Raw genomic sequence first — 288358 nt, 5'->3', positions numbered from 1 at the left:
TAGCTTTAATCCAAAATTTATCTTCACATGCCTCATTGATAGATGATGGTTTAATTTGAGAAATAAGACATACCTCTTCATTTGCCAATCTTCCTCTTGTCATAACTCCTTTAAATTTGTTTCCAATTATCTGATCTTCAGAATGATTCAATCTTACATACTGGGATGTCTTAGTTTGCTGTTGTTCTTCAATTACTGTGGAATCCTCTGATGATACCGGGGTAACTAGATCTTCATTCTGTACTGATGGATTTGGTGTAGGTTCATTTGTCACAATTTCTGTTGCTGGTTCAGAGTCTATATACCTTGAAGTTCCTCTGAATTGTTCATCAATCTTTACATTTGTACTCTCAACAATTTTCTGCAATCTCTTGTTAAAACATCTATATGCCTTGCTCTTGGATGAATAACCAAGAAATATTGCTTCATCACTTCTAGGATCAAATTTTCCAAAATACTCATCTCTTCTAATATAACATTTACCTCCAAAAATTCTGAAATACTTAAGAGTAGGAGTATTACCAAACCATAGTTCATGAGGGGTCTTACCGGTTTCACCTTTGATGTGAACTTTGTTGAATGTATAGACAGTAGTGCTAAATGCCTCTCTCCAATACACATGTGCTAGATTTGCTTCTGATAACATACTTCTTGCTGCATCCAAGATAGTTCAGTTTTTCCTTTCAACAACTCCATTCTGCTGTGGTGTTCGAGGTGTTGATAACTATCTTCTGATTCCATTTACTTCACATAATGTATTAAAGTCCTTAGATGTGAATTCTCCTCCTTGATCCGATCTTAAACATTTGATTTTCTTACAGGTTTCATTTTCAACCATTTCTTTGAATAGTTTGAATTGACATTCCTTACAAATTGTATTCTGAGGTTACACAATTTTAGGTGGATCTCTTAGTACCTTAGAAGTACTGATTTTTACCATGCAATCAAAGTTTATATGACATAGTCTCTTATGCCATAACCAACTTTCATCTGTATGTGAAATCAAACATGCCTTTTCATTGTTATTCAAATGAAAGATATTACCTCTAGTCTGATTACTGGTTGCAATTTCCAAACCAGTTCTATTCATGATTTTGCATTTTCCATTTTTAAATTGTAACTAAAATCCCTTCTCAACTAATTGACCAACACTTAAAATATTATGCTTTAATCCTTCAACATAGTAGACATTGTTAGTGTTATGCTTACCATCAAGAGATATTGAACCCTTACCTTTGATTGAATAGGCTTTGTCATCTCCAAATCTTTCTAAACCTCCATTGTATTCTTGAAAGTTCAAGAATTTGCCTTTGTCTCCTGTCATATGATGTGAGCATCCCGAGTCAATGATCCATTCATCCTTTGCTTCAACTTTAGCTGCTAGGGCTTGTTCTACCGGTTGAGCAGTAGGTGTCGATTGATCCTCTATTATAGCAACAAAACCCCATCTATTGTCTACTAGATCCTCATCAAAATCATTAGTCACACCTTCATCAACAATGTAACAAGATTTGTCTTTGTTCTTCTTAAATCTATATCTCTGATATTCAAGATTAGGCTTGTATGTTCTTCTTGCTTCTTCTCTTAGTCTAGCATGTCTATCAAGGCATCTCGAAGCCATATGACCAATCTTATTGTAGTTAAAATAGTTAAAGGGTGCTTTACCTTCATACTTACTTCCAACTAGACCTTTTGGAATTTTCCTTGCAAATAGTGCTTCAAGTTCTTCAAGTTCTTCATTCTCCTTCCTAGTTTCTTCAAGTTCTCTTGCATAAAAGGCTCTCCAGTCTGATTTATCAAATGATGGAGTAGATGATGTTGATGCTTTAAAGGCCAAATCTGTCTTTATAGTAGCAACAGGACCAAATTCCTCAATTTCAAAGGCTGAAAGTTTTCCAATCAATGTATCCCTAGTTACTAATGTATTAGGCATTGTTCTCAACTCATTTATAGCAGTAACCTTCATTTTATATGCTGGTGGCAAACCTCTTAATATTTTTGAAACAATTTCATCCTCACTCAAGGTTCTCCACAACATTTAATACCCAAAACAATTTCATTTACTCTTTCCATAAAAGCAAAAATCCTTTCATCTTATTCCATTTTCAGATGTTCATACTTGACTCAGAAGCTTTCAAGTTTTGCAATCTTAACTGTGGAATCTCCTTCATTTAGTGTTTCCAAATGATCCTAAATAGCTTTAGCAGTAGACCTATCTGACAATCCCATGATTTGTTGATTTGATAATGTGCTCAAAAGTGCTACTCTTGCTTTGCAATCATTCTCTTCATCTTTAGCTAAGGTAGTTGGAGCAGTTTGACTAGCTACAACAACAGTATAACCATTCTTTGTAACTTCCTAGTTGTCTTTACCAATGCAATTCAGATGTGTCTCCATCCTAATCTTCCATATCCCATAGTTGGTTCCATCAAGTTTAGGATTGTCCTTTCTAAAATAATTAGTGGACATTGGATCTCCTCAAGTTGTTAAACTTCTGCAAAAGAGGACTAGGCTCTGATACCAATTGTTAGGTCCTGGAGACAACTAAGAGGGGGTGGTGAATTAGTTGTCTAATAAATTTAAACCAAAAACCATTTAACCAGCTTAATGCTGAATACAGATGAACCAATTAGGTAAGCCGGTAGACAGTGTTAATAGTAAATTACTATACCAGTAAGGATTAATGCATGAAACATAAACATAAAGTCATCTACAACACATAACACCAATATTTGTACGTGGAAACCCTAAAAGGGGAAAAACCACAGTGGGAAACCTTACCCACAATCAGATGATACTACTGTAGATAGTAAGTGTACATAAATGGGGTCTGCACATGCAGAAAGGCCAATAGCCTAGAGCTCACTACTCAAACACAAAATGGGAGTCACACTGACTATAGTTGGATGGTTAAATCCAATAAGAATGTACTGCACAAAATAGCATCTTCATATGCTTGATTTAGTACCAGTGTAATGCTGATAAGCTTCTAAAAACCTAGCTTCACCTTCAAATGATGTCTTCATGTATACCTTTGCTAAATCTCACATATACCTTCACACAATTCTTTTTCGCATTCCACATTCGATCTTACAAATAAGATCTTACATTTATACCATAACCTAAGACCAATTTTAGTAGGTCGGCTCTACAAGATATTACAATAAAAAAAATTTACATATAATATCCGATGCAATAACTGATTGAACATGTCGGCTTAATTCATTTACAACAATAATAAATCATCTCCATAGCGTGCCATGTTGATCTAGAAAAGATAAACCTACTGGTGTAACCCTAGATAACCCTGGACCTATTTGCTGGTAAAAGCAAATATGCAAATATGAATATACCACTGATTAATTCTTCAAAACAAAGTATCCACATGGCGTCTTCGACATTACCAAGTGTCTTCCATATCATTCTAGGTACCGGTGAACATTATATCCTACCGGTGAACCATATACTAGTAACTGTGCAATAGTTGCTTGCTGGTGAATGTTGCTGGATCTCCAAAGTGCTAGTTTTCAGTAGGTGTTGACATCAATGACAAAACCATACCAAAATACCAACAACAAACACTTCACTGACACCGGCACCAGTAGGCTGGATGGATTTCTTTGGTTATCAGCATTGCAGGCTGACATGACTTTATCAATTTATAAGTATTGGAGGCCGACATAATTTAGGAGATCCGAAATTGGCAATTGTTTTTGATATTCATGTGTTTATGTTATTGACCCAACATGTATATTCATATTGTAATTATCTTTGTAAGATGACATAAGGCATGATGAATTGTAAAGGGTATATAGGTCAGTTGATTAGATCATTTTTAAATATGTAGGAGGTAAGGGCTATGGATATGTAATGTAATGCAAAACATATGAGATAGATAATGTATGTGAGGATATTTATGTAAGAGGTTATTCCAGTAAAGGGTTTAGGGTTTCATATCGGAATAGAAAGAGCTTAACCGGAACTGTATTCGAGCATAGAATATGATATCGTTGCAGTTTAATCATTTCTTCAGATTGTAGTTTGGATTTGTATGTAGTCAGTGAGGCTCCTTTTGTGATTGACAAATGTGCTCTATGCTATAAGCCTTCCTGCAAGTGCATGCCCCTATATTTTGTAATATCTCTTCATATGGCCAATGGATTGATATTGTTGGTCACAAATCCCACCGTGGTTTTTCCTCTTTGAGGTTTTCCACGTATAATTTTTTCTATTATGGTATTCATTTGTGTGATTGTATTATTGGTTGCTTTACTTCTTTCAATTCTATATGTACCAATATACCAGTTGGTGAATGCATGTTTTAATAAGGCTAAAATTGATGATTCCGATAGAACACTAATTCACCCCCACTCTCTATATTCTTAGATTCCAACAATTTGTATCAGAGCCTTGTGCATCAGAGGAGATTTAACAAATTGAGGAAGATCCTGAATCCAAAATTCATTTATATGAGTTTGGAAAAACAACTTGAGGTAGCACTTGAAGATTATGATGTTGAAAGGATGAAGAACTTGAAGTTACAAGATGAATTGAATCTTGCTCAAAAATTCATTCTTGTCCTACAGGAGATACTGTCATATGTTCAAGCAAGGAGGAAGGAACTTTTTTAGAATATGGATAATGAAGAGAAAGATGCACTTAATTAGAGATGTCTAAAGTTGAGCTAGGAGAACATGGTCATGAGGAATGAAACACAAGCTATAACAATGAATATGTCTAAAGAGATTGAGGACTGGAAGAAAATATTGTTATATCTCTGAAAAACAAATTTGAAGAATGTGGAAGGTTGGTTCATGAAAACTATATGCTAAGAAATAATTTAATACAAGCCTAGAGTAATGAATAAGAACTTGAGAGACAAATGATAATTCTGAGAGATGATCTGGCTATTGCAAGTGAGTATAAAAAAATTTTCAAGATTACTTCAGCACAACTAGATGAGTTATTGAAGAGACAAACGTAGAATAGAGATTCAAGTGGATTTGGATTTGAACAAGGTCAAAGTTTTGATACTGCAAATGAAGATCAAAGCCATAAGGCATCGGTAAGGTAGCTTAATGCTTACAAATTTAATGGTAGATACTTTGTTTGTAATACATTTGGTCACATGGCTAGGCAATGTAGAAATAGAGCAAATCAGAACCTTGATTATGCTCTTGGTGAATGTTGTAAATGCAATAAGTATGGTCATAAGACAGAAGATTGCAAAATGAATTTTACATGTTATGCATGTGGAAAATTGGGACATGTGGCTAATCAGCGCACATCAAGCAATTATACTAGTTTTAGCAAAGCAATTCAAAAGAACAATGTAACATGTTATGCATGTAGTGAGGTTGGACATATTCCTAAGTTATGTAGAAGTAGAAATCCACCCATTGGTAATGATAGATCAAATGATAAAGGAAAAGAGAAGGTTAATGAAATCCGAAAAGATCATACCCAGAGATGGGTCAAGAAATCAGAAGAACAATTAAGAGATGGAAATGCACAGTTTACTCAACCAATAGAGGAGGTTTCTCCTGCACTGACAGGAAGCTCATCTGGTAACTAAGGAAAATGCATTAGGGGTAGTCAAAATTCATGAAGATAATGCATATGCCCCAGGAAGAGCTTTTGGAAGATGTTCCAGACATTGGAGATGTTTAATTGAGATCTAGTATCCTCCACCGGAAGTCATTCATATCAATGATGGATTAGGGTTTCTTGGAGGTGAAAAGGATGAATTCACTTCATTTCTTATCACTTTGCATTTAGAGAGATTCAGAGCAATTCAGAGGAAGTCTAAGGAGATTCAGTGCAATTGATATCATCTTGAGTGATTTCACCATCGATCAGAAGAGTTCTTTAGGGTTTGTCACTAGCAACTATTCACAGGTATTTATCTTTCATCATGGAAGTGGGATCATCATCTGAACCTATGTTAATTGCAAATCCTACTGTAGTTGAGGTCAAGGACCATCCCAGGCCTATTTTCAAGTGATATTTGTATATTGTTACCCTAGAGGATTCAGTTGGTGCATTTTCCCATGTCCCAGAAGGAGTCATGTATGCAGAAGATGTCAAAGCTTACATTCACTATCATAATGAGGATTTAGGAATGAGTGATATTAGGAGCATGTACATGGATGATTTAATGGGAGATTCTAGAAAGATTAAGCCTAAGTACCAGCATATTGAGGATCTAAGGTTTACCGACATTCTAGATATTCTAGAATTTGAAGTTGAGATTGTTAGATATATTTTGAGCAGAGTCCATGGAGAGTTTATCTAGTTAGATAGACCATATAAGATTTCAAAGGAGGCCATAAGGGCCATCACCAATTTACCGCAGGTTGGACAACATCCCGAGAAGAAGGTTTCTAATGATCAGGTCAACAAGATCACCGACATAACATCAGACAAGTGATCAATGAGTGATAGTACTATCATAGATAGAGATATCGGATTTAGAAGCATGGTCATAGGTTACAAGGTAACTCAATCAAACCGACTGAATATTGTTTCTAGCTCCTGCATTTATGCAACTCATAAAATAATGAGGGAGAATGAGAAGTTATATCTATGTGGTTGGATGTTGGATGAATTGTTGATTAACCTAGGAAAGATCAAAGGAGAGAAGAAAGGAACATTCCAGTATGGAGACCTAATTGTCTACTTAATGCTATTTTTCATCAATGAGACTCCCAGTTTTGGAAAAAGACAATGGGTATTCAATATCCCAGTAGGGAGGCAACTAAAACAATCAATTTCTACATTGGGTAGTCAGAGAGATGACAAAGTGCGGGGTTACTTTAAAGCATTTCAGAAGGCTATGAATTCTAGGGGGAGGGTTCCAAAGCACATTGTTGAGAAGTACTCAACTGAGATATGCTTCATGGTCAAGAAATATAAAACTTTGGTGGAAGTTGTAAAGCCCCGATAGCTTTGGATTGAGGAAATGGGTTATGAAGCTAATGCACAGATCCTAGATGCTTATGCACAAATGCTAATTGATGCACCTATAGATGAAACTGTAAAAAATTTTGGTACTACTAAGAAGAAGAAGCAAGAGGTTGAAATTAGGTTCAACTAGAGGAAGAGGGAGAAGCAGGAAGGAAAGGCAAGTAAATTTGTTGAAAATGTTTCACAGGACATTAAGGCATTGATTGATGTTATTCCAGAGAAAGGGAGAAAAAGAAAAGAGCCAGAAATATTCATTGAGCCAATTGTAGTATAATCTACATCTGATGATGACACATCCTTATCATTCAAGAGGGTATTAAGGAAGAAAACTGAAGAGTCTAAGGTAGAAGCTAAGAAGAAACCAGTTAGGAAAGTTATTATCAGGGTACTGACACATAAAAGAGCACTTAAAGAAACACCTTTAGCCCCATCTAATACTGGAAGGAGGAAGAAGAAGGATGACACCGATCTTGCACTTATATTTGGTAATGTAACTATTATTCCACCCAGAACTTGTGCAGAATTAGTCGATGAAATAACTAAAGACGATATGTTGAAGAATGTACAATTTATTATGAGCATTTAGATGATCTTGAACAAAGAGAAGTAGAGGAATCAATTTTATTGTATTTGGATATTTATAAGAAATCCTTGTTAGAAATTGAAGACCAAATACCGACACAGTTATATGACATTTTAGACGCTAGAATATTATGAGCAATGCAAGAGGATAGACATATAAAGATTAAGGAATTGTTATTTGTTTATGTCTCTCTTACTCCAAAGGAGATGGACAAGACACTTGAGGTTGCAGATGGAAATATTTTTCACAACAACCATAGAATAGTAAGTCTTATGTTAGGTAGGGTCAATGAGATAGTGAAGTAGACACACAAGGCATGGGTTAAGTTGTTTGAAGAAAACTGCAATTTTTATACTTCACCAGAACCTAAGACGGATACTACAAACATCTCGGTTGAAGGGAAAGGTAAAGGTATTGTGGGTACTTCACCCTCAATTTTGAAAAATATTAAGATATTGGATATAGAGCCATCGGTAGAGACTAATGTATAGGCAAATGTTGAGATATGGGAAAAATCAGAGAGTATAAAGGTTGCAAATGTACAGGCTACTAATGTTGAGGACAACATTCCTTCGGATCAGAATGTATAGGATGAGGACACATTTCCTAAGGAGGAACCAGTAGTAACTGAGACTGCACCAAGTGGTGAAGCCACTAGTGCAAGTGAGGAAGCTATAAAATTTAAACCATTAGAGGAGAAGAAAGGGGAATCCAGAAAGGAACCGGTAGTGAGTCCATCATTGTTGTCAATTGACACCTCGTGGGTTGAAAAGAAAAGAATAACTTAGATGAGTTCTATTGAACTCGTGATGATGGCTGCATAGAAAATGATGAAGGAAGGATCTATTAATAAAGGTGTTATTGATTAGTCTATCACTGTTTTGCATAGACTTGTCCCAGAGTGCAAATTTGATAATGAAGCGAGCCCATCTAACAAGCTTAAGACAATCAGAGAGCACATTTCAAAGGACTTTCAATATTTGCAGCAGATATCAAACCGACAGGCACTGGAGACATTTACACAGGCAAAATGAGGTACATTTGATCAAATGATTGAGTCAGAGAGGAAGGAGATTAATGATAAGTTGAAGTTGACAGATAACTCTTTAAGGTAGTGTACTAATATTTATAGAGTATATTGTAATACAAGTTTACTCACAGCTGAGACAAATAAAAAGATTAAGGATATTTAGGAGGAGAATGTACGTATAGTTAATTCTTTTGATGGATTAAACTCTTTACCTACATCTATTGATGGTTAGATTTTGGTTTTGGAAGCCCAAGTTTTAGCTCTTGAGAGGGAAAAAGATAAAATCATAAGGAGAGCCAAAGGTCTTAGAGGATTGGTGAGTCCCCGATTGGATTCATTAAGTGTACATAAGAAGGAGTGTATAGATATGGTTGGTAAGCCCACACTAGTAGAGCTTAGTGAGAAAGAGTCATTTTCCCATATGCTAAATGGACTTGTATCTATTTCCGGCACTTTCAAATCTAGTTGGGATACTTATCTAGAGCTTTTGGAGAAGGCCTATCCAAAAAAATATAAATATATTTAGCTTCGGTAAGGTATTTTGGGACATTCATTTTAGAGTCTTTCATTCTTCATCTTGGTTTTTGGTATTATTTTGGGTATTTTTGGCATTGATGTTAAAAGGGGAGTATAGGTGAAAAATATTTAGGAGATTTGGAGGTATGGAGTATTTTGTTCAAATGGATATTCAGCTCAGGGGGAGTAGGCTTAGGATGAAAATGACAGATGAAAACTATGATCATTTTTCACACGAGTGTGGCCATAAAAGCCAAAGGGGGAGATTGTTTGCAATTGACACTCAATTGGTTGGTTTCAATATGTTGTCATGGATGGCAACATGGTAAATTATTATAGCTTCATATTTTGGTTAGTTGTGTACCGATAGAGACTTCACCAACACCGACAGGTTCGATGGATTTCTTTGGTTACAAGGATTGCAGTCTAACATGAATTCATCAGGTTATAAGTATTGGAGGCAAATATCATTTGGGAGATCCGACATCACTAATTATTTTTTATATTCATGTGTTTATGTTATTGAGTCAACATGTATATTCATATTGTAATCATCTTTGTAAGCCAACATAAGGTATGATGAATTGTAAAGGGTATATAGGTAAATTGATTAAATCATTTTGAAATATGTAGGAGGTAAGGGTTATGGATATGTAATGAAATGTAAAATATATGAGAGAGATCATGTGTGTGAGGATATTTATGTAAGAGGTTATTCCGGTAAAAGGTTTAGGGTTTCAGATCATAACAGACAAAGATTAATTAGAATTGTATTTAGGCATAGAAGATTCTATCATTGCAGTTCAATCATTTCTCTGGATTGTAATCTGGATTTGTATGTAGTCACTGAGGCTCCTTTTGTGATTGAGTAGTGTGCTCTAGGCTATAAGCCTTTCTGCAAGTGCAGGACCCTATATTTTGTAATATCTCTTCATATGACTAGTGGATTAATATTATGGGTCACAAATCGCATCGTGGTTTTTCCTCTTTGAAGTTTTCCACATATAATTCTTTGTGTTATGGTATTCATTTGTATGATTGGCTTATTGGTTTCTTTACTTATTTTAATTCTGTATGTACCGGTATACTGGTTGGTGAATGCATGTTTTAATAAGATTAAAATTAATCATTCCTATTGAAAACTGATGCACCCTGCCCTCTCAGTGTTCTTGGATTCCAACATCTCCCTAGTTAATTGTTTAGCATAACTATAAGGACTCCTAGTGGGATTTCTTCCTTGCATAGTAATGATAGGTTTGTTGAAAGTACAAAAGTATTCATGACTATATACACCTTGAACCATGAATATAGGTTTATTAGAGAGAGGTGAAGTTGAGGAAGGATAAGAACCTTGGACCACAAAAAGAGGCTTTCTATGTTCATTCACATTTATCATGTTGTTTACCCTTTTAGATGTATTGTTTTTGTTTGAAGTTTTAGGCAAAGACATAAAGTTGTCAAGGGCATCATCCAACAAAGAATGGTCATATCGGTTGAAAGGTTTATCTTTTGATTCAAAAGGAGACATATCCTATTAAAAGGAAATTGATTTAAACAACCATGTCGCTAGATGTAGTGGAGGAGTTGATAGGAATATACCCATGAGTGGAATGATTCAACTTATCTTTCTTATCACCACGAAATAGCATAGTAGCAAGGTTGATTAGTTTTTGGAAAAATGAGGGTTTAGAAGGCTTTGTTAGGTCCAACTAGGAAAGATAATGTACTGAGAGGGGATGGGTGAATCAGTACTTCAAAACTTTTCTCCAAAAACAATCTTACTGATAAACATAAATTGTAAACTGCTGATCTCATAATATAAAGCTAACACATAATTATAGAAATGACATTCTGGTGCAGGGGCACAAGCCTCAATTTCATAATTTATTGATTTAAAAATTAATTTTTTTGATAGCAAGGTGTTGGGAAGGATCAAAGAATCCTTTGTTTGTGTTTTGTTTTGTAATAAGGTCCCAATTGTCCATTTTGTAAGGCCTAGTGGCCTAGGGTACATTATAAACCCTATGGTCAACTATGGTCAAAGGGACTTAGGATGAGTAGATTTAGGGAGTCAAGATTTTTTTGGTATATTTCTATCCATTTCAATGTGTTTAGGTCCCTAGGTTGATGATAAAATTAGTTTGAATGGCAAAATGCAAAAATTGTCAAAAATTGTCAAAAATTGACAAAGTTGTCAATTTGTAAAGCAACTTTTCAAAAAGGTGTTGTAATTAGTTTCCCAATGTTCCTAACCATATAAAATAAGTTTTAACATTTTGGGAAAACTATAAAATTCCTCAACAAACTCGTTTGGGGGTTGGTGTGGTCGAAATTTGTGAAACTTGACATTTGAAATCAATAAAAAAACTGTATTTTCCAGAAAATTTGTTGTTCTTTTGGTTGGTACGGAATTTATCGACCTCCAAAATGAAAAATTATTTCATGGGGAGTTATAGGGGTGAAATACCTTTCTTTTGAGTACAACAAAATGTTTTGAAGTGGAGTTTTGAGTGAGATATTGTGGAACAGTCCAAAACAGCCTATGAAAAGGGCATAAACCAAGGGTTTCAGCTTTTCTTTCCCTTTTCTTCCAATCTAATCATGGAAAAAGTATAAAACTTGGTTGGATGGAAGATCTGGGAGTGTAATATGATATTCAAGAGGTTTCATACTATGAGAATTCATTTGGAGATTATTTTCTTCAAGTTTGAAGCTAGGCATCCCCATGTGACTAGCATACAGTGGTGAAGAAGACTTTGACATTTCCCCATAATTTTTTACCAGATGCAAACCAAGACTTGTAACTTTGGATTTGGTGTTTTCTGAGTTCCCCAAGGTGTTCCAATTTCTTTCCTTGACAAATTTCCAATTTTAAGGGTAGTTCCTTTGTTAAAGTGCTCATTTAGCCCCATTTAGCCTAGTTGAGGGTTTACTAGAAATGGTATTTGTAGAAGGTTCCAGATCAAACCCTTTTGGAAAAAGTTCTGTCCTAGGTTGTTAATGGTGAATATAAAATAAAATTTCTTGGTCCTTTGTAGTTTTTGGGAGAGAAACCAAAACGTCACTTTTGAGGGCTAGTTGGCTAGAATAGCCATTTTGCACTTTGACCCCTTTGAGACTTGATCAACCCAATCTGAGGGTTTTTTACCATCATTGGAGGTTTTTAGATCCTAATAAACCTGATTTGAGTCTTTGTGGACTTGTAGAACCATTTTGGAGGGGTGTGAGCCATTTGAACAACTTTTGAGCACTTTGCTTGTGGGGTTGACAAACCAAAGTTGATAACCTTTGTAAAATGTCTTAGTGGGGAATTATGGGGATGAAAACAATTGAAATGAGACATTGATTTGTTTCTTGTTAAGGTGTGAGGTCTGGTTGGGAAAATCCCAATTGAAAGGGATTGGGTTGCCAGTTGAGCAAGTGAGCAACTTGGAGCATTTTCAAGTTGTTGGAACCATACCTCTACATCAATTTGTATTAGAGAAAGTGTGATCCTTAGGAGAAGGATTGTTTCAGTTTAGGCATGTCAGGGGAAGAAGAAGAGGGTGAGTTTTCCTCAAGGATGACTAATGCATGGATAGTGAAGTTTTTGAAGGATCAAAATTTGGTTCACAAGATTGATTCCTTGCAGAAGGAGGTTGATAGACTTAATGGGGAACTTCGTAAGAAAAGTGGTGGAAAATTTGATGTTGTTGAAGAAGGGAGTGATGAGGAACCCCTTGAGCAGGAAGAAGAAGAAGAAGTGCCTGCTAATCAGAGACTACTTGTGAAGACCTTGAAGGCCATGGAGAGAAGGACCATGGATGTTAGGTTGGACCTACCTTCCTATGATGGAAACTTGAATCCAAATGTTGTTGTGGATTGGATTGATACCCTCACAAGCTTCTTTGAATGTGAAGACATACCTGAAAGTTAGAGAGTTAAGATTGCTAAGTCTAAGCTGAAGGGACCAACCCTTACATGGTGGAATTTCACTCAAGATGATAGGGTGAAGGAGAAGAAGAATCCAGTGACCACTTGGAAGAAGATGGTTGCATTGATCAGGGATGCATATGTTCCTGATGATTATGAAGTCCAACTTCATAAGAGGAGAATGAGTTTGAGACAAAAGGAGATGAGTGTCTTAGATTATACTCAAGAGTTCCATAAATTGGTGATGAAGTCCAAGGTAGTGGAGCCTGAATGTGTGAAGCTTGCAAGATATTTGCAGGGGTTGAGAATTACCATTCAAGATGAACTTAGTCTAAGCAGCCCTCCCATAGTCCAAAAATGATTTCAACTTGCTTTGAAGGTTGAGGAGAAACTCAAGAGGAAGAGTGATCAAGGTGGAAGAGGGAGAGGGCAAAAAGACTTTGGAAATAGGGGCAGAAATATGCCCCAAGGAAGAGGACAAGGTTCCAAAGACCTTGGTGAATCAAGTCAAGGAAATGAACAAGGGGAAGGCAGCTCTAGAGGATCTTTTAGAGGAAGGAGAGGAAACTTTAGAGGAAGAGGTAGTGGAAGAGGCCTAGAAGGCATAAAATGCTATAGGTGTCATCAAATGGGACATGTTGCATACAATTGTCCAGAGAAGGCAAACAAACAAGGTGAAAGGAGAGAAAATTTGGTGAGAGATGAGGACACACCTAGTGTTCACTCTCATGGATCCTTTGTGTAGCCTGAACAAGGAGAGATCATGATGATGAGAAGGACATTGATCAAAGAACCTAGTCCACCAGAGCCACCCCAAAGGAAGGCACTTTTTAGAACTACTTGTAGAAGTGGTGACAAAGTATGTAGTGTGGTGATTGATTCAGGTTCTACTGATAATTTGTTGTCCATTGAGGCAGTAGGGAAACTGAAATTGAAGAGGATTAAGCATCCAAGACCCTACAAGGTATCATGGCTTATAAAGGGGAAGCAAACCATCATTGAAGAACAAGCATGGGTGGAGTTTTCTATTGGCAAGTACAAGGACAAGGTACTTTGTGACATTGTACCCATGGATGCATGCCATTTTCTGCTTGGAAGGCCATGGCAATATCACATGAAGTCAAGGCATGATGGTGAGAAGAACACATACACCATCTGGTATAAAGGTGAGAAGGTAATTTTACTACCCCTACCTGATAATGGTGAAGAAGCAAAAGACTCTAAGTTTTTGTTTGTAGGAGAGAAAGAGTTTTTAGAATGCTTGAAAGAGGAGGATACTCCTTGTTATGCTTTGGTTGTGTTGCCAAAATAGGAAGAAAAGAAGGTTCACAAAAAGAAGGAAGAATCTAGGAGGGTAGGACCAAAGGAGGTGGCTGATTTGCTTGAGACCTACAAAGACATTGTAACCAAGGAGTTACCTAATTCCTTACGTCCTATTAGAGAGATTAGCCATAACATTGATCTGATTCTAGGGGCTACACTTCCCAATAAGGCTGCCTATAAGTTAACACCCCAACAAAATGAGGAAATGGCAAGACAAATCCAAGAACTCTTAGATAAGGGTTTGATTTCTAAAAGTATGAGTCCATGTGCTATTCCAACTATGCTAGCACCTAAGAAAGAAGGTACATGGAGGTTATGTACAGACTCAAGAGCCATTAACATGATCACTATCAGGTATAGGTTCCCTATGCCTAGGATTGAGGACTTGTTGGATCATCTAGGGGGTGCAAGGTGGTATTCAAAGGTGGATTTTAAGAGTGGGTACCATCAAATCAGAATAAGGGTTGGAGATGAATGGAAGATAGCCTTTAAGACCAATAAAGGCCTTTATGAGTGGAGAGTTATGCCATTTGGCTTGTCCAATGCACCTAGTACATTCATGAGACTCATGAATGAAGTTCTAAAACCTTTCCTTGGTAAATTTGCTATTGTTTAGCTGGATGATATTCTTATTTTTAGTAAGAATAGAGATGAACATATGTAGCATTTAAATTTGGTCCTTAAGAGATTGTAGGAAGAAAAGCTCCTAATCAATGTGGACAAGTGTCTTTTTATGCAGGAAGAATTGGTGTATCTTGGTTTCATAGTTTCAGGTGGAAGCATCAAGATGGATCCTAGGAAGGTGGAGAGAATCTTGAATTGGCCTTCTCCAAGGTCAATGACTGAAGTTAGAAGCTTCCCTGGCTTGGCTTCCTTTTACAGGAAGTTTATAAGAGGTTTTAGCCAAGTTTGTGCACCTATCCTAGATACAATCAAGGGAGGATAGAAATGCAAGTTTGTGTGGACCAAGGCGGTGGAGGAGGCTTTTCAAAGTCTCAAACAAAAGGTAGAAAAGAAACCTATACTTGATTTTCCATATTTTCAAAAGGTTTTTACTATTGAATGTGATGCATCTAATGTTGCAATAGGGGCTATTTTGAGTCAAGAGGGTAGGCCCATTGCATTCTTTAGAGAGAAACTTAATGAGGTAAAGAGAAAGTATTTCTCATATGATTTGGAAATGTATGCACTTGTACAAGCTTTGAAAAAGTGGAGGCATTACCTCCTTCCAAAAGAGTTTGTTGTTTTTACAGACAATCAGGCACTTAGCTTCTTGAATAGCCAGGAGAAGTTGAGTCACAAGCATATGAAATGGGTAGAATCTATCCAAGCATATACCTTTACAATCAAACACAAAAAGGGAGTTGCAAATAAGGTGGCATATGCCTTGAGTAGAAGATCCTTGACAGTGCAAGAGGTGAAGTTGCAAAGTGTGGGGATTAACTCCTTGAAAGGTATGTATGAAGGTGATGAAGACTTTCATGAAATTTATAAAGTTTGTTCTGATTTTCTGAAGCATACCATGTTGAATATGTTGATTACTTGATCCAAGATGGTTTATTGTTCAGAGGAAATCAACTATGCATTCCTAGGTGTTCAATGAGGGAGAATATTGTGAAAGAAAAGCATGAGTGGACATTTTGGGTTGGATAAAACCCTTGAACAGGTAAGAAGACATTATTTTGGCTCAAGATGCAAAGTGATGTGAGGAAATTTGTTGAAACATGCACTATTTGTCAAAAGGCCAAAGGTACTTCCACCAATGCAGGTTTGTATCAACCATTACCCATACCTACAAGGCCTTGGGAAAGTTGTAGTATGGATTTTGTAATGGGATTGCCTAGGACTCAAAAAGGCTTTGATAGAATCTTTGTTGTTGTAGATAGATTTAGCAAGATGGCACATTTCTTGCCATGTAAGAGTACAAGTGATGCAACCTATGTAGCAAATTTGTTTTTCAAAGAGATTGTAAGGATACATGGACTTCCTCTAACAATTGTGTCTGATAGGGATGTGAAATTCATTGGCCATTTTTGGAGAACCTTATGGAAGAGGTTGGGAACAAACTTGAACTTTAGTTCCGCCTACCATCCACAAACACATGGGCAAACTGAAGTTGTGAATAGGTCCTTGGGAAAACTATTGAGATGCTTGACAAAGCAATATGGAGAGAAGTGGGATGTTGTACTTCCATAAGCTGAATTTGCATTCAATGATTCTGTGAATAGGAGTACAGGAAGGAGTCCATTTCAGATTGTGTATGGGCAGAATCCAAGAGGCATCTTGGAGTTGAGAGACCTTCCACATGATGGGCAAACAAGTGCTCATGGTGAACAATTTGCTGATAGTATGAAGGAAGTGCATGATCAAGTAAGGCTAGCCTTCCAAAAGAGTTCACAAAGGTATAAAGAACTTGCTGATAAGAAGAGGAGGGATGTACAATTTCAGATTGGTGATATGGTGTGGGTGTACTTGAGGAAAGAAAGATTACCAAAGGGGAAGCATACAAAGTTACTCATGAAGAAAGTGGGTCCTTGCAAGGTTTTGAAGAAACATGGGTTGAATTCCTATGAGATATCTCTTCCCTCTAACCTTGGTATTTCTCCTATCTTTAATGTATGTGATCTAACACCCTATAAAGGGCATGTTGCTGCAGGTACAAACTTTCATGTTGAGGAGATTCAAGAGGACATTGCTGATATACCTCCTCATGTACCAAAAAACCCTAAAAAGATCATTGATGAAAGGGTCATTAAGAAGACCAAAAATAAAGAATACAAAAAATACCTTGTGAAATGCGTAGGAAAACCTATTGAAGAGGTAGTATGGATAGATGAGGCAGAAATTCTGAAGCATGACACTTCATTGGACCAACTTATCTCATGTGGAAATCAGATAAACCCACCCCGAGAGTATGGTGCAGGGGCACAAGCCTCAATTTCATAATTTATTGATTGAAAACTTAATTTTTTTGATAGCAAGGTGTTGGGAAGGATCAAAGAATCTTTTGTTTATGTTTTGTTTTGTAATAAGGTCCTAATTGTCCATTTTGTAAGGCCTAGTGGCCTAGGGTGCATTATAAACCCTATGGTCAACTATGGTCAAAGGGACTTAGGATGAGTAGATCTAGGGAGTCAAGGTTTTTTTGGTCTATTTATATCCATTTCAATGTGTTTAGGTCCCTAGGTTGATGATAAAATTAGTTTGAATGGCAAAATGCAAAAATTGTCAAAAATTGTCAAAAATTGACAAAGTTGTCAATTTGTAAAGCAACTTTTCAAAAAGTTGTTGTAATTAGTTTCCCAATGTTCATAACCATCTAAAATAAGTTTTAACATGTTGGGAAAACTATAAAATTCCTCAACAAACTCGTTTCGGGGTTGGTGTGGTCGAAATTTGTGAAACTTGACATTTGAAATCAATAAAAAAATTGTATTTTCCAGAAAATTTGCTGTTCTTTTGGTTGGTACGGAATTTATCGACCTCGAAACTGAAACATTATTTCATGGGGAGTTAGAGGGCTGAAATATATTTCTTTTGAGCCAAACCAGAGGTTCTGAAGTGGACTTTTGAGTGAGTTATTGTGTAACGGTCCAAAATAGCCTGTGAAAAGGGCATAAACCAAGGGTTTCATCTTTTCTTTCCCTTTTCTTCCAATCTAATCATGGAAAAAGTATAAAACTTGGTTGGATGGAAGATCTGGGAGTGTACTATGATATTCAAGAGGTTTCATACTAGTAGAATTCAGTTGGAGATCATTTTCTTCAAGTTTGAAGCCAGGCATCCCCATGTGACTGGCATACGGTGGTGAAGAAGACTTTGACATTTCCCCATAATTTTTTGTCAGATGCAAACCAAGACTTGTAACTTTGGATTTGGTGTTTTTTTGAGTTCCCCAAGGTGTTCCAATTTCTTCCCTTGAGAAATTTCCAATTTTAATGGTAGTTCATTTGTTAAAGTGCTCATTTAGCCCCATTTAGCCTAGTTGAGGCTTTACTAGAAATGGTATTTGTATAAGGTTCCAGATCAAACCCTTTTTGAAAAAGTTCTATCTTAGGTTGTTAATGGTGAATATAAAATAAAATTTCCTGGTCCTTTGTATTTTTTGGGAGAGAAACCAAAAAGTCACTTTTGAGGGCTAGTTGGCTAGAATAGCCATTTTGCACTTTGACCCCTTTCAGACTTGATCAACCCAATTTGAGGGTTGTTTACTATCATTGGAGGTTTTGGGATCCTAATAAACTTTATTTTAGTCTTTGTGGACTTGTAGAACCATTTTGGAGGGGTGTGAGCCATTTGAGCAACTTTTGAGCACTTTGCCTGTGGGGTTGACAAACCAAAGTTGATAACCTTTGTAAAATGTCTCAGTGGAGAATTATGGGGATGAAAAAATTTGAAATGAGACATTGATTTGTTTCTTGTTAAGGTGTGAGGTCTGGTTGGTAAAATCCTAATTGAAAGGGATTGGGTTGCCAGTTGAGCAAGTTAGCAACTTGGAGCATTTTCAAGTTGTTGGAACCATACCTCTACATCACATTCATACATATTTCACTCCATAACACAAATATTTTGGTTATGCATAAACTCTTTGTTAGAGAGAAAAACTACGGTGGGGATGGAACCCACAACTTCACTACTGCAATAATAAAGATTGCTCGGTTAGAGCTACATGTTTAGCTATTTCTAATAGCTTACCCTATTAGGAGTATCAAGATCTTTATATCTACCTTACTAAAGGATTTTACAACACTTGTACAAAATGTTGCACCTGGTTAAAGGCTTTACAATTTATAGAATTTGTTAGAGTCTTTTACCCTGTTAAAGGTTTCTATTACAACTCGAATGATTTAATAAAATCTTTACAAATATCTACAACTTTACATCTGAAATGTTATAGCAGATTCTATGTGCTCAATATGAAATTACCTTGCTCATAGCATACCTCGGTAATTGATAAATCAACTTGGTAAACCCTTTTGTTTACTCTGTCCCTTATACTATTCTCTGAAGACTTTCTCGGTGACCTCTGCATATCTCTGTCAGTCGTAGCAGTCACAACTCAATGTGTCCTCTTATGATTTTCTTATTAACTCTTCTATCACACATGTCTCACATTTTTTATTCTCAAATCACTCTGTATAAATAGATCTCTGGGATGGTAATTTGTTCATCCTTCGATCTTACAAACAAGATTCATCGAATGAATAAACATAGAAATTATTTCATTGGATAAACTTCCTCAAAATCATACAAAATCTTGAAGTACAATTTCCTATGTGATAATGGTTCCCTGTTCCTTGATTCTTGTAACACTTTTCCACATATGTGTCCAGGTTCATTGAATCTGGTAACACGTTTCTACTCAGTTTAGATTACTTGGTATACCTTCTTTTCTGCTCTGTAGACATAGAACATTACTTGGTAGATAGCTCAGTGTATACTTAACTCTGTGACTCCTTTCTTTTGTAACTGATTGCTTTAGTGCTTACCGACTGAATATTTTGGTAGTATTAACCGACTAGAGTGTATAGGATGACTTTGGACATAAAACTAATGACAGCTTAGTAAATAATAACAATCTCCCCTTTTGACATTATTTTGGCATGTTTGACAAAACTCCTTTCAAATTCATAACTCAAAATCTATATACTTACAAAATTTGACTAAAATGACAGTATATACAATTGTCAATAAATAGTAACATACTTAAATATATACTCCCCTTATCAATATACTATACATAACTTAATTTGCATGCTCCTATGATTAATGCTTAGTGTTCACTACTTTGTGATCTATGCTCCCCCTATCAAATTCAACTGTACATTTGGATACTCGGTACACTCCCTCTTATACTCGGTACACTCCCCCTTTTTGACAAACATCAAAACTAGTTACCATTAGGTGGAGGCAACTGGTCAAAAATAGATTTATACTTTGTACTAGCATCGCTGAGACCAGTGGAGAGTGCATCCTTGACACTGTCCATTAGGGAATTTTGAGTTGTAATATCAGCTAACAGTGAAATCAAACCATCTAAAGTGCTTCCCTCTGGTTGATTGGATAAGTGGGTAGCTTAGTTGATCTGCTCTTGGACTGATGATAAGTGGGGAATAAATAAGGTCTAAAGAGTCATGATATCCATCTTTATTTTGTGCTCTTTGTTGGTGTAAATAATTATTCATCTTGGATATTATTACACTTACTTAAGTTTACTTAGGATAATGCATTTCATAGTAGTTTGGGTATGAGACACTTGGGTGTTTATGCCACATTGGGATAGTGTGTATAGGAGAAATTCCACCTTTTATGGTGTTGATCTTGTTATTACACTATCATATCCACTTATAGTGGAGTGATAATTCCACCTTCGGTGGGTGATTCACCTCATGTGGAATATTATATTATTTCTCCTACCTACCCACACCTATTTCCTACTTACCCTTGTTTCTTATTGAGCCACATGTCATGTTTGTGTGCTCACATATCCCTAGCCTTGCCTATATAAGCAGGCTCATCTACATTGAACATCTTGCTATTGATCATTTCTATTGATGAAAATACAGTTTATTCTTGTCCTATATTGTGTCTCTATTTTGTACATTTCATTGAGCTCTTGATCTTGGCAAAATCCAACACGGTATCAGAGCCATTGGGGCTTCATTGATTAATCTTGAAGAGGCATTATTGCGACGTCAAGAGGTAGATCTGAGGAGCAACATCTTTTGGAGGCGTCCTAGACCAGATCCGACTTCGCCATTGCATCCAGAAGGCCGTTTCCATGAATTTTGGTTATAAATTCGGCCTATTTTGGTGAGAAAATTTTTTTTCTCCAATTTTGTCATAATCGTACGGATTTTCGAATTTTTAATATATTTTTCAAAAAAAAAATTTTGTTTTTCTGAAAATATTTTTTCAAAAAATTGTAAAATCAAAAAAAAAGATCAAAAATGCCAAAAAAAAATAAATTGAAAAGCGAAAAAAAAAAACAAAGTTTTTGGGGGGTCCGCAGACCCCCCTCGTGACCCCGTACTGCAGGTCTCTGCGTAGCGCCCGTACCCTGCAGGTCTGACACCGCCGCCACGTACTGTCACGTCTTGGCGCCGCCCGTACCCTGCAGCACCTGATAGCCCAGATTCTGTCGCATCCACGACGCCGTCGTCCGAGCCGAGCTCCCCAGCCTCCCGCACGCCTCCGCTCCGCCTGCAGCACAAGTCCCTCAGCCTGCTCCTCCTCTTCGGCGCTGTTCGTTCCGCACAGCACCACCTTCGGTGCCCGCTACACCCGCCTCCGGCAATGCCAACCATCACCAGCCGAGACCTCCGGTCACCGCCCAGCCGACAGGTCAGACAAATCGGCGAACCCGCATCCGCCACGTGGCAGGCGGCCACTGGGCCACGGGTACCTTTCGTATAGTGACATGCAGGCCATCCGTACACACAGTCATTTGCCACGTGCCCTATCTAGTCAGTGAATCCGTATAGTACAGTCGCACAGTCACTTGGCCACGTCATCTGTCTGTACAGTACAGACGCCCAGTCAACAGAAGGCGAAGTTTTTGCGACGGTCATACAGTCGTCAAATTTAACCCCGTGAATTGTTGACATCAGCACCACATCAGCAGGGTTTGAAAATTTTTGGACCCCCTCTCATTTGCATTTTTGATTTTGCAGTTCAACTTCAAATGGCCATAACTTGCTCATTTTTGCTCCTTTTTGTGTGCATTTTTTTTTGAAATGGGCTAGAATTTCATGCTCTCCACAGTCGTGAAGAAATTTTTTGATTTTGATGCATGGATTTTTCAGAAAATGCAGTTTTTGGTGACTGTACCTGAGTAATCCCTATTTTTGCAACTTTAGAGGCTTCGTTTGGGGTCATACAACCTCCTTTTTAGGTGCCATTTTTTTTGAAAGTGTGTATTTTTTCATCTACTTTCACATGATGCTATTAGATTGATGCCATTGTAAGTATAAATTGTACTTTCAGATCTTGGCCATTTTTGGCTCTCTTGGTACTTGTATATTTGCTTGAATCTCAGTTAGATTCATTGCACTATTGATTGAAGTCTCTTGTATCTCATTTGAGAAGTTGTAAAATTTGCATCATAAGTCCACTTTTCCTTGTTTTGCAAGTGGCTCATTGTATTCCCACTAAGTATAAAGTGCCAAAATCATCACTTTAGGGGGGGTACATCAATTGAGTGACTTTGGGGGGGGTGTCTCTTGTGCTTTTGTGCTCTTGTGTTCCTTCCTTTTTGCTGCTATGGGTTCTTCTAAGTTTCCTCTCTTAACTCCACATAACTATGCTACTTGGAAAATTGATGCAAGGAGTAAACTTATGGAAAAAGGACTCACTCATTACATTGATGGAACTATTGTTACTCCAGCTGATCCTAAGGCTGATCTAGTTGGTCACTTAGATTGGCTCACTAAAAATATCATGGCAATTGGTACCCTAAGAAAGTATGTATCAAAGGATCTCATTTTTCATATTGAGAAGTGTACTCTAATCAAGGATGCTTGGCAAAAGTTTCAAGACTTGTATGGTCAAGTTGATGAGATTAGGGGATATCAAATTGATAGTGATCTCACCATGTTAGATCCCAAGAACTTTGATACTATACAAGATTATGTCACTAAGGCAAATGAGTTGAGGGCACAACTCAAAGATTGTGGCATTGATAAGAAGGATACTCAATTGATATTCAACTTGATAGGCAAGCTTCCACAAGAATATGCAACATTTGTTTCTAGTTTCCAAACCCATAGGATGACAATGGGTTCAAGCTACACAATGCCTACATTTGATGCTTTCAATGAAATGTTGATGATGGAGCAAACTAAGTTGATAAGCATGGGCATTCTTAAGGCTTCTAAGTCTCAAGCATTAGTGGCAAATCAAGGGAACAAAGGAAATCAAGGAAAGGACAACTCAAACAAGAAGAAATGGCAATCAAAGCCTAAGGACAAAGCACCATCTTCTCCACAACAAGGAGATTCATCCTCTTCCAAGAGAGATAATTCACCAAAGAGAGAGAGAACTACTTGTGCTTATTGTAAAAAGATTGGTCATGAGGAGCATCGTTGCTATTCTAAGAAGATTGATGAGCTCACACATATCATCAAAAAGCATAACATTGATTTGCCTAAAGTCTACAAGAAGGATGATTCATCAACTTCCACTTCCTCACATTCAAAAGGAAAAGGGCAAGAATTCATGGCTTCTACAAGTGGAAAGACTCACTCTTTTGGAACAAGAAAAGGAAAAGCTTTATGTGCTACTATCAGTCATGATTCAGAGAGATGGCTTCTAGATTCAGGGGCTTCTCATCATATGGCATCTTTGCAGTCTATGTTCTCTACATTTGAGCCTTGCACCATGCCATAGATTTTGATGGGCAATCATACATACATGGATGTGATTGGCAAAGGATCTATTGACATTGGGGATAACTCCTTCAATGATGTGTTGTGTGTACCCCACTTGACAAACAATCTCCTTTCTATCTATCAAATCACACATGGCGCAACTAAGAGAGTTGTGGAGTTCACACCTGACTCAGTTTTCATTAGAGACATGGAGACTAGAGCTATCATTGCAACTGGGGTGGTTGATCATGCATCTCGGTTATACTCCTTTTCAGATTTTGTTGATGATGATTTCACATTTGATGATTCTATACATGATGATCACACTTCTTGTGATGGTTCAGATTTTGAGGAGAACTTTGGACACTTGAACATGGGGATTCTCACATGTGACCCCATTCTTGAGTCTTGTATTTCATCTCCTCCTATTGATATCATATCACCTATTGCACCTGATGATGCAGATAGTGCGACAGTTTTGCCTTCATGTGATTCAGTGCAGTAGGATATTCATTGTCTTCCAGCTTCAGATTCATGGGATGATTACTTGACAGATATTACAGGTTTGTTTGTGGAATCCTACATTGCAGATTTGGGAGACATCATTGATGACATTCATCTTCTCTTTGATGAAGATGACCCTTCTTCGATTGTTGGGAGGGCACACTCTGACCCTCTTGTTCATTCTCTACATGATCATTCTTTCGAGGTTGACATGATTATGGATACTTATGTACAACAGTTGGAGGAGGTCTCTTTATGTTTTGAGGAGACATATGAGTCTTTGGGACATGTTCTACATCCATCTCCACTAGATCTTGGAGTGCCTTTTTCAGCAGTGTGGCACAGTTTACCACCTTTGGAAGGGGTATCTTTCAGGATTGACATGGGGACACTTGAGCAGTTTTCAGAGATTCCTTTCATCATGAGTTTTCTTCATACATCTTCCCTTCATGATTGGGGATACTTCATGGATACACCTTTGGTTTTGTTTCTTCCTAAGGGGAGGAATGTTGTTCAACGTTCGTGGAGCAGTTTCTTCATACATCGAGCTTCTATCATTGGTGCAAATTCTTCATTGAGGGAGGATCAGAGTTTGACTTCTCTTCTTCTCTCATATGGGGGGGACATTTTCCTCACATGGGGTTTTGTTCCTCACATTCTTCTATGAGAGTTCTTTGTATGTTTTCATCTCTCTTTTTGGGGGAGGGTTTTTTTCCCATTGGGTTTTTCTCTCTTTCCCCACTTTGTGAGAGATTTCATTGCATTGGCTTGCATGCATTTGCATTTGTACATGGGTACCTAACATGGCCTCGTAGTTGGGACCCATCTTGCATTGTTTAGTTGCATTGTAGACTTAAGTGCATTCCCGTAAGTTGCACTTAAGGGGGGGTGTTGGTGTAAATAATTATTCATCTTGGATATTATTACACTTACTTAAGTTTACTTAGGATAATGCATTTCATAGTAGTTTGGGTATGAGACACTTGGGTGTTTGTGCCACATTGGGATAGTGTGTATAGGAGAAATTCCACCTTTTATGGTGTTGATCTTGTTATTACACTATCATATCCACTTATAGTGGAGTGATAATTCCACCTTTGGTGGGTGATCCACCTCATGTGGAATATTATATTATTTCTCCTACCTACCCACACCTATTTCCTACCTACCCTTGTTTCTTATTGAGCCACATGTCATGTTTATGTGCTCATATATCCCTAGCCTTGCCTATATAAGTAGGCTCATCTACATTGAACATCTTGTTATTGATCATTTCTATTGATGAGAATACAGTTTATTCTTGTCCTATATTGTGTCTCTATTTTGTACATTTCATTGAGCTCTTGATCTTGGCAAAATCCAACACTCTTCATTCTGAAGTTCTAACTATTGAGCCATAAGAGTTTGCAGCTTGGTATAGAAATTCTAAACAAAATTTGGCTCAGTGGTCAGTTTATTAGAGAGATCGGTAATCTCTTGTTCAATGACTTCGGTCTTATGCTTGATATCCTTAATAAATAATGAAAATGTATAGAGCTTCTGAAATAAATAAAGAATATGTTTGTGTTGAGGGGACAACTCAATAATGAGTCCAACAAGCTTGACTTTACCTATAGCAATTGCTTTCTGCACTTCTTCAATCATTTTGGTAGTTAGCTCTTTGTCCTTCAACTTGCTAAGGTATTCTGATGCATCTACTCCTGATACTTCTAATTTAGTGAGTAGTTCATCCAGTTGCATATGGATGGCAGCATCTTTATTCATGGTAGCTTCAGGTAGCATGTGTGTCAATAATGCTTTAACCTTATGAAGTACTCGGTTCTTCTTCTGAATAGCCATTTGTCTTTCTTGTTCTGCTTTAGCTTTACATAGTTCTCCGAATTTAATAAGTGCTTGCCCTTTCAGTTTTGAAATATCAACATTTGGCAACACAATAGGCTTTGACAGATCTACCTTGAAACTATACTACTTCACTTTCTTTTCTTTGGATGATGAGGCTTTCACGGGTTGAACGAGTACAATGGCTTTGGAGGCTTGTTCTCCCTCGGTAGGTTGCTCAGTAGAGCCAACACTTTTGTCAGTTCCCTTAGCCTCTGATGTGTCCTTCGGTGATTCCTTACTTGGAGTCTTAGTGGCAACTGTTTCAATGCATGTAGGTGCTTGAGAAGTCTATTCCTCGGTGGCCTGAGAAGTAGATTCTCCTTTTGTAGACTACTGACCCTCTTTGCCTGGATCAGTGTCCTAAGGTTTCTCGGTTGAAACTTGCTGAGTTACTAGAGGATAGGACTTGACTTGTTCCAAAACTAATTCACTTGATACCAGTTTGGCATAGGCATTTCCTTCTATCATCTCTTGTTCCCGTGCCTCAACGTCCATGACATTCTAATCAAGTTGAATAGTTGAAGTAGGATCTTGCTCGGTAATGTCAACTATTTCAACTTCAACTTGATGTTCAATATTCTTGATTCAGAATATTTCTTGCCATTTGACTTTGGTTTCATTCTCAACTTCAAGATAAAGACCATTCATCATTTTCAAGGCCCTTTTCTTTACTTGAAAGTTTGTCTTGTAGTTCTTCAAATGTTTTCTTATGTTTTCTACTGACATATCTAGATAGAGATGTACCAAAACTCTTTCTCTGACCTGTTTCTCCGAGTCCATTGCATATTGCCACCTAGTGTCAATGTGTGAATACAATGTTTTAGGAAGAAATTCAGTTACTTCTAGTGGAACTACTTGAAATTTGAGAAGTGTACATACTACTGATTCTTCTATTTTCCTCTTCTCATCTTCTATTCTGGAGTCATATTTTACATACTTGAATGATCCATATCCACCATATTGTTTCAGATTTGTGTAAAAATTGTCCACACTGTGTACATCTTCCTTGGTGATTTTAACAATCTGAAATTTGCTTACATCTTCAGATTCTGTGTCACTTGACTCTTTATTCAAAATGAGTCTCCTGGTTGACTTCTTATAGGTTCTTGTTACCTTAGGTATTTCAACATTTTTCTACCTCTTACCAGGTGACACTACAGATGATCTAGTGTTGGGGCACTTCATTGGAGGAGTCTGTGATACCTTTGTTGTATCTTCTTTCTTCCTTTTCAATTTTTTGCCTTTTGGCAACTCAGTGCTCAGAGTAATTGCTGCTTCTTGAGCCTCATATTCTTCATCAATTGTAAGTTGATCACTCTTGATAGGAGTGGAGGTAGAACCTTCTCCAAATTTCTCAGTTAGCACTTTGATCATTTTAGTGGCTTTTCTTGTAGCCTTTGGTACTACTATGCTCATTTTTACTTTTTCTTTGACCTCTTCATAGGTACCATACCTGATCTTAGTAGCATGCCTTGGAAGTGTAAAAAAGGCATCTATCTATTGTTAAGAAATATCAAGATCCATTTCATAACCCATGGATGGTAGAGATTGAGTTCTAGGATCTACTGCATTGACATAGCAGTAGTTGGTGTCCACTTCAAAACATATATCATCCTTATATTTTTCCACTAACTGAGGTGGGATTTTGTACCTGTTATGCATATTTTCTTGAAATTTGTTGAAGTAATCATCCATTATCTCATTGAAATTATCACCTAACTTATTGATAAAGTCATTTATTTGATGGGTGATTGGTCGGTGTAACTCCCAAACTATGTTACCAACTGATGGGAAGAATTTTTGAAAATAGAAAAATATGCACACTAAGAGTGACCCAAATTTTAGTGTGTTTGCCGAGTTATTCTTCTTAGGTTTCCTTATAGTGTTGAGATTTTCAAATAGGTTTTTCAACAACACTTCACATAGATCAATATTCATACCATTTTTCACAATCTTGTAGGCCAAATCTACAGCTACACATGGTACACTGTTTTCTCTTGCCGATTGAAAGAAACAATAACCGATGACACTAATTGCAAACTTTAGCTCTGCATCTGTAACATTATTCAATTTAAGACCTCTGCAATCAGACTCAACTCCGTTTAAAGTTATCAATTCTTTCTGTGAAATCATTTTCTGTGCTCAGGCATGGTCATATATAAGGTATCCGGTTATTATGTGAATGATCTCCTTGGTGATTTTGAACAGTTGCTCCTCTAACCACATAAAGTCATCATGAACTCTGCCCAAAACAAATTTAACCCATTGGGGTTTGAAAACTCGAGGGTAGGTTAGGGCTATGGTCAATCCCTTGACTTTGATATGCTCATACTTTCTATCTAGGATTCCATCGGTGCATAACTCATCATACATGTCCTTGATCTCGGTATGACCTAGCTCTTCAATATGGTACTTAGTGTAGAATCTGAAATCTTCAACCAATAGAATCCTATCCGAAATAAGAGAAAATGTAGTTTTCTCATCGGGTTCAGATGCAACTTTGGAAGGTCAGGAATACTTCAGTGAGGGCTTCTCAATAGTCTCAACTATAGCAGGTTTTTGCAACTTAGGAGCCATTTCAAACTTGGATTTCTACTAACGAAAGAGCTTAGGGTTCTAACTAATTAGAAAATGCTTTCGAATTAGTAAATATAATACAGATGTTCACAACTGATATGGACCGGTTAACTGGCTTGAAAATGCATTTGAGATTGCTGTATAAATACCTTGAAATTCACTCGAGAGATGTTTGATCACCTTTGAATCGCTTAGCTCTACTCTTTGATAACTGGTAAGTGTAATATGACCGCGTGAAGAACTTTAAGTATACATTTTACCTTATCGGGCTTTGTGTAGTTAGGTAAGAAAACATTAAATGCACTCGATTCCACTAACCCGATTAACTTCCTTTTATGCTTTTACCGACTAGACAGGCTTCCTGCACTTACTGACTTCTCTGGTACTCCAAAAGACTAGATAGAATTTCAAACTTGCTAATGAATCTTAGCTATGCAGATTTTGAAATTAAGTACATGATAAAATAGGAACTTTTAAGATCTAACCTTGAGATAATGCAGTCCCTTCATACCTTTACTGGTTAATTTGAAGTAGATGCACCTAACTCGGTAGGTAAGGTGCTTTCTTCATTTTTTGACTCAATTTCCTTTTTTTTCTAGATTTTCTGTAATTTGATTTTTATCTCTTCAGTATCTCCTCTGGGTTGATCTCTATAGTTCTTAGCCAAGTGTCCATCTTTATGACAGTGAAAGCATGCCATTCCAGAATTTTGGTTGTTCATTCCAAACCTTATCATGCAATTGGCACTTATATGTCCATATCTTCCACAACATTCACACCATATCCTTGTATTGTAATCCCATGGTACTGCAGTATACTATCACTTAAGATCTGTGTGAGTTTGGTAGCTTCTAGTATTTTCTCAATGTGAAGACCTCATATAGTTTTTCTGCTTAAACCAACACTTCTCGGTACTGTGTCCATATCTATTGCAGTTTTTGTAAAACCCCTTGAATTTTGCCTTTTGAAAATTGCTAGTAGACTTTGTCCTACATTGTTTGGATTTGTGACCATACTTATTGCAATTGTAACAATAACCATTAGACCTAGTGACATTCAGTTGCTTACCTTTTCTGATTTGGCACATGTTAGCAGTATGTCCTTGTTTTACACAGTAGTTGTCGATAGGCTTCTTTCCTTTGATGTTCTCCTTGTTTCCAGCTTGCTTTGATGATTCCCCTCTCTCAGTGGTGTTGATCCCTTTCTCAGTAGAGTGTTTTTCTTTGTAACCAAGTCCTACATCTTTGTTGGGTCTTCTTATATTTAGTTGATCATCTAGCATCCTTGATGCTTCATAACTTTTCTTCAATGTTTCTTTTGATTTCTTCTCTACTTCAAGTTCATTGGTCAATCTTGATAATTCAAGTTTCAATGCTTGATTCTCATTTTCTTTTAGATTTGCTTCATGATGTGCATAACCTAATTGATTAGAAAGATTATGTTGAATTCCAGTCATTCTTGTGATTTCATCATTCTTTTCAGACACCAATGCTTCTAGTTGTTGTTTTTCCCTTTCCATGTCTCTTATGTTATCCTCAACTGTTCTTAATACATCAAGATTTTTAGTCATCTGTGTGCTGAAATGCTCATGTTCTCTTTTCATTGCTTTCAGCTGTTCCATCAATGCTTTGTTCTTTTCTTACAATTCTCCAATAATTTCTTCAGTCTCTTCCGATATATTGTTCTCAGATAATGTCTCAATTTGTTCCACCAGCTCTTCTGAGTCCTGTAAATCATCAGACAACCTTCTTCTAACTTTCAATGATCTTTCAATTTGTCTCTGCATATCTACAATCACTTGATTAGCATGACCCAATCCTTCTTGAAGATTCACAATTCTTCGAGATTGTTTGTAGCCTTCCATTGATAAGATCTTTCTCTTTAGGCTGTTAGACCCTTTTCCAAGATTGAAGCTCTGATACCAATTGTTAGGTCCAACTAGGAAAGCTAATGTACTAAGAGGGGAGGGGTGAATCAGTACTTCAAAACTTTTCTCCATAAAAACAATCTTACTGATAAACATAAATTGTAAACTGTTGATCTCATAATATAAAGCTAACACATGATTATAGAAATGACATTCATACACATTTCACTCCATAACACAAATATTTTGGTTACGCAGAAACTCTTTGTTAGAGAGAAAAACTGCGGTGGGGATGGCACCCACAACTTCACTACTGCAATAATAAAGGTTGCTTGGTTAGAGCTACATGTTTAGCTATTTCTGATAGCTTACCCTATTAGGACTATCAAGATCTTTAAATCTACCTTGCTAAAGGATTTTACAACACTTATACAAAATGTTGCACCTGGTTAAAGGCTTTACAATTTATAGACTCTATTAGAGTCTTTTACCCTATTAAAGGTTTCTATTACAACTCAAATGGTTCAATAAAATCTTTACAAATATCTGCAACTTTACATCTAAAATGTTATAGCAGATTCTATGTGCTCAATATGAAATTACCTTGCTCATAGCATACCTCGGTAATTGATAAATCAACCTGGTAAACCCTTCTGTTTACTTTGTCCCTTAAACTATTCTCTGAAGACTTTCTCAGTGACCTCTGAATATCTCTATCAGTCGAAGCAGTCACAACTCAATGTGTCCTCTTATGATTTTCCTTTTAACTCTTCTATCACACATGTCTCACATTTTTTAGTCTCAAATCACTCTGTATAAATAGATCTCTGGGATGGTGATCTGTTCATGCTTCAATCTTACAAACAAGATTCATCGAATGAATAAACATAAAAATTATATCATTGGATAAACTTCCTCAAAATCATACAAAATCTTGAAGTACAATTTCCTATGTGATAATGGTTCCCTGTTCCTCGATTCTTGTAAAATATTTCCACATATGTGTCCAGGTTCATTGGATCTAGTAACACGTTTCTACTCGTTTCAGATTACTCGGTATACCTTCTTTGTTGTTCAGTATTGATAGAACGTTACTCAGTAGACAACTTAGTGTATACTTAACTCTGTGACTCCTTTCTTCTTTAACCGATTGCTTTAGTGCTTACTGACTGAATATTTCAGTAGTATTAACCAACTAGAGTATATAGGATGACTTTGGACATAAAACTAATGACAACTTAGTAAATAATAACAGGATTAGGGTTCAAAAAATCTTCTAGAGATTCATCTAATTCATCCCTACTAAACTCATAATTAACATAATTGAATACATCATCAAAAGAATAAACATATTGCAAATAAATATATGACATTTGAGATGGAAGTTGAACGAAATTTAAACATAGGATCCAAGTAAATAAAAAAAAAGCTCTTTTTTTTCTTCAAATTTTCAAGTTTGGTTTTTTTGGAATTTTATACTTATAATGCAAAATTAAAGATACTAAATCTAGATCTAACAATGAAATACAACTAAAATGAGATTAGGTTCATGTCAAGTTCACCAAAGATGTGTAGGGTAAAAATTAAGACTAGGTGAGAAAACCCTAATCCCACTCTTTCATACACACTCACAAAATACGAAAGAGCCTAGGGTGGTAACACACTTCGACTGCTTCTTGTGAGGAAGACAGAGCTAGGGATTACCTCTTAGGGTTTCTATTGCCTTCCTACAAATGAGAGATAGGAAAGATGAAAGTATACACTAAAAACCCTAATTTGAAAATGCAGGACTGAGAATAATTGATATGTTATTGAAAAGTACAGACTGAGAGGCAAATCCAGAAATGCACCTATGTCATAAATCTGAGCCAAAATGTTTGAGACCAAGGTGTTGTGCCACTGTCCTAATTTTACAGACTTAAAGTTGTACCTATCAGACTGAGATCTGAAGACTGAGACCTATTGATCAGCCAAACTATGCTGAAAATTAGGAGGACCAAGGCACCACACCCTTATCCCAAGGATTTTTGCTTATTTTTGTCCCTCATAACAGTCTTTGTGCACTAGTTCAATCCTGAAACTTGTAGTGACGCTCAGATCCGAATCTGCATTTGTAGTTGAAAAATAGGGTTTTGGGTGGCTATGTAGGTTTTTTCCTTAGTCAAATCCCTGTTGTGGTTATTTCCACCTCAACCAATAGGCAATTTGTAAATTAAAATAGTGTGTGCAAGAACCTTGTGTGTGTGCAAGATCCTAGGATGAGAGAAAACAATCTAGAGAAAACCTAATGAGTAAACCCTAATTGTTTGTAATTGACAAAAGAAATTCCCTAAATCAGTGATGAAAAGTGATCTAAAGCATGAATGTAAATAAAATTGATATAAAGAAGCTCATATAAAGACATAGAAACAACATGAAACTATACCAAACCCCAAGGGAGAGGTACAAGCCAATCTTCAGTCGGTGATCTCCTATTGCTTTCCTACATCTTCAAAAGCCCCCAAATGATGAAAGAATGCTTGATGGATGCTTGATAAGTGTTGTTGAATGTTGTTGAAGACTTCAAAATATCTACTCTTTCACTACATAGAAGGCTCCTTATGCTCAGTCCAAAAGCTCTTTTTCTAGATTCCCTTAGATGCCTTGAAATGAAGAAAGAGATCTCTTATGTATGAAACCCTAAATCTTAATTTCATCTTTAGGCCTACCTAGGATTTGAATTTCCTACCAATATTTTGGGGTTAAGAATTATAATATCATAGAATTATGCTCCCAAAATTTTGGGAAAAAATGTCGGGGATTGTGTGCAAAGTGCACATGGTCGGGCCAACTTTTCACCAAATTTTGAGGGCCATTAGATATGATGATATTACAGAAAATCCCAAAGTTACAGCTGATTTGAAGAAGTTTTGACATGCAAAATTGGGCTTTAAAGGTTGAAATAGGACATAATTAGGTTTTATGATTTAATGATTTATTGAAGGAATAAAATGAAAAGGGGCAGACTTAGGGTAAAGGGCCCAGCTTTATGGCATTTGAAGAGGTGAAATATGAATTTAGATTTAATTAAATTAATTAATTAAATGCTTAGAGTAGATTAGAAATGCAAGATGCAAAACACACTAAGGTAGATGCTAAACCAAGAGTGGAATTGTACCACCCTAGTAAGGGTGTAACATTTATGACACTATAGGGAGATGATGAGAACATACATTCATATGTGGCTAAGGTGAATGAGCTTTTCCTTGGTATTAGATCTATTGATGAAAAGACTCAAGAAGATGAGATTGTTGCTAAGGTGCTGAGATCTTTTCCTCCTTCTTATAAACATAATATTGCCTCTATTGATGAATTTCAGAGTGTAACTACAGTGACGAGAGATGTGTTGGTTGGAAAACTTACTACATTTGAGGTGAGTAAATTTGGAGACTCACGTGGAAAGTCTGAGATAACATTTAAAGCATCAGAATTGGTATCCGATAAGCAAAAATATGATCCTAATAAGTGCAGGATATTAAGCTATGAAAGAGAAATAAGAGAGATAGCAGAGAAAGAAAGAGATCTTGATGAGCTTGAAGCATTGATTGCCCAAATATTGCCTATAGGTGTCAGTAAGTATGATGGAAATTTTCCCTTGAAATTATTTTCTTGTAATAAGATAGGACATTTTGCTTCTAGATGCCCAGAGAAAATGGTTAAGTATGACATACATGATAAGTTTAATAAGCATGATAGGAATGATAGATATGAGAAGCATGAAAAGTATGATAGACCTTATAAGTCTAACTAGAAGTTTAGGAACTAGAAGAACTATTATTATGCTACATGTGAAGGTGTTACAGATGATGAATCAGAAGACATGAAGTTGTGTTTATTGCCATTAAAGAGGATAGACATGTGCCCATTGATTCCACTAGTTGTTATGTTGAGGAGAAAGATTTGGCTGCTAAGGTAGAAGAAAAGGTTGAATGGGTGATTGACAATGGTTGTTCACACCATATGACCAGTGACAAAAGCAAATTTGTAAGCATGGAAAGGTATGATGGTGGAATAGTTAGACTTGGAGATGATAAAGCTTGTGTAATATGTGGGAGAGGTTCTATTTCTTTTAATCATTGATTGGATTATGTTTATTTAATCCCAAGCTGAATTGGTTTATCATTGGTTTGCGGGTTTATGTAATAAATTTATTGTATTATCTTTTAGGTGGCTGACCTGATTGTTTAGGTCCCGGGTTGGTATATATATGATGTAAGATCTCTGTGTAGATCATATGTGTGTGAATAATGTTGTGATTATATGCAAAGGTTTTGGTTGATCATAGGTGATCAAATTGGGTTTGTAAAAGAGGTTTAAGACCTCCGATAGTAAGCTTAACTGGAACTATACTTAAGCATAGGAGATGTTATTCTTCCAATTCTTTCTTCTTTCCGGATTGTAGTGTGGATTTATTTTGTAGTCTGTGAGGCTCCTTTTGTAATGAGTGGTAAGCTCTATGTTGTTGGACTTCCTACATGTGCAAGTACCTCTTTTTATAATCACATACTTATTGCAAAAGTATTATCTAGCTGTGGGTAGGCTTCCCACCATGGTTTTTCCCTTTACTAGGTTTTCCACGTACAAATCATAGTGTTATCTTTTGTGACTTATATTTGTGATTAACTGCTATATCTTCTATTCTGATAATAAGGTTTTAATGCTTAAAGTTCTATAATTTGTTGACAACTGATTTACCCCCCCCCCCCTCTTAGTTGTCCATCAGTTATCTGAGTTGTCTAACACCCACAAATCAGGTTCCTCCTTATTTATTTCTGAAAATACATCCTCATCTTTGCCTTTCTCTATTTTTTCACTACTTTCTTCCCTTAAGGTTTCTAGTACCTTCACCTTTGGTTCCAATGCCTTTACCTATTTTCTTTTCTGAATCAGCCTTTGAATAGGCCACACCATCTTCTTCTTAACTATTAGGTGCCAACTGAGTGCCCTCTTAATCGTTTTGTTTACTTCCTTCATGTCTTCTTTCAATCTGTCCATAGCTTTCTCGATCTCTCTTATCTCTTTATCAAACTCTAACTGACACAACTCTTCCTTTTTTCTCTTCCTCTCTTCTTTTTCCCTATTTCTCTCTTCTTCTCTCTTGTTCGTCTCTTCCTCTTTCTTCTTCCATGAACCCTCACCTCTCAAGTATTCCCTCAATTCACTCACCAACTCTCTATCTCCTAGACTCATCTTGTCCTTTCCTCACCTAGGTGCCTCCTCTCTGCCCTCCTAGTCTTTTAAAAACCACTCACTAGGTTACCTTCTCAACCTAAACCAACACACAACTACCAATCATGCACAAAATCTTCTCTACCAAGATCTTATAGGATCTAATACCACTTTGATGCAGAGGCTTGGGTTCAACTCTCAACAACACAAAAACATTTCAATGCCAATCAGGCATATTTCACAACAATGGGATTAATTCCCTTCACCAAACTCAACACAAGGCTTCTAACATAGACCTCTTGATATTCCAACTTCTCTAAATCATAAAGACTCATCAAAGAACAGTTCTCAACAACAACTCTCACCATAATTTCACAAACTCCAAACTCTACAAGTCAACACCTTGAGACACTTTTGGAATGATAAATTTGACATGAAAAGTCCACACATGGTCACCATGAACAAAAAAAATCAAATAATTGTTTTTTGCAACCTTCCTATAGTAGCAATGACATGACCTCACATAGGGAATGACATGACTGTTTTTAGAAATTGGTTCATTTGAACCCTCAAATCATAAAATGATTTTTTTTAATAACAAAGAAGTTTGTTCACAACATAATAATCTATCCATACACCAAGTGTCAAATCCTTAATCAACCATACATAAGTGTACCAACACATTTTCTAACTGCAGAGATGGAAAACCATTGTCTAAATTTTCTATGCTTACAAAAATGGTCATAACTTACTCATTTTTCCATGAAATTCAATAAAATTTGAAGAAAATGAAAGTAGACTAAATATTCTTTCCAACCATATTACATTTGCACCATAATCCTATTAGGCTAACTGGTGAACAACAAAGAGGGGGTGGGGGATGAATCAGTTGTTAACAAATTATAACATTTAATCCACTTAATAACCTTTAACCAAATCAAGTACTAGTAAAGCACATACAGATATGGGTAGGAATAGATATCGGTAAACAATATAACTTACCAATTAAATAGATAATCAATGCAAATAAACCATACCACATAACACCATGATTTGTAGGTGGAAAACCCAGAAAGGGAAAAACCACAGTGGGAAGCCTACCCACAGTCAAATGATACTTCTGCAGAAAGTATGTGATACAATGAGGGGCATGCACATGTAGGAAGGCACACTGCCTAGAGCGTACTACTCATTACAAAAGAATCTCACTAACTACAGAGAGGCTACAACCATCTCAAGATAACTGGACAACAATCTAGAATAAAGAATTGCTAGAAATAACATTTACCATGCCTGATTATAGTCTTAGTTAAGCTCAATACTGAAGGCCTTTGACCTCTTCCTTAATCCCAATTCGATTACCTATGATTAACCAAGTCTCCTTCGCATATGATATTGAATTTCAAGACCACAAACACTTATTCCATTCCCATACCACACTTGCCATGATCTACAATGAGATCTTACATCATTTTATACAAAACCTAAGGCCTAAACCAATTAGGTCGGCCACCTAAAAGATATTACAATAAGATCATTACATAAGTCTATATTACAATGATATGCCATGTTGGCTTAAGATGAAAACAACAATAATAAATCCATAAAACATCCTAAAACATACTAATAATGTGTAGAGTACACGTTAACATGATATCTGTCCATAACCTAGATAGGCACCAGACCTATTATGTGTCCACCACATGAAATAAATGTCTTTAAGTAGTTTAACCACAATCAAAGAACATCTTCAGCATCCTGAAATTCATATAAAAGTTGCACCAATACCAATTATGCATCCTGTAAAGATTCCTCAGTGAAAGCTCTTCTGGTAGAGCCTTAAACTAGTGTTGGTAAGGGTTTGCCAGAGTGTATGATAGCATCTGATTACCAAGTCAATACCGACTGACCAAAAAATGCTCCAGAAGCATGTACCACATGTGACCAAAAATATGAACCATAGATCCAAACATGCCAAAAGTGTCCAACAAATAGTCTCTTCTGTCGGTAACACTTGATCTTCTATCGGTAACCAAAACCTATCTGTCAATAACCAACCATAACAACTAGTGTTGACATCAATGACAAAACATCAATCCAACACATAATCAATTCATCCAATAATTCCAACAATCTCCCCCTTTGGCACTGATAGCAACACTAGATATGAAAAACATTTAAGTACCAAGAAATGCCAAATAAGTCTCCCCCTATGGAAGACAACCAACAATCTCCTGATTATCAATAACTCTCCCCCTGTGAATGATATCTCTATAATGTTTTGAACATTTTTTTTCCACACCACATCTCTCTCCCTTTTACATCAATGTCATAAATCTGACAAAAATATCAAAGGAAAAATATAAACCTCTATATCTCAAAGTTGACTACTGCCCCTTAGTAGTAGCACCAATCATCAGTGCCAAAATGAATAATGTCTTTGGTAATGCATGCTAGACTGATGACAAACCACATCAATCAAGTCTCTGTCGGAGGGGTAGAAACCCCTAACATATCTCTCAAATACTCAAATGATTCCTTAGATAGTGATTTAGTGAATATATCTGAAATCTCTTCTTTAGTGTTCACATAAACCAATTTGACTTCCTTTGCTTCTACCTTGTACTTCAGAAAGTTATACTTTATTGATATATGCTTAGTCTTGGAGTGAAATACTTGATTCTTAGACATGTTAATAGCTACAAAGTTATCACAGTCGATAACTACTGGTTCACTATAATTTACCCTGATATCATTCAACATTTGCTTCATCCACAAGACTTGAGTGCAATTAGTTGTTTCTGCAACATACTCAGCTTCTGGAGTAGATAAAGAAATACATGCCTATTTTTTGTTGATCCATGAAGCCAATTTCTTTCCAAGAAAGAAAGCTCCACTAGAAGTTCTCTTCCTGTCATCAGTATCTCCTGCCCAATCTGAGTCAGTATATGCACATAAAGTGAAATCATCATTTTTAGAATACCATAAACCATATTATGTTGTTCCTTGCAAATACCAAAATATCCTCTTTACTGCACATTCATGATTTTCTTTAGGATTACTTTGATATCTTGAAACAATACTTACTGCATCCATAATATCCGATCTAGTCAGTTAAATATAACAGACCACCAATCATAGACTTATACCTTGTCGGATTTACCAGTGTAGAAGTATCCTTGATATATAATTTCTCACCTGTCACCATAGGAGTACTTACCGGTTTGGAATTATCTATACCAAACTTCTTCAACAATTCCCTTAGATACTTAGTTTGACAGATAAAAATGCCTTTGTCAATTTGAGTAATCTACAAACCTAAGAAAAATCTCATCTCACCAATCATGGACATTTCAAATTCATTCTTCATATTGTTAGTAAATTCCACGCACAATTTATCTTCTCCACAAAAAATGACATCATCAACAAATACTTCAATAGTCAGAATATCATTATCAGTGATCTTATAATAGAAATTACTATCAGCAATGCCTTTAATAAAACCAAGCTTCAAAAGATATTTATTCAATCTTGCATACTAAGCTCTAGGAGCCTGTTTCAATCCATATAAAGCTTTCTTCAATCTACAAACCATATCTTTATCATCTGTAAGTAAAAATCCATCAAGTTGCTCAATGTATACTTCTTCTTCAAGTTCACCATTCAAAAATGCACATTTAACATCCATTTGATAAACCTTATAGTTCTTATAAGATGCATAGGCAATAAATAGTCTAACAGCTTCAATTCTAGCTATAGGTACAAATTTCTCAACATAATCAATTCCTTCCATTTGAGAATATCCTTTACAAACAATTCTCACCTTTTTTTCTTACAACTTGACCATCCTCATTCAGTTTATTCCTTGAAACCCATTTAGTTCCAATAACATTCTTATTTTTAGGTCGGGGAACTAAAGTCCAAGTTTCATTATTTTCTATTTGATCTAATTCATCTTCCATAACGTTTAACCAATGTTCATCTTTACAAGCTTCAATAATAGATGCTAGTTCAACTTGAGAAATAAGGCATACCTCTTCATTTTCCCATTTTCTTCTTGTCATAACTCTCATGTTCCTATCTCCAATGATCTGATCTTCAAACAGATTTAATCTTACATACCTTGGTGTCTTCTGAACTTCAGGTTCACTGCTCTGATCATCAGTAATAGTTGAATTTTCTGATTGTGTCGATGTAACTATCTCAATTTCCTGTATCGGTTGAGGCATTGTTAGTTCAGCTATAGGTGCAAATTTCTCACCATAATCAATTCCTTCCATTTGAGAATATCCTTTACAAACAATTCTTGCCTTTTTTTCTTACAACTTGACCATCCTCATTCAGTTTATTCGTCAAAACCCATTTAGTTCAAATAACATTCTTATTTTTAGGTCGGGGAACTAAAGTCCAAGTTGTTGGCATTATAACAGACAAGGAGAGATTGTTGGAATTTCAATAAGGATATTGAGAAGGTTGTTGATGATTATGGATATAACTGATCAAGGATGTTTACTGTCTTAATATTATTATTTTGTCATTGATGTCAAGAAATTGATTTTCTAATTCAGTATAATGTTGCCATATCTTAAGAAGTATGATTTGATGAGTATAAAGATGTCGGTAAAAGACACAAATAGAATATGATGAATAAGGGGAGGAATAAGTTATTCAATGGGAAACTATTACTAAGTTAGACAATGATGAGATCATGATGTTTAGATTATTTTGATATCCTACATATGTTGTTAATTGTAAGGTTAACACTATAATATGTTACTGAGCAAAGAACCTAGTTGGTAAACCCTAAGGTTATCACTATCGATTAATAAAGGTAGAATGTTTACCGAGTCAAGTTTAGTATTTACTAAGTTGCAACTGAGTAGTAACAGAATGCATTGAATGAAAAAAAGCATTATTTAATGAAGAAAGTTGATGAGCTGGAACTGATTAAATGATTGGTATGTCGTGAATGAAGTTTGTTAAAGAATCTATGGTAAAGGAAAATCGACAGGAAGATCTACAACTCAGATTGAACCGCAATAACCCTAGCACAAGTTCCAAGAAATGTATGCAAGTTCCAAAGCGGGGTAAAACATTTTTCAGATCGAAGGATACATTGAACCTAGTCAAGATTGAAGATCTGATGGCTATGATTGATCATGGAAAATGTGATCAAGGAGATTAAGCAGTTGGCAAATTGTTTATAAATAAGGAACTATTGATAAACAATGTATACGGGCAAGTGTATGCACTGGGATGCTACATAGTGATTAGCGAGCATAGAAGCTTGTAGACCTATTTGAATAACATAGTATAGAGCCCAACAGATGGACAAGATAAAGTTCTATGTCTAGATTGTATTGAGCAAATAAGAATCTGCTTTAGCATTTTAGATGTGAAGTTGTAGATAGATTTTTATTACTATTATTTTGTGAAGTGATAGAAAATCTCTTAACCGAGTGGACTTAACAGTCTTATTTGTAAAACCCTCTAGCAAGGTGACATTCTGATTGAGTGTTTGAAATCCTTTAACAAGGTCACTTCTAGCAAGGTGAAGATCCTAATAGATCTGAGGGAAATCCCTTAACCGGGTCACATCTAGTAATGTGTTTGTAATCTTTAACAGGATTTGCTTTTAACCGAGCATACTCTAGAAGAGTATATATCTTAGTGGGTCCGAAATACCATAGTGGTTTTTCCCTATTTGGGTTTCCACATTAAATCTGGTGTTATGAGTTTTATGATGTTTATATGCTCTTGAGTTTGCATGTTTAGTAGTTTTGGTTATATTACTGAAGTATGTGTTACCGAGGTTGAATCTGTTGTTTCTATGGAAGATTAAGGTTGTATGATTCATGCCCCCACCTCTCATCTTATTAGCTTGGCATCTATATTTAACATTAAGTATCAGAGCTATCAATTAGTATTAGAGCTATCAATTGGTATCAGAGCTTTGGACTCCGAAAGGAAAAGTTTAAAGGTACTTGAGGCAAAGTTCCAAAGATGTATAAGAGGGATGCACTGAAGCTGAACAAGTCAAGTTTCTCTACATGACAGAAAAGGATGAAGCTGCACCTATCAGGAGTTGGAGAATATGTTGTATATTATCTGGAGAATGATTTCATTACACCAAGCACCTATTCATTGACAATGGAAGAGATAAAGGCAAAGCAAGAACATATCCAAGCAATGATTGAAATAACATTTGCATTGACCGATTCAGAGTTTAATGATCTAGAAGGCTACAATGATGCAAAGGAAATGTGGGACAAGCTCATATCTGTGTATGGTGGAGATGAACATGTTCAAAGAGAAAAAGTGGATAGTCTACGAGGACAACTTGAATCTATGAGGATGAATGAAGGTGAGAACATAACCCAGTATAGTACAAGACTAAAGGAGATTGTCAATCAAATCAAAGGAGCAGGTGGAACTATTGAAGAAAAGGATATAACAAGTAAGTTGTTAAGAAACCTTCTACCAGCTTATGCAATCCGAGTCTCTACAATCAATGAATTAAGGTCTATACCCAATATGCCTGTTTCTTTAGATGCTACTATTGGTAAGCTACATGCATTTGAGTTAAGTAACTTTGATAACAGTGGGTCATCGGTAAATAAAGTTGAATCTGCATTTAGTTCTTTTCATATTGGTGAATCTGATGATTACAATGATAGAATGAGTAAGTACACTAAAGGGGATCATAGTGGAGCAAGTTAAAGCTTTTGCAAGAACATGGAAGAAGTACACAAACTGTATGAGGAAATTAGAAAGCAAGAAGAGTTTGAAGCACTATTAGCTAGAAGGTTATTGAGAGGCAAAGGTAAGTATAAAGGAAAACTACCTTTGAAATGTTTCAATTATGATAAGATCAGACATATGGCTTCTAACTGTCCTGAGAAAGAATCTACTGAAAAGGGAGATTACCGAGATGATAGACAGAAAGATATCATTACAGAGGACACTGAGACTTCAAAAGAAGAGATAGAAAGTCATGCTTAATAGCTGATGAGGAATCCAATGATGATAAATCAGATGAAACTAATACAGAGGAATTAGTTTATGTGGCTATCAAAGATGGATCAGATGAAGAAAGGTATGAAGAAAAAGCCCTAATATCTCACATAAATACTAATTATTCTTGGATCATAGATAGTGGATGCTCACATCATATGATAGGTGATAAACACAAGTTTGTTATGTTAGAAGATTATGATGGAGGTTATGTAATATTTGGTAATGATGCACCATGTCTAGTAAAAGGTAAAGGATCTATAACACTTCTTGACAATGCAAGATGCAATGATGTTTATTGGGTTGAAGGATTGAAATACAATTTGTTGAGTGTAGCACAACTAAACAATACAGGTTACCGAATAGAATTTCAGAAAGGAATTGTCAAAGTTCATGACAAGCATGGAAAGTTAGCTGCTACTGGGACACAAACAAAAGGTAACACATATCACCTTGACTAAAATTGGAATAAGTGTCTATATGCAAAGATAGATGATACCTGGTTATGGAATAAAAGGTTTTGTCATGTAAATTTTGATAATCTGATCAAAATAAGAAAGAAGCACTGAGTAAGAGGTCTACCGAGTCTTGAGAAACCTGAGAATGCTATGTGCCGAGGATGCCAGATGGGTAAAATGACAAGATCAAGCTTTACAAGTAAGTCCTACACTTCTAAGGGAATTTTAGATCTTGTGCACACTAATCTTTGTGGTCCTATGAAAGTTCAAAGTTATTATGGTGATAAATATTTCATATTATTTGTGGATGATTACTCAAGGATGATGTCACTAATATTTTTAAAAGAAAAATCAGAAGCTTTTCAAATGTTTAAATGGTACAAGGAAAGAGTTGAAAATGAAACAAGAAGACAACTGAAATGTCTTAGATCAGATAGAGGAGGAGAGTTCACATCTGATGAGTTCAACTTATTCTGCAATGATCATGGTATAAAAAGACAAGTCTCTACACTGAGAACTCCACAACAAAATGGGATAGCTGAGAGGAGAAATAGATCTATTGTGGATTGTGCCAGAACCCTAATGATTGAAAAGAAAGTATCACAAACATTTTGGAGAGAAGCAATAAGCACAACAGTTTACACCCTGAACCAAGTACAACTAAAGAAAGGAACTTTGAAGACACCATATGAAATCTGGTATGACAAGAAACCTAATGTAAGTTACTTCAAAATCTTTGGAAGTAGATGCTATGTACACAAAGATGATAGAAATGGAAAGTTTGATCAGAAAAGTGAAGAAGGAACATTTCTAGGTTATTATTCTAGAAGTAAAGCATTTAAATGTTTGATCAAATCATCTAACAAAATAGTAGAAAGTGCAAATGTGAAAACTGATGAATTTGCAGAAAGAAATGATGAAGGAAACTCCAAAGAACTAGAAGATTATGATGAATTTGTCTATGTTCAACTGAGAAGTCTTACTGAGAGAACTGCAGAAGGAAATGAAGATAATGCCCAGTTACCAAGTGATGAAGAAGATCATATAGAGTCTGCCAAGCCTGTATTAGCCAAGTATGTCAGAAGACATCATGCATCAAGTTAGATTATAGGAGATAAGGATGATCCAATGATGACAAGGAACAAACTGAGATAGAACATATGTCTGATATCTGAATTTGAACCAAGAATAGTGAAAGAGGCATTCAATAGTGAAGATTAGATAAATGCTATGATAGAAGAGATTGATCAAATCAAGAAGAATGACACATGGACATTGGTCCCAAGACTGAAGGACAAAAATGTAATCAGTACAAAGTGGATTTTCAGAAACAAGCTGAATGAAAAAGGTGAGTCATTCAAAATAAAGCAAGACTAGTTTGTAAAGGTTATGCCCAAGAAGAAGGAATTGATTATGGTGAGACTTTTGCACCTGTGGCTAGACTTGAAGGAGTAAGAAAATTGTTGGCATATGCTGCTTACAAGAATTTCAAGGTATATCAAATGGATGTCAAATTTGCATTTCTGAATGGTATATTAGAAGAAGAAGTTGTTATTGAACAACCTAAAGGATTTGTTGAAGACAAGAATAAAGATCAGGTATGTAAATTGAATAAAGTTTTATATGGTCTGAAACAAGCACCTAGAGCATGGCATGAAAGACTGCACTCTTATTTAATCAAGATTGGTTTTATAAGAACAAGTGAAAACAACAATATGTACATGAAGAATGATGAAAATGGAATACTGATCTCAGCCATATTTGTTGATGATATTATATTTTGTGGAAATGACTCTCTATGCAAGAACTTTGGAAATGAAATGAGCAAAGAATTTGAGATGTCATTAATCGGTGAGATAAACTATTTTATCGGTTTACAAATACTGCAAATGAAAGATGAGATTTTCATTACTCAATCCAAGTACATTAAGGAAATCTTGAAGAAATTTGGAATGGAGGATTCAAAACTAGTAAGTACTCCTATGACTACCAGCTGTAAATTATCAAAGAATGATGAATTTGCATCTGTTGATGAGACACTTTACCAATCCATGATTGGAAAGCTACAATATGTTGTTCACAGTAGGCCAGACATAGCACATGCAGTAGGTATAGTTGCAAGATTCTCTGCAGATCCTAAGGAAACACACATGATAGCAATCAAGACAATTTTTTAGATACTTGAAAGGCATTGAGGATTATGGCTTAGTATATCAGAAAGGAAATGATTTTGATATAAAAGTTTATACTGATGTTGATTGGGCAGGCAACATTGATAATAGAAAAAGCACAAGTGGAGGAGCTTTCTTTTTAGGAGAAAGACTAGTGAGTTGGCTTAGCAAGAAACAAGGATGTGTTTCACAGTCAATAGCAGAAGTTGAATACGTTGCTGCAACATTGAATTGTACCAATATAGCATGCATCAAACAACTATTGGAAGGTTTAAATGAGAAAGCTACCGAGCTAGTAACTATATTCTGTGACAATACTAGTGCCATTAACATTTCAAAGAATCTTGTTATGCACTCTAAGACAAATCACATCTCTATCAAATATCATTATCTTATAGAAGAAGCTCAAGAGAAGAAAGTGGTGTTGGAGTATGTTAGCACAAAGGAACAAATAGTAGATATCTTTACCAAGCAACTACCAAGGGACACTTTTGAGTATCTCAGAAGTAAGTTAGGGGTCCTACCCTTATCTTCCATTCACTGACTGAGTTCGGTGAATGCATCAATTCGATGGCTCTACAAAATATCTTTTAGGAGTTGATGTTTATTTACACAATTTAGGATGTTTTCTAAAGTTGTACAGGAAACAATACAGGGAACAAGAATTGAGAACAAAATGCTCTGACTGAGACTAAGTTGACACATAATAGCAGGAAATCACTTCATACAGGAAGAAATTATGTTTTAATTCTTTACTTTTTGGCATTGTTGTCAAAGGGTGAGAAGACTGAAGAAAAGAGGAGAAGACTAATGTATGGGGGAGAAGACTGATGATAGGTGGAGAGCATTTCAGCATTTCAAAATCTCACAGCAATCTGAATTAATTAGGTCAAATCAATTGGTATTGCCATCAATGCCAAAGGGGGAGATTGTTGGCATTTCAATAAGGATATTGAGCAGGTTGTTGATGATTATGGATATAACTGATCAAGGATGTTTATTGTCTTAATATTATTATTTTGTCATTGATGTAAAGAAATTGATTTTCTAATTTAGTATGATGTTGCCATATCTTAAGAAGTATGATTTGATGAGTATAAAGATGTTGGTGAAAGACACAGACAGAATGTGATGAATAAGGGGAGGAATAAGTTATTCAATGGGAAACTATTAACGAGTTAGACAATGATGAGATCATGATGTTTAGATTGTTTTGATATCCTACATATGTTGTTAATTGTAAGGTTAATACTATACTATGTTACCAAGCAAAGAACCTAGTCAGTAAACCCTAAGGTTATCGCTATTGGTTAATAAAGGCAGAATGTCTATGGAGTGAAGTTTAGTATTTATCGAGTTGCAACCGAGTAGTAATAGAATGCATTGAATGAATAAAAGCATTATTTAATGAAGAAAGCTGATGAGTTGGAACTGATTAAATGATTGGTATGTCGTGAATGAAGTTTGTTAGAGAATCTATGGTAAAGGAAAATTAGGAGGAAGATCTACAGCTCAGATTGAACCGTAATACCCTAACACAAGTTCCAAGAAATGTATGCAAGTTTCAAGGCAAGGTAAAACATTTTTCAGATCAAAGGATACATTGAACCTAGTCAAGATTGAAGATCTAATGGCTATGATTGATCATGGGAAATGTGATCAAGGAGATTAAGTGGTTGGCAAATTGTTTATTAATAAGGAACTATTGATAAACAATGTATATGGGCAAGTGTATGCACAGGGATGCTACATATTGATTACCGAGCACAGAAGCTTGTAGACTTGTTTGAATAACAGAGTATAGAGCCCAACAGATGGACAAGATAAAGTTCTATGTCTAGATCGTATTGAGCAAATAAGAATCTTCTTTAGCATTTTAGATGTGAAGTTGCAGATAGATTTTTATTACTGTTAGTTTGTGAAGTGATAGAAAATCTCTTAACCGAGTGGACCTAAAAGTCTTATTTGTAAAACCCTATAGCAAGGTGACATTCTGATTGAGTGTTTGAAATCCTTTAACAAGGTCACTTCTAACAAGGTGAAGATCCTAACAAATCTAAGGGAAATCCCTTAACCAGGTCACATCTAGCAATGTGTTTGTAATCTTTAACAGGATTTTCTTTTAATTGAGCATACTCTAGAAGAGTATATTTCTTAGTGGGTCCGAAATCCCACAATGGTTTTTCCCTATTTGGGTTTCCATGTTAAATCTAGTGTTATGAGTTTTATGATGTTTATATGCTTTTGAGTTTGCAAGTTTAGTAGTTTTGGTTATATTACTGAAGTATATGTTACCGAGGTTGAATCTGTTGTTTTTATGGAAGATTAAGTTTGTATGATTCACCCCCCCCCTCTCATCTTATTAGCTTGGCATCTGTACTTAACATTAAGTATCAAATCTATCAATTGGTATCAGAGCTATCATAAGTTTCATTCTTTTCTATCTGATCTAATTCATCTTCCATAGCATTTAACCAATGTTCATCCTTACAAGCTTCAATAACAGATGCTATTTCAACTTGAGAAATAAGACATACCTCTTCATTTGCCCATTTTATTCTTGTCATAACTCCTATGTTCCTATCTCTAATGATTTTATCTTCAGAATGATATAATGTTACATTCCTTGGTGTCTTCTGAACTTTAGGTTCACTACTCTGATCATCAGTTTTAGTTGAATTTTTTGATTGTGTCGGTGTAACTGTCTTAGTTTCCTATATCGGTTAGGGCATTGTTGGTTTAGTTATGATCATTTCCACTACTAGTTCCCTATCATATGATATAGAATGATTTTTGTACTACTCATCCACTTTCACATTAGCACTCTCCACAATTTTCTACAATCTTTTGTTATAACATCTATATGCTTTTCTTTGAATTGAATAACTAAGAAATATCCCTTCATCACATCTAGGATCAAACTTTCCAATTGAATCATCTCTTTTGATATAGCATTTACTTCCAAAAATTCTGAAATACATAACACTAGGTGTATGTCCAAACCATAATTCATAAGGGGTCTTACCCATTTCATCTTTGATGTGAACTTTTTTGAATGTGTAGACTTCTATACTCAGTGCTTCTCTCGAGTAGATATGAGGCAATTTGACTTCCATTATCTTAGATCTTGCTGCATCAAAAATGGTTTTGTTCTTCCTTTCCACAACTCCATTCTGTTGAGTAGTCCATGGTGCAGATAACTGTCTCCTGATTCCATTTGTCTCTCAATAACTATTAAATTCATGAGAAGTGAACTCATTGCCATGATTTGATCTTAGACATTTGATTTTCAATCCAGTTTCTGTTTCAACCTTTTCTCTAAAGATCTTGAATTTCTCAAAATCTTCAAGCTTATCCTTAAGAAAAGTCACCCACATCATCCTACAATAGTCATCAATAATCAACATAACATACCTATCACCTTGAAATCTTCTAGTCCTTATTGGACCACATAAGTCAGTGTGAGTCAAATCAAGTACATCATTAGATTTATCATGTATGTTGCTAAAAGAACTTCTAAATTGCTTTCCCAATTGACATTCCTTACATACCGGATTATGAGGCTTCATAATGTTAAGTAAATCTCTAACTACCTTAGTTGAACTTGTTAGGATAGCTAGTGAATAACTGAGAGAGGGGTGAATCAGTTATTAACAGATTATAACTTTTAATCCACAATATAACCTTAAATAGATTAAGTATCAGTAAAGAACAAACAAATGCCGGTAGAAACAAATACTGGTAAATAATACAACTCAACAATTAACTAGATAATCAATGAAAAGCTACCATACCACATAACACCATGATTTGTACGTGGAAAACCCAAAAAGGGAAAAACCACAGTGGGAAGCCTACCTAGAGTCAGATGACACTTCTGTAGAAACTATGTGTTATAATGAGGGGCCTGCACTTGCAGGAAGGCACACTTCCTAGAGCAAACTGATCATTACAAGAGAGTCTCACTGACTACAGAGAGGCTGCAATCTTCTCAAGATAAATGGACAACAATCCAATAGAGTGAACTACTGGAAATATCATCTACTATGCCTGATTACAATCCCAATTAAGCTCAGTGCCGGAGGACTAAATCCTCTTTTGAAACCAATCTGATCACCAATGATTGATCAACTCCTTTGCCTGAATGATATTACAATATTCTTACATTAAATTCCTTGACCATGACCTTTCCAATAACCAAGATACTTTACAAAGAGTTTCTACCTCTTATTTATACAAACCCTAAGGTCTAAACCAATTAGGTCGACCACCTAAAGATATTACAATTACATAATTCCTTTTTGCAATGATAAGCCATGTCGTCTTAAGATCAAGAGAATAATAAAAAATCCATGAAACATCTTGAATCATCTAGGTAACATGTAGAGTACATGCTAGCATGATACCAATCGATAACCTAGATAGGTACTGAACCTATTCTGGGTCCACCACGCCAAAGCAATGTCTTCAAGAAATTAAAGCATGATCAATGAACAACTTCAGCATCCTAAAATCCTTTAAGAAGTTGCACCAACACCAATTGTGCATCCTGTCATGATTCCTCAATGAAATCTCTATCAGTAAAGCCATAAACTAGTACTAGTAAGGGTTTATGAGAGTTTATGATAACATGCAATTATCAAGCTAATACTAACTGACCAGAACATGGTCATGGAGCATATAACTCATGAAATCTAATATACTTTATTGATGCAAACATGTCAGAATTGCCAACAGATAATCTCTTATGCCAGTAACACTAGATCTTATACCGGTAACCTATCTGTCGATAACAGCTTGTGTTGACATCAATGACAAAACATCAATGCCACACAATAATCAATTCACCCATAATGCCAAAAATCTCCCCCTTTGGGATTGATGGCAACACGAGATGTGAAAAACATCTAAGTACCAAGAAATGCCAAACAAGTCTCCCCCAGTGGAAAACAACCAACAATCAATAGCTCTCCGCCAGTGAATGATAGCTATGTAAGGCTCTGAACAAATCTCTCTCCCTAATGTATACAACTTTTCTTTTATTTTCACATCAATATCTCTCCCCCTTTGACATCAATGCCAAAAACCTTACAAAAATATCAAAGCAATGATATAAACCTCTGAATCTCAAATCTGACTACTTCCCCTTAGTAGTAGCACCATTCATCAGTGCTAGAATGGATAATATTCTTGATAATGTATGTCGGACTGATGCAAACTTCATTAATCAAGTCTCTGCCGAAGGGGTAGATACCCCTAACCTATTTCTCAAGTATTCAAATGATTCCTTAGATAACGGTCTAGTGAATATGTCTACAATATATTCTTTAGTGTTTACATAACTAATTTGACTTCGTTTGCTTCTACCTTGTCCTTTAAAAAGTTACACTTTATTGAAATATGCTTAGTCTTAGAGTGAAATACTGGATTCTTGGACATGTCAATAGCTGCAGAGTTATCACAATAGATAACTACCGATTCACTATAATTTACCCTGATACCCTTCAACATTTGCTTCATCCACAAAACTTGAGTGCAATCAGTTGTTGCTGCAACATACTTAGCTTTTGGAGTAGATAAAGAAATGCATGAGTGTTTTTTGCTTATCCATGAAACTAGTTTCTTTCCAAGAAAGAAAGCTCCACTAGAAGTGCTCTTCCTATCATCGGTATCACTAGCCCAATCTAAGTCAGTATATGCACATAAAGAGAAATCATCATTTTTGGAATACCATAAGCCATATTTTGTTGTTCCTTGGAAATACTGGAATATCCTCTTTACTACACATTCATGATTTTTTTTAGGATTACTTTAATATCTTGAAACAATACTTATTGCATTCATAATATCAGGTCTAGTCTGAGTTAGATATAACAGACCACCAATCATAGATTTATACCTTGTTGGATTTACCGATGAAGAACAATCCTTGATAGATAATTTCTCACTTGTAGTCATAGGAGTACTTACCAGTTTGAAATTCTCCATACCAAAAATTTTCAACAGTTCCCTTAGATACGTAGTTTGATAGATAAAAATGCCTTTGTCAGTTTGAGTAATCTGCAAACCTAGGAAAATTTTCATCTCACCAATCATGGACATTTCAAATTCATTTTTCATGTTGTTAGCAAATTCCATGCATAATTTATCTTCTCCTCCAAAAATGATATCATCAACAACAAATTCAATAATCTAAATATCATTGTCAGTGATCTTATAATATAGATTACTATCAACACTACCTTTAATAAAACCAAGCTTCAAAAGATATTTATCCAACCTTGCATACCAAGCTCTAGGAGCCTGTTTCAAACAATATAAAGTTTTCTTCAATCTGCAAACCATGTCTTTGTCATCTGTCAGTGAAAATCCATTAGGTTTCTTAATGTAAACTTATTCCTCAAGCTCACCATTCAAAAATGCACATTTTACATCCATTTGATAAACCTTATAGTTCTTATAAATTGCATAGGCAAGAAATAGTCTAACAACTTCTATTCTTGCTACAGGTGCAAATGTCTCACCATAATCAATTCCTTCCATTTAAGAATATCCTTTACAAACCAATCTATCCTTGTTCCTTATAACTTGACCATTCTCATTCAGTTTATTTCTAAACTCCCATTTAGTTCCAATAACATTCTTTTCTTTAGGTCGAGAAACTAAAGACCAAGTTTCATTCTTCTCTATTTGATCTAATTCATGTTCCATGTCCTTTAACGAATGTTTATCCTTACAATCTTCAATAACAGTTGTCAGTTCAACTTGAGAAATAAGACATCCCTCTTCATTTCCAGGTTTTCTTCTTGTCATTACTCCCTTGTTCCTATCTCCAATAATTTGATCTTTAGAATGATTTAATCTTACATACCTTGGAGTCTTTTGAACTTCAGGTCCACCACTCTGGTCATCAGTCATAGTTGAATGTTCAGACTGTTCCGGTGTAACTATTTCAGCTTCTTGTACTGGTTGAGGCATTGTTGGTTCAGTTATGATCATTTCTACTATCAGTTCCCTGTCATATGATATAGAATAATTTCTGTATTGTTCATCCACTTTCACATTAGCACTTTTTTCAAATTTTTGCAATCTTTTATTATAACATCTATATGCTTTGCTCTGAATTGAATAACCAATAAATATCCCTTCGTCACATCTAGGATCAAACATTCCAATTGAATCATCTCTTTTGATATAGCATTTACTTCCAAATTTTTTGAAATACTTAATAGTAGGTGTATGTCCAAACCATAGTTCATAAGGGGTCTTACCGGTTTCACCTTTAATGTGAACTTTGTTCAGTGTGTAGACTATTGTACTCACTGCTTCTCTCCAGTAGATATGAGGAAATTTGGCTTCCATCATCATAGATCTAGCTACATCCAAAATGGTTTTGTTCTTTCTTTCAACTATTCCATTTTGTTGAGGAGTCCTAGGTGCATATAGCTGTCTCTTTATTCCATTTGTCTCACAATAACTATTAAATTCATGAGAACTGAACTCACCGCCATGATCTGATCTTAGACATTTGATTTTCAATCTAGTTTTTATTTCAACCTTCACTTTAAAGATCTTTAATTTCTCAAAAGATTCAGACTTCTCCCTCAGAAAAGTCACCCACATCATTCTATAATAGTCATCAATAATCAACATAAAATACCTATCACCTTGAAAGCTTCTAGTCTTTGCTGGACCACATAATTAAGTGTGAATCAAACCAAGTACATCATTAGATTTATCATGTATGCTTTTAAAATAACTTCTGACTTGTTTACCCAATTGACATTCCTTACATACCGGATTATGAGGCTTCATAATCTTAGGTATATCTCTGACTACCTTAGTTTAATTGATCATAACAATACAATCAAAATTAACATGACACAACCTCTTATGCCATAGCCAACTTTCATCAATGTGGGCAATCAAGCATGTCTTATTACCAGTGTTCAAGTGAAAGATATTACTTCCTGTCTGAATACCGGTTGCAATATCCAAACTAGTTTTGTTAATGATTTTGCATTTTCTATCCTTAAACTGAAGTTGAAAACCCTTATCAACTAATTGACCAACACTCAAAAGATTATGCCTTAAAACTTCTACATAATAGACATAATCAGTGTTATGCTTGCCATCCAAGGAAATAATACATCTACCTTTGATCATACATGCATTGTCATCTCCAAATCTCACTTGACCACCATTTATTCTTGCAGGGACAAAAATTTCCTTTTATCTGCAGTCATATGATGTGAGCATCCACTATCAATTACCCATTCATCCTTATCTTTAACTTTTGTTGGCAGGGCCTTCTCTTCATTTATGATAGTTGATTTTGGTTGATATTCATTCAAAGCATAGAACACCCATTCCTTTCGATTTCCAGATCCACTAGTTGAGTCTTTTGCTAGTTCATCTCTAGAGTCATCAGTTACTCCTTCCTCATCTTCTATGTAGCAGTGTTTGTTTTTCTTGAATCTATATCTGTTTGGGTTATGCTTGAAATTTTTCTTAACTCTTTCCTCAAACCTTGAATTCCTTTCGGGACATCTAGATGAAAAATGAACAATCTTATTACATGCAAAACATTTAAAAGGTACTTTTCCTTCATACTTACTTCCAGGTGGACCTTTAGGTACTCTTCTAGCAAATAAGGCTTCAAGTTGCTCAAGGTATTCATCTTCTTTCCTCATGTCTTCCAATTCTTTTTCATATAGGGTTCTCCAATCACTTTTTCTGGTAGATGTTGATGATGATGCATGAAAAGAACATTTAGACTTCATAGCTCAAGAAGATCCAAATTATTCAAGCTCAAAAGCAGATAATTTCCCAATTAGAATGTCTCTGTTGACTGAAGTGTTTTCCATTGTTCTTAACTCATTTATTGTAGTTGCCTTCATCTTGTAATCCAGTTGAAGGGCTCTCAAGGCTTTGGAAACTATATCATCTTCACTTAAAAATCCTCCACAATATTGAATTCCCATAACAATCTCATTTACTCTTTCCATAAACATAGCAATTCTTTCATTTTCTTCCATTTTCAAGTTTTCATACATTACCCAGTAACCATCAAGTTTAGCAATTTTGACAGTAGGGTCACCTTCATTCAGAGTTTACAATTTGTCCCATATAACCTTAGTAGATGATTTGTCAGTCAATCCCATGATCTACTGATCAGTAAGTGCACACAAAAGGGCTTCTCTAGCTCTACAATCATTTTCAATATTCTTGTCCAGGTCTATAGGAGTAGGATTACTAGATGTCGGATCATAAGGTGTGTGGGTGAGTGTACAAAGATGGTGGTCAAAAAGGGGGGTATAAGTGGACATTTTTTTCTGAAATCAGGTGAAATTGAACTTGGAGGCAAAATTTGAAAGTCATCCACTCAAGATATGAAGATAATCAAAGAACAAATATTGTATTACTTTGAATCGCGTTTCCAAACTACTAAACTTTTTAAAAATTGGATAAGATTAAGGGGGTCAAATCCTTCACGCACGAAAAATTGTCCCTGATTTTTTCTGAAAAACATAACATAGTGTCTGATGTGCGCATCAAAAAAGTCATAGTTAGATTTAGTATTTTGACAAATTCTTTGGCAGAAAGATAGCTAAGAGTGAGAAATAGAATCTATGTATTTTTTGTAATTTTTGGTTGAGTATTTGTTTTTTATGATTTTTCCAATTGAGCACATCCCAAAAATTAGGTACATGTTTGTGCGTGAAGCATAAGTTGCACTAAACAAATCGAAAATACATTTTTTTTGAAATATTTTAAAGAATCAAGTGCAATACAATAATATATAAAGTATTTTAAATTTGGATAAGTATATCAAAAGTTATTCAAAAAATGGCGCACCTATGTCTGTGAGAACTATGGAGACATTGGTAAAATAAATTCAATAATAATGTTATTGTTGTTCAAATTGAAAAACAATTATATGGTTAGAAAGCTAAGAGGATGGGTGAAAATATGGCGACAATTTTAGAAATACTCACTTGATGAAGTGTAAACCTGATTATGACAAAGTCGATAAACCAAGTTGATAAAATAAAACATGTCAAAAATGAGAGAAGTGGAGGGAAATCAAACTTCCGAACCGTAGCTTTGTCATCCAGGCCTATTTCCAAGCCTCAACAGTCAGAAGTGCGTACGGGGTACTTATGGTGTAAGCAATGCATACACGCTCTTTTTACTATAAACATGTACACTCTATTGTATAATTTGATATTGTATATATAATATGTGTATATATAATATATGTAATATATAATATGTGTATAATATGATATTGTATATATAATATGTGTATATACATATAATATATAATATTTATATATATATATGTATAATATATTAAGTGTATATATACACATGTAAGTGTATTATCTCCCCCTCTCAAACACATACAAGGTGCCTCTCTCTCTCTCTCTCTCTCTCTCTCTCTCTCTCTCTCTCTCTCTCTCTCTCTCTCTCTCTCTCTCCCCTTCTCCCTTCCTCCATACCCCATCCCTCTTTCTCTTCTTCTCTCCCTCCCTCCCTCCATACCCCACTGCAACTATGTCTATACTTCTATAGAAGTAAGTGAATTTATTTCTTGTCTGCAACTTCCTCATTGATTTTTATCATGTATGCTCTCCTAAGAAAATTGACTGATGGATTTGTGTGTGTATATTGAATAGGAGGAATAGGGTTTGAAATTGAACCACGCGTGTTTTACCATGACAAACAAGGAAACTTGCAGCAATATTCTTCTCGAATGTGTTTTTAATGAGCAGAGAAGATAGGAAAATAGTGTCAACAAAGAAACATTATGAGTCAAAGTACCTACAATATGTTTTTTGGAAGGAAACAACCGATAGGAAGAGAAAGAGGGAGAGTAATAGAGATGATGTCCTGGAGAATGATAGTTGTGGGTATGTGAGAGTTCCCATGTTTATACACAACACCTGTCACCTAAAGAAATTAAAGTTTGGTGTATGCATGGCAGTGGTAGTATATGATGATCATCACTTGTCAAATGGCTTGGAATGGTACATACCCATGAAAGAAATCAAGTGTGTAATTCCTATAGTCATAATCTAGATCAGTCTTATAACCTTGCAAATTTAATAACATCATATGTTTTAGAACTTAGGTAGTACTCTTAGGGTTAGGTCAAGCTCTTACACTTTCTTTTTAGTGAAGCCTCATTGTTTGTTTTGCTTGAAGTCTCATTGTATGATATTCTATTCATAACTTTAAATTTAATATATCATTTTATTAACCCACCATATGACCCCTTAGGTGTCACTAGAGGTCGTATTATTTCCTAAGAGGTCATATGGTGTCTTGTGACCTCTTAAGACACCATATGACCCCTTAAGACATCATACGACCCATAACAACACCATATGGTGTCCTAAGGGGTCATAGGATGTCATATGATCCCTTGGGACACCAATGACCCATAATAACACCATATGGTAAAGGGTCATATAGTGTTCTATGACCCCTTAGGACCCTATTTGGTGTCGTTATAGGTCCTATCATGTGCTAAGGGATAATATAGTATCATATGACCCCTTAGGACATCCTATGACCCCTTAGATGTTGTTAGGGGTCATATTGTGTTCTAAGGGTCATATTGTATCCTGGATTCGATATCTCTTCCTCTCCCTCCCCGCTCCTCTCTCTCTCTCTCTCTCTCTCTCTCTCCTTCTTCCTTCCTCCATACCACATCCCTCTCTCTCTCTCTCACTCTCTTCCCTTCTCCTTTCCTCCATACCCCATCCCTCTTTCTCTTCTTCTCTCCCTCCCTCCCTCCATACCCCACTATAACTATGTCTGCACTTCTATAGAAGTAAGTGAATTTATTTCTTTCCTGCAACTTCCTCTTTGTTTTTTATCTTGTATGCTCTCCTAAGAAAATTGACTGATGGATTTGTGTGTATATCGAATAGGAGGAATAGGGATTGAAATTGAACCATGGGTGTATTACCATGACAAACAAGGAAACTTGAAGCAATATTCTTCTCAAATATGTTTTTAATGAGAAGAGCAGATGTGGAAAATAGTGTCAACAAAGCAACATGATGAGTTAGAGTACCTATAATATGTTTTTTAGAAGGAAACAACCAGTAGGAAGATTAAGAGGGAGAGTAACATAGATGATGCCTGGAGAATGATAGTGGTGGGTATGCGAGAGTTCCTATGTTGTTACAGAATGCCTGTCACCTAAAGAAATTAATGTTTGTTGTATGCATGGCAGTGGTAGTATATGATAATCATCACTTGTCAAACACCTTGGAATGGTACATACCCATGAAATAAATTAAGTGTGTAATTCCTATAGTCACAATCGAGATCAGTCTTAAAACCTTGCAAATTTAATAGCATCATATGTTTTATAACTTAGGTAGTACTCTTAAGGTTAGGTCAATCTCTTACACTTTATTTTTAGCGAAGCCTCATTGTTTTTTTGCTTGGAGTCTCATTGTATGATGTTCTATTCATAACTTTAAATTTAATATATCATTTTATTAGCCCACCATATGACCCCTTAGGTATCATTAGAGGTTGTATTGTTTCCTATGAGGTCATATGGTGTCCTGTGACCCCTTAAGACACCATATGACCTCTTAAGACACCATACGACCCATAAAAACACCATATGGTGTCCTAAGGGGTCATAGGATGCCATATGTCCCCTCTAGACACCAATGACCGATAAAAACACCATATGTTGTTCTAAAGGGTCATATGGTGTTCTATGACCCCTTAGGACACTATTTGGTGTTGTTATAGGTCATCTGGTGTGCTAAGGGATAATATAGTGTCATATGACCCCTTAGGACACCCTATGATGCCTTAGATGTTGTTAGGGGTCATATTGTGTTCTAAGGTTATATTATATCCTAGATTCGATATCTCTTCCTCTCCCTCCCCCCTCCTTCTTCTCTCCCTCTCTCCCTCTCCCTCTCCCTCTCCCTCTCCCTCTCCCTCTCTCTCTCTCTCCCCTTCTCCATTCCTCCATACCCCATCCCTCTCTCTCTCTTGCTCTCTCCCCTTCCCCCTTCCTCCATACCCCATCCCTCTTTCTCTTCTTCCCTCCCTCCCTCTTTCTCTTCTTCTATAATTCCTATAGTCACAATAGAGATTAGTCCTATAACCTTGTAAATTTAATAGCATCATAAGTTTTAGAACTTAGGCGTAACTCTTAGGGTTAGGTCAAGCTCTTACACTTAGTTATATCAAAACTAAACTACTAAAGTTCTATTGTATGTCATTATAGATCCCTCCCTCCCCCCTCTTCTCTCCCTCTCTCCCTCCCTCTACCTCTCTCCCTCGCTCTAGTTCCCCCCCTCTCTCTCTCTCTCTCTCTCTCTCTCTCTCTCTCTCTCTCTCTCTCTCTCTCTCTCTCTCTCTCTCTCTCTCTCTCTCTCTCTCTCTCTCTCTCTCTCTCTGTCTCCCTCTCCCTTCCTCCATACCCCTTCTTCTCTCCCACCCTCCCCCCTCTTCTCTCTCCCTCTCCCTCCTTCCCTCTCTCTCTCTTTCTCTCCCTCCCCCCTCTCTCTCTCTCCCTCTCCCTCTCCCTCCTTCCCTCTCTCTCTCTCTTCCTCCCCCTCCCTCCCCCCTCTCCTCTTCCTCCCTCCCCACTACTCTCCCTCTCCCTTCCTCCATACCCTTTCCTCTCTCCCACCATCCCCCCTATTATATCTCTCTCTCCCTCCCTCTACCTCTCTCCCTCACTCTACCTTCCCTCCCTCCCCTCTCTCTCTCTCCCTCTCCCTCCTTCCCTCTCTCTCTCTCTTCCTCTCCCTCCCCCCTCTCTCTCTCTCCCTCTCCCTCCTTCCCTCTCTCTCTCTCTTTCATCCCCTCCCCTCCCCCTCCCTCCCCCCTCTCCTCTCCCTCCCTCTCCCTTCCTCCATACCCCTTCTTCTCTCCAACCCTCCCCCCTCTTCTCTCTCTCTCTCCCTCTCTCTCCCTCTCTCTCTCTCTCTCTCTCTCTCTCTCTCTCTCTCTCCCTTTTCATTCACATTTTTTCTACTACCAATAGTGCATTCGGGTACTGAAACTATTAGTTCACTTCCCTACCATTACTTTTTTAAGGCGTAGGAGCACGTACACGGTACTTATTACTTGTAAGTGCGTACGGGGTATTGAGCCCATTATTCGCTACCCTACGATAACATTTTTTACGCTTAGGAGCGCATACGCGCTACTTATTAGTATAGAATGGGAAAAAAGAATATCGTTGGTCTTGCCAACATTTTATGGACTAACAGTGCGTACGTGGTTATTAATGTAGCATGTACGTAGTACATAGACATAGTTTTAGTTGCCTAAGATCCTCAATGGTATCAAAAGAAGTTTTTGAGGCTGTTGAAGGCCCCACTGGAACTGTGTCTGCACTTCTATCACTATTTTATACATAGAAGTAAGTGAATTTTTTTATATTTGCATGATTTCAAATGATTGAATTGTTCTTATTAGTGTTATCAATAGTATTGTGATTGTTTAATAGTTTTATTCCAAAAAATAGTGATACGATGCATATTTATGGTTATTTGTTTGTTTATGAACTTTTGTTTACATATATATGTAATATAATTCTATTTAGGACAACCAATATTAACCTTTGGAAAGAACAAGTGAGGAACGATGGAACAATGAGAGGCTCAAAAGGAAAGACAAAGGCAACATATGAAGAAATTGCGTGACATAAGAACAATGGGAGAAGAAGGTATGTCATCCTCAACATCTCAATTTGATTTACCAAATGAACATAATGCACCTAATGCAATTGAAGAAGAGAGATTTGATTTACCGTATGAACCTAATGCAATTGAAGAAGATACTGCATTGAATAATCAATTAAATGATGAATCAATGTTAACACCTCCTAGAATCATTCGTAGGAAACCAAAGTATCTAATTGACATTGATGAGAATATATTTAAGCCAATACCCAATAAAATGAATGAACAAACTTGTAGGAGAATGGTTAAAAGAATATGGAAAAACTATTTTTAAAACTTAAATCAAACCGCAAGATGTCAATTAATTGTTCAAATGATTAAAAATTTGAATTTTAGAGAGACAGTGAAAATTCTAGGCCTAAGATCATCTGAAAGTAATAGTGAAAGAACTATTGTGAGAAATTTATTTGATGCATATCAAGCTATTGGTTCAAAATCACATACTAAAGATTCTAATGCTAATCAACATGTCATTACATCAACCATAATGAGCAAGAAAATATAAAAAGATCATTTGATATGCAAAACAAGTAAGTCATTAAATGTTAGTAGAACAACATTAAGTAAATCATTAAAGAGGTAGGAAAAATAGAGGAAACTAACAATAATTCTCTTTTGGAATTCTTGGGTAGTCTACCACACAAAGACAAGGTTGTTGTTGATGCACTAAGAACATTAATTCAAAAATTTTGGCATGACAACACAAGAGTTTTGCCCAACCAAAGAGATGTTGTTAGAAGGAGAATTGGGTCTACAAATCATGAGCCACATGCCAAGCACTATTTGGATATGACTCAAACTAAATTTAATGAAAGATTCCTTCAAAATTTTCCTCAAACAAGAATTTCTCAAAGATTTTTTGAAATGGCAAAACCTTTTTATATTAAGATTAATCATGTACGCACCATGTGTTGTTGTAGGATGCATATTGAATTTTCCATGTGCACTATGATATTTTTTGTCATATTTGTTCAACTTTGCACACTAACGATGTTTTGCAAGAATGTAATATACAAGCACCTCCTAAGTCGGTAAGAGAATTTATTTCAAGTGTGCTATGTAATAGACATGATGGTTGCATTTATTATAAGATGCATTGTTTTGAATGTTCTTGTGCTATATGTGGTCATTTGCAATGTTTACCAAGATGCGTACATTTCAAGAGCACACCTAAAATTGGTACAAAACTAGTTTCTTTTGGAAAATAAAAGATAGTCACATATGGAGTTAAAGACGGAAAAGATTTGAAAAGATGTGAGATAGTGAAAAATGATATATGTGTAGCTAAATTTATGAAAATGTTTCAAGAGAAACTAGTTTATGAGTACATAATCCATACACATAGAGCTCGATGGTTAGATGAGAAATTCAAGTAATCTAAGCACACATTTCCTCTTGGCACCATTGTCTCTATCATTGATTTTGCTGAAAACTATACACTACAACCTCAAAATGAAGTGCAATCTATGTATTATCACTCTTCACAAGTTTCTATTTTTATACACATAGAATTCATGCATGCAGATGATAGCACATAGGAGGATATAAAGTTTGTAAGAGAGTATCACTTCTACATAAGTGATGATCGTACTCATTCATCAAAGTTTGTACAAGGATGCTTTAAATTTTTTTATGATAGTTTAAGGGAAAGGAACATACGATACAATCGACACTTAATATGGTCAGATAATTGCACCACACAATTCAAGAATGCAAGGATGTTTTATTGGTTGGAAAGGATGCATATGACAAGCGGTGTACAACATTTTTGGAATTTCACTGAGGCTGGAAATGGTAAGGGAGAGCATGATGGTGCAGGAGCATGTGTGAAAAGAGCCCTAGCTAGAGAAGAATTGAAGTATGAAGGTGGTGCTGAGTTGATAGATGTAGAAACAATTGTGTGATGGTGTAAGTCTACGATGGGTCTAGGTAATCTAAGTACGTCAATGGTTTGTAGATATTTTTGGTTGATCACTGAATCTAATATTGAAAACTATCTAGATTGTTGTACAGTTGTAGGATCAAGTGACATGCACTCATTTATGAGTTCAAATTCAAGTTCACTGGTAATTTATATGAGACAAATGGTATGTTTTTTCTCTTCATGCATGTATTATTTGTGGGAAGAATGTGAATCACAAGAGTGGGTTGACAAATGGTCTTGTAGACCGTTGGCTCCCATTGATTCATATCAAATTCCCAAAGCACTACAATTGAGCCAGCTAGAGACATCAGTGGACTTTGACCATGTATCCGACCTAATGGATTCAGGGGATTTTTTGAGTTAATTTTTTTGCAAGTATTTTTTTGGGTTCATTTTGTTGTACATCATACTTCATTTTTTGTATTAATTAACACGTTATAAAATGCAGGTCATGTGTATGTAGTTGTTGCAGAAGAGAACAATGAAGAAGGAATAGATTACTATTTGTGTCGTTGTGTTGAGCCAAAAAGAAAATTGACAACCACAATCATTGATGGAAAGGGTATTGAGTACCCAATAGGGCATGTTGTCGTGATAGGAACATGGCTTCGGCGATACCCTATCAATAATTCTGATGTTTGGTTGTTCAAGGACTTTGAAACACACAGACATATTCTTCATTTCTCTAACCTTGTTGTTGCAACAAATATTCATTTGATGAAGTATCGTGGTGGACCTCATAACAATATTTTATGGAAAGTTTGTGAATCTAACCGCAAGGCAATACTTGACACAATACGGGTTAGAGCTGATCCTGAAGGCTCATTTGATTGATTCTATGGTACAGAGTAGATTGATTTTGAGAATTTTGTATAAATCGTCGATGAATTGTTCTATATTCATTTTTTGTATATATAAATGCCCATGAGCTGAATTTTACATGTTTAGGGGCATAATTTTGTATATTTCAATGGAAATGAGCTGATTTGTACATATGTACATGCCAAATTTTGTATTTTAAAATGGCGATGAACTTAATCGCACATATTGTAATGCCAAATTTTGTATAAAAGCCCATGAGATGATTTGTATATTAAAATGACGATGAGCTGAATCGCACATATTGTAATGCCAAATTTTGTATAAAATCCCATGAGATGATTAGTAAGACATTTTTTTTGTATAATCAAATAGCCAAGAGCTGATTTGACCATATTTAGAGGCAAATTTTTGAATAATATGTGACAATGTTTTGTGACTATTTTCTGTGTCAATGTTTTGTGAGTATGTTTTGAGTATATGTGATGTGTCCCTGGTCAATCATGAGAATTCTTAATTCTTGTATAATCATGGAGAATTATTTGAGTCATTATCAGGTCATGGGGGTCATACATTGAGACTAGATACAATTTGAGCAAAAATTGTCAAAAACGTTGTCAAGCAACTTCTACATTGCGTCGGTAGGGTATGACTCTCAATGTTTCGGTACTTTGGGATGCACGCGAGGGGCATGCCTAGCATAAAACTTCCCACCTAGATGCACTCGTGACATTGGTTTGTGCACATGACGAACCGAATCAATTCTAGCCAATCTTGCAACTTTGCATTGCATGCAACTAACAGTTTTTGCAACACACGAAAAAATGCTACCAATTGAAAATGGCTCCAAGTCATAAAAAATTGAGATAGGCCATTATAGAGGATCCTCATGCGACCCCATGGGTTTAAACAAATCAACCATATGTGTTCTGGATTTCAAGAAATAGTCTATCAAATTTTGACAATTTTTTGGACTCAGAACACTTCAGAGATCACCCTGGTACGGTATGACTCTCAATGTTCTCACACTTTGGGATGAATGAGAGGGGCATGCCTAGTTTAAAACTTCCCCCCTGGATGTTCTCGTGATGTCATTTTGTGCACACGACGAATCAAATCTATTCTAGCCAATCTTGCAACTTTGAATTGCATGCAACTGATGATTTTTGCAGTAGGCAAAACAATGCTACCAATTGAAAATGGATCTGAGTCATCAAAAACTGAGATAGGCCATTATAGAGGATCCTCACACAACCCCATGGGTTCAAGTGGATCGACCATATATGTCCTGGATTTAAAGAAACAATCCGTCAAATTTTGACAATTTTTGGGACTCACGACACTTGAGAGATCGCCCCAGTATGGTATGAATCTTGACATTTTGGTTCTTTCTGATGCATGAGAGGGGAATTCCTAGCATAAACCTACCCCCCAAAGGTTCTTGTGACATCGGTTTGTGCACATGACGAACCGAATAAATTCTAGCCAATCTTGCAACTTTGCATTGCATTTAACTGATGGTTTTTGCAACAGGCGAAAAAATGCTACCAATTGAAAATGGCTCTGAGTCCTCAAAAAATAAGATAGGCCATTGTAGAGGAGCCTCACATGACCCCAAGGGTTCAAAAAAATCAAGCATATGTGTCCTGGATTTCAAGAAATAGTCTATCAAATTTTGATAATTTTTTGGACTCATGGCACTTGAGAGATCGCCCAAGTACGGTATGACTCTCAATGTTCCGACACTCTGAGATGCACAATAGGGGAATGCCTAGAGTAAAATTTCCCACTCAAATGTGCTCGTGATGTCAATTTTTGTACATGACAAACCGAATCAATTCTAGCCAATCTTGCAACTTTGCATTGCATGCAACTGACGGTTTTTGCAGCAGGCAAAAAAATGCTACCAATGGAAAATGGCTCCAAGTCGTCAAAAACCAAGATAGGCCGATATAGAGGAGCCTAACACAACCCTACAGGTTCAAATTTATTGACCATATGTGTCCTAGATTTCAAGCAAAAATCCATCAAATTTTGATAATTTTTTGGACTCATGGCACTTGAGAGATCGCCCCAGTACGGTATGACTCTTGACATTATGGCACCTTGGGCTGCATGAAAAGGGCATGCCTAGCATAAAACTAGCCACCCAGATGCACTCATGATGTTGGTTTGTGCACATGATGAGCCAAATCAATTCTAGCCAATCTTGCAACTTTGCATTGCATGCAACTGATGGTTTTTGCAGCAGGCAAAAAAATGCTACCAAATGAAAATGGCTACTAGTCATCAAAAAATGAGATAGGACATTGTAGAGGAGCCTCACGTGACCCCATAAGAGAATATTACTTACAATAGGGGCTTACACATGCAGGAAGGCCAACTTCCTAGAGCTCACTGCTCGATGGGAAGTCACACTGACTTACAATAAGGATTATATTAATCCAATGACTTGTACTACTTTATAATAGCATATTCAATGCCAAATTCAGTACCGGTTCTTTCTCTATTCTTTACATATACCCTTGACCTATAATTCGCACATTAGGTCTACCTAATAATTTCCTTTATGCTTCTTACATCCTTCTTTTAAATTTCTACAATGATCTCCTTTATATACAAGAGTCATTTTACAATTTGCCAAGTCAGCTTACAATAATAAACAAAATATTACATAACAAAAATCCTGTCGGCCTCTATGCCGGTATACATCTTTTCTTCTATGCTAGTGTCAGTGTCCTTGTTGATGCTGGTGCACTATCTTGCCTGTGTAATACTTGTCGATATGATGTCTTGCCAGTGCCATAGGATTGCAAGGTTTCCATCAATGACAAAACCTACAATCACATACAATGTCTCATTGGAGTGTCCATATGCCTGTGTAATACTTGCCGATATGATGTCTTGCCGGTGCCATAGGATTGCAAGGTTGCCATCAATGATAAAACCTACAATCACATACAATGTCTCATTGGAGTGTCCATATGCCAACAATCTCCCCCTTTGGCATTGATGGCAACACTCATGAGAAATTTCAAAAAGGTATCCAAAAATGTGTAGTCCAAAAATGTTTACCAAAAATGTGAGAGCTCTCCCTAAGCATATGATTCCTGTGTTTTGAACTTTTTCATCCCACTACTCCCCCTTTGGCATCAATGACAAAGGTTGTCAAGATGTCAGTAGATTTTGTAGTTTCATCTATCCATATCCTCAAGCCTGTAGCTGGGTAGTTATTATCTGAAAAAGATCTCCCAAAATTAAGTTTAAACTATCCATAAATTTCTTACTATCTTTTATTGTTGTCTTAGTTCTTTTTATTGTACCGGTGAGATGCTGCAAATGCTCTGTCGGTGTTTTGCTTCCCTGTGTTAATGCCTCTGAGATTTCCTTCCATAGAGATGCTAAATAGTCCAATCTTGGACTTAGTTTAGATCTCAAATGCTTTGCCTTGTTTATTATTCTTTCTTTCTCTCTTTCTTGTTTGAGTAATTCTTCCTTAAAATTTGCTATCTTCTCTTCAAAAACTGATAATGAATCCGGTGAGTTGACAAAATTGTCTGCAAGTTTATTTATCTCATCCTATGCCTTGCTTATTTTCTTGTCAATATCTATAGTCAAAAAGTTTGTTTTACATGTATCTTTATACAGATTTTTGTATTCTTTCAACAAACTACATAGTTCCTGTAGAAGTGTGTCAAAATCTCTGTTACACTTCTTTATTTCCTCATCAAAGAATTTCTGTTTCTCTTTCTCTACCTTATCCTTTACTGATTCTTCCTTTATTTTCTCAATGTCTTTAGAAATATATTTACACAATGTATCCAATTGTCCTAAAGAGTCTTTATTATCTATGTTATAGTTTGGAGCTATTACCTTCAGAATTGGTATCGAATCATCTATTGCTTTATAAGCTTGTGAACTGCAGTCAGTTATTTTCTTAATGGAGTCAATTAGTACCTCAATCACATTTGTTGACTTAAATGTTGATGATGGTCCAATAATTTGAGTACCGGTGGAAGTAACCATGCTTGTATTGACCTCTGGTAGGTCAGTTTGTGTCTGCATTTCTTTTAGCACTGGTTTTCCCACTTCACTACTTACCGATGGCACTGTTTCCTTGAGAACCTGTTCTGGAGCCTTTAGCTCTATTCGTTTCTCTGTATGCTGTGTTGTCTCTATTTGTACCTTAGTCTCTACCTTTTTCTCTGTGTCCTCTGCCAATTTCTCTGTTTCCCCTGCTACCAGAGGCTCTTTAGCCATATCTGACTTGTCAGTTGTATCTTTGTCAACAATTATGTTGATCTTTTTGGTATCAACATTTATAGTATATAGGACTTCAAAATTAGGATTGCTATCCTCTACATCCACACTTTCTGCTACCAGTTGATCTTTAGTAGTTGTAATTTTCACAGGTTGGGGTAGGTTGTCTTTAACTTTTATGCTTGGTGATCCACCAACTTTGCCTTTCCCCTTGTCCCTATCCTTCTGATATACTTTTATAGGCTTAGGTTTCCTGTATTCTTCTTTTTTTTCCTTGCCAACTAGGAATATATCCCAACCATCTTCTATTTCCTCTGTTACTTTAGTAACTCTTCCTGCCATCAGTGAAATATGCCGGTGTGCAGTAGAGAATACTGACCGGTTTGCCTAAGCAATCAAATCATCAATTTCCTTGGGAGAGTTTACTGGATATACCGCAAGTAGTTTCTCTATTTTTATTTTCCTATCTAATTCTATCACTGCTTGCCTTCTAGCCTCAAGTCTTTTGTACAAATCATCAGGAATTTCATTTGCTACTTCCATCAAAAATTTCTTGTACATGTCCATATGCAGTATCACACTTTCCTCAACTTGCTCTTTCTCATTAGCAGATAGAGTGTCATAAATTTTTCCTATGTTTTTCAGTTTTCCTTCCTCTGTGATTTCATTTAACAATATATCTAGAGGTGCCAAGTCACTATTTTTCCTTTTCTTTTTCTTTGGTGTTAGCTTCTTCTTGGGTGTGACCTTTCTAACCGGAGATCTCACTGCTTGTTGCTTTTTCCTTGTCCTTCTAGGTGAAGGAGTGGTTGCTGGTGAGGGATCTCTTTTTCTAACAACTCTTTTAAAATTTGTTGGCATGTCACCTTCCGAAGAAGTACCTACCGGTGATAGATGAGCTTCAGGTTGTGGAGCTACCAACTCATCTTCTGTTATGCTATTTTTCTTTAGTACATCTTCCTTAATGGCCTTTGCTTGCCTGGATCCTTTCCTTACAAATGCCTCAACCTTCTTTACTATTTTCTTTGATTGTATTTGGCTTTCTATAGTCTTAGCACTACCAAATACTTCTTCCTTGGGTTCAATGGGGGCTTCCAGAAGTGCTTTAGCATAAGTTTCAACTATGTGATCATCTGTCTCATAGCCCATCTCGGTTACCCAAATTGTCCTTGGGATGATCGCATCCATCCAAATTTCATCTTTCTTAATGACAAAGCATATATCATCTTTGTATTTGTCTACTATTTTCTGAGATAACCTTATTCTTTGCTTCATTTTGGTCTTCAATGCTTGGAAAAAGAAATGAATATTGTTCTCCTTGTTCTCACCCATGGTATTGAATAGTTCTGTTAATTGTTTTCCTACCGGTATGTCATATCCAAGCTCTTTATAACCTATACCTGGAACCTATTTTGTTATGTGTAGCATTAGACATACTAACAGATTTCCAAATCTGAAATTTCCTTTCTTATCCCTCTTTATCTTTCCAAGGTTGTCTATTAATTCATCCTCTAACCATTCACAGATGTCAATTTTTGCATTGTTTGTTACCATATCATAAGCACTCTTAATGCATAAACTTGAAACTGAGTTAAGTCTATTAGCATGAGTGGCTTTGTAACCTAATATCATACTTATGAATCTCACATTGATATCTTTTACATCATTAACCCTTAGAGATCTCTTATCGAATGTTACACCAGTTAGTTTTGTAACTAGGTCATTTGGAACCTTCTTGGTTTTATCTAGTCTCTTACTGGTGGTCGGTAACCCTGTGACAGCTTTCAAAGCTTCCTTGGTGATCTTATGGATTGCATCTAGCTATAAAAATTCTCCATGAACTCTGCTTAACACTATCCTAATCACATCCTTAGGGAATTCAGGAATGCTAAGGATTTTTGTGAATCCTAGGGTTTCAATACCCTTGTGTTCATCTTTAACATTGCTGGTATCATCACATATTATGGTTTTATACAAGGTTTTGATTTCCTCATCTCCTAACTCTTCAATATTGTAGTGGATATACATTCTAGGGTCTTCAGCATATACAACTCCTTTAGGGATTTGAGAAAATGCACCTAAGGTATCATCCTTCTTTGCTATCTCGGGGACTAACTAAAATACGGGCCTAGGTCTTTTGATTACTTCAACAATAGTAGGGTTTGCTATGTATTCAATTGTAGAGGTGGATGCCATGATGAAATACCTTTTACTGCCTTGGATGGATGATTGCTTGGAGTGTGCTTGCTTCTTGCTTGAAATGCCTTAGCTCGGAATCTTCACGCTTTCTGAAAATTTGAAATCATGGTGAAATGAAATGGAGCCAAAACCTTATTTTTATAATGTCTTTTCACCATCTACCACATTAGTTGCATGTTGGTTAAGTATTCACTTAACATTGTCTGTTGGTAATAAGTAATTTTCAACTTCTTATCTCTAACTGAGGGAATAATTAGCATATGTGTCATTTGATTGCCAAACCCTCAAGGAGATTTTCTTCAATTAGATGAAGAACTTCCTACCTGTGGAGTACTGCTCTGTCCTGGCGGTGAAGCATCACTCTGTCCTACCGGTGAAGAATTTGTTGGTTCTACTAGTAAAGAAGTATTCCCAATATTTAGATCAGCTTTTCTAATCCATTGCTTTGAGAATTCTTGCTTAACCTCTTCAACCTTTTCTTTACCTTTCAAGCTAGCACTTTTGTTGTCTACCGGTGTTCCTTTATTTCTAAAAAATTTAGCAATATGCCCAATTTTGTTACATGCATAACAAGTTACATTATTCTTCTAAATAGCTTTCCCATAACCTATGTTGGTTTGTGTTTTTCATTGATTTGATAAGTGTCCAAATCTTCCACAAACATAACATCTCACATTCATTCTGTAGTTTTTCAGAGTTATGACCAACTTTGTTGCATTTTGAACATTGACCAGTGGGTGTATTGATATTTTGATAATTCCTAGATCTACATTCATTTTCTCTATGACCATACTTATTATAGTTAAAGCATCTTCCATTGAATTTGTAAGCATTAGGTTGTCTTACCGGTTTGCTATAATCCTGAGCATTTGCAGTACCGGAGCTTTCACCAACTTCAAAGCCAATTCCAGAAGTGTCACCTTTAGGTTTTTGATTCTTCAGCAAGGTACCAAGTTCCTCTGAGCTTTTCTTGAATTTTTCTTTGTGTTGATTTGCAGTTTCTAGTTCCCTTTCCAAGATTTCTTTTTGTCTCATTAGTTCATTTGAGTCATTTTGAGTATGCATCAGATTTGTCTTCAACTTGTCATTTTCATAGCTAAGTCTTGTATTCTCATTTGCTGCATCACTTAGTCTTTTGGTCAATTCTTCTTCATTCTTCTTCCTATCCTCAATCTCTTTGCAAAATGTCAATCATATCCTGCATTTAATTTTTTGTTGTCATGATCTCTTGTTTCAACTTGCTTATCATGTCATTGAGTGATTCCTTTTCATCATTCTCATTTTATAGTTTTTCACAAAGTTCTCTTCTCTTATTTCTTGCAACAGTAAAATTTTCTTGAAGTGCCTAAATGATATCCTAAGCAGCTTTCAAATCATCTTCTAATTTGATATTTTTCAATTTCTCTGCATCATAGTTTGTAAGAGCTCCTTCAAGTTGCTTCCTCAGATTTTCCATCTTTACCGGTGTCAAGATCTTCCTCAAGCTGTTAGGCTTCTGAAAAATAGAGGACCAAGCTCTGATACCAATTGTTAGGGTTCCCACAGATACTGAGAGGGGGGGGGTGAATCAGTATCTAACCGGTAATAAGAATTTCTTAAGTTGAAACATACAGAACATAATATAACAGTGTACCAATATGCAAGAAATAATGCAATAAATAGAATCAAGAATATCCACATGAAAAGTACACCATAACACAAGATGTTTAACGAGGAAACCCGATGTGGGAAAAACCTCGGTGGGATTTGTGACCCACAATATTCACTCACTGGCCAATAAGAGAATATTACTTACAATAGGGGCTTGCACATGCAGGAAGGCCAACTGCCTAGAGCTCATTGCTTAATGGAAAGTCACACTGACTTACAATAAGGATTATATTAATCCAATGACTTGTACTACTTTATAATAGCATCTTCAATGCTAGACTCAGTACCAGTTCTTGCTCTATTCTTTACATATACCCTTGACCTATAATTTGCACATTAGGTCTACCTAATAATTTCCTTTATGCTTCTTACATCCTTCTTTTAAATGTCTACAATGATCTCCTTTATATACAAGAGTCATTTTACAATTTGCCAAGTCGGCTTACAATAATAAACAAAATATTACATAAAAAAAATCTTGTTGGCCTCTGTGCCGGTATACATCTTTTCTTCTATGTCGGTGTCGGTGTCCTTGTTGATGCCGGTGCACTATCTTGCCTATGTAATACTTGTCGGTATGATGTCTTGTTGGTGCCATAGGATTGCAAGGTTGCCATCAATGACAAAACCTTCAATCACATACAATGTCTCATTGGAGTGTCCATATGCCAACATGACTAACCAAATCAATTCTAGCCAATCTTACAACTTTGCATTGCATGCAATTGACGATTTTTGCAACAGGCGAAAAAATGCTACCAATTAAAAATGGCTCTAAGTCATCAAAAACCGAGATAGGCCATTATAGAGGAGCCTCATGCAACTCCATGGGTTCAAATGGATTGACCATATGTGTCCTGGATTTCAAGAATAGTCCATCAAATTTTGATAATTTTTTGGACTCAGGGCATTTGAGAGATCGCACCGGTATGGTATGACTCTCGACGTTCTGACGCTTTGGGATGTATAGCAGGGGGATGCCTACCATAAAACTGCCCACTCAGACTCACTCACGACATTGGTTTGTGCACATGATGAACCAAATTTGACCATTGTGAGTGTGAGGCTGCTCTCGCACCAAACACATATTGTTGATTTTTGTTGTTTATATTATATTGTTGATTACATATGCAAATATTCATTTAAATTTTTAAAAGGGCAGCCAGCAAATATAGCAAATACACAATAATGAACTAAATACAAGGAGTTTTGTAGGGTTAATTAAACATTTTAGAAATTTTATCAAATCATATTCCACGATTGCAATGTTTTATATCATATATTTTTGCATTTTATATTCATATTGTTGTTTACATAGACAAATGATCAATTAAATTTATAAAAGGACAACCAAAAAATACAATGAATACAAAATAATTAACTTAGTACACATTTATTGGATCAAATATCGATATTTATATATATAAAAAAGGCATGTCTGCCAAGTCAATATAAGTATTACAAAAATGTGGCATATGCCATGTCCAAATCGATATACAATAAAAATGTAGAATATATCTATGTGTATTGGTCATTCTATGACAAAAAAACACACTATATGATCCTAAACTTGTGGTGGATCATCAAAATCAAGCCTATTTGATGCAGTATGTGGCTCTGTAGATGGTTGCAAAACCACAATTCAAAAGCCAAGTTAAAATTATTTTGTAGAAAATAGTTCACAATTAACAACATAACTATGCATTTAACTATAATTTCTTTGCAATTGAAATGTAGATTACCTCATCGGTTGATCTAGGAGCTAATGTCTTCACTCTCCTCTCCTTGTCACTCTTAGGAGTTTTCTTGAAGACATACTTAAATGGATCCACGTTATGGTCATACCACGAAGGGGTCTATTGTAGATTAAATGTACAATTAATACAATGTACTAACATAAATATATCAAAAACACTTAAAATATATAATATGGAGAACAATGACATACCTGTGCCTAAGATGCTTCTCCAATGGACTAAGGATGGCTCACCATCGATGTAGAAACTGTCACTATTACCTATACAAAAAATGTTCAAATATTAAATATAATTAATATAATGATAAGTATTGAAGGTTAGAAACAATTAATTTTAGATATCAAACAAAAGTGTACTGGATCCTGAGATGCTTCTCCAGTGCACAGAGGAGGGTTTGCCATTGATGAAATAGGTATGGATATTTCCTGTATGAAAAAATTATAAGATTATAATATATCACAAGTTCACATGTATGCATGCATATAATCATGAAATCAAGAAAATAAAGTAGAGATACATACCTCCGCCCTCTCTTGATCCACAGGCAAATCAGGTGCAATCAACATAGCTCGATGGCCTTTGTACATGTAAAATAAACAAAAAATACTAATCAATCTACAAACCCCAACTAATACTTGATTTCAACATTTTCAAACAATTGTACAACTAAAAATGTGTTCAATTACATGCTTCCTATGTTTTGGCATCTTCGACGAATTCTTTTTCTTAGGATGAGCCCTAGACGCGGAGGGGTACCCTAAAAAAACAAAATTAACATGAGATATTAGTACAGATAATGAATTAAACATAATTTTAAAAATCTAAAATGAAATGACTTTCATATTCCATCAAAACAATACCTAAAAAGGGTTGTACAAAATATGATACCGTATAGCCTTGTAGGCCAAAATCGATCACTGAGAGCATGATGTCATCAATTTGGGACATTTTATCCCCTGTCAACACCTATAAACCAAAAATTGGACCCAGCATTAAAGATAGTTAGTATATCTTGTATTTTTTTGAATTCAAAGTGTACAATTCTATTTTAACATGTTACAAAATTTATACCTCAGGCATCGAAGTTGCAGCTATAGTAACTGGGGGAGGAGTATGGGATACCGTTGCTGCATCCTGAAATGCATATTATTTGTCTCAATTTAAATCGATGTATAAATGAAAATTCATTTATGTAATTACAAATTTAAAGTGACTAGCAAATAAAATGCTATGAATTCAAATCAACACACCTGTGTCTCTTGCTCATGGGCAAACACCAAGTCCATCAACTCATTAGTTAGCGTGAAATCCTCAATTGTGCAGGCTTGACATCTACTCCCACAAATCATGCATAGATGAGATGAGGATTCATCTACACCGGCTGAATCATCTATCCTTTCACATATCCCCAAGCAACTAACACACATATGTTGGATAGGCTCTCTGTCGCCACCTAATGGCTCATCGTCCAATACAATAGGGTGTGCTAATGATGTCCCATGCTGGATGATGGCACCAGTCAATGTTGTGGATGCCTGAAGAGTATGTAGCTCCATTGACTCTTTTAGCTCTACTGGGATAGCCTGATGCACCTTGGGTTTGGGTGCTAGGGGGCGGTGACTCTCTGTGGGTAATCCCCTACGAGCTCCAGGTCTATCTTGGGCAGAGCCACCACCTTTACCATGGAACTCTCTCATGTCAAAATAGTTTGGGCGCACATTGAGCACAAACTCACAATATACTTTTCTCAAAAAATATAATGGAACCTCATAATTATTACAAGGTGGATCATCAAAGACCATCCACCACCTCTGCCAAAAAAGATTCATCATCTAGACATTGGTACACCAATGTATGGGAAATCTATTTGCATAAAGAGGTAATGATTTACCAGTTTTGGGATCAACGAAAACGGCACATATTTGTTGTTTAGTAATATTTTTTTTTTACTCCATCGTATGACAGCCCATCGGCATATAATTGATGACACCTATCCCGTAAGCTTCCCTATTTGGTAATTTTTGTGGAAATAGCTATGGCACCACTAGCTAATGTTTCTAGGCTAGTGGCAAGGGATTGATGATGCTCAAGTTTAGATGTTTTCAATTTAACAATCAGTCTACTCATTTTAGACGTATTTTGTTCTAACTAATTAATTAATTGCTCCTATGTTTTGGGTGTGGGGTCAAAAGGATGAATTGGGGGTTGTTCTTGTGGTTTTTCAGGAGGTGCATGTGGTTGTTCTTGTGGGTTTTCAGGAGGTGCATTTGGTTGTTCTTGTTGTGGATTAGAAGAATCTATTTTTGGAAACAAAAAATGAAAAAACCTAATAAAAATTAATGAAATTAAATTCAAAATGTAAAAAAAATTGAACAAATGAGAAAGAAAGACAAAAATTAACAAAAACTAACCTTGATCCATAGCCTCGAGGAGAAATCTAGCACCCTGTTCATGGTTTAGGAGATAAAATGAGGAAAAAATGAAGTAAAAATGCGCTATTCATGGGTAAATGAGACCTAGATTTTTTTTTAAACTTTTTTAAATAGGCACCGCATACGTGGTTATCTTGGGATTATTAGCATGTACACACTCATTTTCCTAGGCATAGTGCATACACGCTCATTTTCCTAAAATAAGTGCATACGTGCTACCTCCTCTAGGATCGGGAAGAAAAAACCTAAGTGCGTACGCGATGAATTCAAATTTAAGAACCGCATACGCGCTGCTTGTTTTTCCATGTTTCTTTTGGGTGGTGTCCACTTTTTTGATCACCATCTTTGTGCACATACCCGTGTATCCTTTCTCAGTGATCTCCCAAATATCCTTTCCAAGACATCTAAGATGAGTCTCCATTCAAATTTTCCATATCCCATAGTTTGTTCCATCAAGCTTAGGGATTTCCCTTCTGAAAATAGTTGTCGGTGGATTATAAGAGTTAGCTGCCATAGGATCCACCTCAAGTGGTTAAGCTTGTGCAAAACAGGACCAAATCTCTGATACCAATTGTTAGGATAATAGGTGAACAATTGAGAGGGGGGGAGTGAATCAGTTGTTAATAGATTATAACTTTTAATCCACAATATAACCTTAAATAGATTAAGTACTAGTAAAGCACAAACAAATGCTAGTAGAAACAGATATCGGTAAACAATACAACTTAAGAATTAACTAGATAATCAATGCAAAGCAACCATACCACATAACACCATGATTTGTACATGGAAAACCTGAAAAGGGAAAATCCATAGTGGGAAGCCTACCCAAAGTCAGATGATACTTCTATAGAAAGTATGTGTTACAATGAGGGCCCTACACTTGCAGGAAGGCACACTGCCTAGAGCGAACTGCTCATTACAAAAGAGTCTCACTAACTACAGAGAGGCTACAACCTTCTCAAAGTAAATGGACAACAATCCAGTAGAGCAAACTGTTGGAAATAGTATCTGTATACAGTGAAAATGGAGAAACAACAATAACAATATTGAAAGACTAAATGAATTCAACCACAAAACCCTAGCCTAACAACAACAAAGATCCACCATAACATATGAAGATTACCTAAGACAATGCAAATCAAATGAAATCATAAAGATTATACCATCACATGTCCAATAGGATTTGAATCTCCATTCTTCCTATCTCCATTGATCTTTCTTGATATATTTGCTCTCAGAATTTATGTGTGCACAAGAGCTCAACAAAGAATGAAAATGTGGTTGCAAGTAGGCTTGATCACATATGAAAGTTCGAAAGAAAGTTGGGTAGTCAACTGATCAAGATGCATAGGGTTGATAAATGAAGGAAGCATCTCCTTATATAGAAGACACTATAAGAAATGGAGGGATAAGATTGAGAGGTGTAAAAGATAAATGGTCGGCTATGATTAGAGGGTAGGTAGTGTAGGAATTAAGAGATGAATGACATGTGTCATATATAGAAAAGGTTAATGAATTAATTAAATAAATAAAGATTTATTTAATTAATAGAGGAAGTGGGATCAATTAAATAAATAAAATATTTATTTAATTTAGAAAAAGGATAATTTAAATAAATAAATTTATTTATTTAAATGAGAAATAAGGTTTGAAGAGGATAAATGAATGAATTAAATCAATGAAGATTTATTTAATTAATAGAAGAATTAGGCTAAAGATAATTACATAAATAAAGATATTTATTTAATTAGACATGACAATTTTAGGTGTCTACATTTTGCCCCTCTTTGAGACAATGCAGCTTGTTGTGTTGTTTCAAAGATGATAATATGAACTGATACAAAGTTGCCCAAGATGGGAATGATATGCCCTTTCAAGAGATTGGATGAAAATGTCTGAAAAGATTGCAGACAATCTCTCGATAAGAAAGAAAGGCTAGAATGGACTGACTAGATAGGATAAAGTGATAGAGTCATGGGATAAAGAAGACTAACTCTGGAAATGAGGGCTAGGGCAAGGCTAGGGTAGTCTATAAAATAGACCACGAGGGGAATACATCCTCATTGTCATCCACACATCCAAGAGATCAAAGTGCAAATAGAGAATAGAGCAGCAGCAGTCAACAACGATGGCATTGGTTCACAGAGTTCACAGATTTGATCATGTTCGCCGATTTTAGAGGCTAGCAGATGCAGGAGAGTCGGTAAGTACCGTAAAACCTCATTATACTTTGTCACAATAATTATTGTCATTAATGCATGTTAGGTAGCACAATAAATGCATTCTAGAATATGTCAAACAAGGTCAAAAAATGTCAAGGCACATTTGTGCTGGTGCCAGGTGCATCTAGGTTAGCTAGGTGCGTCTATGTTTGTGCCAGGTGCGTCTATGAATGAAAAGGTGTCTATGTCAAATGTGAGCACGTCTGTGTTGTTTAGGCGCGTTTGTGTTTTGTGGGAACATCTGTGCAGAGTAAGCGTGTCTGTGCAAAGCATAGGCATGTCTGTGTATTTCAGGCATGTCTATGTAGAGCAGGCATGTTTGCGCAATATGTAAATGCGTTTGTCTCTTTAAGGTCAAATCGGCAATTCTGTGATGAACATACATTGTCGATTGGATAAGCTGCTAAGAGGATACACTCAAGCAGGTCCTCTAGGGAAGACTAGGATAGTAGATAGGGATAAGATTGACAATTCTATGATAGAACATACATTGCCAATTAGGAAACTACTCAAGAGGATACACTCAAGCAAAGGCCCTAGGATAAGATAGATCGAGGCACTTTGTGATGAATAGTGAGTACCAAGACATAGTACTTTATGATGAATAGGGAGTACTAATATGAGCAGCACTTTGTGATGAATAGGGAGTGCAAATATGAGTAGCACTTTGTGATGAACAAGGAGTGCAAATACACGTAGTACTTTGTGATGAACAGTGAGTACCACTAGGATAGAAGCAACACTTTGTGATGAATAGTGAGTGTCACTACGATATAGTATCATAAGCACTGAGGATAATAAGCAACATTTTGTGATGAATAGGGAATGCCACTTTAACTAACACAACTGATTTGTTTGACTGCAAGAGTACCTACCTATGCTGGAGTCATGGGAGAGATTCCCATCGACTCAGAGTTTACGATCGAAGCTGAAATTTGAGGATAGAGCAGCTATTAAGGTTATGGGCTTGCGGCATATTCTATATGTGCCTAAGTTTTGGGCGAACATGGGGTTGTTGACTACGCTAGCTGAGAGATGGCACTTAGAGACTTGCACTTTCCATTTGTCGATGGGTGAGATGATAGTCACCTTAGAGGATGTATATAGGATACTATGGATACCAATCAATGGGGAGTTGATACCCTATGATCAAGACGGAGACAGGGATGCCTTGAGATGAGTATTTCAGGATCCCAGACTGGAGATGAGGGCAAGACACGTGGCATGGGATACCATGACATGGACAGGATTAGCACTACCATCAGTACTGGCAGGAGTGATCAGTGGGTTCCTTTGTTCAGATAGGGCGACATGCGTGTTGGCTGTGGGCTGGGGGAGCACATTGGAGACACTGGTGACACAACATACCAGATATGCCTAGGGACCGTGTGTGCTGGCGCATTTGTATTATGAGCTCCATCAGTTTGTATACCATGGATCCATAGGATTGGGCTACAGAGTGACATTATTACAGGTATGGGCTTATGAGCATCTGTCGGTGACCCAACTAATACATTTCAGAGGTAGGGGCCATGGGCGCAGTTTTGTTCATTTATATGATATGATTACATTGCAGCCATGGATTGAAAGACTGGAGCACTGGCGCAAGGTCATTGATGAGATTGGCACTGTGGTATGGAGGCCATACCAAGAGTGGAAGAAGTGGGAAGATGATGCAGTGGAGCTTCCATACACCTTTCAGAGCAGGTATATGATTGGGCAGATGCCCTATGTACTGGAGAGGTAGTTGGTTGACAAGGTTTGCAAGCAGTTCGGTAGGATTCAACAGATGGCATGGGGTTCTGGGATGTATGCTCAGACAATGAGGGATCAGGCACATTTCAGGCCATTATTGTCATATGATCAGGTAGTGAGACAACTGGTAGAGATGATTCTCTTGCATTGGGATATGTGGCCGGAGCTAGAGGATGCAAAGATGGATGCAGAGTATATTACGTATTGGGTTGAGCATCCATTTCCTTGACTGACAGATCCAGGGGAGCAGATGGTAGAGGTAGAGGCCAATGAAGGAGGTAGGGTGTGATAGGAGAGAGGAGAGTGGCTCCATGGAGAGAGGGTGGAGAGGAGAGACAGGCTTGCGTGGTGAGAGGCATAGGTGCATTGCCTTTATAGGTGCCAGCAGCATAGGGTCCCAGACAGGTACAGGGACAGGGACAGGGACATGGGCAACCACAAGAGCAACCACAGGTACAGGGGGGAGAGGAGGAGGATGAGCTATTGGAGTTGAGGGAGATCTACTAGGGATAGGTAGATGAGATTCATGATCTCGAGCAGGAGAGGGATAGACTTAGGAGATAGCTGAGGACACTAAGCAGGAGCGAGATAAGGGTATCCAGCGTTATACAAAGGTTGCGACAACACTGAGGGGAGGGAGGCCGGTGGTAGAGGATACAGGAGCTAGTTATGCTTATGTTCTACGAGTCGGGGAGGAGATAGGCTTCTGGAGAGACCTATACTATGGGGTCGTGCCACCAGAGCAGCAGGCTAGGAGCTTCCGTAGACCATCGTGGACAACAACAACCACTGGAGGGAGGGACAGGAGATAGGCATCGAGTGGTGGGGTCAGGGGTCCTCCACCACTACCAAATAGAGGGGACAAGAGAGATGATCCTAGGGCGGGTCCTTCCAAGGCTCAGACTCCATCAAGGCCAAGTGGCTCTAAGGGAGGGAGTTCATCATAGCCTTAGAGGGCTCCCTATGTATCAGTTTTGTACCATTTTATATGATGACACCTTCAGGTGATTATAGCCATATGATTTTGACATCATTGTATCATGACACTTATGATTATATATATATGAGATGATTCATCTTTGTAGTAGCTATATGCATGCGTACCTATGTGATGCTTCTATATGTTTTATGTTGTATGTTTCTATGTGATGGTTATGACATGGATGCAAATATGTACATGATGAAATGCAATATTTTTGTTCTTTTATGTTTTATATGTTTATGCAAATGCAAATGTGAATGGATGAAATGCCAATAAATATGATAATGCAAATGTAAAATGTGCTAATATGTGTTGTGTGCAGGATGTGATGCAATTGTGATATCTATATGTATGTATGAAATGCTTATATGTGGTAATGCAGGTGCAAACTACATGAAATGCAAATGTTTTTGGTGTGTCATTATACTCAGTCATGTTATAGCAGGCTACATGGACTCAAGAAGGATGATGGAAGTCAATCAAGAAAGGGGGATGGAAGATAGAAGATATGAAAGTGAAAGAGCTTCTTGTGCATTATCATCATTGAGCTTTATTATGGCCCAGAAGTCATTGTGCCTGTTTGCATGGAGATAAGATAGTCTCAAACAAGGAATGCCCCAATTCATACTAGACTCACAGTGTCCTCATATCCTTGGACAAGTCATAGCATTACTAAGAGACAATCCACAGACAGTAAAGAAAAATAGGTGACGATACCCCATCCTCACCTTTCTAGTCAAAGACATCCTGGAGATAGAATCTCTAGTCAAAGACATCTTGGAAAAGCTAAAAGACATGTCACCAAAAGATAAAATCAAAAGAAAACCAAGACTCAACACCAACATCCACTATAGTCCTCAAGTTTAGTGTCTCTTGTCACTTGTATAAGTCTATTTGATTGTGGTCACAATGTTTACTTTCACAAAAGGATAGATAGCACTGAACCATAATGTTGTTTGAGTCTGTTGAAATATTTGACTTGTTGAAGCCCATTGTTGCTATTGTGTCTCATCTGAAACTGACCGAATCCATGAAACCGATACTTTATTGTGGATTTGACGATGCAAGTGCTGCTTTATTGCAGATTGTGTTTGGATAGACTAAAGAAAATTGAAAGAAATTGTACTCCTTAGAACATGTGATGCTCTCAGTTCCACACCCATCACTAGACGTAGGATTTGCCTTAGCCACAGATAGGAGCTGATTTATTATGGATGGAAAGGTTGGATTATTAGGAATGGCTAACCAATCTTGGGTAGATCAATAACAAGCCATGGTGGGAATGGGTAAGTTTGTTATGAATGGATAGGTTGTGAGTGTGTGCAAAGTGAAGGATGAAATGGAATCCTGAAGGAGGGAGGAGCAATGTCTGTACACATGGTGTTAGTGACCTAGTTTTCACCATAGTACTTGCCCAGGGCAAAATCGAAGTGGTTTTCACCGTTGGATGAAATGTTTTTTTGTTTTTCAATTTTTTTTTTTGTTGTGTCACAAGGCGCCTCTTTGCGAGGTTTTCACCAAGTAACGATTTTTTTATGTTTATGATTTTTTTGTATTTTGAATTTTTTGATCTTTTTTCTTGTATTTTTGAATTAGGATACTCTGAAGAGCTATGTGTAAAACCTGCAAAGGTGCATGTTTTTGATAGGATCCTCCAAAGGTTTGCCCTCTATGGTTGAGAGCTGATATGTACCAGATCCATAAGCTGTTGTAATGATGTAAGTACCAGGCCAATTTGGTTCGAATTTTCCCTTCTCTCTGTCTTGCTAATTTTTAGGATTTTCCTTGAGAACTAAGTCACCTACCTCAAATGTGTGAGGCTTGACCTTAAGATTGTAGCTGCAACATTCCTTGACTGAATTATGTGTAGCTCGAGGTACTGTCTTCCTTGATAAAGGAATCGAGATAGAATTACTAATGTGTGGACTACATAGGCCCATATGCGTGTCACGTGAAGAAGTTTGGGCACCCCTAGTAACAAAGTCCTTGGAGGAAGCTCCATTAAAGGTCCATGATGTATCGCCAGAAGGGGATGGATGTGTGGAACACGTGGATGAGTTATGAAGGTTTATGATTACGAAAAGAAGTGAAAGTAGGATGGCATGATGGAGACTTAGGATCAAAAAGTATGCTTTTTGACTTAAAATTGTAGAACTTTTGCTCCCAGTTATTTTGATATTAGGGGAGATCATCTCTTGCTCTTTTTTATTCATAAGATTTTTATCCTTGAATTTGATTTTTGTGGAGTCCAGTAGCTTTTGATTTTGATTTGGACTAAAGGACTTTTCTTTATTATTGACTTTTAGATTTTTCTTTTCAAATATTGATTTTTGATCCCCAATGCGTAAGGGATTTTTTAATTCTTGTTGATCCAAGTCTAGGAGAGGAGTGGAAATGAAATGAGTGGATGAAATGGTAAAGCTATGTGAGTTCTCAAGAGGGTTGGCAATACGCTCAATAGATTCTTCGCTAGAACCACTCTTAGGACTATTGATATAAAGAGTTGCTTGCACCACTAGAGGATATTTGCATTCAGACTTAGTAGCCACAACACTAGGTGGTTTACACCCAATTCCTTTGTATTGTAAGTTTTTTGTAGATTGTTCCTATTGACTGAATACCTTAGGAGATAGTGGGAGTTGATCAACATGTAAGATATACTCACCACATCCCAAGTCTTTAATCTTGAACTTTTCTTTGATCTCTGCTTGTTTGGATGTAGAAGCTTTTAATGATTCTGGATCCACATATGCTGAATATGGAACAACTTCTCGATTGACTGGTATCATTAATTATGTTCTAGGTCACAGATTGTTGCAATATATGAATGGATTTGGATCAGCTTTGACTGTTATTCCAACTCCATTGTGAGGAAACTTAATGCATTGGTGGTATGTAGATGGGACTGCCCTCATCTCATGAATCCAAGGACATCTTAGCAATATATTGTATGTGAGATCCAGGTCTAGGACTTGACAAACCACATCCTTTGTAACTAGCCCAACTCTAAGAGGTAAGGTGATTGTGCCCTTGGATGAGAACTCTTCGTCATCATATGCCTTAATGGTGATTTTATTTGTAGCATTCACATCATTGTCTGAATATCCCAATTGTATTAATGTGTTCAAAGTACAAATGTTTAGAACTACTCCTCCATCTACTAGGACTCACTTTATTCAATGTTTATGTAGGAAAGATTCAATGTGTAAAGGTACATTCTGTGGTTGGCTCACAGAGGCATCGTCAACTTCTATGAATGTCAGGGAGTGTGGAACATAAAGGTATCCCACCATGGCTTGAAACTGGTCCATGTTCAAATCAGTAGGGACAAAACTGTCTCTCAAGATTTTGTCAAGAATGGCTTTATGTGTGGGGATATGCATAAGAGCTCAAGGATTGAGATAAGCGCAAGTGTCTTCCCTAACTGTTCTACAAGGTCATACTTAGGTTTGGCTGATGAGGAAGCGGTGGTTTTAGCCGAAGCACCCTGCAAAGTGACCTTACCTTGACAAGTTGTAACATTACATTTAGAGGTAGGTTCAGAAGAAGATCCAATGCCTTTTAGGACAATCTTAGGTCTTTGGGTAGAATTCTCTGTCGTCTTGTCCTTGATGATAATGGTAGAGACATAATTGTCCATTGAAATGTGATTAACAATTGAATCATAGTTATAGGATGCTTTTATATAGTTGGTCTAGTCATCTGTGGCTTTGGATTTTCCCTTGTCATGTTTTGGGAATGGTTCTTTAAAATTTTCATGTTCTTGATTGGATGAGTGTCCCTCGAACTCATTGTCTCCTCTATCAATAAGATCTTGTATAATGTTCTTTAGCCGATGACAATTTCCTATTTTATGACCCTTGCTCTTATGAAATTCGCAATACTCATCATTGTTCCACCAATTTGGTTTCACCTTTGGCTCATATGGAGGCAGATCTGGAATTGTGATTATCTTGTTTGCCACTAGCTTTTTGAAAACAGACTCTAGTGGTTCTCCCAATGGGGTGTACTTCCTTCATGATTTGGAATTTGTTTGAGTATTCACTTGATTGTTTGTAGAGATTGAATTAGGAAAAATGATTTTGGGTCACATCATATTGGCATCAACAATACCATCATTGACCGTGTTCTTGTTTTTATTCCAAAATCTTGGCTTGTCTTTTCCTTTAAAGTCCTCTTTGTTTTCTTTGAATATTTTTATGACTCCTTGTTCAATTAGGACTTTCTCTGTTGCCAAGCCTTTTTCAATGACATCCTTGAAGGTGGACAAACAATCTTTTCTTAGGTCATAACCAATGTCTTTGTTAACATTCTGAGTGAACATCTCTACCATTTATTTCTGTGGAATTTCACAAGAGCATCTACTGGCTAGATTCCTCCATCTTTGTAAAAATGATGAAAAAGATTCTCCATCCCTTTGTTTGGTGTTGCACAAAGTAGTGACTGATATGTCTGTCTCTATGTTGTATGAGAAATGTTGGATAAATGTCTTTGCTAAGTCACCCCATGACTTAATTCCAGGTGGAAGTTGGGAGAACCATTCCATAGCTTGATCACCCAAGCTTTGTGGGAATAATCTCAACAAATATGTCTCTTATGCTGCTACCTCAATGCAAGTTGTGAAAAACTGTCTTATATGTGCTTTAGGATCCCCTTTTCCTCTGTACTTATCAAACTTAGGTGTCACAAAGTGTGTAGGAAAAGGAGGCATTGGAATGCTTCTGTCAAATGGATAGGGACATATGTCTCTCATTGTGTATGTTGGCTTTAGTGTATTTATGTCCTCCATTTTCTTTTGTAAGTCCTTAATTTGCTATTCCAAATTATTCTTAGGTGGAGATCGACTTCTTGGACCAAACCCCATGCCTGAACCACTGGTTGGAGGAGGAGCATGTTGCATATATGGATGATATTGATCATACACATGTTCATATGGAGGAGGTCTATAATGATGTTGCGTATATGGACCACTTGGTATAGAGTCATGACAAGGAGCAGAATATCTGCTTTGTCCTTGTATACCATACTCTATAGGAATGTCATGAGTTTGTTCTAGTGTGTTGCCCCCAAATTTGAAATGGGTTTTCCTTGTGTCCAAATTTTAATCATGCCTTTGGATATCCAATTGCTTTGGTGGTTGATCCTTAGCATTGGTATGTGATTGAGTATATTTTTTTGCATGTCTTCCTTACTGGTCTATGAAGGTGAGTATCATATGCTTGACCATGTGTGTAGGGGACCTCTGGTTTTTGAAACAAAGATGATGGTGATTCAGGCACCATATGTGGTCCTCTATTTTCCATTATTTGAGACATGTCAAAATCATGAGGAATCTTGGCTCCACTTTGTGCCATCACTTGTAAGAAGTATTGTCTATCTATCCTCATTATTTCCTCAACCAATCAATTGAAGCGAGGATCCATAATGGAGTCTTCCACTTCTGCTGAATGTATGAAAATGTTGTCCATATTGTCATTATGTGTACCATTGTTGTTTATAGTGTCCATGTTCTCAAAATTTGGAATGTTTCTATAGACATCCATGACAGGTAATGTAGTATGATTAGAATTGAAGAAGATATCATTGTCAAACTCATAGGAACTCATGTTTATGGACTCTTGAGCCTCTTTAGTTTCTCTCCTAGAGTTTTGGGAACGGGTTTCAACCATAAACTAGGTACTGACCAAGATGTGTGAGACTAGATGAAAATGGAAAGAGTATGGAAGACCAAGAGTTGGATGAAATGTAAATGGATCTGAGGTGTACTTGCAATGTCCAAAGTGTAAGACCAAGTATGTATGTAGTAGAGTAGGTGTGGCTTCCAAAGAGATGATAGTTTCTCTTGATGAGGTAAGTTGACCATGACTCTAAGTAAGACCAAATGAGACCCAAAGGTGATAGAACTTGATGAGGGACCACTTAGCAAAATGTTGTTGTATGTAGCATGTTGACAAAGCAAGATGAGGACAAGCAAGTGACCTTTTGACTCAAGTTTAGACAAATGTGAGTGTAATGTAAGGTGTAAAGAAATGATGGACTTTGTGAGACCCAAAGACAGGTTGAATTCTAGATGAAAACCTAGAGAGATACCTAGGAAGCTCAATAAGTCTGAAACTGTTTGTTCTTGTTTGCTGGACTGTAAAAGTTTTTCAATTCTGAACATAGACATGCCTGTATACTTCACAGATGTTCTTAAATGACACAAACGTGGTTCTGTTAGAGACAGACGCATTTATGAGATTTTGTAAATGCAATGTTATCCAAAAGACACAGATGCATTTCTGCCCTTCATAGACACAGTTATATGACACAGACATGGTTCTGTTAGACACAGACACGTTTCTAAAAACTTTATGCAGTTTTCCCAATCTGTGAAGTTGTTTGTTGTGACCAAATCTGAAATTTTGACTGTTTTTCGTGATAAGAGGACATAGTGTTGATGAGGACTCAATGTTTGCAAGTGTTTAGACTCAAAATGACTCAAAGAAAAGTGTTTTGTTTGATGTAAAATTGTTTTGCATACACTTGAGGACACAAAAGAAACAATGTTTTAATGTTTGGTCTTGAATGCTTGATTTTTTAAAATAAGACAAGCACAATTCTTATGGTTGGCGAGGACAATAGTTGTTGATTCCCACATGAGGCTACGCTATTCAGAGCAGATACTTAGATGCTTGACCCCACTGGCTCCACCCTCGGGGCAGCCAAGAATCAGTCCCCATGAAAACTCCTCGTGGCAAACTTTGTATCTCTACTAAGAACCGTATGTGTGTGGGCCTCTCCAGAGGTTTGACGTCCTACCCCAACAACTAGAAGGATTTTGGCTTCTAAAACCAAAAGGTGATAGTAAGGGCATTCTCTCGTGTGGCCATACATATGACACTTTCAGCTCTGTAAATACAAAAGGCTCCTAGCCAGTAGGGGTTATGCCCTACAAATGATCAAATAAATTTGATCAAACGGGTTTATGGGGAGACATAGTGTTGGTATGAACTAATCAACACATGTTATCCGTAGTTTTCACCATGAATATAGTTGTTTATAGTGGTTCGGAAGAGGTGGGTTTTCCTCACTACCAATTGGGTCATTCTTTCCTCACTAGTAGTCCTAATGACCACATGGGGAGACAGGCCCTCTAAAGATGAAATAAAAAGAGCCTATTGCCCAAGACACAAAAGACACTGGTTCAATTTTAGTGCACCAATTGAAGTGTTTGCTAATCTATGAAAACAAGGCACACAATGAAAGATCAAAAATCATTGCCAAGGTTCTGCAACAAAGATTTGTTAGTAGTTTGGATTGTTTCAAATGATCACCCCTTCCTGCAAGCACACAAGTTTGGTAAATTTTAGATCCAAAAGATTTCATGAAATAGGGGCCTTCAACAAAATGATTTTGCTTTCAGAACAAGCTGCACCAATTTTGTTAGATCTAAAGATGTTAGCTTAATATAAACCAGATCTGAAATCCGAATGTCAAAAAATTGAATCAAAGAAGTCAAAATGCAACAACTGAACATAGATGCGGTTATAAGTAACACAAACACTATATAAATGCACAGACGCAACTAGATCTGACATAGACACGATTCTTGAACACAAACACATTTGGCGACCTCACAGACACAAATAGGGAACACAGATGCATTTCCCAGAATCTGCAAAGGAAAAATAAAATACTATCAAAGGCACAGACGCAATTTCCAAATGTCACAGACATGACAGAAAATCAAAAACATGATCCGAATGTACGTAGACGCGAAAATATCAAAATGTTGTCAGAAATGTCAGATCTGCAACTTAAAAACATAAAATCTGCAACAAAAGATGTTAAATGCAAAAGGGAGAAGAGTCCCACCGGGTGTGCCAAAATGTATACCGTGAAAATGGATAAACAACAATAACAATATTGAAAGACTAAATGAATTCAACTACAAAACCCTAGCCAAACAACAACAAAGATCCACCATAACATATGAAGATTACCTAAGACAATGCAAATCAAATGAAATCACAAAGATTATACCATCACATGTCCAATAGGGTTTGAATCTCCATTCTTCCTATCTCCATTGATCTTGCTTGATATATTTTCTATCAGATTTTATGTGTGCACAAGAGCTCAACAAAGAACGAAAATGTGGTTGCAAGTAGGCTTGATCGCATATGAAAGTTTGAAAGCGTAGTCGGGTAGTCAACTTATTAGGATGCATAGGGTTGATAAATGAAGGAAACATCTCCTTATATAGAAGACACTATAAGAAATGGAGGGATAAGATTGAGAGGTGTAAAAGATAAATGGTTGGCTATGATTAGAGGGTAGGTAGAGAAAATAATAAAATAATGAGAGGGTAGGTAGTGTAGGAATTAAGAGATGAATGACATGTGTCATAGGTAGAAAAGGTTAATGAATTAATTAAATAAATAAAGATCTATTTAATTAATAGAGGAAGTGGGATCAATTAAATAAGTAAAATATTTATTTAATTTAGAAAAAGGATAACTTAAATAAATAAATGTATTTATTTAAATGAGAAATAAGGTTAGAAGAGGATAAATGAATTTATTAAATAAATAAAGATTTATTTAATTAATAGAAGAATTAGGCTAAAGATAATTAAATAAATAAAGATATTTATTTAATTAGACATGACAATTTTAGGTGTCTATAGTATCTACTATGCCTAATTACAGTCCCGGTTAAGCTCAATGCCAGAGGACTAAATCCTCTTCTGAAACCAATCCGATCACCAATGATTGATCAACTCCTATACCTAAATGATATTACAATATTCATACATTACATTCCTTGACCATGAGCTTTCCAATAACCATGATACTTTACAAAGAGTTTCTATGTCTTATTTATACAAACCCTAAGGCCTAAACAAATTAGGTCAGCCACCTAAAGATATTACAATTATATAATTTCTTTTTACAATGATATGCCATGTCGGCTTAAGATCAAGACAATAATAAAAAATCCGTAAAACATCTTGAATCATCCAGGTAACGTGTAGAGTACACGCTAGCATGATACCAGTCCATAACCTAGATAGGTACCAGACCTATTCTGGGTTCTCCACGCTAAAGAAATGTCTTCAAGCAATTAAAGCATGATCAACGAACATCTTCAACATCCTAAAATCCTCGAAGAAAGCTGCACCAACACCAATTGTGCATCCTGTCATGATTACTCAATGAAAGCTCTGCCAATAAATCCATAAACCAGTGCCGATAAGGGTTTACTAGAGTGTATGATAACATGCAATTATCAAGCCAATACCAACTGACAAAAACATGACCATGGAGCATATAACTCATGAAATCCAATATACTTTACTAATCCAAACATGTCGAAAGTGCCAACAGATAATCTCTTCTGCCGGTAACACTAGATCTTATAATAGTAACCTATTTGCCGGTAACAACTAGTGTTGACATAAATGACAAAACATCAATGCGACACAATAATCAATTCACCCATAATGTCAACATAATTTATCCTAACAATACAATCAAAATTAACATGACACAACCTCTTATGCCATAACCAACTCTCATCAATATTAGCAATCAAACATGTCGTATTACCAGTGTTCAAGTGAAAGATATTACCTCCATTCTGAATACCAGTTGCAATCTCCAAGCCAATCTTGTTAATGATTTTGCATTTTTTATCTTTAAACTAAAGTTGGAAACCCCTGTCTACCAATTGACCAACACTCAAAAGATTATACTTTAAACCTTCTACATAATAGACATTATCAGTGTTATGCTTACCATCCAAAGAAATAATACCTCTACCTCTAATCATACATGCTTTGTCATCTCTAAATTTAACTTGACCGCTATTGTATTCTTGAATGGACAAAAATTTCCTGTTATCTCCAGTCATATGATTTGAGCATCCACTATCAATTACCCAATCATCCTTATCTTCAACTTTTTTTGCCAAGGCCTTTTCTTCATTTATGATAGCTAGTTCTGGTTCATCTCCCTTTAAAGAATAGAACACCCATTCCTTTCCATTGCTGGATCCACTAGCAGGGTCTTCTACCAGTTCATCTCCAGAGTCATCAGTTACTCCTTCCTCATCCACTATGTATCATTGTTTAGTTTTCTTGAACCTATATCTATTCTAGTTAGGCTTAAATGATTTCTTAACTCTTTCCTTAAACCTTGCATTCCTTTCAAGACATCTAAATGCAAAATGACCAATCTTATTACATGAAAAACATTTAAAAGGTGCTTTTCCTTCATACTTACTTCCTATCGGACCTTTAGGTACTCTTCTAGCAAATAAGGCTTTAAGTTGCCCAAATTCTTCATCTTCTTTCCTCATGTCTTCCAATTCTTATGCATATAAGACTTTCCAGTCACTTTTTTAAGTAGATGATGATGATGATGCATGAAAAGAAGGTTCAGACTTTATAGCTCCAGAAGATCCAAATTATTCAAGCTCAAAAGCAGATAATTTCCCAATCAGAATGTCTCTGTTAACTAAAGAGTTTGCCATTGTTCTCAACTCATTAATTGTAGTTACCTTCATCTTGTAAGCCTCTGGAAGGGCTTTCAAGACTTTGGAAACTATTTCATCTTCACTCAGAAATCCTCCACAATATTGAATTCCCATAACAATCTCATTTACTCTTTCCATAAACACAACAATTCTTTCATTATCTTCTATCTTCAAGTTTTTATATCTTACCCGGTAACCATCAAGTTTAACAAATTTGATAGTAGGATCACCTTCATTCAGAGTTTGCAATTTGTCCCACATAACCTTTGTCGATGATTTATCAGTCAATCCCATGATCTGCACACAAGAGGGCTTCTCTAGGTCTGCAATCATTTTCAATATTCGTATCCATGTTTACAGGAGCAGGATTTCCAGATGCGGGATCATAAGGTGTGTATCCTTTCTCAGTGACCTCCCAAATATCCCTGCCAAGACATCTAAGATGAGTCTCCATTCGAATTTTCCATATCCCATAATTTGTTCCATCAAGCTTAGGGATTTCTCTTCTGAAAATAGTTGTTAATGGATTAGAAGTGTTATCTACCATAGGATCTACCTCAAGCAATTAAGCCTCTACAAAAGAGGACCAAATCTCTGATACCAATTTTTAGGATAACTGGTGAACAACTGAGAGGGGAGGGGTGAATCACTTGTTAACAGGTTATAACGTTCAATCCACTTAATAATCTTTAAACAGATCAAGTATTGGTAAAGCACATACATATGCTAGTAGGAACATATACTGGTAAACAATACAACTTAACAATTAAACAAATAATCAATGCAAATCAACCATGCCACATAATACCATGATTTGTACGTGGAAAACCCAAAAAGGGAAAAACCATGGTGGGAAGCCTACCCACAGTCAAATGATACTTTTGCAGGAAGTATGTGATACAATAAGGGGCCTACACATGCAGGAAGGCACACTTCCTAGAGTGTACTACTCACTACAAAAGAGTCTCACGGACTATAGAAATGCTACAACCATCTCAAGATAAATGGACAACAATCCACAATAAAGAACTGCCAGAATTACCATCTACCATGCTTGATTATAGTCCCGGTTAAGCTCAATACTAGAGGCCTTTGACCCCTTCCTTAATCCCAATTCGATCACCTATGATCGACCAAGTCTCCTTCACATATGATATTGCATTTCAAGACCATGAACACTTATTCCTTTCCCATACCACACTTGCCACGACCTACAATGAGATCTTACATCATTTTATACAAACCCTAAGGCCTAAACAAATCAGGTCAGCCACCTAAAAGATATTACAATAAGACCATTACATAAATCCATATTAAAATGATATGCCATGTTGTCTTAAGACCAAAATAACAATAATAAATCCATAAAACATCATGAAACATCCCAGTAACATGTAGAGTACATGTTAACATGATATTGGTCCATAACCTAGATAGGCACCAAACCTATTATAGGTCCACCATGCCAAAACAATGTCTTCAAGTAGTTGAACCATGATCAAAGAACATCTTCAACATCCTGAAATTCATCTAGAAGATGCACCAACACCAATTATACATCCTGTCAAGATTCCTCAGTGAAAGCTCTTCCAGTAGAGCCTTAAACTAGTGCCGATAAGGTTTTACCAAAGTGTATGATAGCATCCGGTTACCAAATCAATATCAGCTGACCAAACATGCTCGAGGAGCACGTACCACATGTAACCAAACATATTCCATACATCCAAACATGTTGGAAGTGTCCAACAGATAGTCTCTTCTGTCGGTAACACTTGATCTTCTACGAGTAACCAAAACCTGTCTACCAGTAACCAACCATAACAACTAGTGTTGACATCAATGACAAAACATCAATGCAACACATAATCAATTCATCCAATAGTGCCAACAAATCCTTCTATACAAAATTTAACAAAGCTCTCTATTGGTTCCCCTAAGGGTTTACACTATAGAAGGTAGAAGCCAAGTTGATTCTTCAAATATCTATGGAGAAGACAACCCAACTATCAATATCCTCTAGCTTTGAACCAACTCACAAGGATTAAATAGATCCTTCTACACTTTGGGTTCTACAATACATAGGAGGGTTATCCCTTAGTGAATTTAAAATATGTGTGCCATACTTACAACTTTCTCTAAAACAAAGCAGATAATCTTATATACAGGCTCAACAAAGAGGGAGAATGCTTAGCAATGGCAAATTCTTCAGTGATCCTAAACCTATTGGAGCATGAGATGGAGAAAACATATAATAATAGACATGAAATAAAATATATTCTGATAATCAACTATTTATAGAAAATGTAGATGAACAGAGCACAAAACTAACTGTAAAGACTAAGACAAGCTATAATTAGTGCGTTATTCCATTGGGGAGTCAAATTTATGACATGTAAGATGAATTACAACATAATTTATCTAATAGCATGTTGAACTAAATATAAATTGCATTAAAATATATCTCTACTATGACCCAAACCTGAACTACTTATCAAAATCTATGCACAAGCCCTACTACTCTAAAATTTTGTTTAAGCATTTAATTGATCCCTTCGATCAAATCATAAACACAAATCACATGCATCACAAAATTGCAATGAATGGAAGAAAGCCTTGATTATATTTCATTCATAAGATAGTAGAATCATACAATGGTGAGAAATAGGTTGGGATTCTTTTTCATTAACTCAAATGCTATATCTGTCATAAGACAATATACAACTCAATCCTTCAATACCTTCATAAAATATGACATAAGACTCACTCTATTTTTGCTCTGCAAAAAGACTTTACACTTTTCTCTTTTGCACCTAAAACTTGCTAATGGAACCTATGACTCTAATTTAGAAAAACTTGGTATAGAGTTGAAACAGGAACCCTGTCTATTGGCCAGAGGAGACACCTACCATCAAAATGATTGGAAATACATGATTCTTGTTATAAAATATTCTTTTTGAGGAATGTCACAACAAAGACCAAATATCTTTAATTGCTTCACCATAACACTTCATGTACTATGTCTTCCTTTTTATTTCCAAAAAAGATCCCGATATGGGTCCACCTTGTTATTGCTCATGTTCAAAAGGTAACCGCTACAAAAATACAAAACAGTTAACCAAACAATCACATTAATAAGTTGGCTAGCTAACTATCTAAAGTTTTTATCCCTCATTCAAATATTTATTGCTCCATTCATTGTATTCTTCATCAGATGGCCACTTAAAACTCATGACTTCATCAACTTTTGCCCTATATGGAGTATACTTTACAACAACTTGATTTGTTTCTCTTTCAAAAGACTTAACGAATGTCCCTGTGCATACAATTTTATACATACTATTCTCCAACAAATTAGTATCCAAATCCTCACAAATTAGTTCCACTTGAGTGTTAATGATTCTCTTTGCCTCTTCCTTTCAAAGGTGTAAAGGCTTGACAACCCCATTCTTATCCAAAATCCCTGACAGGAGTGTATCAATTAACTCATTGAAACTCCTCATCAACTCTCTTATTTTTCTCCCTATGCTTTCTCGTTGGATTTGAGCTTCTTGCATTGACTTCACCAACAAATAGGTTGGATAAAGTGTAGGTGGCCTCTCAACATGATATTTAGAAGCTATTGACATTAATCTAAGATCATTTTCCCTTTGTAATCATTCGATAAACAGAGGTAATGCCACCTCTTTACCCTAATCAAAACCTTGAATATTAAACAAAAAATAATACAAAGAATGAATACTATTCAATTTGTTGTTAACTATTTCATTTAAATAACTTAACACAAAGATAACTATTTCTCTTCGCTTGAAGGAAGACATATCATTTGACTCCTTCAATTTATTCTCCAATTCTGTGATATTCTCCAATAGATAATCTCTTGTTGGATGAGTTGACCTATTTTGCTCTTCAACAAATGGCTCCAATGAAGAACATTGAATTGCTGCATCAACAAGGGTAATAGGAGGAGGCCTTGGTGTTGAAGGTGTTGAAGTAGTTATAGGGGTATCAGGGGATGCTTCTAATTGTTTCTATTCCAAAATTTGAACCTTAGACTGCAACTTAGTACATCTCTATTGCACATTGTTATATTTTGCAAATACTTGTTCATATTTTTTTTGGTATTCTTCTCTATTTGCCTTTTCCCTCTTAGCTATCTCATGGGCCAATTGGGCAACAACCATAGTTAATTTTGAAGCTTCCACATTTGATGTATCTGCAACTCTCTTAATGATTAGGATTCCCCTCAAATTAGGGTTGATATCACAAGTATCAAGTCTTCTAGGCCCTTGTTCCAATGACCAAATGGCTAGTGTGGCATAATCTTGCACAAATTCAGATCCTTTTAATGCTATCCTAGCTTCTTCTTCAAAATTTAAAGCAAGCTATTTTGATGTTCTAATGGCATCAAAGGCCACTGCATCAGCAATATCCCATTGAGGCAGAATTAGGACCCCTACTTGGCTGATGATTCTTCTAAATTCTTCCATCATCTCACCCTTTACTTCATCCTAATTCTCCTGATCAATTTTATCTGGCTCTTGAGCTTTCCTTTCTTCACATCTCCTTTTGTATTCATCAATCTTCATCTTCCATACTAGTTGCAAGAAATCTTGGCTTTGTACAAAAGCCTCATCTTCAATAAATTTATGACAAGCTTCCTTTTTTGCATCTCTAAAATCTCTCCCTTGTATATCCAGTGGAGAAAGGTCCCAATCTAATGACCTTGGTGGAGATGGGATTCCATCTTGCAACTCTTCATCAATAAGAATGATCACATTCTCCTCCTTGGGTTCTTGTGCAAGTAGTTCTTCGGGCTTGTCAATTTTCTACCTTTTAGATGGAGGAGGTGAAGGACGAGGGGAAAGACTCCTTTCAAGTGGAGATTCAACATCTTTAATCACTACCCCCTTAAGGGGCCCACACTAAGGTTCAAGGGTTTTTTCTTGTTCCATTATCCCCTTCCCCTTCCTCTTTATCTCTTCTTCCTTTTCACCATCACCTTCATCTCTTAATCTTCTATAAATAATCCTCCCTCTTGAAAGCATGTGGATAGGTCTCTCCTCCTCTAGCTCCCCTTCTAGTGGTGATGGTGATCTTTGTATTAGCGGCCTTTGTTGTGGAGGATTTGATAGTGGCCTTTGTTAGGCTACTAATTTTGGAGGTTATTTTCTTATTTCTTGGTCGCTTGCTATCTCCAATTGCTCCACCTCATCCATCAGGTCATACATGACTTCATCAAAATTTCCTATCAAACGATCCATTTTCTTATAAAATGGTCTGAATTAACTCAATGGATCATACTTTGGATCCAACCTATGGACTTTATCAAGAAGATTTTTATAAGCCAACCATCTTTATTTTCTGACCTCCCATTTAATCAAATCAAACTCAATCCTGGTCAGATCTTCTGGAAAATCAAAATAATGAGGCATCTAGGTTCCTTTGATTCTTTTTCTAAACATTTTATAAAAACCCTCTGGGTCACTATGCCTCTTTACGACGACTCTCAAACAATAAGGAGAAAGAACCTTTTTAAAATGGGACCAACCTCCTTTAAGAATTACAAAATATGGGACTATAGTGTAATCAAGGAAAAAGGTGCCTTTACCTTTCTTTGTTAGCTCATCTTCATCTATGCAACCCAATTGCCACATAACTTCTGCAAATCCTAATCTAAGGGTGAGCTCACAAAGCTGGTTCCCACTTTTTGGTACGACCTGATTTTTGCTGAAATCATACATTTTTAAAAAAATATAATGATTTAAGCTTTAAGAGGTCCCATTTTAAGTAATTAATTGAAGAGAGTTAAATCAAAGGCTCTTAGATCAAAATTTCTTGGATAGAACCTTTCTACTTCTAAATCATACTTGCAATGGAGTCTCCTTTGCATCTATCAAATGCTGATAAAAAACCAATTTTGCATTAGCTTTTTGGGGGTTCAAATTAATTCATTTAAAAGTTTTTTTTTTTTAATGTATTTAGTCCTTATTATAATATTTCCAAATAGTATAACAATTAATATATTTAATTTCATTAATATATTTTTATTTTATTTCTTATGAATGTAGGTTTTTCACCGAACATGAACTTCTTTGTTCAATGCATTGGGAAAAATAGTAAACTAATTGAAAAAAATTCTGAAAAATATCTATGCACTAGGTATTGATGTTTTCTTTCTAACAAAAAAAACAAAATTGAATTTTGATACATATAGAACAAGTTATGTGTTCAAACATACACCTATATCTAAGTTATAATTAGTCGAATTTCAAAACTTAATAAAATAAAAAATATTCAACATATCACTATCAAACCAACTACATGCCCTGGGTATTGATGTTACAAACCAAAATTCAAAATAATTAAGTTTTTATCATTTATAGAAAAAAAATTATGCGTTTCGGGATACACATCACTCCTAAAAAATGTTGTTTGCTGTAAAAAACTACTTTTTGAGGGAGATGGAAAAATCAATAAAATTTTATTCAAACAAATTTGAAAAAAAAATATTTAGAATCTACAAACAAGATGTTAAAAATCACTAGTTTATATCATCTTCAAATTCTTAACGGTTTAAAAGTTATAGGTGTCGGAAAGTGAAGGTTTTTTTCAAAATATTCATATAAGTGTCAAAGTTGGTCAAAAAGTGCGAACTAGTATTGTGAGTACACCCCTAAGTGGAACATTGAAAGGCAATATATGTGGTTGTCAATGAAAATCATACACTCTTGTAACTGTTCTTACAAAATAGGGAATGACATCCCCCCAATTATGCTTGAGTTTCAATCCTAGCTTGCTTTCCATTGGCCTCAAAATATCATGTAATTCTACTAGAATTCTTGGTGGATTTACTATCAGCCGATCCCTAAGTCTGGATGCAAAGCAATTATCAAATCTTACATAACTCCCATCCTTTTTGTCCCATGACATATCCATGCTCTAAACTTGCACTAGCATGTTTTCTGCATCCACAACCCTTCTCAATTCCATTTCTTCTACAAAGAAATCTGCATTTTTATACAAAATCATGTACATAAGCATGGAATACTAGTAGAATGAGGTACCAATGTCACCTTTTTAATCTTCAACAATCCCTCATGTATCTTGTCTGCAAGGTATGGAGAAAAGTCATAAATTACTGCAAAATGGGGATGTTGAATCTGAATCCCCATGTGCATATATGCTTTTGAGATTACTGTCCCTGGGTGGAACCTAAATCTGACATAGTGTGAAAAATTTAGCCCTAAAATAATATGCAAAGGCATCAATTGGAAAAGGCTCTTCAACACTTGGGCTAATATAATACTCAATATTTGTTGCCTTAGCCAAGTGGTATGGGAGCAATCTTTCTCTAACCAAATACCTTGTCTTTTTATATTCTTTCTTCAATTCCTCCAAATAAATAGGTTCCAGGGATGTAGAAGTTTCATACAAGTCAAAAAATTCTTGAAACTCCTCTGTTTGGATGCTCAACATAAGTTCTCCTTTGCTTCCCCTCACAACCCTTGAGATTGGGTCATACTTATCTGCCACTGCTCTCAAAAAATCCACATCCATAAATACAGTAGGTACAACTAATTTCCCCAAATCATATTGCCATGCCTATGAAAATGGGGCTAGCAAATTACTCTGACCAAATCATAGCTTGAACATGCTTAGCCTTGACATAGGCACCTTTGCATGTGATATCTTGTAAGCTTTGTTGGCTAAACCCTTACCTAGAGTCTATCCATGTGCAAACCTCTTCCCTTGGTACTTATCATTGGTCTAAGAAATCATCATTAAGATTTATTTTCAAGTATTTTGTTTGTCCCAAATGATTAAACTAAGGTGTCATCTCTTAGACTAGGGTTTCTAATATAATTCTTTGAATCCAGAAGGAAAAGACGGGGGCTAGCACGAAAAACTTAATTTCAAAACAACAATTCAAGAAAATTCTCACTTCTTTTTGTCTAATCTTTGGCCCTAGAACAATTTATAACCCTTTCCCTATAATTTTGCATGCAATTCATAGCTTTAGTTTCTTTAAAACATATTAGAAAATCTCAGATGAACTTACTGCTTTAAATGCACCAGAAAACCCTAATTTCACATTGCAAGAAATCATTCAAATCTTCTTCGGCTCTAGAATCGCTTCTCGATCTTCTTTGAATGCTTTGGTGACTCAAAATAACTCAGAAAATGCCTTTAATTTCTTTCTGGAATGAAGAGTCCCCATTGTATCTGCCATTACTACTCACGTGAGTGAAGAAAATGACTCCATTTGTATTTGATTAAAGTTTGAATCTCAACCGTTGATCATTTCCACGCTGGTAAATAGCACAAACCATATAGGTCAATCTGACATTGACTATCACAGGTGGCAAGTTGGCTCGACAAAAGTATGATGTAGCACATCTTTCTCACTACCATCTCACTACCATCTCACCACCATCTTACCATGGTCAACAGTCCCACCATCGACTTACCTCAGTCCGCCTTGGACACGTCGCATCATCTCGTGATGCTGCGGTGATTATCCTCCTTGCATCTTCGACCCCAGGGTCGCAAGGACCGTCCGATCTGCTCGAAGGTTATCTTCCCACCATGATGATCGCCAACTTTAGCCACTTAACCATTGAGCAAACTTTTTTTTGCGATTGAAACATCAACATCTATTTAATGCATGTGCAAATAGAAGAACCTTTAGTAGCTCAATCTTTAGCATAAAGACACCGGTAGACATAATATAAGGCTCAGAATTAGGAAAAAATAAAATGTCTGCTAATAAAAATCAAATGGGACTCACTTAGGATGATAGAGATATACATAATGTTAGGGAATAAAGGGGGACCCGACCATGGGGCAAAGAAATAATATATCACCCTAGACAGGAAAAATTAACAAGGGGTCGACCAAACAAATAATTGCCTAAGAAGACAGCATGACCCCTTCAATGATAAGATGACCCTCAGTTTAAGTTAATTAAGTAACACAAAATTATAACAAGTTTAAGGGATTAAATAATAGGACTTAATAAAAAATGAATAAACCCTAAACCCTAAGCTTGAGGGAAATAACAAAGAGCATAATTAATTCAAAATGACCAAAGTTTTCACAAGAATATCAGATTTTTTGCTAGGTCATTTTGCAAGACTATCACTCTACAACACAGGGGAATTAGAGTTTTACTAGACTATGTGATGCAGCTATGATCTAGTGGGCCCTCAAAGAGAATTGAATAGATCATGCAATAAGAATAACACAATGGAAGCAACAACAAAATATAGATAAATTGCAAAATCAGATATCTGTATCATCATATTATGATCATAGAACATATGGCAATCAACCAATTACTTGGAGGCTAACATGCCTCAATTACAATTCATCTAGACCTCCAAGAGGCAACCAAATTAAAATTATAGATACTAGATCTCATAACATTCAAACTACCCCAGGAGGATCACATACAAAAATATATATACCCTCTGGAACACATCTAGGTTTGCCACAAAAGATTACATTTACCAAGACAAGAAAATGAAACATGCAAATAGGTTGGCCCCAAGAATGAAAGGAAAATCCTCTGAAAAAGAACAACCAAGGAGTGTGGATTGAAAGGAAGGTCGGCCATGGACTCAAGAACATCGTGCAAGGAATCAAATATATCTGCAAGCCAAGGAGTTGCTCTGCACAAGAAGGAATCGCCAAAATAGACAATAAGCTCAAAACTGCTCCGAAACTACGAAACAGTCACTCCAAAAGGAATAAATCTCTGGAAAAGAATCCAAATGAACAAAGAATCTGGAATAATGCTCAAGGAAAAGCCTAGAAATAAAAAATCTAATCCGCAATGAAAAAGAACCATCTACCAAAACACACTGAAGGAAAACATAGAAAACTGCTACCATAACTGAACAAGAACAAAACCAAGGAAATATTTTTGGCTGATGCAATATTTCTCATAGACCGGGGATTCTCCTACCTCAGACACCCTAAGTAGAAAATATATGTTCCATGAGAGGCAACTCATGAACATTGAAAATGATTCAGGATATAGATCCTATGCTCATTTCTAATCCAAACATCTTCCTTGTCTGCAAGTCTCTTCCTTACCTTCTTCGGAACTTCAACTAGACTTTCTAACTCGCGATTCTCTTTATTTCTCTTCCCTTGCTTCAGACCTATACACTATCTTTGACCAATGCTTTCTTTCACCTGCAACTTCGATTTATTTCTGCCACAAGGTTTTATCCGGTTTGCTGCCATTTGGTTCCTTCTTACTATCAGTCTTATCTATCAAAGACTTCTGCAAATTCATACCTCCCTCCGGTATCACCTCTGCAACTAGTTTCTCAGCACTGCAACCTCTCTCAAGGCTCAAATTCCTCACTTCCTTCTCTTTTTCCCTCAAGGAAGTGAATGTGACCTTCTTCGATCCTTCTCAATAGTGATTAAGTTTCTTCTACAGTCATAGATATCTCCTTTGTCAAATTGCCAAGGTCTCCCCAACAAAACATGACAAGCACTCATAGACAAAACATCACATAAGACCTCATCCCTAAAAGGTCCAATATTAAAATTCACCAAACACTTCTCTTTTACTTCTAACTTCTAATTATCCTACAACCAACTCACCTAGTAAGGACAAGGGTGCTTAAGCCTTTTCAATCCAATCTTCTCTACCATCTCCTCACATACCAAATTATTAGTACTTCCACCGTCCACAATAACTTTACAACACTTACTACTAGATTTACACACAGTCTGGAAATGATTCTTCCTCTGAGTAGATCTAATATCTTCACTGCTCTGCTCCACCAAGATTCTCTTGAACATAAGGGATTCTCACTGCTCTAGTTCCAATACATTTTCACCGGTAACTCTAGCTTCCTGATCCTCATTTTCCATGGAGTTTCTTGTCATCCCTTGCTTGAAATAAAAATATCTATGTCCGGTTTCCCCATACTTAAAACATTTTCCCAAGAATTCTCTATTGCTATTGCCACTTCCTTTTCTCTATGCCTTCTGATCTGGTTCTTTATTCCACTTAGGTTTTGATTCTTCTTCAACATTCTTCTTCTCTATACTACCACTCATCTGTCCTTTAAATCTCTCCTTCCCTCTAGGGTTGTTTTTCAATATTCTTTTCACTTTCTCCTCAGCCTTCAAATCATATTGGTTAGCCTCTTCCACAATGCAAATTTTCAACATACTCATCTCATCCTAAATGTTAAATGCAAGTCCATTTATATACCTAGCCACCTTCTCTCTATCCATCTCTCTATGTCCAGATCAGATCATCACCTTGTATAATTCCTCAGTATACTCCTTCGCACTCAGGTTTCTCTTCTTTGGGTTCTACAACTTCTTGAACAACTCCAGCTCATAGTCTCCTAGAATGAACTTAGCCTTCAATTTCACTACCATCTACCTCCACTTGGTGATCTTCATCTCACCATTTTCAACTCTATCTCTCTGCAACTCCTTCCACCACAAGGCAGCATGCCCTTTCAACTTATTGTGTTCCAACCGAACTGTCTACGAGTCCTTAATATCCTCAAACTCAAAATAGTCTTGTATTTCTTAGATCCAATCAATCAAATCTTCAGGATTCAGTGTCCTAGAAAAGTTTGAAACCTCCACCTTATGGAATTTTCTCACTTGCGCCACTACTCTTAGAAATATTTCTTCCCTTTCATCTTCTGGTCTTTCAGCTTACTCGACCTCAAGCTCTTCTCTAGCCTCTTCATATTCATCCTTAGATTTTGGATTCCTCTACAAACCAACCAATGCATTTCGGATCTCATTCTTGAAATCCTCCAACATTTGCTCTAACCTCTAGGGGTTCATCCTTCTAGGAAACATCTCCTCCTTTTCTCTGGTGCAATTGCCTCAACTCGGTGATCTGACTATCGGTTTTGATTGCCTCACATTCGACGATCTATCGAACACACTCACAACCTGCCTCCACCCTACGATCTATTTACCCAAATGAATGCTTTAAGGTTCACAACCAACTCTTCCTCCATCAACAAGTTCATAACCAACTTTGATACCACTTGATGCAACCATGATCCAATGGGCCCTCAAAGAGAACTGACCAGATCATGCAACAAGAGTAACACAATGGAAGCAAAAAAAAAAAATAGATAAATTGCAAAATCCGATATCTGCATCATCATATTATCATCATAGAACATCCGATAATCGACTAGTTACATGCAGGGTAACATACCCAAATTATAATTCATTTGGACCTCCAAGAGGCAACTGGATTACAATTCCAGATACTAGATCTCATAACATTCGAACTGTCCCCAAGGATCACATACAACAATATATAAACCCTTTAGAACACATTCAGGTAGGCCACAAAAGATTACATTTACCAAGACAGGAAAATGAAACGCGCAAATAGGTCAACCCTAAGAATGAAAGGAAAATCCTCCAGAAAAGAACAACCAAGGAGTGTGAATCTAAAGGAAGGTTGACCATGGACTCAAGAACATCGAGCAAGACACCAAATAGATCTACAAGCCAAGTAGTAGCTCTGCAGGAGAATGAATCACCAAAATAGACAATAAGCTCAAAACTACTTTGGAACCAAGAAACCGTCATTTTGGAAGGAATAACTCTGTAGAAAACAATCTAAATGAACAAAGAATCTAGAATAATGCTCAAGGACAAGCCTGGAAACTAAAAATCTGATCTAGAATGAAAAAGAACCATCTATCGGAACACACTGAAGGAAAAAATAGAAAACTACTATTGGAACTGAACAAGAACAAAACTAAGGAAATATTTATGGTTGATGCAAGATTTCTCATAGACCGCTAATGCTCCTGCATCATTGTGGCACTATCAAATCAACATTTTGACATCATACTACACATGCAAAAGCAAGCATGGGACCCTACAAACAAACTAAAAAAAAAATACATGATATTTCCCTCCATTCCACCAAGTTTGGCTCTTGTTCATCATGGAATGGAGGTTTTATACATTTTCCAAGTTCACTATTTACCCTACGAAGGGTTTGGATAGATTTTACAAAAACTAGGATACCTTTTACAAAACCTTATGAAATTAAGTGCTACAAAAAGGAAAAGAACGTGAATTCACTACTCTATTACATCAAATAAGTTTCCAAACCAAATACAATCGAATTCACAATGAAAAGTTGAAGGAACTCAGGCCGCACATTCAAAAAAATAGTTAAAATGCAAGGAACTCTTGATTTTTATTGATCTTTTTCCTTCAAATTGCATCTACTAACTCCCCTTATTCAACCCTTCACACTCACAAATGAATCAAACAAGGTATTTTAACCCTTTCCATGCCTTCCAATTGGCTATAACTGTTTTGCCTTCATCCTAACTACCCATTCTTTTTAATCTTGCAATTTGACAACATTTTGTCAAAAGTGACAACTTTTGTCATAAAGTACCCAGGTGATTCTAACCTCATTGTTTTCACCCTACACATGTTAAGATTGGCTAAATAATCCTTTTACATCATTTTCAACCTTCTTTGAACATTTTTGTATACTTTGACCACCTTTGAACCTCTTAGGAACTTACAGGTCTACATTGCACAAAATGGTTCAATGCCTTACAATATGATTTATAATGACTTCAAATGGTCCCTTGAACCTTATACAATCATAACACAATATTGAAAAAAAAAAAAAAAAACATCAAAAGCCTTCACGAGGCATTTAGTGTCTAGGTGCTTCTGCACCACTTTTATAAAACAAGAATTCAAGGAGAAGATCAAAGTTGAAGACATGTCTCTTGCTAAATATGCACACAATTAATGATAGTTTAAGGAAAAGAATACAAATGAAAACAATAAATAACCCATTCTTTGAAAAACAATGATATATTGAATCTGATATTTCAATTAATCAAAAGCATAATGTTTTACCGTATCTCTATTTATTAAGATTATTGACCTACTTTTTGAAAGCTCAACCTAAAATATCAACTTTCCTAACATACCTCCATACCACTAATTTTTTTTCATTGATTTATTTAATGTTTTAGTTATTTAACTCTTTCAAATAAGAAGAGGAAGAAAGGAGAAAGTTTATTCATGAAAGAAGAAAAGAAATATAGTTGTTACTTAAGTAAATCTTGAAATTCGTTGAAATTTTAACATATACGATATGGCTATCCAATTCTTAGAATGCAACAAATATCTAATATAATGCATTTATAATGTATTAAAGATAATGATATCTTGATGATCTTATGCGGAAGGGATCTATGACAAATGTTGCTAAGTGAATGTGCATAAAGTGAACAAAACCTTAATGCTTAAGCTTATTTGAAAATACATATTTAATGGAGCAAAATGAACACTAACGAGAGAGAAAAATAAGAGAGAGAGAGAGAGAGAGAGAGAGAGAGAGAGAGAGAGAGAGAGAGAGAGAGAGATTTGATACTACAATGCTTCAAATGTTGTACAATCTCTAAAAATAGCCTCTTGGAAATTGCTTTACATTCTTCTGTAACCTGTCCACAAAGTCGTGATACAAAATTCCTCACTGAAATCACCTTGCATAAAGGCTCTCAAAGCCACAAGGCTGATTTAAAAAGAGCAAGAAAAAGACTTTGCCTAAAGGTTCTGCTACAGAATCAAATCATTATTACATAAAAAATTCCCTATTCTCTCTACAAGAATTCTTCTCACAAGATTTCTTTTACAAGCAGAGAGAATACTCTCACTAATTCTCCTCACGAAAGAAAACTCTCTCCACAACTCTCTTCTCCAAACTTGCTCCAAATTCTCTCATCAACAATGAGCAAATTAGCCCCTTTTATACAATTTAATTGCCGAAATTGCTTATAACCAAATGATTTTCAAATATCCCATATCTCCCAATTTTGAGATTATATCTTTGAAAATCCTTTTGAGGTTTTTCGGGCCTATTTGTTTTAACCATTGGCTAAGGATAAGAGTTCGGGCCCTCTTTTCCCGGATTTCCGTACTTTTAAAACAAAAATAAAAAGGGAGTTAAGCTATTTTAAAATATAAATATAGCTTAAAACTAAGTTAGGTGCTTGGTGTACTGGTGAGGCAAATGAAATCTGGTGGGATGCAGATTCGAATTTCTTCTGAAGTCCAAATTTTGTATGAGTAAACTAACGGAACCACCAGACCCCATGGTGATGCGACGTGACCTTTTCTTCATTGCCTCTATTATGACACGTGTCAGAATCTTGTTGGATTTCACATGTCCGAATCTCGTTGGATTTTGCCATGTCATTTGCCACGTCAGCATGCCAATTGTACATGCCACATCACTGACACTTGTAACTGCCACGGTATTGTTCCACATCAGCATGATGATGTCATCAGTTTGCTGGTCAACCCTCCTTTTTGGCAACTTTGACCGGCCATATCTTTTGCATAAGGAGTCCGTTTTCGAAACTGAATATAGTTCCGGAATCAGCGCGACGAGCTTTATGCAATGGCACTAATTTTTGTTTTTTTCAGATTTGGAGACCAGCAATTTTTGAGGTCTTCTGGATCCTCCTGGAACACTTGATGCATTCTAAAAATTAGAAGTCTTGAACATGCTGTTATCATCATCTCTCATGTGGGAGCCAGCTGTGAGAATCTGTTTTAACCATTTGATAGTGATAGACATATGGTGGGATTCTTATCTTCCTCCCCTAAATAATTGAAGTCTCAACAAGCTTTTTAGATTTCTGGAATTCAAATTTGCTGCTGACGATCCGAATGACGTCTATTTATTATTATATATGCCAGAAAAAGCTTGAAAAGTGAAGCCATGTACAGATAAGGATTTCAGCTTTTTAAAATTCAAATCGAATAATATCTTTCACTTGTTGGAAACAGAGGGTGCGGACGTTCACTGACTTTGCTCACTATCCATAAATTAGATGGAACATATTTTGCGACTTGTTGTTTTCAACTTTATCAACTTGTCTGCTCTTTATTTCCCACTTACCTTTTACACTTTCTCCTCAATATCTTACTACCATGAAATAAGACTACTTGAAGAAGAAACTTCGTAGAATTAGGGAAATTGTAGGGCCTTTAATATACATTATATTTAATATTTATAGTTAATGTTAGAGCTATTAGTTTGAAAGTGTAAGAAAATCAATTCTTAAAAGTGTTTTTTTTTAAAGCTCATACATAAAGTGAGAGGAGTTTTTTTTACTACAATTCATATAATATTTCTTTATTTTAATATATGATGGTAAAATTTTATTTTAACTGATTATTTTGTTGAGATATTCTTTTTGAAAATGTGTTTTACGAATGATCTAATAAAGTTTGATTCTTTCATGGGGCTCATGTTTTGAATTTATCCAAACCTTCACTAAGTGGTTTTTCCTTATTATATTTGAGGAATCAAGTTATCCCAAATATGATCTTTGGTTTTTGTAAAGTTGTTAGCTTTTACACCTTAGATCCAAGGCATCATTGTCTTAGATGAGTGGACATTGTGGGTGCATATTTGGGTTGAATTTTGTAGACTATTATTTTCTCATTGCTCTTCCTTGGATTTCATTATTAACTCTTTAGGTCATGTTATTTGTATTGATCTCAATAAGTTCTTTTTAATTCACCCACATTAACAATGATTGCATTAAGATAATTATTTCTAAAGAACCAAAAATGGTGGTTGACATCAAAATTGATCAAATGCACCATTTTCAAATAACCATTTATTCAACTTTTTCAACACTTTCTACAACTATAAATAGTTTCAATAAAAAAATTGAGAATTATCCTCTTGCTACACCCAAAGCCAAGCATATCTTCAAGTGTACATGTGACCACTCTCCAAAAATTATGAGGAATAATGGACAACAGTAGTAGTTTTATTAGGAACAACTAAAATAATTGGTTGTTAATCATGGATAATAATTTCAAAACATTTCGATTTAGAGGGATTGAAGTTAGTATCTCTTAACCTCACGATGAAACTTACAAAGAGGCAAATAATCCTAGATATTTTAGAACAAAACTTGTCACTTGCATGTTGTCCTCTCAAATAAATTTTTCTTCCCTCCTCCTTGATAGGGTTTAATCCATTCTCATTATTTGGCTAGGAGCCTACAAGATTTTGAGTAGGTTCTACATAAGTGGAGCAATTAATGAGAAGTTTGAACTCGTCAATAGAAGGGAATTTCTTTCAAAATAGTTATAGAATTGTAGATAAGATGGATAGTGAAGACATGCCTTTATATTTTCATTGTCAACAAATTCTCTATCATATAAATTGTGAGCTCCAAAAATATCTAGTGTGAGACATTGAACATTTATAAACATGAACGTTATATATTTGCATGGGGTAAAAATGTTAATCTTTTTTCTTTGTACTATAAATGTCATGTAATATAGTTATACATAATGGTGTCATTAAATTTTTGTCTCCTAAATAGTAGTCACACTTAGTGGATGTGGCATGTGATCCACAAATAGTGCTTTACAAATCCAATTTAATATTGTTGACCATTCTTTCCTAGTTATGTATTTTTATGTTGAACAAATGATTCTATAAAATGATTTCATCTTTGAAATTAAACTAATTATTTGAATCCTATAGAACCTTAGGAAAACCTACACAATGAGAGGTTTAACATAATTTAATTGTGTTAAATTATATGCTTGTTTGACCTCTCTAACCTAATGTTGACTATTTTTGTGTTTTACTTTCTCAGTTGATTTCCTAGTTATTTTCATTCATTTGATAGCACAATTTTCTACACACAAACTTATATCCCCATCCATTTTGGGTCCTTGCATCCAATATTTAATCCTTTACAAACCCCAATCAAGACTAAAAATAAAGTACATCCATGCATGTCTTCCAACATGTTACCTCCATCATTGCTTCCATACACAATTGAAATCATCTATCCTCATACACACAAGTAATTCCTTTTCATGAAATTAGAGTTTCAAATAGAAAATGGATAAATCAAATAACCCACAAAAATTTAAGAATAACAATGTCCCACTAAAAGGACATTCAAATAAAACAAAAATTCTAATCCCAAACCATAATTAAACCAAAAGATGACAAAGACCAACCAAACAAAAGAAAAACCAAAACAATGTGGGTTCCTCATGAGAGGAAGAAAAGCTTTCAAATCTTCTCATCCAAGATCTTCCTCCACTATCATACCTTCAGATAGTCTATCCAAGAATTTTTCATATCCCAAGTCCATTTTTGCCTTTTATGTCCCAAGAATCAGTTATAAACTACACGATAATAACTTTTTCTCTATTGAAATAATATTTGAAATATTTGTTTAAAGAACAACATTTGAAATACTTTTTTAAAGAACAATATTTGAAGGGAGGACATTAAAAACTATGTTATCTTTTTCTAACAAGAATAGGACTAGCTTCTATTTTACCTTCTTAATATCTACCACTTTAAAGTAAAATTATTTAGAAAGTACATTTTAACTACTACTAATCTTGTTTCAATCACATTTCAAAAATTTTGGCATGACTTTCTTGAATTTCTTATCTCAAAGTATTTTTTTCTAATTTCAAAGAAAATGTGCCCACTTTCAACCCCATTTGATCATTCATTTGCATGCACATACTCATTTTGCTCGATTTATTTGATAATATAATATTTTTATTTACATTTGCACATTTCGTAACTATTACAAATTGTTAAATTATTAATATGCCACCTATTAAAAAACTAAATATTTTTACTTATATACATAATTAAATTTACTAAATAGCATGTTGGGTGCTTGGTTGGGTCACGAAGATGCCTCTAGAATAAATAAATAAATAAACTAACTTTACTAAATTGTACTTTGCATAATATAACAATTTTTTATACCCAAAAAAGAAAGAAATGAAAGGTATCTAACATCATCAAAATGTGGGACCTCCATCTCTAAATTAAAATTCTGAAATACTTTAGTTAATAGAGAAAACATTGATAAACTAAATATTGTTTAAAAGTTTAACTATTTTATTGATGATTTCTTTTTTCCTTTTAAATTACTAGAAGATTTTATGTTAAATTTATATTACATTGATATAAAAATATGAATCTAGATTGATATTTGGGAGTATTTATTTAGTTAAATTATTCAAAATATCATATAGACTTAATTATTTAATTTTTTAATGTTAAAATTCAATCTTCATAAATAACATAATCAAAATATAATATTAGAATATCTTTTAAAGATAAAGTAAAACCTTTTGATAATTTTATAAAAAAGGAAAAGACCAACACTATAAATATAATAAAATAAAAAATGTAATTTTTATGAATAGGCCTTCTCTATTAAAAAATAATATTAAAGTACATATTCACAAAAAAGGTCGGGGAATAAGAGATCACCCCGCAAGAGTCACACGACACGACCAACTATATTTCATTTTATTTTGACAAAAGTTTACACTGAAAATACATAAAGTCCATTTCAACATATGGGGTCACCAACACCAATATTTTTATTATTATATTCCAATAAAGTAGACTAAAAAGATGAAAAAATGTAAACTTTCGACTTAGAAAAATATATTTAAATAAGAACACAAATAATAGAGCTAATTTTCATACTCATGATAAAATTGAACAGTAGCATATTCCAAGGGTGAAAAATTGTATCTGATTGTACATTTGCAATTTTTCTTATGACTTTAATATATTATTTGTTTTTATTATTTCAATTCTTTAGATTACCACTCACTTTATCATTTTTAATATTCTTTAGGTGGTCTTCATCTAGTTCATGATTATATTAGTAGTTTTAATGAATTCACATTCAAATTAAACTATTTTGTCTTAGGGTCAATTTAACTAATCTAGTTTTTATCACATTTATAAAATTTAAGCATGACTATCTTGAATTTCTTGTTTGAAATTATTTAATACTAATTTCAAAAAAAAATGTGACCACTTTCAACCTCCTATAATCATATATATGTCTATGTATGTATGTATGTGTATGTGTATGTGTGTAATTAACTTTACTAAATTATAATTTTTTATAATGGATCCACTTTTTAATTTATCTAAAAATTTGAAAGAAAAGGTATCTAACATCATCAAAAAGTGTGATCTCAATTTCTAAAGTAAAAATTCTCAATTACTTTAGTTAATAGACAAATCATTAATAAGGTAAATATTGTTTAAAGCTTAACTATTTTATTTGTAACATTTTATTTTTATTATTAGAAGATTTTATGTTAAATTTAAATTATCTTTATAATTTAATATAAAATTATGAATCTAGATTGATAATTAAGAATATTTATTTGGTTAAATTATTACAACAATCATATAGACTTAATTATTTAATTATTACATTTTAAAATTCAATCCTAATAAACAAAATATTCAAAATATATTACTACAATGGATCTTTAAAGATAAACTACAATCTTTTGATAATTTTATTTTAAAAAAAAAGAAGAGAAAGAATATGAAAAATAATAAAAATAAAAGCAAAAATGTAAATTAAATGAGTATAATATTTATTGTTGTATTGTGTCAATTTAAATTTTATGAATTAAGCGTGACCACTAGGAAAGTTTGTGACTTCAAATAGACCAACCATGTTTCATTTTAATTTGACGTCCATTTTAAGATATGGAGCTAAAGTCCATTTTAAAAGAAAATTCAAACTTTTCAGCTTGTGAGGGTCACCGACATCAATAATTTTTTTATTATATTCAACCAAAGTGAATACAAAGATGACAATATGTCCACTTTGGAATTATATATATAAATAAATAGGAACACAAATAATGTAGCTACTTTTCATACTCATGAAAAAAGTGAAGAGTAGCATATTCTAGGGGTGAAAAAGTGTATTTCATTGGATAGTAAAAATAAACCTTTATATTTGAAATTTTGCTTGTCATTTTAAAATATTATTTTATCTTTGTCATTTTAACTTTAAAAATTTTAAGATTATTTAGGTGGACTTGTCTAGTTCAAGATTGTTTTATTAGTTTTAATTGAATTCAATTTCAAATTAAATTATTGTGATCTAGGTTCAATTTAACTTTATGTGGCGATTTTTTGTATATGTATGTATAAAAAATTTGAAATTATGTACAAAAGATTTGTATAAAACAACATCATTCTTATGTCATTTTATAATCGAGTACCGATCAGTACAAGCCTACACCATATACTAAAATACAAAAAAAATACTAAACAATTGTAACACTAGTTTTCCTCAAGTCTAAAATGGGATTTGTTTTTTTATCAATGTTAATTTTAAATGAATAGATTTGGTGATGTTATTATTTAAGCTTAAATATTATAGTTTATTTATAAAAAAATGCTTATTTATCAATGTTAGCTAGCTTTAGACTTAACCACATTCAAAACGCCATCATTAACATATAAATTGGCATCAAACGATTTGAATATGATATAACCTCTTTAGGTCATAATATTTGTATTGAGCCTAACAAGTTCTTTTCTATTCACCCACATTAACAATGATTGCATTAAGATAATTATTTCTAAAGAACTAAAGATGGTGGTTGAGATCAAATTGATCAAATGTGCCATTGTCAAATAACCATTAATTCAACTTTCTCAACACTTTCTACAACTATAAATCATTTCAATAAAAAAATGAGAATTATCTTCTTGCTACACTCAAAGCCAAGCATATCTTCAAGTGTAAATATGACCAATCTCCTCAAGTAAGGAGGAATAATGGAAAACAATATTAGTTTTATTAGGAAAAACTAAAATAATTGGTTGTTAAACATTGCTAGCAATAATTTCAAAACATTTGGATTTAGAGGGATTGAAGTTAGTATCTCTTAGCCTCATGAAGAAATTTGCAAAGAGACAAATAAACCTAGATATTTCAGAACAACACTTTTCACTTGCATGGTGTCTTCTCAAATATGGTTTTCTTCCCTCCTCCTTGAGAGGGTTTAATCCATTCTCATAATATGGCGAGGAGCATACAAGATGTTGAGTAGGTTCTAGATAAGTGGAGCAATTAATGAGAAATTTTAACTCGTCCATAAAAGGGAAGTTCTTTCAAAATAGTTCTAGAATTGTAGATAAGATGGATAGTGAAGACATGCCTTTATATTTTCATTGTCAATAAATTCTCTATCATATAAATTTTGAGCTCCAAAAATATCTAGTGCAAGAGATTAAACATTTATAAACATGAGCATTATTTATTTGCATGAGCTAAAAATGTTAATCTTTTTTCTTTGTACTATACATATCATGTAATATAGTTAGACATAATGGTGTCAATAAATTTTCTCTCCTAAATATTAGTCCCACTTAGTGGATGTGGCATGTGATCCACCAATAGTGCTTTACAAACCCAATTTAATATTGTTGACCATTCTTTCCTAGTTATGTATTTGTATGTTTCTAATGATGCTATGAAATGATTTCATCTTTAAAATTAAACTAATGAATGGAATCCTATAGAAAATTAAGAAAACCTACACAATGAGAGGTTTAACATAATTTAATTTTGTAAAATTATATGCTTGTTTGACCTCCCTAATCTAATCTTGACTATTTTTGGGTTTCACTTTTTAAGTTGATATCTGTGTTCTTTTGATTCATTTGAAAGAACATATTTATACACATAAACTTATGTCCCCATCCATTTTGGGTCCTTACATCCAATATTTAATCCTCTACAACCCCTAATCAAGATAAAAAAAAGTACATCCATGCATGTCTTCCAACATGTTACCTCCATCATTGCTTCCATGCACAATCTAAACCATCCATCCTCATACACAAAAGTAATTTCCTTTTCATGAAATTAGAGTTTCAACTAGAAAATGGATAGATCCAATAATCCACAAAAATTTAAGAATAACCATGTCCCACTAAAAGGACATTCAAATAAAAGAAAAAATCTAATCTCAAACCATAATTAAACTAAAAGATGACAAAGACCCACCAAACAAAAGAAAAGCCAAAACAATGTGGGTTCCTCAAGAAAGGAAGAAAAGCGTTCAAATCTTCTCGTCCAAGATCTTCCTCCACTATCATATCATCCAATGCTCTATGCAAGAATTTTTCATATCCCAAGTCCATTTTTGGCTTCTATGTCCCAAGAATTATGTCCCAAGAATTAGGTATAAGCTACATGATATTGATTTTTTTTGTATTAAAGTAATATTGTAAATATTTTTTCAAAGAACAAAATTTGAAATATGTGTTTAAACAACAACATTTGAATGGAGGATATTAAAAACTATGTTATCTTTTTCTAACAAGAATAGGAGTAGCTTCTATTTTTTCTTCTTAATATCAACCACCTTAAAGTAAAATTATTTAGAAACTATATATAAACCACTACTAATATTGTTTCTATCACATTTCTGAAATTTAGGTATGACTATCTTGAATTTCTTGTCTCAAATTAATTTTTGCTAATTTCAAAGAAAATGTGACCAATTTCAACCCCATTTGATCACTCATTTGCATGCACATACCCATTTTGCTAGATTTATTTGATAATGTAATACTTTTATTTACATTTGCAAATTTAGTAACTATTAGAAATTGTTAAATTATTAATATTCCACCTATTAAAAAACTAAATATATTTATTTATATAGATGTAACTAACTTTAAAAAATAGCATGTTGGGTGCTCAGTTAGCTCATGAAGATACCTCTAGAATTAATTAATAAATTAATTAATTAACTTTACTAAATTGTAATTTGCATAATAGAACCACTTTTTAACTTACCAAAAAAAGAAGAAGAAATGAAACGTATCTAACATCATCAAAATGTGTGATCTCTATCTCTAAATTAAAAATTCTCAAATACTTTAGTTAATATATAAAACATTGATAAAATAAATATTGTTTAAAATTTGAATTATTTTATTCATGATTTCTTTTTTCCTTTTAAATTGCTAGAAGATTTTACATTAAATTTATATTGCTTTGATATAAAAAATATGAATCTAGATTAATATTTGGGAATATTTATTTAGTTAAATTATTCAAAATATCGTATAGACTTAATTATTTTAATTTTTTGATCTTAAAATTCAATCTTCATAAATAACATAATAAAAATATAGTATTTGAATAGCTCTTTATGTTTGACACAAGATGTCACTGAGAGGGGGGGGGGGGGTGAATCAGTGATTTCTAATCTTTAGCCTTTTAATCCCAATGTGAGTACTAGTTAGAAATTCAACCACTAAGTAAACCTAGTGGTGAGATAAGGGAAAATATCAAAATGCAACCACACAAAGGCACATCACATAACACTAGTTTATACAAGGAAAACCCAAAAGGGAAAAACCTTGGTGAGAAATGTTGCTGGAGTCTACTGCTCCAATCCAGCCTCACAATAAAAAAACAATTGTTTTAATATTTAGGGCACCAACCCCTATTGATTTAGGGAATCAAACCAAGGATCACTAACCCCTGACTGTTGATGGGAACCAGCCCAAAGGAGAACCAACCCTTGCACCGAGGAGCAATTCAGTGATCTATAATGAACATTATCAAATCACTACAAAAGTAATAACCTAGTTAAAAATGAGTATTGTAACCATTGTAATCTCTTCTTTCTTCTGACTTACTCTTCACTTCTGCCTTACCTATTCAACCCACTTCCTATCACTCTGCCTCTTCCATGATCAACTTCCTCTCTCTCTCTCTCTCTCTCTCTCTCTCTCTCTCTCTCTCTCTCTCTCTCTCTCTCTCTCTCTCTCTCTCTCTCTCTCTCTCTCTCTCTCTCTCTCTCTCTATCTATGTTCTCCTCTCCAAATTGCAGCTGCTACCTCACTAGTTCTGACTCTACCGATAGGATCAACTATCAGACCATACACCTACTACCGGTTACTCCACTTACTGATTTAACCTTGCACTATTCTTTGGCCTATTGGAACCCCTTAACCACTCACTCTGTATTGGTTCACACTGTTCTACCTTCCTCTCTACTGCCTTTTTACCACTACACATGCTTCCTGTTCATACCACTGTCATACTTGTGAAAGTTCACCGATTACCTTGACCTCACAAGTTAAACCTCTCTTAAAACCTTTCACCAGTTGCACTTCCATGCACTCAGTAGCTATGATCTTCTGCAATTTGCACTCTAAGTGCACAAGGCACTATCACGCTCTCTTTCTCTTCTATTCGACCGCAACATCATCATGTTCAATCTTTGATCTGCTTATTTATCTTTGCATGTTCCTACCAAAACATGACTTCAAATATGGTGTGCTAGGGTTTTCTCCACCAACCACAAGGCATATCAAATCAGATTTAATCTATATGTCAATCAATGGCCTGCTAGAAATCAAAAATCACCACCATATCTCTTTTTCTCCAAAATATGTTTTCTATACTTAGCAAACACATACTATCTATTGGCTTGGGTTTTTGATCAATCACCATAAATGAATATGTGGTCCTCTTTACCAAATCTGATCTACAACTAAACAACATGCATCGAACATTGCACTGGAGATCTTTTCCTTTCAATCTACATCGAGCTGCAAACCTCTGCATGACATCCTGCAAATTGCGCAGTCGACATTATGTTCAACCTACTCACTAGCTATCTCACCAACTCATCATTCATATTGTACATTTGACACCTGGAGTCCATGTGTCCACTTTGTCGGCATCCACTTTGGCTCAGTCACCTATGTCGGTTTAGATTTTGTCACCCACCACATCATACTCTACCGGTGCCTACCTACTAGTTGTCTGACCCTTCTAGTTTACGTTGACGAGATAACCTTCATGTCTACATTTTACTATCTTGTCGGTGGAGTCACATCAGCTCAATCACCAACCTTGTCAATCCATAGCATACATCAGGCTCATCTTCATCTGATGGGACCCTTTCACTTCTGCACCATCTTGCATACTGACAATCCTATTTACCAGTTGAAACAACTTCTGCCTTCATACTAGTGATACCCATGATAACTCCAACCATCAATCTCCAACTGTTATGCATCTGTGGCAACACAACTCTCCAACTGCATTCATGTAACACACTCTTTCCTCCTAGTGTAACTCCATATATGTAGAAGCAAGACCTTTCCTTCTCCTTCTTCAGCTAGGTTCTGATTTCTACTTTTTCTTCCTCTTTTGTCCTGACAGCACATCATGCTTTCACTTGTTGAACCAGTGCATATCTCTAATTTCATGCACCTGAGGCATCCTTATGTTCCAATATGGTCATCTGATATAAGCCTACAATCATCTTCCTTCAAGTTCTCTGACCGTCTTATCTCAGAGAGTAATGATGTATTCCATGCATGTAGGGAGATAAGTTAAGAAATACCACTTCCTTCTAGGAGTAGATAAACTACTGCACTCAACTTCCCAATCACCTAGTGAAAGTTGATCTTTGTTTCTCATTCTCTTTCCGCTATTGCATCAATATGATTTCCCTATTTGAGAAAACACAAATTTACTCAAACATATGATCTGGTAAAATTGTTATATATTTTCCTTAATATCTTGTAGTAGTATTCTTTCTGTCAGTCTTCCCTTCATCCTTTGACAACATCATTGACTGGTGGGAGTCCTATTATTTGACATCTTGCATATCGGTTGCATTCACTTTCTCCATTTTCTCAACCTTGATTTCTTACCAGTTACCAGCTTACGAGTTGACAGTAACCTAATGTGAACACATCACTTACTAGATGACACCAACTTATATACTCACTAGTTTCTTCACTACAACATAAGCTTGTATACTGGTGACTCAAATTCACTGACCATACGATTGATTGACATCCATGACAGTTATAGTGGTGGACATCAATGACAATACAATTTCTACATCGGTTGACTGTAATAACCATAATGCCTATTGACATCAATGACAACATAATGCCAACAATCTCCCCCTTTGGCATTGACGTCAACAAATGTAGTATCTGGTATACTACATGCATTTTCTCTCCCCTTTGACAACAATGACAAAGGGTCTAGATAGAACTTTCTACTGATTTCCTTTCCCCCTTTGACAATTAGAGGGCTCACACATCAACTTAAACCAATTGCTCTACTACCAAAAGTATATGCCAATCAGTTACCTGCCAGCCAAACTGCATCATCTCTCTCTTTGGTATGCAACAAGTTATTTTGACACTGGTTTGCTGATACCAATTGTCGATGTAGACACTGATACTAATGGTAAATTTTCTCTCTTTGGGGGGTGTTCTCACACCAATTTTATTGATAGAAATCAAATACCAATCTGACATATTCTCCCCCTATGTAGGTAACTCTTTCTCTTTGTTCACATCTCCCTATATATCGATTGTGTTCCTTTCACCTGGTGGTCCAATTGTGATTTCAATTAAGTACAAATTGAATAAACAAACATTGAAAGAAACCACAAATAGGGACTGACAAGTACTTCCCAATTTTTCAACCTTATCAATGCAGTAGCATAGACACTTGATCTTCCCCTATGTCCAACATGTCTCATACCAATCAGAAGATATGCCTATGAACTCCCTCTAAACCACATATCTCTGGTCTTCATTGCCTATAAGGTCCTACACCGGTGTGCCAATTTGCACCTTGTATCTATGGGGGTGAGCATATATGATCCATAGATGGTCTTCTATTCCCATGATGTCCATCCCAACTCTATGACATGGTATTGCATGACTACAATTCCAACTCACCTCAACTTTGTTGGGATTAAGTTGTAATTGATGTCAACTATTTTGGCAAGGTCACCAGTAATTAAGAAGTGGTGATCGGTATAAGAAGAGAAAGACATATTATGGCAATGCACATGTGACTGAGCATACAAAAGGAAGGCTACTGGTACACATGAATTGTGTCATTTTCTAGTAAAGAAGGCTTACCAGTGAGGCACAAATCAGGATGAAGGTTGGTTGTTTGAGTTCACAACAACACCCGGTGAGAAGAACAGAGAGAATGGCATGAAGACTTACCAGAAGGCAAGATGAAGTATCAAGCAAATGTGTTGCCACTATAAACAATGTTTGTTGGTCATACTGGTAAGGTGAACAGAGTCGGTAGTTAACCTTGGTCAACAAATAATGTCAAACTGACATAGAAATCCAAGCAGAGGTAGATGTCGACAAGCATGACAATTGGATGCTAGGAGGTGATATTGCACAGGTTGATGGAGTGTGCATCAACGTAACAAGTTAGCAAGCAGGTCAAATTTTATAAAGAACCCACAAGTCACAAAGGATGCCAAAGGATTGTAGCTCGAGGAAGGCAAGCTGGCAAACAACTAAACTAATCTTGCAAGAAGATTTGATCTTCATACCCATTTGCTGAAGGAAACAACAAAGCCATTAATGGCATATGATAGAGAAAAGAAGAAAAAGCATGGTACAGACCTCCAGATTTAGTATGCATACAATAGAGTGTGAAGGTTTGCTGGTGTTGATCGATGTCATGAAGATCATATTGCTAGAAAAGCAGATTGAATCAAATCTGATTCTAATTGAGTTGGAGGAGGCAAAACCTAACATGACATTGTATGAATGTGGTTTTGGGTGGGAATCCAAGATTATAAATATGTGAGCTCGAGATATAAATGAATGATGCTTGATGAGAAGAAGGAGAGTGAAGAGAGCTTTAGCAAAGAGAAGGATCATCTTCCTTAGAATTTATTCTAAGAAAGTTGCTGAGTGAGTTAGCGAGCAAACAGGTGAGAGGGTTCAACTGATAGAGATAGAGAACTAGTAAATTATTGCAAGTCTAATATTTGAGCTAACTAGTGAGGTGTAATCGGTCAAGAGGGCATCCAAGTATGATAGAGTGTGTTGTGTGGCTAAGAATGAAGGAAGAATAGCCAATAATTAGAAAGAGTAATCTCATATCCAACAATGTGAGATCTAGTGAAGATGAGAAGACTGTTTACTAACAGAAATCTGTTTGATCAAGTGTTGCACAACTCATTTGCAACCAGAAGCTATAACTATATCAAAAGTGTATTTCAATATACATCACCAAGTTTCACTTGGTGCAGGTGTTGGTGCTCCTTGGGTAGGTTCCCTAAATCAGGAAGAGTTGGTGCTCCTTGGGTTGGTGCCCTAAATCAGCAAGGGTTGGTGCTCCTTAGGTTGGTGCACTAACTCTTTGTAATTCACTTTTTCACTTGTGAGGCTGGATTGGAGCAGTAGTCTCCAACAATATTTCTCATCGAGGTTTTTCCCATATTGGGTTTTCCTCATACATCTCCTGTTGTGAGTTGTATTTCTATGCTTTTCTCCTTTGGTATCCTCTTTTGTCTTACCGATTTGATTGTTTAGTGCTTTTGATAATAACTGGTATTGTAAGGTTGTTTAAAAAAAAAGGAAAAGAATTTAGGAACCACTGATTGACCCCCCCTCTTAGTGATACATTGTGTTCAACAATTGGTATCAGAGCCCAGGTTTTTGATTGATTAAAGCTTGGGTAGATTATGGACTTAGAAAAAAATGGCAAGAAATGAGTTTGTGTCCTCAAAAGCTCCCATGTTTGATGGATCTAACTATGCCGTCTAGAGAAGAAGAATGGAGACCTATATTTCCTCCCTTGGTTTTGATGAGTGGATGTCTATCAAGAGTGGGTATACTATCCCTAGTGTTCCTCCCATTGATCTTGATGCCAAGAAGGAGTATGAGAATAATGCAAAGGCTAAACATGCTATCTTTAGTGGGTTGTCTGATAATGAGTTTGTCAAGGTCATGCAATGTGCATCCGCCAAGGAGACTTGGGATAAAATACAGAGGTTATTTGAAGGAGATGCAAAATTCAAAGAGGCCAAGCTGCAAGCAATAAGGGGTCAACATGAAGGCATCAAGATGAAGGATGAAGAAAAGATTGCAAACTACCTTCACATATTTGATGAAACTATTAACACCATCAGAGGACTTGGAGAAGAAATTGTAGATGAGATTTTTCTGAAGAAGGTACTTAGATCTCTCGCACCTAAGTATGATACTAAGATGTTTGCCATAAAAGAAGCCAAGGATCTGGAGACCTTCACAATGGATGAGCTATTTGGCTCACTGATAGGCTATGAAATGAGAACAATCGGTGATACATCCTCAAGGAAAGAGGTAGCATTCAATTCCACCAAGAAAGGCAAAGAAGTGGTTTCTCATAAAGGATCCAATGAAGATTGCGATGCAGAGGTAGAAAAATTTGTCAAAAATCTCAAAAGAGGATTCGACAAGTATAAAGGAAAGTTACCACCTAAATATTTCAACTGTGGTAAAGTTGGACACTTTGCTACAAAATGTCCTTATAATGAAGCCTGTGAGATTTTGTCAAGATCAAGAGCCACTGGAAAGCACAAATAAGAGAGAACAAAATAGATGATAGGAATAAACTGTATTCTATCAAGATGAAAATACTGATCAACTGGATCATCAAGCATCTATTACATACAATGAATATGAGCCGGCTTATATAGGAAAGGCTATATGGATATGTGAGCACACAAACATAACATGTGACTCAATAAGAAACAAGGGTAGGTAGGAAATAGGTGTGGGTAGGTAGGAGAAACAATAAAATATTCCACATGAGGTGGATCACCCACTGAATGTGGAATGTAACAACAAGATAAGTCCAAAAAAGGTGGAAATTCTCCTACACGCACTATCCCAATGTGGCACAAACACCCAAGTGTCTCATACCTAAACTACTATAAAATGCATTTTCTAATTAAACTTAAGTATAGTGTAATAATATCCAAGATGAATAATTATTTACACCAGCACCCCCCCTTAAGTGCAACTTAGGGGAATGCACTTAAGTATATAATGCAACTAAGCAATGCAAGATGGGCCCCGGCTACTAGGTCGTGTTAGGTACCCATGTAAAAATGCAAATGTATGCAAACCAATGCAATGAAATCTCTCATAAAGAGGGGAAAGAGAGAAAAACCCAATGGGAAAAAACCCTCTCCCAAAAGAGAGATGAAAACTAGATACAAAGAACTCTCATAGAAGTATGTGAAGGACAAAACCCCATGTGAGGAAAAAGTCCCCCCCATATGAGAGAAGAAGAATAAGAAGAAGAGAGACTAGGAAGTCCCCCATCAATGTGGGATCTGCACCAATGATAGAAGCTCGATGTATGAAGAACCTGCTCCATGAACGTTGAACAACATTCCTCCCCTTAGGAAGAAACAAAACCAAAGGTGTATCCATGAAGTCTCCCCAATCATGAAGGAAAGATGTATGAAAAAAACTCATGATGAATGGAATCTCTGAAAACTGCTCAAGTGTCCCCATGTCGATGCTGAAAGATACCCCCTCCAAAGGTGGTAAACTATGCCACACTGCTGAAAAAGGCACTCCAAGATCTAGTGGAGGTTGATGTAGAACATGTCCCAAAGACTCACATGTCTCCTCAAAAGATAAAGAGACCTCCTCCAACTGCTATACATAAGTATCCACAATCATGTCAACCTCAAAAGAATGATCATGTAGAGAATGAACAAGAGGGTCAGAGTGTGCCCTCGCAACAATCAAAGAAGGATCATCTTCATCAAAGAGAAGATAAATGTCATACATGATGTCTCCCAAATCTTCAATGCAGGATTCCACAAACAAACCTGCAATGTCTGTCAAGTAATCATCCCATGATTTTGAAGCTGGAAGATAATGAATATCCTATTGCACTGAATCACATGAAGACAAAACTGTCGCACTATCTGCATCATCAGGTGCAATAGGTGATGTGATATCAATATGAGGAGATGAAATACAAGGCTCAAGAATGGGGTCACATGTGAGAATCCCCATGTTCAAGTGCCCAAAGTTCTCCTCAAAATATGAACCATCACAAGAAGTGTGATCATCATGTGTAGAATCATCAAATGTGAAATCATCATCATCAACAAAATTTGAAAAGGAGTATAACCGAGATGCATGATCAACCACCCTAGTCGCAATGATATCTCTAGTCTCCAAGTCTCTAATGAAAACTGACTTAGGTGTGAACTCTACAACTCTCTTAGTTGTGCCATGTGTGATTTGATAGATGAAAAGGAGATTGTTTGTCAAGTGGGGTACACACAACACATCATTGAATGAGTTATCCCCAATGTCAATAGATCATTTCCCAATCACATCCATGTATGTATGACTGCCCATCAAAATCTGCAACATGGTGCAAGGCTCAAATGTAGAGATCATAGACTACAAAGATGCCATATGATGAGAAGCCCCTGAATCTAGAAGCCATCTCTTCGAATCATGACTTGTTGTAGCACAAAGAGCTTTTCCTTTTCTTGTCCCAAAAGAGTAAGTCTTCCCACTTGTAAAAGCCATGAATGCTTGACCTTTTCCTTTTGAATGTGAGGAAGTGGAAGTTGATGAATCATCCTTCATGTAGACATTAGGCAAATCAATGTTATGCTTTTTGAGGATATGTGTGAGCTCATCAATTTTCTTAGAATGGCAATGATGCTCCTCATGACCAAACTTTTTACAATAGGCACAAGTAGGTCTCTCCCTCTTTGGTGAGTTATCCCTCTTGGAAGAGGATGAATCTCCTTGTTGTGGAGAGGATGATGCTTTGTCCTTAGGCTTTGATTGCCATTTCTTCTTGTTTGAGTTGTCCTTTCCTTGATTTCGTTTGTTCCCTTGATTTGCCATTAATGCTTGAGACTTAGAAGCCTTAAGAATACCCATTCTTATCAACTTAGTTTGTTCCATCATCAACATTTTAGTGAAAGAATAAAATGTAGGCATTGTGTAGCTTGAACCCATTTTCATCCTATGGGTTTGGAAACTAGAAACAAATGTTGCATATTCTTGTGGAAGCTTGCCCATCAAGTTGAAGATCAATTGAGTATCCTTCTTATCAATGCCACAATCCTTGAGTTGTGCCCTCAACTCATTTGCCTTAGTGACATAATCTTGTATAGTATCAAAGTTCTTGGGATCTAACATGGTGAGATCACTATCAATCTGATATCCCCTAATCTCATCAACTTGACAATACAAGTCTTGAAACTTTGGTCAAGCATCCTTGGTTAGAGTACACTTCTCAATATGAAAAATGAGATCCTTTGATACATACTTTCTTAAGGTACCAATTGCCATGATAGTTTTAGTGAGCCAATCCAAGTGACCAAATGGATCAACAATAGTTCCATCAATACAATGATTTAGTCCTTTTTCCATAAGTTTGCTCCATGCATCAATTTTCCAAGTAGCATAATTATTAGGAGTTAATAGAGGAAACTTAGAAGAACCCATAATAGCAAAAAGGAAGGAGCACAAGAGCACAAAAGCACAAGAGACACCCCCCAAATTCACTCAATCAAAGTACCCCCCCCAAAAATGATGATTTTGGTACTTTATATGTAGTGTGTGTACAATAGGCCACTTGCAAAAAATAGCAAGGTTGACTTCTGATTTTGTTTTACAACTGCCCCAATAGGCTAAGAACTACAAAGCAAAAGATCAAAAAGATAGATCTATGCAATACAAATGCCAAATTGGCCAAATAAGACCATATGATGAAAGTACAATTTCTACTCAAAATTGCTAAAAACTGATAGAAGATTATGAAAGTAGATGAAAAATTATGCACTTTAAAAAATACGGCACCTGAAAAGGAGTCCATATGAGCCCAAATGAAGCCTCCATAGTTGTAAAAATTAGGCTTTCATGATTTCTAAAAAACCTGTATCCAAAAATCCAAAAAATCCCACACCATTGTATAGATCATGATATTCTACCCCAAACCAAAAAAAAATTGCTAAAAAAAACAAGTTCGGATGAGTGAGATATCGCTATTTGAAAATTGCCTGCAAAATTATAATTTCTCGAAAATTTCTGTCGTAGCTTCAAACTTCAAATGCCTCTAGATTTGGCCTCCGAAGTCTGATTTGGATGAAACAAAAGGCAAAAATGACTTTCTTGGAACTCCTCAATCCAATGGTAACCTTAGATTTGACCAATCAAACTTCAATAATAACCTGCAATAGAAAGCTCCAAAATACACAACCCCAAATAGCATCAAATTTAACTCAATTGGGAAACCAATGACACTCTAATGGCTCTAATACCATGTGAGATTTTGCCAAGATCAAGAGGCACTGGCAAGAACAAATAAAAGAGAACAAAATAGATTATAGGAATAAACTGTATTCTATCAAGATGAAATACTGATCAACTAGATCATCAAGCATTCATTACATACAATGAATATGAGCCTGCTTATATAGGCAAGGCTATATGGATATGTGAGCACACAAACATGACATGTGACTCAATAAGAAACAAGGATAGGTAGGAAATAGGTGTGGGTAGGTAAGAGAAATAATAAAATATTTCACATGAGGGTGATCACCCAATGAATGTGGAATGTAACAACAAGATAAGTCCACAAAAGGTGGAAATTCTCCTACACACACTATCCCAATGTGGCACAAACACCCAAGTGTCTCATACCCAAACTACTATGAAGTACATTTTCTAAGTAAACTTAAGTATAGTGTAATAATATCCAAGATGAATAATTATTTACACCAACAAAACCTATGGAGATGAATCAAGAAGCTTTAGCAGATTTTCTGGTAATGACAAATAAAGAAATGTCTACCAGCAAGGAAGAAGAGGCTACTAGAAGCATAATAACCTATACACTATTGAGGATGATACCACAGATGAAGAAAGCACATCATAAGATGACTACCATGAGAATGACAGAGAAGTTAATCTCTTTAAGGCACTTGATGAACCGGTTGGTGAAGATGAGAAAGAAGAAGACATTGAGGCTGAAGTGGATCTAGAGGGTGTTCTTATAAGTGCTCTTGAGGAGCTGAGTAAAACAAGAAGAGAACTCAAGAAGTTCAATATGTGAGCTTGAGATAGGAATGAATGATGCTTGATGAGAAGAAGGAGACCGAAGAGAGCTTGAGCAGAGAGAAGGATCATCTTCCTTAAAATTTATTCTAAGAAATTTGCTGAGTGAGTTAGCGAGCAAACTAGTGAGAGGGTTTAACTGATGGAGATAGAGAATTGGTAAACTATTGTGAGGCTGATATTTGAGCTAACTAGTGTGGTAACCAGTGTGTTGTGTGGCTAAGAATGAAGGAAGAATAGCCAAGAATTAGAAAGAGTAATCTCATATCCGACAGTGTGAGATCCAGTGAAGAAGAGAAGACTATTAACTGACATAAATCCATTTGATCAAGTGTTGCCAAACTCATTTGCAACCAAAAGCTGTAACTGTATCAAAATTGTATTTCAATATACATCACCAAGTTGGGCATAGTACAGGTGTTTGTGCTCCTTGGGTTGGTGCAATAAATCAGTAGGGGTTGGTGCCCTAAATCAGCAAGGGTTGGTGGTCCTTGGGTCGGTGGCCTAAATCTTTGTAATTCACTATTTCACTTGTGAGGCTGGATTGGAGAAGTAGTCTCCAATAGTATTTCTCATAAAGGTTTTTCCCATATTGGGTTTTTCTCATACATCTGGTGTTATGAGTTGCATTTGTGTGTTTTTCTCCTTGGTATCCTCTTTTGTCTTACTAGTTTGACAGTTTAGTGCTTAGGATAATAACTGGCATTGTAAGGTTGTTTAAAAAAAAAGGAAAAGAATTTAGGAACCACCGATTCACCCCCCCTCTCAATGATACATTGTGTTCAATGATTGGTATCGGAGCCTAGGTTTCTGATTGATTAATGCTTGGGTAGATTTCAGACTTAGAAAAAATGGTAATAAATGAGTCTGCCTCCTCAAAAGCTCCCATGTTTGATGGATCTAACTATGCCTTCTGGAGTAAAAACAATGTAGAAGGAGAGCTGCTGATTCTGGACAACAACTTGGCTTGCATCAGATTTAAGCATCTTAAAAATTGCACTACTTGGGTCTTAACTAATTTGTATGCTCCTAACACTAAGACTGACATAAGTGATTTGTGGAGAAATCTTACTTTGTTAAGAAGCTGGTTTGTTGATGATAGATGGGTTATTATGGGAGATTTCAACACCCCTTTGAAGGAAAATGAGAAAAAGGGAGGGAGTCAAGGTAATCTGGACAATAGATTGGACTTGATGGACTTTATTAACAATAATGCTATCCATGACCTAGAGCTGCAAGGAGTTAAATTTACCTGAACTAATAGAAGGAGTGGCGAGTATTTAATTCAGGTTAGACTTGATAGAGCTCTTCTATCCCTAGATTGGTTTAACCTTCATGTCTATTCTTTATCTTCTCACATAAGGGCAAGATCAGATCATTACCCAATTACCTTTACAATAGAGGCAAAGAATAGAAGGAGATATTTCCTTTCCAAATTTGAAAGAATGTGGACTAAACACCTGGATATGGAAAGCAAGATTAAGGATTGGTGGCAGGTCAGTATTGAAGGAAATGCCATGTACAGTGTGGTTAAAATGCTGAAGATTGTAAAAGAAAATGTTAAGAAGTGGAATAAGGAGTGCTTTGGGAATATATTTACCTTGAAAGCCACAATCCTCTTAGAGTGAAAGGATATTCAGGATGAGATACATAATAATGGTTATACTAATACTTCAAGAGATGTTGAAGATGTTATCCTTATGAGATATCATGACATAATAGCCAAAGAAGAAACCTACTAGAAACAAAGATCAAGAAATGTTTGGTTGAAGGAAGGGGACATGAATACTAAATACTTCCACATGTCCACCCTAAGAGATAAGGCCATTAATAGAATATCTCAGATTAAAGTGAATGGCAGAAGTGTTGAATAAGAAGAATCCATGAGCAGGGCTGCTATGGATTTTTTCTCCAATCTAATTGCTAAGGATCATAATTTGGATATGCAAGCCCAAAAGAATCTTCTGGAATGCATTCCTACAATCTTAGGGGACGATCAAAATTCTCACCTAATTGCTATCCCATCCCATGATGAGATTCTGAAAGTTGTCAACTCCTTTTAAGGCAACAAGGCCCCAGGGCTAGATGGTTTTTGCATGTTCTTTGTTCAAATGTACTGGCATATTATTGGAGATGATGTGTCTAGAGCTGTGAAAGAGTTTTATGGTGATAGAAATTTTTTGAAAGAGGTAAATGGCACTTTTATTGCTCTTATCCCCAAAAAGATGGGGGTTGATTCTATGGATCTCTTCAGACCTATAAGTCTATGCAACTCTCTTTATAAGATAATTCCCAAGGTTCTAACTTCTAGAATCTTGAAGTTGCTTCCCTCTATCATATCTCCTCAACAAAGTAGTTTTGTCCCAGGTAGACAAATCTTGGACTCGATCATCACAGTACATAAAAATATCCATTCTTTATCTAACTGTAAAAAAGATGCTTTTTTCTGAAGCCTGACCTATCTAAAGCCTATGATAGAGTGGATTGGGATTTTATGATGGATGTGTTCTCTGCTATTGGCTTCATCTCTAGAAGTATTAATGTTATCAGACAATTAGTTTTCTCGGCTTCTTTCTCTATTTTAATGAATGGATCTCCTTCCCCTTTCTTTAAAGCCTCTAGAGGACTCAGGTAGGGAGATCCCCTCTCCCCGATTATCTTTATTATAATGGTGGAGTGTTTGGGGAGATGTATTGGGAAGTTGGTTGAGAAAGGGGAGTTTTGTGGATTGAATCCATCTTTAGCGGATCAAATCTATTCCCACCAGTAGTTAGTTGATGAGTCTATAATAATGGGGAAAGCTATAGTGTAGGACTGTAGAAGTTTAAAGAATGCTCTAGATAGTTATGGTTCAGCTACTGGACAACTTATTAATTGGTCTAAAAGTTTTGTTTATTTTATCAACACCCTGGAGAGGAGGATTAAAATAAGTAATATCTTGGGTTGTCAATTAGGGACTCTTCCTGCTTCCTACTTGGGGCTCCCCTTATGCCATGATCCACCTAACACTTTTTGGGGAGCTTTGGTGGATAAATTCCACAAGAAGCTAACTGGCTGGAAGGGTGCTCTTCTAAGCCAAGATGGAAAGGTCCAGCTACTGGAATCTACTCTTCAAAGTATCCCTCTTTATGCCATTAGTCTTTTTAGAATTTTTGCCAAGTATGCGGAGGCTATTGAAAAGATTCAGAGAACTTTTTTATGGACAGGGGTTGAGGAGAAGAAGAGAATGAATCTGATTGCCTGGGATAAGGTATGCAAGCCAATAAGAAAGGGAGGACTAGGTCTTAGAAGAATAAGAGACATAAATGAGTTCCTTATGGCCAAGCAGATTTGGAGAGGGTATAAAAATCATGGAGATTGGAAATTGATATGGGACAAGAAGTATAAAAGATAATGTCCAACTCTTCAAAGCTTTATTAAAGTAGAAAATATTCCAATTGGCTCCAACATTTGGAAAAATGTTTCGAGAACAAGAGACTTAATTGCTAGAGGTGCAAAATGGAAAATGGGGAAAGGGAATCTTATCCAATTCTGGGATGATTCTTGGTAACTATTGGAGTCCCCTTTGATTGAAAATCCTGAGTGGAGTAGATTTCAAAACTAGTGCATGGAAAGATCTGGATCTATGGTGGGTGATTACTAGGAGATGGACAGTGGAAGGATTTATCTCAGGTGGATCGGTTCTTGGGAAGTCTGAACAAAGTTATGAACTCTATGGTAAGGGTTGAAGAGGAAGACCAATTAATTTGGAAATTCATAACAAGTGCTACATTCACTATGTCTTCTCTTTATTATCATCAGTACTCTAACATGGAAATCCCATGTTGGGCTAAGGCATGGCTGAAAGGCCTCACCCCTAAGATTAACATTTTTTTCTGGACAACCCTTCAAGATAAAATTCTAACAATTGAGAATATCAGAAAAAGAGGTATGAGCATGCCTAGTGTTTGCATTCTATGTAAGCAGAACAAGGAGACCATTAATCATATGCTCTTTCATTGCCCTTTCTCTGCTAATGTTTAGGGAAGATATCTGGACCACTTCAAAATCAGTTGGGGCTTCTCAGAGTCAATTCAGGAGGTTTTCAATTCTTGGCATCATCCTTCAAGGATTAAGTCTACTAATTTATTGTAGAAAATTGCCTTACCTCATATGTGTTTAGGTATATGGAAAGAGAGAAATGATAGAGTTTTTGGAGAGAAGGTTTCTAAGGCTAAAATTGTGTTTGAGAAAATAAAAAGAAATATAGTGGAAAATATGAAAATCATAGGAGGCATTGATAATCCTCAAGACAAGGATGATCAATTTATCTACAATAAGTGGAGATTAAAGGGTCGAGAGAAATTTTAAATCAATCCTAGAGAGGGTGTGATATGGGTCAGCCCGCCCAATGGGTGGATGGATATTAATTTTGATGGTGCTTCAAAGGGTAATCCGGGTGTTGCAGGATGTGGAGTGGTCCTTAGGGATGAATGGGGAACATGCAAAATCATTAAAAGCATCCCCATAGGAAATCAGACAAACCATGTCCCTGAAGCTATGGCGGCTTACCATGGGATGATCCTTGCTAAGGAAGCCAAATGCACTAGAGTCTGGTGTGAAGGAGATTCATTGAACATAATCAACTGTTTAAATATGAAATTACCGCCTTCTTGGTCAATTAGCAATGCTATTAAAGCAATAAGAAAATTAGTCAGGAATTTGAAATGTGTATTTTTACACATGTATATAGGGAAGCCAATTCCTACGTTGATTGGGCTGCCAACCTGGCTTGCCAATCGGAAGACATCATTACTAGTTATGGTGAAAGTGAGATTGCAAGTGAAATGAAATCCCTACTTAATCTGGACTGCAGCTAGGGTAGGCAACATGGTACTTTTAATCATAGTTTCTAATTCCTCTTCCACTTTTATCGATGTAGGGTTATTTTGGAGGTAATGAGCATTTATATAGATGTCTTCTCATTATTATTTGGCACGGTTTCTGGGCATTTTTACAGCGCATCCACAGAAACCAGAGAAGAGGTTTTGAAGCTGAGAGAAGGAATTTTAAGGAAAGTGCACAAAAATGGGAGGTAATAAGAAAAGATTTGAACCCACCTCTTTCTCATACTGGAGAAATAATAGAAAAGTGTGGGATATGCTTCAGCAAAGGGGTCTGAATGTGTTCATGAAGAGGCTAAGTGTGAAAGATCCCATAATTACCATCTATTTCATCAAGAACTGGAAAAATGGCAAAATCTTGGTCGAGTCCTAGATGATGAATATTGATGAGGAGGTCATTACTGAGGGCATGAAATTTTATAGGAACTGCAACATATCAGATAAAGCAGCAGACAAGTTCCTAGTCACGGATGATGAGAGGAGAAAGATGGTGAAAATTGACAATTCCTACTGTATATGGTGAAAATGGATAACAATAATAGTGATATTGAAATCCTAAATGAATTCAACCACAAAAACCCTAGCCTAACAACAACAAAGATCCACCATAACATATGAAGATTACCTAAGACAATGCAAATCAAATGAAATCATAAAGATTATACCATCACATGTCCAATAGGGTTTAGATCTCCATTCTTCCTATCTCCATTGATCTTGCTTGATATATTTGCTCTCAGATTTTATGTGCACAAGAGCTCAACAAAGAATGGAATGTGGTTGCAAGTAGGATCGCATATGCCAAGTAGTCAATTGATCAAGTAGTTAGGGTTTGATAATGAAGGAAGCATCTCCTTATATAGAAGACACTATACGAAATGGAGGGATAAGATTGAGAGGTGTAAAAGGAGGTCGGCTATGATTAGAGGGTAGGTAAAGAAAATAATAAAATAATGAAAGGGGTAGGTAGTGTAGGAATTAAGAGATGAATGACATGTGTCATAGGTAGAAAAGGCTAATGAATTAACTAAATAAATAAAGATTTATTTAATTAATAGTAGAAGTGGGATTAATTATAAAAATAAGATATTTATTTAATTTAGGAAAAGGTCAATTTAAATAAATAAATGTATTTATTTAAATGAGAAATAAGGCTAGAAGAGGATAAATGAATTAATTAAATAAATAAATATTTATTTAATTAATAGAAGAATTAAGCTTAGATAATTGGCAATCTTAGGTGTCTACATTTTGCCCCTCTTTGAGACAATGTAGCTTGCCTCCTTGTTTCAAAGAAGATAAGATGAACTGATATAAAGTTGCCCCAAGATGGAAATGATATGCCCCCTTGAGAGATTGGATGAAAAATGTTTGGAAAGATCACAGACAATCTCTCGATAAGAAAGATGGGATAGAATGGACTGACCGGATAAAGTGACAGAGTCACAGGATAATGAAGATTGACTCGGGAAACGAGGGCTAGGGCAGTCTATAAGATAGACCACGAGGGAAATACATCCTCATTATCATCCACACATCCAAGAGATCAGAGTGTAGAGCAAGATTAGAGTAGCAGTAGTCAATAGAGATGGCCTTTGTTTACAGATTCGACTGCGTTCGCCGATTCTAGAGACCAGTAGAGATAGGAGAGCCAATAAGTACCACAAAACCTCCTTGTACTTTGTTGCAATAAATGTTCTCATTAATGCATGCTAGATAGTGTAATAAATGAGCTTAGAATAGGGTCCAAAAATGGTCAAAAATGTGTAGGCACGTCTGCGTTGGTGGCAGGCGTGTTTATGCGGTCTAAAAGAGCGTTTATGTCCAAAAATGTGAATTTGTGTCTTCTAGGTCAAATCGACAGTTCTGTGATGAACATACGCTGTCGATTGGATAAGCTACTGAGAGGATACACTCAAGCAGGTCTTCTAGGGAAGACTAGAATAGATCAAGGCACTTTTTGATGAACAATGAGTACCAAGATAGAGTACTTTGTGATGAACAGGGAGTACTAAAATATGAGCAGCACTTTGTGATGAACAGTGAGTGCAAATGTGAGGAGCACTTTGTGATGAATAGTGAGTGCCAAACATGTAGTACTTTGTGATGAACACGGAGTACCACTAGGATAGAAGCAACACTTTGTGATGAACAGTGAGTGTCGCTAGGATAGAAGCAACACTTTGTGATGAACAGTGAGTGTCGCTATGACTGACATGATTGATTTGCTTGACTGTAGGATTATTTGCCTATGTTGGAGTCATGGGAGAGATTCCCATCGATGCAGAGATTGCGACCTGAGTTGACAGCCGAGGAATGAGCTGCGATTGAGGCTACGGGTTTGAGACATATTCCGTATGTGCCTGAGTTTCGGGTGAACATGGGATTGTTGACTGCACTGGCGGAGAGATGGCACTCTAAGACTTATACTTTTCATTTGTTGATGGGGGAGATGACAGTCACCCTCGAGGATGTATACAGGATCCTAAAGATACTGATCGATGGGGAGCTAATTCCCTATGATCGAGATGGAGACAAGGATGCCCTTAGATGAGTGTTCCGAGACCCAGGACTAGAGATGAGGGCAGGACATGTGGCTTGGGACACCATGACAGCTATAGGATTAGCACTGCCAGCAGTGATAGGAGGAGCGATCAGTGGGTTCTTGTGTCCTGATAGAGAAACACAAGGGTTGGCTGTGGGCTGGGGAGGTGCATTGGAGACACTGGTGATATAGCACACCAGATATGCCTAGGGACCATGTGTGCTAGCACACCTGTATTACGAGCTGCATTAGTTTGTGTACCATGGGTTAGTGGGATTGGGCTACGGGGTCACATTGTTATAGGTGTGGGCCTATGAGCATCTACCAGTGACGAGACCAATACATTTTAGGGGCAGAGGTCACAGACGCAGTTTCATACACTTGTACGACATGATCACTTCGTAGCCACAGATTGGTAGGTTAGAGCATTGGCAGCGGGTGATTGATGACATTGATACGGTTATATGGAGGCCATACCTGAGATGTGAGTAGTGGGAGGATGATGTGGTAGAGCTGCCCTACACCTTTTGGAGTAGGTATCTGATTGGGTGGATGCCCTATGTATTGGAGAGGCAGTTAGTGGATAGGGTGGGCAGGCAGTTTGACAGGATCTAGCGGATGCCATGAGGTTCAGGCATGTATGCACGGACTGTCAGGGATCAGGCGTAGTTTGGGCCCTTATTATCATATGATCAGGCTATTACATAGCTAGTGGAGATGATGCCCCTACCTTTGGATATGTGGCTAGAGATTGAGGATGTCGGCATGGATGCCGAGTATACAGCATACTAGACCGAGCATTCATTCCCATGCCTGATGGATCCAGGAGAGCTACTAGATGGAGATGGTGGTGGGGATGGTGATGATGATGGAGATGATGGGGGTAGAGGCCAAGGGAGGAGGAGGGGGCAGTTGGAGAGAGGAGGGTGGCACCACGGAGGGAGGGTGGAGAGGATAGGCAGGCTCAGGTGGTGAGGGGTCATGGTGGATTATCGCTACAGGTGCTAGCAGCACAGGGTCCCAGACAGGTGCAGGTACAGGGATAGGTACAGGGGCAGATAAATGGATAGGCACTAGTACAGGAACTAGTACAGGTGTAGGTACAGGGGTAGGCACCCGTACAGGGGGAGCCATAGGCAGAGCCACAGGGGGCTGAGGCAGAGGACGATGAGCTGACAGAGCTGAGGGAGATCTACCAAGGATAGGCAGATGAGATCCAGGACCTGGAGAGAGAGAGGGATAGGCTCAGGAGGTGGCTCAGAGATACTAAGCAGGAGCGGGATCAGGCCATTCAGTGCTACACAAAGGCTGAGACAGCACTGAGGGCTGGGGGGCAAGCGGCAGAGGACATAGGGGCTAGATATGCCTACGTCTTGCGGGTAGGGGAGGAGATTGCCTACTGGCGAGATCTCTATTATGGTGCAGTCCCAGCTGATTAGTAGGTGAGGAGCTTCCATAGACCATCACGGATAGCGATAGCTATGGGAGGGAGCCAGAGGTGATAGGCGTCTAGTGGTGGGGTTATGGGTCCTCCACCACCACCAGATAGAGAAGACAAGAGGGATGATCCTAGGGCGGGTCCTTCGAGGGCTTAGATTCTTTCGAGGCCAAGTGGCTCTGAGGGAGGGAGTTCATCATAGCCGTAGAGGGCTCCCTATGTATCAGTATTGTATCATTTTTGTATGATGATGTAGACACCTTCGGGTGATTTTAGCCATATGATTTTGACATCATTGTATCATGAAACTTTATATATATATATATATATGAGATGATTCATCTTTGTGGCAGCTATATGCATGTGTACCTATGTGATGAGATGTTTCATGATGTATGTTTTATGTGATGCTTATGATATGGATGCAAATATGTACATGAGAAAATGCAATATATTTTTTTTTTGTTCTTTTATGTTTTATATGTGTATGCATGATGCAAATGTGAATGTATGTAATGCAGATGAATATGATAATGTAAATGTAAATTGTGCTAACACGTATTGTGTGTAGGATGTGATACAGTTGTGATATCTATATATAAGTATGAAATGCTTATATGTGGTAATGCAAGTGCAACTACATGAAATGCAAATGTTTTTGGCATGTCATTATACTCAGTCATGTGATAGCGGGCTACACGAACTCAAGAAGGACAATGGAAGTCAATCAAGAAAAGGGGGATGAAAGATAGAAGATATGAAATTGAAAGAGCTTCTTATGCATTATCATCATTGAGCTTTATTATGGCAAAATAGGTTATGACAATCAAGGCAAATGTTCGACCCAGAAAGTCATTGTACCTATTTGCATGGAGATAAGATAGTTGCAAACAAGGAATGCCCCAGTTCACACTAGACTCACAGTGTCCTCATATCCCTGGACAAGTCATAGCATTACTAAAAGACAATCCACAGACAGCAAATACAAATAGGTGACGATACCCCATCCTCGCCTTTCTAGTCAAAGACATCCTGGAGATAGAATCTCTAGTCAGAGACATCCTGAAAAAGCTAAAAGACATGTCACCAAAAGATAAAATCAAAAGAAAACCAAGACTCGACACCAACATCCACTGTAGTCCTCAAGTTTAGTGTCTCTTATCACTTGAATAAGTGTTATTTGATTGTGGTCACAATGTTTACTTTCACAAAAAGGATAGATAGCACTGAACCATATGTTGTCTGAGTCTGTTGAAAGATTTGATTTATTGAAGCCCATTGTTGCTGCTGTGTCTCATCTGAAACTGACTGAATCCATGAAACTGATACCTTATTGTGGAGAAGATGAAACTTTATTGCGGACCCGTGATGCAGATGCTTCTTTATTGTGAATTGTGTGCGAATAGACTGAAGGAAGCTAGAAGAAACTATACTCCTCGAAACATGTGATGTTCTCAGTTCCACACCCATCACTAGACGTAGGATTTGCCTTAGCCACAAATAGGATCTGATTCATTATGGATGGAAAGGAGTGAAAAGGGGGTTTATTATGAATGGCTAACCAATCTTGGGTAGATCAATAACAAGCCATGATGGGAATGGGTAAGTTTATTATGAACGAATAGGTTGTGAGTGTGTGCAAAGTGAAAGGATGAAAGTGAATCCTGAAGGAGGGAGGATCAATGTCTCTATGCATGGCACTGGTGACCCAGTTTTCACCATGGTACTTGCCCAGGGCACCACCAAAGTGGTTTTCACCATTGGATGAAATTATTTCTCTTTACTTTTTTTGATTTTTCAATGTTTTTTTTTTTTTTTTGTCACAAGGCGCCTATTTGTCAGGTTTTCACCAAGTAATGATTTTTTTGTTTTATAATTTTTTTTGTATTTTTGAATTTTTTGATTTTTTTGTATTTTTTGAATTAGGATACTCTGAAGAGCTATGTGTAAAACTTGTGAAGGTGCATGCTATTGATAGGATCCTCCAAAGGTTCACCTTTTGTAGTTGAGAGCTGATATGCCCCAGATCCATATGTTGCTGGAATGATGTAAGGACCAAGCCAGCTTGGTTTGAACTTGTCCTTCTTCTCTCTGTCTTGCTGATTTTTAGGATTCTCTATAAGAACTAAGTCACCCACCTCAAATGTGTGAGGCTGAACCTTATGATTATAGTTGCATCATTCCTTGACTGAATGATGTGTAGCTTGAGTGACTGTCTTCCTTGATAAGGGAACTGAGATAGAATTACTAGCATGTGGACTCCACAAGCCCATATGCATGTCGCCTAAAGAAGTTTGGGCATCCCTGATAACAAAGTCCCTTGAGGAAGCTCCGTTAAAGGTCCATGATGTATCACTATAAGGGAATGGATGTGTGGAACAAGTGGATGAGTTATGAAGGCTTATGATTGCGAAAAGAAGTGAAAGTAGAATAGCATGATGGAGACTTACGATCAACAAGTATGCTTTTTGACTTGAAATTTTAGAACTTTTACCCCTAGTTATTTTGTTATTAGGGGAGATCAACTCTTGTTCTTTTTCTTTCATAGTATTTTTATCCTTGACTTTGATTTTTGCAGAGTCCAATAGCTTTTGATTTTGATTTGAACTAAAGGACTTTTCTTTATTTTTTAATTTTAGATTCGAGTCCAATAGCGTGCCAAAATGTATATGGTGAAAATGGATAACAATAATAATGATATTGAAAAGCTAAATGAATTCAACCACAAAAACCCTAGCCTAACAACAACAAAGATCCACCATAACATATGAAGATTACCTAAGACAATGCAAATCAAATGAAATCATAAAGATTATACCATCACATGTCCAATAGGGTTTGGATCTCCATTCTTCCTATCTCCATTGATCTTGCTTGATATATTTGCTTTCAGATTTGATGTGCACAAGTGCTCAACAAAGAACGGAAAGTGGTTGCAAGTAGGATCGCATATGCCAAGTAGTCAATTGATCAAGTAGTTAGGGTTTAATAATGAAGGAAGCATCTCCTTATATAGAAGACACTATAAGAAATGGAGGGATAAGATTGAGAGGTGTAAAAGGAGGTTGGCTATGATTAGAGGGTAGGTAAAGAAAATAATAAAATAATGAAAGGGGTAGGTAGTGTAGGAATTAAGAGATGAATGACATGTGTCATAGGTAGAAAAGGCTAATGAATTAATTAATAAATAAAGATTTATTTAATTAATAGTAGAAGTGGGATTAATTAAATAAATAAGATATTTATTTAATTTAGGAAAAGGACAATTTAAATAAATAAATGTATTTATTTAAATAAGAAATAAGGCTAGAAGAGGATAAATGAATTAATTAAATAAATAAAGATTTATTTAATTAATAGAAGAATTAAGATTAGATAATTAAAGAAATAAAATATTTATTTAATTAGACTGGACAATTTTAGGTGTCTACACCTACCATGCCTCAAAGAGGATAGGCAGGCCATGGAGGTTTGTTTTATTTTCTTTTATTGCCTACATTACTTTGGATAGTAGGTTTACTAGAGCCAATGGTCATCACTCTGTCCTACTCAATCATTTCCACCATCAAGAAAAGGTGAGCTTGCCTTATTACCTAGCCTATTCTATGGACCATACTATCAAGGAGGTTCAGAAAGATCCCAAAGGTGACCATGCCCTCCACCAAGGGCTTATGGTTTTAATTTATAAAATGCTTAAGGGGAAATGCATTGAAAAGCCTATTATAGGAAAAAATGCAAGAGATGAGACAATGAAGAGTGAAGCCAACAGATTCAACTTTGATTTAGAGGCTAAGGGAGAATTAGAAGAGACTAGTGAAAAAGGGAGGAATAAGGATAAGAGGAAAAGGATTGTGGTGGATTCAGACATTTCGGAGTCTGAAACTGAATCCTTTGAGAAAAAAATTATTAAAAAAAAGAAAGGGAAAGCAACTGGAAAGCAGATTCAGAGGAAGAACACTAGAAAGAGAAATAATAAAGACATCAGCCATGTTCTAGTTGATTCTGAGGAGGAAGTTGAGGAGAACAAGAAGGATGAGGGTTAGCATAAAGAGGGGGAGGAATACCCAATGATGGGCAACATTGAGGGTTTGAACACCATAAGTCTGCAAAAGGAGGATAAAGGGGATAAAAGTGGTATCGATAAGCCATACTTCTTGATGGTAAGCATAACATTAATAATGTTTACTACGTTGAAGGATTAAAGCATAATCTTTTGAGTGTTGGTCAATTAGTTGAGAAAGGATTTCAGTTACAATTCAAATATGGAAAATGAAAAATCATGAATAGAACTGGTTTGGAATTACAACCGGTAACACAGATATGGCTAGTGAGCCATCGGTAGCTGAGAACATTGATAACACTGAAGGTAAACTAACAGATGGGAAAACCGAACAACAAACAGATCAACAAATAGAGAAACAAGTAGAGCAATAGGCTCCGAAACAACAACAGGTTCATGTGGAAACAATGCCAGTGACAATAGGAGAACAACAAAAACCTTTTCTTAAGGAAATGGAAACACAAACTAACCTACCAGAGGTCACTACAAGCAATTATATTGCTCACATTGGCAAAATTTAGAATGTTAGCTCTTCAACTGAAGGATTTAAATCAACAAATGTAACTAAAGTTCTTTTGGACTCCATTAAGAAAATAACAGATTGCAGCTCACAGGCATATAAAGCTTTAGATGACACAATTCTAGTTTTGAAGATGATAGCTCCAAAATGAAATGTAGATAATAAGGATTCGTTGAGCCAACTCAACACTTTTTCTAAGTACATTACTGACAACACAGTGATAGTTGAACAAATAAAGGAGGAAGCATTCAAAGAGAGGTTAGAAAAGGAAAAACAAAAATTCTTTGAGGAACAAATAAAGAAGTGTACTAGGGACTTTGACACACTTCTACCGGAACTATGTAACACATTGAAGGAGTTCAAAAATTTGTACAGAGACACTTGTAAGACAAACTTTTTAACAGTTGACATAGATAAGAAAATGAGCAAGGTACAAGAAGAAATAAATAAACTTGCTGACAATTTTGTTAATTTACCTGATACATTATCAGTTTTTGAGCAAAAGATAGCTAGTTTTGAGAAAGAATTACTGAAGCTAGAGAGAGAAAAGGAGAGAATAATAGACAAGGATAAGAATCTAAGATTAAGACTACTTGTCCAAGACTGGACTATCTAGCATCCCTGAGGAAGGAAATATTTGAGGCACTAGTACAAGGATAGAAAACACCGGTAGAGCATATGCAGCACCTCACCGGTATAGTTCAAAGAACAGAGGTAGCAATAAAAGATAGTAAGAAGTTTTTGGAAAGCATAAATTTGGTTTTGGTGGATCTTTTTCAAATTGTAACCACCCAGTTACAAGGTTGAGACAAAAAACTACAACTCTATTGGCACTTTGACAACCTTTGTCATTGATGCCAAAGGGGGAGTAGTAGTATGAGAAAATAATCAGCAAAAGACTTATCTGCTCAGGGGGAGCTCACATATTATTGGTACACAATTTTTGGATTACAAGTTTTGGATACACTTTTTGAATTTTCTCATGAGTGTTGCCATCAATGCCAAAGGGGGAGATTGTTGGCATATGCACACTCCAATGAGACATTGTAGGTGATTGAAGGTTTTGTCATTGATGGCAACCTTACAATCCTATGACACTAGCAAGGTGTTCCACCAGCACTAGCAAGATCAGACTCTACACCGGCACTCAGACCATCAGCACCAGCAGTGAAAGGAAGCATACTAGCACAAAAGACGACATGAATTTTATTGTTAATATCTTTTGTTTATTATTGAAAAATCATTGTAAGCCCACTTGGCAAGTTGTAAAATGACTCTTATATAAGAGAGATCATTATAGAACATTTTGTAATAGATGGAGGAATGTAATTAGGCGAAATAAGGCAGACCTATTATGCAAATTATAGGTTAAGGGTTTATGTAAGAAGCAAAGCATAAACCGGTACTAGATCTAGCATTATAGATGCTATTGTGAAGCAGTACAAGACACTGGATTTATATAATCCATTTTGTAAGTTAGTGAGACTTCCATTTTGTAATTGAGCAGTGAGCTCTAGGCACTTGGCCTTCCTGCATGTGTAGGCCCCTCTTGTAGCAGTAATATTCTCTTATTGGCTAGTAAGTGAATATTGTGGGTTACAAATCCCATTGAGGTTTTTCCCACACCGGGTTTCCTCATTAAAATATTGTGTTATGGTGTGTTTTTCATGTGGTTGCTTTTGTCTTTGTTTATTGCATTACTTTCTATTTACTAGTACATAGTATTAATATGCTCTACATGTTTTAAGTTAAGAAAATCTTATAACCAGTTAGATACTGATTCACCCCCTCCTCTCAGTATCTATGGGAATCCTAATAGTGATACTATAAATCTTTCTGTGATATCATTGTAACCATGGTGAAGGATATTAATAGTTTGAAGACTAATATGATGGCTATTACAAGAGTAACGGTTGGTGATAAACCCCTGGCAAAACATGTTAAGGAACTGGTTGTTGCACTTCACAATGCGGAAGCAATTGAATTTATGGTGGGTAAAATCATAGAAACAGAAAAAAAGGTCAACGAGATGGAAGATAACAAGGAGATTAAAGGAATGGAAAATAAAAAGAACAATCTAGGTAGCAAAATCGACATACTGGAACTCAATGTTAAGAAGATTGTAGAACAAAATTTTCAGAATCTCAAAGCTTCGGTGGATAACATGAACATCCCAATCAATAGATTTGAAAACAATGCAGAGAAGGATGGTGACAAAGATCAACCCAACAAGAAGGGTCATGAAAAGAGGACTAGAGCTAATACAAGGACCAAGGGCAACATCAAAGGTCATGAGCTAGAGGAATTAAAGACCTCAGCGAACAACATGAAACAAATGGTTGTCCATGGAAAGGATATCATGAAAAGTATTTAGGTGTCTACCTCTATTTCTACAGGGGTTCTTGGTTATGTCTTTTTGCTGTCATTGTGTTGTCCTTTCGCTGTATGTTTTTGGTTTTTAATGTTATGTAAGCTGATCCCCTTTTTGTTTGGGTGGGATATTTCTATTTTTTGAAGTGATCAGGCACGTTTCTTTCTTGTTCTTCTATTCTCCTGGCTTGTACAAGGTTTGGGTACCTTTCAAATACCTGCTTTTACTTAATCAAAACTATGCCCTCTATAGGATAATAATGGAAACCTATATTTCCTCCCTTGGTTCTGATCTGTGGATGTCTATCAAGAATGGGTATACTATCCCTAATGTTCCTCCGATTGATCCTGATGCCAAGAAGGAGTATGAGAATAATGCAAAGGCTAAACATGATATCTTGAGTGGGTTGTCTAATAATGAGTTTGCAAGGTCATGCAATGTGCATCTGCCAAGGAGATGGGATAAAATGTAGAGGTTATTTGAAGGAGATGCAAAATTTAAAGAGGCCAAGTTGCAAGCACTAAGAGGTCAACTTGAAGGCATCAAGGTGAAAGATGAATAAAATATTGCAAACTACCTTCACAGGTTTGATGAAACTGTGAACACCATCAGAGGACTTGGAGAACAAATTGTAGATGAGATTCTTGTCAAGAAGGTACTTAGATCTCTCACACCTAAGTATGATACTAAGCTATCTTCCATAAAAGAATCCAAGGATTTGGAGACCTTCACAATGGATACGCTATTTGGCTCACTGACAACCTATGAAATGACAACAACTGGTGATACATCCTTAGGGAAAGAGGCAACATTCAATTCCACCAAGAAGGGTAAAGAAGTGATTTCTCATAAAGGATCTAGTGAAGACTCTGATGCAGAGGTAGAAAAATTTGTCAGAAATATCAAAAGAGGATCTGACAAGTATAAAGGAAAGTTACCACTTAAATGTTTCAACTATGGTAAAGTTGGACACTTTGGTGCAAAATGTCCTTATAATGAAACCGATGGAGATGAATCAAGAAGCTTTAGCAGATTTGATGGTAATGACAAAGAAAGAAATGTCTACCGGCAAGGAAGAAGAGGCTACTAGAAGAAGAAGCACCTATACACTATTGAGGATGATACCACAGACAAAGAAAGTGCATCAAAAGATGACTACCATGAGAATGACAGAGAAGTTAATCTCTTTATGGCACTTGACAAACTAGTTGGTGAAGATGAGGAAGAAGAAGACATTGAGGATGAAGCAGATCTAGAAGGTGAGCTTATAAGTGCTCTTGAGGAGCTAAGTAGAACAAGAAGAGAACTCAAGAAGTTCAAGCTTTATGCAATAGATGAACAAGGTCTCTTGAAGCAATCCCTAGATGAGACCAATGAAGTTATATCTAACTTGAAACTTTAGTTGGAAGAAGTTAAGAGGATATGTGAAGTCACATCCTCTAATCTAATGAAGAAGGAAAAGGATCACCAAGATCTGGAAGCAGAAATAGTGAAGCTCAGAAATAGCTTGAAGAAAGTAAGGAAGAAATAAAAGTGAGAAGAAAATATGATGGCAACACCAAAGCCTTAGACAAGATGTTGAGCAAACAAAAGCAATCCAAAGATATTGGTGGCTTAGGATTTGAAGAAGGTCAAAGTTCAAACATAAAAGACACATCCGGTAAGGAGATACAATTCACTTTTTCCAATGGAGGTAAATAGAAGAAGACTTTCATAGTAAGCAAGGATACCAGTAAGAAAACATATGCAGATATTGTTAGAAATCACCACACAAATCACTATACACAAGAAATCAACCGGAAGCCACACTCATTGTACCAATATGTAGATCAAAGGAGAAATGGAAGAGTTGACCATGAAGGATTCACCAAAGTCAACAACATGAAGGGAAGACCCCTGATGAGGTAGTTGTTTTTAGGACCAAGGCAACCTAACCGGTATGTTTCAAAATTTCATGGTTATTTTTAATGGTGTAACAAATTTAGGCATAGAATAGCTGACTGTAGATTAACCAATAAGCCCTCTATGAGTTTTGAAAGTAGAAATCCTTTTAGTGCACTCTAGGATATGAATGTTATCTGTTATCACTGTAATGGATTTGGTCATAGGAGTTTTTAATGTAGGAAGAATAAACTGGTCTCATACAATCATTTCAAAGATTCAACTTTAAATGAAAATGTCAAATTCTATAACTATCAAGAGTTTGGACATACAAAAAATTTATGTAAAAATAGGAAGATCAAGAAGAAGACAAATCCTTATCAAGAACCGGTAGTTGAACCAGAGCACAAAATAGTAGCTGAGAAGAAGAAGGAAACCAAACCAATATGGGTTGAGAAAGAAACAGAAAAGGTAGAATCAAGTCTGATAGTGCAGATTGCCTTACATGCTAAAGGAAAAAAACTATGGGTTGTAGACAGTGGCTATTCCAACCACATGACTAGTGATAAAAAGAAATTTATCAAGCTTGAAGACTAGAATGGTGGTTCAGTAAGATTCAAAGACAACTCATCCATCAAAATAAAGAGAAAAGGTACTCTAAATATTGATGTAAAATTGAAGGCACATGATGTATATTATGTGGAAGGCCTAAAAAAAATCTGCTCAGTGTGAGTCACATGTGTGACAAAGTTATAAATTCACCTTTAACTCAACCAGCTACCAGATAAAGAAAGAGAGTACCAATCAGGTTGTGGCGGAAGGAAAGAGAACAAATGTGAATGTTTACAATTTGAAGGAATGCTATGAGTCCTAATGCATGATGGGACAAGTTGATGAAAGCTGGCTATGACACCGAAGATTAGTCCAGAAAATTTGATAACTTAGTTTTTGTGCGTAAAAAGGGGTGTGTAAGAAATATTCGACCCATCATCAAACTGGTAAGCACATTTTGTGATGAATGTGTGTAATGGAAGCAGACTAAGGCGAGCTTTAGGACAAAAGAGCACAACACCTCAGGACCATTTGAGATTGTACATACTGATCAATGTGGTCCAACTAAGACAAGAGATCTTGCCAGTGAAAGATATTTTATGCTCTTTATTGATGATTATTCAAGAATGACATGGGTCACTTTCCTGCAAGATAAATCACAAGCATTTGATAGATTCAAGATCTTTCGGAAGATGGTGGAGAAGGAAAGTGGATGCAAGCTAAAATGTCTAAGATCATATCAAGGTGGAGAGTTCACATTAAATGAGTTTGAAGATTATTGTGAAAGACATGGAATTAGAAGGCAATACTCAGCCCCTAGGACACCACAACAAAATGGTGTTGTAGAAAGGAAGAACATGATAGTCAAGGAGATGGAGAGAACCATGCTGAATGAGGCTAGTTTGCCAAAAATATATTGGAAGGAAGTTGTTCATACTGTTTCATATACCTTGAATTGGGTTCAACTAAGAACAATCGACAGAATGACACTTTATGAGTTATGGTATGATCAAAAACCTTCAGTCAAATACTTCAAGGTATTTGGAAGCAAGTGCTTTATCAAGAGAGACATGAATGGTCTAGGTAGTTTTGATTCCAGGAGTGATGAAGGAATCTTCCTTGGTTACTCATCTAACAGTAAGGCCTAAAAATGCTACAACAAAAGACTAAGAAGAGTCATCGAGAGTGTGCATGTAAGAGTTGATGATGATATGCACAAAGGAAGTCAATTATAAGTGAACCAATATGATGATTTTAGAGATGAAGGTGAGGAAGATCAATTAGACAATGAACCAAAAGAAACATCCAAAAAGGCTCCTAACTAGTATTTGCTCTTGAATCACCTAGAAGAGCAGATTCTAGGAAATAAGAGTGATGGTGTGCAAACTAGTTGAAGACTTGCCTGGAATGATGAACAAGTCAACTTCTACCTCATGACTGAAGTAGAACCTAAAAAATTCAATGAGGCCAGCAAAAGACAAAAATGGATGGATGCCATGGAAGAAGAGCTGCAACAGATTGAGAAGAACAAGACTTGGGAATTACTTCCTAGACTGGAAGATAAGAACATTATTGGTATTAAATGGGTCTACCAGAATAAAATGAATGAAGAAGGTAAAATTGTAAGACATAAAGATAGACTTGTGTCCAAAGGATACTCTCAAGTAGAGGGCATTGAATTTGAAGAAACATTTACACCAATAGCTAGATTAGAAGCAATTGGGATGTTTCTAGCCTTTTCTGCCTACAAGGGTTATAAAGTATATCAGATGGACATAAAATCTGCCTTCCCAAATGGAAATTTGGAAGAAGAAGTGTACATGGAGTAACCAGAAGGGCTTCTACTACATGATGATGAAACCTTTGTGTGCCGGTTGAAGAAGGCCCTGTATGGTTTAAAGCAAGTTCCTAGAGCATGGTATTCAAAATTAGATCAGTACCTGAAGGAGCAAGGATTCATAAAGGGGGCTGCTAATAGTAATTTATAGATAAATAAATATGGAAACCACATGATCATTGTGGTTGTGTATGTAGATGACATTATTTTTGGAGGCAATAAGGATATCCTTTGCAAAGAATTTGCTGATTAGATGCAGTTAGAATTTCAGATGTTAATGCTTGGTGAATTAACATACTTTCTTGGTTTGCAGGTATTATAGCAAGATAAGGGAATCTTTGTCTCTCAAACCAAGTATGCAAAGGATATGTTAAACAAATTTTAAATTGAGGATTACAAACCGGTAAGTACTCCCATGGTGACCAGAAGCAAATCAAGTAAGAATGATGAATCACCGATGGTAGATTAGACATTGTATAGATCCATGATAGGTAGCCTATTGTATCTAACTGCTTCTAGACCAGACATAGTGCAAGTAGTGTGCATGGTGGCCAGATTTCAAGCTGCACCTAAGCAGTCACATATGAATGTTGTAATAAGATTTTTTAGGTATCTACAAGGAACACTCAATTATGGATTGTGGTACCCTAAACAAGGGCAATTCATCTTGGAAGCATACACTGATGTTGATTAGGCAGGTTTCTGTTAGTGAACAAATTTGGTCTTTCTTTAAATTGAATTGATTCTAAGCTTTGTTACCCCTTTTGAAAGATAAAATTTCAACTAAACAACTAGGTAAGTGTGACATACATCACTTCCCTTTGAATTTGAGATAGGTACAACTCCCTCCATTAGCTATTCAAGGAATATTCTAACTAAATAAATTGATATACTTTTAACCTGAAAGCATGTAAAGATGCCTACTTCATTCTTAGATGAGAGGCCAGATAATATGTAAATATTTCAAAATAACTTTCTACAAGATGCTTTGCCACAAAAATTAGAAGTAATCAAAGCAAAGTTCAATAACATTGATTTTAGCACTTCTTAAAAATAAACAAGAGAAGCAAAGTCTCTTTTCAACTAAATATCTTTCTAAACAACACAGAAAGAAGCCCCAGATTAATAACAACATCCACCATCAGGAAGATAATCACAGATATTTTGATTAGATTAATAGTTGCAAAGAAATAATACTCCATGGATTCAAAACTCAAAGATTTTCCACCTCAAAATGCATATGATCTTTATATGTGTATTTCATGCAACAAAGACATAAAAATACATGCATAAGTTCTTTCCAATTTCAGATTCTGAAAAACTGATCACTTCCTTCATACAAAACCAAAGTTTCTAAAAATCTAAGTATACTATTCTAACCCTTTCTCCATCTATCTTCATCTAATTTATAGTAATTTCTTAAAGAACATAGGAGGTCTCCCTCAAAACCCGACCTCCTCTAAAACAGTTATAAAAACCAACAGAGTATTTAGGGGATAGATGTCCCGAAGTCATTGCAAGGTTATGAAAAACATATAAAATAAAAACAAAGCATAAGCATCATGTTATGCCTCATCTCCATCATCATCCTCTCCTCTAGTTTTCTAGGCATCGTGGACAGTTGCAAGCTCCTGAATTATAGACTAACTTGGTTTTTTCATGGCATTGATAATTGCTTTTGCAGCTTCCTTTTCCCACCTGTGTTTCACCTTTTCTAGGCATGCTTAGGTAACTGATCATTACCAATGAACATCATGGACTCAATTCAAGTGATTTGTGTTATATCTTCGGAAGTAAAGTTACCTTTGGCCTTAACTTTCTCCATGTGCAGCCTAAATGCCTTTACTATGTCCTATGTGTTCAACCCACAAAGTCCCATTTGCCAATCATGGTCTGGGTTAACCACTTTATTGTCATTGACCAAGCTCCACTGAAGTTCCTAGGGCTCGTAAACAGAGGCCCTGGCATCAAAAATCATAGACTTGAATGTAATTACCCGCCATGCTATAGTTTTCTTCAATATGAAGAGTCGACACTCATCAGTTACCAATTTAATTGAATTTTATGCTAAAAACTTTGTGGCTCCATATTTTTCTATCTTGTGAACATGGGTAATATATTTTCCCATTTATGCTCTTCCTTATCCCATGGCACGATCTGATTCTGAATCTCTACAGTGAGGTTCTGTATTTCATCGCATAGCTTCTGGAGTCTATAATATATTTTTTGCCATCTTTGATTACTCCTTCAATCCATTTCTCTATGGCCCCTGCGATGCTCTTGGCTCACTGAACTTGATTCATCAGTTTCTTATTCTCTGGTGAAGTAGGGTCAAAACTTTCTGAAGCATGCAATATGGGAAGTGTTCCAAAACAACCCATGCTATTAATGAATTGAGCTATAATATTGATATGTTGTTTCAGTTCTCTTTTCTCTTGTCCATCTTTTTCTGACCTGGTGAGCATCTTCTTAGCCGTCACATTGAAAAGTTGGTTATCAAAGTCCCTGATCATGTTCCTGAGATCCACTTTGGTGAACTCAAAATCCTCTGCATTTATTTCATTATTCTCATCCTTGGGCTTATAGGAAGCAATTTCAGCAACCCACCTCCTGGTCTTTTCATCAGCATCCAATCTGGCAGTTGTTTTGAACTTCTTCTGCTTGGGACCCTTCTCCATGTATTTGACCACCATGTCTTGAATTGGGATGGACATTGGGATGGAGCTTCATTTCTTTCTTACTGAAGTAGTTAACCATTTGGGAGTTGTACTTGAACTAGCTATTCCTCCGGTTACTATAGGTGGCAATGTCATGGCTACAGTTATTGCATGAGAATCCATGGTGTTGATAAAAAATATGAGTATCAAGGATCTTGTCTTTTACCTCTATGTCTTTGACCTGGTCCATTTTCTTTTGTGCAACACTCTATGACCTTGTATATCGAAGGGCAGCAAAGTTCAAAGCAGGATTAGGCTCGTGCTTGGTGTGAGATGACTTCTTATTTTTCCCTACATGAACAGGCATAGAAGTGGGGTTAAAAAAATGTTTTGGGGAATGTAGAGAAACCACATTATCTCTTGCAAGATCAATCTTAATGCCTAATTTCATTGCTCTTTTCTTATTAACCCAATTTGTAGTTCTCTCCAAGACTCTTTTTGTTCTAAGCTATATATCATCCTCTTCTTCCACATCCCAATTAATGCAGGACATTTTAGGTTTAGTTTGGTCTAGATATCCAGGTTCAAAAAGCTCCAGATAATCATCTTCGATTCCACTTATATCAAGTTTCACCTATAGTGAAACTACCTATTCTAGAACCATTCTCATATGTGCTCTTTTGAACACTTCAAGCTCATCACAACAATCTTCCCAAAAGTCCTCCAAGTGTGGGATAGGAAGGTGCGGCATCAAACCAAGCCTCCATGAGAAACCTTTATTATCAAAGCCCTTCATTTATGATACAATGGAAAATTAAAATTCTTCAAGTCAGCTCCTATGCTCAATGCATTTGACATTGAACTACAAGATAAAATTCCCAATTGAACATGAAAATGATCCTCCCATTTATCTCTGGGTTGACATTTCTTAATTATGGTAGACAATTGCCTACACATCTCAGCAAGGACAAAACAATCTGAACAAAAATGAGGAAGTTTGAAAGGCTCTTCTTCAAAACCACCTACCCTTATATAACAGAAATGAGGAAACTGAACAAAGAAACTACCATATCTTTTCACTAAGGCCTGGGAATCTTTAGACATCCTTTTAGATTTCATGTTCTTCAATTCATAACACAAGTCTCCCAGGAAAGCATTATGTACTCTCCTAAAATCTTCCAATGCATTATCTTTTTGCAACATGGGGTAAAGTTCGTATACACAAACATCCCCTTTAGCAAGTTGCCTAGGAATTCCTATTACTTCTTTGACACATGCCAGACAATATATCAAATACGAAGACATTAAGAAATTTTTCTTGAACTTTTTCGCCATGCTCAATTGTTCCCTCATGGAGTCAACAATAAGCTCTGCCTAGTCAAGGTACTGCTTTCCTTCCAACACTAGTTGCACATAATTGTAAATCCAATCATCAAAACTATAGGCCTTAGTTGAACCTCTAACTCGGTGTAACAATAACATAACATCATGGATGTGGGAAAGCATGTGATTTTTGTTGGGATATTTAGGTAACCTAGAGCCACCCCTCTAAGGAACTTTCAACCAATGCTTTGCTATATTGTTTCGGTGTCCTGTTTTATCTGCATTGAACTCAGTGACTGATTAGGCAGGGGAAAAAATTGAGAACTTATAATTAGGAAATTTGAAAATAGAAGAAATGACTTCCTTGTTAATCGCGAGGAGAGTTTCACCATTATCTCTCTTGATAGTTTCAAAAATAGGATCATATCTCGCAATGCACTCCCTAACTAATTTTGGGCAAGGAATAGTAGGAGGAAAGGCTGCCACCTCTATGAGACCACCACTTAGAATTTCTAAACCAAAAGTGTTAGGCTCAATATGGAAAGCTAATGTACTGAGAGGGGAGGGGTGAATCAATACTTAAAATCTTTTCTTCAACAATAACTTTATTGTTATGCATAAACCAAAAACTACTGTAACATAATATAATGCTAAAACAAATAAATAACAATCATACATGATTCACTCCATAACACATATATTTTGGTTACGCAGAAACTCTTGGTTAGAGAGAAAACCTACGGTGGGGATGGCACCCACAACTTCACTACTACAATAATAAAGTTTGCTCGGTTAGAGCTACATGTTTAGCTATTTCTGATAGCTTACCTTGTTAGGAGTATCAAGATCATTAGATCTACCTTGCTAAAAGATTTTAAAACACTTATTCTAAAAGCTGCACCTGGTTAAAGGCTTTACAATTTATAGACTTTGTTAGAGTCTTTTACCCTATTAAAGGTTTTTCTTACAACTCAAAATATTACAATAAAATCTTACAAAATATCTACAACTTCACATCTGGAATGTTATAGTAGATTCTATGTGCTCAAAATGAGATTACCTTGCTTATAGCATACCTTGGTAATCCATAGATTAACTTGGTAAACCCTTCTGTTTACTCTATTTCTTGACTGTTCTCTGAAATCCTTCTCGGTGACCTCTATGTCTGTAACAGTCACAATAATCATTGCTTCCTTATCTATTTCACTTGTCTTTCTTCCTTCACCTTCTCTAAATTCATGTTGTATAAATAGATCTCTTATGTTGGTGATTTGTTCATGCTTCGATCTTACAAACATGATTCATCGAATGAATAACCATACAAAATATTTCATTGGATAGATGACCTCAAGATCATTAAAAATATTTAAGGTGCAATTTCCTAAGTGATAATTATTCCTTGTTCCTCGATCTTGTAACATGTTTACCATATGTTTCTAAGTTCAATGAATCTGGCAACACATTTCACTCGGTGTGTGTTCACTCGGTATATCATTTTTGCTGCACGATAGACATAGAATGTTACTCGATAGACAACTCGGTGTATACTAAGCTCTATGACTACTTTCTTCTATAACTGACTACTTTGTTCTTACCGACTAAATGCTTCTGTAGTAATAACCGACTAGAGTACATAGAATGACTTTGGACATAAAAATAATGGCAACTTAGTAAGTAGTAACAATCTCCCCTTTTGAAATTAGTTGAGGTGTTTGACAAAACTTCTTTTAAAGTCATAACTCAAAAAATCTATATACTTACAAAATTTGATTAAACTGATAGTATATACAATAGTCAATAAAATAGTATACTCAGATATACTCCCCTTATCAATATACTGTACATAATTCTAATTTTGCATGCTCAGTGATCAATGTTCTGTGTTTACTGGTCCCCTGTCAAATTCAACTATGCATTTGGATACTTTGTTCTGCTCAGTATACTCCCCCTTTGATACTTTGATATTATACTCCCCCTTTTTGAGAAACATCAAAACTTAGTTACCATTTGGTGGAGGCAAATGGTCAAAAATGGATTTATACTTTGTCCTTGCATCGGTGAGAGCGGCAGAGAGGGCATCCTTGACACTATCCATGAGTGAATTCTAAGTTGTAATGTCGGCTAACAGTGAAATCAGTCCATCTAAAGTGCTTCCCTCTGGCTGAGTGGATAAAGAGGTAGCCTTGTTAATCTATTCTTGGACAGAGGACAAGTGTGGAATGAATAATGTTAGAAGAGTCATAATGTCCATCCTTATTTTGTGCTCTTCATTCCTAAGTTCCAATTGTTGAGCCATGAGCTTTTGTAACTTGGTATGGAAATTCTAAATAGAATTTGGCTCAGTGGTCAATGTATGGGAGAGATCAGTGATCTATTTCTCAATCACTTCTATTTTATTCTTGATGTCTTTAATGAATAAAGAATATGTACAGAGTTTCTGAAATAAAGAAAGAATGTGCTTGAGTTGAGGGGATAACTTAGCAATAAATTTGGCAAGTTTTACTTTGCCAATAGCAATAGCTTTCTGTACCTCTTCAATCATTTTTGCAGTGAGCTCTTTGTCCTTCAACTTGCTCAAGTATTCAGATGCGTCTACTCCAGATATCTCTATTTTAGTTAGGAGTTCATCTAGTTGAACATGGATGGCTGCATCTTTTGTCACTGTAGCTTCAGGTAGCATATCTGTTAATAGTGCTTTCACCTTTTGAAGTACTCTGTTTTTCTTTTGTATAGCCATTTGCTTCTCTTGTTCTGCTTTGGCTTTGCATAGTTCACCAAATTCAATAAGTGCTTGCCCTTTTAATTTGGATATGTCTACATTTGGTAACACTATTGGTTTTGACAAATCTAACTTGAAACTATGCTTTTTCATTTTCTTTTCTTTACATGAGGATGTTTTCACTGGTTGAACTAATACAATGGCTTGGGAGGCTTGTTGACCCTCGGTAGGTTGCTCTATAGAGGCAACACTTTTGTCAATTTCTGTAACCTCAGATGTAGCCTTCGGTGAATCCTTTCTCTGGGTCTCAGTTGTAACATTTTCAATGCTAGAAGGGGCTTGAGAGGTATGTTCCCCGGTGGCCTGAGAAGTAGCTACTCCTTCTGTAGACTTGTGACCCTCTTTTCCTTGTTCAATATCTTGAGGTGCCTCGGTTGAAATATGCTGAGTGACCGGAGGATAGGGCTAAACTTGTTCCAAAACTAACTCACTGGATACCAGTTTGGCATAAGCATTCCCTTCAATCATTTCCTGTTCTTGTACCTCGGTGTCCATGATATCCTCATCAATTTGTATAGTATCAGCAAGGTCTTGCTCGGTGACATCAACTATTTCAACTTCAACTTGCTCACCAACATTCTTGATTTGAAAGATTTCCTGCCACTTTTCCTTGGTCTCATTCTCTACTTCAAGATAAAGGCCATTCATCAATTTCAAGGCTCTTTGCTTGACTAGGAAGTTTATTTGGTGGTTTTTTAGATGTTCATTGATCTCATCTACTGACATGTCTGAGAAGAGATGTACTAGACTTCTTTCTCTCATCTGTTTTTCCAAGTCCATAGCATATTTCCACCTATTATCAATATGCAAATACAATTCTTTTGGAAGAGAATTAGTTACTTCCAATGGGACCAATCGGAATTTCAGAAGTGTGCAGATTATAGCTTCTTCTATTTGTCTCTTTTCTTCATCATTTATGGATTCATATTTAACATATATAAATTCTCCAAATACATCATATTGTTTCAGATTAGCACATAAATTATCAATGCTCAATGTAATAGCTACTTCTTGGGCTTCAAATTCCTCCTCGGTGATGACTTAAATTCTCTTGATAGGTGTGGAGGAAGAACCTTCTCCAAATTTCTCTGTTAATGCCTTAATCATTTTTGTTGCTTTCCTTGTTGCCTTAGGTACTACACTGCTCATCTTAACTTTTTTTTTAACCTCTTCATAGGTTCCGTACCTGATTTTTGTAGCATGCCTTGGAAGTGCAAGGTAAGCATCTATCTACTGTTGTGTAATATCAAAATCAATCTCATAACCCATAGGTGGCAAAGATTGAGTTCTCGATTCCACCGCATTGACATAGCAGTAGTCGGTGTCTACTTCAAAGCATATATCATCCTTGTATTTCTCCACTAACTTGGGTGGAATCCTATACCTGTTATGCATCTTTTCTTGAAACTTGCTAAAATAATCATCCATAATATCATTGAAGTTATCACCTAGCTGTTTGATGAAGTCATTGATTTGATGGGTGATTGGTTGGTGTAGCTCCCAAACTACATTACCAACTGATGGAAAGAATTTCTCAAAATAGAAAAACATGCATACCAAAAGTGATCCAAACTTCAGTGTGTTTGCTGAGTTGTTCTTCTTTGGCTTCCTTATTGTGTTGAGATTTTCAAACAAATTTTTCAACAACACTTCACAAAGATCAATCTTCATACCTTTCTTTACAATTTCATAGGCTAAATCGACTGCTGCACAGGGTACACTATTTTCCCTTGCCGATTGAAAAAAACAATAGCCTATGACTCTAATGACAAACTTCAGCTCTGCATCTATGACATTATTCAGTTTTAGACCTCTGCAATCAGATTCTACTCTGGTTAAAGTGATCAATTCCTTATGTGAAATCATTTTCTGAGCTCGGGCATGGTCATAAATAGGGTAACCGGTGATCAAGTGGATGTTTTCCTTGGTGATCTTGAATGGTTTCTCTTCTAACCACATGAAGTCATCATGAACTCTGCTCAAAACAAATTTAACCCACTGGGGTTTGAAGACTCATGGGTAGGTTGGGGCTTCGGTCAATCCCTTGACTTTAATGTGTTCAAACTTGTTATCTAGTTTTCCATCAGTACACAATTCATCATAAGTGTCCTTGATCTCAACATGACCTAGTTCCTCAACATGACACTTAGTGAAGAATCTGATATCCTCAACTAGTAAAACCCTATCTGAAATGAGTGAAAATGTAGTTTTGTCATCCAATTTAGATGCTACTTTGGGAGTTAGAGAGTATTTCAGTGAGGGCTTTTCAATGTTCTCAACAACAATGGGCTTCTGGATCTTAGGTGCCATTGCAAATTTAGGATAATCACTTAACAAAAGATCCTTAGGGTTTGAAGACTTTTTAAATGGCAAACGCTTTCCACTTAGTAAATGTAAAACAAATATTCACAACTGATATGATCAGTAAACTAGCTTGACAATGTGTTGTGATTGATGTAAATACCTTGAATTTTACTTCAGAGGAGGTTTGATCGCCTTTGAATCACTTTTCTCTGCTTTCTTGAAAACTTGGTAAGTGTAAAATGACCGTGCAAAAGCTTTAAGTACACAATTTTGCCTTATCAAGCTCTGTGTAGTTAGGTAAGAAAACATTAAATGCACTCGGTACCACTTCCTTTTTATGCTTTTATTGAGTAGCCAGACTTCCTGTATTTATCGACTAGATAGGCTTCCAAAAGACTTGATAAAATTTCAAATTTCCTAATGAATCTTTAGCTATGCATATTTTGAATTAAGTACATGACAAAATAGGAATTGTTAAGATTTAACCTTGAGAGAATGCAGTCTTTTGATACCTTCACCGATTACTTTGGAATAGGTGCACCTAACTCAGTAGGTAAGGTGATTTCTTCATTTGACACAATTTCCTTCTTTTTCCAAATCATCTGTAATTTGCTGCTTATTTCCTCAGTGTCTCTCTAGGTTGATCTCTGCAATCTCTAGCCAAGTGTCTAGCTTTGTGACAATGAAAACATGCCATACCAAGATTTTTCCATGATCTTCGGTTGTTCATTCCAAACCTTATAAAGCAGTTGGCACTTATATGTCCATATCTTCCACAACATTCACACCATATCCTTGTATTGTAATCCCATGGTACTGTAGTATACTATTGGTTAAGATCTGTGTGAGTTCGGTATCTTCTAGTATTTGCTCAGTGTGCAAACCACATATAGTTCTTCTACTTAAACCAACACTTCTCGGTACTATGTCCATATCTATTGCAATTTTTACAAAACCCTTTAAATTTTGCCTTCTGACAATTGCTAGCAGACTTTGTCCTACATTGGTTAGATGTGTGACGATATTTATTGCAATTGTAACAATAGCCATTAGACCTTGTGACATTCGGTTGCTTACCTTTTCTGATTTGGCACATGCTGGCAGTATGTCCTTGTTTTCCACAGTAATTGTAAATAAGCTTCTATCCTTTGATGTTCTTCTTGTTTCTAGCTTGCTTTGATGATTCTCCTCTCTCGGTAGTGTGGATTTCCTTCTCGGTAGAGTCTTTTCCTTTGTAACTGAGTCCTACAACTTTGTTGGGTCTTTTTGTATTAAGTTGCTCATCCAACATCTTTGATGCTTCATAACTCTTCTTCATTGTTTCTTTGGATTTCTTCTCTGTTTCAAGTTCATCGGTCAACCTTGATATTTCAAGTTTCAATGCTTGATTCTTATCATCTTTCAGATTTTCTTCATGATGTGCATAACCCAATTGATCTGACAGATTTTGTTGAATTCCAGTCAATGTTGTGATTTCATCATTCCTTTTAGATACTAATGCTTCAAGTTGTTGTTTTTCTCTTTCTAGATCTCTTAATTTATCCTCAGTTGTCCTCAATGCATCAAGATTTTTAGTCATCTGTGTGCTAAAATGTTCATGTCCTCTTTTCATTTCTTTTAGCTGATCAGTCAGTGCTTTGTTCTTTTCTTTTAGTTCTCCAATCATTTCTTTAGTCTCTTCAGATATACTGTTCTCAAATGATGTCTCAATTTGTTCCACTAACTCTTGAGAGTCTTGCAAATCATCAAACAATCTTCTTCTAACTTTCAGAGATTTTTGCATTTGTTTCTGCATGTCAGCAATCACTTGATTAGCATGATCTAATTCATTTTTAAGATTCACAATTCTTTGAGATTGTCTATAGCCTTCCATTGATAAGATCTTTCTCTTTAGGCAATTAAACCCTTTTCCAAGATTCAAGCTCTGATACCAATTGTTAGGCCCAATATGGAAAGCTAATGTACTGAGAGGGGAAGGGTGAATCTGTACTTCAAATATTTTCTTCAACAATAACTTTACTGTTATGCATAAACCAAAAACTATTGTAACATAATATAATGCTAAAAAAAATAAATAACAATCATACATGATTCACTCCATAACCCATATATTTTGGTTATGTAGAAACTCTTGGTTAGAGAGAAAAACTATGGTGGGGATGGCACCCACAACTTCACTACTACAATAATAAAGGTTGCTTGGTTAGAGCTACATGTTTAGCTATTTCTAATAGCTTACCTTGTTAGGAGTATCAAGATCGTTAGATCTACCTTTTTAAAGGATTTTACAACACTTATTCTAAAAGATGCACTTGGTTAAAGGCTTTACAATTTATAGACTTTGTTAGAGTCTTTTACCTTGTTAAAGGTTTTTCTTACAACTCAAAATATTACAATAAAATCTTACAAAATATCTACAACTTCACATCTGGAATGTTATAGAAGATTCTATGTGCTCAAAATGAGATTCCCTTGCTTATAGCATACCTTAGTAATCCATAGGTTAACTCAGTAAACCCTTCTATTTACTCTGTTCCTTGACTGTTCTCTGAAATCCTTCTCGGTGACCTCTGTGTCTCTAATAGTCACAATACTCAGTGCTTCCTTATCTATTTCACATGTCTTGCTTCCTTCACCTTCTCTAAATTCATGTTGTATAAATAGATCTCTTATGTCAGTGATCTATTCATGCTTCGATCTTACAAACATGATTCATCAAATGAATAACCATAGAAAATATTTGATTGGATAGATGACCTCAAGATCATACAAAATCTCTAAGGTGCAATTTACTAAGTGATAATGATTCCCTGTTCCTTGATCTTGTAACACATTTACCATATGTGTCTAGGTTCAATGAATCTGGTAACACGTTTCACTCGGTGTGTGTTCACTCGGTCTATCATTTTTGCTGCTTGGTAGACATAGAGTGTTACTCGATAGACAACTCAGTGTATACTAAGCTTTGTGACTACTTTCTTCTATAACTGACTGCTCTGTTCTTACCGACTAAATGTTTCGGTAGTAATAACCGAATAGAGTATATAGAATGACTTTGGACATAAAACTAATGGCAACTTAGTAATTAGTAACAAATAGAACCATCAATTCCTTTAAACACCCTTTCCTTCAAGACCTCCAAATTCTCTCCTTTCAGGTCTGTGTCACTGACAATGGGTTCTATGCAAGCAAGACTGAAAATATTTTTGAAAAGGTGTAGAGTGGACTTCATAATTCATAAACAACAACCCTTATTTCTCCTAGGAATTTTTATTACAAGAGAGAATAATAGCTAAAAATCACTAGAGAAGATAGGAATCAAAACTCACCTTCACAGTTGAAACGAATCGAATGATTACCAGTAGAAAAACCATATATCAAACACTCCCCAACAATGAAGAACAAGTTTAAAAAATTAATCATTTCATACCTTATAGCAAATCAAGTGACAAAAGCTCATTTAGTGCATTAATTTTGGCTGTCAACTCAAATGTGCTGAGCATTGGGATTTGACATCATGCGTGTGTATTGAATGCATGGCGGCGCTTTCAGGGTAACCGCCAATTCCCAAAAATGATTACATACCTTCAAAAATTGGCTAGTTGACATCACCCAAGATATGGTTCAATCTTCATCATAGTTAGCAATAAATGCACCATCATGTCATTTAGTCCATGGGACCCACCTTATTTGAACATGCATGAATAATTTGAACTGACTTCATGAGGGTTCAGGTAGTTCAAAGCATACGCTGTGCGAAGGAAATTTACTTTGAAAAGATTAACTTTGTTAATTGCCACTGGCCTTTTGAACTTTATTGAACATGTTGAACATCACTGAACTGTTTGAACTAGGTTCAAATGGTTTACAATCTGGAGAAAGAGGATATGAAACATCATCCACGACTATGAAATAGAACTGTTGCAAAACACTTGAGTGAACATTATCCTGAAAATATTTTAGACACAACTTAGAACCTGCGGTACCTAAATGAACATTATGAACTCTTTTCAAGATGGTTGAAGGGGTTCATGAGGTTCAAATAGACCATTGAAACTTAACGCTACATATTAAGAGATGATTTACAAGCGGATTAAGGATTGAACCAAGGAATTTTTCACAAGATAAAGACTCAAATAAAATTTTGCAAGGCAACTTAGTCATGTTATGAGGGACGAATGACAAGGTAACAGTTGCATTGATGATCTGAAGATCACAAGTGGTGGTGCATTCTTCCTAGGTGACCGGTTGGTCTCAGGGAATAGAAAGAAGTAGGATTCAGTCTCCCTATCAACTGCTAAAGCAGAATACATTGTTGCTGCTACATGCTGCTCTCAGGTACTTTGGATGAAGCAAACTCTCAAAGACATACAAGTGGGCATTAATGATCCTATTCTCATCCAGTGTGATAATTCCAGTGCCATCAACATTTCAAAGAATGTAGTGATGCATTCGAAGACAAAGCATATAGCCATCAAGTATCATTTCCTTAGAGAGAAGGTTGAAGAACTAGAAGTAATGATGGACTATGTCCCTACTGGAGAATAAGTAGCAGAAATTTTCACCAAACCATTATCGGTAAGCACTTTTGAGTACCTAAGACACAAGTTGGGAGTTGTGTCACCTGTCTTATGCACTTGAGAAAGGAAGGATTTATATGGTTCAAGGGGAGTTCATAGAAACATCTATAATTCTTGAACCACATCTTGGTACTAGCTACAATTACTAGTAGCAGCCTAAGGGAGAGTCAGGTATGGATCAAAGGGGGAGTGTACAACACTCTTTGTCATTATGTCAAAGGGGGAGAAATCTACACAGTATGATGTCTTGCAGTAAGTTGACATCAAAGGCAAAGGGAGAGATTGTTGGCATTATTGGCATTAAGCTGTCATTGATGTCAACTAGTTTGGCAAGGTCACCGGTAGGTAAGAAGTGGTGATCAGTATAAGAAGAGAAAGACATATGATGGCAATGCACATTTGAGTGAGAAGATAGAAGGAAGGCTACCAATACACATGAATTGTGTCATTTTCTGGTAAAGAAGGCTTACCAGTGAGGCACAAATCGAGATGAAGGTTGGTTGTTTGAATTCACAACAACAACTGGTGAGCAAAACAAAGAGGATGGCATGAAGACTTACTGGAAGGCAAAATGAACTATCAAGCAGATGTGCTGATGGTACAAAGGATGTTTGTTGGTCATACTAGTAAGGCGAACTGAGTCAATAGTCAACCTTGGTCAACAAAGAATGTCAAACGGACATAGAAATCCAAGTAGAGGTAGATCTCGACAAGCATGGAAGCTGGATGTCAGGTGGTGATATTGCACAAGTCGGTGGAGTGTGCATTGACATAACAAGTCAGCAAGAAGGTCAACTTTTAAAAAGAACTCGCAAGTCATGGTGGATGTCAAAGGATTGTGGCTTGAGGAAGGCAAGTGGCAAATGACCGAACTGATCCTACAAGAATATTTTATCTTCATACCCATTTGCTGAAGGAAACAACAAAGTCTTTAATGGTATATGACAGAGAAAAGTAGAAAAACATTGTGCAGACCTCTAGATTTAGTAAATGCACATTGGAATGTGAAGCTTTGCTGGTGTTGATCAATGTCATGAAGATCATATCGCTGGAATAGTAGATCAAATTAAATCTAATTTGGATCAAGTTGGAGAAGGCAAAACCTAACATGACATTGTTTGAATGTGGTTTTTGGCAGGAATCCAAGATTATAAATATGTGATCTTGAGGCAGAAATGAATGATGCTTGATGATAAGAAGGAGAGTGAAGAGAGCTTGAGAAAAGAGAAGGATCATCTTCCTTATAATTTATTCTAAGAAATTTGTTGAGTGAGTCAATGAGAAAACTGGTGAGAGGGTTTAACTGATAGATAAAGAACTGGTAAACTATTGAAAGTCTGATATTTGAGGTAACTAGTGAGGTGTAATCAAAGAAGAAGGAATCCAAGTGTGACATAGTGTGTTGTGTGGTTAAGAATGAAGGAATAATAGCCAAGTATGAGAAATAGTAATCTCATATCTAATAGTGTGAGATCTAGTGAAGAAGAGAAGACTGTTAACTGGAAAAAATCCATTTGATCAAGTGTTGCAGAACTCATTTGCAACCAGAAGCTATAACTGTATCAAAATTATATTTCAATATACATCACCAAGTTGGGCTTGGTGCATGGGCCGGTGCTCCTTGGGTTGGTGCCCTAAATCAATAGGGGTTGGTGCCCTAAATCTTTGTAATTAATTGTTTCACTTGTGAGGTTGGATTAGAACAATAGACTCCAACAACATTTCTTAGAAAGGTCTTTCCCATATTGGGTTTTCCTCATATATCTGGTGTTGTGAGTTGCATTTGTGTGTTTGTCTCCTTTTGAATCCGCTTTTGTCTTATTGGTTTGACTATTTAGTGCTTAGGATAATAACTGGTATTATAAAGTTGTTTAAATAAAAAAGGGAAAAGACTTTAGGAACCACTAATTCACCCCCCCTCTCAGTGGTACATTGTGTTCAACAAACTTTATGTCACTTGTCCAACTGGTTGACTCATATAGATTGCATGCTCATGAAGTTTACCACCAGTCCAACACATTTTCCTTTAGGACTCCTCCAATGTCACCTAGGATAAATTTTCATCTGTCTAACCCACAAGGACCACTACAATGTTTTTTATTAAGATAAAAGCAGGTTTTGAAGGGGCCCCAAAACCCTTTACAAGCAGAACTTAAACAACAAAATCAAAGAGATACAAAAAGAAATAGACCATCAAAAAGCTAGCAAAAAACCAAAGAAAACAAGAAAAAGCCCCACAAAGCCAGCAAGCTAGCCAGACTCCAAGAGAGAAACTAGTTGATTTTTTCCAAGGCATTCGCCAGGGTGTTGCTAATTTCATGCATCTCTTTGATGTTATCCCTGAGATTAGGGAGATCCTTTGCAGAAGTAGCCATAACTTTCTTGACACTAGCCCCGGTCCTCTTCGCAGCACCACCAACCAGAGTAGCTTCACCGCTACCAGTCTGGATAGTCTCTTCATCCAAGTCAAGTTCCACTACTGGTTTAGGAGAGTTGGTATGATCAAAGACCTTAGCAATATCCTCCAAGTTTTTAGTGACAGCTGATAGGATACTCAGGATAACACCCATCATATTTTTCATCACCTCTCTCCCTCCTTCCAACAATTTAACCTTATCCTCCATATTCTGTTTCCATTTTATCTGATCTTTGTTGTCATCCTCCCTCTTCTCATTCGTGTTTTTCCCCTTTTTTTTCCAGGTTCTTCAGGAGCCCATAGGTCCACCTGTCATAATCCATTCTCACCTCAGTGAGTTTCTTGAGGTTATCCAACACTAACCCTTTATCCGCACTTTCCTTATCCTCACTAACCCTGTCCTTAGTCAAGTCCTTCTCAGAATTCACATCAGTTTCCTCATTATCCTTGAAATCCTAACCCTTTATAGGATGGTTGTTATCCTTACCAGGGCAATCACTGAGGATAGGGCTTTCATTACCAGGCTCATTATCACCACTTTCTTCCTCATTACCCAGCTCCTCATCGTTCTAGTTGTCTTCAACATTGGAGTCATTCATCTCCATTTCGTTGCATTCCTTATCAATTTCCTTTGTTTCCATCCCAGGACCACTGCAATGTTACCAGAATACATTGATTCATATAATCTGTAGTACTGGCTAACATTCATACTAGTAGCATACTGCACATACCAGTTTAATTTGTTGTTCCAATATCTTTATTGGAACACTTTATCTAATAGCCTTCATTTACCTATCAAATGCCACTACAACTATTCCACAATTTAAACCATCCATTTGCACTTGTAGTAGTAAACCATTTCACCTCTGTGGATGTATAGCCAAGGCACTAACTTCATCTTTTCTTTATACTGGAGTAGCCTATCCTTACAATTGCCTTTTTTCAGTTTTGGGGGTGAATGATGTGATCAATGTGCAACTCCCCCTGAGTTTTGCATCTCCTTTAGGCCTTAGGAGATATCACCTATGCATTGAATGCATAGTATATGCCCATAGTTGTGTTTTCTTCCTTCTTCCTCCATACCTTCTTGGTCTCACTCCTTTTCACATTTGCAGTCTTGGGAGAAGGTCTTGTCTTCTTCTATTGATTTGAATTTTCTCTACATGGCTTTGTAGCATGACAAAAAACATTGTTGTAGAAGCATACTTTGCTCAAGCCAACTGGATGATTGGATGACCTTCTATCAAACTGGTTTGATTTTATTCTCCAAACAATGTCATTATAACTAATTACTGGTTTCAATAGACTTCTTGATGTTGTAGAAACATTTATCCTTTTGTTCCAAGTAGGTCTTTGATTCTCATGTTTTCTATAACCTCTTCCATGTTGAGCATGATTGTTACATTGGTTGCCATATGTCTGAAATTTCTTCTTCCTACATTCATGACTTTGTTGGTATTTTGATGATGTTTTGATTGTCATTGATGGACACACACTTACTTGATGTATGAGTTAAGCTCAACCTTTAGTTGTTCCAACTGGTAATGTATATCATTGAATGTGTAGTTTTTAGACTATAGGTATTTTGCAGAAGATGGTTTATAGGTCATAGATTGACTGAACACCCCAAGCGGTATGAAGACCCCAAGTGGTACGAGGATCTCAAGTGGAACGAAGGACTTGAGCTGTAGTCAATTTTTGGTCGGAACACTATGATCTTCCAGTCTTCATTTTTCTAACAACCGGTAATCGGTATATTGTATTAATCGATACATATCTGTGATGAATTACCAACTAGTGTTATTGTAATGTGTGATGAGTTATCATCCACTGACACTTTGGCAGTGTTTTTGTGCCATGTTAGCAAATGTGTCTAGATGCACTATACCTAGGAACTTGTAGTCTAATCTTATTGGACCGACATGAAATCAGATTCGTTTATAAGGACATCATGTCTAGGTTTTGTATGTGACACAGAAAAGGGAAGGTTATTATGTGTGATCATTAAAGGGAAGGTTAGGTCTATGTGAAGAGATAGAGTGTGCAGATATAGAAGACTGATGTAATGCTGAAATACATTAACAAGGAGATTTCAAGGATCTAATTAAGCATCACGTGCTATTATCTAGATCATTCACTTGTTGATTACTCACATCTTCGACAAGTCTAAAGCCCTTAACCGGGTAGGCTCAGCAAAGCCTTTGTAAATCCTCTAATAAGGTGGTTCACAATTGTGGATCTTAAATCCTCTAACGGGTAGTCTTTAACAAGACTTATCTCCTAACAGAGATCTAGATTCCTAATAGGATCTGTTCTAGTGAAGAACATTGTATGACCTTAACCGGTCTGGTTACTATTCTATAGATAGTTACTTGTGAGTTTCTGCTCACCGTGATTTTTCCCATTTGGGTTTCCATCTCAAATATCTTGTGTTATGGTGATTGTGCTTTTGTGGATGAATCCATTGTTTGTTATTTGGTTTGCATTTATCTTAACCGGTTTATTAGTGAATCTGCTGCACCGGTTATCTGCTAAACTGTTTAAGAGTTTGTTTATAGTATTTTTTGGCATTCTAATTCACCACCACCTCTAGGTATTCATCAATTGGTATCAGAGCCAACCTTTCTATAAGTCTAACCACTTGGAAGGAGATATGGGGGAATACAGTGTGAGGGAACTTACTCATCATCTCACTCAGATTGAGAGAGCCTATGATGAACTCAAAGTCAAGTATAAAGCCTCTTTGGCCAAGAGAAGAGAGCATGTTGAGAAACTGATGGAAATTACTGAAAATAGCTCTTCTGATGAAGCAGACATTGATGCCCTAGTTGAAGAATTTGAAAAATTGAATGAATCTAAAGCCAACCTGAGAAGGGAGTTGGAAGGATTGACTATCAAAATGTGTCAGGAGCTTGAGAATAGAAGGATAGCTGAAGATCTGGTAAAAGACAAAGATCATGAGATCTCCAAGCTGAAGCAAGAAATCAGTACCCTTACTGCTCATCTCCAAGAGAGTAAAGTGGAAAAAGAAGAAATGCAAGGTGAAGTAAACATTGATATTTCTAAGAATGCAACCTTGATGGAATCCAATGCTACTATTTCCAAGGAACTTAGTGAGTCAAAGGAGATACTTGCCAAATTCAATCAGAGTACTGCTCAGCTAGAGCAAATGCTAGAATTTGCAAAGCTAGCAAAGGATACCACTGGACTTGGTTTCTCTGGGTATGAGAAAGGTGAGACCTTTGGAACAAAAGCTGAAGCATCAAAGAAGCAACTGACATCCAAGGGTAAAGGTAAGAAAAAATTTAAACCTGTTTGCTTTAATTATCTCCAAGAGGGACATACTACCAATGTGTGTAGAAGCAAGGCCTACAATAATTTTCCTTATTTTCAAAACAATGTGCCTAGATCCAATAGATTCAATGGAAACTATTATGCATGCAACAAGTTTGGGCATAGAGCATTTGAATGTAGGTCAGTTTTGCACAACACTAGGATATATCCTCCAAAGAATCAAGGAGTAATCCTAGAAATTTCTGTGAGCCGGAATCCCAACTGGTACAATACCTATGACCATCGGTCAGTCGGTTATCAAGCGGCAACTAGTTGGAGAGAAACTTGTTTGATCTATCATGGTAGTGGTCACACTATTGCAACATGCAAAAGGAAGAATGGAACTATGAATGACGGACCATGGAGAACACCTGGAGTGGTATGCTATCATTGCAACAAACCGAGACACACTACCAGAACTTGCAGAATGAGAAAGAACCTATCGGGTGATATACCGATCATGCCAGAAGGGAAGATTGATGTTGAAACCGTTCAAATGGAAATGAATAAAACTTGGAAAAAGAAATCAGAAGAAGAGTCACAGGATGAACCTATTTCTACACCTAGTGTGGAAGTATTTGAACCGACAAACTAAGCTTCAGAAAAGCTTAGGGGGAACATATCGGTGAAATATTTTGATCCCCTAGTTTATATCAGTAAAGAACTTTATTGGTATATGTTACCTATCAATCAACATAAGATCTGAAGCGGTACAAGGCAAGATTAAGGTTTGTACCCTAGCAGTGATGCATTTATTATGGTAGGTGAGAGAGTGTTTAAAAGGGAATTTTGTTGTCATTTTTACTTATCTATTTTTGGAAGAATAATTTTCAAGAGAAGAGCAACCAGAGTGATTTGTTTAGCATTTGAAGATGTGAAATCTTGCAATCATTTTCAAGCAATCAATGAAGAACACTAAGTGGTGAACTAGTGACCGAAGTGGTGTATTGTGCATGATATTGGCAAAACCTAAATTTCAGATTGTGAAGGTATTTTTCAAAATTTATTCTTATCATTTGGTTATGGATTTTGCATTGCACTCTAGTTCTAGTCCACCCGTAGATACACTTGAGTTTCTTCAGAAGAAAATGAGATACAATGCCCTATCTCAAATTCCCGCTGGAGTTATTATTGAGGGAGATATTTCACGGTATATAGGCTGTAAGTTGGAAGACCTAGGATCCCTAGTAATTCATTCCCAGCTAAGTTTCTTCTATGGAGATGACAAGAAGATTAAACCAGAGGATAGCATCCTTGAGTAGATGAAACTGCACAATGCGGTATACTTTCTAGAAGAATTCTTAGAAGAACATATTTGCATTATCCTCAGTAGAGTTCATGGTGACAATATGTACCTTGAGCGGACCCATGACATCACACCAAAAGTGATTCTTGTCATCACCAGATTCTACAATGTTGGAGAAATACCAATTCTACGGAAGGTCACCAAAACTAAAATGAAAGAGCTCAGCAGTTTTGTGATTGACCAACGAGCAATGACTGTCAACACCATTAATGATGATTTGGTGAGATATGCTTGCATGGTGATTGGTTACATGATATTTTATGCCAGCAGAATGAATTTTGTCCCTACTACTGCGGTAAATGCTTCTTACAGGATGATTAAGGAAGATACTGAATATGACCTATGTACCTATTTACGGAAGCAATTGTTGGACAATCTAAAGTCCATCAAATAGGACAAATCACTGAGGTTCAAGTTTGGCCATCTTCTGGTCAGTCTATTCTTCTATTTTCAAGGTTATTTCCCTGAAGTCAATGATGTTCAATGGTCTATTGACCTACTGGTTTCTAGTCAGATTAAGGAGAGTCTACAAGCAATGGGAACTACATATCCTGAGGTTCTAAATAAGTATTTTGATGAATTCAAACTAAAGATGAACCAAAGAATAAGGATATCTGGTGATTTAGTGAAGAAGTATGAATATGACATCTGCTTCACAATAAGGATAGATCATTGCATAATGCAAGCGATGGAACCTAGAAAGGAAGTAGTTGACCCTATGGGGTATGAAGTGGTGAATGACATATTTATCGGGTATGCCTCTACCCTACTTGCCTCACCACTAGATACAAAGAAGAAAAGAACCGGTACCTACTTGGAGAGGGTCACATTGATTGAAGAACCAAAGTAGAAAAAGAGCAAAGAAATACCATCGGTATCAGCACCAGTTACATCTGCCAGTCCAAAAGTAACCAAGAGGTCACCGGCCAAAATGAAACCTGAGATTATTCTGACAAAAGTATTCGAGAGGAAGTAGAAATCTAGGACTCACTCACTAGAGTCAAAAGACACTGCAACAGAGATTGAAATAAAGAAGTCAAGGCAATCAAGCAAAAAGCCGAAGTCTACTGGTAATGTACCAGCAACTTCTGCACTGGTGAATATAGATATTACTTCTTATAAACCAATTACACATTGTTAGAGGACAATAAAGAATATTAGGAGGAAAGTTCTTGATGACTTTATAGATATTGAGAAAGGGGATGTAGAACAGGAGGTCATTAAATATTTATGTATTAATGATTAGTCACCTTCTGAGATTTAATTTGTTGCTCCAAATTCTTTGTATGATTCTTTGGATAATAAATTGTGCATTGCCATTGAAAGAGAACAAGAGATCAGGGAGAAAATTTTTGCACAGTACCTTCTTTCAAATTCTGAGTTATTTGAAATTATTGATAAGTACAAAGGCATTTTCTTTATGAGAAGAAGGCGACTCAGGTTACTAGAAGGTAAAACCTCTGAAGTAGAAAAAGATACACATATATAGGTTAAAGTTGCTGGCAAAATGCACCAAGTATCTGAAGCCACTAGGCAAGCTGATCAAGCACCTGACCTATCCTCAGTCAAACCGGATGAGGTATTTGACAATCAAGGTGAAAGAGTGACAGAACAAAATGACCCTATTGATGTTGATGCATTAGATAACGAGGATGTCATTCTAGACAAAGAAAAAGCTGAGAAAGAGAAACAAGAAAAAGAGAAAGCAGAGAAAGAACAAGAAGAAAAAGCAAGGCAAGAAGAAGCAAAGAGGAAACAAGAAGAGAAGAGGAAAGAAGAAGATAAGAGGAAAGAAGAAGATAAGAGAAAAGAAGAAGAAAAGAGGAAGGAATAAGAAAGGAAGAAGGAGGAAGAGAAGAAAAAGCAGGAAGAGGATAAGAAGAAGAAACAAGTGGAAAAGAAACAAGAAGAGGAGAAAAAGAAAGAGTCAGAGAAGAAGAAAGAAGAAGAAAAGAAAAGAGTGGAAGAGGAGAAAGAAGTAGAGAAGAGAAAACAAGTGGAGATCAAGGCCAAAGAAGGAGGGCAGACTCCTAAGGCAACCGATGATCAAACCATGCAGGTTGATTCCACCAATCTTATTGATCTAACTCTTGCATGTTTGACTCAATCAGTAGATGAGTTTGAGCTGCTACAAAGCATTAAACTTGCATAGGAGAGACTGTAAGAGGGCAAGTTCAAGGTAATGAGTCACAAATTCATGGAAGTCCATGCATTGGAAACGTGCTCTTATAAATGGGGGCCCGTTTCCAAAAAATGGGGGCCCGTTTATGCTTTGGCTCGGAAAACGGGGGCCCGTTTATGCTTTGGCTCTGAAAACGAGGGCCCGTTTATGCTCAGGCTCCCGAGCCAAAAGGTAACGGGGGTCCGAAGAAACAAAAATGGGCCCCCGTTTTGTTCTAAAATGGGGGCCCACTTTTAAACAAAATGGGGGCCCATTTTTTAAAACGAGCCCCCGTTTCTAAATCGCATTTTTCCCTTTTTTTCCACAGGCCACCATTGTTTGAAAATGGGGGCCCGTTTTGTGGAAGTTGATTCCACAACCCACCATTTGGCTCAGGATTAGGCTTGGGATAGGCCTGGGATGGCCACACCTGAGACATGGACCTGCAAATTCAAATCTCCATGAATGAAAGCACAAATATGAACTCCAGAAATAGTTTACGTGCCTCTAATCAGAGAATTTTTATACGAAATTAAAACCCATTTCAGATTATACTATCTAGATTCTAAATATGTAAATTTATTTAAAAATTGATTATTCTAACTATTTTTCATTTAATTTATACTAAATCAGATCCATATATTTGAAATATTAACTAATTTTGTTAATTTAAAAACTTTTTTATTTTAAAGAATTTTGGAAAAAAATTTATATGTCATCAATCTACACAAAATTATTTTGTATTTAAAAGAAATAAAAATAAAAAAATGTTAAGTTTACATCAAATTATGTGGGTCATACACGTCAAATTTTTAAAAAGATAATTATGGCCATTAAAAAATTAATTTAAAAAAAAATATTAGAAAAAAAAATACAGAAAAATATGCTCATTAATTTTTAGTGTGTTACAAACCATTTCCCAAAATGGTTTGAGAAAATAATTTTAATTGTGTCAAAAAGTGTGGGTCGTACACATGCATGGTATGGTCCTGAAACAAGCATTTTTAAAACATAGTTTTCAAAACTCCATTCAAAAAGTTATTTTTTATTATGTGAGTATTAAAATAAATTACATATTTGGAAAGTACACTCAGAGGGCTATCTTTTATATTATTGACTTTTTCCAAGATTCAATCTCTAAGTGTTTCAAAATTTAAGCTCAAATGAGACAAAATCTAAAAATCAGGGAAAACACTTCCACTTTTTGGCCAAAAAGTGGACTCATCTTCTTGCACTTACCCCTAACCTCTCCAATACCAACTCCTCTCTATCCAAGCTCAAAATTCTTTGTACCATACTGAAGGACCAGGTACAATGTTTGCAGGATGTTTCTCAAGCAACCACAAAAAGGAACCATGAAAAGGCACTCATATTGCCTTAGTCAAGAAAATGAATGAACTGAGGACACAACTACTAAAGCAGAAGGATGATATCAGTGTTGCTATGGGTGAGGGTAAATTACTTTTGAGTAAAATCTGCGAACCCCATCTGTTTTGTGAAGATGTGCTCAAATAGAAAGCTCAATTCCAATCGGAGTTACAGGAATACATCTACAACTTCAAGATGCCCTATGATTTATTCACTATCTATGGACAAATTGTTCATCATTTTCAGCATCAGACTACCAAGATGGACTTAGAAATCAACAACCAGACTCAAGATCTGCAAGAGCTTCAACTGCTCCTATTGCCAAAATTGAAGGTTCTTCAGAGATGTTTTCTCAACTTGGAAGCTATCATGGTAACTCAAGAGACAAGTACCATCGATGCAATGGAAGAATTGGCATTCAAGATGAAGACTGGAAGTGATATTTCTACCTTGCTACTTGAGTCATGGACATCGGACATGAAGACTTTTGTGCAGAACTTTTTATCTATTTTTGAGTAATTGCATTCCTTACTATCATGAACATCTACTCTATTTTATTTTATAAAAGGGATACTTTGCATTAATTTGTCATTGTTGGCAAAGGGGGAGTAGTGTACATTAAAATTTTGGTGAATGTTACCATTTTATGGACTTACTTGTAATTTTTGCAAAGGGAGGAGTATATATGCTTAGGGGGAGTAATTTTGATTATGGCATCATTGTTTTTGTAAAGCACGTAGATGTCAAAATTTTCCTTAGTGTTGCCATTAATGCCAAAGGGGGAGATTGTTAGTATTTTGATGATGGTTTGATTGTCATTGATGGACAGACACTTACTTGATGTATTAGTTATGCTCAATAGGTAGTTATTCCGACCAGTATTGTATGTCATTGAATATGTAGTCTTTAGACTATCGATATTTTGCAAAAGATGGTTTATCGGTCACAGATTGACTGAAGACTCCAAGTGGTATGAAGACCCCAAGCGGTATGAGGATCTCAAGCGAAACGAAGGACCCAAGAGGTAGTCAATTTTTGATCGAAACATTATGATCTTCCAGTCTTCATTTTTTTGACAACCGGTAATCGATATATTACCGTATTAAATGATACATATCTATGATGAGTTACCAACTGATATTATTGTAATTTGTAATGATTTATAATCCACTGACACTCTGGTGGTTTTTTTGTGTCGTGTTACCAAATGTGTCTAGATGCACTATACCTAGGAAGTTGTAGTCTAATCTTATTGGACCAACATAAAATCAGATTCCTTTGTATGTGATACAGAAAAGGGAAGGTTATTATGTGTGATCATTGAAGAGAAGGTTAGGTTTGTGTGAAGAGATAGAGTGTGCAGATATAGAAGACTAAAGTAATGCTGAAATGCAATAACAAAGAGCTGTCAAGGATCTAATTAAGCATACTATGCTATTATATAGATCATTCACTTGGCGATTACTCACATATTTGACAATTATAAAGCCCTTAATTGGGTAAGCTTAGCAAAGCCTTTGTAAATCCTCTAACAAGGTGGTTCACAACTGTGGATCTTAAATCCTCTAATGGGTAGTCTTTAACAGGACTTATCTCCTAACAGAGATCTAGATTCCCAATAGGATCTGTTCTAGTGAAGAACATTGTATGACCTTAACCGGTCTGACCTTAACCGATCTGGTTACTATTCTGCAGATAGTTACTTGTGAGTTTCTGCTAACCGTGGTTTTTCCCATTTGGGTTTCTACATCAAATATCTTGTGTTATGGTGAATGTGCTTTTGTAGGTGAATGCTTTGTTTTCTATTTGGTTTACATTTATCTTAACCAGTTTATTAGTGAATCTACTGCACCAGTTATCTGCTAAATTGTTTGAGAGTTTTCTTATAGTATTTTTTGTCATACTAATTCACCCCCCCTCTTAGTATTCATGAGACTTCTATGGCCAAGTCCAAACAATGATAATATATAACATTTTCTTTTCTTGGAATGGACTCTTGTTAGCATAACCGAGAGAGATTATGTGCAGGTTTCTACATTTTGATGTCTTATACCCATATGCATTACATATTTTACAAATGAAATTTCTATTCCTAGGAAGAACACTTTTTCTATTCCTAGACCTCATTTTACATTCTTCTGCCCTATGGCCATATCCTTTACAAGAAAAGCAGTAACCAAAGAATGGAGGCTTATTACTTATAAATTTATTATGCCAAACATGAGGTGATATTTTTGGTTTGGCTTCTCTTCTTCTGCTTCTCAAGGGACTTGACTTGAGTTGTCTAGCCATTGCAGTCCTTTCATCCAATCCCTTCTTTTCCCACACTTTCTTTTTCTTGTGGGTAGCATTATTTCTTTGTCTTCTAGTGGTAGGAGATCTTTTAGGTTGCCTTCTTGTATTCTTGTTTCTGGTGAACCTATTTTCTCTCAGCTTTCCTTTTTCTTTTGGATCAACATTATTTCTTCTTGTTGTACTGGTCTTCATCTTTAGCCTCATGTCCTCACTAGTTGTACTTAGGTCAACCTTGTTCCTTTGAGCACTTCTGATTGTGAAGGTCTGACCCTTGTCCTTTCCACTTGAGGAGACAGTGAATGTCTTTGTTTGAGACATCCTTGCTTGTGGAGCACTCACGAACATCAAATCCTAATCCTCTTGTATCCTTGGAGTGTTTTTGTTTACTCAACATTTTATCCAAGGCTTTAGTGTTTCCATCATACTGGATCCTCACCTTGAGTTCATCTTGGCATTTCTCAAGGTCCTTCCAAAGATTCTCCATTTCTCCTTTTAACTTCTGGCACTCTTTATCTTTAATCTCTACTTCTAGCTCCAACTCCTCACATATTCTCTTCTTCACATCAAAGATTGATCTCAATTCATCATTCATTCCTTTTGCCTCTTCCAATTGAGTTGTCAATATGCAAATATTTTTATTTGACTCTTTAAGACATGTCCTCAACTGGTTGCATTCTTCATGAACTAATTTTTTGTAATTCTCAAACTCATTTCTAACATTTGTTAGCTCTTTTAGGGCACTTACTAGTTCACTTTCAAGATCAAACCGAGCTTCATTATCTTCTTCATATTCCCCATCACTGCCAAACACATCTTGTCGATAGGATTAATCTGAGCTATCACTTTTTGAGGTGTGTACCTCAATTTGAGTTTCTTGTGCCATGAAGAGATGAGTTTATCCTTCAACATCACCGTAACAACTGACAAATCTACCTTTATCATCTGCACATGTGTCTACTTCATTTTTCTTCTTGCTTCCATAAACTGATCCAACAGTTGTACTCATTTTCATGGAGCTTCTTTAGTCTATCCCAGAATCTCTTCACAGATTTGCACTTGTGCACCTTTGAAGAAACATCACCAGTATGTCCACTAAGTATGGCCTTCATAGCTTCAACATTACACATAGATCTTCTTTCTACTTTCGGACTGGTGGGAGGACTAATAGGTCTAGAGAGACCATTAGCCACTAAAATCCAAACATCATACTGTAAGGAGGACAGGTAGACTTCCATTCTACAACTCCAAATAGAATAGTTTGAGCCATCAAACAAAGGAGCTGGGATTGTCTCAAATCTAACCATTGTGTCACCTTACCAGAATCTATCCAAGCTAGAGAAATCTTATCTAACTAGGAACCTAGACTCTGATACCAATTGTTGGACACAAGATGCCACTAAGAGGGGGAGGAGGTGAATCAATGATTTCTAATCTTTAGCCTTTTAATCTCAATGTGAGTATCGGTTAGCAATTCAACCATTAAGTAAACCTACCAGTGAGATAAGGGAAAAATATCAAAATGCAACCACATAAAGGCACATCACATAACACTAGTTTATACAAGGAAAACCCAAAAGGGAAAAACCTCAGTGAGAAATTTTATTGGAGTTTACTGCTCCAATCTATCCTCACAATAAAAAAAAACTATTACAATATTTAGGACACCAACCCAAGGAGCACCAACCCAAGGAGGACCAACCCCTGACTATTTATGAGCACCAACCCAAAGGAGAACCAACCCCTGCAATGAGCACCAACTTACTGATCTATAATGAACATTATCAAATCACTACAAAAGTAATAACCTGATTACAAATGAGTTTTGTAACCATTGTAATCTCTTCTTTCTTTTAGTTTACTCTTCACTTCTCTCTTACCTGTTAAGCCCACTTCCTATCACTCTACTTCTTCCATGTTTGACTTTCTCTTACCCTCTCTCTCTTTTCTCCTCTCCACACTGCTGCTACTACCTCACCAGTTCTGACTTTGCCGATATGATCAATTATGAGACTATACACCTGCTACCAGTTACTCCACTTACCGATTTAACCCTCCATTTTTATTTAGCTTGCTGAATCCCCTCAACCACTCACTTCACACCATTTCACTCTATGCTACCTTCTTCTCTACTGCCTTTTTACTGGTACACATGCTTCCTATTCATACCATTTTCATACTTTTGACAGTTCACAGGTGACCTTGACCTCACCGGTTAAACCTCTCTTAAAAAATTTCAACGGTTGCACTTCCATGCACTCTGACTGCATGAGGAACTGGCACACTCTCTTTCTCTTCTATCCAGCCCGCAACATCATCATGTTCAATCTTTGATTTGCCTATTTATCTGTGCATGTTCCTGCAAAAACATTACTTCAAATTTGGCATGCTAGGGTTTTCTCTCCCAACCATGAGGCATATCAAATCAGATCTAATATGTATGTCAGTCGACAACCTACTAGAAATTAGACATCACCACCATATCTCTTTTCTTCCAAACCATGTTTGCTATACTTAGCAAACATGGACTATTTGTCGCCTTGGCTTCTTGATGAATCACCATAAATGAATCTATGGTCTTCTTTACCAAATCTAATCTGCAACTGAACAACCTTCATCAAACATTGCACTGGAGATCTTTTCCTTTCGATCTATATCGAGCCGCAAACCTTTGCACCACATCCCGTGAATTGCGTGGTCGATATTAATGTCGACCTACTCACCAACTACCTCACCGACTCATAGTTCATACTGTACATTTGACACTTGGAGTCCATGTGTCCACTTTGTCAGCATCCACTTCAGCTCAGTCACCTGTGTCGGTTTAGATTCTATCACCCACTACATCATACACTATCGGTGCTTACCTACCAGTTTGCTAACCCTGCTAGTTTACACTAACAAGATAACCTTCATGTCTGTATTTTACTATCCTGTTGGTGGAATCACATAAGCCCAGTCACCAACCTTGTCAATCCATACCATACATAATGCTCATCTTCATCTAATGGGACCCTTTCACCTCTACACTATCTTGCATACTGACAACCCTATTTACTGGTTGACACAACTTATTCCTTCATATTGGTGACACCCATGATGACTCCAAGCCAGCAATATCCAATGGTTATGCATATGTGGCAACACTACTCTCCAACTGCATTCAAGTAACACACTCTTGCCTCCTGGTGTAACTCCATATCTGCAGATGCAAGACCTTTACCTATCCTTCTTCAGTCACATTCTTATTTCTACTTATTCTTCCTCTTCTATCTGGCTAGCACATCATGCCTTCACTTTTTGAAATGAAGCATATCTCTGATTTCACGCACCTGAGGCATCCTCAAGTTCCACTATGGTCATCCAGTATAAGCCTTCAATCACCTAACTTCAACTTCTATGTTTGTCTTATCTTAGAGAGTAATGATGCATTCCATGCATGTTGGGAGATAACTTAAAAAATACCACTTGTTGGTGGGAGTAGATATATTGTTACACTTAACTTGCCAATCACTCGGTGAAAGTAGATTTTTGTTTCTCATTCTGCTTTCTGTATTACATCCATATGATTTCCCTATTTGAGCAGACGCAACTTTACTCAGATGTATGATCTGGTAAACTTATTATATATCTTCCTTAATATCTTGTAGTAGCATTCTTTTTGCCAGTATTCTCTTCATCCTTTGACAACATCTTTGACCGATGGGAGTCCTATTGTTTGACATCTTACATATCGGTTGCTTGCACTTTCTCCAATTTCTCAACCTTGCTTTCTTATCGGTTGACACCAACTTATATACTCACCAGTTTCTTCAGTGCCACATAAGCTTGCATACTGGTGACTCAACTTCATTGACCATATGGCTGGTTGACATCCATGACAATTATATCAGTGGACATCAATGACAATACAATGCTTACACCAGCTAACTGCAATAACTACAATGGGCCTATTGGAATCATCGACAACACAATGCCAACACTTTAAAGCTAAAGTACAACCTTTTGATAATTTTATAGAAAAGGAAAAGACTAACACTATAAAGATAATAAAATTAAAAAATTGAATTTAATGACAAGTATAATATTTATCATTATATAGTTTGAGTTTAAATATGATGGATGGTTGTCAAATTAATGGTGATAATTCAAAAAGTTAATGACTTCAAATAGTCCAACCATATTTTATTTTATTTTGATAAAAGTTTACATTGAAAACATAGAAAGTCCATTTTAAGATATGGGGTCACCAACACAAATATTTTTATTATTATTATATTCCAATAAAGTAGACTACAAAGATGAAAATATGTAAACTTTCGACTTAGAAAAATTTATCTAAATAAGAACACAAATAATGGAGCTACTTTTCATACTCATGATAAACTTGAATAGTAGCATATTCCAAGGGTGAAAAATTATATTTGATTGTATAGTCTAATAACTTATGGTATTTATACATCTGAAATTTTCCTTGTCACTTTAATATATTATTTTATTTTTTTATTTCAATTCTTTAGATTACCACTCACTTTATCAATTTTAATACTATTTAGGTGGTCTTCATCTAGTTTAGGATTATATTAGTAGTTTTAATGAATTCACATTCAAATTAAATTATCCAGTGTTAGGGTCAATTTAACTAATCTAGTTTTTGTCACATTTATAAAGTTTAAGCATGACTATCTTGAATTTCTTGTCTCAAATTGTTTTATACTAATTACAAAGAAAACGCGACCACTTTCAACTTCCTATAATCATGTATGTGTATGTGTATGTTTATGTGTATGTGTATGTGTATGTGTATGTGTATGTGTATGTGTATGTGTATGTGTATGTGTATGAGTATGTGTGTGTGTGTAATTAACTTTACTAAATTATACTTTTTATAATGGAACCACTTTTTAATTTATCTAGAAAATTGAAAGAGAAGGTATCTAACATCATAAAAAAGTGTGATCTCAATTTCTCAAGTTAAAATTCTCAATTACTTTAGTTAATAGAGAAAACATTAATAAGATAAATACTCTTTAAAGCTTACCTATTTTATTTGTAATATTTTATTTTTTATTATTAAAAGATTTTATGTTAAATTTAAATTATTTTTATAATTTGATATAAAATTATGAATCTAGATTGGTACTTAAGAATATTTATTTAATTAAATTATTACAACTATCCTATAGAATTAATTATTTAATTATTATATCTTAAAATCCAATCATAATAAAAAAATATATTAAAAATATATTGCTACACATGCGAGTAGATCTTTAAATAATATTAAAATAATAAAAGGAAAAGGAAAAAGTAAATTAAAGGATAACTATGATATTTATCTTTGGACAACTATAATATTTATCTTTGTATACTATCAATTTAAAGGTGACCACTGGGAAAGTTTGTGACTTCAAATAGACCAACCATATTTCATTTTAATTTGATAAAGTTGAGGGTGAAAACACATAAAGTCCATTTTAAGATATGGAGCTAAAGTCCATTTTAAAAGAAAATTCAAACTTTTGAGCTTGTGAGGGTCACCGACACCAATACTTTTCTTATTATATTAAAATAAAGTGAATACAAAGATGAAAATATGTCCACTTTCGAATTTGAAAAAAATAAAAATATTTGAATACGAACACAAATAATGTAGCTACTTTTCATACTCACGAGAAACGTGAAGAAGAGCATATTTCAGAGGTGAAAAAGTGTATTTCATTGGATAGTGAAATAAAAACCTATATATCTGAAATTTTGCTTGTCATTTTAAAATATTATTTTATCTTTATTATTTTAACTCTTTCGGTTAACACTAACTTTAACAATCTTAAGATTATTTAGGTGGTCTTGATCTAGTTCAAGATTATTTTATTAGTTTTAACTTAATTCAATTTCAAATTAAATTATTGTGATCTAAGTTCAATTTAATTTTATGTGATTTATTTATTTATTTTTAATTGTATGCATCAAAAACTTGAAATTGTGTACAAAAGACTTGTATAAAAAGACATAATTTTTATGTTATTTTATAACATGGAGTACTAGTCACTACAATCATATATCACATGTTAAAATACAAAAAACTATTAGACAATTCTAACACTAGTTTTCCTCAATCTAAAATGGGATCTCTTTTTTTTATCAATGTTTATTTTACATGACAATAGATTTAGTGATGTTATTATTTAAGCTTAAATATTATAGTGTATTTATTAAAAAATAAATGCTTATTTATCAATGTTAGCTAGCTTTAGACTTAACCACATTCAAAACACCATCATTAACATATAAATTGGCATTAAACAATTTGAATATGCTATAAACAGAGATCAAATAATATTTTTAAACAATTAATTAAATCAACTCCATCCAATTTATAATTGTAAATATCTTTGAATAATAATAAGGTTAGTACTTATATAAATCACATTGCTTGTAAATGTCACTCTCACACTAAGAAAAAATGAATGGTATTAACCCTCAATGGAAAATTTGAGATGACCTATGTAATAACACAATATGTTCCTACTAGCTAAAAATCCCTAGCCAAAAGAATCCTGGGTATACTATACACCTCAAGTTGGACACACCAATATGCTTCTTGTTCAATGCCTATAGTTGAGAAAACTAGTTTCTTCTAGCTTGAGTTATCTCAGTGCCCCTTTCCAAGTCTCACTTAAATACTTTATATAATTCTTACGACTTGATTTTCAGCCTATCACACATTTTTCATTAAGCCTTTTCTTAATTATTATTTAATGTGTAATGCTCGCCAAAATACGGTCCTAGAGAAAATAACTAAACTAACCAACAAATAGAGATAAATTTTGTTTAGACATTAACTATTGCAACATAGTAACTATCATTACTCGAAATCATAGATTAGCATCACATGAATGCATATAACACCATGAACATAACCATACCCATAACAACACATAACACAAACGAAAATAACATCATAACAATTATCATCTCAATGTTTACATCTAATCTTTCATTCATCCATTCACTTTCTCCCTAGGGTATCTTAACATCACTACTTACTAGCAATATCACAATAACACATCCACATCATGAAATCATTAACATCCATTTCATTTAAGTTCTACCCAAGTTCTTTATTCCTATATTGAGATTATGAGCTATCAAATGTCTTTGCAACCCCATTAAATTTCTAAGTTTATTTTAAAGCACCAAATCAATTGTTCCTAATTCCCCTATCTTCCATTATTCATCTACTACATCATGAATATATATATATCCTTCCCCTACAAATGAATCTAGATTATTTCCTTAAGAATATCCATTGCACAATTCATCAAGATTACTATCCATACACATATACAAGATTATAGAAAGTATTAATCTTCTTTTCAATTAGGATTATACAAAAGGCCTCGGTGAAAAGATATATGTCGAAAGACATCAATAACACCTTCATTGCATTAATTCTAAAGAAAGAGATGTGCAATATTTTGATGCTTTTTGCCCGATTTCACTATGTAACACTACCTATAATATTATTACAAAGGTGATGACTAACGAGTTGAAGAAAGTGCTTCCAGACATTATATCAAAGGAGCAAAGAGGATTCATTCCAAACAAATCCATTGTTGAAGGGATTATTATTGCTCATGAGGTGAACCAATCCATTAGAAAGGCAAAGACAAGTAGAGTGTTGGTCAAATTGGATATTAGAAAGGCTTATGATCATGTCAATAGATCATTTCTCCTTAAGGTTATGCAAAAATTGGGGTTCCGTGAAACATGGTTGGAATGGAGAAGAAGTTGTATCTCATTACCAATGATATTGATACTTGTTAGTGGCAATGTGCATGGATTCTTCTCGACCTTGATGGTCATTCGTCAGGGAGGTCCTCTATCTTCTTTCTTATTTATCATTTTGGTAGAGACTTTGGGAAGAATGATAACTAGAAATAAAGAGTCACACAGGTGTAAAGGTGATGGGATTGAGAGAAAAATGGAAGTGGTAATGCATACTCAGTTTGTAGATAATACTTTATTGTTGGGGGAAGCCACGGTTCATGAAGCTAGGATCATTCATAGTATGCTTGATAATTATTGCAAAGTATCAAGATAGGTAGTGAATTGGCTTAAAACATCAATATATTGTTTCAATACCAATGTAGACATCTAAAGAGACATAGAAAACACATTGAGTATCTAGGTTATTCAGTTACTTGGGAAATTCTTAAAGGTATTCCCTTATTTGGGGGAGCATGTAGGTCGAATTTATGGAGAAAGCTAGTTGAAAATTGTTTAGGTAGAATAGAGGGGTAGAAAAGCAAGTGGCTAACATCAGTAGGTAGAATTTTGATGTTAAAATTAGTGGTCTATGTAATTCCCCTATACTATATGTCATGTCGAATACTAAAAAAAATTAATAAGGTAATTGAGAAAGGGATGAGGAAATTCTTTTGGAATGGTAGTTAGGATAAAGACAAGATCCCACTTGTGGTGTGGGATAAAATTTGTAAATAGAAAGAAAGAAGTGGGGTTGGGATAATATAGTGGAATATAGTGAATGAAGCAATGGGCGCTAAGTTAGTATGAAATATATGTATAAGAACCCAAATAAAAAATGGGTTCAAATACTAGTTAACAAATATCTTGATGGATAGGGCAAAGAAAGAATTTTGATAATTAGGAACCCACCTAGAGGTCGGGTATATGAAATTTTTTGATTGATTGCAGGGAGGTGATCATAAAACATCTCACTTGAAAGATTGGGAATGATAGGAAAACCAAATTTTATGAGGACTCCTGGGAAGGTTTCCAAAATCTGAATTCAGATGGAGTATGGCAAGAAATTAGGAATGTTACCGATACGTGTTGGGGCAATTATGTGGTGGATTTTTTGGTTCAAGAAGATCACTTCGAGGTTCTATAATGGAAGTGGAAGGATCTTGCAGAATTGGGACTGCCAAACGAATTGGAGGAGAACAAATATAGGGAAATATTACAATCCAGAACAATAAACTCAATGGGTGAAGAAGATCAAATCATTTGGTGTGGAGTTAAAAGTGGCAATTATGCGGTAAAAATTGGGTATAAATTTTTGAAGAAACTAGAATTGGTTACCCCTCTTACTGTAAGCCTTTTAAGTTGGTTTCAAGCTTGGGTTTGCTAGGGAGATAAGTCAGTATACTCGAGCATATGGAAAATTGCCCCTTCAAATTTAATCTGGGAGGTGTGGAAAGAAAGGAATGGGAGGATATTCCAAGATAGGGAGGAGGATGAAAAACACTTGTGGAGTGGAATAGAAAGGTCCATATCAGAACTAGTGAGTATAATAGCCTCAATGACAAGTTTGAATAAACAGCTCTGCAATTGGCTTGGCAATAACATTCAAGCTTAATGGCCAATGATTAAGTTCAAGCCTGTTAATGTGCTTCCTTGGGTTGATCCTAAAGAAATACAAAGGCAAAACATTAAATGGATCCCTCTGGATACAGAGTGGGTAAAGGTGAACTTTGATGGCATGACAAGGGGTAATCCAGGCCAATCAGAAGAAATATGTGTGGAAAGAAACCACGAAGTTACAATTTTGGAAAAGTGTGGACAAGGCTTATGAGTTACCACCAATAATCTGGCAAAACATAATGCAACCCTGCAGGCTATTCAGATGGAAAAAAGACTCATGGTTAGACACTTGCAGGTGGAGGGTAATTCAAAAATTATCACTCCGGTGATATTGAAAGGGGGAGTATTTCATTAAAAAATTGACAAAATAGTACAGATCATTATTAAACTTTTAAAGGAATTCCCAAAATTCAAAGTACCCCATACTCAGAGAGAGGGAAATCAAGAAGCAGATGCTCAAGCAAAGGAAGCAGTGGATTATTGGCAAGGTTAAATCAAGTGGAGTGAGGAAAGGATGACAGTAGTAGAATGGAGGTAAGGTGTAGAGTATGTAATTACTCATTAATGCTAGTGGTGCAATGAAAGAAGAAGTATGTCTCTCTCAAGCATGGGATCTTGAAGGAAGTACATAGGATTGGTATTAGAATGAGGTGGAGCTATGAACAATGGTATCCATCTCTCTAGCAATAGAGATGAATGTCGATGGCTAGCAGTGGTCGATTTATATTAACATGAAAAGAGAACATAACAAAGAGTTGAAAAAACAAAAAATCTTACTCATGGTGTAGGATCTGTATGCAGGATTTGTTGCCAAAATTTATGAGGTAATGCTAAGTTGGAAAGGGAATTTAAGATGTAGGGTAATCGAAAGAATATTATATACCACCAAATATGACTTGTCATTAACATTCATTGGTGTCTTGGTGAAGCTTGAGGTCGAGTAAGTGTGCAAAGTTTGAAGATGGAGGCAACTTTATTACTGGAGACCAATAAATAGTAGGTGGCCTTTTAGGGCCAAATTACTGATGACAGACTTGCCAACATCTTCATCTTCAAAGAGTGAATCTACATTATGTGGGTAAAAATTATGCTTGGGGAGGAGTACGTGAAGAGGGAATTAAGATATAATGCTAATGTGGATATCACATTGATGTTGATGGTGTGGTCCCTTGAGCTACAACCAAGAAATACCGAGGACAAGATCATGGACATGTGTGTGAGGAAAGAATGGCTAGTGGGGATGGAGATTCTGTTGGTAGTGGCATGTGATAAGGATGGGTTTGCATGCCCAGGTGGGTGTGGATTATGTTAGAAAATTTGCACCTCCTCTCAGGCTATTTCTTTTGCAGAGCACAAATTACAACAAAGAAGTGAGGAGGGCAATGCTACAAATCGGGATACAAGGGGTAAAATCATACATGAAATCTATGTTAGCTTGCTAGACTAGACTGGAGCAAGGAAAATGGGGACCAGAAGTGAATTATCAGGACTTGAAGGCAAAGTCGCCTCCTCCTAGGCATAAATGAGAAAGACCTGCAAGATCGAGGAGGACAAGGATAATTCATGTTTTTCTGCACTGTGAGCCATTTGGTTGCCGATTCGAACTAGAGATTGTGAACCAAAATGCAACAATGATGGTGGCAGAGAGCGACAAAGGCAAAGTAGTGGTGGAAGAGGGTTAGGAGGTCGTGAAACATGTTTGTGTTTTTTTCATTTTTTTGATTTTTGTCAATATATGTGATAAAAATAACAAGTGTAGAATATTTGCAAAGAAGAAAAATAGCACATAACACATAGATTTACATGGAAAAACCTAGTAAAACTATACCAGTAAAAAACCACAGGCAAATTTTGTCTTTCGTATTGATTCTCAGGAATTACAGAGTTACAACAATCTCAAAATTGTCTATCAAAACATGACTTTGAGTAGCCTAAAACAACTAAGTTGCAGAGTCCTACTTGAATACAACTAACTAAATATAGTAAGTATGACTCGCACAACTGCATGTAAAACACATGTCGAAATTACTATTTATAGAAAGTTTATTAATAAAACTTTCTCTTTATAGTAAGTCTCAAAAAATCCATTACGACGCAACCACTTGTCGCTAAGATAGCCATGATGAGTCAACCACTGCTAGCTAAGAGTCCAATTTTGACTTCACATTCCAACAATATATGCTATAGATGTAGATGGGAAAGGGAACTACAAGTTTTGCATTTTGTTGTAAGGGTTGTAAATGGCTGGTCTAAAATTGCCTTGATATGCAAATATGAGGACATGATACTATGGAATGTACATTTCTTTTTTGAAGTAGTACAAATACTAATTACTGATAAAAAAATAAATTGGTCTCTCTCCAAATTCAATGGATGCATTAATTGAAATAATTTTATCATTGTTTGAATTCAAAATGTATTGAATCCAACTATAAATCTAACATCAATTTTTTTATCTATTTTAATTTGATTAATAGATTTTTTTTTACTAAACTATAAAACATAACTAAAAGACTGTTATAATTAATTTTGTAACACTAAATTAATTTTATGCAAGAATATTTTAATCTCATTAAATACAAAAATCCTCTTTATTACACCAAAATTTCTATTTACAAATATACATAAAAAGGAACAAAATTTTGTAATACCTAAAACCTTGACAAAAAATTCTACGTTGCTATCTATGAATTAAGACCACCTTCTCAAGGTTTAAAGCCACCCCAATATCTATGATTTAAGTCTCTATACAATTCTAAATTTCAAACAATTGATTTGTCACAACCATCCGCTATTAAATAAAAATTCAAATTTTAGGTAAACAAATTCTTAATTTAATTATTGTTACCATCAAAATAAATTCCACTTCCCCAAATGGTAAATATTTCTTCCAATTGTTTTTTTTACATTTTAATTTTAGATCTATCATAATTAATTTATTCCTCAAATCATTTAAACAATGTTAAACAACTTGTTTAAATAGTTAATCTAAAATCATATTATTTTTTGAATAGAATCCTCTATGAAGATGATTTTGAATGAATCATCTATAATGTCAAAACATAGAATGTACTCTCTAAACCAAAATATTACATTGAGAATGAATTATTATAGAGGTCCCTACACAGATTCCAACTTTTTCAGGTTCGTAATTCGGTGGAAGGAACCAAACAGAAGGATGCCATAAAGGCTGCAAAGTTTAGAATTGAATGTACGCATAATGGTTGCGTTTCTTACAAACTTTACTCAGTGCTTTACTTTTCTATTGTAGAGTCGTCTTTACAAATCTCCTTCCCTGATTTTTAAGCTCTGGGTTGCAGGTGCACAACTTACAAGTGATCAAGTGGGCAGTCAGACAAGTTAGTGTAAGGAGTTTTCGGTTTTTTTGTTTATTTTTTTTTTTGGGGGGGAGGGGGGGAGATGGTTTTCAAGTGGCTGTCGAGAATGATATGTGGAAGTAGATCAGAGAAGAAAAGGGATCGACGACCAAAAAAAGTTCGTCCACAGCCTTGCGAATCAGGGTATGAATCATATCATTCGGCTGACAGTGGGTATGAAACAGCTTCCCCACATTGTTGGATGGGCAATGATGAAAATGATGTGGATAAGGCTACTGACGATTTCATCCACACCTTTCGCAAGGACTTGAAGTTGCAGAGATCACTATCTGATGCTCAATATAATGGATACCTTGAAAGAGCAAAGTAGATTACAAGGGTGAATTTTTATGATGGTTTCTGCATTTTCTTGGATGAAAGTAGCCCTAATCTTGTGACATTTTCAGATCATGCCCTACCCGATTTGCTATTAAGATTTATTCATTATGTGGTTGCGTAGAGTGGACGATCTTAATGTCAATGTAGTTTTTTTAAGAAAATTGTGTATTACATTGGTGTTTTGAATCACATCTTGTGAAAGTAGCACTAATCTTGTTACATTTTCAGATCATGCATAGCCCATTTGTTATTAAGATTTATTGATTATGCAGTTGCGAATAGTAGACTGTCTTAATGTGAATGTAAATTTTCTAATTCATGAAATTTTTTAAAAGCTAATTCCATCTAAAACCTTAATGTGTTTCATTTCTCGATTTCAGATTTTCTTCTCCTGCAGAGATAAAGATTATTAATCCTCTACAAAATGAGCTCATACACCCGAGGTTTTTAATTTTACTCTCTACCAAATTAACTAATTGTGCAGAAATATGTATGTCAAAATCTCTAAGAAATGGTTTATTATTGGGTTGTAATGAAATCGAAACCGGTTAACTTGGTTCAGAAGATAATGGATCAATTTTCTTAAGCAATAAGTTTCTGTGTATAGATACCTTTTGGAGCAGTTTTCTCTATATACGTTATGTGAAAGTATCTTTTTTATGCCATCCACTCTCATCCAAATACGTTGTTTTATGTATTAAAGAAATGCGTGCAAGAATTCACAAAGATTACTCAGATTTTGACTAGTTCAACAAACTTGTCTCCTTGTTTGATAGCTTTTATTGGAGTAGCGTCTAAATACTATAAAAAATTGACACATTTTTAGAAAAGGATGAGCATTTTATTTGCACTAGTTTTATTATGGAATTTATTGGCATAATAAAGAAGTTTAATATGGAAAATTTGTCATGTTTATTCATAAATGTATTAAAATATATTTCGATTCATTTTTTTAGATAAAATTTAACATAAACGATATATAGATATATTTGAGAATAATTAGTAGATCATAAAAATGTATTTTGACTATTGTATCTATTAATAACATCAAAGCATATTTCTTCTTTATTCTATGAATATAACATTGTTATAAAAAGTACTTTTTTAGAAAGTAATCTAAAGGTCACATGAAAGAAATAATTATAGACTTGCCTACTAAGAAAACTCACAATAATATTCATTAAAGTGAAGAGACACTCATGATGTAGTGGAAAAACAAAAGTTAGTATTGACCGTTTTTTTGGTTTTATACATTTGATGATATTGATTGAACAATTTATTTAATAGAAACACACATTCATTAGCACCACCAAATTCTAATTTAAAGCTAAATCCTTTGTCTCCTAATTCATTTTATTGAAACAATGGGACTCAATTATTGTAGAATAATGAATAAAATAAATTTAATTAATTGTATCTTATAGTTTAGTAAAAAGTTAATGTGCACTCACTTAAATTGATCGATTTAATAGCACTAATTACCCAAAATTATATATAATATTCAAATAAATATTTCATTAGGTAAGTAAAATCTACATTTTGAGGTAAATGAGCATAATTTTAGATCCATTCAAATTATTTTTATAAAATTAATTATCCAAAAACTCATGTAAGGATAAATAAAATAGTAAATTTGGTTAATAAAGTAAATACTATAGGTAAACAAACTATCTAATATAATTTAATTGGTCTCAAATAGCATTTTATTGTTAGTGAGAAATGCTGCAAGCATAGCTAATAGCTTACCATTATCAAATAGTACCACTTAGTGTGGATCATTTTCCTTCATTCAATGTAGAGGTGAAGTAATTGTTATTGAACAATGTATGTGGACTAGAGGTTGATAAATGACATAGCAAAGTTACAAGGTCCATTCTAACATTCTTCCTTTTTATTTAGATAGAGGTATGCCTAATATTTAGTTTTGAGGTTTTTGCCTCATGATTTGCATAAGGTTATTGCTTTCTAATTTTTATAGGGTTGATGTGCATCTACTATTATATTAATCTGGTGAAGGGGTTTGCAGTTCTCTTGGGTTGATGCCTAATATGATGTATTGGTGAAGGGATTGTAGTCTCCTAAATATTGGTGCCTTCAGAATTGATTGTAAATATTTATTTTCATTGTGAGGTGGATTTGGTTAGTAGATACAAGCAACTTCATCCACCTAGGTTTTCCCTTCTATGGTTTCCATGTTATATCTAGTCTTATGTGTTCTTGTGAGGGTATGTTTATGATGCCAAAGCTCCTAAGTATTAATAATTGAATTTGAAGTTGTTAAAGTTGAATTTTGATGATATACTAATTAACCCCCCATGCCCCAGTATATTGGTGTTTTCCAACAAAAGGTGCAAATAAATTACAAAAGAGATGTAAAATGACTTTGAAATCTTCATTTTTGGTGAGTTTCCATTCTATTTTGGTCTACAAACTTCCCAATCTAACAAGGATATATATATTTCACAAAATGATTCTATTAAAGAGATCTTGAAGAAATTTATATTTAAGGATTGCAAACTAGTGAGAAGACCTATGGTAAGAGGTTCTAAGTTGAAAAAGGATGATGATTCTCTTAAATAAAAACATACCTTTTATAGATCTATGATTGGTTGCCTATCATATGTAACCATGTCAAGACTAGACATAATGCAAGGACTTAGTAGGGTGGATATATTTCAAGTTGTACCTAAGGAAACCCATGTTGGGGTGGTCAATATAATTTTTAGGTATCTAAAAGAGAGTATGAACTTTGGATTGTGGTATCCTAGAGGTGAAAATTTCACTATAAAATTATTTATATAGATGCAAATTAGGTAGGTGGTGAACTAGTGATAAGAAAAGTACAAGTAGAAAAGCAATTTTCATTGGAAACAATCTTGTATCTTGGCAAGTAAGAAGCAAGATTTAGTGTCTCTATTAGTAAAAAAAACTATATTACTATGCAACAATATCATATTGTACACAAGTTTTTTACATGAATAAAACATTAAAGGACATCAAGGTAGACTATGATCAATAAATTTCAAATCTTCATGTTAAGACATGTACGATAGTATGTATCAAAGAATCTAGTTATGCATTCAAGGAGAAAATATATTCCCATCAAATATCATTTCTTGAGAGAGAAATTTGTAGAACAACAGGTCAAGTTGGAGTATAATGCTACAAAATAACAAATTGTAGCTATTTGCATAAAGCCACTTCAAAAAGAAATATTGGAGTATCTCAAGTAGAAGTGGAGAGTGATATCTCCTCTTTCTATCACTAAATGCTAAAGGAGAAGAACAAGTTCAAGGGGAGATAATCAATGCATTATTCTTGCATCCTTGCACAGTTACAATAAAAAGGGAGAGTTTTTGAAAGAGGGAGATTTGGGAGAGATGTAGTTAGGTTGGATAGGGAGAGATGATGTCAAGGGAGAAAGATAGTCATAAGCGGGAGAGATCTTCTATGAGGGAAAGCCAAATAGTTTTAGGATAGATACAATCCTAGAGACATACAATTGGGTTTTAGTGAGGAAGACTAATAGAGAAAGGAAAATGACAAGGTGAATAGGAATAATATTGTAGTAGTGAGGATCCCTTTTCCATTGCTATCAAAGGAGGAGAGTTTTACTTAAGGGGGAGATGGTATATTGTTGGTGTAAATAATTATTCATCTTGGATATTATTACACTTACTTTAGTTTATTGAGGAAATGCATTTCATAGTAGTTTGGATATGAGACACTTGGGTGTTTGTGCCACATTGGGATAGTGTGTGTAGGAGAAATTCCACCTTTTATGGTGTTGATCTTGTTGTTACACTCCACATTCAGTGGGTGATCCACCTCACGTGGACTATTATATTATTTTTCCTACCTACCCACACCTATTTCCTACCTACCTTTGTTTCTTATTGAGCCACATGTCATGTTTGTGTGCTCACATATCCCTAGCCTTGCCTATATAAGCAAACTCATCTACATTGTATGTAATTTAGATATTAATCGATCATTTTCTATTGATGAGAATACAATTTATTCTTGTCCTATATTGTGTCTCTATTTTGTACATTTCATTGAGCTCTTGATCTTAAAAAAATCTCACATGGTATTAGAGCCATGGGGGCTTCATTGATTCGTCTTGAAGAGGCATTATTGCGATGTCAAGAGGCAGATCTGAGGAGCAGCATCTTTTGGAGGTGTCCTAGACCAAATCCGACCGCACCATTGCGTCCAAAAGGTTGTTTCCATGAATTTTGGTTATAAAGTCGACCTATTTTGGTGAAATTTTTTTATTCCCCATTTTGGCTATTATCGTACGGATTTCGAAATTTTTTTAATTATTTTCGAAAAAAAAAAAAAAATTATATTGTCTGAAAAATTTTTGAAAAAAAAAAAAAAATTTCAAAAAAAAAATAAAAATTGAAAAACAAAGCAAAAAAAAATAAAAAAAAACTTTTTGTATTTGGGGGTCCGCAGACCCCCCCCATACCCCATACCTGCGTGTCGCAGGTGTTGCAGGCCGCGTACCTTCTCTGCCACCGCTGTACCTATCGGAGCGTACCTATCCATGCCGCCGCACTGTGTACCCGCAGATCGCCGCTGTCGCCCGGGCCGTTGTCATTCTCCCCCGCCGCCGCCCGTGCCGGTACCCACCAAGTCACGTCACCCGTCGTTGCCGCCCACTTGCTCCCACCGGTCTCCGCCTTCCATAGGCCGTCGACGAAACCAGTTTAGCCACCGCCACCAGCAACACGCGACTCCCAGCCCGCCGTCGGTCTCTTTCGGCTTCGGCAACTCCCTCTGCCGGCAACCACCAACATAGGTGGCCCCGCGTCTGCCACGTGGTAGGCGGCTATTGGCCCACGGGCAAATCTATACACAGTGACATGTCACCTCCATACACACAGTCGCCGCGCCACGCAGTCCATTCGTACAATGCCATGTCATCATCCGTACTTCACAGTCAGCAGTCCGTACAGTACGGACGCTAAGTCAGCAAGGAGGTGAAGTTTTTGCGACAGTCATACGACCGTCAAATTTAATTGGGTGATTTTCTGACGTCAGCACACATCAGTAGGGTTTGAAAGTTTTTGGACCCCCCTCTCATTTGCATTTTTTATTTTGCAGTTCAACTTCAGATGATGATATCTTGCTCATTTTTGCTCCCTTTTTCGAGCAATTTTTTTGAAATGGGCTAGAATTTCGTGCTCTCCGCAGTGGTGAAGAAATTTTTTGATTTTGATGCACAGATTTTTCAAAAAATGCAGTTTTGGTGACTGTACTTGAGTAATCCTAGTTTTTGCAGCTTTAGAGGCTTCATTTAGGGTTATACGACCTCCTTTTTAGGTGCCATTTTTTTTGAAAGTGCGTATTTCTTCGTCTACTTTCACATGATGCTATCAGATTGATGCCATTGTAAGTAAAAATTGTACTTTCAAATTTTGATCATTTTTTGCTCTCTTAGTACTTGTATATTTGCTTTAATCTCAGTTAGATTCATTGCACTATTGATTGAAGTCTCTTGTATCTCATTTGAGAAGTTGTAAAATTTGCATCATAAGTCCACTTTGCCTTGTTTTGCAAGTGGCTCATTGTAATCGCACTAAGTATAAAGTGCCAAAATCATCACTTTGGGGGGGGTACTTTGATTGATTGAATTTGGGAGGGTGTCTCTTGTGCTCTTTCTTCACTTGTGTTCTTTCTTTTGCTGCTATGGGTTCTCCTAAGTTTCCTCTCTTAACTCCTCATAATTATGCTATTTGGAAAATCGATGCATGGAGTAAACTTATGGAAAAAGGACTCACTCATTACATTGATGGAACTATTGTTGCTCCCGCTGATCCTAAGGTTGATCCAGTTGGTCACTTGGATTGGCTCACTAAAAATATCATGGCAATTGGTACCTTAAGAAAATCTGTATCAAAGGATCTCATTTTTCATATTGAGAAGTGTACTCTAATCAAGGATGCTTGGCAAAAGTTTCAAGACTTGTATGGTCAAGTTGATGAGATTAGGGGATATCAAATTGATAGTGATCTCACCATGTTAGATCCCAAGAACTTTGATACTATACAAGATTATGTCAATAAGGAAAATGAGTTGAGGGCACAACTCAAAGATTGTGGCATTGATAAGAAGGATACTCAATTGATATTCAACTTGATAGGCAAGCTTCCACAAGAATATGCAACATTTGTTTCTAGTTTCCAAACCCATAGGATGACAATGGGTTCAAGCTACAAAATTCCTACATTTGATGCTTTCAATGAAATGTTGATGATCAAACAAACTAAGTTGATAAGCATGGGCATTCTTAAGGCTTCTAAGTCTCAAGCATTAGTGGCAAATCAAGGGAACAAAGGAAATCAAGGAAAGGACAACGCAAACAAGAAGAAATGGCAATCAAAGCCTAAGGAAAAAGCACTATCTTCTCCAAAACAAGGAGATTCATCCTCTTCCAAGAGAGATAATTCACTAAAGAGGGAGAGACCTGCTTGTGCTTATTGTAAAAAGATTGGTCATGAGGAGCACCATTGCCATTCTAAGAAGATTGATGAGCTCACACATATCATCAAAAAGCATAACATTGATTTGCCTAAAGTCTACAAGAAGGATGATTCATCAACTTCCACTTCCTCACATTCAAAAGGAAAAGGGCAAGCATTCATGGCTTCTACAAGTGGGAAGACTCGCTCTTTTGGAACAAGAAAAGGAAAATCTCTTTATGCTACAACAAGTCATGATTCAGTGACATGGCTTCTAGATTCAGGGGCTTCTCATCATATGGCATCTTCACAGTCTATGTTCTCTACATTTGAGCCTTGCACCATGCCACAAATTTTGATGGGCAATCATACATACATGGATGTGATTGGAAAAGGATCTATTGACATTGGGGATAAATCCTTCAATGATGTGTTGTGTGTACCCCACTTGACAAACAATCTCCTTTCTATCTATCAAATCACACATGGCACAACTAAGAGGGTTGTGGAGTTCACACTTGAGTTAGTTTTCATTAGAGACTTGGAGACTAGAGCTATCATTGCGACTGGGGTGGTTGGTCATGCATATCGATTATACTCCTTTTCAGATTTTGTTGATGATGATGATTTCACATTTGATGATTCTACACATGATGATCACACTTCTTGTGATAGTTCAGATTTTGAGGAGAACTTTGGGCACTTGAATATGGGGATTCTCACATGTAACCCCATTCTTGAGCCTTGTATTTCATCTCCTCATATTGATATCACATTACCTATTGCACCTGATGGTGCGGATAGTGCGACAGTTTTGCCTTCATGTGATTCAGTGCAGCAGGATATTCATTGTCTTCCAGCTTCAGATTCATGGGATGATTACTTGACAGACATCACAGGTTTGTTTGTGGAATCCTACATTGCAGATTTGGGAGACATCATTGATGACATTCATCTTCTCTTTGATGAAGATGATCCTTCTTCGATTGTTGTGAGGGAACACTCTGACCCTCTTGTTCATTCTCTAAATGATCATTCTTTCGAGGTTGACATGATTGTGGATACTTATGTACAACAGTTGGAGGAGGTCTCTTTATTTTTTGAGGAGACATGTGAGTCTTTGGGACATGTTCTACATCCATCTCAACTAGATCTTGGAGTACCCTTTTTAGTAGTGTGGCATAGTTTACCACCTTTGGAGGGGGTATCTTTTAGCGTTGACATGGGGATACTTGAGCAGTTTTCAGAGATTCCTTTCATCATGAGTTTTCTTCATACATCTTCCCTTCATGATTGGGGAGACTTCTTGGATGCACCTTTGGTTTTGTTTCTTCCTAAGGGGAGGAATGTTGTTCGACGTTCGTGGAGCAGTTTCTTCATACATCGAGCTTCTATCATTGGTGCAGATTCCACATTGAGGGGGGGCTTCCTAGTTTCTCTTCTTCTCTCATATGGGGGGGACTTTTTTCTCACATGGGGTTTTGTCCTTCACATTCTTCTATGAGAGTTCTCTTGTATAGCTTTCATCTCTCTTTTGGGGGAGGGTTTTTTCCCATTGGGTTTTTCTCTCTTTCCTCACTTTGTGAGAGATTTCATTGCATTGGTTTTCATGCATTTGCATTTGTACATGGGTACCTAACATGGCCTCGTAGCCGGGACCCATCTTGCATTGCTTAGTTGCATTGTAGACTTAAGTGCATTCCCCTAAGTTGCACTTAAGGGGGGGTGTTGGTGTAAATAATTATTCATCTTGGATATTATTACACTTACTTAAGTTTACTTAGGAAATGCATTTCATAGTAGTTTGGATATGAGACACTTGGGTGTTTGTGCCACATTGGGATAGTGTGTGTAGGAGAAATTCCACCTTTTATGGTGTTGATCTTGTTGTTACACTCCACATTCAATGTGTGATCCACCTCATGTGGACTATTATATTATTTCTCCTACCTACCTTTGTTTCTTATTGAGCCACATGTCATGTTTGTGTGCTCACATATCCCTAGCCTTGCCTATATAAGCAAGCTCATCTACATTGTATGTAATTTAGATATTAATTGATCATTTTCTATTGACAAGAATACAGTTTATTCTTGTCCTATATTGTGTCTCTATTTTGTACATTTCATTGAGCTCTTGATCTTGGCAAAATCTCACATATATACCTCGAGTAGTATAGTCATTTTCCATGTTGTCGTCAATGGAAAATGAGGATATTGTTGCAAATATTGTCTTTATTGTCATTGATCTCAAAGGTTGATTTCAAACAGTTATAAATATTATCACTGTTGTCTTAGATGTGAAAAGATAATGTGAACTTTTCAAAATAGTATTGATATGTCTGGAGTGTGTGCTCTATTGTAGTGGTTATTGCTTGAGCTTGCTTGATTAGAATTTTTCTTTTTCCCCCTATGTAAAACCCTAAACCTTGTTTGGGTCTAGTTACTTTTAATATAATTACGTGTTTATTAGGCTTGTCTGACTAGCCTAAGTGATAACTTAGCCCTTTTTTTAATGCACTCTCTAGCCGACATACCTGGAAATACGTATGGTACTAGTGAGGCAAAATATTTCGATTTATGCCCAAGTTATAAGCTCGGCTTATGTAGAAATGGTTCCCAGAAGGTAATCATTGTCAAATCCATTTGGAATGCTCTTATTCACTTCGTGCAAGTGCAGGAACCCTTTGCCTGGCACACTTCCATGTTACACTGTTACGCCCTTGTGCGAGTCTCCAGATAGCGTGTGAATGCATATTGCTATTATAGAGAGCTTGTCAATGTTGTGAGGCCATGCGGTCATACCATCTACTGGGGTGTTAGTGCAGGACCAAGGTCTTTCAGAACTCACATAAAATATTCTACCCATGTGCATGCCATGTCATCGCCTATGCTCATTCCTGGTTGGTTTTATTCCAATGTAGAAGTACAAAGATTAAATTTTGTTACGGGTGCAATGAAGTTTATTACTACCATGTGTCCTAATCTCACCTAAGAGGATTTAAGCTATTGCGATAGTGTAGACTGTAAAATCAAGGACTACGATGCTGCAAGATAGCTTCATGTGGTTGCCTAGCATGAAAGAATGGATAGCGTCATGTGGTCGCCTAGCATGAAAGAATGGAATGAATGTGGATGGCCCAACTTTGGTCTGCGATGGAACACTTGATTAACATGTGGCTATGTTAGTGCTAATGGACTTATGTGTCAGTCCAGCTCAGATTTGGAGCTTGATTGCATTGTGGACCATGACTGATGCCATATATTTTTTACTTCGTTTTAATTGGCTGATGACTTTTCTCATGTAAAAATCCCTAAGTCAGTTTTCAAAATCTTGTCAAGCTTAGATTGTCATTCATTCTGCGTGCGAGTATCAAGATATTCAAACTCTATAATGATCTCATAGGGTTCGATCTTTCAAACACAAACATGGCCAGCCCAAAGGTTTTTCGAATGGATATTTTAATTTACCTCATGGATGATATTGTACATGTTAGAGAGATTAATATACTTATTCCAGGCTTACTTCTCCTTCATATATATATATATATAATCATATAATCTTTGCATAGTTATAGTAGATTGGGTTAGTCAATGTCATGCAAAATGTGTTCTAATCTTTGTTTTTGATTATGGGAAAAACAGGTTTTGAGGGGACCCGAAACCCCTTACAATAGGTTTTGGAAGGACCCGAAACCCTTAGATTTTACCAGGATCTAGAACCTACAGTACATCGCTGCCATAGAGAATAAATCATGAAAACCAGCAGCCCAAACATAGCAGAGCTGACAAAAGCCAGCCAAACACTAGCATTGCCACAGGCAAAAAGAACAAACCAGACACTTAAGATATAATCAATAGAAATCATGTTGGCCACACCAACAAGGTTATAGCCTCAAATATAAGAGCAAAATGACGAGGGTTAGTAGGAACCCTCAGCTAAACAATAGGGATGTTCCCGACTCCCTTGACCCAAGACAAAGACTTCAGACAACAAAAAGGATGACTAGCCCATAACCAAAAACAACCACAATCTAAATTGGGGCCTTGAAAACTATTAGCTGCCAGTGAGACAAGATAAGACAAGGCAAATAAAACAAGCCGACTATAAACAAAGGGATTTTGGAAGGCTTCCCAAACCTTAAAACTAGGTTTTGAAGTGGTACACTCAACCACCTTCAGCTGAAACAGAGGCCTTATCAAGATAGCATCCATACAAACAAGCACCACCGCACTCTCCATCTCTATAGAAGAAGACAAAAAAGAGCTTGAAAGCAAAGAACCAACAATGAGAAAATCACCTGCATCAAGCGAAAGATCCTGCAAAATAGAAGAGGAAGCACCTAGATCTGAGAAAATGATGACCGCCAACATCACCACCTCAATAAGGAGCAAAGGGGTGAAGAGAACAATGAGCCCACACTCAAATCCAAGCCAAACAAGAGCCAAAAGCTCCAAGGCCTCCCTCCAACTTCTACCAACAAGAATCACAACCACTATCTCCACCTCATTAGGAAACTGCATATTTCCAATACTCATCATCTCAACCTCAATATGAGATGGGACCATGTCAAAAAGAAATATTGAAAATAAACCATATGGCTGAGAAAAGAGTGACAAAAATAGGAGCAGGCAGGCAGACATAGAAGAAACAAAAATAGGACATAAGGCCCCATGCAACCCCACAACCCAAAACCAAGAAGGAGGAAGAGCTCCCCACACATGAACCACAAGGAGAACAAAACCATTGGAATCCAAGGAAAAACCACCTAGATCCCAAATATCCCTACTGTAGCCAAGCACGAACCCTTTCACAACACCCCCTTCCTCAGCCACGAGCATCTCCACAAGAGCAGCAACAATCAGATAGAACCAATCCCCAGAACAAAAACACCTCCCAGTTGGGGAAAGGAAAGGGGGCAGGAGCAACCAAATAGAAAAACTGTCGCCCAAGGAGAGCGACCACAAACCTCCAAACCCACTAAGTAGAGCAGTGGAAAGACAAGGAAGAAACCCACGAACCACAGAAAGCACAACACAAAAGAAGAGAAGCTGCAATATAGTTGCATCCCATAACATTGAGGTCTCTCTTCCCCCACTCCCCGCCCCACCCCCCCCCCCCAACCCCCCATCTGTAGTCGATAAACCCCAACACCTCCGCTGACCAAGAAACAAGCCCCACAAGAGCCAAGACACATGAAAGAAAAGGGCGAAAAAAATGAGTGCCGCCATCGCTATCTTCATCCCTTGCATCATCTCCATTTGCAGAAGAAATTCTCGAACTCCCACTCCTGCTCAACGTAACATAATAGAGTTGTTGAATTCAAGAGTGTAGATTAAAATTGCACAAGCTAGACCAATTGACAAAGCATAATTAAGTTGGATAGATCAAATCTAATTGATGTAGAACTATAAAAAGAAAGTTTGTCTATCTTTTTTATTGTAAGTTTGTATAGAAGAGGTCAGTGTCCCTTCTCAAAGGGACGGGTGTATCTTGCTAACTTGGTACTTAGTTTGTAAGGATTGGTATTCTTAGTGGCTTGGTGCCTATAAAATTTGTTAGAACATTTCATTTTATCGTGTGATGTAGATTTGGACAATAGATTAAGTAGACATTTGATTGTAATTTTCTTCGAAAAGAGTTTCTACGTAAATTTGTGTTCTCTTGTGTTAATGTCATATAATTGATACAATTATTTTATTGTTTATATTGTTACTAATCTCATGATGGTTAATTTTTGAATTAACCTAAAATATTTAATTATATTGATTCAACCCTCCTATAATTGTGTTCATTAATCACGTGCTTATAGACTGTAGTTCTCTAGGAAGGTGAATATGTTAGGTAAGTGATTTCATATTCCTAGTGGCATTTTCAAAATTAAAACTGATGGCCTAACTAAGGGCAACCTAGGTGCTCTAGGGATTGGCAAAGCTAGTTATGATATTGAAGGCTCATTATTAATTGGAGGGTTGGACCATTTTTACAATTATGGAGAGATCTTGCGTGATGGGCTGGAGGAAGGTTATATGTGAAATCAATTCTGTAATTCTAGTTTTCCTATTGAATAAAGGAAATTTGTAGGAATCTTCTTGGAGGTTGACTTTAGTGGCTAAGTAGTTTTTATGTCTGGCCACAAACTTTTACTCAATGATTTTTGTTCATATTTCCAAAGAATGGAATACATTGGCTAATTATTTAACTAAATGGACTTCTCAAAAGATGTGTAATTATAATGATGCAGATTGGGCTGAGTTCGCCAAAGTCAAATCTCAACGAATTATTGAATTTGTTCATGAAGATCAGAAAGAATAAATAAAACATGTTAGTTGTGAGAAATGCGAACCTAGATCAAAGATTGAGCTATCCTAAGTATTATGTTAGATGGTATTATAGAATATATTCAACTCCTATTAATTGTTATGATTGTTGCAAGTATTCAAAAGTCTATCTAAAATATTTATACTTAATTCTACATTAATAAAAAAAATATTTTTACTAAAATTATATTTTTTCAATCTATTTAACACCCAATCTTTAAAAATAGTTTAATCCCTCTAGAAATGAAGGTTTCACTGAATATTCGAAAAGGTTCTCTTAAAACATGGGTGTGAATGGGTTTGTGTTTAGTCTTCTATATTCCAGGCATCAATGAAGAATACAGGTAAAAGATATGTCCGCTGGCATTGAATAGAATACTTTTGAGAAAGTAGGCGTATGCGATGTGACAGCATTTGAAATATTCCTTATTTTGTTGCTCAATAATGTTTTTTCTTCACGATGGACAGCTTTCCAAGAGGCTTGAGGTTGAACTAGCACTCAACCTCGCCTTTCCTAAAGATAGATACTTTGAATTGACATCATCTCAAGATCACACCTGTCACCAAAAACTTATCCTAAGCCAATAAAACTAATGTCTCCTTAGATAATGGTTGCTCAAAGTAATCCAATATGAGATCGCACCACATCAGAGACTTCGCTTAGATCATCAGATAGGTCAGAGCATATGAGATCATACTAACAGCTTGTGCTTTGATAATAAGTAATTGTCTCTACCCAAAGTAATTTATCATTTATCCACAAAGTGATATGTCCAAGATTTCTAGGTTTTTGTGATGGTGATTTTCTGCCAGGAATCAAATGATATCTTTGAATAGTATAGACGTCAGCAAAGGCTTCGAAGACAATGCATTAGAGTTCCAGCCTTGCTAATTCCTTATATATTGCAATGTGTAGAACTCTGCTAGCTTGTGTATGTGTATGTGTATGTGTATGTGTATGTGTATGTGTGTGTTATTTGATTCATTTTTTATTCTTTTAGTCTATTTTACGTTTTCATCTATCTTAATTTTGTGCATTGTAAGTTCTTAATTGCACTATAATTTTGTTATGGATTAAAGATCAACATCAAAGATGAATGCCTAATGGATGCTGAAAAAGATATTTGGAAGGAAATTCATGAGAAACAAGATGTTAAATATCTAGAGCAACTAAAATTTCATTAGCATGAGCCCTAAGAAGGTCCATATTTAGTTCATTTGGATCATATGAATGGGTTAAAATCATCCCCTTTACAATATAATGCAGAGGAAGATGTGGACAAAGTTGCAAAGCAATTCATTCATAGCTTTTGATAGGAATTCGAATTATAGAAATGGCCATCTAAAGCTCGATACATGTGTCAATGCATGTAGATAATTGATTCTCACATTGAGTCTCACCACATGCAAATACCATGCTAGTGCGAAACAAACCTTTTTTAGTGTCATTCATATTTTTACTCCTAGTTCAATTTTAGTTCTGTAGTTTGGAATATTTTTTAGTTTAGCTAGCATGACTTAACTACCAGTTTTATTGTTGGCTGCATATTGTAAAGAACATGTGTTTTTTTATTAGACTATATTTACTTTGTAGTGTAGTTTATTTTTGCCAAGGCTTTAGTTAAACTTTGCTTAGGGTTTTTCCAATGAATAATGCATTCTTCTCAAGCTCTATTTTTGCTTGTGAATGCTTTGTTTTAGAGGTGCATAAAACTCTATATATGAAGATCAAGTTGTATTTTCTATTTCATGTACAATAAAGAAAATCCATTTTCAAAAAATAAAGCATGCTGTGTTTTTAAAAAAAATAGTGAAGTGTTTTATTTTTTTCTCGAAAGTCATTGAATTTCATATCTATTGAGAGGTACATAAGGACAATAAATGTTTTCTTTTATTACTATTTTCATGGATACTATTGTTTTTTTTTGCTTGTTCTATTGATTCAATAAGTTGGTTTAACTAGAAGGCCAATTTTTGGATTCTACAATTGGTATCAAAGAAGGTTTAGTTGTTGGAAATTTGATAAATTTTATCATGTCATATTCTAACAACTTGCCCATTCTAGAATTTGATGGAAATGAGTATGATTATTGGTGCATAAAAAGTGATGACTAATTTTTATAGGAAAATATATGTGGGAGATTGTTGAATCAGGTTACTAGGAGCCAATTGATTGGAATGCCCTCTCAAGAAAAGATAAAATAGCCAAGAAGGAGTCCATGAAGAAGAATGCACAAGCATTGTTTCATATTCAAATAGCTCTTGATAAGAGGTTATTTCCAAGAGTTTCAAATACAAGGATAGTTAAAGATGCCTGGAAGATTCTAAAAGAAGCTTACAAAGGGAATGATCTTGTCAAGGTTCAAACATTGAAGTAAGAATTTGATAATTTGAGGATGCAAGATCTTGAAAGTGTAAGTGACTATTATGTTAAAGTTAAATATATGGTTACTAAAATGGCTACACTTGGGGAAATTGTGAATAATGAGGTTTTGATTAAAAATATATTGAGGACTCTCATAGGTGCAACCATCTTTCCATAATTATAGAAGAAAGAAAGGATTTGACAACCCTTCAGTTTGATCACCTAGTTGGATCTCTTATGTTTCATGAAGATGGATTGATAGATTCATTTGCAGAAAGTGATGAGAAAGCATTTTTCTCCAAATTACAAATCACAAAGAGTGAAGATCCTATTGAACATACCACATCCTAAGAGGGAGGGGGGTGAATAATAATAAAATAAATTCTAGAGATCAATAAAATAATTAAAAACTTAAATCCATTTATCCACACCATAAATAGTTAAACAACAACACAACAAATCACATAGGAACACCAAGAATTGGGAAAAAACATGGTGGGAGTCAACCCACAAGATAATCCACTATATATAAAATGATTACAAAGATAGAGCTAACTACTTTGGACTTGCTATCCAAGGCCAATTGCTCATGGAGCAAGATACAAAAGAGACTTGCAAACTTGAAGTTAACTGCACTTACGACGACATACAAAATTGCAATATAAGAAAAAGAACTGTATAAATAGGGGTATCTGAGAATGTAGATTATAGTCACTCTTAAAGCACAAAACTTTTTTGTTAGTAAAATATTTGAACCATTGGACCTTTTGGATGACTGCATCTATATCAACTGAAACAAAACAATTGACGACTACCTTGCATCACACCTTTACTGACCTTTGTTGCTTTACCATTTGCATGTCAAACTCACTCACATATTTATACACCAATATCTCATATACAACTATTTTGAATCTTATCCATATCTCATCTCTCCTTCACATATACCTATACATACATACATACATACATACATACATACATGTACATACATACATACATACATACATACATACATACATACATACATACATATATATATACACATATATACACAGAGCCAACCCACAAGATAATCCACTATATATAAAATGATTACAAAGATAGAGATAACTACTTTTGACTTTCTATCCAAGGCCAATTTCTCATGGAGCAAGATACAAAAGAGACTTGCAAACTTGAAGCTAACTGCACTCAGGGCGACATACAAAATTGCAATATAAGAAAAAGAACTATATAAATAGGGGTATCTGAGAATGTAGATTATAGTCACTCTTAAAGCACAAAACTTTGTTGTTACTAAAATATTTGAACCATCGGACCTTTTGGATAACTGCATCTATATCCACTGAAACAAAACAATTGACTGACTACCTTGCATCACACATTTATTGACCTTTGTTGCTTTACCATTTGCATATCAAACTCAGTCACATGTTTCTACACCAATATCTCATATACAACTAATTTGCATCTTATCCATATCTCATCTCTCATTCACACACACCTATACATACATACATGTATATAATGTATATGTATGTATGTTTGTATGTATGTGTAGCGTCGTAAATTGTACGCACTTGCTAGGGTGGTACAATTTCACACCTAGTTTAGCACCCGCCTTGGCGCATTTTGCATTTTGCATTGCATTTCCCCTTTAGCACTTAATTAATTAAATTAATTAGGTCTAAGGTTCTATTTCATCATCTCCTATATCATAAAGTTGGGCCCTTTCATTAAAGTGTGCCTTTTTCATTTTATTCCTCCAATACATCATTTAATCAAAAACCCTAATTAGGTCCTATTTCGAACTTGGGGGCTTGATTTCGGGGGTCAAAACATCTCAAAATCACCTGTAACTTCGGGATTCTCTCTAAAATCATCATATCTGACGGCCCTGAAAATTTGGTGAAAAGTTGTCAGGACCGTGGCGCCCGGAGTGCACATGGTCCCGGACATTTTTCCCAAAATTTTAGGAGCACGATCCAATCATAAAATAAAGTTTAACCCCAAGAAATTGGCGCGAAATTCAATCTCTAGGTCGGCCAAAAGACGAAATTATGATCTAGGGTTTCCTACATAAGAGCTCTCTTTCTTCATTGGAAAGGGATCCGATTTTTGTTTTCAGGAACCTCATATGCAGCGAAAGAGCAGATCTTTGAAGACTTCAAAAACATTCAACATCCTTCTATCAAGCATCTATCAATCTCATTCATCCATTTAGGGCTTGGAAGACATTGAAGAACAATAGGAGATTACCGACTGAAGATTGGCTTGTACTCCTCCCTTGAGGGTTGGGTATGATTTCATGTTGTTTTCATGTCTTTGCATAAGCTTCAATATATCCTTTATTCATGCTTTAGATCACTTTGCATCTTGATTTAGAGCATTTACATTATCATTTACAAGCAATTAGGGTTTACTTTCTAGGTTGCTCTAGTTTGCTTTCTTGCATTTTAGGACCTTGCACACACACTAGGTCTGCACACACAATACATTTTACAATACAACTTGGCTATTCGTGGAGGTGGAAATCACTGAAGTGGGGGTTTGACTAAGGCAAAACCCTATATAGCCGCCCAAACACCTTTTCAGATATAAGTGCAGGTTTCGGGACTCGGACGACGCCGCAAGTTGCAGATCCGGGAGAAGCAGACTGAGACCGACCTTCCCACCAAATTTCAGAGAAAAAGACCAGGACAGGGGCATGGGGCGCCCTGGTCCTGCCAGGACAGGGGCGCTGGGCACCCTGGTCCTCCTGACAGATATCATTTTTGGCATTTTTGATAGCTTTTCGAGGTTGCAAAACAGCAGTTTCTAGAGCAGTTTCAGGGGCACAATCAGGACAGTGGCGCCCGCGCCCCCGTCCCGAACATTTTCACTCAGATTTTAACACTGGGTACGCATTTGCATTCTTTCCTTGTCCTTGTGTTTACAACTTTCCATTGTTTAAGTTCAATTCTGCAATCTTGTTATTAGTTCATACTTGCACTTTGGGGTTAGGGATTGAACTTGCATCATTTCATCTTTCAATTGCAACAAAGGAATAGAAATCCTAATAGGTAGCCCGTGGCTCTCTCTTCCACAAGAAGAAGTAGCCAATTGTGTGATACCTCTAGGCTCTTTCGTATTCCACAAGTGTGTGGTTGAAAGTGAGATTAGGGCATGTTTGCTTAGTGTCACTTTTTCTCCTACACAGTATGTATGTAGATGTTTATCTTTTCCAAGTTGACCAAAAGAAGGATTAAAACATATATAGTTTTCCAACCAAGATATACAACCAACCTAAAAATTGAAAGGCGAAAAATAAGATGGACCAAGAACAACATCCAACACATCGTACAAGACCAAAATAGCACTTCCCATGGAATCATCGAAACACATATATAATATATCCGATTTCCATAATGTGATCTAAATCTTGCACTAAGTATATCTCTACTCAAAGAAAAGAGTCTAGATGGAAACAAATAATACCTAGACCATCCAAAGCATGCTGACATTATTCCAACACAACTTACCAAAACATAGAACTACCAAAACACTCTCCTATCTACGAACCATAAATGCTCAACACTAAACTCTGTCCACTAGATGTCTAGACCAAAGCATATCCAGATAACTCTATTTGACATGAATGACAATAAAGACACATAAATTCAATAGGTCCTAGTAGTAGTAACTAAAGGAATCAAAGCCAAGGTAGAGGTCAAAATCAAAATCTTTGAAAAAGAAATAGAGGTAAATGTGGTTAAATAGGAAGAGGTAGGGGAAGATTTGAGAAGATAAATGTTTACTATTACCATTGTAACACAGATGACCATATTGAAAGATATTTTATATTAAAATAAGGTAAAAGTGTTAATTATACTTAAGAAAATTCATTTTCAACAAAAGATTAAAATTTTAAATCCAAGATTTATCTTCGTCGTGACAAATCATTTGAGGTTGTTACAAAAGGAGCTATGGAGGTCTACAAAGAAGAAGGTATGAAAAGTGTTCAAGACATTTATTACATTGCAGTATAGAAGTTTAATTTGTTAAGTGCTGGGCAATTATGTGAGAAGAACTATAAAGTTTCCTTCCAAAATTAAGAAATGTATAATATATGATAAGAATCAAAGAAAGAGGGTGATTATTGTTTTGCCTATGACAAAGAATAGGATATTCCCATTGAATCTTAGTGAACATAGAAATAGCCTTGCCAATATGGTATATGAGGATACAAGATGGTTGTGACATCTTAGGTATGGGCATTTAAATTTTTATAACTTTTGAAGATTCTAACATTATAAGCATTAGTTTTTGGTTTGCCTAAGGTTGTAGTGCACAAGGAGATTTGTAAAGGATGTGCTAAAGAAAAGCATGCGAGGGAGAAATTTTGAAAGGGCAATTCATGGAGGGCCCACCACCCACTTTAGCTTAGTCATTTAGGTATTTGTGGTCCCTTGCAAACAAAGTGTTTGGGCGAGTCATCATATTTTTCACATTATAAATGATTACTCATAAAAATGTTGGGTGTATGTTATGCATGCCAAGAATGAAGATCTTGATACATTCAAGGTGTTTAAAGCCCTTTTGAAAAATGAGAAAGGGTGTAAAATCAAATTCTTAAGGATTGATCATGGAGGAGACTTTTAATAAGAGATTTTTAGAGATATTGTGATATGAATGGCACCAAGAGGCAACTCATCACTACATACACACCTCAATGTAATGGAGTAGTTGAAGGGAAAAATAGTACACTGGTGGAAACATAAAGGAGTATATTATAAATGAAGGGTATAAGAAATATTTTTTGGGGAGATGTACTTGCTATAACAATGTACATTCTTAATCAAATTCCCACACGTACACTAGAGAATGTGTCTCCTTATGAATCCTTTAATGAGAAAAGGCCTAATGTTAATCATTTCAATGATTTTGGTTCTCTAGCCCGTATTCATGTACCTCATTTGAATACTCAAAATTTAGATCCCAAAAGTGAGTCATGCATTTTTGTTCGGTATGATGAGAAAAGTAAGACTTATAGGTTATATAATCCTCTCTCTAATAGGCTTATTGTGTTAAGAGATATCATTTTTGTTGAACAAAGAGTTTTTAAAGGTCATCAAAAGGGCCATGTTGTGAAGCCAAAATCTAGTTTGAATGAATTTTTTATTGATTATATTGATCATGAGCAGCCTACTAATATTTTTGTTTCAAGTTATAGAAATCTACCAAGCAGCCCCTCATCTAGTTCTTCAATTCCAAGTACAAGTATAGTGTCAAATCCAATTTCTACAAGGAAGATTAGAATATTGAGTGATATTTATCAAAGGAGTGGTCATTAAAAAAATGAAGAAAATATAATATAGGTGATATAGTTAATTTTTCTTTATTTAGTAAGGCTTATTTTGAATCATCATGTTTTGAAGAAGCATGCACTAATGAGTATTGGATGCAATAAATGCAAGAAGAGATGGTAAACATTCACATGAAGGACACTTGGGATATTACAAATCGACCACATAACAAGAAGATGACCGATACCAAAAATACTCAAAGCAATCAACTCAAGGAGAAAGGGGATAGAAAAATATCATAGTACATCCTTCCAAGTTGAATTCAATTAACTGAACACACTAACACACCCTCCAAATTCACCACCAAACAAAATGTGTATATTAAAATTAAGGCTTAGCACTTAGTCAGCCAAATATATATCTTCCAATTTAAATTACCTAACACAAATCTCCACTGCTATGGCAACACCCATAGAAATATTATAACTCAACCTCCAATGCATGTATATATAAAAAAGATATGATCCAAACAAAATAATCCAATCAGATACGCAAAAATTTGAAGATACTAGAAACATAATCTAGCACAACTCACTTCAAAAATAGCAACACTAATAGAGAATTGGATTGAAACAAAGCACGAACCACATAAATATGTCCAAAAAACTACAACATAAGATTTAACATATTTTGAGGACACCAAAGACTTTCCAGACTTGTGTTAGAGATGCCCTTACTACTATTGATTAGTATCATTTAACTTCTACAAACCATGAACTAGAAAAGAAGTTGATGTAAAATCCATTAAACATTATCTTTAACATCTATAGGAATGGAAAGCATTATACTAATGATACATTACATATTTTTTCTACATACATTAAAATTTATTTCCTACATTGAACCTCCCACAACCAACACAAAATAACAATGTATCAAACTCAACAACAACACCAAACACTAGATAAATAAACTCGCAATAGTTTAGGATCATATCTAGACCAAACTCCATCCAAGAAACCAAGTTTGAAGTCAATGATAACCAAACTCAGATTTCCAACAATCTCCCTTTTGTCATTGATGGAAAAATAAAAAGTTTGATCTCCCTTATTGTTTTTCTTCGAATGTATTTTTGTTTGTTAAGTTCTCTTTGGATGACCCTTGATGCTTCATTGGCACAAGGATACAAAGGGACTCACCCTCTCATAGGGTCATCCCATAGTAGTGGGTTGCCAATATTGGTACATCCTTTCTTTGTTGAAATCACATAATTTTTAGAAAATAGAATGATTTAATACTTGAGAGGTCTCATTTGAAAAAAATAATTAAATCAAATCGTCTTGGATAGAACCTCTTAAATCATATCTTTAATGGAGTCTCCTTTGAACCTATCAAAATGCTAACAAAACACCACTTTTACATTAGTTATTGGTGGTGAAATGAATTATTTAGAAGTTTTACCCTTTAAGTATGTATTCCTTATTATAATCTATCCAAAAATTCTGATTTTGAATATATTTAGTTTCATTAAAATATTTATATTTTATTTCTTATGAATGCAAGTTTTGCATTGAACATTAAGGTCTTTGTTTCACATGTGGAAAAAAAAGAAAAAAAGTTGTATGAAATATTTTCCCTATGAACTGATATCCTCATTTCAACAAAAAAAGAATAAGTTAATTAAAATGCATAAATAAAAAATATGCATGACATAATCCACCTATGTCCAAATTACAATTATTTTGACTTCAAAAATTAACTTAAAAATGTATATGCAACATAAAATTATGAGAAAATGTCTATACACTAGATATTTGTGTGAGAAATCTATATTTTAAAAATTAGAATTTAAGTCTTTCTATAAAAAATTTTATGCATGAAACCATAAATGTCACTTCTAAAAAATGTTGATTATTGTAAAATATTAGTTATTAAAAGTTCCATAAAAGTATGAAAAATTTATTTCTAATTTAAATATATATATATTTAAAATCTACATGAAAAATATCACAAATTACTAGTTTGCTTTATCTTCAAATTCTTAATAATTTAGCTTCTATAAGTGTTAGAAAGTGAAGGTGTGGTGTAAAATGTTGATTTCTATGTCAAGTTTGGCTAAAAAGTGCAATTAATTATTGTCGAAGCACCCCATAATAGTCCTCTATTTATTTCTTGATTCATCTATATGTCATATACATGTTATGTTATAAATGTGGTTTTCCTTTTGTAACTAATATTTTGTATTGGCTACATAGGAATGATGCAAATAATTGAGATATTTTAGGTCCCTTTGGTGTCAACCCAAAAAGTCTTTATGTTCTTCTTATGAGATTTTCTTCTAATGTGCTTGTAGTTACACTTTAGTGATGTGGTATAGTCACACCAGTCATAATTAATATATATCACTTATTTGATGTGAATAATGACAACAAATATGTGTTCTTTCAAGTCTTATGACCATTGCTTTTGATTAGCATATGTTTATGGGTATTTAAGTTTTTTAATGTGGTTCTCATTTAGATGTATGTATGCTACCTTAAAGAAATTATTCCTTATAAGGCATACACAATTGCTTTAATGTGGTTTCATACACTCTACTATATGTTATATTTTTAATACACACCACAATGTCACTTTGATCACACACTGTGATGTTTCTCATTATATACTACAACACCCACTATAGTAACATTTTGAGATTATATAGAAAGAAAGGATTTTCTTTGTAATATTCCTTAGCACAAGCCAACTAGCATAAGGTACATTGGTAGACCTATTTGACTCTTCCTTTCTAATATGACTCCTAGTAAGCATCCCTAATAGTTCTATATGTCATGCCTCTTCTTATATAGATCCTAATAAGTATTCCTTACTAGCCCTATGATATGATAGCTTTCTTTGTTCTTCAATGATTCATGTGTATTTGTAACCTAAAATGATCATGTTGATCCTTCTATATTGATAGTTTATATTGATAAGATCCTAAGTCTTGGCCGTTTGGTGTCATCTTCTCTCTTTATTGCCTTGATAAAAGTTATTTTATGCCATCCTACACTTTAACAAGACTATGACTATAAGGTTTCAATTTTAACCTCTTTACAATTTCACATTTCTTAATGCACTATTGGATAGAGGGGGGCAAATTATTCCAAACCTTAAATTAGCTAATACTCTTTTAAACTTCATACCAAAATTATCATATCTCTAAAATTATGAAATGTGAAATAAAAAAGCACAACACAACAACAACACCAAATTTATTAGGAAAACTTGAGGTAAAAATAATTGTGAGAATTGCATCCATAATATGAATAACTAATTACAATTATTTAGACTATAGGAAAAGGATCACATTGCACTTGATAGTGTAGTGTTATAAAATTGCGACGATTGCCATTTTCAACCACATTAGGGTCCCCATGCATGCAAAATCAAATCCCTAAGCGTGATCAAAGACAAGAGACTTGCTCAGCCCCCAAAAACTACATCTTTCTTGCTCCCCACACTACCTAAACTACATCCTATCCTAGAAAAAAGGGCAGGATAGGGGCGTGGTGCCTCTATTCCCTACCCTATTTTGGGCCAGGACCCATCAATTTTTTCTTTGATGGTTCTACATTGAGCATGAACACTCCCCTAGTGTCATCCTATGATGGAAAATCAAAATAGTAACCCTAATGGACAAGTATATAAGTTGCATTCATTTTTCCATTTGGCATAACAAGGTACAACGAGTGATAGGGTTCTAATACATGAGATCAAACATTCAAGAGAAATTAAGCATTCAAGCATCCCTTTCAAGCATTTAGCATCTCAAGTCTCCTTTCAAGGCTAGGTGTTGCATTCAAGTCAAGGATTCAACCATTGAAGAGGGGATTCATTCCAAAATTCAACTTCATAGAAGAAATTCTATCAACATTTATATCACAACCTCCCTTGAGGTGATTTACATTTTAGTCTTTCATTTACATTTACTTGGAACTAATTTCTTTCATCATTTGGTTAATTCCAAAATTGGGGTTTGACCTAAAGGCAAACCCCCAATCCGAATGCCTTTCCCTCTCTTTTCTGTGTGTAGGTTGTAGGTGTGTAGCTGTGCATTCAGATTTGTACTCCATTTAAAGAGCCAGAAAAACCCTTTTCGTTTTGCAGTTTTTTCAAAGGATGGTGGACACTTTCATCACAACCTAGGAAACTTTTTCTCAAATTCACAGGGCAGCTTCATCTCAACATATTATTGCCATATCTAGGTGCACAACTTCATCCTATGATTCTATCTCAACTTATAATCAGATCTTTGTCACTTTTTCACTTAGTCATAAGTACGCAATTCAATCAATTGAATCTCATTCAAGAAGAGGGGATTAACTAACCATTCTCATATAACTCAGAATTCAATCTCCTTCTCTGGAGCTTGAATCTAGTGTATTTTCCCCCCTCTTCTAATGTAATGCGTGAAAAGTGTTTTAAGGGAAATCCGAAGTGAAACTTTCATCTCTCCTCAGAGGGAAGAAAAGCTTTCTCTAGATCTCTCATTCACTCATTTATCCCAACATTACATTTTGGTGAGCCCAATGTCTTGCATGCTTTCCTTTGAACAAAATTGCAAGTTTAATTTTTCCAGTACACAAGGTTAATTCACTCAAAACCCTATTTTTAAAATTGAAATTGAACTTGTGCTTTGATTTCTATTGTCTTAGATCTAAAAATTGCTTTCTTTGTCAAGTAAAATTTCCTCCTTGTCTTGTTCAAATTACAAAATCAAATTTACAAATTTAAGTGATTAATTGTTCAAACACTAATTTTCAAAAATCATCTTGAACTTGTGCAAAAATTGAATTTTCATTCAATTTTCAGATTTGTGACTGTTTTCATATTTGTCTTCATTCCTACAATTCAAATTTTTAATTTCCCTCTTCTTTTGAAAATTAAAATTTCAAAAATTAAGTGGTTAGCTCATAAAACCCTAATTTTCAAAATGAATTGGATTTTGTACAAATTTCAATCAATTTCATTCAAATTCAGATTTCTAAACATTTTCCAAGGTGTCCCTACCCTTTAGGTTTGACCCTTTTCAAATTTGCAATCCAAATCCCTTTTTTCTTCAAAACCCAAGGGTCCTATTTTCACATTTGAACCTTAATTTCGCCTATCTAGATATCACAAAATCTGCCAATTTTGGGTGGTTAGCTTTAAAATCATCATAATATTCATCGTTAAAAATTGTGAAAAATTTTGGTCAAATGGTGTGCTTTTTCATCACGGTCCTTGACTTTTTTTCCAAAATTTCGAGAGACTGTTATGACTATATTTAATAGCCCAAATCCAAAAGATTGGCTGCTTTTGTCGATTTTTGATACCTCTAAAATAAAAAATATCTCCAAAATTCAACATTTCAAATTTGAAGAAAATTTTTAAAATTAAGAGGTTGATTATAATCTGCCCTGATTTTAAAAATTCTTTTTTCTTTTAATCTTAATTTTAAAATTCCAATTTCCTTTGATTTACTATTTTTGAAATTGTGTCATTATCTTCTTCCAACAAAGTTCAAATTGTTTAATCATTATTTTCTTAAATTTTGTATTACTCAATTTCGTAAGCTTTGTTCAAAATTCAAAATTTCAATTTTCCCTTGAGTGCATGACTTTTACCACTATTAGTCCTACCTATACTAGCCCTATTAGGTGAAGCATTAGAATTAAGGTATCCCAAGGTTTAATTACTAAGGAGATGGAACCTAATTTGGGTGACTTCTTTAATGAGGATAATGCTAATGCTTCCCATCCTAATCATGAGCCCATTTATCCCATTGATGAATCCCATGATGAAGAAGAATCTTTAACTAGAGTCTCCATAGATCAATTTTCAAAATTGGACAATCAATTTGATACCTGTCAACAATGGATGTCCCAAGAGTATCCTAATAGTGAAGCTATTCCATTAATTGAAGGCCTTAAATGCACAGTTAAAAGTGATAAGAATGGAATTGATATATTGTGTAGTATTGCTCATATTGTGGATTATAATTTCATGCCTATCAAGAGTTGCATTGAAACCCTAGGTTATTGACAACCTTCAACACAAGTCAGTCCTTTCATTCCTTTAACTATTCTTATGACTAGTGTTCCTACTTTCACCTCGAACATTATGGTTACTTCAACACCACATGTCATCCCTACAATAATTAGTCATGGGGGCAATCCCTCTTCTTCATACAATCCTCCATCTTTACCTATGTCTTGAATAAGAATTACTATTATCCCTCAACCAATCAATGTGACACAAGGGGGCAATTCATCCAACAATTTTGTTCCTCCTTTAAGTGTCCCATTTCCTACACAATCATCTCCTATTCCTACTTATCATAATGTCCCACCACCTTATTCTCAACCCATGCTTTCATTCAATAATATCACACCACCTTCCCAATCAACTATGTCTAACATCAATTCTTCTACCAAAGCAACAATTAACAATCTTGCTCAAATCGTGTCTTCCTTACAACAACAAATTGCTTCTATGAGTCAATCCAAGTTTAGGGTTTATTGGAGGATAATGGGCAGCCAAAAAGTGGCGATGTGAAAAAATAGCCTTTTCCACTTGCCTAAAAATGCAAAAATACATGTTGACTTTTTGCGTGGCCTCAGTGTCAGTACACCTTGGCATGTTAAACACCTAGGCAAATCGAATATCCAATTTTTATAGGTAATTTTAAATTAAAAAATAAATTATATATTATATAATATATAAGATATTATATATTATATAATATTTAAGGATATATTATATATTATATATTATAATATGTAATATATAATATATTATTATATTTTATTATATATTATATAATACATAATATATAATATAAAATTCTATTATATAATATAATAATATATTATATAATATATTGTTATTTTAAAATAATTTAACTATAAAAATCGGATATCTGATTTCTTTGAGACAATAAAAGAGGATTGTGACAGCCCATGTCTTATTTTTTACCCATGGGTTGCATGAATTCAAGAAAATCTGATATCTACTTGGACCCGATATCCAATTTTGTGACCCAAATTTGAAAAACATTCCAATAAAAGGTAGGATTTTTATTGTTTTTCATCATTTTAATTCAAATTTTTACATTTTTTTTAACTCAAAATATGTTTTTTCATGAAAATTAGGCCTTTTTTAAATCAAATACAAAATTGTTCAAATTTGTTAACTAAATTCAATTGTTGACATTCAATTACGTTAAAAATCGGGGATAATAGTGAAAACATTGATCAACCACAACTGCAACAACCAAACCCTCCTGCACAAAACCCTCCATTACCAAACCCCCCCTCAATTAAGGATTTAATTGTAAAAAATTTGAACCAATTGAGGGGGATTGCATATGTCTATCATAAGATCCCTCACATGAACCCAATGCTTGATCCCCTCATGTCCATCATAAAGAGTATAGAAACCATCACCAAGGAGCACAATGCCACTCTTTTGTGGTGAGATTCTATGAGAGAAATATATGTAGATGGATTGTCCTATAAGGAGATCAAGGATCTCGAGATATCCAAAGTCATTATTGCCATATTGTTTGTGAATCACCACACTAGTCATCCCATAGATCCCCAAAAAATAAAACTTTCTATTAAATGGTGCACAAATGATGATATTGTGAAAAAAATTTGGGATCGTTGGTGGATGGTTTTTGATAAACCACCCAACAACAGTCTTGATGTCCCCTTCTACTTCATCAAAAAATTGTATGCCAAGTTTTTTTTAGGAAAATATGTGAGCTACTTTTACACCCAACCTTTCCAGGGAGTGGGTTTAGGTATGCCCCAAAATAGACTTGGGCTAGGTAGAGTAGTTTAGGGCCCATATGTCCCCCCTCCTCCTGTTGATCCCCCACCTCCAGTGCAACATCCAAATATCATCTATGAGGTAGCTTCACCGACCATATCGTCTATTCACTCTTTGAGTAGCCTTTTGGTTTCTCAGGCTGGGGTAGTAGCTCAATGTTCTTTTGATGGTAGCAGTGCATCTAGTGGCGCTGGCACATCCTCCTCAGCTCCACATATTTGTGTGCCCCATAGTTGTGTCATGTGTGGCCACCTATGCTTGGATCTATTTGGACAACCTATTGATCCTCCTATGCACACTACAAACTATGAGGTGCATGAGATGTATGATGCACCTAGTGTTATGATAGGTACTAGAGGATACCCTGGAGAGTCCTCACATGCTAGAGGCAAGGAGGCACCTTCATCATATGTTGATGATGTAGTGGTAAGATTTGCATTTTTAGAGTTCATTCTATATTTTAAATGAATATTTATAATCTAGATAATATTAAGTACTAATGTTTATTTACATGGTCTATTTAATAGTTGATGACAAAGGACAAGTTGACATAGATCTAGGAGGGCACCTTGACAACCATTTCATTTGTTTGTGATAGCTTTATGGTACATATATTATTGCACCTAGTCATTTGTATTTTATTGTACATACATGCTCATTATTTATATTGGCATTAATGAGATTATGTAGTAACTTGCATGTACATCTTATTTTACTCTCCTAGGGCACAAGTAGCACAAGTGTGGGGCTGTGCTTTTGGGGATTTTGTAGTGCAGCTGGAGACAAGGGAAAGGTAATTGAATGCAAATATGATTGAATGGATAGTTTACATAACTTATAATGATTATACACGTCTAGACATGGATTGATAGTTTCACATACTTGTTGTGTATATGTATAAAAAATCCTTGGCTTCACATCCTTGTTGACTACATCCACTATACTTGAAGATGATGAAGAAGAAGACTTGAAGAAGAAGAGATACCTCAGGTGCATGTGTTTATTTTATTTTGTGTTTAGTAGATATGATTCGTTATTATCAGTAACAATTATATGCTAACTTGTATCAATGTCATGTTTTTGAATATATGTAGGTTGTTTTTGAATATATGTAGGTTGTTTTTGAATATTAAAAACATACCTCCTCTACCAAAGACATACATCAAGAGTCCTCCAAAGCCGAAGAGAAAACATGGAGATGAGGTGAACAAGAATAGTTCAATTATAGTTAATTTTTATGTTAACTTTTTGAATGTGAGTTATATATTATAACTAATCTCAATCATGGTTTGTTTTTTCTTGTGCAGGATCCTTCAGAGTCGAGTAGTGGGGAAAAGAGGATTGATTTTGATGATCCATCATTATCTTAGGATGTTATAGATAGTTTTAGGATGCTTACATGTCTATTTGTCATGTATATTTTGTATATGGACATGCACTCACGTATATAGACATACATTTTGTTTGAGTTGGCATTTATGCCAGATTTGTGTATGGACATACACTTGTAATCATTTGCCATTTTCATATATACAGAAGTTGTTGTTTGATCATATACTCCTATGTGGATGGTGTTATCATTTTAAACTTTAATCTTCAATCCAATAATTAAAAATGGTTATTTAAAGAACAATACAATTCATTTCATTTCATTGTAATTATTGTTTGTATAATCTTCAAATTATATATAATTCATTTCATCTAAATCGTAAGTGTTAAATTTTGTTGCCTTGGGTAACTTCACCAATTTAAATGACCTCCTTTCTCATCAAGCCTCCACGAGGTCAAATTTGGAATATGTGTTTTGATGGATTCTCAATGTAAATAAGGTGAAATATAATCATTATTTATGTAATAAGGTCATCTAGACCAATATTTGTTATGTCAAGTCATAGGTTACTCATATTAGCAAAATTGCTCAAGATTGCTCAAAAGTTGTAAAAATTTGTCCATGTGGGATTCATGTGTCAAAAGGATTCATCTCAATTTTTCAACACTCCCTACAGTTTTATTAGGGCATCATTTATTCAGTTGGCAAAAAAATCATCAGTCTCATTCAATCAAATGTTGTTGTGTGGCCAATTTCTCATTTTGCTCATCATGATCACAAGCTGTAAGTTCCAACATGTCCAGTTAGGAATTATTACCCTATGCATGCTCCTATTTTTCTGTCCCCACTCAGTCGAATTCTTGGGGCCATAGCCTACTGACGTCGTCCCTTGAGCGTTCGAAGTGCTAAAAATTGTCAAACTTTGATGGGCCCTAACTCAAAATCTGTGGCACCTACAAACAATCTATTTGAACCTATGGGGCCACAAGAGGGGTCTCTACAGAAGCCTATCTCAATTTTTCAATATTCCCTACAGTTTTATTAGGGCAACATTTTTTCAATTGGAAAATAATCACCACTCTCATTCAATCAAATATTGTCGCGTGGCCAATTTCTCATTTTGCTCCTCATGATCACAAACCATTAGTTCTGACATGTCCAGTTAGTAAGTATTACCCTATGCATGCTCCTATTCCTCCCCTACTCAGTGGAATACTTGGGGTCATACCCTACCAATGTCATCCCTTCAGCGCCCTAAGTGTTAAAAATTGTCAAACTTTGATGGGCCCTAACTCAGAATCCGTGGCACCTGTGAATGATCCTTTTAAACCTATAGGGCCATGAGAGGGGTCCCTACAAAAGTATATCTTGGTTTTTCAAGATTCCCTATAGTTTTATTAGGGCAACATTTTTTTAGTTGACAAAAAAATTGTCAGTCTCATTCAATCAAATGTTGTCACATGGCCATTTATCATTCTGTTCATCATGATCATGAACCATAAATTATTACATCATGTTATGAATTCTTACCCTATGAATTCTCTTATTTTTCCCCCCCACTCGATCGAACACTTGGGGTCATATCATACCGATGTCGTCCCTTGAGCACCTTAAGTGCTAAAAATTGTCAAACTTTGATGGGCCCTAACTTGGAATATGTGGCACTTGTGAATGATCCATTTGAACCTATGGGGCCATGAGAGGGGTCCCTACAAAATCCTATCTTAGTTTTTCAAGATTCCCTATGGTTTTATTAGAGCAACATTTTTTCAGTTGATGAAAAAATCATTAGTCTCATTCAATCAAATATTGGTGTGTGGCCAATTTATCATTTTGCTCATTGTAATCATGAACTATCAGTTCCAACATGTCTAGTTAGGCATTCTTACCTTATACATGCTCCTATTTTCCCCTCCCACTTGGTGAAACGCTCGGGGTCATACCCTACCAACGTCGTCCCTTGAATGCCTAAGTGCTAAAAATTGTCAAACTTTGACGGGTCCTTACTTGGAATCCGTGGCACCTATAGGGCCATGAGAGGAGTCCCTACAAAATCATATCTCATTTTTTCAATATTCCCTACGAGTTTATTAAGGAATCATTTTTTGAGTTTGCAAAAAAATCATCAGTCTCATTCAATCAAATGTTGTCGTGTGGCCAATTTCTCGTTTTGCTCATCATGATCACGAACTCTCAGTTCCAAAATGTCTAGTTAGACATTCTTACCCTATGTATGATCCTATTTTTCCCCTCCACTTGGTCTAAATCTTGGGGTCATACCCTATGGGTGTCATCCCTTGAGCGTCCTAGGTGCTAAAAATTGTCAAACTTTGATGGGCCCTAACTCAGAATCTCTGGCACTTGCGAACGATTCACTTGAACCTAAGGGGCCATGGGAGGGGTTCAAAAAAAGGCTATCTCAGCTTTTCAAGATTCCCTATGATATTATTAGGGCAACATTGTTTTAGTTGGCAAAAAAATTGTCACTCATTCAATCAAATGTTGTCATGTGGCCAATTTCTCATTCTTCTTGTCGTGATCATGAACTGTTAGTTATGACATGTCTAGTTGGACATTCTTACCCTACGCATGCTCCTATTCCCCCCCCCCCTTGTCCACTCATTCAAATGCTCAAGGTCATACCCTATTGGCATTGTCCCTTGAGCATCCTAACTATAAAAAAATTTGAAACTTTGATGAGCCCTAACTCAGAATCTATGGTACCTACGAAAGATATGTTTGAACCTACAGGGCCATGAGATGAGTCCCTAAAAAATCTTATCTTAGTTTTTCAAGATTCCCTATGGTTTTATTAGGGAATCATTTTTTGAGTTGTTAAACAAATCATCAATCTCATTCAAGCAAATGTTGTTACGTCGCCAATTTCTCATTCTGCTCATCATGATCACAAACTACCAGTTTTGATATGTCCATTTAGGAATTCTTACCCTAAGCATGCTCTTATTTCTCCCCCCAACTCAGTTGAATGCTCAGGGTCATACCCTAGTAGCGTCATCCCTTGAGCACCCTGTCTGCTAAAAATTATGTATGTTCACAACCAAGTTCCCACAACAACAACTAAACCTATAGGATATATAAACCCATCATAATCTATTGCTAGTTGTGTTAGCTTTTGTTTTCCCTGTACATATCATGCCAACCAATATTTTGATCTCCCTTCATTCCCTTTCAGTGGAACAATTGAAAAAACATGTCTTGGTTGTACAAGATCTAATAGACAGTCATACTCAAGTGAACTTTCCATGTCATTGTTTGACAAGGATATTGTTTGAGATAAAGGAGTTAGATATTATGGAACCCATGTATCAACCCACTCACTTGACTCATACTAATCCTAATCACATTGAACACAACTCTGATAAAAACAAGCCAATGCTCCTGTCCAAATGGTCCACGTACTTTCATCTTAGTTGAGAAATGAATGCATCTTTGAAGAATCTTTAATTTTTTGACAATCCAATTTGTCTCCCACTGTGCTCTCCTCAACTAACCAAAAGAATCTAGTCACTATTGAATCAAGAGTACCTCCATGTGACTATGTTGAACTACACCAATCAACAACTGAAAATTCATAGGAGAAATTTTTACCTGAAATCCTCAATTGCTCCCTAAATAGAGCTCTCTTCAAATATGTACATGCTCCATCATGCTCCCCCTTCCCATGCCCTTCCTCAAAAACACACCAAATATGAGGTATATGCCTCTCTACATGCATTCTACTCAACCAATAAAACATACAGGCATTCTTGAATTGACCCGTACAGTTATCTGACCATATGAGATGTCGATCAGTTACAATATCTTTCTCATGCAAGAACTCAAAAAAATTCTCAAAAGAATGCTGCACATACTCGGAGGAGTGTGATATATCATCACTCATATACAAATGATACTCCTTGATTATCTTCTTGTCCTCTTTTGTACTATCAAGAGCATGTTTATATGTAATGTGAACAAAAATAGCAATTTGGATTGAATTGTAGTACTAAGGTTGTACCTCATTCTGTGGTTGCAATGTATAGTTCTCTACAAAATCAACCACCGATACAATAGTGCCAATCGGGAAAGAGTTATTACACATCTTGAATTGTTGATCCAACCACTAAGACCTATGGGTGTGCCTTGCATACTTGTAGAAATTATTTTCCTTATAATCCAAAATAAAATCAGCAACACTCACTTCTCTTGAGACTAATTTGCATCTAGAACCTTCACCTCCACTCTTCAAAGTATATTTCACTATCTCATATCTTTTTTTATCAACATAATTCTTTATAAAAACTTGTTCGCTGCCCTCATGAAAACCTGAAACAAATTTTGACAACCCACCACATTGTGAGAACTTATCATTCAAACAATCATTTCTATAGAAATAGCACCTATCATCTCTAGGGCATAAAAACAAATCTTGCAAGTCTCTTGATGATCTTGGAAACAACATTGCACCATACTCCTGCAAAATCTCATTAGTATGCATCGTATAATGAATATGGCATAAAATTCCATGGTACATTGAAAAATCCACATGGTACTTGCAAAAAGTATTAGGAATCTTAAGAGCTACACAATAAAATGGCTTCAAATATTCAAAGGCCCTTGTGATATTTGCAAAGTTGGATGTACTTCACAAAAAAATTTGTACAACATTGTTTGGCTTGATTCCAAGAAATGTTTGGGATGCAATGTGTGGTATTGTTTGTCAATTCTTAATTTGAAAATATCGTTTACATTGGGTGATACTCTATAATTAGAGTGCCAAAATTGTTGAATCTCCTCCTTCACATTGTCAGTCAACTTTATATCAACAAGTGAAGGCCTCCCACCAAAAGCCCATGTATCATGTTGAATTGGATCATCAAATCTTTGTCTTCCTGCAAGTTCTCTATCCAAAGTTTTATGGTTTATGTTAAAATCAACACAAGTTTATCTCATTTGATGAGCCTTCCTTAATTGATGGCTTACTAAGGAGGTTGTAATCAGTCTTCGAGTGGATCTCTTAACTTTTTCCTTGGTATTATTTGCAATAGAATTGAGAGCATTAAATAGATTTTTGGCAATAATAGAATTTCTCTCCATCTTCTTGTTCATACGAATATTCAATTTGTTTAGCAATGGTATCATCTTTATCATCTTTATCAATTGAACAAAAATTTGGCATTGCTTAGTCAATGTCTTACTGCTAAAACTTTGGTTGAAAAGTTGTGTAGCCCACAATCAAATGGTTCTGGTTGACCTCTTGCATTCAAGATCCGCAATAATATTCTCATCAATTTCATGTAACCATTTTGGGGTTCTTGAAGGTATTGGATTTGGAATTTGTCTTTCATACATGAGAGGGTCTTCATTTATGAAGTAATTAGGTGTTACATACTATTCACTTGCTTGAGCAATTCCACCTTCAATGTGAAAGTTTTCCACATTTCACCTCCAATGTCAAAATTTTCCACATGTTCACCTCCTATGTGAAAATTTTCTACATTTTCACCTCCAATGTCAAAAAATTTCATATTTACACCAAAATTATGGACACCTTCATTGTCAACTCCCAAATTTTCACTTTCCATTCTCACATCGTGGTGAGCATTTTCCTTATCACTTTCAAAATCTACATTTTAAATTTTAATAACATGTTCAACATTTTCAAATTCAATTTCCTCTTCACTTGAAGTAACATTAGCAATATTCAACATACCTTGTCTTCTCCTCCTATGACCTTCTCTATCTCTTTCTCTATACACTTAAATTTGGTCATTTGAAATCTTTCTTTTGCATTGAGACTTTTGATGAATACTACTCCCCATTTACCTCCACAATGATGCTCCTAAATGATTGACAATGTAAGATTTGACTTTAAGAACCTCTCAAAAGCACAAATTTGTCTTAACCTATTTGAAAACCCATTATTGTCGAGAAAAACTAGAATGTGAAGAATGTGAGCCATTGTAATCCACAAAATGGCCCACAAGGCTCTTTTTTAATTATAGAAATCTAATATTCGGTATGGTTATATCGGATATCCAATTTAAATGCATAGATTTGGGGTCCCAAAAATAATTTTGATTAACGCCCTTTTTACTATTGCCACATTAATGGCAGTGGCAGAAATCGGATATCCAATTATATCGTATAGGGGAAAGAGAGAGAGATTAGGAGAGAGAGAGAGAGAGAGATTAGGGGGAGAGAGAAATTAGGGGAGAGGGAGATAGAGATATTAAGGGAAAGGAGGAGAGAGAGAAAGATCAGGGTAGAGGAGAGAGAGAGATTAGGAGAGAGAGGGGGAGGGGGAGGAGGAGAGAGATTAGGGAGAGGGAGAGAGAGATTAATGGAAAGGGAGAGAAAGAGAGAGAGAGAGAGAGAGAGAGAGAGAGAGAGAGAGAGAGAGGGAGAGATATTAAGGGAAAGGGGGCGAAAGAGAGAGAGAGAGATATATATATATATATTAGGCGAGAGGGGGATAGAGAGAGATAGAGAGAGAGATTATGGGAGAGGGAGAGAGATTAGGGGAGAGAGGGGGAGACAAAGAGAGAGAGAGAGAGAGATTAGGGGAAGGGGGAGAGATAGAAAGATTAGGGGAGGGGGAGAGAGAGAAAGAGAGATTAGGGGATAGGGAGAGAGAGACAAGAGGAGAGAGAGAGAGGGAGAGAGAGAGAGAGAGAGATTGGGGGAGAAGGGTATAAAGATATTAGGTGAAAGGGGTCATATGACCCCTTAGGACCCATAGCGAGCCAATATGGTGTCATAAGGGGTCATATTGTGTACTAAGGGGTCATATGCTATCTTAAGGGGTCATAAGACACAATATGACCCCTTATGACACAATATGACCCATAACAACATAATATGGTGTCATAAGGGGTCATAGATTTTCTTAAGGGGACATAGGACCCAATATGACTATGTAGGATACAATATGACCCATAATGACACTGTATAGTATCATAAAGGGTTATATTGTATCCTAGGGGGTCATATGGCATCTTAAGGGATCTAATGCCACCATATGACCCCTTAGGACACAATATGACCTATAACAACACAATTTAGTTTCGTAAGGGGTCATATGGTGTCCTAAGGTTCTAGGACATAATATGACCCCTTAGGACATCATAAGACACATAACGACCCAATATGGTGTCTTAAGGGGTCATATGGTATCCCATGACCCCTTAGGACACCATATGACCCCTAACAACACCATAGGGTTTCATAATGGGTCATATGACCCATAAAGACACTGTATAGTGTCATAAAAGATCATATTGTGTCCTAAGGGGTCATATGGTGTCATAAGGGGTAATATGACACAATATGACCCCTTAGGACACAATATGACCCATAACAATACAATATGGTGTCGTAAGAGGTCATAGGACACAATGTGACCCTTTAGGAGACCATAGGACCCATAATGACCCAATATGGTGTCATAAGTGGTCATATGTTGTCCTTAAGGGTCATATGTTATCACATGACCCCTTACAACACAATATGACCCGTAACGAGACCATATGGTGTCATAAGGGGTTAGAAGGGGTCATATGACCTATAATGACATCGTATAGTGTTGTAGAGGGTCATGTTGTGTTCTAAGGGGTCATATGGTGTTTGAAGGGGTGATATGACACAATATGACCCCTTAGGACATAATATAACCCATAACAACACAATCTAGTATCGTAAGGGGTCATATGATGTTCTAAGGGGTCATAAGACACAATATGACCCCTTAGGACATCATAGGACCCATAACAACCCAATATTGTGTCATAAGGGGTCATATGTTGTCCTTAGGGATCATATGGTATCCCATGAACTCTTAAGACACCATATGACCCCTAACAACACCATATGGTGTCCTAATGGGTCATAGTGTGTCATAAGGTAGCAAGATGAACCATTACTACATTATAAAAAGTAGTGCCAATAGTGCTTACAATAATTAGACACCTAAGGGGTCATAGTACACAATATGACCCCTTTCCCCTCCCTCTCTCTATCTCTCCCTCTCCCTTCCCCCCTCCCCCCCCTCTCTCTCTCTCTCTCTCTCCCCCCTCTCTCTCTCCCTAATATCATTAGCTAATATATTTATAAATTAATATATTTTATACTAATATATTTTATATTAATATATTATATATTAATATTTTAATAAACAATAGATTAATTATGTGCAAATTTAATTATTGAATTTACTTATTAAAATTAGATATTTGATTCTATTGAAAATCCGATTTCTATTGTACAAATTTCAAATTTGAAATTTTGGCTCGTGTTTGCTTTGGGATTTGGCTTGGAAGTGACAAGCCTAGAAAGTCAACTGAAAAAATGTGTCTTTCAGTATTCCTTGATTTTCGAGACTTTACACTAGTGGATGACGACTTTTTTTCTAACCAAAATTGATAAAACAAAAATATTTTTTTAAGTTCTCAACTTTCCAACAATATAAGGCTTGTCTGATTTCAACTTTAATAAAAAATTATTATTAATTTCTAATTGAACTTTCACAAAAGTCCTTATTGATAGACTGATTGAAAAACACTCATAACTTTCAAACGGTCTAATATTTTTTGAATCCAAAAAATGCATCACATCCTATGCTTCATCTACTATAGGGAAAAATTAAAAGAAATTGAATTTCATAAGGTTTTGATTAGGTTAAGGTGGTTAGACGTAGGAATTTATGAATTACTAAAAAGTTTTAGTAAAAAACTCATAAATAATTATTTACTTTATAAAAAATTATAAAAAAATATATGTCACATTTGAACATGAGTCTAATACATATATTATAAATCTTATTAAAAATAATTATGATTTTATTATGATTAGGGTGGTCAGACATATGCCTACTTCTTATATTTTTCCTAAAATATTAGTACCACTGCATTGAAATTTGAAATTTTAATCAAATAGGATTTTTCTTTTCCAAAAAACAGCTAGTAGCTTAGAAACTACATTCAATATTCTATAGACTCTCTTCTTATATATTTTTAAAATAATTTTCATAACATTCAAATTTTCATGTCAAGATGCATAACTCAGATTTTCTAAAATTTCATTGGCACTTAAGGGCCTGTTTTGGCACACCATGATCATGCACATACCCTTAGTGTGACCACCTTTGATGTTGTGAGCCCACTTTCTCGTGATATTATTAATGTCATTCCACCTAAGAATGTGGAGGTCCCTTAATTATAACTCTATAATGGAAAAGGTGATCCTCTTCTACATGTCAAAATAATTCAAACATTGTGTACTAATTTTTCTTATGATCAAAGATTGCTTGCAAAATTATTTACAAGAACATTGAGAGATAAAGCTTTACAATGATATTACACTTTTCCTTATTATTCCATAACTTCTTTTTAAAAACTAGCAAACGCTTTCATTCAACAATTTCAAAATAACATTGGTCCTAAAATCACTTAGACTGATTTAATGAATTGTAAACAAGGTGTTAAAGAAAAGGTGATTGATTTCATTGGTAGATATAAGAATTTGTGTGCTCAAACTTCTTTTCCTATACCTGATAATGATATTCAAAGATTTTTTATTTCTAATTTACAAAAATATATTAGGTAAAAGCTTCTTTTGTCTAAGTCTACTTCCTTTCTGCAGTTGTGTGCAACACTCCACAATTATCAACTAGCTATGAGTCAAATGGAGCAACCCACTCCTATGGTTCCAAGTGATAAAGGGGAGAATGTTCAAAAATCATTTGTGAAGTTCAAACCAACAAAAGGATTCATCAAGTTCAATGATACAATCAACAACAACAATGTGAATGCTACAATAGGTGTGCCTTCTATTTCTAATTTTTTCAAAAGAGAAAGACAATTTACTCCTTTGAATGGATCTTTAGATAGTATTATGTCTTAGTTGTCGCAAAGAAATGTTATCAAACTTCCTCCTATAAAACAAGTTGATCCTTCTAAACTTGCATCCCCTTATTTTTATAGCAACTCCTTTTATCAATTTCATAGTCATCTAGGTCATGCAACTGAGAAATGTTTTGCATTGAAAAGTAAGATTCAAGATCTAATTGATAATAATACTATATCTATGGAAGTTGTGAATGATAACAAAAATAAATTAGTAGCTCCTCCTAATCAAAATCTTAAAAAATTTACTGATCCTTTTCCTTCTCATACCTCTAACATGATTAAGACTAAGTACACTTCTTTCTCCTCTGAGGAATTCACTTCTTTTTTTTAAATATGGTAGAAAAAGAAGATACGCCTAAGGATTCTTGTATTATATTTCACCCTAGTGAGACCATTAGAGCACCCGATGGCCCTTTATATATAGTTGCAAAGGTTAAGGATATATCATGCCTTGGTGCTCTTGTTGATCCCTCGTGCATGGTTAACATCATCAGTGAGGAGTATCTTTTCACTTTATGATTGTATAAACCAATATATGATGCCTCTACTATAGTTGTGAAGTTATTTGATGGATTCTCTTGTTCTATCATTGGCTCTATCACCATTCCTATTAATTTTCATGCTAAATCTATGGATGTTGACTTTTTTATCACACCTTCTTTTGAGAAATTTCATGTGAAGTTGGGCTATCCTTGGCTATCTACCATGAAGGCTATTGCATGTCCAATCCATAAGTGTTTGAAATTTCGTCACAATGACGAAATCATAACTGTGAACCATAGCTTATTTAAACCATCTAAAAGAAGCCCTACTATTCCTATGAATTTCTTTTGGCCAATGCAATTTCAATCTCTTCCATCAAGGAGCAATTCTCTTTTTCAATCTTATCAAAAATGGAAGAAAGATATGATCTTATCCTTAAGTCAACCTAGATCCCAAAAACTTGACAAATCTTATTATTCTTGAAGATGCAGTTCTTCCCCTCATGGATAGAACTAATATTCCTCCTAAGGAAGATCCTCAACCTATTCCTATGGATGTGACTATGCCTTCTCCTATGAAGAGCAACAATATTCCTCCTAAGGTTAGACATGTACCTCCTCATCATGATGGACCTAGTCTCCTTCCTACACATAACATTCCTACTTTATATGGTGCAGTTCCACCTCCTTACTCTTATAGAGAGAAGATGCTTGCTTCTCCTCTTGTCCAACCAAAAAGACCTCAACCCAAACCTTCAACTATCAAAGAGGAAATTATTCCTACTTTTCCAAATGTTCCTCCTCCTTCTCAATGTTCGACTAAGACTCAATGAAATCTTTGTGCAAGAGAACACCAATGAAGACATCCTACATGAGCTCATGAAGTTGTCCCTCAAACTATTCAATCTCCTAAAACTCCAATAGTTGACATTATTCCCTCTTCTCCTAAACAAGATGTTGAACCTAGCTCTCGAAATTCTAAGTTGAAAAAAACATGTGATGGTTTAACTTCTATTCATGTGCGAGCTCCTCTTTCTATAAATTTTGATGAGGAAATAGGTAATGATGTTATTCATGAAGGAAAAATAACCCCTAATGCTTCTGATAGTGATTATGAATATGTTGATGTTGACAAGTATTTCTCAATTGAATTCTCAAAAGCCCTAATCGCAACTCCTAGAGCCGAACAAACTGACTTACTACATGAGCATAGTCCTTGTTTAGATCTTGTGATAGCTTCATGTGACATGCTTGATGTCTCTCCTTTGGCATGTTTCCCATCTTCCTAAAATAGTGATCAACAAGATCGAGAGGTGGATGTTGTTCTAGATTAGTAACGTTATCATTGTAGATCTCTTTTCCTTCTCATTTCTTTCTCTTTTGTGACAATTATTCTATGTGTGTCCCTGTTCTTCTATTTTCCCCTTAATGTCTATTTGAGGATGATGCAAAGAATTGAGATCTCTTTTGGTCTCTTTCATGTTGACTCAAAAAGACTCTTGTCTTTCCTTTTCTTCCAAGGAAGTTTCCTCTCTTTGAGGAATGACGATTATTATATGCATTTACATATATACATGAGTTATCATACAACATACTGACCCTAAGGAAAGAGAAACTACCTCGTGTTTTGTGTTTATTATCCTTGGGTTTATTCCTCAACTGGGCTAAGTCCTTGTCATAACATTCTCTCTCTCTCTCTCTCTTTGGTGTAGCCTACCTTAAAGACATCACTCCCGATAAGGCATGCACGATTTCTTTAATGTGGGGGCATACACTCCACTCATATTTTCCTTCTTGATACTTAGAGTTACTTAGTGTACATTGTTTCACTTTGTAATCTTTTGTATCCTTTCTTTCATGAATCATAGTGAAGGGAAACTTACTACTTGCAGTCATGGTTTTCCCTTTCTAGATCTTCCCTTTTACTTTGTTGATCAACATCACAAGATCCTAAGTCCATTGGGGGCTTGGTAAATCTTGCCTCCTTGACATGGTAGAAGTCTTTCAATTGTGTTTCCTTGTAGTTTACTGCTAGTATTGGCATACACTTATACTCTTGCTAAAGTGGGGGCTAAATGTAGTGTCATAAAATTGTGACCCTCAAAATTTTTGACCACATTAGGGTCCTTATGCCTGTGAAATCAAATCCCTAATCGTAATCGGAGACCAAAGACTTGGTTAGCCCCCGAAAACTGCATCTTTCTTTCTCCCTGAACTGCTTAAGTTACATCCTATCCTAGAAAAAAGGGCAGGATAGGGGTGTGGCACCACTATCCTCTTAGGACAGGAGTGTGGTACCCCAATCCCCTGCCCTATTTTGGGGCAGGACCCTTCAAATTTTTCTTTGATGGTTGTGCATTGAGAAGGAAAACTCCCCCAGTGTCTACCTATGATAGAAAATCATAATAGTAACCCTAACTGACAAGTATATAAGTTGCATTCATTTTCCCATTTGGCATAACAAGGTACAACAAGTGGTAGGGTTCAAATACATGACATCAAGCATTAAAGAGAAATTAATAATTCAAGCATCCCTTTCAAGCATTGAGCATCTCAAGTCTTCTTTCAAGGCTAGGTGTTGCATTCAAGTCAAGGATTCAACCATTGAAGAGGAGATTCATTCAAACATTAAACTTCATACAAGCAATTCTATGAACAAATCTATCACAACCTCCCTTGATGTGATTTACATTTCAGTCTTTCATTTACATTTACTTGCAAGTAATTTCTTTCATCATTTAGTTAATTCCAAAACTGGGGTTTAACTTGAAGGCAAACCCCCAATCCAAACCCCTTTCCCTCTTTTTTCTATGTGTAGGTTGCAAGTGCACAACTATACTTTCAGATTTGGACTCCATTTACAGAGGCAAAAAAACTCTTTTCATTTCATGGATTTTTTGGAGGACCGTGCACACTTTCAGCACAGTCCAAGCAAATTTTTCTCAAATTCACAAGGCGGCTTTGTCTCAACATATTACTGGTAGATCTAGGTGCACAACTTCATCCTATTATTCTATCTCGAGTTATAATCAGATCTTTGTCACTTTTTCACTTAGTCATAAGTACATAATTTAATCAATTCAATCTCATTGAAGAAGAGAGGATTAACTTACCATTCTCATATCACATAGAATTCAATCTCCTACTCTGGAGGTTGAATCTAGTGCATTTTCCCCCCTTGTCTAGTGTAATGCGTGAAAATTGTTTGTAGGAAAATCTGAAGTGAAAATTTTATCTCTCCCTGGAGTGAAGAAAATATTTCCTCTAGATCTCTCATTCACTCAATTTCACCAACATTAAAGATAGGAATTGGAATACTAAGGTGCACAACCTTAGGGAAAAAAGATAAAAAGGAATTTCAATACTAAGATGCACAATCTTAGGGAAAGATACAAAGAGTTTCACGAACTGCCAAAGGACTCACTATCTTCCAATAAATTTAGGGAATAATAAATTATAGTGAACAAGATCTCCTAATCATGAGACTTTCCTTGAACCATTGTGTCAAGTGAAGAATATCAAGGAAAACATTATTGACTACATTCAGTGTCTCAACATACTATCATACTCAAGATATGATAATCAACACTCATCACAAACTTAAATTCACATTTTTGTTGCTTTCATATAATTTAATACAATTTACAATAATCCATACATATTTAATACCTCAACTCATACATCTACACATCTACTTATACAAGTTTATACATTAAAACACTCAACTATGTTAGCCATAGACAAAATAATCATGAATTATAATTTTTGAACACTAGAAAAAAATACACAATATGATCCAATTTGATAGATAAAGTGAACCCAAATACATCACAACACATATTCCAAAGTTGATTCCTACAAACCATACATTCTATAACATCCACCAAAGTTAACATCAATATAAACTTGTAGAACAACAATAAAATATGTGAGCTAGTCAACCCAAAACAAACCACCAAATGTAAAATACTCAATGTGGATCTACACAAACCACTTTGATACCCATATAAACATCCTAACTCAACCTCCAATTCATATTTGGAACAAAAAGTATGATCCAAAAAAATACACCACCTAAGTTATCTAGTCAACATTGTTAGTAACACTGACTATAGAACAAGATGACTTGTCAATAAAACCATCCTCTAAAAACTAAACTATAACACTACACAACCATATAAATATGGCCACCAAGTTGCAACATAAAAATCACCATAGTAGAGAAATGCAAAGAATTTTCTCTAGACCAATGTTGACAAACAACTTTGGTGTTACAAAACTGCCATAGTCAAGTACATCACCTGAGAATCTAAGAGTGTAATATCCATAGAACATAGAATTTGTATGCATATCAAAAACAAGAGAAAACTTTAAATACTATTTCTTGCATATAAATACTATTTCCTGCATATTGAAACTTTCACTACACCATCCTACCAGAAATGCCTCATACTTACTCAACATCACCGCTAGACCACACATCAACATTTGAACAATCATTTTTAGACCATATACAACTTCTGCACTACACACAACTACATCAATAAAAATAGTAGATGGCTTGACATCAATGACAACATAAACAACAACACAACTCAAGTTTTGAACATACACTCATTTTGGGCTAACTAGAATGATTATGCTTGAAGCCCCTAGTTCATGTCTAATTATACTTAATCCATGGCTATTTTTGGAATCTCAACACAATCTTATGCTTACTAACCCTAACTTAATTCCAAAAATCTAGGACCATGGTGTCTGGTGCAATAGACCTCCTCTACTATCACTCCTATTACCATGGTAAAATTTGTTTTTAATTGTTGTCATTGATTATTTGGTGTTGCCACTGATATCAACCATCAACTTGTGTGTTGAAATTATACCCTATATTAAGACATAATTGAGATTGTTGTCTTATCCCAGTTAATGAAAGCATATGTTTTGTTGCTATGTTTAATAGAGATTTTTGGTAGTTATTATCATGATTTTTACTTGATGTATGTGTAAAAGGTTGTTGGAAGTTTAAGATGAATAAGTAGAGAGGTATTATTTGTAGACGTCCACCTTTCTTGATGTTGACATTTACATTTAGTATGTTGTGATGATACTAATGGTACTATAATGATAATATTATATTGAGATGAGGATTAATAACATAGTCATGAAATGATGGTTTTTGGATAGTCATGTACATAGCAGAGGCTTTTGTCGGATTTGTTTATTGCTCACAAGTGAGAAAGTAGTGCCCTCCTATCCATCAGTTAATGAATAATGATATTTGTATGAAGAAGTGTTAAACGTATTCTAGAAGAATGCCCTCCATTCTTATACTTTTGTAGACATAATCTTGCAATTTTCAATTATATAATGTATATACTCCATCGATGGTGCACTTCCATATTTTAGGTTCATCATGTTGCAACCTATGTCTCTAGTATTGGCAGTTGGTTTGTAGTGTGTTGACTAGTTAGGACTTTTCCATATAATGTTGTACATTTAGGTTTCTATTTATGTGACTTGGAGGTATTCTTATAATGTTTGTGTAGCATCTTAGCTCATATTTTAGGTTTTTTTACATTCTCAAAGTAAGTTTCTTGAATAGCTATAGTGCCTCAAATTCAACTAATGAAGAGTTTGGTATAGAATTGATTTTCTCAACTAGTGTTTGGTTTGACAATATGGAATATACATATGAGGATGTTGTGCAGGGTTCAAGGAATTCCTCGATGCAATATGCATGAAGTGTGATAGTTTATTTGGTATCACATTTGATCTAGTGTTAGATTTTAGGGTAATTTGTAGCTATTTTGCCAATAGGGCTTCATCTTTTTTCTTATGGTGTAATTTTTAGGGTGTCCCCTAGAATTGGAAGATGTGTTAAGTTGTGTTTGGGTCCTATTATCACTTTTTAGGATACACATCGTGGTTTTTTTTTTGAGAAACTATCTTTAGGATGATTGGTTATGGGCTATATATTTTTCCTACTTGCTACCACATTTATAATGTTGGAGGATGAGCACCAACATATGTGATATGTAGAGTGGGATTAGATAATTTATTAAGATTATTATAGGTCCTCTCTATCTCTTTCTTAGGATTTATTTCATGATAATTTTGTTTTGTGGCCAACCTTGTAGGATCACTTTTTATCCCCTATTTTGGCTAACATAGCTAATATTTTAAGATGGTTTTGATGGTATACAAAGAAGATCGAGTCTATTACAAAGCATGATTGTTTGTAGAATGCGAAAGATGCACATTTGAAGTAGCAAGGGTATGGTATAGTTAGTGGAGCTGAATTTATTAATGATCTCTTGAGTAAGTGATTCAAGAGTAGCTACATTTTAAGCATATTGCTAAATTTAATAATCCTTAAGGAATATTCATTGTAACTCAAAAACTCATGTATCTTGCTCGATGATAGTGAGTCTCTTTAGCATGTCCATTTTATCTTGTCGTGAGGAATTTATCCTTAGTATACAAGTCCTTCTATAGTAGTGAGATTCCATTGTTAGTGTGGCCTTCAAAAAATTGTAATATTTTTTATATAGTGAGAGTTAACTTTCAACTTGTTTTATCCAATCTTGTGTTTTCCATGTAAATTTTATGTTCTCATGCATATGTGTGTTCATTTCTTATCTTTATTTGTTGTTATTCAAATTAAAGTTTAAAATTTAATTGAATCAAATTATAAAGTGTTATGATTTGCTCAAGAGTAATTCAACCCCGTATTAGTTTTGGGGTGTGTCTAACAATTGATGTTAGAGCCAAGTTCTTGTGAGAAATTTTAACTAATTGAGGAAAGATCCATGATGGCACAAGATGGAGCTCATAAGGAACCTAAGTTTGATGGCATAAACTTCTTTTCTTGGAAATGCAAAATGGAAGGTTACCTTGATGGAAATAGGGCAGACAACTGATAAGGGGGTGAATGAGTTATCACAAAAACTCACACTACTTAAAATTATTCTCAGATTTGATAATTAAACATGAATGCATAGATCAACAACACAACATAAACGCACATAACACCAAGATTTTTGACATGGAAAACATGGTCAAGGGAAAAAACACCATGGGAACATACCTACAATATGAGTATACTATGTTATAAGTATAGAAATATTACAATCCAGGGAATGCACATGCATTCATGCACACTCCTTACAACTCAATATTCAAAAACAAAAAGGTATGCAACCTAGGGAAGGCTCACTATCTTACAAACATATTATAATAACATTCAAAAGTCATGAACTAAGAAATCGCATCTCCTTAATGTCTGGTTATAGTTTTGGTTAAGCAAATAAAAAATTTCATTTCCTTCTTCACACTTCTTGTATACCTCCATAATATTAATACATTATTCACACATATAATCACTCTCATCCACAACACCAGTCTTAAATACAAAGATATTATATTTATTTATACATGACATCAACCTTGGAAAGATCATTAAGCTCGACTCAACACTCACTACTTAATTACCAAAATACAGCCACATGCAATACAATATTGCATGAGGACAAAGCAATGCTAACCAAGACATAGCACAAACCCAAATCTTCTACCTTGAATATAAAACACATCCAACAATTATTCATTGAACATCCACAATATGCTAAAAGCATCTGGCTAGCAAAAAACATGAAGAACACTAACGCACTACAAAAAATCATCATTTACGACCTCAATGATCAATGTAGACAACCAACACAAAAGGAACATGATCCAGAAACATCCACAAGAATCATGAATTAGCACTACAACATCCACACCAACACAAATTACTAGAATCATTACCATCATTATACCAAACCTCAGGAACACTAACTGCAATGACTATCAACCTTAAAAAATCAATTGTAGAGCTCCAAACCACAAACCATTTGAATTGAGGATACACATCAATATTTCAAACATTCTTCCAAATCCATAGATCAAGTTATTAAAATGTAGAGTAAAATACTAACACTTTGTCACCACTAAACAATTGAAAAACCAACCACAACATAGATACCCATAACACACTCCAATGTTCATGTTGACTTCTAAAAACTGAAGTGGTTCAATTATAGACAATCCTCTACAAACCCTTTAATGCGCAAACTCTGATCTTCATCACATGGAAAAAATGAACTCACTGAACTTCATTACATCACTGTCATAGACAAATAAATATGTTGACATCAATGACAATACATCTCTTAGATATCTCTTGAGCATATATTTGCAACATAATTCCAACAATCTCCAACAATCTCCCCCTTTGGCATTGATGGAAACATATGATGTGAAAAAAATCAATGAAAAAGAAAAATCAACAGCTCCCTATCTCTGACCTTGCATTATCTCTCTCCTTAAATCACTTCACAGTGTTTCACATGACTCTCTCCCCCTTTGACATCAATGGAAAATACACATATTTGTAATCAAACCACAAAAATAACTCACAAAAATGATTACTCCCCTTGAGTATCAGCCAACACTCATCAATTTGGATTAGAAGATATGATTGTGAAATACACCAGACCGATGCATACCAATGCATCTTAGTTCTGATCGGGAGGGGAAATCACTACTAACTTCCTTTTGAGATACTCAATAGTATCCTTAGGAAAAGGCTTCATGAAAATGTCTTCATTCTCTTCCTTTGTAGGAACATACTCCAATCTAACTTCCTTCTCATTTACCTTGTCTCTCAAAAAGTAAAACTTGATTGATAGATGTTTAGTCTTTGAATGCAGCACCAAATTCCTAGAAATATTAATTTCATTTGAATTGTCATAATAGATATCAATAGGCTAATCATACACTACTTTGATATCCTTCAACATCTATTTCATCCAAACCACCTAAGTATAATTGTTAGCAGCAACAATATACTTTGCCTCTCTAGTAGATAGAGAAATAGATTTTTTATTTTTGCTCAACCAAGAAACTAATCTTTTTCCCAAGAAAAATACTAACACTTTGTCACCAATGAATAGTTGAAAAACTAGCCACAACATAGATACCCTTAACTCACTCAAATCTTCATGTTAACATCTAAAAACTAAACTAATTCAACTATAGGTGATCCTCTACAAACCCTTTAATCCACAAACTCTAATCTTTATCATGTTGGAGAAACCAACTCACTGAACTTCACTGCATCATTGTCACAAATAGAGAAACATGATGAAATCAATGACAACACATCTCTCAAATATCTCTCGAGCACATATTTACAACATAATTCCAACAATCTCCAACAATCTCCCCCTTTGGAATTGATGGTAATATATGATGTGAAAATGTGAAAAACAATCAATGAAAAAGAAAAATCAATAGCTCCCTCTCTTTGACCTTGCATACTATCTCTCCCCTTAAATCGCTTCATATTTTTTCACATGACTAAATCCTCCTTTTGACATCAATAGAAATGACACATATTTGCAATAAACCCACAAAAATAACTCACAGAATAATCCCCTTGAGTAGCACTCATCAGTCATTAATCTGGATCAAAAGATATGACTGTGAAATGCATCGAACTAATGATACCAATGTACCTTAGTTCTAATCAGGAGGGGAAGTCACCCCTAACTTCCCTCTAAGATACTCAAAAGTATCCTTAGGTAAAGGGTTCATGAAAATGTTTGCAATCTATTTCTTTATAGGCACATACTCCAATCTCACTTCCTTCTCATTTACCTTGTCTCTCAAAAAGTGAAACTTGATTCATATATGTTTAGTCTTTGAATGCAACACTAGATTCTTAGAAATGTTAATTGCACTTGAATTGTCATAATAGATAGCAATAGGATCATCATACACTACTCCGATATCCTTCAACATCTGCTTCATCCATATCACCTGAGTACAATTGTTAGCAACAACAATATACTCTGCCTCTATAGTAAGAGAAATAGAGTTCTACTTTTTTCTCAACCAAGAAACCAATATTTTTCCCAAGAAAAATGCACCACCACTAGTACTCTTTTGATCATCCACATCTCATGCCCAATCAACATCAATAAAAGAACTCAAAGAAAATTCATCATCTCTAGGATACCATAGACCAAAATTAATTGTCCCTTTCAAATATCTAAAAATTCTTTTAACAACTACAACATGAGATTCCTTAGAATCGGCTTGAAATTTAGCAACAAGATAAATTACATTCATGATATCAAGTCTAGTCTGATTCAAATAGAGTAATCTTCCAATCATTTATTTATATCTATTCTTATTTTCTTTAGGGGAATCATCATCTTTAGTCAACTTACATCTAGTCACCATAGGAATTCCAACTTGCTTTATATCCTCCAAAACAAACTTCTTGAGTAACTCCTTAACATATTTGGACAGCGATATACATATTCCTTTTCCTAAATGTGTGATTTGCAAACCTAAAAAGAATTACATCTCACCAATCATAGACATCTCAAATTTATTCTACCTTTCATTAGAAAATTCTTTGAACAAACTATAATTTCCTACAAAGATAATGTCATCAACAAAAACTTTAATGATCAGAGTGTTATCATAATCAACCTTGAAGTACATATTACTATTAGTAGTACATTTGTTAAATCCTAGCTTCAACAAATACTTATCCAATCTGGCATAACATGTTTTTGGAGCTTTCTTCAAACCATACAAACATTTCTTCAACTGGCACACTGTATCTCCTTAATTAAATAATTGAAATCAATCTAATTTATCTATGTACACCTCTTCTATCAATTCACCATTTAGGAATGCTCAATAGACATCCATCTGATAGAATTTGAAATTATTGAAAGCAACATAAGCAAGAAATAATATTAGAGCTTCAATCCTTTCCACAAGAGAAAAAGTCTCTTCAAAATCAATTCCTTCCATTTGAGAATATCTTTTACAAACAAGTATTTCTTTATTTCTAACATGTTCAACTTTCTCATTCAATTTGTTCCAAAAGACCCATTTGGTTCTAATTACAGTTTTTTCCTTAGGTCTGGGAACAAGAATCCATGTATTGGTCTTTTCAATCTACATCAATTATTCATCCAATTCTTTTACCCAATGTTCACCTTTACATGCTTCATTCACATCCTTAGGTTCAATCATTGAAATCAAACAATACTCAATTTGACCTTTAGCAATTCTTCTTCTTGTCTAAACACCTTTATTTCTATCTCCTATAATCTTATTTTAAAAATGTTTCAATCTTATATACTGTTGCCCCTTCTTCATTTTTTCGCTTATAGCCCATCAAAAATAAGGGTCATTATTTTCGTAGAACTAAGTCTTCATCAAACGAGTTTCGTACTCATTCGTTGAACCTTTTATAAAGTTCAACATTCGAGTTCAAAGGAAATGTGATCCATTAAGTTCTAAGTCTTCATCAGCATAGTCATTGAACTTGAACTTTGAACCTTTCCGGTTCAAGGTTCAATCGTTCTTTTGTCTTGTGTTTTGCAGCTATCTCTTTAGTACTAGTCATGTGGTCACTTTGAACTTGAACCATTGAACCTTTTTTTTTTAAAATAGTTCAAGGTTCAAGGTTCATTCCCTTGTCGTTGAATTTTCCTTTTGTCACTTTCTGCTTGTTCGCAAATGTTGATCTTTTGTCATTGAACTTTGAACCAATGAACCTCTTTTAAAATAGTTCAAGGTTCAAAGTGGTGTTTTCAAATCAATCTGATGGTGTTTAGGAAGAAAAGGTGGCGCAATCAAAATAGAATTTTCCTTGCTTTTCATGTTTTCAAATTACAATTATGGAAACAATCATGAGAAGGCATGTTGACTGTGTCGAGTTGATTTCTAATTAATAAGCATGTCAGAATTATATCAAATCACAAGTGGTTTTACATGGATGAACGAGCTGGGACAAAGTGTGTGTTGGTTCTTTTCAGTCTTTTCCATCCTTAAATATGGGGCATCTCAGGAAAGACAATTATTGTTGCCATTGGTGAAGAGTGGAAAAATAGAAGGTAATTTAGCTCAGTTCTTCCGAGGGTTTCACAGTTTGATGTTGAAGACAAGTGAGTTCAATTGCTTATTTTCCCCTGCTCTTTTTTAGTTTTAAAATTGGAAAAGTGTAATTCTTTTCCTTGGAGTTGAATGCTATCTGATTGATGCAATTTAGAGCAAAAATGAGACTGACTCTTCCAAAATTGTGTCTGACATCATGCTTGGTTAGTACCCTCCTAGAGTTAGATGATACAGCCTTCATTCAAGATGAGTTAGATAATTTTCTAGAGAGGGCCAAGAACCCAACAGCCAATTCCATGATGGAAAAAATAGTTCACAGTGGTCTTATTAAGGCCATTGCATTCCCCATTGCTGCTCCTTGCCCAGAATTACTATATGCATGCCTGAATAGATATGATGCTAGTAATAGCTGTATTAGAGCTAATAATGGAGACATGCTAGTGTGGATTGATAGAGAAACAGTAATGGCTGCAATTGGAATTCCTCACAAAGAGCCATATGAAGATTGCTCCATAGGAACCTCAAACACATTTTTCTCTAAGAAGAAAAGTGTTTATCAGAAAGTCATTGCTAGAAGCTGGCCCCTTAAAATACAGAAGGGAGGTTCTAGGTTACCTAAACCCTTGACAAGAGAGCATTTCATTACAGAAGTTAGGGATATCATGATTCTTTTGAATAGGCTTAAGGGGAATTCACATTCCTTCTATTGGGAGGACTAGATGTATTTTTACATTCATGTATTATTACCTGGTGAAAAATACCTTGACTAGGCACAAGTAATTGCTGAGAGATTGCACGAAGGTTTGAGTAATTTTGTTGGAACAACTAATTTTCATATGACTTCATACCTATTTTATATTTTAGCCTATATTAGAGAATGGCTAGGATTATATCAATAACCTTGGGTTAATGGAATGAAGGTCTATGAGTGCTATCCACATTTGCAGATACAGAGGTACACAGAAAACTTCATGAAATGGAATGATGTCTTTGTGGGAAGATTAACTTTTGAACTACAGGGAAATTTGAATAATAGAATGTCACCTGAGGCATTAAAGTTGGTCAGCACATATGGGAGTTGTTTTATTCAATTTCCTAGATTTACTTATATTAGAATTGGTGGCTTTGAAGACAAACCTTTCAGATTGCCCAGATATGCTCTTGATAGTTATGTACTTTTAGAAGTTTGTAGATAGTTAGCTCATGTTGATAAGAAATTAGGGATGAAGAGTGTGTCTGAAACAATTTTCCTAGTTGAACTTGGATATTATATTTGCCAAACTATTTCTAATGCATTGAACTTAGAATTGGAGCTCAAGAAGATGAATTTACCGCCATATGTTGCTCAGCAGGGGTTTGATAGCAAAGAATATGCAATGAAGCACCTGAATGTTGATGTGAACTTTTCACATATACCCTAGTAAGAAGATTACTGGGAGGATTTTTGTGATGAATTTGAAGTCCGGAGAAGATTATGGTCAAGGTTCACTTTACGGAAAATCATTACTTTGAAATTGCCAATGAACATAGCAGAAATACAAGAAGAGGAAGGTGAAGATGTATTGGACTCGGAGTTCAATAGAAGAGTTCATGAGCAACCTATTCTTGAAATTGACTGGGATAGGAGAGAAGAAGAAAATATTCAATCTAAAACCTTTAATGTTATAAGGAGAACAGAAAAATGGTTAAGAGACTGTAGATCTGGAATAAGACTGACCACTACCTCAGTAGAGAAATCAGTTGAGCAATCTCATGCTGCTGTACCAATTTCTTCTTCTAACATTATTGTTGATATTGTAGGTGTCACTGATACTCAAGGTGAGAAGGTTCAAACAAGAAGGTTTAAAGAACCACTATTTGGTCCCTCAACAGTTTGAGTTACCCGTTCCAGAAGTAAAAGGAAAAGTGCAGAAATTTCAGTAAAAGAAACTATCATAGTTCTTGATAGTGAAGAGGTGAAAGTAATAATGGGTGAACTGAAAGAAAACATCCCTACAACTCAAGATGCAGGTAAAGAAAAGGAGAAACCTAAGGAAAGCCCTAATCAAGTGACTACTTTGGCTACCATGGATTCATCTAAATATCAGATGCCGCAAATGAAAGTATCCGCAAATGTTTGAAGGTGGTTGGGAGTGTCAATTAATAAGAAACGTAATGTAGTCCCTATCAGTGTACCCATGGAGGATATGGTGAGTAAATGCCTAAGGAAATCACCTAATTCTAAGAAGCTAAAAGTGGAAGCTATGCTAGAGGTAGATGAGAATACAGGGCATTTGGTAGCTAAAGTGGCTAGGCCAATTTCAGACAAAGACCCAGAAAATGCTACTGAGCAAGATTTTGTTGTTGAAAAGATTTATTTAGGAACTGCTTCAAGGGCTGCTGATGCAAAACACCTAGAGTCCTTTGCTGAAAGAATGTTGTCCAGAACATGGAAGAATGAGAAGGACAAATGGGAGTTAAAATAGATGGTAGAGTACATAAATGCCATACATCATCCCAATCCACAACCCCTATCACAAGTTTCTTAGAATTTTGATCTTAAATCACCTATGAACCAGAATTTGTTCGATAAGGTTCAGAGAAATCATGTGTTGGCGGAAACCTTTGAGGAGTGGATTGAATCCATAATTTAGCAAGGAACAGAGTATATTGCTAGTCTAGTCAGGGTGTACGAGGATGCTATAACTATAACTCAACAACTTGAAATAGAGGTGTCAGCGTGGGAGAAGGAAAGGAAAAAATGGGCTGCAGTATTGGTTCAGATGCATGATGTGCAAAAATACAGTGTCATGAACTTCCTCATAGAAAAGGCAGTAAATGATTTGGATGACAAGGTACTGCATGTGGCCAAGGAAAATATTGAATGGAGAAATTCAATCAAAAAGAAAGATCACAAAGAGTCCATTAAGTTGTTGAAAGAATTGAAAGAACTCATTGTCGTGATGCAAAAAGACTTAAAGTGCATTGATGTACAACTTCTGAAGGAAGATGGACAGACTATTGAGCAGGTAGTAGATATGGTGTAGAGTTTCAGAGGGAAAATAAACTCTGTTAAAGAAGCAAAATCTTTCACTAGAGATGACTTCACCAGGGTAGCTCGAATTGAATCTATGTTGGTTGTCTATTCAGATCACTTAGAAGTGCACAAAATTAAATTCATGCAAGTGGGTATGGATAAAGAAGTTTGGAAGCAACACATCCTGCACATTGGGCTCCCACATTATCAGGTTATTCATAACTTCTCCACGGCTCATATAGAGTGGCAAAATATATGTGGCATCATGCACACCCCACAGACAATTTAAGCCATTTTATGTTCTCATCGTTTTAGCTTTATTTACGGCTTGTAGCCATTTAGTTAAATTTAGTTACCGACGATTGTTTCTTGAATTTTAGTTTTATTTGTTAAAAAGACAATTTAGCCTAGAGGCTATATATATTGGTAATGGATTTTTGGCGAGAGATATATATATGAAAAAAAATTTGGCAAAATTTGAAGGAACAGATTGGTCTTACTTGTAATTTCAGTGAAATAGCCATCTTTGAATGGAATGGAATATGTGATATAGCTTTAGAAAACCTGTGTGTTTTGAATGTGTAAAAGTTTCTGTTGGAATGATTATATGTTCATGTATTTGATTCCTTTCTCTAATTTTTCATTTGAAGTCTGTGAATCAATTTGATAAATGAAATTAGCTAAAATATTTGAATATTCTGATTCCCCTTGTCCTGTGAGTCATGAGTGAGTATCAATCAGATTTCAAATATTTTTGTCATCTTGTGAGTTAATCTTCATTTGAAACCTAATGTCTTCCTATGAATTTCATTGTCTATCATTAAGCATTCATGTTGTGTTGACAAGTGAATGTTGAAGCCTTTTTGTTTTCTTTCTAGTTAAAAGTGAATTATATGATGAAATTTATCCAAAACTCATTGAATATCATATAGGGAGTTGTACCTTTATAAAAAGGGTAAAATAATAATTATTTACCCAACTGTTGGTTCTCATTGGTTTTCTATTTGGGCAACAGGAGTATTTATTTATAAATTTTGAGAAATCCAATCCATTAGCCAACAGATTTTTGGTGACTCTGCTAGGGAGTCGAATAATAAGATTAGTTTTACAGCCATAAGTACTTTGAATGGTTCATAGTTTATTTTGAAGTCTGTAGGGTGTGAGCACACTGAAGACTAGAGGATATACTAGATCCCAAAGGCGAGAAGGATTAGTTGATTCAGCTTTTGAAGAATTGCAAAACCTAAATTCCTTCCCTTCCTTTACACCTCAAAGAAGGGCACGAAGTAGGCCCCTAAGATCTCCTTATGTTCCTTCCAAATCTTCTATTTTCCATTCCTTGACTTTACATGGTGTTGTCTTTCCCTCTATGATTAATCCTACCCCTCTGAATATTATCCTTCCCATGGCTGCAAATAATCCCAGGGGCCTAGCAGTAGGACCACTTGCCCTTGGAGCAAATTTGAATCCCTTACCTAAAGGTTCTAAAGAACATTTACCTAATTTTAATGGTGATGGGAAATTTACAATTGATGAGCATTTTAATGCTTTTAATGTTGCATGTGGCGTGTTCGCGGTTCAACATGAAGATGTAGCAATAAGGTTGTTTATTCAGACTTTGACTGGAGTAGCAGCTGACTAGTTCTACCATTTGCCAAATGGTGTAATAACAAACTGGTAGGACTTGAAAACTAGGTTTGAGGATAGGTTTAAAGTGGTAGAAGATGACCATTCTCTTTTAGCCCAATTAGCTCAACTGAAAAAGGAAATACCTGAATCCATGAGGGACTTTGTGGCAAGGTTTGACAAGATTGTTCATAAGATTCCGGTTAATCAAAGACCTTCTGATGATAATTTGAAATGTTTCTTCATTAATGCAATGCTTGCAAAAATAAGTTTCTTTATTTGTAGGTAAAGGGTCCAGGATTTAGCCACTACCAAAACCACTACAGTAGAATTAGAAGATGATTTGATCAATGCAGGCAAATGGAGAAGAGAAGTTCAAGCTACTAACTCACAGCCATCAACTTCCACAACTCCCTCTGATCCCGTAATCCAAAGGTTGGTTAATGATGTGATCACTCTCAAGAGATGACTTCCAAAGGTGAATACATAATACCCTCAACCTTATCAAGACATTCCAAGATGGCCTAATAATCAGCCTGCCAGAATAGGAAATAAAGCTTTACAATTGCTCCCAGCTTAGCAAAGACTAGCCATTGAAGCACCCCCTCCCAGGAGAAATATGTGCATCTTTCACTTAATAGATGACCATGATGGTAACTCTTGTCCAGAAATGGTGAGACATGCATAGATGCTTAGCACAGGAGAAGTTCTAAATGAACCTGGCTCAATAGAGGAAATTCATGGACAACTTGGCGACTCTAGAATACACTTCCTTGAATATGAATCTGAAACAGATAGAGGAGATATATTGGTAACCCTTGAAGATCCCTCTTGTGTCATTTTCACTAGAAACCAGCATCAATTTAAAAATACAAGCACTCCATCATCCTTTGAAAATTCAACCAAGGGTAAGGAACCTATGAACCAAAATTTAGAAGCAGGTTCAAAGGTTCAAGAGGTTCAAATATTGAAGCGACCTAAGTCTAATATCCCTTTAGATATTGTTGAGTTTTGTAAAACATCAAAAATTCAAATCTCTCCTACTGAATACCTCAGGCTAAATCCCAAAGAGCTGGAGAAGTTGATTAAATATGTGCGGGGGGAAAGCTCTCAGTTGCAGCCCTCTAATTTATTGACAAACTTTGAGTCTTTACCATTCAATACTGAAACCCAATTAACAAAACACACCAATGCTTTTACATCAAAAGTGTCAGTTAATGAATTTGTAGGACCATCACATGTGCTTGACCAGAAACCTGAGCCTTTCTATGTCTCCCTATTTATCAATGGTTATAAACTTAATAACTGTATTATTGATTTAGGAGCTTCAGGTAATATAATGCCTTCCACAGTGGCCAAAGTATTAGGTCTCACACTTACTAAAACCTTTGGCAAATGATTCTCAATGGATTCTAAACAAATTCCTTTACTTGGTTAGATTAAAGATGCTCAAGTTTCTTTAGCAGTTCATCCCAATAAATGAGTAAAGCTCACAATATTGGTTGTTGATATTCCAGCAAGGTATGGAATGTTACTTAGTAGGACTTTTTGTAAAGACCAAGGTGGAGAGATTAAAATGGATTGGTCTGAGGTAACGATTCCTATAGGAAGACAAAAGATTACTCTCATACTAGAACCAAAATCCAAATTTATAGTGTTTCCTTCAAAGGATCCAAAATCACAAATATTGTACTAGGAATGTGAATTTGGTAACTATTTGCTTTTCTCTGATGACATTAAAAATGTGTCGGAAGATGTGGTTGATCATACTACAGGGTTGTAGACAATGGAATTTGATGGAAGTTATGCATCTGTTGGATCTGGCACTGGAGTGGTACTTATTTCTCCATAGGGTGAGAATTTTCCTTTTTCATTTAAGCTGGAGTTTAAAAATACAAATAACACTGCAGAATACGAAGCACTATTGCTAGGAATTGAACAAGCCAAGAAAAAAGGGATTAAACTATTGTGTGCTAAAGGTGATACAAAATTGATTGTTAATTAGGTGTGCAATCGCTATTCTATGAAAAATGAGAGGCTCAAGCATTAGAAATAGAATTTGGGATGAAATTGAGTATTTTGATGCATTTTCAATAGAAGCTATTCCCAGAAGTCAAAATTCTCGCGTAGATTCCCTAGCGGTATCAGCATCATTACTACTTCCACATCTAGATTTTGGTACAGATGTTTATAGAATTGAAGTAGTTTATTGCCCAAACATCCCTGATAATTCAGATTTCTGGCAAGTGTTTGAAGATGATAAGCATATTGATAAGTTCTTACAAAATGCTGCTATGTTTGCTTCTTCTTATTTTGAAGGTTCAGAAAACCAATGTAATGAATTTTGTCCAGATGAGAAGGGAAGCTTCAGAGAGGGAGTAGTTCAGCTTAAGGGAAATCAAATTCCAAAAGGATTGGTGACTTTAGAGAGCTTGTTCGATCTCAATGACAAGTCTGTAAGAAGAACTGATTCCCACAATGCTTATACATCAAGTGAATATGAGAAGATTAATATTGGTGATGAAAAGAATCCAAAAATGGTTAATTTGGGTAAATGTTACACTCCGAAAGAAAGGCATTTGTTCATTGAACTTTTGAGAAGGTTTCTTGATTTTTTTGCCTGGTCCTATGAAGATTTGAAAGATTTCAGAGATGGTCAATTTCAACATCATATTCCCCTTAAACCAGAAGCGACTCCTTTTAGGCAGAAATTAAGGAATTATAACCCAAAAGTTGCAGATGCAATTTTTAGAGAAATAGATAAAATGCTTCAGGCAAGGATAATCTATCCAATTCATCATTCTACATGGGTGGCTAACATTGTTCTGATTCGCAAGAAAAATAGAGAGATAAGAATTTGTGTTGATTTCCAGAATCTGAATCAGGCTAGCTTAAAAGACAATTATCCTTTACCAGCAATGGATCACATTCTCCAAAATGTTGCCAGATCTGAAATGATATCTATGCTTGATGGTTTCTCTGGATATAATCAGATAAGTGTGGCAAAAGAAGATCAACACAAAACCGCCTTTACAACACTATGGGGAACTTTTGCCTATAACCGCATGCCTTTCGGTCTAATAAATGCGGGAGCTACTTTCCAAAGGGCAATGAACCTTTCTTTTGGTCATCTGATTGGTAAAATGATTATTGTGTATCTAGATGATTTGACAATTTTCTCCAAGAAAAGGGAAGATCATTTCAAGGATTTAGAAACTGTGTTGCAAAGGTGCCGAGATCGTGGTATTTCCCTTAACCCAAAGAAATAAGTTTTTTGTGTTACTGAAGGAAAGCTTTTAGGACATATAGTTTCACAAGATGGTATCAAGATCGATCCTGATCATGTTAAATCTATTCAATAGTTAAGTTTGCCATCAGATAGGAGTGATGTCAAATCATTCTTTGGTCAGGTAAGCTTTCTTAGGAGATTTGTGCCAGATTTTGCTGAAATCACTAAGCATTTTGTAGGAATGATGAGTGAAAAATAGATCTTTAAATGGAAAGAGGAAGAAAAGAAGGCTTTTGAAGAGGTTAAAAAGGCCATCACTCATGCTCCAACATTAATTAATCCCGATTTCAATAAAATTTTTATTATTTACTGTAATGCTTCAGAAAACACAATTTTCGGTATTCTCCTACAGAAGAATGAACTTGGTGAAGAGTTTCCTATTGTGTTTATGAGCATTCCACTTAAAAACCATGAATTAAACTATTCATTGAACGAGAAGTAGGCTTTCACAGTTGTTAAAGTTGTTAAGCATTTTAGGTATTACATATTGCATTCCCATTCAATTGTTTTTGTGCCTAATTCTGCTGTTAAAAGTATCTTGACTCAGCAAGAGGTGGAAATGAATAATAGAGCAACTTGGTTTTCAAAGGTTCAAGAATTTGACTTGGATATTAGGCCAACAAAGTTAGTTCATGGATAGGGATTGTGTCGCCTAATGGTAGAAAATAAAGAAGAAGAAAGTTTGCCTTTAGCTCTTTTTGTTAGCCTGTGGGATGAATGCTTCACTGATGTAGCCTTTTTTCTAACATATGGAGAATGTCCTACACATTTGTCTCCCAGAGAAAAGAGAAACCTAAAATTAAAAGCAACTAAATATGTTATTTTTGATAACATATTATATAAGAAAGGTCTAGATGGAACCTTCCTAAGGTGTGTGGATAAAATGCAGTGTGAGGCCTTGCTGAAGTCATTTCATAATGATGCTTGTGGCGATCATTTCTCTTCCACAGTCACCGCATACAAAATATTAAGAAATTGCTATTATTGGCCCAGTATGTTTAAAGTTGCTTATGTTTGGGTTGCAAAGTGTGATAAATGTAAATTCTTTACAGGGAAACCACAACTAGCTGCTTTACCTGTCAGGCCAGTGGTTGTGGAAGAACCTTTCAAGCAATGGGGACTAGATTTCATTGGTCCACTAACACCTTCTTCCAGTGCTGGACATACACATATTCTCATGGCTACAGATTATTTTACTAAGTGGGTAGAAGCAGTGCCTGTTAAGAGAACAACCTCAGAAGTAATATGTGAGTTCTTAAAGGAAAATATTTTGGTTCATTTCAGGGTACCATTGAAGATAGTGACTGACAATGCTGCAAGTTTTTCTTCTACAGAAATATCCATGTTTTGTTATGATCATGGTATTTCCTTGGTGCATTCCTCTGACTATTATCCACAAGGTAATGGTCAGGCAGAATCCAGTAATAAAAATCTGATAAATATCATGAAGAAATTGGTCAGTGAAAATGCTAAGGATTGGCATAAAAGGTTATATGAAGCCTTGTGGGCAGACAAGACATCACCAAAATGAGAAATTGGTATGTCACCTTTCAAACTTGTGTATGGTGTTTGGGCTTAGCTTTCACTTCCTCTTGAATTAGAAGCTTCCAAATTACAGACAGTTATTGAAGATTCACATTTTCAAAATGCACTGGAAAGGAGGATTATGCATCTGGCTAGAATAGAAGAAGAAAGGGAAAAATTGGTTGACCACATTATGGAACATCAGCAGCAGGTTAAACAGATTTTTGACCATAAAGCCAGGCTAAGGAAATTTATGCAGGGAGATCAAGTTCTACTCTAGGACAAAAGAAGGGAGCCAACGGAAGCACATGGAAAATTTGAGTCCTTGTGGAAAGGTCCATTTCTGATTCATGAAGTGAAGGGACTAAATTCTTTTAAGCTCACATATATGGATGGTACTATTCTTCCCCTGTCTTATAATGGATAGGACCTCAAGCTCTACAAATTGTAAGCATGTATTCCCTACATTCTCTATACATAGCTCAGTATTGTTTTCTCAATTTTTTTGTGTTAGTTTTGTTGTGTTTGGTTGTACCTGTTTTGCATCCTCGTCTTTGTTTTAGTGTGAAACCAAAGATTCTAAGTTCCTTCCTAGTCCTTCACAGTCCTATTCCCCAGTCAGAACCAATTGTTGCCCCTTCTTCATTTTTCCACTTATAGCCCATCAAAAATAAGGGTCATTATTTTCATAGAACTTAAGTCTTCATCAAATGAGTTTCATACTCATTCGTTGAACCTTTTATAAAGTTCAAAATTTGAGTTCAAAGGAAATGTGATCCATTAAGTTCTAAGTCTTCATCAGCATAGTCATTGAACTTGAACTTTGAGCCTTTCCAGTTCAAGGTTCAAGGTTCAATAGGTCTTTTGTCTTGTGTTTTGCGGCTATCTCTTTAGTACTAGTCATGTGGTCATTTTGAACTTGAACCATTGAACCTTTTTTTTAAAAACGGTTCAAGGTTCAAGGTTCATTCCGATGTCGTTGAATTTTCCTTTTGTCGCTTTTTGCCTGTTCGCAAATGTTGATCTTTTGTCATTGAACTTTTAACCAATGAACTTCTTTTAAAATAGTTTAAGGTTCAAAGCAGTGTTTTCAAATCAGCCCGATGGTGTTTAGGAAGAAAAGGCAGTGCAATTAAAACATAATTTTCCTTGGTTTTTGTGTTTTCAAATTACAATTATGGAAACAATCATGAGAAGGCATGTCTACTGTGTGGAGTTGATTTCTAATTAATAAGCATGTCAGAATTATATCAAATCACAAGTGGTTTTACATGGATGAATGAGCTAGGACAAAGCATGTGTTGGTTCTTTTCAGTCTTTTCTATCCTTAAATATGTGGCATCTCAGGCAAGACAATTATTGTTGTCGTTCACAAAGAGTGGAGACGTAGAAGGTAATTTAGCTCAGTTCTTCAAAGGGTTTCACAGTTTGATGTTGAAGATAGGTGAGTTCAATTGCTTATTTTCCCCTGCTCTATTTTAGTTCTGAAATTGGAAAAGTGTAATTCTTTGCCTTGGAGCTGAATGCTGTCTAATTGATGCAATTTAAAGCAAAAATGAGACCGACTCTTCCAAAATTGGGTTGGACATCATGCTTGGTTAGTACCCTCCCAGAGTTACATGATACAAGCTTCATTCAAGATGAGTTAGATAATTTTCTAGAGAGGGCCAAGAACCCAACAACCAATTCCATGATGGAAAAAATAGTTCACAGTGGTCTTGTTGAGGCTGCTACATTCCCCATTGCCACTCCTTGCCCAGAATTAGTATATGCATGCATGAACAGATATGATGCTAGTAATAGGTGTATTAGAGCCAATAATGGAGACATGCTAGTGCGGATTGATAGAGAAACAGTAATGGCTGCAATTGGAATTCCTCACAAAGAGTCGTATGAAGATTGGTCCATAGGAACCTCATACGCATTTTTCTTTGAGAAGAAAAGTGTTTATTAGAATGTCATTGCTAGAAACTAGCTCCTTAAAATATAGAAGGGAGTTTCTAGGTTATCTAAACCCTTGACAAGAGAGCATTTCATTACAGAAGTTAGGGATATTGTGATTCTTTTGAATAGGCTTAAGGGAAATTCACATGCCTTCTATTGGGAGGACTGGATGTATTTTTACATTTAGGTATTATTAGCTGGTGAAAAATACCTTGACTGGGCACAAGTAATTGCTGAGAGATTGCACGAAGGTTTGAGTAATTTTGTTGGAACAACTAATTTTCATATGACTTCATACCTATTTTATATTTTAGCCTATATTAGAGAATGGCTAGGATTATATCAAGAACCTTGGGTTAATGGAATGAAGGTCTATGAGTGCTATCCACATTTGCAGATATAGAGGTACACAGAAAACTTCATGAAATGGAATGAAGTCTTTGTGGGAAGATTAACTTTTGAACTGCAGGGAAATTTGAATAATAGAATGTCACTTGAGGCATTAAAGTTGGTCAGCACATATGGGAGTTGTTTTATTCAATTTCCTAGATTTACTTATATTAGAATTGGTCGCTTTGAAGATGAACCTTTCAAATTGCCCAGATATGCTCTTGATAGTTATGTACTTTTAGAAGTTTGCAGACAGTTAGCTCATGTTGATAAGAAATTAGGGATGAAGAGTGTGTCTGAAACAATTTTCCTAGTTGAACTTGGATATTATATTTGCCAAACTGTTTCTGATGCATTGAAATTAGAATTGGAGCTCAAGAAGATGAATTTGCCGCCATATGGTGTTCGGTAGGGGTTTGATAGCAAAGAATATGCAATGAAGCACCTGAATGTTGATGTGAACTTTTCACATATACCCTAGTTAGAAGACTATTGGGAGGATTGTTGTGATGAATTTGAAGTCCGGAGAAGATTATGGTCAAGGTTCACTTTACGGCAAATCATTACTTTGAAATTGCCAATGAACATAGCAGAAATACAAGAAGAGGAAGGTGAAGATGTATTGGACCTGGAGTTCAATAAAAGAGTTCATGAGTAACCTATTCCTGAAATTGACTGGGATAGGAGAGAAGAAGAAAATATTCAATCTAAAACCTTTAATGTTATAAGAAGAACAGAAATATGGTTAAGAGACCGTAGATCTGGAATAAGATTGACCACTACCTCAGTAGAGAAATCAGTTGAGCAATCTCATCCTGCTATACCAATTTATTCTTCTAACATTATTGTTGATATTGTAGGTGTCACTAATACTCAAGTTGAGAAGGTTCAAACCCAAAGGTTTAAAGAACCACTATTTGGTCCCTCAACAATTCGAGTTACCCATTCCAGAAGTAAAAAGAAAGGTGCAGAAATTTGAGGAAAAGAAACTATCATAGTTGTTGATAGTGAAGAGGCACAAGTAATTATGTGTGAACTGGAAGCAAACATCCCTACAACTCAAGATGCAGGGAAAGAAAAGGAGCAACCTGAGGAAAGCCCCAATCAAGTGACTACTTTGGCTACCATGGATTCATCTAAATATTAGATGCCGCCAATGAAAGTATCCCCAAATGTTTGAAGGTGGTTGGGAGTGTCAATTAGTAAGAAATGTAATGTAGTCCCTATCAGTGTACCTATGGAGGATATGGTGAGTAAATGCCTCGAGAAAACACCTAAGTCTAAGAAGCTAAAAGTGGAAGCTATGCTGGAGGTAGATGAGAATATAGGGCATTGGGTAGCTGAAGTGGCTAGGCCAATTTTAGACAAAGACCTAGAAAATGTTACTGAGCAGGATTTTTCTATTGAAAAGATTGATTTAGGAACTACTTCAAGGGCTTCTGATGCAAAACACCTGGAGTCCTCTACTAAAAGAATGTTGTCCAGAACATGGAAGGATTAGAAGGACAAAAGAGAGTTAAAACAGACTGTTAAATAGATGGCAGAGTACATCAGTGCCATACATCATCTCAGTCCACAGCCCCTGTAACAAGTTTCTTAGAGTTTTGATCTTAAATCACCTATGAACTAGAATTTGTTGGATAAGGTTTAGATAAATCATGTGTTGGCGGAAACCTTTGAGGAGTGGCTTGAATCCATAATTCAGCAAGGAACAGAGTATATTGCTAATCAGGTTAGGGTGTATGATGATGCTGTAACCGTAACTCAAGAGCTTGAAACAGAGGTGTCAGCATGGGAGAAGGAAAGGAAAAAATGGGCTGCAGTATTGGTTCAAATGAAAGATGTGCAAAAATATGATGTCATGAACTTCCTCACAGAAAAGGCAGTAAATGATTTGGATGACAAGGTTCTACATGTGGCCAAGGATAACATTGAATGGAGAAATTCAATCATAAAGCAAGGTCACAAAGAGTCCATTAAGTTGTTGAAATAATTGAAAGACCTCATTGTCGTGATGCAGAAAGACTTAAAGTGCATTGATGTACAACTTTTGAAGGAAGATGGACAGACTATCGAGCAGGTAGTAGATATGGTGCAGAGTTTCAGAGGGAAAATAAACTCTGTTAAAGAAGTAAAATCTTTCACTAGAGATGACTTCACCAGGGTAGCTCGAATTGAATCTATGTTGGTTGTCTGTTCAGATCACTTAGAAGTGCACAAAATTAAAGTCATGCAAGTGGGTATGGATAAAGAAGTTTGGAAGCAGCGCATCTTGCACATTGGGCTCCCACATTACCAGGTTGTTCATAACTTCTCTGTGGTTCATATAGAGTGGCAAAATATACATGGCATCACGCACACCCCAAAGACAATTTAAGTCATTTTCTATTCTCATCGTTTTAGATCTATTTATGGCTTGTGGCCATTTAGTTAAATTCAGTTATGGACAGTTGTTTCTTGAATTTTAGTTTTATTTGTTAAAAAGACAATTTAGCCTAGAGGCTATATATATTGGTAATGGATGTTTTGGCGAGAGATATATATAAAAAAATTTGGCAAAATTTGAAGGAACAGACTGGTCTTACTTGTAATTTCAGTGAAACAGCCATCTTTGAATGGAATGGAATATATTATATAGCTTTAGAAAACCTATGTGCTTTGAATGTGTAAACATTTCTATTGGAATTATTATATGTTCATGTATTTGATTCCTTTCTCTGATTTTTCATTTGAAGTCTGTGAATCAGTTTGATAAATGAAATTAGCTAAAATATTTGAATATTTTGATTCCCCTTGTCTTGTGAGTCATGAGTGAGTATCAATCAGAATTCAAATATTTTTTATCATCTTGTGAGTTAATCTTCATTCGAAACCTAATGTCTTACTATGAATTTCATTGTCTATCATTAAGCATTCATGTTGTGTTGACAAGTGAATGTTGAAGCCTTTTTGTTTGCTTTCTAGTTAAAAGTGAATTATATGATGAAATTTATCCAAAACTCATTGAATATCATATAGGGAGTTGTACCTTTATACAGAGTGTAAAATAATAATTATTTACCCAACTGTTGGTTCTCATTGGTTTTCTATTTGGGCAACAGGAGTATTTATTTATAAATTTTGAGAAATCCAATCTATTAGCCAACACATATTTAGGAGTATTTTAAGATTTTCTTGAATTTCAAAATCTTGTGTTCTTTCTCTTGCACTTGTGCTGGTCCCTTCTCCTTGAGTTACTGGATTCACTAGATTGATTTAAACTTGTTTTTGGGTCTGAGGTTACTTTCCTTTGTTTGAACTATCATTTTGATCATCTAAATCATATCTGCAAGACCTATACTATCTCTCAATTCTTTCATCAACCCTAACATTTTCACTCTCAACTATCTTCCTTAGTCTCTTATTATAACATTGATAGGCCTTTCTTTTAGTATAATAACCAAGAAATATTCGTTCATCACATCTAGCATAAAAATTCCTTATATTTTCATCTCTTAGTATAACATTTACTTCCAAAAATTTTGAAATATTTAATAGTAGGAGTATTACTAGTATCACCTCTAATATGCAGTTTGTTAATAGTGTAAACAACAATACTCACAACTTCTCTCCAATGAACATGAGAAACATTTCTCTACAACATCAATGTTCTAGGAGTTACTTGAATGGTTATGATCTTCCTTTCCATAAATCCATTTTGCTAAGGGGTTCTTGGAGCCGACAACTATCATTTTACCACATGTTCTTCACAAAATGCATTGAACTCACTAGAAGTGAATTCACCACCTCTGTTGGATCTCAAACACTTTAGTTTCAAACATGTCTCTTTCTCAACCATATCATTGAAAATCTTGAACTTCTCTAGAGATTTAGATTTCTCCCTCAACAAAGTAACCCACATCATCCTTGAATAATCATCAATCAGCAACATGAAATATCTATATCCTTGCAAGATTCTAAATCTATAAGGTCCACATTAATTAGTATGCACAAGATCTAATAATCCATTTGAAAAATCCTTCTCATTCTTGAAAGTAACTCTAGTTTGTTTTCCCAACTAGCATTCCTTGCACATAAGGTTAGTAGGTTTTATCAATCTAGGAAGCTCTCTCACAACCTGAGTAAACCTTATATAAATAATATTATTCAAGTTTACATGAGACATTCTTATATGGCACAACCAACTTTCATCAATCTAAGAAATTAAACATCTTTTACTTGACAATATTTAAATGAAAGATATTACCTTTAGTCTTTGTACCTAATGTAATCTCAATCCCGGAGCTATGGGAGATTATAGATTTTCCATTCATGAATTGAAGATCATAACACTTGTCAATAATCTATCCAACAATTAAAAGATTATTCTTTATTCTTTCTACATAGAAGACATCATTAGTATTGTCTTACCATCAAGAGAAACGAATCCTCTACAATGGATTATACCATCTTTATCATCACCAATTTCATAACTCCACCTTCATACTTCTCCAAGAACACAAACTTACACTTATCACCTATCATATGGTGAGAGAATCCACTATCAATCATCCATTCATCTTTCTCTTCAACATGTGTAGCCAAAGGTTTTTCGACATTCATGTAGCTAGCAGAATCAGTAGGCATTAGGTCATCTTCCATGATAGAAATAAACACCCATTAATTATCACCTATATTTCCCTTATCAAATTCATCATCTGACACACCTACATCAGCAACATAATAACAAATTTTGTTAAATTTAGGCCTATAAGTTTTCTTAGGAAGTCTTTTGGGACATATTGAGGAAAAATGACCTATCTTATTACATGAAAAACATTTAAGAGGAAACTTTCCTTCATACTTACTGACTCCTTTAGGTAATCTTTTGAAAATCAGTGTTTCAATCTCCTTAAGCTCTCAATCTTCCTCTTCCATCTCCTTCTCATATCTTGACATTCTCCTAGAAGAAATTTCTCCCATATCATATCTTTTCTTATCCTTTCTGGAAATAGTGGCTTTGAATGGAAATTCTATCTTAGGAAGGGAGTCGCCAAACTCACTTAATTAAAAGGCTAATAACTTACTGATCAACATGTCTCTAGTCACATCTTTCATGGTTCAGATCTCCTCAATAGTAACAACTTTGTGTTTGTAGGATGCACGTAAGGATCTGATCACTTTAGCAACAATCTCTGATTCTTCCAACTTTGCACTGACACCTTTGATACTACACACTAGTTCATTCACTTTCTATATAAAAGAAGTAATGTTCTCATCTTTTCCCATTGTCAATATCTCATGCTTTTCCTTTAAGCTCCACAACTAGAAATCTTAACATAACCATGACCTTCATACAAAGTTTCCAAGTTCTGCTAGACCTCATGAGTAGTTTGCAATTCCATAAAATTAGTCATCTCAGAATCTATCAAGGCACTCAACAATATTTCCTTATCCCTAATATTACATTTAGCTTCCTTTATTTCATCTAAAGTAGAAGGTCCATTTGCAGGAATAGTATACTTTTTCTTTGTAATAGTCCAATAATAACCTCTTCTGAAAGTTAGACTTGAAAGGTTTTCTAACAACTCTTTTCAGACACCTTTAGGAAAAATGACCTATCTTATTGCAATAAAAAGATTTAAGAGGCAATTTTCCTTCATACTTATTGGCTCCTTTGGGTAATCTCTTGGAAATAAGTGTTTCAAGCTCCTCAAGCTCTCACTCTTTTTCTTCAATTTTCTTCCTCTCCTTCTCATATTTGGACATACACCTTGAAGATATTTCTCCCAGATCATATCATTTCTTTTCCTTTCTGAAAATAGTAGCCTTGAATGTAGATTATACCTTAGGAAGAGAATCACCAAACTCACTCAACTCAAAGGCTAAAAACTTACCTATCAACATGTCCCTAGTTACATCAGTTATATTCTAAATCTCCTCAATAGAAGCATCTTTGTAATTGTAGGAGGTAGGTAAAGATATGAACACCTTAGCAACAATATCTAATTCTTCCAACTTTCCATTGACACATATAATATTTCACATAAGTTCATTCACCTTCTGCATGAAAGAATCCATGGTCTCATCTTCACCCATCCTAACCATCTCATATTTTCCTTTTAGGCTCTGCAACTTAGCAATCTTCATAATATTATCACCTTCATACAAGGTTTCCATCTTCTTCTAGAACTCATGAGCAATCTACAATTCCATAACATTTTTCATGTTAGAGTCGATCAAAGCACTCAACAATGCTTCCTTAGCCCGAATATTGCATTCAACTTCCTTTATATCATCCAAAGTTGAAGGTCCATTTATAGGTATAGTATAATGGTTTTAGTAATAGTTTAGTAAGATTCACCAATGCATCTTAAATGACTCTCCATGCCACTCTTCCAAAGAGAGTAGTTGGTACCATAAAATATTGGACTATCCTTGTAAGATTCCATCTCAGGTCACCTCAAGTGGTTAAGCTTCTTCGAAGAAAACTACTCTAATATCAATTGATGGAAATAGGGCGGGCAATTAAGAGGGAGGGGGTTCAATCACTTGTCACAAAAAATCACACTACTTAAACTTATTCTCAGATCACATAATTAAACTTAAAAGCATATATCAACAACACAATATAAACAAACATAACACCAAAAATTTTGACATGGAAAACCCAGTCAAGGGAAAAAACAAGGTGTAAACACACCCACAATATGAGTATACTCTGTTAGAAGTATAAAAATATTACAATGGGAATGCACATGCATTCAGGCACACTACCTAGAGCTTGTTGCTGCTACAACCTATGGAGGGCTCACTACCTTACAAACAAATCCAGGTAATATATAAAAGTTATGAACTAGGAAATAGAATCTCCTTAATGTGTGGTTATAGTTCTAGTTAAGTACATTACAACTTTCATTTCCCTCTTCACACTTCTTCCCTTCCTCTGAAAGATTAATACATTATTTGCACATATACTCACTCGCATCCATAATGCCACACTCAAATACAAATATATTACATTTATTTATACATGAAATCAACCTTGGAAATATCATCAAGGTTGTGTCAACACTCACCACCTAATTACCAAAATATAACCACACACATTACAATATCACATGTAGACCAAGCAATGTCAGCCAACGTATAGCACATACCCAAATCTTCCACCTCAAATATAGAACACCTCCAAAAATTTTGCATCAAACATCCGCGACATGTTGGAAGCATCTGGTTGGCCAAAAACATGAAGAATACTAATGCACTAGAGAAAATCATCAATTATGAGCTCAAAGATCAAAGAAAACCACCAAAAAAAAAGGCACACAATCTAAAAACATCCACAAGAATCATGAATTACCACCACAACATCTGTATCAACATAAATTAAGAGAATCATCAACATAATTATATCGAACCTCAGGAATACTAATTGCAATGATTGCTAACCTTCAAAAATAACTTGTAGAGCTCCAAACCATGAACCATCAAAATTGAGGATACACATCAACATTCCAAACATTCCTTCAAATCTGCAAATCAATATATTACAATGTGGAGCAATGCAAAGAAAATTACTAACACTCGGTCACCACTAAACAACTGAAAAAACAACCATAACATAGATACACATAACTCACTCAAATATTCATGTGGACCTTTGTAACTTGAATTGAATCAACTATAGACAACCCTCTACAAACCCTTTAATATAAAAACTCTAATCTTCATGACAATGAACAAACCAACTCACTAAATTTCACTACATCACTATCATAGATAGAGAAATATGTTGACATCAATGACAACACATCTCTTAGATATCTCTTAAGCAAATGTTTTAAGCATACTTCCAACAATATCCAACATACCTAGATTCTTTAGGGTTTTGAGTATGAAAATTAGTTATAAATGGTGATACATTCCCTTCTAATCCTCCAACTAGTGCAATTAATATAAGGTCATATAAAATAATAGCCATGCAAGGAATTTTATCATGGGTGATTTAGTAGATTCAAAAACTGTGAAGGTGACCCATTTTGGAACTACTAAAACAATGTGGAAGAAACTAAATAAAATATATATTTGAAGGAGATGATAAGGTAAGAAAAATAAATTTTCAAAATATCAAGTGTAAGTATGAGAATTTGAATATATCTAAGGATGAAAAAATTTCTATCCTTATTCTCTAAGTTTATGAGGTGGTAACCAACATCAGCAATCATTGTGTTGAAGTAAGAGAAGATGAAGTTGTAAATTTTTTTACTTAGAACCCTTAATAAATCCTATTGTCCTAAGGTTTCTTCTATTAAAGAATGAAATGATTTAGATAAATATACAATTGATAAACCATATCTCTCTAATTACTTTTGAGATGAGAGAGATTTGTGAACTTGATCCTAAAAGGGAATCCACATTCCAAGTTAGTAAGAAGATTGGAGATGATGTTGATCAATGTGAATGTCTTGATGAAGTTGAAGCCAAGTTTTTAAAAATATTAAAGAAAGGAATTGGCAAATAGAAGTGTAAGCTACCTTGCATATGATTTAACTATGAAGGGATTGGTCATGTTTCTTTTAATTGCACATTTAAAGAAGATGGTAATAGATAAGATAGAAATTCTAGAGAGAATCCCAAAATAACTTTTTATTTCAAAGAGAGAAATTAATCATCTAAAGATGAAAGTTGTAATTATTCAAATGATTGGACATTATTCATAGCTATGAAAGTTGATAAAATTAATAGTGCTAAAACATGTAAGGCATATCATACATTGTAGACTAGAAGAACAACAAAAAACAATGATTGTATAGTCTACCTTCCACTTAGAACAAGAACTAAATATAGGGTAATGGATAGTAGATTATCTAAACATGATGGGTCATAAGAGTACATTTATTAGCCTTAAAAGGTATATGGAGGATTAGTAGGTATTGGTGATTAAGGGTCTACACAAATTTTTGGTAAAGGAACTATAACTATTGATAGAAAACATAGGACAAAGGATTTTATTTATGTTAAAGGAATCAAGCACAATACTCTTAGTTTTAGTTAGATTAGTAAAAAGGGATTTAGTCTCACATTTCATGGCAAAGGTTGTGAATTTAAAAAAGGTAGTTTTGGAAAACTAATTGCGGAAGGAATAAGAATTGATAGAAATGTTTATCATCTAGTGGAAGCTAAAGAAGAAATTTCCTTGTTGGCACAATCTAGTGAATGTTAGCTATGTTACAAGAGGATATGTCACATAAACATTGACAAGAAAGTAAATATTACCTCTACACATGTAGTAAGAGATATTATAAAATTATCAAGCCAACAGTACATTTATGCAAGTAATGTAAAATGGGAAAGTAGATTAGGACTAGATTCAAGAATAAGGAGTAATACAAAAATTTTGGAGCTGATACATTTTAACTTATGTGGTCTAACAGAGACTCGAGGACTCAACGGTAAAAGGTAATTTATGTTTCATATTGATGATTACACTAGAATGTCATGGGTTAGATTTTTTAGAGAAAAATTAGAAGCTCTAGAGAAGTTTAAAGATTTCGAGTCAATGTAGAGAATGAGATAGATGCTAAGATCAAGTTTCTAAGGTCTGATAGAGGCAAAGAATTTACATCAAAGGAGTTTGAAATTTTTTGTGATGATCATGGAATTAGGAGACATTTGTTTTCTCCTAAGAGACCTTAGTAGAATGTGGTAGTTGAAGGGAAAAATAGGATAGTTCAAGAGATAGATATAATGATGATGAAAGATGATAATTTTCTTGATGTATATTGGAATGAGGCAATACATACTTCTAACTATATTATTAATAGGGTGTAGGTAAGGGTCAATAATTATAAGACCCCCTATGAGCTATGACATGGAAGACATCGAACTATCAATTATTGAATAATATTTGGCAGCAAATATTACATTAGAAGAGATGAACAAGATGTTTAAAAGTTTGATTCAAGAAGTGATCAAGGGATCTACCTTGGTTACTCCACAAGAAGAATGGCCTATAGATTCTCTTTAAAGGCATGTGTAAATATTCATTGGGCTAGGTATGTGGATGATAGAAGAAGCACTAGTGAAAGTACATTTTTCTTGGGACATAGATTGGTCTCTTAGTTCAATAAGAAGAAAGATTCAATATCATTATCAATTGCATAAGTTGAGTATATTGCTGCAACATCCTCTTATACTAAAGTAATCTAGATTAAGCAAACATTGAAGGATATTTGGTAGTTGATGTCATGATCATTGACTAAATATGTTTGAAAAATTTTGTTGGATATTTAAGATTAAAGAGTAGCAAGGTTATTTGTTGTGGATGTCCACCTTAGTGTTTATGTCTACATTCAATATAATACGATGATGCTAATGATACTATCATGATAATCTCATAATGAGAAGTTGATTAAAAGTATGGTGATAAAATGATGGTTTCTAGATGGCCCTATGAATACTATAAGACCCTATAGTATCATCTTTGTAGCTCCTAAGTGAGCAAGTAATTTTCATGTATCTAGAAGCTTATTAAAAACTAAATTTGTAGGAAGATGTGTTGAGTGCACTTTGGAAGAACACTCTACATTCCTTTTCTTTTGTAGATTTGGTCTTATGTTTTTGAATATAATATTTATGCTCTGTGGACATTGGACTCCAATATTTTTATGTCCCTCGTGTTCTATTTTATGTCTTTGGTAATGGCAATATATTTGTATTGTGTTTACTAGTTACAAGTGGTCTAGAGAATGACCCACATTTCTCTATGTTGAGGTTTCTATTTTTATGGATTATATGGTATGCCTATAATTTCTATGTAGTATCTTTGTTTAGATTTTATGTGATGAAGTATTTTGTAAGTATTATTTTTGAGTGATTGCAGTGTCTAGAATTCAGGTAATAAATAATTTTATATCAAAGTGGTTTTGTTTGCTTGACAATGTGGAAGATGGATATGATGATGATGTTAGATAATCTATTTGTTGTCTTATTTGACCTGGTGTTATTTTTCAAGTTAATTCAACTATCTGGCTAACAAGGCTTGTTCTCTTTCTCGTAGTGTATTTTTGGGGTCTTTGTTAGCATTGAAAGATGTGTTAAGTTGAGTTTGTGATGCAAGAGCACCCTATCACCCATGGAGGTCCAAGAAGCCATTTTGGCATAAGAGATATAATCAAGGGTCATGTAGACCTAAATATGATGTAATCAATCCTTTAAAGCATAAAATGTAATGAGTTTTGATGTTAGAGTCAAAGGACCTATAATGTCCTAAATGATGTAATAAGGGTCAAGTAACCCAATAGTTGGAATGTGGGTATTTGGGGATTAGGAGTCATAGAATAGTTGTTTTCAATACAAAATTTCCTAATCAAGGCATTTTGAAGCCTTTCCCATAGGTGGAAATAGTTAAATTTCCTTTGGAAAAAAAATTCATAATTTGAGTTGAAACCCCAATGATTAGTTAGCAAAAAAAGGGATTTAAGTGTTTGTTAAGGTAATACGTAGTTATGGTTAGTTTGGGAGGGTTTTTATTTGGTTTATAACTCATGTTACATGCCTCAGAATGGGTTGTTGAAGTTTAAAAGACATATATTGTACAAATAGTAAGTTGGAAGAAATAAAAATTATGATTTTGACTTCATATTTGATCCAAAATTTGAGTGTTACCATTTCTTAAAGTTCAAAAATGATTTAGTTTTCTTCTGGATATGATAAGATAGTATTCCAAGCATCTAAGGTGTTGTTTTGAGGTCTTATTGGAACCATTTTATTTATTGTCCTCTATAGCATTCTATAATAATCATAAAAGTTTTTAGGGTATTTAATATAAGATGACCCATTCTACTTTTTTTCACCATTGTTCCTTGTATAATGGGTCAAGGTTAATGTATCATACACATCAATAAAATATTCATGTGCAATAGAGATAATGAGATGGAAGTTTGAAGCCCTAGGGTGAAGGATTCTTAATGGAGAAGGGTACATGGTTGGAGCCAAGGTATAGGTTTGAGAGTTTTGTCTGAACAAGGTATACTTTTGATGTTGGAAGGTGACAAGACATGTTAAATTAAAGGTGAATCCACAATTGTTTGGTCCAATAAGTGACTCGAATAGTGAATTTGATGAGGCTTGAATTCTGAATGCCTAAATAGGAGGGTTTTGAGTTTGACCTATCAAATGAGAGTGCCTTCCCCCAAAAAATGTGAAAATACTTTGATTTGAGACCTAAAATAATAATATTTAAAGGTTTGGAATTGAGGGGAGTTGGTATTTTGGTACTTGCTTTGTAAAAGTGGCCTAATTAGGCCTAAATGTGCAGTAGTAGGGTACTTGTCCATATAGTTGGTCCAGAGGATTCATACCTACATTTGAAATATGTTATTGTACTCCTAAAAGGGTACCAAGAAATGTAATTTTTTGGTTAGGTAATTTGGAAAGTTTGTGAGTTAAGTGCCAATTGCTTGATTGGTAGGGCTAGTGGGAGTGAAGTCTAGAAAGGACAGTTTGGTGTCAGGAGTGAAAAATCCACAAAAGGAAAGTTTGGGGTGTTTATTTGAGATATAAAAAGTGTGTTAAGGCCCTTAGAAGGATTTAGATAATTGAGAATTAAAATCCAAGTTTGAGTGGGTAGGCATACTTATAAGGAATGAAAGACTTAAAGGGATTGAAGGTTTTGAGTAAATCTATTAGGATTCTTATCCCAAGAAGTGTTTAGGACCATTGATTTTCCTATATATCATGGAAATATATATAGTGAATAGGTATTAGGGTGGATTGATGCCCTAGAAAATTATTTTGAGTATGAAGACATGGATGATGAGAAGAAGGTGAAGTTTGCTAAAAGAAAATTTAGAGTGACTGCTCTAACTTGGTGGAATAGTGTCCAAACTAAGAGAGTGGCTAGAGGAATGCCTAATATCACCACATGGAGAAGGATGGAAACACTTATGAAGGATAAATTCCTTGCATTTTATGGTGCAATTTAGACAAAGAGGTTGAGACAAAATCTGAAGTAAAAGGATATGGATGTGATAACGTATACTAAGCAATTTTAAAAGTTGAGTATAAGAGGTGGATTGGAAGATGAGGATGAGAAAGTGGAAAGATATATTAATGGGATTAGATACAACTTGCAAGATGAGATAGGGATGAGTGTGCCAAAGACACTTGGAGAGTGTTTTTTAGTTGGCTATAAGGGTTGAAGAAAAGGTAAAGAGGAAACAAGAGAGACAAGGAGGAAGTGGCAGAGGTAATGCAAACAAAGGTAGGGGAAGAAGACCTACACAAGAGAATCAGAGTACAAGTGACAAGGATAAGCGTAAGGAGTCTACATCTGATCAAAGAGGAGGATATATAGGTGAGGCAAATTTGGGGCAGGTAGAGGATCAAGAGTGTTTACAGGTAGGTGTTTTACATGTAATGAGGTTGGGCACCCTTATTTCAAGTGTCTAATGAATGAACAAGGTGGCAGAAGACTGAGAAAAGAGTTGAGTTAGAACAAGGGGAAGAAAAAAGAGAAGAAGAGAGGATAGGTATTTCTGCTCTAGTACTTGAACGTGACTTTCTCATGTTTAGGAGAGGTCAAATGTTGCAACAAACACAACTAAATGTAACTATCTTCCAAACCCAAAGGAATAGCCAAGGTAAAATTTACAAAATGATTGTTGATTCAGGTTCTTTTGATAATTTAGTCTCTCAAGAGATGGTAGAGAAGTTGAATCTGATGAGAATACCCCATAGTAGGCCCTAAAAGGCAACTTGAGTGACTAATGACCAAAATCTTGTAGTCGTAGAACAATGATATGTACAATTTTCTATTGGTGATTATCATGATAAAGTATTATGTGATATTGTTCTAATGACATGTTGTCATATACTATTGGGAAGGCCTTGACAACACATGAGAGCAACATTACATGATGGGTATAACAAACTTATGATGTTCATAAAGATGGTAAAAGTTTTAAACTAATCCCTTTAAAGAGTAATCAATCATTTGAAGCAAGAGTCATATGTTTTGGTAGGAAAGAGTATTTGGCTTTGTAGGTCCCTAAGGTGAAGGGAACACATAATAGAGATCAAAGGTGTGAGAAGTCATTAGTGGAGCAGCAAAGGATGAGTTATGGAAGTAAAAAGCTGGGGGCACCTAGTTTACAGTGGACCAGTCCTAAGATGGGAAAAGGAGGTGTAGTTATTAGAGATATTGAGTGTCCTAGAGGTGAGAAAATTAAGGACTATAGAGGCCCTTCAATTGTGGGCAGGTTTGGTTTTAATTTGGACCTCAAGAAGTCAGTGAAACTGGTGTAGCGGTAGTCAACATATGACTGTCGAAAATAGGGAAACCATGATTTTCTTTTAAAATCTAATCATTTGAATGAGTTTGGTGTAGGTTGTGGGTGGAGGCATCACTCATTTCATGAGTTATTATTGCAAAAAATGCCCCATACAAAGATAAGTTGTAGGAAGCCTTCAAGAAGGATGCATGGTGTGAAGACCAAACCTCTTCTCTCTTGGGACAAGAGTTCTTTTGTAGGGGGAGAATATGGTGTAGGAGCACCCTATGACCCATGGAGGTCCAAGAATCCATTTTGGACTAAGAGATGTTATCAAGGGTCATGTGGACATAAATATGATGTAATCAATCCTTTAAGGCATAAAATTCAATGAGTCTTGATGTTAGAGTCAAAGGACCCATAATGTCCTAAATGATGTAATGAGGGTCAAGTAACCCAATAATTGTAATGTGGATATTTGGGGCTTAGGAGTCATCAAATAGTTGTTTACAATCACAAATTTCTTAATCAAGGCATTTTGAAGCCTTTCACATAGTTGGAAATAGTTAAATTTACTTTGGAAGGAAAATTCATAATTTGAATTGAGACCCCAACGATTAGGTAGGAAAACAAGGGATTTAAGTGTTTTTTAAGGTCATAGGTAGTTAAGGTCAGTTTGGGGAGGTTTTTATTGGTTTATAGCTCATGTTACATGCCTTGGATTGGGTTTTTAAAGTTTAAAATACTATTGTACGGACAGTAAGTTGGAAGCAATACAAACTATGATTTTGACTACAAATCTCATCCAAAATCTGAGTGTTACCATTGCTGAAAGTTCAAAACTAATTTGGTTTTCTTCTGCATATGATAACATAGTATTCCAAGCATCTAAGGTGTTGTTTTGAGGTCTTATTGGAACCATTTCATTTCTCTTTTATTGACTTTCCTATACAACATTCTATAACTATCATAAAAGTTTTGAGGGTCTTTAATGTAAGATGACCCATTCTACTTTTTATCACCACTATTCCTTCAAGAATTGGTCAAGGTTAGTGTATGATAGACATACATAGAAAATTGATGTGCATGAGAGATCATGAGATGGAATTTTGAAGCCCTAGATTGAAGGATTGTTAATGAATAAGGGTACATGGTTGGAGCCAAGGTTAGGTTTGAGAGTTTTATATGAACATGGTATACTTTTCTATGTTTGAAGGTGACAAGAAATATTAAATTCAAGCTAAATAAACCATTGGTTGGTCCCATAAGTGATTGGAAGAATGAATTTGAGGAGGCCCTAATTTTGAAGGCCTAAATAGGAGGGTTTTGAGGTTGACTTATCAAATGAGAGTGGCTGCCCAAAAAAATGTAAAAATAAATTGATTTGAGACCTAACCTAAAAAAATTCAAGGTTTGGAATTGAGGGGAGTATATATCTTGGTAGTTGCTTTGTAAAAGTAGCCTAATTAGGCATAAATGTGTAGTAGCACAGTACTAGTCCAATGGAGTCATACCTAATTTTGACATATGTTAGCATACTCCCAAAAGGGTATCAAGAAATGTAAGTTGTTTCTTAAGTGTTTCAAAAAGTTTACAAGTTAAGTGCCAGTTACTTGATTGGTAGGGCTAGTAGGATTGAAGTCTAGAAAGGACAATTTGGTGCTAGGAGCCAAGCCTCCACAAAAGGAAAGTTTGGGGTGTTGAGTTGAGATATACTAAGTGTGTTAAGGCCCTTAGAAGGATTGAGAGAATTGTGAGAACCAACTTCCAAGTTTGAGTGGGTAGGCATTCTTATAAGGAGTGAAAGACTTAAGGGGATTGAAGGTTTTTAGTAAACCTATTAGGATTCTTAACCCAAGAAGTGTTTAGGATTAAATACATCTACATCATAGTGGTACCAGAGCCACTTGTAGGTTCTTGTGGGAAATAAGGAAGATGGAGAAGTTATGTAGTGAGCTGGGGTATAGACAAGATGCCTCCAAAACAACAGATGGCTAGGGAGAACCAAGATTTGAAAGAGACCTTGAAAATGCAAAGACGAGAAAGGAGAGAGAAGGAAGAAGAAATGAATAGAGAGATGAGAAAAATGAGAAGGGAGAATGTACCATTGCAGGTAAGGTTGGAAGCCTTGGAGAGAGGATCTAGAAGAAGGCCACAAAGTGAGAATGAGGAAGAAGATGTTGAAGTGAATGATGGACAAAATAAGAATAATAATGAAAGGAATGGAGAAGCACAACTAGAACATGAAGAGAGAAGGCCGGTGAGGCTATTGAAGGCACTATAAGTTGGTGGATTTAATACAACCATTGATTTTCCTAACTATCATGGCAAGATCGATATTGAAGAGGTATTGGGGTGGATTGATGCCCTAGAAAAGTACTTTGTTTATGAAGACATGGATGAGGAGAAGAAGGTGAAGTTTTCTAAAACAAAATTGAGAGGGCTTATCTAACTTGGTGGACTAGTCTACAAGATAAGAGAGTGGCTAGAGGAATTCCTAAGATAACCACATAGAGATGGATGGCAACCATGATGAAAGATCAGTTCCTTCCATCTGATTATACAATTCAGACATAGAGGTTGAGACAAAATATGAAACAAAAGGATATGGATGTGATGACCTATACTGAAATAATTTAACAAGTTGAGTATAAGAGGTGGATTGGAAGATGAGGATGAGAAAGTGGCAAGATATCTTAATGCGATTAGATACAACTTACAAGATGAGATAGGATTGAATGTTGCAAAGACACTTGGAGAGTGTTTTCAATCGGCTATAAGGGCTAAAGAAAAGGTAAAGAGGAAACAAGAGAGATAAGGAGGAAGCGGCAGATGTAATGCAAATAGAGGTAGGGTGAGAAAACCTACACAAGAGAATCAGAGTACAAGTGACAAGGATAAGGGTAAGGAGTTTACATCTAATCAAAGAGGATGATATAGAGATAGAGGTATATTTGGGGAAGGTAGAGGATCAGGATTACTTATAGGAAGGTGTTTTACATGTAATGAGGTTGGACACCCTTCTTTCAAGTCTCTAATGAATGAATAAGGTGGAAAAAAGACTGAGAAAATAGTTCAATTAGCACAAGGGGAAGAACAAACAAAAGAAGAGAGAATTGGTATTGTTGCTCAAGTACTTGAACATGACTTTCTGATGTTTAGGAGAGGTAAAATGTTGCAAAAAACATAACCAAATGTAACTATCTTCAAATTCCAAAGTAAGAGCCTAGGTAAAATTTACAAAATGATTGGTGATTCAGGTTATTTTGATAATTTAGTTTCTCAAGAGATGGTAAAGAAGTTGAATCTAATGAGAATACCCCATAGTAGGCCCTATGAGACAATTTGGGTGACTGATGATCAAAATTTTGTAGTCCAAGAACAATGCGATGTAGAGTTTTCTATTAGTGATTATCATGATAAAGTATTATGTGATATTGTTCCATTGACATGTTGTCATATACTCCTGGGAAGGGTTTGGCCACACATGAGAAGAACACTACATGATGGGTATAACAACACATATCTTGTTCATAAAGTTGGTAAATGTTTTAAACTAACCCCTTTATAGAGTAATCATTCATTAGAAGAAAGAATCATATGTTTTGGTGGGAAAGAGTATTTGGATGTGTGGGTCCCTAAGGTGAAGAGAACACAAAATATATATCAAATGTGTGAGAAGCCATTCGTGGAGCAACAAAGGATGACTTGTGATAGTAAAAGGTTGGGGGCACCTAGTTTATAGTGGATCAGTCCTAAGATGGGATGATGAGGTTTGGTTATTGGAGATATTGAGTGTCCTATATGTGAGAAAATTAAGGACAGTAGAGGCCCTTCAATTATGGGCAGGTTTGGGGGTCATTTGGACCTCAAGAAGTCAGTCAAACTGGTGCAGCAACAATCAACATATGAATGTCCAAAATAGGGAAACCATCTTCTATTTTTGAAATCTAATGATTTTAATGAGTTTTGTGCAAGTTGTAGGTGGAGGCGTCACTCATTTCATGAGTTTTTATTGCAATGGATTCCTCATAGAAAGATAATTGTAGGAAGCCTTTGAGAAGGATACATGGTGTGAAGACCAAACCTCTCCTCCCTTGGGACAAGAGTTCTTTTGTAGGGGGTAAGTATCATGTAGGAGCACCCTATGACCCATGGAGGTCCAAGAAGCCATTTTGGCATAAGAGATGTTATCAAGGGTCACGTGGACCTAAATATGATGTAATCAATCCTTTAAGCCATAAAATGCAATGAGTTTTAAAGTTAGAGTCAAAGGACCTAAAATGTCCTAAATGATGTAATGAGGGTCAAATAACCCAATAGTTGTAATGTGGGTATTTGGGGCATAGAAGTCATAGAATAGTTGTTTTCAATCATGAATTTCCTAATCAAGGCATTTTGAAGCCTTTCCCATAGGTGAAAATAGTTAATTTTTCTTTGGCAAGAAAATTCATAATTTGAATTCAAACCCCAATGATTAGTTAGCAAAACAAGGGATTTAAGTGTTTCTTAAGGTGATAGGTAGTTATGGTCAGTTTGGGAAGTTTTTAATTATTTTATAACTCATTTTACACACCCTACAATGGGTTGTTGAAGTTTGAAAGACATCTATTATATGAACAATAAGTTGGAAGCAATAAAAAACTATGATTTTGACTACAATTCTGATCCAAAATCTAAGTGTTAACATTGCTTAAAGTTCAACACTGATTTGGTTTTCTTCTACATATGATAACATAGTATTCCAAGAACCTAAGGTGTTGTTTTGAAGTTTTATTGGAACCAATTTATTGTTCTTTTATTGATTGTCATGTACAACATTCTATAACAGTCATAAGAGTTTTGAGGGTGTTTAATATAAGATAACCCATTCTAATTTTTGTCAACACTATTCCTTGTATAAAGGGTCAAGGTTAATGTATCATAGACATCACTAAAAAATGCATGTGCAGGAGAGATCATGAGATGGAATTTTGAAGCCGTAGGGTGAAGGATTATTAATGAAGAAGGGTACATGAGTGGAGCCAAGGTATAGGTTTGAGAGTTTTTTCTGAACAAGGTATACTTTTTATGTTGGAAGGTAACAACAAATGTTAAATTCAAGGTGAATCAACTACTAGTTGGTCCCAAAAGTGATTTGAAGAGTGAATTTGAGGAGGCCCTAATACTGAAGGCCTAAATAGGTGGGTTTTGAGGTTAACCTATCAAATGAGAGTGGCTACCCAAGAAAATGTGAATATCCTTTGATTTGTGAGCTAACCTAAGACTGTTTCAAGGTTTGGAATTGAGGGGAGTTGATATGTTGGTACTTACTTTATAAAAGTGGCCTAATTAGGCCTAAATGTGTAGTACCAAGCTACTGGTCCGCATAGTTGTTCCAAAGAAGTCATAGCTCAGTTAGACATATGTTATCATACTCCCAAAAGGGTATCAGGAAATGTATTTTTTTCGTTAAGTTTTTTAGACAATTTATGATTTAAGTGCCAATTACATGATTGGTAGGACTAGTAAGATTGGAGTCTACAAATGACGGTTTGGTGTTAGGAGTCAAAAATTCATAAAGGGCAAGTTTTAGGGGTTGAATTGAGATATACCAAGTGTGTTAAGGCCCCTAGAAGGGTTGAGACAAATTGTGAGAACCAAAATCCAAGTTTGAGTGGGTAGGTCTGTTTATAAGGAGTGAAAGACTTAAGGGGATTGAATGTTTTGAGTAAACCTATTAGGATTCTTATCCCAGGAAGTGTTTAGGACTGGATACCTTTGCATCATAGTGGTATCAAAGCCACTAGTAGGTTCTTGTGGGAAGTAAGGAAGAGGGAGAAGTTGTGTAGTGAGTTGGGGAATAGACAAGATGCATCCACAACAACAAATGGCCAGGGAGAACCAAGAGTTAAAAGAGACCTTTGAAGTGGAGAGAAGAGAAAGGAGAGAGCAGGAACCAACTGTTAGATAGTTTAAATAACTAGAAGATAATTAAGAGGGGGGTGAATCAGTTGTTATAGATTACAAGAGAATTTAGCAATTAAAACTTTAATACCACAACCCAAAACATAAATACCGGAATGCTTAAACCAAATGCCAGAATAGCAGTCAAACCAATTGAGCATAAACAATAATGAAAGAATAAATACCATCCACATGAGACCAATATTTATAAATGGAAACCCAGTAAAGGGAAAAACCACGGTGGGAAGCCTACCCACAGTTAGATGATACTTTTGCAGAAAGTATGTGAATTACAATCGAGGGGCTTGCACTTGCAGGAAGGCCAACAACCTAGAGCGCACTGCTCATCACAAAAGGAGTCTCACTAACTACATAGAAATCTAGACTAAAATCCAAAAGAATGAATGAACTACAAAGATAGCATCTCCTATGCCTGAGTATAGTTTTAATTAAGCTCAATATGGGAGGACTAAATCCTCTTACATAAACCCAATTCAATCTCAAATGATCGACCAAATCCTCTTCCTGAATGATATTACATTATTCGCACATTACATATCCATATCCCATTTAATGACCATATTATCTACAATGAGATCTTACATCATATATATACAAACCCTTGACCATAAACAATCAGGTCGGCCACCAGACAATAAACCAATTACATAATTACAAAACATGTTGTCCTTAGACCAAAAAATAAATATCCAACTCATAAGACATCCCAGAAACACATCGATAGGTCCAATCCACACGTTACATTAAGCCAGTCCATTACCTAGATCAACCAGGACCCAATATATGTCCATGTGCTAAAGCAATGATCCCAATCCACCAAGTCTTGAACATGATCACCACCAATATCCTGAATCCATACAATAAGTTGTAACAATTCCACTTATGTATATCATCAAAGATCTTCATCAAAAGTTATATCAATGAAATCCTCACCAGAACCACAAACCAAGCTTCCAAACAAATAAGATGCATCTAATCACCAGACCAAAACCAACTAATTGAATATGAACACGAGTAAGCCAATTCCATAACCAAATCAAATCAGAGCATACCAAATCATACGGGATCCAAACCAATGAGAAAACACTCAACCTACTAGGACCAGAAGGGTGCTGGTAAAGCATTTAAAACAACTAGTGTTGACAACAATGACAAAACATCAATGCAACAGACAATCAATTCCTCTAAATGGCCAACAATCTCCCACTTTGGTATTGATAACACACTATATGTGAAAAACATCTAACTACCAAGAAATACCAAACAAGTCTCTCCCAATGGAAGACAACCAACAATCTCCCACTCAAAAATATAGCAATGAAGTTTAGATGCAAAGATTGAACCCCCCTTTGAATAATATCTCTGTAAAGATCTTAATTACACATATATATCTCCCCCTAATGTATACAACTCCTCAATTTTTTCACATCAATATCTCTACCCCTTTTACATTAATGCTAGAAATATGACATAAATATCAAAGCAAAAACATAAACCACTAAAAATACAAAGCTAACTACTCCCTCTGAGTAGTAGCATCCCCACATTAGTGCTAGAATGACTAATGCCAAAAATCACCAATCAGTTCTCTGTTGGTGGGCCAAAAACCCCTAACCTGTCTCTCAGGTACTCAAATGTTTCTTTAGGAAAAGGTTTAGTGAAAATATTTGTAGTCTACTCTTTAGTGTTCACATAAACCAGTCTAAATTCATTTTCTTCCACCTTCATAAAAAATTTATACTTAATAGATGTGTTCTTTGTCTTAGAGTGAAATACTAGATTCTTTGATATGTCAATAGCAGTAGAGTTATCAGAGTGAATAACTACATGTCCAGTCCAATGCACTTTGATATCCTTCAACATTTGCTTCATCCATAGAACCTGTATATAGTTAGTAGTAGCAATAACATACTTAACTTTAGTAGTAGATAAAGAAATACATGATTGTTTCTTGATGATCCATGAAACCAACTTCTTTCCAAGAAAGAAATCTCCACCGGAAGTACTTTTCCAGTCATTAACATCTCCAGCACAATCAACATCTGTATATGCACATAAGTTATAGTCATCATCCTTAAGGTACCACAAACCATATTTAGATGTACCTTGCAAGTATCTAGAAATTCTTTTCACCGCACTATCATGATTTTCTCTAGGATCACTCTGAAATCTAGATGCAATACAAACAACATTCATTATGTCAAGCCTAGTTTGAGTCAAATAAAGAAGATCTCCAATCATATATTTGTATCTTATAGGATTTATCGGTGCAGAAACATCTTTCCTTATCAATTTGTAACTTGTAACCATAGGAGTACTTACTGTTTTAGAATCTCCCATACCAAATTTCTTCAACAATTCCTTAGCATACTTAGGTTGACAGTTGAAAATACCTTTATTAGTCTAAGTAATCTGCAAACCTAAGAAAAATTTCATTTCCCCAATCATAGACATTTCAAATTCCTTCTCCATATTCTTAGAAAATTCCATGCATAACTTATCTTCACCTCCAAAAATAATGTCATCAACAAATACTTCAATAATCAGTATATCATCATCAGTGACCTTATAATATAAATTTAATGTTAGTATTACCTTTAGTAAAACCAAGCTTCAAAAGATATTTATTCAACCTTGCATACCAAGCTCTAGGTGTCTGTTTCAATCCATATAAGGCTTTCCTTAACCTACAAACCATGTTTGTATCATCTCAAAGTGAAAAACAATCTAGTTGCTCAATATAAAATTCCTCATCAAGATCCCCATTAAAAAATGCACACTTAACGTCCATCTGATAAACCTTGTAGTTTTTATATGAAACATAGGTAAGAAATAATCTTATAGCTTCAATCCTAGCTACAGGTGCAAAAGTCTCACCAATCTAGCCTTATTCCTTACAAATTGACCATCCTCATTCAATTTCTTCCTATAAACCCATTTAGTTCCAATAACATCCTTATTTTTAGGTCGGCCAACTAAAGTCCATGTGTTATTCTTCTCAATCTGATCTAATTCTTCTTCCATATCTTTCAACCAACATTTATCTTTACATGCTTCAATTGCTAATACTGGTTCAACTTGAGAAATTAAACATACTCTATTAGTTTCCAATCTTCTTCTTGTCATCACTCCATTGTTCTTATCCCTAATGAACTAATATTTTGAATGATTCAATCTCACATACCTAGGAGTCTTTTGACTATCTGTTCCTCTTCCTAGTTCTTCAGTTATTCTTGAATTTTGTGATACTGTCAGAGTTATTGGTTCAACACTCTATTCTAATAAAGATGCTACTAGTTGAGATATAATCATTTCCACCACTGGTTCTTTCTCATAAACTCTGATTTGACTTCTATTGAGCTCATCAACCTTGACATTCGCACTCTCCACAATTCTCTCAAATCTTTTGTTATAACATCTATATGCTTTACTTTCATTAGAATAACAAATAAATATGTCTTCATCACATCTAGGATCAAATTTCCCAATGATATCGTCTCTCCTGATATAACATTTACTACCAAATGATAATTCACAAGGTGTCTTACCGGTTTCTCATTTGATATGTACTCTATTGAATGTATAAAATGTTGTTCTCACTGGTCCTCTCTAGTAGATATGAGGTAGAATAGCTTTCATCATCATTGTTCTATCAGCACCCAAGATAGTTATGTTCTTCCTTTCCACAACTCCATTTTGCTGAGGTGTCCGAGGAGCAAAAAATTGTCTCCTTATACCATGCTTCTCACAAAAGTTATTAAAATCACCAGATGTGAATTCTCCACCATGGTCCGACCTCAAACATTGAATCTTCAATCCTATCTCCATCTCAACTTTAGCTTTAAATATTTTAAACTTTTCAAAAGCCTCAAATTTCTCCCTTAGAGAAGTAACCCACATCATTCTGGAATAATCATCAACGATTAGCATTAAATATCTATCACCTTGAAAACTTTTAACTCTAGTAGGGCCACACAAATCGGTATGAATAAGATAAAGAACATCATTATATTTATCTTGTATACTCCTAAAAGAGGTTTTGACCTATTTACCCATTTCACATTCTTTACATACCAGATTATAGGGCTTCACAATCTTAGGTATATCTCTAACTATCTTAGTTGAACTAATCTTTATAATGCAATCAAAATTTACATGACACAGCCTCTTATGCCATAGCCAACTATCATCAATTTTTGCAATCAAACATGTCTTCTCACTAAAATTCAAATGAAATATATTACCTTTTTTTTGTGTACCGGTTGCAATCTCCAAACTAGATCTGTTAATGATTTTGAATTTTCCATCCTTGAACAGTAATTGAAATTCCTTATCCACCAATTTTCCTACACTCAAATCATTATTCCTCAAACCTTCAACAAAATAAATATTATCGGTATTGTGCTTACCATTCAATGATATAGTTCCTTTTCCTTTGATCATACATGCTTTGTCATCTCCAAATCTAACCAGACCGCGATCAAATTCTTGCAAAGATATAAACTTCCCTCTATCTTCAGTCATATGATGTGAGCAACCACTATCAATTACCCATTCATCTTTGTCTTCAATTTTAGCAGCAAGTTCCTTCTCTTACGATACATTCTCTTCCAGTGCTGTAACATCTTCCTGTTGACATTTTGGCACTAAGTTGTTATTGATGTCAACTAGTGGAGATTGAGCATGGAGGATGTTTGCTTGTTTATGATAAAGAGACAACATGTTAAGATGTGCAACCAGGACATGATACTACTAGTCAACAAGAGAAGTAGGGTTTTACTCGTATGTGTTTTCAAGACTGATTGTGTGTTAGTAGGCCATGTCTTGATCGATGTGATGTCATGTGAAGCTGAGGTGGGAAGTAGGGTGTGGTTTATGAAATAGATATTTTCCATTAATGAAGGAACCAAAAATCATGGGATTGCAGCAGATTGATTATGGCTCAAGGAAGAAGGAATGATAGAGGAGGATCAAGGGAGTAGTTGGCACCTGGATCGAAGCAAGAAGATCAGATTGAAAGAATACCTTAAGAAGGAAACAACAGAGGTATTAATAGCAGTTTGATAGATGTAGATTGATATAATGGATCATGTTTCCCTTGTCTCGAAATATGTCTTAAAAGGTGTGGGTTAGGAAATTAGGAAATCATCACAAGACAAGATAAACATAATAGCTCAATCACAAATGCATTCATTGCAATGAATCTATCCTAAACAACACTCAATAGAGACATGAGATAAAAGCATTCAAAAATGAAAGATTATGCAAACCATAGACATGACTTGAACGCTCCTTCATGCGGCTCCATTGTTCTTCTTTCCTCTTCAAATGGTTGGATTGTGGATCCCACCTACAAGTGCATACACACAATTGAAAGCAAGATGGACATTGATTATTGATCAGGAGTACTAGAAGCATAAATTCGATAGTCTGCTTACCAATTACCAATTACCAATTAGCCTTGATTGATGAAAATCATCCAATTTATAGAAGAATTGGAGAGATGACAAGATTAGCATGATCCAATTCAAATGGAAATTGCAAATCAATTATGTCAAATTATGACAAATTATGCACTTTCTATGCAAAATTTGTTGATTGATAATTGATGACAAATTATGACAACTTCTATGTCAAAATTGATTGATTGTCAATTATGACAAATTATGACAAATTGAAATGTCATTCCCATGAATTTAGGGGAGAAATAGGACGAAATTGAAATTAGGAATTAGAAATTGATGGAAAAATAGGAAATTAGGAACTAGAAGAAATTAGGTAAATTAATTAATAATTTGTCATTTATTAATTAATTTACAAGAGGAGGACTAATTAGCCAATTAAATAAAGATTTAATTGTAATGAGAAGAATTAGGATTAATAAATAATTTAGTAATCCTAGAGGAAGAAAATGATAAGCAAGGTTAAATGACTAAATCATGAAACCCTAAAAGATGAATTAGCAATGCGAGGATGACAATTAGGTCTTGACAATAGATAATTAATGTCGATTCGATCATGATTTGATAATGATTTTGAATTGATAAATGACGGATGTGATAAACAACTTGATTGATTGACAAACTAATCGAGATTGATAAAGAGATCAAATTGATAGGCGCCAATTGACGAGGAACAATGACTAATTGATCCAAATTGACATGATTGAGAAAGACGATGACGATTGATGATTAATTGATCGCAAAATGACAAGATTGACAAAAAGACAAGAATTAACGACAAATAGATTGCAAAATGACCAGATTGAAAATGACCACGATCGATGAAAAATCGATCACAAAATGACAAGATCGAACAATGACAACGATCGATGACAAATCGATCATATGATGACAAGATTGATAAACCGATCGCCAGATGATAAGATTGAAAAGAGGACAAAACCCTAGTTAGGATTGACGATGTCCAAAATGACAAAATTGATGATAAGATTGAAAAGAGAGCAACAATTGATGACAAATCGATCGCAAGATTGATAGGAGGACAAAACCCTAATTAGGATTGACGATGTCCAAAATGATGACAAATTAGCACGCACATTGATGCAACAAGTCAAAATCATGACTGGATAGTGTTGTCGACAAGATCAAATTCGAATACGAGATGAATGAAGAATGTAGAAGAATGACTCGATGTTCACAAATGATAAAGACCAAGTGCGAATCATTGGAGAAATGTTAATGCGATGCAAAAAACCTAAAATGAGGCAATGCGCAAATGTTAAAGTATGACCTCGCAAGCGTTGACCATTTTTAGGTGTCTACATTTTGCCCCTCTTTGAGACAATGTGATTTTAAGCATTGTTTCAAAGAACAATAATGAAAATGCCCCAGACAATAACAATGACATATGCATGCCCCCTCGAGGAATTGGCCGAAAACATGCAAAAAAGAGGCCAATTGATCGATAAAAATGATAGGATCGAACGGACTGACAATCGGAGATCAGATACATGATAGATAAGCAATTTAAAGGGCACAAGGCCGCGACCAACATAAGATGGAGAGGATGTACGTCCATCTATGCAATGACAAAGAGCTATAAATGAGACCAAGAGAGCGAAAATTGCTCTAGCTAAAGAGGAGGATTTGTTGCTCTGGACAAGGACACTTGCAGAGAGATGGTGAACATTCCAATGGCAGATCACCTTGGAGAATGTGTATGCACATTCAGACAACCAGACGATGCAGGAGCCGCGGTATGGATCTCAAAAACCCATGTTTTCAATTTCGTGAATTTTGAATGCGTGCGAGACATTGCGGGGCCCATGGAAATGGCAAAAATGGACTCCTGCGCTTGTGCAGGGTGAATCCTGCACTTGTGTCAGGTGTTCTACACTTGTGTAAGGGTACACAGGTGCAAGAGTCAAGACACAGGTGCAAGAGGTGAGACACAAGCGCAATTGTGCATGTAAGACTCAATTTAGGTTCAAAACTGCATGCAAAGGACTTGAAAAGGGGGGACAAGGGTAGGATAGGGTAAAATAGATAAAGTACACACTAATTTGGCCATAAAATAAGGAAATGTAGCCCGTAGGAGAAAACCCTAAAATTGACAAAAAGATGCCCCAATTATGATGCAGAGTCGACAGTATTTGTTGATCACGTGGGAGAATCGACCAGACTGTTTCATGCTACGACATAGACTCAGGAGCACAGACAGAGACACATTAGCAGGACTTGGCATATATTACATCACATACATGCTTGAGATTAGGGCAAACACAGGATTGCTTACCACATTAGCATAGCGATGGCACTCAGAGACCTCCTCATTCCATTTGGCGACTGGCGAGGTGACAGTGACTCTAGAGGATGTATGGTGCATCCTCCACATCCCGATACATGGGGAGATGATAGAGTATAACCCAGTGACAGGCAGAGATGCATTATGCAGGCTATTTGAGTGTGACGCAGATGATCTGGACATCACCGAGAGGGAGATCTGCTGGGAGACTATGGCAGGAGAGTATGATCAGCAATGTGTGGTGATAGCAGTTGTGATAGCATGTCTTCTAGTAGGTGATAGACGAGGATATGGATTCCCTATTGGATGGGGAAGAGTGCTAGAGCAGATGGCGGCAGAGGGGACAGTGTATGCATGGGGACCATGTGTACTGGCTATGCTATATTTTTAGCTGCATCAGATAGTGTATCAGGGAGTTCAGACTCTAAGCTATGGAGTCACATTGCTTCAGGTATGGGTATTTGAGCACATAGCCATATGTCAACCAATTATAGAGAGACAGGTGGTACCACACTAACCATATGTGTATAGCTATGGGGGAGCACTGAGACAGGGTCCGTTTGGATATATATTGTACTAGCGACATGAGCTAGATAGACTTAGAGAGTTCACATGGAGGCCATATCTTGATTGCCCTAGATGGTCAGATGATCATGATGAGCTACCATACTGTAGACAGGAGAGGTACCTGATTGGGTGACCAGTGAATCGCTAGAGAGTGATTGAGATGTACCTGCCAGAGAGGGTCAGACGACAGTTTGGAGAGATGCAGGATATACCTAGGAGGACTGCATGCTTTGCCCGATCTCATAGAGAGACGAGTCAGTGGGGGAGTATGATTCAGCCACACATAGCATATGCCGACTTTGCATAGTTACAGTAGAGACAGTGGGATTGGAGGTCAGATGTGGTAGATGCTGGGATGACAGAGGAGTATGAGATATGGTTTGCACAATGATGGCTAGTGCCTTTGACTAATTCGGATATTCTAGTACTGAGGAGACAGGAGGACTTCCCACTCACAGGAGAGGAGGGAGATGATGAGGACGAGGAGGATGACGAGGATGAGGAGGATGACGGGGACGGAGATGATGGTGGGGAGGATGATGATGAGCCAGACTCAACTAATCAGGAGACATTGCAGGATATTCCCATAAAGTCGGAGACAGCTAGGATAGAGGAGATGGAGATGTGCAGGGCTACCATAGCGAGTCAACAGGACTATATTGCGACATTGGAGAGACAGAATGCCATCTTGAGGACAGAATGAGATACAACAATAGCTCAGGCATAGCGAGAGGGACAGAGAGTCACTGAGTTCATTGGGTCGATTCGGAATGCCAGTGCACAAGAGATGGCACAGATGCTGGTAGAGACCGGAGAAGAGAGACTGTATTGGAGGACACTATACGAGAGTGCAGTTCCACCAGAGCGGAGAGCACCTTCATATCGGGCACGATCGAGGATAGAGAGCAGGTCACGCTCTCAGAGGTCATTGAGCAGCATGGGGGTGAGTGGACCTATGAGACCACCACAGCCAGGACCAGGAGGGACATCATCTGCGAGACATGGCAGGGATGAGGAGGACAAAGGGAGCACCCAGTGACAGAGGCACGTGCTCCTTATGACAGATAGTGGACATTATGTAGTTTGACATGTTGTAGTCAGCCTGCGGGCCATACTTAGGACAGATAGTCCAATTTTGTACTCCGATATTATTATGATATGTGATATGAAATGCATCGATATGATGGGATGCAATGTGTTATGATTTGTAGTTATTTCGCTATGTATGGATGACTTATGTACTTGTTTATGAACATGTATGGATGTATTTTTATGTATTTTTGATGTATTTATGAAATGAAATGGATAAAATGCTTGATGTAATATGTGATGGAATGCAAATGTACTAACCAATGAATGCAGGATACAGCATATGTGTTTGGATATCAAAGCACTAGACCGAACTGACTATCCGGACTGACGGAAGAAATGTTAGTAAGAAGAAATGAGATAGGGGAGAGTTAGAGACGAAGAAAAACTTTCTTTCAGTAATGCACTTTGTAGGTGAGAACCTTTATTTTTATGTAGCAAAATGGATGCGTAGCATCATGGCATTGAAGGCCAAAGCTGAAATGCAAACCTTTTTGCAAAAGACAGACACATCACAGACAAACGACAATCACAATCAAAAAAGAAAGAGACCATGAGCCATCCCAGTCACTCTAAATCACTCAGTGACATCAACGAGCAACATAGGAACATGATCGAAGCCAAAGATAAATCAATAAAAAGATAAGATACACAAATTCAAGCAAGTCAAACAAACATCTTGATCTTCATTGTCAAAAGTTGAAAGTGCTGATAGGACGATCATGCTATCTGGTTTCAGGAAATGCGGTACCCCGTCTAAGACAGGACACAGTCTGGTTTTGAGTATACCACACCCTATATAAGACCCATGATAGTATGCCAAGGACGAATGATATCGATACTGATATTCAATTGATATGACAATTGTAATCAGTTTGAATGTTTGGTTTTGATCGAAAAAGTTCATCTGTTAATGCAAGATTTCAGGAAAGCATAGTGTTGGATTGATTGTCATTGGATGTATGCTCAGTGACTTGTCTTATGCACAAAAGGGATAATTTATTGCAAAATGTTTTTTTTTTTTTTGGAGTTTTACAATTTTTTTCTTCGTTTTTTCAGGACTTTATTTGATTTTTAGAGATTTTGACTTTTTTCAGGACATTTTTCAATTTTTATGACTTTTTTCAGGACATTATTCGATTTTTATGAATTTTTTCAAGACATTATTCAATTTTTATGAATTTTTTTCAGGACATTTTTCAATTTGTATGAATTTTTTCAGGACATTTTTCAATTTGTATGAATTTTTTCAGGACATTTTTCAATTTTTATGAATTTTTTCAGGACATTATTCAATTTTTTATGAATTTTTTTCAAGACATTTTTCAATTTGTAGGATTTTTTCAAGACATTATTCAATTTTTATGATTTTTTTCAGGACATTAATCGATTTTTATGAATTTTTCAGGACATTATTCAATTTTTAGGATTTTTTTCAGGACATTTATTTGATTTTTAGGATTTTTCATGATTTTGCCCCTAGTGTCTAGCAAGGCAAGGAATATGACAGGTGAATAAATAGGCTTTCTGAAATGTTGGTGGATAGAGAGAAGACAAAGGCCTTTTATTATGGAGACAATATGGATGCAATTTTCAAGGGCTATGGTGTGATGGGACAAGAGACTGGATATGACAATGTAAAGCAGGAACATGGCATGAGGGACATGTCAAGAGTTTTTTGAAACTATAATTAAATTTTATGTCCTTATGTCAGATCAAGATCAAGGAATGAAAAAGTGTATGGATAGTGATAAGATATGGATAGGATAAGCAAGACCAAGAATGGATAAGGGACATGGACTGAAGGTCGGGATAGGATATGGGATAGTGGCAGAAAGTTGCAATAAGCTAGGGATATGGATGAAAGGGTATAATAAGCAAATGGATAAATGACCAAAAGCTATGATGGACTAAAAGCTGCAAACAAGATGTGTGATGCTCATGAAGATCGTCAGCCTTGTCAAGATCAAAGGTGGAAAGGGAAATTGGACATGAGGGACAACAGGATATGAAGGGTAATGACAGGGGTTCGATAGGATAATGGAACAATGACGGACAAAATAATATGAAGGAGGAAACCTGCCCCCAAGTGTAGCATGCAAGAAGTTCATAAATTATGCATGATGCCTATTTTCCAGGTTTTCATCACGGTACTTGCCCAAGGTGCCTGTTTGCCAGGTTTTCCCTAGTGGACGAATTATTTTTCTTTACTTTTTTTTTTCTTTTGTCTTTTTTTTTTTCATTTTTTTTTTTTTTGTATTTTGACTTTTTCAAGAGAAGATGGACACATGATAGGGGATGGAAGAAGGACTCAAGCATCATTTTTGTTTGGATAGTAGCCTTGAAAAAAAATAAAAATGGACCATGACCTTTAAAAGCATGCTCAAAGACGTTGGTAGGATAAGGACATGGAAAAAGAGATGAAACTAAGGCAAGGATTTATGCAAAGGATTGGATCAAAGGGATCGAAGGATGGAAAATATGCATTGGATAATGGATAGGGTAATGGAAGAACTGGGCTTGAGTGGATGGAAATGAAGGCAAGATCAACATTAGCACACACCTTGAGGGGTGATGGACTGATGGAGGAAAGATGTATTTTGGATATTGAGATTTTGACGAAGGAAAGGCTTGGGATTTTGGGACATAAGGGCCCAAAACAGATGGAGGAATAGACTTGGAAGGTTTGGACAGATGAATAGAAATTTTAGATGCCAAGTTGATTATTTCTTTAGGCTTTTGTGCTTCAAGGAGTTGCTTAGGGATCCACATGGTTTTTGATTTTTCATGCTTTTGTGGTTCCTTGGAGTGCATTGCTTGCACAAGGGATTTAGGAACCCATATAGATTTTAACTTTTGTTTTTTAGCAATGGGCCTTTGTGACCTTTTGGATATTTCTTTTTCTTTATAGATCATATTGTTCTTTGCTTTGACATGTCGATTAGATTGGACATGTTGATCTTTGAATACAAGTGGATTGCTAGACTTATGATGCTTATACTTGGCATCCAAATTGCTTGGAGGGGAAAAGGAATGCATGGATGGATATGAATGAAATGGAGTTCTTTTGGATGGATGAAAGGTTCTCCAAGATGTGTGCCTTTGCTGATGTTGCATAGGAGATGGAGGGATATAGGGACCTAGAATGGATGGAAGCGATGATGGGGAAGGTGGACATTTGGATTTTGACTTTGAAGGGATACCAATGCCTTGAGTGTGAGCTCTGTAGCCATGACCATTAGTATACTCTTTGATATGAAGGGGTTCTTGCTTGTGAAGGTCTACCTATTTGCCTTTATCAATATTTTGACTAATAGGATACTCTTTACTTTGGAAAGAAGATGCAAGCCCATTTTAAGGTAGATATGATATGAGAGAAATAATGAGATCTTGAATTGGATCAGATTGCACCAAAGTGGAAGAACCCATTATGCATGTCGAGGGTTCATGAACATCTTGCACTGACATGTTAGAATCATGAGGGGGATTAGGATCATGAGTGGGACTAGGATTGTGTTGTGGACAGGGTTCAATACTAGGCTCCTCAAGAGATGGAATGGGAGAAATAATGGGATCATCAAAAGAAATGTGATCTTGGAGTGTATATGGAGCATTAGGACAAGGAGATGGAGGAACAAGTGGATCTTGTGGAGGATCTAAAGGAATGATAGGGTCTTGTGTTGGAAATGAATTTGGAAGGATACTTTGATCTTGACAAGGAGGAAGATCATTGGATTCCTCTTTAAAATTGCTTTGCTCTTGACTTTCAATGGGATCATCGGAAAGGATGGAAGGGATATCTTGATCTTTCTTAGAAAGTGGAATGTCAATGGGATTTGAAAGGACATTGTGTTCATGAAATGGAAGGGGATCATTTGGGATTGGATGGACTAGGATATCCTGATCTTGCTCCAGGAATGGAGTGTCAATAGGACTTTGGATAGGATGGACAGGAATAGGGGAATCATTGTGAGTGTCTCGGAAGATGGGGTCCTGGTCAACAATTGGATGGGATGATAAGGTTTCAGGATCTTGATCTTGATTTTCTTTAGGACACATTTCTTCATGCTCTAAATTATCCTCTTGACATGAGGTTGGACTTTGGATATACATGGAGGATTCTGACAAGGAATCAATGTTCTGGCATGAAGGAAATGCACTTTGAACATTTGTGATGGATTTTGGCAATGAATCAATGCTTGAACATGAGGAAGAGGGACTTCGGATGGGGTCCTCTAAAACAAGTAATGGCAATAAAGTGCATGGTGGCATTGGGTCTTGTATTTCTGAAACATGACAAAGGATGTGCATCATGAATTGGATTATCATGGCAATCAATTATGGATAGCTCTTGGATAATTGCATCCTTGGGTGTATTGTTTGATGAGGACAATATAGAAGATTCTTGTGGAACTTCTGGAGGTGTAGGGATAGATGTCACTGGAGAGTCAATTTGCTTGCGAGGGGATGAGGCATTGCTAGACATAAGTGTATTATTTTGATCTTCTTCAATAAACTCACTTGGTAGGTTCCTCAAGAGCCTTGCAATAAAGCCACCTTTCTTTTTAGGTTTTGACATGATTGGATCTGGAATTTGAACTTGTTTTTGGTTTGATGTCATGTTTTGATATTGGATTTGGTTCAGTTGTTCTGACATGTTTGAAACTTGGCTTGGTGTGTGCTGCAACCTTTGTTTTTGAATGTTTGCTTGTAGTTGTTGACATTGATATGTTGATTGAACTTGTTGATATTCCACCATTGGTTGAACTATTTGTTGACATTGTCTAGTTGGTTGAACATATTGTTGAAATTGGACCATGGGTTGTGTTGGTCAAAAATCTGATTGATAGTAAACACCTTCGTGTTCTTGTTGTGGAGGCACATAATGTTGAAATTGATGGTGTCTATTTTCTTGAAATTGTTTCATCATCTCTATTTGGGAGAGGAGAGCTAGTATGTCTGATCGTTCAAGAAGAGATCTTACATCAATTGACTCAATCTTTTGATTTCGACCTAGAAATTTTTGAAACATTTTGGACATTTGTGATCTATTATTCTCAATTTTTTTCACTCTTTGTTCCAATATCTCATTTTCTTGAGCTAGTTTCTCCTCTAGTTTTTGTATTTGGAGACTTGTTTCATCATAAAAAGTTTGATCGATATTGCCTTGTTGTTTGGTTGGATAGAATTGTGATTGCATTGTCGGTTGGTATGTCAAACTTTGTTGCATCATTGGTGCTTGGAACCTTGTTTCAATAGACATGTCACTATGCAATGCAATATTTTTGGAATTTTTCAAGGATAATGTATGATATGCAACTAAATGCAAACTAGATAGATGAAAATGCAATCTTTGGCAAGAATGCAACCTATGTTTTTGGTTGTTTTTGAAGATTTTGACAAACTTATGAATGCAAATCTAAGAGAGGGACCCTTAGGAAATTGGAATGATATCTAGACCTCAAAGGACAAAAGGACTAAGTGACAATAGGACAAATTGACAATGTCTCCCCTATATGCTTGGATACAAAGCTAGGTTTGACGAAATGATATTGATGACAAAAGGACAAAAGGTTGATAAGGTCTAGACTTCTTAACAATGACTTAGGGTGTATCAAAGATTTGACTTACTCAAGTATGACAAAACCTAGTTTTGACACTATATGCAAAGGGACAATTAATATGCAAATGACCCTAATATGATATGACAATGACTTAAGCTTAATGAAGACACTTAAGGTATGCAAATACAAATGTATGATAATGGTATGACTTTAATGTAAGAGGACACATGCAAATGGATGACTCTTATTGATATGCAAAGGAGTATGACTTAGGTGAAACCTAACCTTGGTACTTGACAATGAATTTGCAAAATGCAACCTAGGATGAACCTAAATGTAAGTGACATGAATGTTAAGACAAGATTTGGAACAATGTTTGATCATCATGTTTGAAGGTGTGTTTTGAACCTTGTACTTTTGTTGGATGAATGTCTCTTGTGTTTAAATCTTATTGGATCAATTTGCCTTGTTCTTGAAACAAGATACAATTCAACTTTTGACAAGCAAAGAATACAAGATATTTCAACTTCGACTCAAGACAATCATGCTCATTTCCACATTTCTTATGGTAGGCAAAGACATTAGGTACTTGAGAGGTAGACTCATTATGGGATTCAAGGAGAATACATAGATGCTTGATCCCACGGGCTCCCCTCCATGGCACTCACTTCTCAGGGCAGCCAAGCATCAATCCCCATGGAAATCTCCCCATGGCGAACTTAGTATCTCTTCCAAGTATCCAAACTTGTCCTTCTCAAGAAACTAGAAGGGTTTTTGGCCTCTAAAAACAAGGTGTTTAGTAAGGATTTCTGTTAAGCATTACTCCTTGATGTCACACAAGCGTGATTGAGACATTAAGCCCATCAAGATACCAAACAAATGTAGTTGCGCAAGCACGATTTAGACCAAGAGGCCCTACTTAGATGTTGATATGAGAAAGAGTTCAAGGGTCATCACTTCCCAAGTAACTACAATTCCCACGTAACACTTCCTTCAAAGCTTTCGCCCATCAGGTATTTTTTTAGAGTGAGTTAGAATGCCAAGGAATTCTAGCCATACTCACTTTGGGTCATTCCCTTCTCATGATTATCACTTGCTTGCAAAAGCAAAGTGGTCAGGAAGGCAAGCCCTCTTAATGTGACACACAATCAACAACACAAGCATGGTATCAAAGATCTGGATTTCTGATCACCCTAAGAAGGATGAGAGCATACTCTCCTACTCCAATGTCATACTTAACAATCAAAGCAAACAAATGTTCATTCCAACCTATTTAGAAATCACTAGGTGCCTAATTAAAAATCACAAACACAAAGTTTGGTTGTTTCTCCAAGGCAACCTGCAAAACCCAAGTTAGAGGTTTGATTTGTTGTCTTTGACTATCGATTCTGCATAACACATGTTAGTAGTTTGATTTATTATCTTTGCCATGCGTATGCCAAGATTCTGCACAGATAATTAGTACCAAAATCCAAAGCACAGAAAATAGAATGCAAAAACACAACAAATTTCAAGTAAACACTACATTTTTTTACCTTTGTTCTGGACTTTACACAGGCACAGAACTCATGACACAGGTGCAAAATGTCTGACACAAGTGTAGAATGTCCTCTACACAAGTGCAGAATATTCAACACAGGTGCAAGTTGTCTTACACAGGCACAGAAGTCTCCAGAATACCCTGCATGGCCCTATTTTTGGGGTTTTGACCTACAAATCAACTTCAAAGCACTCAAAAACATAGTAAACGGATTAGAAGGTTAGTGTTTCACGTCGGGTTCACCAATTAATGTGGGTTAGGAAATTAGGAAATCATCACAAGACAAGATAAACATAATAGCTCAATCACAAATGCATTCATTGCAATGAATCTATCCTAAACAACACTCAATAGAGACATGAGATAAAAGCATTCAAAAATGAAAGATTATGCAAACCATAGACATGACTTGAATGCTCCTTCATGCGGCTCCATTGTTCTTCTTTCCTCTTCAAATGGTTGGATTGTGGATCCCACCTACAAGTGCATACACACAATTGAAAGCAAGATGGACATTGATTATTGATCAAGAGTACTAGAAGCATAAATTCGATAGTCTGATTACCAATTACCAATTACCAATTAGCCTTGATTGATGAAGATCATCCAATTTATAGAAGAATTTGGAAAGATGACAAGATTAGCATGATCCAATTCAAATGGAAATTGCAAATCAATTATGTCAAATTATGACAAATTATGCACTTTCTATGCAAAATTTGTTGATTGATAATTGATGACAAATTATGACAACTTCTATGTCAAAATTGATTGATTGTCAATTATGACAAATTATGACAAATTGAAATGTCATTCCCATGAATTTAGGGGAGAAATAGGACGAAATTGAAATTAGGAATTAGAAATTGATGGAAAAATAGGAAATTAGGAACTAGAAGAAATTAGGTAAATTAATTAATAATTTGTCATTTATTAATTAATTTACAAGAGGAGGACTAATTAGCCAATTAAATAAAGATTTAATTGTAATGAGAAGAATTAGGATTAATAAATAATTTAGTAATCCTAGAGGAAGAAAATGATAAGCAAGGTTAAATGACTAAATCATGAAACCCTAAAAGATGAATTAGCAATGTGAGGATGACAATTAGGTCTTGACAATAGATAATTAATGTCGATTCGATCATGATTTGATAATGATTTTGAATTGATAAATGACCGATGTGATAAACAACTTGATTGATTGACAAACTAATCGAGATTGATAAAGAGATCAAATTGATAGGCGCCAATTGACGAGGAACAATGACTAATTGATCCAAATTGACATGATTGAGAAAGACGATGATGATTGATGATTAATTGATCGCAAAATGACAAGATTGACAAAAAGACAAGAATTAACGACAAATAGATTGCAAAATGACCAGATTGAAAATGACCACGATCGATGACAAATCGATCACAAAATGACAAGATCGAACAATGACAACGATCGATGACAAATCGATCATATGATGACAAGATTGATAAACCGATCGCCAGATGATAAGATTGAAAAGAGGACAAAACCCTAGTTAGGATTGACGATGTCCAAAATGACAAGATTGATGATAAGATTGAAAAGAGAGCAACAATTGATGACAAATCGATCGCAAGATTGATAGGAGGACAAAACCCTAATTAGGATTGACGATGTCCAAAATGATGACAAATTAGCACGCACATTGATGCAACAAGTCAAAATCATGACTGGATAGTGTTGTCGACAAGATCAAATTCGAATACGAGATGAATGAAGAATGTATAAGAATGACTCGATGTTCACAAATGATAAAGACCAAGTGCGAATCATTGGAGAAATGTTAATGCGATGCAAAAAACCTAAAATGAGGCAATGCGCAAATGTTAAAGTATGACCTCGCAAGCATTGACCATTTTTAGGTGTCTACAAAAGGCATGGAAATGATGGAGATGAAAAGATGGACATCAAGGTAATCAGATCGTGCGAGATCTAATTGGATTTGGTTTACCTTGTAGATAGTGAGGAAACACTAACCGTCAAAACTTTGAATTGCATTTTGGTGGGAAATCATCTAATACAAAATGAGAGTGATGGATAGAGAAGATAGTTGATGTTATGAATATTGTGGAGGGGAGAGTGGTGTGAGTGAGCAAGAAACCAGTAAGAGGATTCTACCAACAATATCATAGTCTGGCACTTGAGCTCAACTAGTAAGTTGTGGTAGAGAAAGCAACATTATAGTATGACACAATGTGTTGAGAGATTGTGTGTGAAAGGGAGAGAAAGATAACAAAGAGTTAATTGATTCAAGAGTTGAAAAATTTGTTTGTAGGAAGAAGCCTTAACTATATTCAAATAGTATTTCATTATACATTGTCAAGTTGAAGCTTGGTGCAGGGGTTGGTGGTCCTTGGGTTGGTGCCCAAAATCTTTGTAAATTTGTGTTTTACTTGTGAGGCTAGATTGGAGAAGTAGTCTCCAACAACTCTTCTCACCGAGGTTTTTCCTATAATGGGTTTTCCTCATAAATCTAGTGTTGTGAGTTTCTTATGTGTGAATGATCTCTTTAGTTTTTCTCTCTTTCATAGTTGGTTTGACTGTTTAGTGGCTATAAGTAAATAACTGATTATCTGAATTTTTGATTAGTAAGAAAAAGATATAGCA

The sequence above is a fragment of the Cryptomeria japonica genome, chromosome 4, assembly GCF_030272615.1.
Source record: "Cryptomeria japonica chromosome 4, Sugi_1.0, whole genome shotgun sequence".
NCBI classification, from domain to species: domain Eukaryota; kingdom Viridiplantae; phylum Streptophyta; class Pinopsida; order Cupressales; family Cupressaceae; genus Cryptomeria; species Cryptomeria japonica.
Note: the sequence above shows the minus strand (reverse complement) of the source record.